General features: G+C 39.8%; 1 protein-coding gene across 4 annotated transcripts; it reads left to right on the top strand.

The window, feature by feature from the left end:
• The first annotated feature begins 51,110 nt into the window (after nt 1-51,110).
• Nucleotides 51,111-227,080, top strand: tafa1b (TAFA chemokine like family member 1b). Of its 4 annotated transcripts, none has more exons than XM_032548816.1 (7): nt 51,111-51,389; nt 55,384-55,458; nt 68,948-69,084; nt 202,298-202,438; nt 216,174-216,298; nt 217,395-217,486; nt 225,827-227,080. In XM_032548816.1, the coding sequence occupies exons 3-6, from the start codon at nt 68,961-68,963 to the stop codon at nt 217,419-217,421; spliced, it is 417 nt and encodes a 138-aa protein (XP_032404707.1). In that variant the 5' UTR covers nt 51,111-51,389; nt 55,384-55,458; nt 68,948-68,960; the 3' UTR covers nt 217,422-217,486; nt 225,827-227,080. The 4 variants fall into 4 exon arrangements, with proteins under 4 accessions (XP_032404707.1, XP_032404708.1, XP_032404706.1 ...); XM_032548815.1 differs by lacking the exons at nt 51,111-51,389; nt 55,384-55,458 and adding exons at nt 66,028-66,370; nt 66,525-66,612; XM_032548814.1 differs by lacking the exons at nt 51,111-51,389; nt 55,384-55,458 and adding an exon at nt 66,028-66,612.
• The last annotated feature ends 24,952 nt before the right edge of the window (nt 227,081-252,032 follow it).

Genomic DNA, 252,032 nt, shown 5'->3' with positions numbered 1-252,032 from the left:
CCGGACGAGCCCCCAAAGGCTGTGTTCCACAAATTAAGAGGCTCAAAGAGCCCACATCATAATTAGTCCAAAGACAAGCTTACTCAAACTGCATATTCACAAAACCAAAACAGGGGTGGAGATCGCAACACAGATTAGGGGGATTACACCTTCGCCTGGTGGAAACAGTTGGCAATTTAGGTAAATGCCTCTTTCCTAGATCATTAATCAAAATTTACCTCACAACTAAATCTGAAAATTTTATTTCCAGTGACCTTTGACCTGACCATTAAAGCAGATAGCATAACAGTTTCAAAAAGAGTTGCATGGCTTTGCGGTTGTGGTAACCAGGAGGCAGTGCTTAGGTTTTTCCTTCCAACTTTAAAGCCTACCAATCGTATTGGAATCAGCTCGTCGATTGAAACAATTAAACTTAAGGCAAGCAACCGTCTAGATAAAATAAAAACTGAAAAACAATTAACACCATTAGCTTGTTTCTATCAACCTATTAACGGTTTCTGGTGAGTAACCTTTTCATACCATTAAAGGTTTTTCTTGAGGACAAACAAGAAAGAACTTTCCATTTTTGAAGGGTAGGATTTTAAGAGGAGAAAATGAAAATTAAAGAGATTAAATTTCTCTTAGTTCAAGATGGAGAAGCAAGAATTTCCTATCTGAAGTGCTTCAGGTGATTTATGTTTAAACCTATGATTTTCTTTTTAAGTTGCATCAAACTGAATGCTCTTAAGCACAATGACCGTTTTTAAAGCATGTCCTCTAAATTAAAGCATGGCGAAAAGGAGGTTGGAACAGTTCCATATCTAATAAAAAAAATGCATGCACGGGGTGTGCTAACCCCCTGCGCCACCACAGCACGCCCCACGTTTGGAGGCCTTAGTCCTCGACGCAGACGTCGCTGGTTTGACTCCCGGTCCCGACGACCTTTGCTGCATGTCTTCCCCCCTCTCCTCACCCTCCTTCCTGTCTGCCTACTGTCAAAAAAATACGAGCCACTAGCGCCGCAAAAACTCTTCGGAGAAAAAAAACAAACAAAAAAAATAAGAAAAAATAAATAAAAATGCATGCACCATAGATAACATATCGCTGTTTGTCATGACAGGATTATTGGGTCAGTACTGCTGCTGTGGCCTGAACAGAATATTTACAGAAATGATACTAGCGGGCACAGCTGATAGCTCCACCTCTGTTAAAGAAGGAAAACAGTAACCAGGCCTGGAATCATCATTTAGGTCGGCTGAATGGCCGCCGGCTCATGCTGCTTGTGTGCTTGGGCTTTATGTGCTGAGCTATAGCAAGATCAATCAGCTTCTTTGTGGAGCTGAACTGCGGATATCAATGCAGGAGCTGCTACAGCATACAAAAAAGCCGATGTGTAGAACTGTCGAAGATTGTTCCCTGCATTCCAAAGACTCGTCAAAAATTTTTAAAATAGATGTCGTTGCATCATCACATGCATGATTGGCCCCAAATAATGCAAGACAAAAGAATCCTTGAGGCCCCCCCTACCCCCACTCCCCCACCCCCACCCCCTAAAGGTCTATCATCTGATAGGATTCATGCATGTTATTTACAGGAAAACACGCTTGGCGGCCATCGATCCGGAGGTAGTGTACCCGGAGGCAGAAATGTCTTTATTGTATTTCACCTAAACAACCCTTTCATCTTACTTACAGTATTGACAGCTGAGAGGAGGAGAGAATGAGACGTAAAGAGAGCGAGTCAGTGAGCAACTAACCCTGATCACTTTATTTAGTTCCTTCTAATGGCCATCAGGAGGCTACTTTATAGCCCAAACAGTACATATAAGAGTCAAAATAACCAATTTCCAATAATGATAGCTGTATGTATCTAGAGCGCCTAGACAGAAATATTCATATACCTTTACACTTTTACAATGTTAAAGTTTATGAATACACAATTTTATACGACAAAAAAGCATGAAATTGTGACATACGTTTGTTTTCAGTTCCTCTTACTTTGATAAATTCAGAAGTTGCCTGATTAGCATGGAGGTTTTTTTTATTTTTTTTATTGTTGTCGTTTTTGTTATTGAATGTTAGAGAACAAATGGTGTCAAGGAGACAAAGAAACACACCAGTGGGGTCAGGACCAGAGGTTTCAAGCCCCGACCAGGTTATAAAACGATTTCCAGATCATTCCACATCTAACAGAACATCGTTCAACCAGGAAAGAGCGTGGCACAGCCGCAAAGCTCAGAAGAAATTGTTGCTGTTTTTCTAAACTGAGAGACCTGACAAAACAGAAAGTATCAAACAGATCACTGGAGGAAGAACGTTTTTGTTGAGAAAGGTATTAGTAGTTACTGGGGAGGCAGGGGGAGGGAATCCTTAAAAAGTTCTGTTTGCAGTTTTCCACGATCAATACAGGGCAGATACGTAAAGTGTGGCAAACATGATGGGTGTTGTAGTAAAACTATATTAATATTTTACTTTTAAATCAAACATTGTACGAGGGGGACACCTAATACTTCCCATTACCACGTGATGACAGTGGAGGTAGTATCATGCTGTGGTGCTTTTCTTCAAAAGACTTGAGGACTGCGGTTGGAAGTTGACCCCCCAGAAGACAAATTACTCCCAACATGCAGCCAGAGCTAGAAACACTTTAGATAAAAGCATAAAGTATCTGAATGGTCTAGTCAAAGCAAAGGTCTAAATCCAATTGAAAATCTGCTCAGAAGCTCTTCAATCATTCTAAAAAAAAATAAAAGGGCAAAATAAACATGAATGAATGTCTCAATGTTGAGATTTTTATGTGGAGCAAAAGTAAAACCATCTGTCTCCTCCTTATACTTTACAATTATACAATTGTCTGTAACATAAAAAATATCGTTAATATACAGAATTTTCTGGTGTAACGTGACGCTAAGTGAGAAAGCATGACTTGCAAGGCAGTGCAAGTGCCCCTTCCTGTCTAAACTGTACATTTTTATAGATAAATTAAATAACTTGCACAACAGGGGAAAGGCTGTGACTGACTTGCATATCTTATACCAAAGTATACATTTTTGGTCTAATATACATCAGGAATCTGTACATTACACGCATTTTTGGGACAGAAAACTAAGAAAGAAATAGGGAAGAATAGCGCTATTAGAGACTGCAACACATCCATGTATATCCAGGCAATGTGTTACCAAAATATTGCAGGACCTATTTATGTCAGTAAGCATCAGCGCATCTCACTTCCAGACACAAAGTGCTGCAGCGAGTCCTCGGCGCAGCCTGCATGCCACATACTGTACACAGAGGAGACAGCTGCATTGTGCACGAAGCGGCGTCCTCCTCTTAACCCACATTATTTAGCCACACGAAGCTCCATAAGAGACTTTCCACATCGAATGCTGTAAGACACAGCGAGCTGTGACCATTTCATGACCCGCGGCTAATTTTGGGAGCGACCTCGTCTCCAGAAGAGAATCTGCTGCGGAGTCATCTTCATGTTTGCGGTTATTTTAGTATTTTTCTTTTTTACTGTTGTGCTCCCTATGGGAGGATAAAACTAATGCTTAAGGTGGAATTACTAACTTGTGTTTGTTTTGCAAGTGTAAGGTTTGCTGCTATCACTTTGACTTAGAGATAGTGAAGGAGGCCGATGGTGAGGTTGGGAGCAGATTGAGGGAATGGAGGGGGAGAAGTGGGCTGAAGCAGATTGCGCCGCATGCAGACTCGGCCCTTTACAGGTGCGAAAAGCTTCGCAGAACGCAGAGGCGTCAGGCTGTGCTGGTCGACGCTTACAAGTGTTGGCAAAGACGGGGCGCGACTCCTCCCATTGAGGCTGTGCAGCCCGGGGCTTCCCAAGAGGCAGCGGCTGATTGAAATGGAAATTCAGGAAGTAACTCTTCAGAAGTGGGAAGTTGTCTGGCGCTGCCTGCCCATCAGCGGGTCTGTTCGTCCTGCGGTGCTTCGCCACTGTCAATTTTAGTTCGCATTAACACACAATCACTCGTGCTGGAATCACAGCCAGATCGCTCGGCTGTGACAATCACATGCAAGACAGAACAAAGAGCAGGAAGATGTGAAAAGAGGGTTTTTTACTCTGACATAAAAAGCAACATGAGGTGCAAATCACACCATAACAACTGCAGGGTCCTTTTTTCTTTCCTCTCCCAAATTTGAATGGAAACAGGTTTTCTGAAGTTTTACCTTCGTCCAGTTGCAATGTCCGCCAGCAGTTATGACACTATAAATCATAAGATCATTGAACATGAACCTCACAGTAATCACTGTAGTCAGACGCCACCTAGAAAATTTGGCCCATATAAAGTCTTTCGTTTGTTTTGCTCATCCATCAATCCATTTTGTCATTTATTTGTCTGTTATTTGTTGACTTCTGAATATTTAAACGAGGCAACAAAAAAAACAACATTTTTTACAATTTTTAATTTTCTGTCCAATAAATGTAAATATTTTATTGAGCATATTTGGAAAAACAACTGATTTAAATAGTGACTGGGTCATTTCAAATATGTTTTCCCAATGAGTTAAATCACAGACATACATTCTATTTGTTGCCAGGTTTTGGAAAGCAGGCTTCTTAGTGATTTTTGACTTATTTTCCTGATAAGCAGATGAGAGAAATGAACACGACTAACTGGCAGAATGCAAAGCAAAGACTACCGATCCTCCACATGCAATTAAGAACTGACAGTGTAATTCTGGTGGTTGTTATGGCACCTGGAGGCCATTAAATGCGAGTAAAAATGGGTCTGATCCAGGGTAAATAGACATTTAATGCTGCCTGGGCTTGAAAAACAACAACTAAAAAGTTGTTTTTGGTTTGACAGAAAACCCCTTCCACAGATACTCACCTGGCAAACGCCCCACTAGGCCTTCCTGAGTCAGGTCTTCATATTTAGCAGGCAAGGAAGCAAAACAGCCTTCCCTCCTGTTATTGCATCGGAAGCAAATAATCAGACGCAAACATTGGGGTTGTGAGGAAAATGGCAGCGCTTGCTCTTTTTAATGAGCAAATATGTAACTTAGCGCAAAAGTTACTCAGGGTCACGCTTAGACACAGTGTAATAAAAACAAACTGTGAGGACAAAGCTCAAAAGAAAAATCCTACATAAATCTGTTTATCTGCTTACGTTAGATCAAAATACGTTATGTCAATGGGGATGTTCACTTGATTCATTATTCTTTGAGACAGAGAGCGGTGACTTTAACTTTAAGAAGTGTGAAAAATTATTTGACACTTAGTGTCACATTTGATCGTTTTAGCAACACATATCTTGAAAACATCACATTAGAGAAATATTTTATATTTCCCAACCTGGTATGTGCACATCTATTGGGTGTAGGGTGGCTCCGCAGCTATCTATACTCATTAGTGTAGCATTCTAATAAATCACTTAATGAATGTGTCCTTTATAGCCATATGGCTAATGTTTGTAAAAATAAATAAAAAAAAAGTTCTTTTAGTTTTTGCTGGTTGCAACTACACATTAAATAGCCTCCCCCCAAAACCCAAATAGAAATGTTGTGCTATTAGAAAAGAAGAATTGATAAATGACAACATTGAAATCCATGAGTAAAGTTAAAAAAAACAAAAACAAAGAAGAGGTAGGACTTGAATGTGTTATTAAACTTCATCTATGTTGCAGGGGTTGGGGGCAGAAAGTTGCTCTGGAGCAGTAGGAGTGTGTGTACGTAGGAAACTGGAGCACAGAGTCCAGGGAAGAGGAGCGATGTTTGTTGCCTACGAAGTGCTCACACATTGTTAACTGAAGGAAAAGACTGCAGAGGAACTCACTACGGGGGATAGGCATGTTGTGCTTTTTTTTGGGCAAAGTTCAGCAAGAAAACTTTAGGTCCTCACGGACGCTACATTGAACATGGCTTCCAATTCCAAGTGAGCAAAGCCGCTGGGATGTTGTTGATGCACACATCGCCGTGGTTACGCCACTACTGCCTTTCTCTTTCTGTTAGATGTAGGAAGCTAATGATGTAAGAGCCATCTTAGCTATATTCCACACGCATGTTGGTTAACATTTGACATTTTCAAACATGTTTTCATCTTTTAAATTAATACAGCAAAATGTAATAATTTTTTTGAAACACTTCTGTTGCAAGCAAATGGATTATATAAAAAACATTATTTTTAACCTGTTTATTGTGGTTTTATGACCAATTCTCTGATCAAAGGGAGCGTAGCTAGTACTAGCTTGCTCAAAGGCTAATATTAGCTTGATGTTAAACAAAATGACTATGAGAGCATACAAGTGTCAAGTAAAGCTAATAACCCGGCCCACTGACATTAATATTAATAAAACAATCTGGCAATTTCTTATTTTAGCCTGTGGAACTCAGGCTAAAATGTTACTGTGTATTGGTCAGCAATAATGTCTGTCCACCTGTTTTTGGTCAGTGTCCAGTATCCAATTTCTTAATGGAAACAAGCCAATTTATAAAAAAAAATAAAAAGTCTTGGTTTAGAATAGAAAGTTTTGGTGCTTGAGGTTGTGTTTTGGCTGGTTTATTTCACAAGACTGCACAGGAAACACTTTTTTTTTGCATCACAAAATAACAACCGGATGTCGCCACCGGCGCAATACATGAAGAAGAAGACAACAGGAAGTATTAGGAGGATCATGGTGTGGCATTTTTTTCAATGACTTACCATATGAACAAACTTATTCACGTGTGATTCTAATTGCGTTCGTAATTTAACGGAAATTGTGTCGCTTCTGTTTTGACATTAGCGGAATATTGACAAAGTTTTCCGCACACTTGTAACAGAAACGCAGCTGCAAGTCAGGATGCTAAACTTGTTGTTTTGTTTCTTCTGATTGTACTTTCATATACTTTCATCTGTGGCTGATTCCTATATCCCTCAATGAGGCGACTCCATGAAGCCAATTATCTGGTGGTTTCATAAAAACTACTTAAATTCATTAAATCCCGACTGAAAAGAAGGAAAGGACAGGACCTGCTGCTGACCTCCTACCGCAGCACACCTTTGGAGGTGCTGTCAGGTCCACGCATCGACCAGCCAGAGATGTTTTCATGAGGCTTGCTTTAATGTCACGAGTGATTGTGTGATTCAGAATATGTAAATCTTTGACTTATGCAGCTCCGACTCTCTGTGGAACAAAGCAGCTTTTGGCCAGGCAGAGATTTGACAGTGCGGCCTGGATGCAACGTATTCGCTCTGTGTGTCTGAAAAGGTCATTTGTGATGGGCACAGGCCCCTTTTGGTCAAAACGCCAATATCTCTTTATAGGGCAAGCGGCTTTGAGCCGGTCCCCGCTGCGCCTCGCTGTCAAACCCCGGTTTGCTTCATTCTCCACACAATTTCAAACGATATCTCACACATCAGCCCTCGGATAGTCGGGCTGTAAAAGACCAAGAGCTGTGAAAGCGAGTGGAAAAAGGGGCATCTTCAACGTAAACGGTGATGAGATGTTCAGTCCTGCAACGCTCTCATCTCCATTGTGTTCTGCGTTATTTGCTGAAACACGTTGGATTAGATTCTTACAAATTTTTTTTTTTTTTGCGTTTTTACATCATTTTAGCTAAACTCTGATCTGAAAAGGGTTTTTTCTTACATCATCAGACATTTGTCAGTTTGAACAGAGGAGGAACATGAAACTACTTTCAGCTGTGTTACTGTTTAAAGATTTGTGTCACAATCTGTCAAAGTCAACCTGAACCAGTTTCTTATTTTTTCACTGAACGATCTTCATAACATACTTTTTTATTTATTTTTTTTAATGTTTGCATTGCTGAATTTGGGATTTGTTTAGAAAAAAACAACACCCCTCAAAGATAATCACAGAATCCAGAATTCAATTATTCATCAAACATTTACCCACTAATATATATTCTCAGCTGATTAATTAAGCAAAAAGTAATACACAAGTATTTACAAACAAACCGCACTAATTAATCTCTACAAAACTAAAAGCGGAAGTTTTATGGGTCGGGAATAAACGCCGATATATTTATTTAACGGGCTAAAATCTAAGAATTGCCAGGAGCCTAGTTTCTCTCTGAAACCTAGATTAAAATGTGATTTTGCAGCTTTTAATAACATTAATCTGAGAGGGGAAAAGGAAAAAAAAAAAGTTGAATTCAAGATTCAGAGCCAGGTTTGATCTACCAGCGTTCAGCACAAGAGCTGCCACAATAACGCAGGAAAAAAGCCACCTGTAAGGTTTGAAATTGAGCTGTTTTGCCACGGATGAAACTGACTGGAGATCTACAGGTGTGTTGTTCTTACCTTCTCTCCCTCAGCTTGGGCAAATGGGGAAATCAAGGTCTCTATGAAGCAGGCAGACTGTCAGTAACGGCACGGGAATTTAAATATTAGACGAAGTTCAGACTCTGGGATCAAATTAATGATATTAAAGCTGAAAGTTCCTGCCAATATGTTTACCGGGTGAGCCAGAAGGAGCGTTCATACCGTGAAAAAGGGAAAGAAAACATAATAAGGTCTTGCAGCCACCTAACATAAAACTGCACACACACAAACAAAACACATTAATTAGAAGGGAGTCTCAAAACATTGATCAGTCCTCTCCGACCCGGGAGGCCAAAACTCTCTCAGCAGTTTAAGAAGAGGCGACATCACAAGAAAGTGACCAGCCAATCAGAGGAAGACATCAGGGTACACTGTAAAAAGAAATTAGTTGAAACAGCTTAAGCTAGTACAGTAGAATGAATTACAGGGTAGTAGGGGAAAAGTGGTAACGTCTATAATAAATGTTTGAAACTGATGAGAACTGATTTCCGGTACATGTAACAGAGTAACTTTAACACTTCCTATCAAAAGATAACACAACCCGTCAGGATACCACCGAAATCTTAATAAGGTTGGGTCGGAGAGTGTATCGAAGTTTAGATACATGTAGCAAACTTCTATAACGGCTGTTTTACGACCGTTATAGCTACAAACCGTAATTATGAAACAAAATCACTCTTTTTCCCTCGAACGTCTAAACACGTCTAGCAAGTAATTACGAAATCAGCACCGAATGAACTTGTAAATTTACATTTTAGCGGGGACAGTTTCCACCAGCTTCACACTACTAACATGTAAACAAGAACAGCTTTAGCGAACGAAGAACGACCGCCATCTTTTTCCCCAAACTCTGTCTGAGGCGCAAGGGGGAAAGGGGCGGGGCTCCTCACTCTAGGTCTCCTGGTGAAACGCTGTCTATAATTTGGCTCTAACAAAACTGGAAACATCAGTATGAGACCTGAAAGAGCGTAGGGACACCCTAGAGCAACGCATGGAAGGAGCAGAGAGTAGAAACGGTAGAAAGGTACTCAACTTTTTCTACTACTTTTACACGACTTCACAGGCCCTCGCATACAGGTGCTGGTGCGAGGGCCTTCACAGGCCAGGGCCTTCACATGCCTTCGCATCCAGGTGGCGGTGCGAGGGCCTTCACAGGCCAGGTCATTCAAGGATCCCTGGCCTTCACAGGCCCTCGCGTCCACGTGGCGGTGCGAGGGCCTTCACAGGTCATTCAAGGATCGCTGGCCTTCACAGGCCCTCGCGTCCACGTTCGGTGCGAGGGCCTTCACAGGCCAGGTCATTCAAGGATCCCTGGTCTTCACAGGCCCTCGCGTCCACGTTCGGTGCGAGGGCCTTCACAGGCCAGGTCCTTGAAGGATCCCTGGCCTTCACAGGCCCTCGCGTCCACGTTCGGTGCGAGGGCCTTCACGGGCCAGGTCCTTGAAGGATCCCAGGCCTTCACAGGCCTTACCACATTACCACGTGGTCGTCTTATTCAAGCACTTCTGAAGGAACAGCCTGCGATGTCATCGATGACATCACGTTCGTTTTGTCGGTCTGATGTCATCAGTGACAGTCAGGGACGGACGTGATGTCATCGATGACATCGCAGACTGTTACCTCAGAAAAAATATTTTTTATACCTATGTTACATGTCTCAGCTGTATTGAAGCAGTTGTAACAATCGATGTTTGTTTTGTTTTGTCTCTTCTTCTCCTTTCTTCCGAGTGGGAAGCCTGTAAACAAGAACAGCTTTAGCGAACGAAGAACGACCGCCGTTTTCTTCCCCAAACTCTGTCTGTTTTATTACAAATTGTCAAAATCATGAAATCATGCAATCATACATTGAACATTCCTTTGTGCATTCATGTCCGTTGCTCCAAAACAACCATATTCCATCTACTTCAATAAACAACATCAGCCCCCACCAGCTGTGACAGCATCCATGGGCCAAATCAAAACAATTCAACAATCGATTTAAATCTTACAGATTTACATAAAAAGAAAACTATTCCTCAAGTTCAGTGAAATTGTAAGGCTACTAATTTCTTTGAATTGTAATAACTCTGAAAAATTTAATCATATTATTAGTTCTATAATTTAATATGGGCATATTTAGAGGACTAGATCTAGCTTAAGCTAGTACAGTAGAATCAATTACAAGGTAGTAGGGGAAAAGTGGTAACTATGGAAGTAAATTTGTGCCATCAGAATTTGAATAAAAATTGCCTCTGAAATTTGAATATTGTATATTAGTGCTTACTTTTTCAGTGTTAAAATAAATTCAAAATATATTTTTAACCTAAAAAAATTTCAGTGTCATTATTTGTACATGAAAAAAAAAATTCAGTGTCATTATTTGTACATGGTTGCAATTTTCATTTATTAAAAAAATTCACATTCCTATTTCAAAGTGATCAAATTTTCAATATACATATTTTTCACAGTTTAAATTTTCAGTGTTAAAAAATTCAGCATATAAAAAAATTCAACTTTTCAAAATTCGAATGCAATATTTTCAGTGTCCTCCAATTCAACTTGCTCAAATTCGCTGTCTCAAATTCAACGTCTAAAAATTCGCTGTAAAAATGGCGAGGTTACTTCAGGTCACAGACATTAGCAATGGATGTCAGATTCCAGGACCCAGCTAATCACGTGACGCAACCGTCATATTGAAGAAATACCAGCGTCACCGAGGCTGGCGACCATGGAGGCGACCGCAAACCCAACGGTGAGTTTAATGCTTTCATATTTCTGTATTATATTTTATTTTGCGCATGAAGTTTGATACATTATCTTAAATCTTGATTTAAAACACGGTTTGGGCCGTTGTTAATCTTACACCATGTAGTGCTGGCAGATTACTTCTAGCTACCCACTAGCCCCCCCAGCCCCTCCCCGCTACCCCTCACCCAATTTACCCCGTTTTATTTCAAAAAGAAATACCACTTGCGCCAAGTCTAGAATCTTGAAAGAGAACTGATGGGTGGCGACTTTCTGGGTTGTTTGATGTTGTCTTAGCTGAGACTGAGACAGGCAGTCTTAGTAAAGTCGTAATTTTTCAGGAGATGCTACCGCTAATGTACTAAGCTAATATGGCTGCCTTGTGTGCTTCAAGGAGGGGCTGTGAACACTACCGACATTAATTATAACCACAACCCCATTCTGTTCAGCTACTGTATTGTTCAGGTGACTTCATTTATGAATTAATTAAGAAATTTATTGTCATTACAACATCATCCAAAACACTGCTTCTCTTATCTGACAAGTGTTGATATACAATATTAATTTACATTCTTTTTACTTTGCGGTATAAAACCTCGTTCTGTTACCTAGCAACACTATAAACAACTCCCTTTGTTTTTTCAATTGATCTTAACTCATTTTCAAGAAAAATATATGCTTGTAAGTACATCTGTTAACTTATTTTAGATTAAATATCATAATTTAATTTATATTACTGTGATTTCTCAATACTGACCTACTGATTTCAAAAAACTTTTTTATTTTACTGACAATTTTTTTGACATGTTTTTTTTTTTTCTCTTTTAATAAATGAAAATTGCAACCATGTACAAATAATGACACTGAATTTTTTTTTCATGTACAAATAATGACACTGAAATTTTTTTAGGTTAAAAATATATTCTGAATTTATTTTAACACTGAAAAAGTAAGCACTAATATACAATATTCAAATTTCAGAGGCAATTTTTATTCAAATTCTGATGGCACAAATTTACTTCCATAGGTAACGTCTATAATAAATGTTTGAAACTGATGAGAACTGATTTCCGGTACATGTAACAGAGTAACTTTAACACTTCCTATCAAAAGATAACACAACCCGTCAGGATACCACCGAAATCTTAATAAGGTTGGGTCGGAGAGTGTATCGAAGTTTAGATACATGTAGCAAACTTCTATAACGGCTGTTTTACGACCGTTATAGCTACAAACCGTAATTATGAAACAAAATCACTCTTTTTCCCTCGAACGTCTAAACACGTCTAGCAAGTAATTACGAAATCAGCACCGAATGAACTTGTCAATTTACATTTTAGCGGGGACAGTTTCCACCAGCTTCACACTACTAACATGTAAACAAGAACAGCTTTAGCGAACGAAGAACGACCGCCATCTGTTTCCCCAAACTCTGTCTGAGGCGCAAGGGGGAAAGGGGCGGGGCTCCTCACTCTAGGTCTCCTGGTGAAACGCTGTCTATAATTTGGCTCTAACAAAACTGGAAACATCAGTATGAGACCTGAAAGAGCGTAGGGACACCCTAGAGCAACGCATGGAAGGAGCAGAGAGTAGAAAGGGTAGAAAGGTACTCAACTTTTTCTACTACTTTTACACGACTTCACAGGCCCTCGCATACAGGTGCTGGTGCGAGGGCCTTCACAGGCCAGGGCCTTCACATGCCTTCGCATCCAGGTGGCGGTGCGAGGGCCTTCACAGGCCAGGTCATTCAAGGATCCCTGGCCTTCACAGGCCCTCGCGTCCACGTGGCGGTGCGAGGGCCTTCACAGGTCATTCAAGGATCGCTGGCCTTCACAGGCCCTCGCGTCCACGTTCGGTGCGAGGGCCTTCACAGGCCAGGTCATTCAAGGATCCCTGGTCTTCACAGGCCCTCGCGTCCACGTTCGGTGCGAGGGCCTTCACAGGCCAGGTCCTTGAAGGATCCCTGGCCTTCACAGGCCCTCGCGTCCACGTTCGGTGCGAGGGCCTTCACGGGCCAGGTCCTTGAAGGATCCCAGGCCTTCACAGGCCTTACCACATTACCACGTGGTCGTCTTATTCAAGCACTTCTGAAGGAACAGCCTGCGATGTCATCGATGACATCACGTTCGTTTTGTCGGTCTGATGTCATCAGTGACAGTCAGGGACGGACGTGATGTCATCGATGACATCGCAGGCTGTTACCTCAGAAAAAATATTTTTTATACCTATGTTACATGTCTCAGCTGTATTGAAAGAGTTGTAACAATTGATGTTTGTTTTGTTTTGTCTCTTCTTCTCCTTTCTTCCGAGTGGGAAGCCTGTAAACAACAACAGCTTTAGCGAACGAAGAACGACCGCCGTTTTCTTCCCCAAACTCTGTCTGTTTTATTACAAATTGTCAAAATCATGAAATCATGCAATCATACATTGAACATTCCTTTGTGCATTCATGTCCATGTGTCCTTCCGTTGCTCCAAAACAACCATATTCCATCTACTTCAATAAACAACATCAGCCCCCACCAGCTGTGACAGCATCCATGGGCCAAATCAAAACAATTCAACAATCGATTTAAATCTTACAGATTTACATAAAAAGAAAACTATTCCTCAAGTTCAGTGAAATTGTAAGGCTACTAATTTCTTTGAATTGTAATAACTCTGAAAAATGTAATCATATTATTAGTTCTATAATTTAATATGGGCATATTTAGAGGACTAGATCTAGCTTAATTGAATTACTTCAATTGGTAACAAGTAAGTCAGTTAAGCTTACCCGACTTAATTTACTAAGTTCATCCAACTCAGTATATTACATTTTTTTAAAACTGAATTCATTAAGTGTGTTTAAAATGACAAATTTAAGTCAGTCGCACTCAAATCCTCCAGCTAACTTCAAGTAAAGAAGGAAACTAATAAATGATCTCTTTTTTTTACCAGGGTTTTTTGGCTCAGGGTGCAAAAAACTCAGGGTACTTGAGAGTAGTTAGACAGGAAAGTGGGTAACGAAAGAAAGGGAAGACATGCAGCAAAGTTCATCAGGCTGGAATCAAACTTACGACGGCCGCGTCGAAGACTCAGGTCTCCTTATGTTTGTGGTGCTCTTCCACTGCGCCACCACAGCACTTTAAGAAGTGTCCTCTAAAAAGTCTAGCTTATATTCTTGAGTTATATTGCACTAGGATCACATTTAAAGAAAGACACTTCAGTGAAATTATTCTCATTCCACTGGAGAAAAGACAACGAGAATGTGTCATTCCTCTCTAGTTGTGGGGGAACGATGGTGTTGTGGTTTGACGCCATCATAACTAGTTTAAACGAACTAGTTATGGGTTTTGTTCAAAAGCACCTTGTGCTTTATAGACCAGCAAAATAAGATAATCTATAAGAATGACATTTTCAGACAGACATTCAGACAACTGACCATAGCAACTGACTAAGTTTAATAATCCCCATATTATGAGATCACAGGATGCAACCTGCGTAGATAAGGAATTTACTTATCTTTTGAGGTAACCTAAGCAGTTCTAGAAAGCAAAAGGTTAAGTTTAAGGAAGGCAGGGCGTGGTACATATGGAGTAAAGGTGCCACCGATTTTGTCAACTGAACAGTTTGTCTGGAGGATTTTAACTAGAATAGATGACTGCAGAGCAAGTGCAATAATTTAAAATGTACAAATAAATATAGAAGGAGAGAAAAGATGTTACATCTGTTTTGCCGATGGTCATATTTAAAGGTTGCTTGCCTTTTGGTTTTGCTAAATGGAAGAAAACCAAGCAGTTAATGATTTTTTTCAAAAAAAAAAAAAAAAAGGCCTTGCAGTGCATCGTAAACTGAGCTGGAAAATAAACAGCGTTTCAGTTTTGCTTGTGTGCAAACAGTCAGACGTAAAAACGGAGCGTATTTATGTAAACTACCGCTGAGGCAAATCACAGTCCGGCTCACAAAGACCCGCTCTGTTCTTCACCCGCAGTTAAGAGTGAAATATTGAGACAGATGAAGAGGAGCAACCTGCTGCACCGCTGCCTTCGGAGGGAGAGAGGGCGGAGGTAGTAATCCAATGTTTTCTGTGGCGATGTGGATCATCGCTCTAATCTCCCCGAACGTTCCCAAACATCGGATGTGAAGTCTGATTGTTCTCGTTTCTGCCCGCAGAAATCAAGGCCTCGGAGTGCAGCGATCACAAAACATGCCGACGCAAAATGTGCTGCACTTCCAGAGGTTAATGAGCAGAACTCGGAGTAATTAAGTCTCTGAGTAATAATTCCTCGTCTTATTAGCCCATTGTAATGATTCATAACCGTGAGCGGCTCTAATTTGTAAGTATATAGTGACAGTTAGAAGAAACAAAAAAGTAAATATTTCCTTTTTAAGTAATTTGGTTAATAATTTGTCGCTGTTTTTCCACTCAAGAGCTTTATTTGAGTCATGATGTGTTGGTTGAAGACGACCCAAACGTAGACAGGCTGAGGCGACGAGGAGATTTGAAGATTTGCAGAAAAAATACAAAGACTTACAAAAAAAAAAAAACCTTGGGCGAACAGGGAGCCAGAAGAGAACAAAAAGAAAAAACATCAGAAATAAACAAAAACACAAGGAGCATGACCAGGGAACATGATGTAACTTCTTCTTCTTCCTCTATTATGGTAGATGGCAAGCAAATTTGGGGTGCGTACTCGAGGGAGAGCACACTGGGGGCCAGGAAATGAACCAAACAAGGTTCATTTTATTGAATGATAACTAGATGTCTACCTAGTTATGCCTACGTAGATAGACATAACTAGATATGCATCTAGTTATGCCTAACGAGGCATAAATAGACACACAAAATAATTAAGCATAATAAAGTAGAATCAGTAAGAAAGGACTGACTGAACAGAAACGAAGCTGATCTAAAGACAGAAAGAGACTAATTAACGTAAAATAATAATGAAACTAGAATCAACAAATCAAACTCCAAACAACCTGAGCATTTGTTCTTTCACCTACACAATGCAAACACTAACATTTACTTATAAATAATTAAATATCAGGCAAACATTATATGCATGCAAATGCACAATTTATATAACTCTTTATTTTTTTAAGTACTTTAAGCTTCAGCCAATCAAACTGCGGCACTTATCACCGTTCTTCCTATAAAAAAAGCTCGGTTTTGAGGCAGCCGTCTCTTCAGGGTCCCAAGATGGCTGCCACAAAAGACACACCCACCAGGTCACAGACATTTCAACCACACATACAAAAAGGTTCATTTACACTCTGTAGAACTAAGATTAGAGGAAAAACCTCTTTGCTTCTTAACAATATCTAGCATTTACTGTTTTACAAAAGCCGTTGCAAAGATTTTTTGTTGTTGTTTTTTTCCTGCCAGGTGTGTTGTAAGTCTGAGATTTCATTTTTCAAAATGAATCTTTTCTTTATTTCTAAAGATCTGGAGCTCATTTATTTTCATTTTTATTTTCCCTTTTTGCCTTTGCCATTATTTTTAATTGTATTTTTTTTTGCCTTTTGTGTCTGAAGTGTGAGTGTTCGGGTTGTGCTGGTGACGTTAACATCTAAACATCTCTCTTTTCACACGAGTGAGAATATTTCTGATTAAGTCTCTCGCTACCAGTCAAGTCAAGTTTATTTGCGTATCACATTTGAAGGCTGTTCAAAGCTCTTTACACCATAAACAAACAAGTGCAATAAACATCAATATACATTAAATATATTAATCAATGTTCATGAACCAAAGTCAACCTTAAAAAAGTGGGGTTTGATTTAAAGGAACTCTATGTTTCGGCTGTTTTGCAGTTTTCTGGAAGTTTGTTCCAGATTAAAAACTGAATGCTGCAACCTGCAGGCTGGATATTTGACTGGTTAAGTGAGTTTAAATTGGGTCGATCCCTAGCATGGACCATGTTTTTGAGCGCAGTCCAATGGGGTTCAGCTCACACCCGTTCCAGAACCTTAATACGGGAAGAACTCCCAGCAAACAGCAAGGCTGACTAAATTTATAGGTGTGGTGGTAACATTTCTTAAATGCTTTCATTTCAACATTTCAATCTAAATGCGCTTTTTGAAATCGCTATTGCTACTTCAGAGGACTGCCTGTGTTAAAACGCGACATTCCACAAGTATCAGCAAGAATTAAATCTTTCACTAAACCACCAAAAGCAAAGATTGTGTTGTTGGGTCGCCTCGCAGCAGCCCTCCTTTGTTCTTTCCTCGGCGGCCCCATGACTTTAATTCAATGTGTCGGCGAGCCCTTCTGCTGGCTGAAACACATATTGCGCCGCTGCTAGTGTAACCGCAAGTCAATCGAATCTTCTTGCCTTTCAAACGTTGCATCATATGCAAATCTGGAAGCCCGCCCCCCCTGCACCTCCACACACACCTCCTGGGTGAGAAAATGGGCAGTGGATGTCAAGACGGGGGAAAAAAAAAAATCATTTGAAGATAAAGAAAACAAAGAGAAGAACTGGAAAAGCGAAGCAGCACAGATGGAATAGAACTGAAGTAAAAGTGCGAACCGGCTGAGAATGGTTGCTAATATGAAAGGAGAATATTTGCGGTGACCTTGAGAAAGCGTGCGCTGATGGGTTCTGACTGTAAAGTCTTGGCGATGCCATCCAGGATGTCTTTTCAGGTCTCTGTTTTGAAGAATCATCAGGGTTGGTTTTTGCCTTTTGAATGTTAAAATTATGTTTAATTACAAAAACACCTGCTGTTAACTTGGAGTCTGAAACTTTGGCAATTTTAATTGAATAGGCAACACAATATGCATACCGCCTGAAGTGTTGGACGCTCTGCAGCATTAAAACCACAATGAAATATTATTGAATGATATTTTCTACAACACAAAGCAGGAAAGTATTTGGTAGCACTTTATTTGAAGGGTGTGCATAAGACTGACATGACACTGCCATAAACACAGAGTCTTTGTGAATGTTTGTAAATGTTGTCATGAAGTGTCATTTGGTAAATAATGACAATTTTAATGCAAAGTTGACACTTTTAATGGACTTTTAATGCAAATTTTAATAGAACTTTGCATTAAAAGGTTCATTATTTACCACATGAAAACTCATAAAAACTCCTTCATGTTCATGACGGGTGTTATGTCACAACTAAAGTGTCACCAAATGCTTTAATCTAAATTATTCCATTGTATTTATGGTTTTATCTTTAGGGGTATTGTCCTGCTGAAAGGTGAACCTACAACATGACTTTTAGTTGCAATGCCGACAGATTCTCCCACATCTCTGCAGCTCCTCCAGAGTCACCACGGGTCTCCAGGTTGTTTCCAATGTGGATTCTCTCCAGGAAATCCTTAAAGCTTTAAATATGGTGTCATGACATTGAATTGCTTCAAAATTCTCCACAACTCGACCCATGACACGACACCTCTCCTGTGTTTTTTACTCAGTTCCCCTTTGTTTACTAATGTTCCCTTAAAAGTTCACAAAAGTCAGGCAAACATTAATAATTTTACTGTCTAATAATAAATATCATTACTTTCCCCAGTTTCACGACAAAGGAAAAAGAACCAGTTCTGCCAAAAGTGAGAATTATTCTTGTTTTTATGCTTTTAAATGACTGTTTTTTTTGTTTCAAGTCTCTGCTTTGATCAAAAGGGTTGTTTTTATGTGTTACCATTAAAAAAAAATTGCAGCAGATCCAAAGTAAACAGGATCTAAAACAGGAGCGATTTTTATTTGTTCCTTTTTCTTTTTTTTTTTTTTACTTAAAATTTTTTTTGTTTTTTACAAAAGCTGACAAAGCTGATCAAGTGTGGAATGAGTAAATTAATTAGCAAAACTCTCTGAAAGTGGGAACTGGGTGAGATAAGCCTGGAGACGTTGGAGGAGGGAAGGGGCCGGTCGCCGCTGGGTACCGGCTTCTTCGTGAGACTCGGGGCGCGGCGAAGACGGAAGAGGTGAGGGATAAGAAAATCAGAATTTCAATTACAAGAGGGCAATTGTTTTTTATCTCGAGTGCAAGTTAATGAAGCTAATTAGTCTTTGCAGCATGAGCCCTCTGGCAAGTCAGATAATCGCCCGGAGGCTCAGATAGTGCCAGTCAATTTTTGGCTTAATGCAGTACAGGGGCAAAACAAACAGGTTCTTATCGGCCCTGCAGACATTACACTCGGGATTTACATTAACTTTGAGACCTCTTTCACCTTCCCGGGTAATTTATTGGTCAATTACATGAGGCATCTACTGCATAACATTGATTACTGAAAAGGTATGTTAAGTCCTGTATGGCCAAGATTTCTTTTGTTTAACAGCGAAGTGGATGGAAGAAATAAGACGATCAAAATGATGCTGCAGTAAGATAAATGTGTTGAATTTTAGGCAATAGATAAATAAATAAACTAAATGAAGAAACAAAACATGTTAAGTTATACCCATACATTTAAAACTCTAAGACAACTAAATCTGAATTTTGACGACTCAATACGACAGTTTTATATTCGGTTTATATGAGATTTAAACCTAAATCCATTGTTAAACCACTTAGTCTATCAAGTAGCATTTACACTGAAACTTATAATAAAACCTTACCTTTTGTGGCCAAATTATTTTGGTTCGTTTCTAAGTATGATCAAGAAATTATAGGTGTGCTAAACTTGGAAATTTGAATTACCAAAGTGGAAAATGTGAAGCTACAGATGTGTCATCATGGGGGTGGATAGCACATCTTGGGAACAGCTGATACACTATGAACTATGAATAAACAGAAAATTATAGCTGTTGTGAACTGGGGTGGTTTGAGTTTGGTTGTGAATTTTTGTCATTTTTGGTGTTCCTTAGGTTTTTCCATTTAGTTGCCCTGTTATCCTTAGTGATTCTAGACATGGTTTTTCTTGTTTCTCGTTGTTTTGTGTTCCAGTTTATCATGTTTCTTTAGTGAATGTTATTCTTCAGTACTAATATTATTCCCTGTTTCTCTCTGCCTCCTCCTTGGCCTTGTTCCTGCTCTAACTACTCACACCTGTAATCAATTGACTCATCAGCTCATCAAACTCACTATTTAAGCTCCTCAGTCTCATCCAGAATTTGCCAGATCCTCACGTCTACTCCCGTCACTTCCCTGTGTTCTCCCTGTTGGACGTCTTTGGATTTATTATTTGAGTTTTGCCCTGGCGCCACTGTTTTTTTTTCCTATTCTTCTTGTTTTGTTTTGTTTTTTCAATTTTTTCATTAAATACTTTAAGATGATCCAGGCTCCCAGCACTAATCTGCTTTTTGATCCAACCACAAACCCAGACCACATGACAGCAGCGCTTGTGGACGGACGCGCAAAGTCAACTGATGCAGTTAAAAAAAATAAGTTACTTGGATGGATGACTGGTAGAGATCCACAAAACTCATCTGTCCAAGCAAACTCCTCCAGTGGATCCTCAAAGTGGACTGGATCAGCAGCTCTGGGGAAAAAAAATTAAGAGACCACTTAAGATGATCAGTTTCTCTGACTTTACTGTTTACAGGTAAATGTTTGAGTAAGATGAACATTGTTCTTTTATTCTATGAACTACTGACAACAGCAAACATTTAGTATTTATATTCAGAAAATGAGAAATGGTGAAAATAACAAAAAAGATGCAGCACTTTCACACCTCAAATGATCCAAAGAAAACAAGGTCATATTCATTTAGACACAACACTAGTGTTTTAACTCGGGAAGAGTTCAGGAATCGATATTTGGTGTAAAAACCAGGAGGTTTTCAGTCTGGTTCGGTGCAGTGGGCTCTTCATTTTTCCGGAGCTGTAATGTCCGCCACCTGGTCAGCACTCCTTAAGGACTTTTTCTACTTTTTTCTTTTTTTTTGTTGAATTATATTGCCATGTAAATACATGCAGACCTGTGCGCAATAGGAAGCTTGTCAGTAGTGTCAGCCGTCAGACAGAATGACTCCTTAAGTGAGTTTGTTGTCTCTGAACGTTTGTATAAAAACAGTGAATCTAATTCAGACCGGGCTGCCTCGCTCTGACAGACTGCATTCAGAGCACAGACAAGGACGTGGATGGAAGGACGGAAGACAAAGAACGGTATTACAATTTGACACAAAGCGCAAAAAGAGAGAAAAAAACAAGTTTAACCACAAGGCCTCTGATAATGGAATCCCGTCCTGCATGAGAATATGAGGGCGAGCCAGAAAACATAGAGCCAGAAAAGAGAGCCGTTCAGCCTCCATGCTAGACGTAATGAGCGTCATGGAGGCTCTCCATGGTGCTGAACTGAAACAAGCTCATAGGGTGGTTAATATTGCAGCTACAATCTAATTGCTGCTTTCTCTAATAAACTCACAAATTGTACAGAGTTCTACCCAGCAGGTGGAACTGTGAAAGGCGTGCTCTACTGCTGCACAATTCTGCTAGCTATTATCATTATTGTTGCCTATTAATACTGTTGTGGCATTATAAATAATATTGTCAATCACTTGCTTAGCCTTATGTTCGGGAGAGAGGTTGGGCTGTTTTTTTTTTTTTCTTTCCATCTTTTTCATGTTTGTCAAAATTAGAACTGCATAACTTCTACGCTACTATAAATAAACACGGACGTCTTTAATCGTGGATTGTTGACGGAACCCTGAGATACTGTTCAAGCTTTCCAGCTGAAACCTGAAAACTTTATAATCGTGTCTACAACAATTAAAGAGTGAGGCTAATTAACTAGCCTCACTCTGGACTCAGTCTCACGATTAGATCCCTTCTGAAGGCGACTGATTGCAGAGGACTTTAATTTGGGGGTAACAAAGTAGACTGCGCTGAAAAACATTCACACCTCCACCCTGCCGAGATTTTTATTTGAAGGGACAAAACGTCACAAACACGACTTTGTAAGATTGTTCCGCGTCACAGTCCTGAACTGCCTTGTGTTGGTCTCATACATAAGAATCCAATAAAGTGAATACATGTGTGGTAAATGTAGCGTCACAAAATGTAAGAGAAAAAAGAAACTAGGTATAATTGACCAAACTATAACTACTAGAGTGATTTTGGTTAAATAAACATAAAGTGAGGGTGAAGCAAATCACTTTCTGTAAGAGTTTGGATTGAAAACAGCATGTCTTCTAAAAGCCATAGTGTCTGGTGCAGAGGGCAGCATATAGTCTGAGGTCTGGCCTGGTTTGTGATCTGTCACATGAATGAAACTGATTTTTGGAGCAGCTTACTTTTTAAGCTGTTTTAGCATTATGTAATTTAATTTATGTACTGTGGCATAACCAGCGTTTAGTTTCTTTGTGAAGAGCTAATCCTGTGGTATGTGTACGACTTTAAGTGCATACACATAAAGACGGTTTGCTGCAAACCCTTGTGTCTTAAGCCAAGTTAACGCACCACCAAAAAAAAAAAAAGACCAGAAAACGCGATCAAAACAAAACAACCAGTTGAAAACAGAGAAATGAGTTGGAAGAGAGATTACAACTCGGCAGTTGTAGGCTTTGTGGTGCAATGTAACAGTTTTGTTTTTTTTTTTTTTTGCCTCACTGTGTTTATGAACAAACTGGCACTTCTGGTAAAAAAAAAAAAAAAAGTGAAATGTCTCAAATTATTTGCTTTATTTTGGGGTTTTAAAAAGAACAGCTTCTAATTGGAGCAACTTGTGGGTCATTGCCAAAAATAAAAGAGAAAAAATGTTTCTCCAGAAAAAGAAAAAAAAAAAAGTGTTTACCCTAAGAATCATTTCAAAATAAATGAACTAAGGCATATCTTTTTATTTATTAATCCTGAACTAACCAAGCATTCTTCTGCGAGCTCAGAGGAACAAACCTTCAGCAGGACGCCTCAGTCTGTCTGATGTGTGTTAAATATTTCAGCCAGTGTTGGTGATTAAAGATTCAACAGTTTGCAGTGATTTATTGTTGTTTTTTTATTATTTTTTTTAGCTATGTATATTCTCCGAGAAGTTATGATTCAGGATTTGGAGGTAAACTAAAGCTGAGTTTTTCTATGTGCAGGTTTTCATCAGCTTAAATACCTTGAAACAAGACGTGTGTGTCTGCATGCGTTCTCAGAAGCTCCCGATAGATTTTCTTACAGAAACACATTTTAATGTGTTCTGATAGAAACAGAAGCTCTGTGTTTTATTCTGATAGATGTGTATAAAAGCTGCTTAAAGTGCTTAGAGTGATAAGAGGTCTTTCTGTTGAACTTTTTCTTATTCTCTCTAAATTTCTTCCTGCACAGACATTGGCAGGCAGTACGTATGAGTTATGATAAACTGCATTAAGGTTTTGTTCTGTTTTGTTTTTCTTTTTTTGTCATTAAAGCATTTCAATTCAAGGTTCAGTGTCAAGTTAATTTAATATACAATATATACATTTGTATACATTCAGTTCCGATTTTCTTTATTAGTGTCTGTTAATTCATTTAAAACTGGATCTATTTCACCTTCACTTGTGCATTGTGCCACGTCAAATCAGATGTCAGGCCAGTCTGCTTGCAGGTCATCCAGGCCCAGTTTATATCCAACTCAGTAGAAACCAATTTTTCTAAATCTGGTTCAGTCCAAGACTAATACAGTTTAAAATCAGATCCAACTACGCTGATGACAATTTAACCCTTCTTACAATACAGTACAGACAAATTCAGTTTATGAATTTGATGGTTAAAAAAAAAAAAAGCCATAGATTTTTCAGCAACCTCAGATTCTGTCAGAGGTTGCCTCGTCATGACGTTGGTGTTGGTTGGTTGGTTTGGTGGTCTGAATCACTAAATGGTGTCAATAGTGTTTCAGAGAATTGCCATTACAAAAGAAAAGAAATAAATGAACATTTTAACACCACTGAGCAGAAACGCCCTCAAGCTTCTCTGGTTGTAACTATTTTTATCAACTGCGTTGGTCAAACCTCAGTCCAGATGCGGCCGTTTCCACCGTGTGTCCTGTCATGACATTTACGTACCACTGACTCTCACACACACACACACACACGCACACCCCCACACGCACACACACACACAGCTGTGGTCCATCCAGGGGCGCCACCAGGAAACTTGGGCCCCATGACAAAAAATTGAATTGGGTCCCCTCTGCTGTTACAATTTCTTGAGTCTATTTAACCCATAAAAAGCAACACAATGTTAAAGGCATATAACTGCCTTGCTTTCTTGTCATGACAGTTTGTTATGAGACAGACAATCTGTGAAAAGATGAATCTCCTCCAGCTCCTCCCTGACCGACTACTGATGGCTAAAGATTGTGATTGACAGCGCTAAAACCCACCTCCTGCCTCTGATTGGTTGTTTCTAGAGAGCACTGGGAGAAAGCAGAGGAATTAAATTATTCTCAGATATTCTCTCAACATATTGACAGTCTTAACACATGTGTTCTTCTTGTTAATAAAAGTTACATACTGCAGCTTTAATTTCACTGAGGAGAGGACGGGTCAGGAGGGACGTGGCAGCAGATACCTGTGATCTAAATACAAGCTAAGGCAGGACTATCTGGACTGACAAGAGGTTGTTTATTATTATAATTTTATAAAGATTGTTTGAATTTCTGTCACTAATAAATATATTGTTTTATTGTGTAATTGTAAAAAGGGCAGTGAGACAGGAAAAATCTACATAGACTCACCATGTAAAGGTAAATAAAAACTTGCACAAAAATGTATTGATAATAATATTAATGATAATAATAATAATAATTATATATATATATATATATTTTTTTTTTTTAAATCCAGTGTACAAAAAGTGTTACAATTTTCTGTCTTCCTAATTAAGCGAGAATAAAACACTTGTAGTTACACACTCATGTTAAATATGAAGTGTTACCTTTACTTTGAGACATGATTGAAGATCTGCATCTAATTTTATTACTTTTGAGCCATTTTCATGTGCTGACCAATATTTAGTATCTTCTGATTGTTTAGCTTAATTAGCCCTAACTACATTCACCTCTTCACCAGGTACTTCAAGGTAGGATCATCCTCTTTTTTTTTTTTTTTTACAGAAAGGCCTTTATTCCTTGTGCCACAAATTCAACAAGGTGCTGAAAGGATTTCAGGAAGAAAGCATCGCACGGTGGCTGCAGATTTGTCGTCTGCCCACTCACGATGTGAATCTCCTGTTTCACCACATCTCAAAGGAGCGCCGGTGGATTGAGGTCGGGTGACGGTGGGATTTGATTTGAGTACAGTAAACTCATTGTCATGTTCAAAGACACAATTTGGGATGATTGGAGCTTTTGTGACAAAAATGCATCATCCTGCTGGAAGCTGCCACCAGACGACGGGTACATTCTGATGGAAAAGGCATGCACATCTGGGGCCCAAGTGTGCCAAGAAAGAAAAAAGCAACAGCAGCAGCAGCAGCAATGGCTGCACCAAAATCTGACTCTGCTGAAAAATTCTACTGGAAAATGATGAATGAAGATGGCAAAATTTGTCCAATTTCGGCGAATCTCCGTAAAATGTAGCGCAGCTATTTGGTTCTTAGCTCACAGGAGGAGCAGCTGGTCTAGTCAAAGATCCGTGTATTTGATTGATAACTGGACTTTTCCAATCGACATCATTTAGTTGTAAAAAGTGATCTCTTGTTGCCTTTCTGTTACCTCTAACCAGTCTGCCCATTTCACTCTGGACTCTGATACCATCAACACACAGCTCTGGAAAAAAAAAAAAAAAAAAATTAAGAGACCACTTAAAATGATCAGTTTCTCTAATTTTACTCTTTGTAGGTGTATGTTTGAGTAAAATGAACATCGTTCTTTTATTCTATGAACTACTGACAAAATGTCTCCAAAATTCCAAGAAAATATTTTTTTTGTATTTATTTGCAGAAAATGAGAAATGGTCAAAATACCAAAAAAGATGCAGCGGTTTCAGACCCCAAATAATGCAAAGAAAACAAGTTCATATGGATTTAGAAACAACAAAACTAATGTTTTAACTCAGGAGGAGTTCAGAAATCAATATTTGGTGGAATAACGAAGAGGTTTTCAATGGGGTTCAGTGCAGCGGGCTCTGAGCTTTATGTTGATGGATATTTTCTATTTTTCAAATCATTCCCTGTAACCCAATAGGTGTGTGAAAACCACAACAGATCTACCCACTATCAGCTCTATGGGTTTAACCTTTAATACATTTCCTTCCTTTTCTAAACACAACAGAATATTTGCTCCTTTTTTTTTTCTTTTTCTTTAATCCCGCTTAGACAACCCCCCCCCCCCCCCCCCCCCCCCCCCCCCCTCCACTTTTACCAAAGTACAGAAGCTGCTCTGGCATTTCTGGCTCATGTTTCTGAAGACGGCACCAGTCCCAACTCTAACATAGGTACTTTGCGCTGACCTTTTCCAGTTGTACACTTCCCTTTTTAACAGATTTATGAGGCCTGTTTTATGCTTATTCCACAATTACCTTCCGGACAAGAACTCAGATCTTGCTCTTGTTAGAGCTCAGAAGCCCCTTCGCCCCCTCCTTCAACATGCCCTCTGCTATAAAAAGAGAATGTAAACCTTCCTGGTGGGAGATTTAACCTGCGCTTCAGTTTATAGCATATTCATAGCACCAACCTAATGGAAGATTCATGACTGAGACGTCTCCATTATTCCTTTGAAGTGCTGGATGTTGTTTGTAACGTGCATATCTGAGCGTGTTAAATAAACACCTAGCCAGCAGTTTATGCCTTCAATCTGGAAACCGAAGAGAACTTCTTAGAAACCAAAAATAGGCACAAAAAAAAGGAACGAAACAAAACAATAACAACAAAAAAGAGTTTATCCATGGAGATTCAGATTTTCAGCTGCAAAGGTCATAACTTCATGGAGCTCCGGCGATGGATTGCTCGCACATTGATTTGTCAAAGCATCACCTTGTGTTTCTTGTTTTAATACCACCCATCGATCGACTGACCTTCATCTATATAAATGGACACCGGCGTTAATGTGGCCGGCGATGGATTATTCCCACTTGATTCTGTTCGTCAGAGCTCTCAGAGCTCCTGGTTTGTTAATCAATTGTCAAAGCTGCATGGGGATGTTTCGACCTGAGCCAGAAAGTAACGAACAAAACAATATTTGCTGCATTTTTTGCTTCAGACATGTTGTGGAGTGGATTGGTGAGACAGTGATTGTTCTAAAAAGGTTAAAAAAATTAAAAAAATAGAAAAGAAAGTATTACTTATCTCAAGCTTCACTTATTCTGAGGAAAGCCATTTTATTTTGTAATGCTATATGTTAGCATGTTTGTTTTTTCTTTAAATATTGTAACTGCTGTGATTTTCTGCATTGCTGCTTTCTTGTTTTTGGTTCCTTTCGATGGTTACTGAACCCTTTTCATTAAGAAATAGTCCCTCACAAAAGTATTCACGCCCTTTGAACCTTTTTCACATCTTATTGAATTAAAACTGTCATATTTTACATATTTTATTGGGATTTATATGTGATAGAACATCAGTTCTCAGAGGACAAAGGAGAGCTTCAGGGACAAGGAAAAATCTGTTGAGAAAATGACTGGAAGATAACAGAGTGAGACAAGAGTGAAGGTTCACAAATGGGCCTGTCACAATAAACAATAAATCAATTAATCTCATGATAAATGAAAAGAAACTCAATCATTTTCATTTGCTTCATTTATCGTTTTTCTATTTTCTCTCTCGTTTTTACCAAAAACTGAACGATAAAAGTCTTCAGTCTGATGCTTTGGTCTCAACTATCCCTTTTCTTGTAAGATAACTTTGTTTACAGTAACTTCATAATTCATTTTATTTGTTGTTTTTTGAAATTTATTTTTTAGATTTCAAATATCTTCCAGTTCAAGTGTTTAAATGTTCATTAGAATTTAAAGTTTATTTGTCCTTGAGAACGTGTTTTTGCACTACTATGCCATCATTGCTATCATATTACTTAAGAATGGTCTCAACCCAACAATATTATCGTTTATCGCAATAAGTTCTGGGACAATTTATCGTCCAGAAATATTTGTTATCGTGACAGGCCTATTCACAAAGTCAAATCTACAGCAGAATAGTTCAGATCAAAACATATTCCTACTCACAAAGTAAAATTTATGAAGATGAAAATGTAAAGCTGAGATGAGTCAGTGATGTAGAAAAGTTCCACCTAGATCAGAGCTACTTCTGGCTTCCTGTGCACCAGTACAGCAGCTTTTTCAGGGAAGTAACCTTGCAACTTTGTTGCACTTATATAGTAAGAACATCCAAAAGCCAAAAAATATTTCTATTTTTTTGTTTTTCAGTGTCCGACAAAGTTGAAAAAATAAGTGAAGAGCCGATTTCTGGGAGCACACACCTCGGTCCAAAGCAAAAACTGAACTCAGAATGCGATTAATTTGTAAACTGTGAAGCCCTACAAATACAGCACGATTATCAGATCATTTCATAGCGGCAGTAGTTCAAAACCCCAAGAGATGCGATTCTAGACTTTGTCAAAATATGCAACTAGAATCAACTTTCACTGAGTTTAAAAGCGAAGCCTAGGCGCAAATTCAAACTGGAAGGCTCTTTAGCCCCACCTGCATCATCCAATCGGCGCGTCCCGCTCATCGCCGCCGACCTATCAACGCTGGACCAAGCCACGTCACGTCCAATCACCGACCAAGGCCCAGTTTCTAAGGACCTCCATCCATGGCACCTTCCGCTTTCCAGCTGCGCTCAACCCTCCTCCACCCCTTCTCCACCTCCACTCTTCAGGCTCTTCAGGCTCGCATCCTTCACCGACCCCCACCACCAGTGTCGGGTCCCGGGGGATGACATTCCTAACCTACATCGGGAATGCTCATCCGAGCTTATTGCAATTCACAGCTCGATGTCCTCAGCCGGGGCCCTAGCGCCAAAGAACTTTAAATTCATGCATGTCAATAAACCTTTTTAATCGCTGCTTTTTCCGTCTGAGTCTCTCCAGATTGAATTAGCAGATGATCCCCAGTCGTGGAGGGTTGTAATTGTTTTAAATTGTATTTTAGCCAAATACTTTTTTATCTTGCTGATTAAATCCATATTAAAAATGGCTACACCCTGAGCCTACAGGTCCTGGCTTAACTTAATTTGTGTATTTAATATTTCCATTAAGTTTAGCGTATTTCATAGCATTTCACGGCGAGACTTTAAAACTGCAACGTAAACCGCAGCATCTGGAAACACCTCTGCAGCCTTGGGGCCACGCTGAGAACAGGAGGAAGCAAGGCAGGCTATATGTGGAATATGTCATGTAATGTAATTCATATTTCCCCACTTGAAGCCGGAAGGAATCACAACAACTCCAGGCCTCGTGTCCCTGAGACATCATTAGCAATAATTAACTCTAAGCTTGTTTTTCATCCACCGTACGCCTTGCGTCCGCGCGCGTCAAAGAGACGGAAAAGACAGCCCGTCATTACAGAAGTAAAGCGTCTACATCAAAATATTTCCTTTCCCTCTTCGTGTCCTTCATATCTGTCTGGGATCTTTAATTAAGTCTGCGGTGTCAGGAGGGGGAACCCTTATTACTCCACTGACATTTTACTTCCTTCCCCTCCCGTTATGCGAGCGCCACAGCTTCTGTTGGGTTTGGGCGACACGTGAACGACGGGCGCCGGCGCCTGTCAAGTGCCATTTTCCCCATCCTGTCATTTCTTATCTGTAAAGAATGAGTTTGGTTTGTTCAAATCCAGCCAGGTTCTGTCTCAGATGTAGAAATATATATATATATATATGTATATATGTGTATGAAAAAAAGACATTTTTGTGGAAAGCGTTCTGAGAGACAGCAAGACGAGCAAAATACAGTTGAATTTAAAAGATCGTTGTTTCCGAACCAGTTAGGGATCCAATTATAAGAAATAGGATCAGATGAAGGAGTTTCTACAGTGTCCGTCTGCGATGTTTCTGTCTGTTGATTTATTTATTTATTTATTTTGATGCCTTGTTTCTGCAAAACCCAATATTCAAAGTATTACTTCTAATCAGGCCCGTACAGCAATCGGCACCTGACTGGGAGCTCAGTTCTCCCACTTTCTTCCCCCTCACTTCGTTGCAGAAGTGCTCTCCTTGCAGTTTCCATTAAAGGATAACACATTCTTATTTCAGCTTCATTTGGAAAGTATCAGCCCATCTCAGCAGGGATCTGTGTGTTTCCACGGCAGAATTTTTCAGGAGTACAGTTCTGAAAACGCTTCAATTATTCCCAGTCGGAGGGGAACAAATGTGAAATAGAGTACTGGGAGGTGGGGGGGACGACAACAACAACAAAAAAACGACTAAATATGAAAAAGGTCAATTCTCACAGCTCCTATGAGGTTCTCTTCTGCCTTCATGCCAAGATCTGGATTGGAGTATGAAGATACAGAACCGGACAAGCAGGCAAAACAAATCACATCTTTACTAAATGGGAGCCGTACGCCTCACAGAGGAGACTCCATGGCGATATCACAACTCTATTTATTTATTTTTTTCAAAAACTCTTGGTGTGTCTAAAGACTCGTAAATTACAGAACAGAATTGCAGAATGTTTCCAGACGCCAGACTGAGTTTCTCTCAAGGGGCTAATTTAAGAAACGCTAGCCTATATTGTCAAACTCAATGATTGTTTAATTAAATATGAATGTTGCAGACCATGTGCTCAGAATGTCCTCAACAAACCGCAAAGGACGCATTATTTAGAGTAGCCGGGATCCTATGAGCACATATGCTAACTAGTATATCAAGAAAGCTAGCAAACATTTAGCATCTTTTCCCTGAGTGGCCAGCATAAAACAAGCTATAAATAGCTAAAAAAAAAACAAAACAAACTTTTTCCCAACTTTTTTTTGGACTACCTCTTTAAAATGTTGCCCCTCAGCATACAGAGACTATTTTCCCCAGCGTACTGCAGGTATTGGGACGCTTTCTGGTGTTAAATTAATCTGCATTTTGCCGCCGATATGTGCCTCCCTGCCCACAGCTTTGCATCACACAGAGAGCAAAACATGCTTCTGAGCCTGCAAAAAGAAAAAAGAAAACTTGTGTATCTTCATCGCAAACTTTGAACCAAAAGTTTATGTTAGAAGCAGAACTTTAACTCTAATGGTTCAGACCAGTGAACATACCCTATAGGCAGCATCCTTGGACAAGGGAGCCGAGTTGGTCGGAGAACAGCTGAAATCCTTCGGAGCCAAAGCTCTCGAAGACAATTGCTCGCTTTCTGTGTCGCCTCCCAGGGACGGACCTTGAAGCGGGATTATCTGGCTATCTGCGCATGCCCTTGATATCTGCTCCGTCTGCCTCTGCCGCCAGGAGAGAGTAGAAAAATGAGCTGGTTGTTTTCACAAAAAACAACAAGAGAGATTTTCATTCTGCCACTGCACCCCAGGTTAACGGGAGTGTGCTTTGTAAAGTTTATACATAAATTGTGTTCAAGTGTCTCTGCCTGGAAATAAAATGACAAGCGCTAACTGGTCACATGCAGCTCCTGTTACTTCATATCAGCTGTTTGGTACCACCTGTTAGCAGGGCGTCTGCCACCGCAATGAAAGAATCAAAGGTGTGTTTATGATGAGGGAGTAACATTATAAGATGATGTAAAACTCAAAAGTTGATTTTACATCATACCTCCGCTGTAAAAGTAACGCACACTACTGTTTGCGCAACAATGAAATATCAATAAACATACAGCTAGCAACTGTTCCACCCGTGTTATTTGCGTGTAAACAACACCTCTCTCCGCAGCAATTTATCTCATCATCTTACAGCCTCAAACTCCAGATTGATAGATTATTTCCCATCTATCAATCTGGACCGTTTTTACACGAGAATGCTTCATCCTGGGGAAAAAGAAAAAAAAAAGAGGTTGCCAACACTGTGTCCTAAATTTCACCGGGCCTTGACAGGTTGATGTCGTATTTACTGTGTGAAATATAATGCAATGAGATGTGGCTATTAGAATGGCTGTAGCTCTTTTTTTGATCGGAGCCCACCGCAGCGCAGAGCTGTCAGCAGAGTTTCATGAGTTTTTTATTGGGTCGGAGAACCACAGCTCATCGGGGAGCTGGGCGGCTAACGGAGAGATGGATGCTGCGGGGTTCTGGTGCAGCGGCCTGACGCAGACAGGCTCGATAGCACCGCTCCTCTCTGCTGTGTTGCTTTAGTTGTTTGCCAGACATCCCTGGTCTGCATGTACTGTAAAAAGGTGATGAATGCACACAACACCTGCTCCGAAGGCGTTCTGGGATGTGCAGATGATACGGCAAATGATAAACCAGGCGGCGTTTTATCTGCATTTTGAGAAGATGTGAATGGTTCCTAAAGCCTCTTCTCCTCATTTCACATTGCTCTTCTAGTTGCTGTATATTTCTTCCCCGATTCTTGTTTTTCTTTCTTTACAGCATCTTTTTTTTCTCTCTCTCTCTCTCAAATGTGCCACAGCTTGTCCACTGGTCCAAGAATGTACAAAACAGACAGAGCAGTGGGAACATTTCCATCGTACAGTCCTTCCAGCACAGCCAATTAGCATTTAGGACTTTCTGAATTGAAAACTCAGTGTGCCCTGTAAGCACAGCCTGAGAGTCACAGTTTAGAAAGTGGAAAGGAATCATGAACATGTGGTACCTGCCACTGAAAAGTGCTGCAGCTTTTCTTTTTTTTTTTTTTTTACACAAAGCTTATTAAATCACTTTTCAAATTCTAGTGAGGCAAAGCAAAATCATCACAGCTGTAATATATCTAAAAGTATGATATTTTCTTTCATTTAAAAAGAATCTCAAATTTTGTGGTGACACTTAGGCGAATATAAATAATTTTGACAGTCTGATTTATTATCAGACAAAGAGAGAAAAACATATGTAAATATACAGTATGTTCTCAACTGAATATAAAGTATAAATATAAATACTCTTTACACAGTATTAATTGTTTTAGGTGGATTGCTGAATGATTGTACCTAGAGAGCACATAGACTTGTGCCAATAACACAAACAGATGTGACATCCTGAATCGACATATAAACTACACGTATGAGTGAAAAGTAAGAAATGCACCACAGAATCAAGCTTTCAGGTCTCAAAACCTGGTGTTGGCGGCAGTAAGTTCGGGCGCACCTTCGCTCCGTGACTTTAGAGGAAATTAGTTCCTGTTTTACTGAGAGCTAGCTTATCAGAGCTACAACCTCCAGGGTGATAAGCTCACCTGTTTTCATTCTGGAGCGAAAGACTATATTCTCCTGGAGGAAGATCATAAACGGCCTCAGCACCTCAAACAGTGATATTCTCTGACTGACTGGTTTCAGGTTATATTCTCGCAGTGTGTGCATGACTGAGAATTCAGCTGCTTGTCACAATAAAAACAAACACGCAATAGCACATTCTGACATCTTGTCCCCGGATAGAGGAATGAAACATCAAGGTGGCTGTTACTTTTAAGGAAGGAAAAAAAAAACATCTGGAGTATATTAAAGAAAAAGAAATAAGAAAGTAACAGTATTGTCTCCCCCTCTTTCTCTCCTTCCATGCCAATATATGCACCTGTTCAAACGTGTTATGCGGCAAGCATGAACACAAACTGCTCATGCAAAATACACAGAGCTGAAGGTGAAGGGGAGGACATGGCGGTTTTTTTTTTTGTAAGTGCAAGAAGGGCAACCACTGATCTACAGCTGAGAGCTCTTTAGAAATGTATCAGAATGGCCGACTGTATTTACCTTTGTACTTCTCACATGCAAAAAAACTCCCCAAAAAACGCTTGGAGATATGGTTGAACCCTGGACTGAAATGAATGGAAAGCGACCAAAAAAGTCTTACAAGAACCTCCAGGGAACCTTAAAGACTATAGATCACAACCACCTTTAAACGGTTTAAAGAAAATCACACTTGTTGTAAACAATGTTGACGAAAAGATGGCGATACAGCTGTGTGAGTTGCCTTAGTCACAATAATGACATTATTTGGTGTCATTTTTGATCCCGGATCTAAAACATGCTTGCAAAAGTTAATAAACAAGGACTTCTAAAACATCGAGTCTTGCTTTTCCTTCAAAGTACTGCTATCATTTATGACGCACTCCATTACATAAGTGTTTTTGTTTTGCAATATAGGTTGCAAAATATATAATGGGCTACTGCAAAATGTTAAAGTAAGTTACATTTGGTCTCTCTTTCCATTTTACGATGCACAAATAATGCCTGTCTCAGGTCCACTTTGCTAAAATGAGTCTATGAGTGGTAAATAATTTTTAGCTAAAATACTCAGATAAATCACGTCAGCCATTTTCAGCGTGTCAAGTTGTGAGAAATTTCATGGGTGCGGACAGAACATCTGCTCGACATAGCATGAGACTGAGTAACGTTATTACTCAATAATGAGTTAAATTACTAAAGTCTGGAGCATTTTCTCATTTAATACGTCATCAACTGATGCCTGTCTTTGTAAACCTCCATCAACATCAATCCCAAAAAAATGTTTTTGATGTTTGTTAGGATCATGGGAAGACACTTTACATTATAGAGGTATTTTATCGCACATTCAGTGTTTTGTTGAAAACTCAATAATCACTGCACACACAAGTAAGTCAAGGTATATACCTGCTGCGATGTCTCCACATAGCCAGCCAGAGTTTTACACCCCTGCACAACCAGAAGCCCCATTATTTTACAGGAGAAAAAGCTCCTCAGATTATTAAGGAGCCTCCTTCGCTGTGCTGTGCACAAAACATCTCCACTGGGAGCTCCTTGTCATTCCAGGAATGTTGGAAGCCATTAGAGTTGTTTCTCTCTGTCTTTCACAATCCCATGTTTGTTGCTCCTTTGCCGTCTCATCGGGCTGCAGTCAGCATCCATGAGGGCTTTGACATGGGTAGGGGATCTTCCTGTTAAGTCGTAGACAGCTCGATGGGAACCTCAGGTTCTGTGCAGTTGAAGGTTTTTTTTTTTTGTTGGTTTTTTTTCTACGATTTCCTACTTTGTCCAAACCTCAGTAGTGAATTCGCACTGCGAGGCATCCTGAGTGTGCAGCTCAACAATTCAAAGACATAAATCCTTTGCGGTTTTTTCTTTTGCCATAGGGGTCATGACAAAGTGACCGGACAGAAAATCACGTAAAATACAGATTTATGCACAGACTTTGACGTTTAAAGGCTGTGGTCTTAACCTCTAATCACCTCGCGACCAGCCTGCTTGAGTTTATGTGTAGTTCTAAACGCTTCGCCTCCTCGCTTTTGTCCTTTTGGGTTTTGACACTTTTATTAGAAATGTGGCTGTTATCCTCCAGCACAAAATGGGAATATTTGTCACTTCTTCTCTCCTTTTGATTTTGATGAGTGCATGAGACAATATCAGCTGCCTAGCCGATGGAATTTTATTGACATAAAACCCCAAATCTTTCTTTGCCACTTAAACAAAAAGATGATGTGTGACGGCATAATGGGAGTGTTGCTACGTTTTTAGCTTTTTATGATTTGAGTTGCTTTATTTCCTTCAGTCAGTGTTAGAAACCGTGAGAAATGCAGCAGTCGTTGTTCATTTTGATCAACAGTTGGTATGTGTAAGAGTGAAGGTTTGATATGACTGTAAAATCACATCTTTGCTCAGATATTCATTATGCTCAATTCAATATAAGCAAAGAATATTAAGACATTTCCTCATCATCACTACCTGTTTTTTTCATTTTTTATTTAAATGACTGGGCTTTCTGATTACATACAAAGTAAATGTGCACGATATTTTTTTCAAAGCAATAATTGGTGATCATTTAAATATAATTCCTGAACGTGCCAACATTTTCTGGATTAAATCTCATCCATCAAAATGACACTGTACTCGGTTGTAAACACCTGGAAGCTGGCTCTGTGTGTACACACAGTGGCTCTCTGAGTTTGCCACCACAAGACAGACAGCGACAACAAAGCTGCGCCTTCCATTTCCTTTGGGATATTGGCCAGAGAAAAATGAGAACATAGGCTGAACCAAATAACAATGAAATAACTGACGATTTCTCAGGCCCGGATCCAGCCCCATTGTGCCAGCTGACATTGACGAAAGCCCCAAGCCTTCCCATATAAGAGGAGCTTCTAATACCTTGCAGCTTGCTGATGACTGTGGCCTTTCTTCCCCTTTTCCCCATTGTGTCCAATCACACAGATTCGATTTGCGGGGCCTTTTAAAATGATCCAAACTTTTATTGCACTGCTCACTGAACAGAAGAGCGCTGAAATGAAATATTGGCTGGCAGAGGCAGATGTATTTTATTTGAAAGTTTTATTCACTTCTTACGTCAAAACCGGTGCACCCTCTGTGGTCTTTATTTCCCTTATTTTTTTTTTTATTTTCACACCAGTTTAGTGAATATTTTTGAAATGCACACTTATCAAATGCTCAGACACACTTGTGGACGACATTGAGAAATGAAGTGTTCTAGATACGTTTGGAGGAAAAAAAATGCACTCGGATCATTTCACCGAGTTCTTTCTATTCTCTCATCCATCTCCCAAAAAACAAGGTCATTTACTAAGTCTTGACAGGAAATAAAAGGAGCCCTAGGGCAGATTTTCTTGAGATGATTCACTTCGGTCCAGCTTCATTTACAGCACACACGGCCAGTTCAAAACGCGAGTCCTGTTTTAGCACTTTACGTAGAAAACGTGTCAATTTCAGAGCCGATTACCATCCAATTCAGCCCCGCATAATTCAATAAAGTTCGAAACAGTACAATTCGATATGATAGTGTTTTTTGTGAAAATACCAATTTGTGTGGAGCTGTCTAGTGAAGGAAGCCAAAATAATTGGATCAAATCTTCCGCTTTTAAACAATCCTGTCTCCAGAGCATCCGTGCATGGCGAAGCGGGCAACAAAGAAGGGAGAAAAACACTTTCCTTCAATACGAGACAAGATGTCAGTAAAGAACATGCGATGTGCTGCAGGAAAGGACACATGGAAAACAACAAACATATTCCCTCCATGTTATGTTACTGTTATTTACAGTGCTTGCAAAAGTATGAAAGATTATATAGCAATGTTGTTATTAAAGTCTTTGAAGGTCTCTTGGTGTTTTTAGAGACCATGAATGAACAAACCACCTCACAAAGATAAAATTGATACAGTAAGGGAAAGCTGTGTAAAATGTGAAGCAGGGTTAGGTTAAATAACAGCATCACCAGTTTTGAGACATTCCTGTTCCATCCATCATCTGAAAATGTAATGAGTACTAGATCAGACCCAGGGCGGGCCCATGTCAAAGGGCCTAGGCCCTAGGCCATTAGCAGTGGGGCAGGCTATAGGTACATGCTAATAGCGCCGCAGTACAGGTGGCACCATAAACAGGGGCAAAGGGGGAAAAAGTAACTTTCATTGATCTTTTAGAAACTTATGGGTAGTAATATAACTTCCAAATATGAAAGAATCTGTACTAATTTAGCTGAATATTAAAAATACTACGGTACTTTGATAAATAATAGTATTTTACAAAGCTAGCGCACCCCCTCCTTCTCTACTAGTTGGTTTGTTCCAGCACCTTGCTCGCTGCTCCCAGAGTCGCTCGCTGTCAAGTAACTTCAGAAAGCTCCAAGTCAAAACGTCCCAAATTGTCTGGGCCCAAAGGATGAGAAAAGAGGAGGAAAACGTACATAAACAGAGGTACTGTAAAGCTAATGGGATAAAATTACCAGTTGCCTTAGTTATTTAGCAGAGTGTAGTGTAGCAGCTATGCTAGCTAGCTAGCTAGCCAAACACGGAAGTAATCAATATACAGGCCTCAACAGTGGCACTCATGGTCAAAGTGACACATTTTGTTTTCAAAAGTCCCTGAACTTTTGAAGTTCAGGGACTTTTGAAAACAAGTCCCTGAACATTGATTCAATATGAATCAATGTTTCATATTGATTCCAAATATGAAACAAAGTATTTGCTTTGGTTTCATCACAATATTGCCTTTAAACAACACACCTCGCAACCAAATGTGTCGGCAATCAATTATGACACAACGGACAACTAAATACAGCCCTCGGTGCACCAATGGTTGTCATGGTAGCCCATTACATCACCTTCTCGCTGGTGCCATTTGTTATTTTTCAACACAGGTTGTGTCACATTTTGCTTATAAAAAAAACAAACGGACCCAGAATCAGAGATGGTTTTATGACTGCATGATGTTTTTTCAAGTACTGTAAATATAAACTAAGTGTGTCAGAGAATAAGAAATACAGAAATAGTGAAGAAAATACCCAATATTGACTGGTATTTGTCTGCCTTCATCCAAATAGAGAATCATTATTGTATTCCCATATTCTATATGAGTTTATTGCTTCCTTGAATTTTGCATTTCACTGTGATAGTTTCTGATTTAAATTGCATCTCAGAAAATTTGTTGAGCATTTTGCATGTACAGTATAGTGAACATAACACACTTCTTATGCTTTTTTGCTTTTGTTTCTATAATCTTACTCCTGTGTTTATCTGCAGATGTGTTATTGAGATATTTAAATCTCAGCCCTGGGCCTTGAGCAACCCCACCAAGCACTCCTCCTGTCGCCCTCACCTCACAGAAGCTTCATGCATCAGAAATAAAGGCTGCACCAACAGAGTCATATCCTCAAACGGATCAGGTCAGAATATTTTTTTATATTTTCAGTGTTTTGGTTGATGTTTTGTTTCTTAAACAATTAAGGTGTTGAGCGTATGCAATTGTAAATTGGTGGAATGATTTGGGAACGCCACACAAAATATCGCCTTTGGTGTCAAAGAGGCAGGGGTCGACCCTGATCAAACCTGACTAATTATAGCCATTCGTTCAACGCAGAACAGGCTAAAGACCCAAGGTAACTCTGCAGACGAGCAACGGCTCTGATGGGAGAATCTGTCATCATGACAACTATTATTCCTGTTCTCGACAAACATGTCCTCTATGCAAGAGCAGCACAAAGAAAAGCCCTTGTTGACAGAAAAGAGAGAGACAAAACTTTCCATTGAAAGCTTACCACAAGTCAAGTAGGAAACACACCAAACATTTGCAAAAAATGCTCTTGTCAGGTGACAATAATTACTGTATTTTCCGGACTACAAGTCACAGTTTTTTTTCTTAGTTTGGCTGGTCCCATGTCTTACAGTCCAGAACAACTTATATGTGATTTTTCTTTTTCCCTATTTGAGAAACATTTTCTGACTTGCGCATTAAATGTTAATTCATACTAATGGACACAAATCAAGGATTAAACTTTACCATTTGCCGCTGCAAGGAAAGCTAAACCGGGGCTAAAAAGAAAGATGGCCAGAGCTGAAGGAACAAGTCCACAGTTGGGTGCTTAAATAAAGCTCTGTGAGGCTTGTGAATGGCGCAGTTACTCCTCTACTTGCTGGGGTTTGTCCAGAAGGTGAATATATGACTTTGCACGCGGACCTTCTTGGTGGAACTGCTTCAAATAAACGCAACCGCTTCTCTGTCACCCTGAATTTACTGCAACTTTGCCGGGAAAATCTGACAAAGTAGCACAGATTGTCAGAACTTATCCAATTGATAACATCCTTCACCTAAACTGATTGAGCTTGGGCTACTTTGGAGAAGAATCGGAGAAAAAACTTGAATCTTTTGATATGCAAAGCTGGCAGAGACTTCATTTGCAGTTGTAATTGCTGTGAAAGGTGGCTATGCAAAATATTGACTGAAAAAAATACATAAATTGTAAGGAGAAAAATGTGTGGGTTTGGATGTTAAGTTGTTGGCTACCAGTGAAAATATTTAATTAATCTCACACACAGAAGAAGACTTTGGTAAATATATATCTAAGTTTTGCCAGTAGATTTCCCTATAATAGAAGGCTGGTATCATGTGCTTCCTGGATTAGTGTCCTGGTGTAATGGAGCACAGTGACAGGAGTACTGCTTGCGAGCTTCGGGAAGGTAATTAATTAAAAAGGCTTGTAATCCACCCTATGAGTGCAACAATCAACACACTGATGCATTGAAGGAAGGAGGAGGTTTTCTTAGCCGAGCATATCGATAAGTTCATTTTATTAATCTGACATAGGCAGGGACGGTTAATCATTTAACATCCCTCTTATTAAAAAAACAACAACAAAAAAAAAGAGAATATATGCGCCATGTTTCCTAATGACCCCAAACCTTCATCGCTTAATGTTCATCCCATTAAACTCCGGAGTGCTCAATTTACCAGCATGCTTTAATAGATGAGGCAGGAGGCAGGACTTGGCGGGAGATTGGAGCTGATTATGCCCTTGTTCTATTCATTTGCACAGACCCTAGTTAATTGACTTCTGAGCAGCGATGCATTGGACACCCACTATCTGCTGCCAGGATCATCCTGACCCCACTCAATGCCGGGGACGACGAGAGGAGCAACTGTTGAAATAAACTGCTTGTTCTGCTCTATCAGTGTGTAAAACAGAAGCACGGGGGAACAAGAGGAGACGGGGAGATACGTTTTCTCTGCTGCAGGGGTGATGTGTAGGACGAGCAACCGGAAGATTTAACAACAGCGGAACACGAAGTAGGAGACTGATGCTGTTTAGTGAACGGGCTTAATATAATTTAGCAATTGATTCTTGGTTTCATCATAGGAGGATTTATGAAGTGCACACGCCTCGGCAAGAGACGAAGTGAACATCCAGCGATAGATTTTCCCATTTAAATAAAAAGCTGTTGCCACCAGTGAAACAATAAATTCAACTGGAATTAAAATGTTATTTCTACAGGCTGTTTGAAGATAAGGAAAACACTCTGAACTTGGTAGAGGCAGAATGTGTTGGAAGTGGACCAAATGTTCAACGTCGATATTTACTAACAGGAACGGAAAGGCAGTATGTGTTTTCTGCCTCATTTGTTCCCATCATCAAGGGCGTGAAGTTGCCAGAAAGATGGTTTATGATTATCCACCTCCTCTGAGTTGAGTTGATGAAGAATTATCCAGAATGCGACCGGTCTCTTAGTTGATGACAGATGAACCAGAAGTGTGATCTATCTAGCTACAAATGAAATTGAGAGAAAAGCTAAATGATTCCTTTCTAACAAGTATGAGTGTCGGATAAAGATATTTGGCGTGTCGTACACTCAAAGAAGTACAGGAGAAGAATTAGAGAATAAATGTGTAAGGATGAAAAATAATTAGAAAATCTTCTAAAATGGATGGATAGATGGAAGTGCCAGATCTTTTTACTGAAAATAAGGAAGAGGGAGAACTTTTGAAAGCTAGGAATTTATTTGAAAACATTTTTCATTAATTTTGCTCTATGGAACTTGGAGACACCTGATTAATCAGGCTCTGATTTCGCATAAGTTGGGTCAGATTGTTGTACAGCTGCCATGATGTGCCACTGGTGGAGAAAAATGATAACGTTTGGGATCTTAATGATAAGTAGTGTATTGAAGCATGTCTTTGACTTATAAGGAAAAACTCCCCTGCTGACCTTTAAAAAGTATCTATGATAACAACAAAACATTTAGATTTCACTATATGACAAGGACAGAATTTAAAAAATCAAGTTTACTATAAATATAAACAAGGTCTGAGATCAGTTCAGACAAAATAAAACTGAATGTTCCTGGTAAAACTGACTACTAAATTCACGGCCAGTGTTAAATCAAAACAGCTGCAAAAATTTTGGGGGCTGGTGGAAAAAATCATACATAAACATGATTTTCCTTCTAATATTTGTACTCTGGTCTTGGCTGCCTAATATATATTTTTGTGCTCACATACATACATGTTTTAAAAAAGTAAATTTGTAGTAATGTTGCTCTCCTCCACATATATTTATGCTTTTGCTGAAGGCAACAAAAGTCTTAAAATTGCAAAAAACACCAAAATTGAGAGTATTGATCACGTTCACAAAGGTATGTGCAGTTGCTAAATTAATGGAAATGTGAGTATGCAAGTCATTTTAATTCTGAAGTATGATGCAAAGGGAGGGAAGCAAATGGCATCCTGCTCTGGCACAACTGGCCTGCATTTAAAGGAGGTAGTATATTTTAGAAAAAGCACCCCAGTATTAATTTAGATTGATGTAAATTAAGCCAATGTAAACAACTTCCCATTCTTAAAGACCAGAACTGCTCTACTGTATGCATTTTATGCAGGAAAATACCATCTGCTGAAAGCTGGTGGTAATTACGATGAAGTAGAAACAAAGACTGTGATTAAATTCAGGTTTAACGGACTCCTATTCTATGCTGAAATCTAGATTTTTATTTTAGCACAGCGGGATGTCAGCACTGTTGTTTCTGAAACACACATGCACTAAGTAAAACAAAGAACTGGGACAGCAGTGTATAGCTGTGTGGAACAGCTTAATCATGCGGTGCACACACATCAGACAAAGATCTTCTCTTCCTTCATCTCATGTTGAAGTTTGTGCTAAAAAATCAACAGCAGCTGTTAGCTCCTGTATGTCACAGTGTTCGATGTCGCCAATCAACACTTACAGCTGCACATGTTCAAACACAGCACTGTCACTACTCGTTCAGCTGATAATGGTGGTATTATTATGATAACGGTGGGAAGGTAGGCTCTGTCTGTTGCTGCAACAAACACTGAGACTAAGATATAAATCAATCCTGCATCTGCACACAGAGCGAGGTTAATAGCTATGCCGCCTGTAGCAGAGCTATATGCTGAGCATTTTTATGGCTTTCATTGTCTTTTAATAAGGTTTTAACTTGAAAGTAATGCACTGTGCACTCAAAAAATCATCAGAGTGAGATCTACTGCCTCACTGACTTACTGATTGCTTTAGCAACGGCAGGCGTTCAATATAGCTTGTTTTAAAAAAAATGAAAATCCTTCACGGAGAGAGAGAGATAAAGCCAAACACGGTTAGGTGAGACAGCAACCCCAGACTTCATCAGGGAAGTTTCTTTCAGTCCCTCCTATAGTGACTTTTACTAAACCCTCGTTTGTGGGAAGCTCCTGCTGACCGTACCTTGGCCATGTTGGCCGTTGTGATTTATCCCTCTCTGGTTCTTTCTCTTTCTCTGAGAAATTGTATGTTACAACACTGACAGAGTTGTGTAAGTTTCTGAGGTTTAAAGAAATATTCTTCAGCCCTTCTGTATAAATTTTTGCCAGGGGTCAAAGGTGACACATGAGCTTGCGGCATACAATGCAAACACCTGTCAACTGCTGTGACACAGCAGCAGAAGTGACTAATGCAGTCGGGCATGAACACGTCAGCCCCTGAATCCTGGTGACACATTGTTGCTCCTCTTTCATTACTCTGTGCATTCCACACGGAGTCGACCAAAATCAACAACCTATCTCACATGGTGGGAGTGGAATCAATATAGCAGTGCTGAGTCTAAATATCTGGAATTTGCTTTTTATCGCCAGGCCTATATCTGCATCTCCTGCTGCTGCTCGGTGACTCACAATTTGGGAAGCATTGCATTGACTTTTACTCATAAATGTTTTAAAATCCAGCAATATTTATGATTGTCCCCCTTTATGGCTAATCTATAGCAGAACCATTAAGCATGCATTAGCGAGTGAAGTATGTTTGACCTAATCTTGGCCCTCACTGAGAAGTCAATAGCTTGCATTAAGACTTCCTAAATATATATATATAAAAGCATGGCTTGGCAACGTTTTTGCACTAGTCACTTGAGTACCGCTTTGAAAAACCTCTCAGTCCTCCTCCTTATAATTGGGACATTCATAACTTGAACATGATCCCTTTGTGTCTATTTTAAACCTCAGGGACAAAGAGGAAGAGTACAGGGACAGAAGACAGACGAAAAAATACAAGAAAGTCAAAGAAGTAAAAACAAAGTCACGGGAAGAACAGATGTACCACTTCCTGTAATATACACAATGATACATTACTGCTTTTATAGCCAGTCCACTCAACAACAACCCAAAGATTATATCTGCATTCGCTATGTTTGCTTACGCAATATACCTTGTTTGGGTTGAAATGTGTTCATATTACGTAATCTGAATGCATTGTTTAAATGAGCGCAACATGAATTAATCCAATCATAATGTGTTTACATGCGCTAGGCTTTATTCAAAAGAGAAGCACTGCCATACGCAGAGTTGTAACATTTCCCTGCAAAAATCACAGAAGTTACGCGTCCGTCTGTGCAGAAAATAAAAACAAACAAACACAGCGGCGTGTTCATATACTGTGTCTTCTGAGCCAGAATGGACCCGCGCCAGGTTCTGATTACGGTTGAGACGTTACTGCGCTGCCTTATTAAGCTGCAGGCTGAGCAACACATGCTGTTGGTCTTCCTGTGTTACAGGACGGGCGAGCAGGAGGAAACAAAACATCCTTCAAAGTTCTGTGCTGCCTCCAGCTCCTGCCCTGCTCTCTGCACATATGCAGGTCACTCTGCTGCAATCACAATAACGTGATGACGAGAAGAAGGGTCTACATGCACGCAGTTCTATTATGAATCGTCATAAACTACCTCATTCGGATTATAATTTCTTTCAAATCAAGCCGAGTCTGATCAGAATATTCCGATTGGTGGTGTTGGCATGATTACCCATGTCCATGTAAACGCGCCTAGTGTCTTGCAAAAGTATTCAAAACTGTTGATTTTTTTTTTTCATGTTGCAACTCACATGATAGACCAGTACAAAATACACTGCTCAAAAAAATAAAGGGAACACTCAAATAACACATCCTAGATCTGAATGAAAGAAATATTCTCATTGAATACTTTGTTCTGTACAAAGTTGAATGTGCTGACAACAAAATCACACAAAAATCATCAATGGAAATCAAATTTATTAACCAATGGAGACCTGGATTTGGAGCCACACACAAAATTAAAGTGAAATAACACTACACGCTGATCCAACTTTAATGTAATGTCCTTAAAACAAGTCAAAATGAGGCTCAGTATTGTGTGTGGCCTCCACGTGCCTGTATGACCTCCCTACAACGCCTGGGCATGCTCCTGATGAGGTGGCGGATGGTCTCCTGAGGGATCTCCTCCCTGACCTGGACTAAAGCATCCGCCGACTCCTGGACAGTCTGTGGTGCAACGTGATGTTGGTGGATGGAGCGAGACATGATGTCCCAGATGTGCTCAATCGGATTCAGGTCTGGGGAACTGGCTGGCCAGTCCATAGCTTCAATGCCTTCATCTTGCAGGAACTGCTGACACACTCCAGCCACATGAGGTCTAGCATTGTCCTTCATTAGGAGGAACCCAGGGCCAACCGCACCAGCATATGGTCTCACAAGGGGTCTGAGGATCTCATCTCGGTACCTAATGGCAGTCAGGCTACCTCTGGTGAGCACATGGAGGGCTGTGCGGCCCTCCAAAGAAATGCCACCCCACACCATTACTGACCCACTGCCAAACCGGTCATGCTGAAGGATGTTGCAGGCAGCAGACCGCTCTCCACGGCGTCTCCAGACTCTGTCACGTCTGTCACATGTGCTCAGTGTGAACCTGCTTTCATCTGTGAAGAGCACAAGGCGCCAGTGGCGAATTTGCCAATCCTGGTGTTCTCTGGCAAATGCCAAGCGTCCTGCACGGTGTTGGGCTGTGAGCACAACCCCCATCTGTGGACGTCGGGCCCTCATACCATCCTCATGGAGTCGGTTTCTAACCGTTTGTGCAGACACATGCACATTTGGGGCCTGCTGGAGGTCATTTTGCAGGGCTCTGGCAGTGCTCCTCCTGTCCCTTCTTGCACAAAGGCGGAGGTAGCTGTCCTGCTGCTGGTTGTTGCCCTCCTACGGCCTCCTCCACGTCTCCTGGTGTACTGGCCTGTCTCCTGGTAGCGCCTCCAGCCTCTGGACACTACGCTGACAGACACAGCAAACCTTCTTGCCACAGCTCGCATTGATGTGCCATCCTGGATGAGCTGCACTACCTGAGCCACTTGTGTGGGTTGTGGAGTCCGTCTCATGCTACCACGAGTGTGAAAGCACCACCAACATTCAAAACTGACCAAAACATCAGCCAGACAGCATAGGTACTGAGAAGTGGTCTGTGGTCCCAACTGCAGAACCACTCCTTTACTGAGTGTGTCTTGCTAATTGCCAATAATTTCCACCTGTTGTCTATTCCATTTGCACAACAGCAGGTGAAAATGATTGTCAATCAGTGTTGCTTCCTAAGTGGACAGTTTGATTTCACAGAAGTTTGATTTACTTGGAGTTATATTGTGTTGTTTAAGTGTTCCCTTTATTTTTTTGAGCAGTGTAGCACATACCTATTATGTGAAAGCAAAAGAATACATTTTTTAATATTTTTTTTTCAACTAAACACTTATAAATTGAGGCATGTGTTTGTACTGAGTCACCTTTATTCTAGTGACCTTTAAAATCTAATAACATAAATCTAACCTTTCTAGGGTCTGTATCATTAATTGAAGACCTCTAGTTTGCAGGAAAAGCAACAATGTGTATCACCCCGAACACACCACGCATAATGGTGGCTATATCTGAAGAGTCTTTTCTACATAAGCGACAGTGAGGTTGGTTAGACTTGATGCGAAGACGGATGGGGAATATCCATGTATCAGAATGGCACTGTTAAAGGAAAAAATAAAAAAAATGTGTTAAGACTGAGGTAGGACTTTTAGTTTTGTCTGACTGGCTGATTCCCTGAAACACAAAAGAAGTTGTGCGTCCGTTTGTGCTTAACATAAAAATAAACAAACGCAGTAGTGTGTTCATATACTGTGTCTTATACATCTGGGTTGATGTATAAGGCATTTCCAGGTCAGAGATGCAGTAAGGGAGTTGACCTTGCAGAGTCCTAAAGTTTAAAAGTATGACTTCAAAGTGAAGTCTGAAAGTAAGTGTTAATCAGCATAGAGATGTTTAAACAAAGGACACAAATGTCTCTCTGTTGATTCTGGCAAAGATTCTCACTCCAGACGTTTGTACCATTGAGAGACGATCAAGGTCCTTTTTGTTAAGGCTATAAAAAATGTCCATGGCAGCAGTCTAATCAAGAAACAAATGCCCACATTATCTTCTGCCGTTCTCATTTAGACATCAGCATTTTTAATTTTGAAATATTTCTAAAATATTTCTAAATTGAAACAAAAGTTTGATATCTGTCGACATTGATCAAACACAACATCTAAGTTCCTCCTTCTAGGTTGGACAGTCGGATGCAAGTAGCCTGTTAGTTTGAATTTAGAAGTAATGCTATGAAAATTAATGATTATGTTTTTCTTAGAGTTCAAGATAAATTTATTTTATTCAGAAGGTGTGCAAAAGTTCCAGAGGTATTACTCTTGTAGCTGTAATTGCAACAATATGTGTTTCTATGAAGTTTCAGCTTAGAGGGACTGACTACAAATGCATACCAAAAAAAACAAACATTGCTTTTCTTCCACTTCACATAGGTTTGTATGGAGACCTCATCAGTTGGACTGTTATTTCAGATTTAGTGTCCTTGGACTCCCTAAAATATTCTGGATAGGCTTATCAAATTTGTGTTTTCATAATCACATCAAAGCAAGGAGCTAATGTATAAAAACTGGATTAGTAATGCTATGCTAGCTTCTAAGAAAACAGCCAAATAGGCAATTTGGCATCCTGACTGCACCTCTAAGATGCAAACTAAAATATGATCATAGCCATTTTTAAATGTCTCGGTGTCCCTTTATCACATGTGTTTCTGAGTCACCGTTAATATCCCAACAAGTCCAGCTTGAGAAGTCGCAAGCAAAGAACTAAAAATAATGCATCGCCTCCTGATTCTCGGTCTGGAGACAAATGTATCAGCCTGGCGCCAACGTTCCTGCTTTCACAGCTGGCTGTATCAAACGCGAGGCTGCTGTAATACCGTTGCCTAGGGCGTGTGCTGCGTGTGTGAGATAAATGGCGACATGCGGAAGACCCTCCACAGCACTCCACCTCTTTTGTCACCTAGTCAAACTTCGGGGCTGCTGCGAATCAGCTGCCTGGCGGAGGTGAACGGAGATGGGAAATGTTCCCGGCGGCCCTTGGATTTGGTGGCTTATCGCACCCTCAAGAGTGTTATATCTCTGCTGCTCTCATCACGCCCTGAGATCTGCTAAGGAGTACAAAGAGGAGCATTCGGCAAGGTGATTGCATCAGCTCATCCGTGATGTGTCACAAAGCTGTAAGCGCCAAAAATGCCCCGGATAGGTTTTAGTTATGGTAACATTTTTAAGCAAAGCCTAATGAGAAGAGACAGATTGAGCTGCTTGAAATGCAAATGTCTTTTACCTTAACCCCAGAGGTTTTAAATGCTTTTCCTGCTGCATTTACGGAGCTTAAGATGTTACATGTCCACAGTTTGGATCCAATTTGTGGACATGTTGACCCATGGAATTGACATGCAAATCAGTTGTGCAAAGGTTAGGCGGGCAAACTTGGGAGAAGGTGGGAACTTTATAACTTACAGACGGCAAACGACTAAGACCTTCTCCGGCCCTTCTTTTTTCCTCCCCCTTTCCCTCTTTCTCTCGTCTCCCTCAGTAACTCAAACCTTGCATGAATATAAATGGAGAGCGGTGAGGAGCGTGGACCTGGTGGCAGTGAATGGGCTTTTTCCGCTCGGCCTCCGACAGCAGTGCTCCCCTAATGGGTTCAGCCTGACTGGATTCAATCATGTCCTCTGATACCCTCTGAAGAGGATGCAAATTGTCAATCAGCTCGCTTTCCTCCCCATCCTTCGCCCGCCGCCTTCATCTCGGTCTCGGTGATCATCTAGCCACCATTCACCTTGCACGACGTTTCCTCATCTTTTAGCTTTTCGTGCGTTTAACCTCGCATCACGTTTTCTCTGTTAGCTTTGTCTCAATCTGCCCAGACAAATTGGTGTGAACTTTTGCTTTAGTGGCGCTAATGATAATGGCAGCAGAGAAAGTCACGAGGGTCGACCGTTCATTCAAATACAAGTCAAACAATGAAAAATTGCCCGAATCTAATGTGTTTTGGACTGTTTACGGTGAAGGTGAGTATCTGTGGCATTATGATAACAAAATCACCCTCTCCCCAATAATAGGAAGATAAACACTAACATTTCTATTCAAGGGAAAGCTCTAACAAATCCATTGTCTCTGAACACACAGATGCACGGCTAAGTCAACATAGAAGAAGCATAATGACTTTTTTGTTTAAATTGACCATTTTAGGCAAATGGAAAAAGTTAAAAGCTGACATCTTTTGATTTGTAAAGGTTAATGTGTTTATTGGATTGGCCCAAAATGCTGTCTTATTTCATTAGCTTCATGTAAAAGCAATCAGATTGCAAATGCTCTGAGGGGGGAGGCAGGCGAGCTGAGGAGAAATTAAACATATTTCCACGTTCAATGACATCCTAATCTGCCCGATGGGCCACAGGTGTACCAAGCATCGCTTTAAAATGGAAAAACCTTCTTTATTGGTCTCATCAGTGTGTATAAGGAGATAATTAGGACACATAATAGGGTTAGCATGCTGGGTAGAGCTCAATAGTCGAAGATGATTACCATGTGACATAACATGATTGGATTCAAGCTTTGCTTGGACAAAGGAAATGTAATTTCTTCCTCATAAGTGCATTTTTTGTAAGGTTGCAATAAGCTTAGGCTACTAATACTTGATTGTCATATTCCCAATATAATTCTTACTGCAGGTATCAGAAAGTAATGCAGCCCGAAGGGTGTGTACATAATGTATTTGAATTACCATCATTATATTTCAACTAAATCAGTTCAATGAATTTAATGTACACAAAAGAAATAGTTCAGGAGTTTTCAAGTATGGTTCTGGTAAACCATAATAAGCAGTTAAAATCTTACTTATAAAAGATAACTGTTAATTTCTTCATTTATGTCAGTTTCACATCCGATGGTCTGCTTTAAACCGACCGATGATTCCTTTGTGTAGCCAGGCGTAAAACTCATCCAAACTCTGGTGCAGACAAACTAAACGAACTTATTCGGCCGATAACAGACCACCGAGCAAACCAAAGAGTGGCAGTGAACCAGCTACATGTACGAAGCAACATGCTGGGTGGCTCACTGCCTCATCTGCTGCCTGTTCTGCGCAGTTTCTTGTGAAAAAGCAATTAAGCTCCAACACCAAGGTCAGAACAGAAACACCAAGGCTGCATATGTTTGGTCTCGTTCAATTGTGAACAAGCAAGCTAAGGGGAATGGATTTTCTTTCTCCTTTTTTCCCGCTTCGTCAGGGCTCTTTTCACACAATATACCCCTCTAAAAGAATATTGTAAAAGTAAATCACATCAACTGAATTTGAGAAGATTTCTGTTCCCGCCCATTGAACCAATCTGCTATCCTAGTGTGAAAACTCCTTTGGTATAAATCCAGATTAGTTAGTCCCTGGTGGCTTGCAGCAAAGTCTGAGAAGAGCCAAGACCAAAGAAGACTTTGCTCATAAAAACAACCGCGACATCAAAAATGTCTGTCCGATTTATGTGATGACTTATACTGTATTTTGTATACATAAACTTTTACAAGAGAACATCAAAAGCATCCACTTCAAACATATAACAGGACTTTATGTTCCACCAAATATTCTTTATTCCCTCAATTTTAGAACCACACAACAGTTGTTTTTATAAAAATATTAGCATACATGGCAACACAGGAAACTGTAACTAAGCTTAAAGATAAATTTTAAGTAGAAGTCTATTTTGGTCTTGACCCCTCTTGGACAAACCACTAACTTTGGGATCCATGACCAACTAATCTGCTTCCTATAAAAAAAATATCGTACAGTACGTCTGCACGGCAGGTAAGTTATGAACTTCTCTTTTTTTTCACAGAACTTCTCTCCAAAATACAAAATCTTATCTTTAAGACTTACAAAATTGAACCAAGAACTGGACAGTTGATCTTTTAAATGTTTTGAATAGCTTAAAGAAATAAAAGCTAAATTGTTTAGCTGACCTTTTGCCTACAATTTTACAGCGCTGTGCAAAAAACATGCACAACATTTCTCCCATGAAGAATTTGATATACAATCAAGGTGATGTACTGCAATTAGCCGAGATAAACTGTAGGAACTCAAGGATACTCTGTAAATAATTGATTTTAAAAAGAAACATCAGATGCGGGCATTCCAAAACTACAAGCATCAGTGTCAGCGGGTGATGTATGGAAACCCAGTTAAGAGCCCATTTCCCTCCCATTCCACTGGGAGAGGAGAGGCCGCAGTAAATAAGCACCATATTGCCAGAGGGAAACAGAATGGAGAGAAGTGAAGAGAAGAAAATCCCCCTTTCTCTCGTGGCCTTTCTCTATCTTTCCGCCTTCTGCTTTACAATACCTCATGTATTCCTCCTTGCCTGCTATCTCCTTGTGCCCCGCCATCGTTCCACCATACGTCTCAATTTCTATTGCTTCACCCTCCTCTCAATCCTGCTTCTTTCATTCCTGCATGCCTGGCGGATGATAGCTGAAAGGAAGGCAGAATTGGATGCCTCCCTCACAGAGCTTTCCTTTGAGACTTGTAGGAGATTGTGTTTTGCTGGAGTGACTTGTTACAGCTCACTGGCTCGCCGTCATCCGAAGCATCAACTGTCAGTCACGGCCAAAGATACAGGTATGGGCCTTAGGAAGGGGGATTGTTCAGGACAACAAAAATGCTTGTATCATCATTCAGTGCATGCATATGGTGCCAGACCTAAGTGTTCATGTCTGTTGAACATATCTACATTTTGTCATGTTACAACCACAAGCCTCAAGGTATGTTATTTGGACTTTTTGTTATTGACTGACAAAAAGTTGTGCGTAGCTGTTACATGGATGGACAATTCTACATTCTTCTCAAATGTTTTGCCAATAAAAATCTGAAAAGTGTGGCAAGAATTTGCATTCAGCCCCTGAGTTGATGCGTTGACACAGCTTAGTGACTGAACATTTTGCCTATTCTTCTTTGTAAGTAGCTCAGACTCAGTCTTGATGTGTGTGGGACATTCATGAACATCAATTTCTAAATCTTGCTACTGAAGAAAATCTTCCTACATCATGATGTTGCAACCATGGCGCATCTGATCAGATCACCTTAAAGCCAGATGATTACTTGTCCCCAACATGGCAAACTGTAAATAGGACTTAGATATTTTCTTCAACATGGGACATCGTCTTTTCACTACTCTGCAAAGGCCAGACTTGTGGCATGCACAGCTAATAGTTTTTCCAAGAACAGATTCTCCCACCTGAACTTTGGATCTCTGCAGCTCCTCCAGAGTTTCCATGGCCTTTTTAGCTGCTTGTGTGACTTTTGCTATTCTTGACTGCAGTTTAGCTGGACAGTTTAGGCATGTCTCAGTAGGTCACCGCACACTCTTTCCATCTTCAACTGATAGCTTAAACAGTGATAGGTCTTACAATAGCACGACCTCCATCTTCTTCACTTTGTGTATTCCTGGCGTGATCCTTGGTCTGAATGGTGCCATCAGTTCCTCAGGATTTTCTAACAAATCTTTGAGACCTTGTCAGAACATTTGTATTCACAGTGAGATTAAGATAAACCCAAGTGAACTCTATTTACTAACTGGGTGACATTTGAAGGGAATTTATTGCACTGGAATTTAATTAGAATAGAGGTGGCTGGATATATATACATTGCCAAATTATCGTCTTTTTTTACAATATTTTCCCTACCAGTTAATATGTGCAGACTATCTTGTGTTTGTCTTTTACTTAAGATAAATAGTTTAAATAGTAATGAAATAACACTGAGGCTCTGTAGACGTTTTGTAGCCTAACATGATGGATTTCATCGGTATGTTTTCCTCAGATTCAGGGGAGAGTCTTGTGTTTCACTGACCTTTCTGTGTATTTAATATGAGTTCTGCGATTACATTTTTTGTGATTTAGTGCCGTTTAAATTAAACCTGAATATAGATGTATTGAATGAAGGGACGTTAAAAGAGAATTATGTTTGCTGCACTCTCCTTGCAGCCGTACTTACTTGCGATATTAAATTGCAGTTGTGATTCTCTGGATTCAGTGAGTCATCTAACAGATGTGCTCTCCGTAATGATGCTCTCGGATATGACTCTGCCATCCCTTGTCCCTTTCAATAAAGACCTGGAAGGTCCTTTTCATCTAATTTTCAGCTCCAAATATAGTCTTTTGTGGGTGGAACGCTGGGTATTTGGCATTCGCTGACTTTTCATGGGGCTTCACTGCCACTTTTGGCAGATTATAATTGTCAGCAGAGAAAATGTTGAACACCTGTGCCTTGTGGTTGAGAAACAAGGTCATTTCAGTCCCTTTCATATTACTCCGATCTACTGAGTCACCAGCACACATGGTAGCAGCTGCAGTTTCTGACAGCTGTGTTGTCAATCTTTCTTTTCCTCCCCATCTCACCACAGTCGGCTTAATATCCTACCACAGGTGGAAACCACCTCCTTTCTTATCCCCCCCTCTGCAACTCGTTCAGCTCCTCTGTAAGTGATGGACAGCCTACTGAAGCTGCTGCAGGTCAAAGGTGACTGAGTGGAATAATCCATTTATGAAACACTCCTCTCCTGCTGAAGTAAAGCTGGTGTAAGGAAGGTCAGCAGGTAGACTCTGTCCCTCCTCAGCGTCAGCCAAAGCTTGTACTTCTCTATTCACTCCCTTACCTTGAGAGGCACACGGCTGGCTTAACGCCCAAGAACTAGCGCTAAGGCACAAACTCAACAGAGGAGAGTAGCTGGATGAATGTTTAAATGCGGTTTGAGAGGTATTGCCTTGGATTTTTTCGCTTCATATCTGCCTCGGGTGTCTCTCGGTCCTCTCTCTCTCTTTTTTCTTCTATATCTCTATTACTTTTGTCGTATGGTTTTCCTCCTAGCAACTTCATAAGTTAAACATCACCCAGCTCTCGGTGACGCGTGGGCAAGGTCAGCACTGGATCAGAACTGTTTTTACTCAACTAATTTGTCCAATAAAAATGGATGCAATAAAAGTAAATATAATGTTTTCACAAGCTGGAACATTCAGGAAGTAATATGATCATAGCTAAAAATGTGTCAAAAATGCTAACTTTGCTAACAGCTAAAGCTCACATTTGTTTTGCAGCTTCCTGTTGGCAGTATTTCCCAGTTTTTAACAAATGTGAACGGTACTTTTGTACATCTGCTTAGATATCAAAATCTGAAACTGATAAGTCTACACTGAATGGGAAGTTTTATAAACATTCTTTGAGATTTTTGAAGTAGAGCTCAAGACTGTTTTTTTTTTTCAATCTAGCTCCCACCCGCTAGATTTCTGAAAACAATCTCCTCTTTCTGCTTTTTGTTTTTGTCACTCCCACAATATTTGGAAGCAATCCCACGCACACCCACCGCTTTATTGATGCACAGTGTGATTCAGTGAATGTTTATTCAGAGTGTTTTAATGCAGTTGGACAAGAGAAGAAAAACTGAAAGCTGAGGTCAAACCACATATCTTAGGAGTAAAAATAAATAAATCTATTAAGACATAAAATACAACAAAACAGACGAAAGACTCAAGAAACCTTTGAGAAAACAGGCTAAAATTATAGTTGCAAAATATTCATACAAAGCAATGGCTCATGCATACATACAAATAAAAAAAAAGTTTAAAGAAACCAAGACATTTGTCTGTTGATTTTTTTAGTGCAGAAAGAGTATTTTCCTGCACTATCCAGGTCCTCTAGCTTTCGTTTTTTAAAAGACACACACAGACATTGAATGTTCTCTCTGATGGCGAATTGGACTCGCACTCAAAAGGGACCTTGTGAGTGTTGACAGACAGGAAAGCTTTTTGTCAATTTTTCTCACATGGCTGTGGGAATGGATTGTCCAACACTAAAGCATTCTGTTACCTATTCATCAAAGGAACGTTGGGCCTGATGTGAAGCAAGAATCTTCTTCCCACCTTGCAAAATTGGTTGTTTTTTGAGAGCATTTTGGCAGGTGGTACATCCACGTCACATTGCACATCGCATGTATGATATATAAAGCATTCTTATAAAAAAACGAAGATAACACAATTACTTGATTGGCTATAAAATGTCACTATGCTCTTGGAAAATCCATCATACCCCCCTTTAAGCACTAAAGCTGTGAAGTTGGTTAAGCTTGTGAGGATTTAGTGATTAGTCACCTTATGAGACAGCTGGATTTGTGAGATCATACTATGGAATGAAATACACAGTTGAAACCAGAACATTTTATTGACCAAATTAATACACACATGCACATTTTTTTCTCAGTCAGAGTCTGAAGTTAAATCAAACCAAACATTTTTTGCTTTAGGTCAGGTAGAATTATCAAACTTATGTCTATTTGCTAAATGACACAATAATGGGAGAAATAATCAGTCATCTCCATTTCATTTCTGTAGACGTAGGCTCTGGTTGAATGAAACTAAAGTGGACTTGTCATAATCACAATCATTAGATTTAGAGGAATAAGCGGTGTGTTTTTAAATCTGGCAACATCATCCCAGCTTTAAGTATTGATGCGGCAGCATCATGCCGTGAGGCTGTTTTGCTGCCGGAGGAACAAATGGCATCACGAGGAAAGAACATTGTGTGGAAATATTAAACGCTAACCCTGGTATCAATCCTATAGAGAACTGTGGACCAATCTGAAGAGGCGCCTGGGAGCGAAGTGGCCGACTCAGTTGCACCAGGTCTGTCAGGAAGAGTAAGTAAGAATTTTTCTAAAAATTGTGTATCGTGAGAAACTTGTGGAAGGACCTCAAACAAGAACAGTTTTGTCCGATTAACTTCATACAGTGAGAAAAAGGGTGGATGTGTCTTTTTATTCAGTGTAAGTAAACTTCTGGTTTCAACTGTGCATCCAGTACATCAAAGTACAAGTTAAAAAAATTCTGCTTCACTACAATACTCACAATTTTTCTGTTTGTGTGAAGTGTTTTGATGCCTTCTCAAGATTCTTTGCGTAATATTTTTACCTTTCTACCTTGTTTTGGGATTTTATGCTTTTTTTAAGATTACCAATGCAAATCCATCTCTTGTAGTCCTCTGACAGAACGGTGAGGCTGCTTTTGCAGTTTTAACAACAGCCAGCTTTTAGTTTTATGAGAACACTTTTGTTCACACCCACTTCCAGTCGCTGCTTTCAGCCTTCCGTTCTCTTCCCTGAACTGACACCTTACAACCTGCCTAGAACAAAACATCAGAGAAACAGAGTTAGCTACAAGACAGAGAACACAGTGGAGCACTTAGCTGCCAAAAACTCTAAAAATAACCAGTGTTATAGCATATATCTTTCTGTTGTTCTATGTTGGCTCAGTGTGGTGTGACACCTGATTACTAACTTTTTTAGCTGTTGGTATGGTTTAATCAAAGCTAACATAATTGGCTATAAGTAAGAATTTATTTGTAAAATGATGCTAGTGGTTCAGCATAAAAGTATAGCTAATTGTAGATAGTTAACACAAACAATTTGCAGAATTATTGTATAATTTGAAATATGAAACCGAATTCATGCATTCATGTCAGCTGCAAGACCCATAGAGTAATGCAAGCGTTTGATGACTGAATTTGCAGTATAGCCTTGGTGGTTTAATATTCATGTAATCTAGCTAAAACGTGCTAAGTTTGGCTAAAACGATTCCTCAGATGACTTTATTACAATTCCCTTAGGCAAAATCTCCTGACTACAGTTAGTCTTTTTTATCCAGTCTTATGGGACAGCTGGTGCAGATACATTTTCTTTTTCACCTAAAATGTGATGAAGAAAGACATGAAGACCCATAACGACAGGAAAAATGGGGGAAAAGATGTGAAATGACATCGGCTGGGCCTCTAGCAGACAGAAGAGGAGGAAACACCTGAAAATATTGTGAAAGAATCAGTGGGAAACATGGGGGTCCCTAAAGACGACTATTATGGACTGTGAATGTCACAACTAACAACTGCACAGACTGAACACACTGTGTACTTTATTAATATTTAAAAAGTTATTTAAATTATTTTAAGCCTACATTTTTTTTTTTTGCTTTGCTGTGTTGACAACTATTGATTGTGCTGTTTTATACATACCATGCTAATAAATCTATCTAATCTAATTTAATCTGATCAAAGCGTATTCTACAGTAAGACAAATTGCTGATTCTTACAACTGGATTACCTGTTAAGACAGTCTATCATTACAGTTAGTGCATCTAGTAGATGCAGCATCATGAATCATTTTGAATAGAGTTTTACCAAAAAGTACAGTTTTCACATTTCAAGCAAATGCAATAAAGATCGCCTACCAAGTTCTGTTGTTGGTCCCACTGGGCAACCAATCACCATGTTCCACATAGTGATCCATTAGTGCTTTAACAAAACTACAATCATGTTTTCAAGAAAGTCTTTCTAACTTAAATCTGAAGTGCTAAATTGGTGATAAATGCAAATAAACAGGAAATGCATTAAGCTACAAAAATTTTTTGTTGTCAAAGTTACATGATTGTTGAAACGGTGGAATAATTAAACTATAAACACAAGGAAGGTGTGAAAACTGGTTGTCTCCACTGAAATATTCTACACACATTATTTAATTAAAGGAGAATAATAAATTCCATGATTTTTATATTAATTTATTAATAGAACTACCCACTTATGTAATATTGCCATCTAGTTTCTTCTTACTATTTGAAAAGGCAATTTTCCAGTTTTATTATTGAAAAAACAAACAAAAAAACAATTATGTTCCAAAGTTAGGAAGCCCCTTCTGTTTCAATGAAAAACTGTCAAAGAATAAAAGTATAAATCAAAACTAACATTTATATATTAGTTATTTAAGTGGAAATAACTAATATAATTGTTATATTATTTATATGCGTAGCATGTTTCATCTGTTTATTCCACCACATACTCACTGATTAACAAGCTTCTCCCTGAATCACCGTTTCCTATTCACTCTTTTCCAGTTTATTTATTCAGTTCCTGCATTTGAGAGAAGCCTTGACAGAATGTTCCACGTAGCTTTTTTATGCTTTGTCCTCCACAGCACCTAGAACAGAAACAGGAAAACAGAAAAAGAAATTTCAAAAATGATTACTGTGCTCACAGAAGTGGCAAAAAAAGAGACCAAACCATCAAATGGCAGGGATACAAGCTCCTTTTTAAGCCAATTTTGCTACAATTAACTTAAAAAGGAAACAAAGCTGCAGCTCATATTAAATACCATACCGTGTTTTGTTTAGCATGAGAGCTACAGTATGCATGTTTTACAACCAGTTCTCATCCGTGTCATTTCTGTCACAGAGGATTTGAGCCACAGGCATTTTGTCCCTGGTCATGCCACAAACTTATTAGCAGCAACAGTAAACTGTATTCGCTGTTTCTTCCGAATGTGTAGCTCAACAGCTACAAAGAGAGTTGAGAAATCATTCTACTAAAATTCCTGCTGAAACCATTCCATGTTAGCTGACTGTAACATCTGGTTGATTAGTTTATTATTGTTGTCTTTAGAGAGTTTTGACGTCATACAACAGGGTGTGACCTTATTGGGAGTATAGATTCGGACCTGCATGGTTTCAGGAGAAGGGTCAGAATAACAGCTGTGCTTTTTAGCATGAAATATGAATGAAAAAAATGGTAGAAAAACACCTGGAATAACAGAAACTGCCTCGATTGAACAAAGGAGAAGCAAATGCATGGTACAGTAGTTCGCTTATATCAAAACCACAATGTCAAGAAGAACTGTGAAGAATAATTATTGAAATAATTAATCATGCGGACATGATTGATCTTTTTTTAATTGGTGCAACAAGAGGATGCAGCATCCTGAATCATCATGACCAACATACGTGAATATAGTTACCACATTTCAAGCCAAACTACTAAAAAAGCCTGCCAGGGTTTGACCTGTTGTGGCTTGTATTGGTCTCATGCGTCAAAAAAAGGAAGAATGGGCGTGCCGTGGTGGCGTAGGGCGTAGCGCGACCCGTATTTGGAGGCCTTGAGTCCTCGACGCGGCCGTCGCGGGTTCGACTCCCGGACCCCTACGACATTTGCCGCATGTCTTCCCCCCTCTCCTTCCCTGTTTCCTGTCAGCCTACTATCATATAAGGGACACTAGAGCCCACAAAAGACCCCCTGGAGGGGTAAAAAAAAAAAAAAAAGGAAGAATTTTATGTCACACTTAACTTTTGAAATTGTAGTTTGCAAACAAGAAAACAGACAAAAACCATCTGTAGATGATGTGGTCAGATGGTCAACACATGGCATTGTGGTGTTTATTTCAATAAATTAATGACAGATTTTAAGTTGTTTAACATTTTTACGTAATAATCTTTTTTTTTTTAGCAGATAAAAATTCATAGTGGGAATTTGTCTATTCATGTCTTTTTGGTACGAACATCATGTGATGCACTAGGAAAAACCGCAAATCTGCATATGCTGTAATTTTCTTCTCATTAGATTGTAGGTAACACTGGCTTGTCTATTAAAAATCCTCTGTTATTTTTCTGAATGCACTCTGACCTTTGTGAGCAGTAGACACACAGTCAGTTTCTGGAAGAGTTCTGTGATTACATGTTGCTACCTTTCCAGTCTGGCAACAGTTTTTTTTTTTTCCCAGGCTTTTCTTCTCATCAGCATTACTCTTGTTCTTTTGAGACATGTCTTTCTTCCACTGAGTCCCATGTCTCATCAGTCTAATAGGAGTGTATTGAACAAAGCATTTCTAAAGGTGGTCTCCTCAGGCTACAGACCAACCCCCACTGTCCCCGGTCCAATTACAGCAAGAAGTAGAGGACATTTTTATTGGTCTGTGCGGGAACATTTTCATGGCTACCATCGTCTCCAGCAGTCGAGCCATCTATTGCTCAATTACTCCTCCATCTCGAACTCACCCGAGACACAAAATGTCACCTGCTGAGACCCGTCAGGTCCCAGTGCATCACCGGCACCGAATTTCTGACCCACTCCAAACACTAAAATCTTGTAACTTATTTCCTTTGCTGTCCAGAGTTCATGACTGAATATGGGGCTGTTAACACTCCCAGGACATTTGGACGAAGAGGACTACGATAGAGTTCAATACCACATTTCTCTATATATATGATCAAAACAGAATTGACCAGTTGTAAAAATATATATCAAATAATATGAAAAGTATATCAGGTTAAAAGGTAATACTGCATCTATAACTTTTAAAGAATTTTAGAAACAAAGTATATTTAAGTGAAGAAACAAACAGAATTGGTGCAACAGTCTTTGGAATGGGAAGTAATACAAAACACTCAAGATTTACCTTTGATTTTAAAAAATACAAATAGTTTAGATTTTCTTTAAGTATTTCATTCATTAATGTTTTTTTTTGGTTTGTTCTCGGTCTTCTAAACTCTTTATAAAGAAGAAGTTACCAAAGAAAAGCTCTAGTAAGGGGGACACCAACAACAAAACTGAAACAAGGTAAAGGTTAGAGTATGTTCACTCAAAGGATCTCAGAGAATCAGAAATTATCTGATTAAAAGGTGTGTTTTTGCTATTATTCTGATTAAATAATGGAGGCAATGGCAGATCATATTAGTTGACATGAAAAGTCTCAGTACCTTTTTGTAAGAGTTTAAATGCATGTACTCAGTGACAGCGAACAACATCTAATTGTGCAAACTGGACCGGAACAAAGCACAAACACAGCTAAGACACATTGGGTTGCTTAGGTGACTTACATTTTAGCTGGATAAGTAGGCTTGAAAAGTTCAGAGTTTAGGACTTATGGGGATGATATGTTAGGGACTCAAACGCCCAGGATGCAGACAAGCAGGAAGCAAGAGGAATGTGCTTAATAAATAAAACAGAACTTAAACCAAATATCTGAAGCAAAATAAAGTTCAAACAAGGGTAGCACAGGAACAGGAAAACAGGCAAGCATAACAACGCTGGAAGAATCAATAGGAAGCAAAGCAAGGCACGTAACTGGATGAGCATCTGTCTGATTTAAAAATATATACGGTATATCTCTATCCCGGAGAACAGGTGAGGGATTACTGAGGACAACAATAACAGAAAAACTAGGGCCAAAATGACTGAATGCTTAGATATTAGAAAAAGAACACAGAGGTCATAGGAAAAAATCTGAACAACCACTTTAGTGTCAAATGCCTGAAGAAAAGTCATTGGTCCAACTTTTGATGATACAGATTTAGCGCAACAAAGTTGTGGGAATAAAACATTTACACACTTCTGATGGTTTGTGTCTCATAGATATGACACAGTACTGAACCACACCTGTCTGAACATTTTCCTTTACTGTTGAATCTGCAGAATATAAAGAAATATGTAGTTTTTAGTTTGTAATAATAATAGTAGTTACCATCACAACAAGGACTAAATTCCTCTGATTCTATGACTTGCAACTGAGCTGCACTCAAATAGGACATCATTCCCAGATGTAAATTCTAATTTCTAAAACAAACCAAATTCAGCAGAAATTTTAATATAACTTCAAATAACTTGACTTTCTGCGAAAGCTGAACACTTTTTAAGGACTATTTCGAGTCAGAGCCTGTCCCTGCAGCCAACGGGAAAGAGGCCTGGCACACTCCGGACAGATCGCCCAATCAATCACTTGGCCAGCACATAGACACCAAGGAAAAAAGATCCAACACTGTTCTTGGATCTGTTTTGAATGAACTCAGAAATCGAAAGTATGGCAATCCCCACGATATAACATTAAATCATGTGTATGTCAGTTGGGAATAGCAAAAACATGTCTAATAAATGGCAGAATATTGAAAAGGTGGATGTTTGCAAATTGCTTTTCTTCAAAGTTAGACGTTTGAATAAAATTGTTGTGGCTTCGTAAACTAATTCACAACTTTCAGTTCAGTAAATGAACAGGTATAGATGTATTTAAGGGCAACAACTCTTAACACAATTTCTGTCTGAAGTTGCCACATTCATCAGTTCAAACAAATATTCTTAAGTCCTAATACTTAATATGGCTGAAAAGCCATTCAGAGAGGAAGTATCCAATGTTCCACAATCAACATAAAAAAAGCTAAATTACAGTTTGCAAATGCAATTGGTGACAAAGACCTTTTTTATCCAATGAAACTAAAATGTAGGTATGTAGTCACAAAGAACCCTTGATACATTTGGAGAAAAATGGAGGAATCTGCAAACATCTCAAGACATTAACCAAAAAGTTTAAGCTTGGGAAAAACATTAAATGGAGAATGATTGAGCATCAAGTCAAATTATTTACAGAGAAGGTTGAAGACAACAGTCAGTGCTTTGCAGTGGTCATCAGCTCAGCTCACCATGGAAAAACGAACCTGGTTATCCAATTGTTAAAAAAAGCTCAGTGTGATTTAATGTCAGAAAGTGAGGGGGAAAAAACGTTTTTTTTGGCTTGTTAAATAAACTGCAGCTACTTTGGTTCAATGGTATTTGTGGGTTCTAAGAGGGGATATCCATCCATTCATCCATCCATCCATCCATCCATCTTCTGTACACCATTGTCCCTAGCGAGGTTGGGAGGTGCTAGTGCCTATCACAAATTGTCTTCATCGGGTATAGTGATGTACCTTTCTTTGCTGCAGAGCATAAACAGAACATGGCTGAACAAACAGTTGGTTCATTGCAAGTATAAATGGTTTCAGTGACAATCTCCCTTCAGTAACCATCCCAATGAAAGCAACACAGCAACTTCTACTCCTCTGTTTCTCATTTTTATTCGTCATTTCAGAGTTTTTAGAAGTGTTTCTTAAGATATTCACTTGTAACCTTTTGACTCAATCATTAAGGGGTTAGTGAATGGCATGAGCTGAAGACGACAAGCTGAAAAGTTCAACAAATGTTGATCACATCTCAAATTATTTCATTTAGTTAAAAGGCTTAATGTATTCACCATCCACCGGTGAGCAAGATCCTTGCTACCTACTTCATCCAAATGACTCCTCTCTGCTCACCCATCCTCCTCTCCTTTTCTTTTTTGCCTTTTCCTCTTGTTCTGCATCTGTGCTACATTTCAGAATAACTCTGGAGAATAGGCTTTGTCAAATGAAGAAACCCTTTGTTTGTTCTAGTTAAAAATGTTAAGTAAAGCCGACAAGCCCAGGGGGTGAGGAGGGGAGGAGGATTAAGTTGGTATTTTGGGACACAGTTGGGACAGGCTGCACTGGAAGGGAGAATTTTATTAGCCAGCAGGAAAAATAGATGACAAAAATACCCCCCCCTGCCAAAAAAAAAAAAGACAGAATGAGACAAAAAAAGATGGGAAGAGAAAAAGCAGCACTGGCAAACAGTGCTGTTTAACAGGGCTGCTCAGATCCAAACAGAGAACTGGCCGGTGATTGGTCGGCTGTAGTTAGGTCTTGGCACGGGCCGCGGCGACAGCTGCTTGGAAATGATGAAAACCCCTGAGAAGGGAGAGCGCGACAACAATCCAGAATTACTGTGAAATTCTGTTGTCCCTGTCCATTTTCCCAACGCAGCGTAGAATAATGCAAAATGAAAATCAGGAGACTGGAACGAATCGCCAGCAGGAAGATGAAATGGCTTTAAACGTCTAAATGATCGCGGCGCAACACAAACGTAATAATCTGGCGCCTGCGATTCTAAGTTTGCCCCTGGGGCTTGTTTTGGGGCTTGTTTCATTTCACGCTTTCATCTTATTCCAGTGGGACACATCACAAAGACATGCAAAATGAAGCGTTCAGGTTATTAATGCCTCCAATTAACAAAAGAAAAAAAAAAACAATTTGGAAAAAATTTTAATGATCGTATTTATTGGTAATCAGCTCCTGCTGCGCAAGTCGGTCTTGACAGTGTGGAAACACCAATCAGAGTGATAATTATCCTGCAGTTTGTGCTTAACATAAATCTCTTTCTTAACATGCTGAGCTTTATACCCAATGGGGATCCAGATGGCGGTTTTACTATTCATTCAATTCACTTTGCCACTAGATTACTACAAATCTATGTAAATACAAGAAGCATGGTCCAAAACCAAAACAAACAAACAAAAAAAAAAGACATCACTTACCACAAAATACACCAGCAAACAAACACAACGCAATCTTTTCCCCCTCCAAGATTTCTAATGATAAGGAGTCTGCAACAGTATTCATGTTCCCTGTTTTTTGCATAAAAAACATTTGAGTTATTAGAGTCGTTACGTGAGACCAACACAAAAGAGTGCATAACTGGGGGTGTGGAAAGAAAATCCATGAAGGGTTTTAAACATTTCTTGTGAGTAAAGATCTGAGATGTATGGCATGTACCTATCAAGTTAAAACCTAAGCACTTTGAAATGCTTTTGCTGAAACTGTGCAATTTAAATAAAATGGCCTTACCCTAACCTTACCTAAAACAATGTGTGTTCTACAGCAATCAGATCTGCAGGTTTTTGGCGAAATGTTTTCACAAGCTTTGTGCATCGAGCTGAAAACGTTCCCCTCTCTTTTTTGCAAAGTGTCTTCAGCACAGTCAGACTGGTTAAAGAAGGTCGGTAGGAAGACATTTTCCAATGTGTTGCCATTTTTCTGTTTTGATTAGGTCTGAATTTGGAGTACAGCAAATGATTATGATTTGATTTTAGTCATTCGGTTGTTTTTTTCTGACTGTATGTGTAGCATTGAACCTCTGTCTTGGTCCCAAGTCTCTTGCAATCATGCCCTGCACTAAGCTACATCCATCTTCCTAGGAGCTTCTGTATCCCCACACTATGATGCTGCCTCCACTTTGCTTAGATTTGACGAGAGTCATGACATGTATGACTATTAAATGACAGAATCAACAGATTTTCCAACCTGAGCTGTGAATATCTGCAGCTCCCCCAGAGTTACAGTGAACTTCTTGGCTTCCTCTCTGATTGATGCTCTCTAGAGCTGCATGATATGAATCGCAGTCCTCGTCGTAATGTCAGTGTGTACGATATCGACAAATGATTCAGAGGCAATATTGGGAAGGACACTATATTTTAGGTATCATGCATTCATGTTTGTACATTCTATATTAACAAGCTGTTAATCTTTATGCTGTCACACCACTTTTTTACATTCTTGTATTTGCAAAAAAATGTTAAAAAATTCTAGTATCATTTTAGTCACTGTTATTTGGCAGAAGGTCCTGGGTTCAAATCCTGGTTTGAACTCCGTTCTTTCTTGTTTGAAGTTTGCGTGTTCTCCCTGTACACGCGTGGGTTCTCACCGAGTCCTCTGGCTTCCTCCCACAGTCCAAAATCTTAACTGTTAGGTTTCTTTTTTTTTTCTACACTTTCTCTTCTTGTCCGCCCTGCACGCTGGAACTCGTGCAGGGATGTGTGCATCTGGCTGTCAAATTACTCAGTGGTGAGTGAAGAACAAGCCTAAGAAACGGCAGCAGCAACAGAGATGGCCCAGGATGCCTTATGTTATGGCACAGTGACCAACAGATGAAGGGCTTGTTAACCATGTCACAACTGCCTCCTAGTAGATAACTGGAGGAAGACAACCAATGGGGAGAGGCTGGCAGTTTTATAGCACAGCTCTCACATGATGCTGTGTGCAATACCTCATCGAATCAGCTCTGCGATCAGATCTCGTTATGGAGTTGAACTCCATCCCGAACGTCTGCGGGTTTTACCTCATCTCTTGTTTCTGTGACACTTTAAGTGGCATATGGCTCATTTTATCCTAAATGTCAGACTGTGATTGAGTCCAAGTATGGCAGATGTTTGAGATTGATATGGCTAGAGTAAGTACCATTACACAGAAGGTGATGCTTTAGGAGAAAAAACAAGGGAGAAGCCTGGTTTACTCGTCCTGCTTGTGCCAACGCAAACTCACCCACACGCCACCAGAAGAAGTCTTGCCCTTCGTGCTTTGAGCCAGCAGATTGGGTGACACGAGAGTTCTTGGAAGCTCTTTAGGGGCTTTGTTGTGTGAGGTTGTCCTGAGGGTGAAAAAAGCAACAAAAAACATCATCTCGGGCTGGGTGGCAACAAAGAGGCAAAGAAAAACACATGCTCATGAGACTGCTCAAGCTTGTGAGGTGAAACTGAAAGACAGGCATCTCCATCCTCTACATACACAACTGCATTGGACAGCTTGAAGCATTTCTCGCTTTAGATGTTATGGTTGACAGGTTGACATGTAAAGAGGCTTCAGTTAATAAAACATGCTTCATTTGCTGATGGAGTATGATGCGGGAGCGGGTAGTCTTGCTTTAAGACGTGTGATCCGACTCCCCCTTTCTCTCTCTCTCTCTCTCTCTCTCTCTCTTTCTCTCTTTCCAGCTGGGCTACAGTGTAACACACACGCATGCACGCTCACTCACACTCGCCCTGCTCTGCCTGCCCACCCGACACAGACGCTCTACTTACAGCGTCGGAGGCAGGACTGAGGCTCACACTATCAGCTCAGCTTCTCAATGGGGGGACGTGGCCAAAAGCAGACAGAGCGGTCATTCCACCGGAGCCTTCCGCCGAGTTCGTGAGAGAGAGAGAAAGAAAGACAGAGGAGGGGCAATGACAAGCGAGGGCAGGCGGCGGATGGGGGCAAATTAGGACCCCCTTTCATCTCAGCAGAGGAGTTTTGAAAGACTCTGAAAGAGAGAAGAGCAGCATCTTTGTGGCCGATAGAGCCGTGACTCTTTCACACACCTTGGTCAGTTTGTGACACCTATTGTCCTCCCACCTGGGTGGCGTTTTTGAGGGACTCATGTTGCTTTTTTGTTTTTGTTTTTTTTAAAGAAAAATCACAGCAGCAGAAGTCCAGGGTGATTTTTTTTTTTGTTTCTTTTTTTGGGGCTTACCTGCAGGTGGAATTCATGAAGAGACGATGGAATTAAGACGGACGGGCTGTGATTCTGACTAAGCTCCTTTTCTCTATCTGAACGCACTGCTCAGGTAAGGAAGGGCGTGGGACATTCCTCTGGTGTCAGAGGACGGGAGTTTGATGTAGAAGAATGTCTGATGGGGGCGAAAATAAAAACTATCTAGGTTGAATGAAGATATGAAATGGTTTTGCGATGTCTTCTGTATTCAGACACTTTCCGGTGGCAGACGATGCCTGCTGGATGAGAAGTACCATTGATTAGAAACCATCTACATTCTGACTGATTTTCTCTGGCTTGGAACAATCGGCGTTGGTTGATAGCTGAAGTTGTTTCTGCAGTCTGTTGGAGCTAGAACCTTTCCTATTTCTTTAGAGATGTCAGAGCAGGTGCATCAGTGCCTGCAGGTGTGCCTCATGTTTCCACCCTCACCCTCCGTCCGCTTTTACTTTCTCCTCCCCCCCCTACCCCTTCAGAGCTGGACTCCTGCATTTCTGAGTGTCTCATTTGAGGTTGCACCACAAAAGTGAGAGCGAGCTCCTTTTAGCGGTCTGCAGCTACAGAAAGCGTGGGCTGCGTGCTTCTGAAAACTGCCTCTTTTGTTTGCATCGAAAGACCTTGTAAATAATCCCCCGTTCTTTTTTGTGTGTTTGTTTTACTTTGACTGTGCTGCGCTTTCAGCTCAGGAGATAAGCTGCAGTCATCAACTACATGTTTTTCCCCCTCTCTTCTTACAAAAGCCTCCCCAGATTACTGTAGATCTGCGGCTCTACGTAATATGTAGCCGATACAATTAACTGTGCAAGCGCAGCGATTCTTTTTTTTTTTTTTTCAACAATACGTCTTGTAAACCTTTTGACTCAGTGAGAACAACATGTGTGGTTGGAGAAAAGTAAAAGAGGACTTATGCTCGTTCTAAAACCCCTCCTGCTGGTGGTTCATAATGATATTAAGGATTTATACGCTCATTTTTCTTTGTTTATTAAGCAGCCTTAATCTCACAAAGGGTAATTCTTGATTAGGCTAATGCATTTGACCTCAGCTGCATATCATAGCATGAAAAACACAAGATATCTATCTTTAAATAATGCATCGGATCAAATATCTGCTCTCATTTTACTTACTTTCAAAGTTAAATGGCTAATGGCTACATGCTTTATTTTAATGCACTTGCATTTAGTATTAATTATGAATTCGGAATCACACTAAAGTGCTTAGATCATAGAATCACTAACTTGTAGCAGGCTTGGTTAAAAGCTTTGGTGCGTCCCTATGAAACGAACATTATTTACACTTTTAAAATAATCACATGCTCCCTGATTAGTTGGGGAAAAAAAGCCTTTGCAGATTGGTGGAAAAATATTGCTTTACAGAAGGTGGAGTTATGGCAACAACAACTTCCTCACTTCATATTTCTGGATGGAAATGAGAGCTAACACCACCTGGAAAGGAGGGGAATCTGTTTATTCAGGCAGGAATAAGGCGTGTCTACATATGCCGCCCCTCAACAGCAGTAGATAAATCTCTTAATATGATCAAGAGTGCTGTCCGTGATTAGCAATGATTAATTTAAGCTTCAATTTATAAACACAGATGGCAGAACCATGACTAAGATTACATTTTATATAGTTTTATATGTATATATATATATGTATATAGATTTTTTTCTTTTTTTATTGAATGATCCTTTTTAAACTTTTTTTTTTTATAGAAGTGAATAAAATGATACAAATACACAATCGGTGTTGGTTGATAGCTGTAGTTGGGCCTGCTATTTTAAATCTATGTTCAGTACAGTCTAACAAAGTGTTTTATAGATATTATAATGGTCCCCAATTAGCCATTTTATATAGAGAAGCACTGATCCATCAGATCAGCCAGTTTCCCTTTGATTAATCAGTGATCGATAGATCAGATTTTTTTTCTTTTTATTAATTTTTTTCCTTTTGCGTTTAATACAAATCCAGTAAAGGTCAAGAACGTGGCTTGATCCATAACTTCTGTCTCAGTATTGCCTTGTTTATGTCGGATTCAACACGACTACCTCCATCAGAGAATATGGCAAAAATGCTTCCACTTTTATTGTTCTTATAAAAAAATAAAAAATCTGACCTGGTCAACATCATAATTGGTATCATAAACCTCAGAGAACATCAGAAATTGGCATTGGCCAGGAAAATCCTGATCCGTTCATGTTATAATATAATTTATGTATGCAAAATTATGTTTTTTGTTGTTCTTTACATATCATTGCACATATAATTGAGTAAATCACTTTCTTAAATATATGGGTATGTTTACATATGTTTCTCTCCTTTGTTTTTCCGTCCTGAGTAAAGATGATATCTGTAGTAAATATACAGACATGCTTGTCTAACAGAGCTCTGTTTCTTCATGCTGCTCTCCAGACTCGGCCTTACCATGTCCTGGTTGTTGGCCATGTGGATTAGCCTCGGCTTCCTGCTGCTGTGCCAGGCCACACTCTACCAGACCATCCAGCAGCACCATGTGGCCCGACCCGGTCGCACCGACATCCTCACTCTGGGTTCGTAAACGAGCTCTTATTTTTCCTTTTTCTTTGTCTGACTAACTTCACAGCCCGGCGTTAACAACATGCAAGATGGTGCCTTCGCTAGGTTAGCTCTTCTCAGCTCTGGCTGTTTGAAAGACGAGAACAAGGCCTGCCGCAGTGTGTCAGAGAGACTCGCCGTGTCAGCGCGACGAGATGATTCATGGCGCTTGAAGGTTTAGCGAATAAGCAGAGGTTGGGGACTGCTAATTGTGCCTTCGGTTCCAATGTGACGTGACTTTTGCAGTTGGGAGGAAACGGTTAACAAGATTGGGTTCGTTCGCAGAGCTGTCTGCCGCTGTTTGGATCTTAACATGCGAGTGCTGCTAGAACATCTTCTCAGATTGGGAATCGGGAGATGACTCACTTATGTGGCGAGGAATTCTCGACTAGTGCACCCTGAATCTCGCTGGCAAACTAATAGGAGCAGCTAAAGCTATGGGCAACAATCCATATTACTATGCTGGTAGCTGTGGGAGCTTTGATCACTATGGCTTAGACTGAAATGACAATTATGTTTTCCTCCTTTTGCACTGGAAATGCTCGGCAATTAAGCCTGATGCCTTCTGCACTGCGAGGGCTAAAGGGGAGGGTAGAATTGGAGGCGGATCTAATGCTCTGATTATGGAAAAGCTTACTAGAATTACATATGGTATATGTGGGAGTGCTACAAGGAAGGCGAAGGGTTTTCTGTTTTTTTTTTTTTTTTTTAGAGCAAAGCAAATGCTTTCCTTAAGCTCCTAACAATGAATGTTACTTCCACGCTTGAACCCTCATGCAGAGTGGGGCTTCCTTTCCATGCCAAGCTGCTGTTAAACATTGATGCCGTCTCCTGCTTAGTTCCCTCTTTCTGTGTCTTGCACTGCCAAGTAATTGAAGCAGAGCAATAGGAAGAAAAAAAAAAACGACACTGCTCTGAATTCTCTATGCTTGTGAACATTGGTGACTTTAAGCAGCCTGTCAGAGAATTGGCTTACTTTTGCTGTGGAACAGCTGACACATGAAAATCCTTGCTCTGATAGATAAAAAAAAAAAAGTTCTCAAAGTATTCCTGCCCCCATTAATTGAAGCAAAAAAAAAAAAAGAAGGAGGATAGGGATGAACAGCACGGAGTTTTGAATACATTTTTAAAGGGTGACTTCATTTTATTTCATTTTTTTTCTTCTTTTTTGTCCGGCTGGCAAGTCAAGCTTGGTGCCAAAGATGTACAAGGAAGTGCCAGGCTCAGTAAGTGTTGTTTTTGAATAATGCAGTTGACCCAAAGGGGAGGACAAGGAAAAAAAAAAGAAAAACATACTTGCTGCCCCCTCCATCTCGCTTCCACCTCTTGTGGTTATACGTCTAGAAAAGTCACGCAAGTAAAAGACAGCTGGGGCCAACAGTTCAGGAAGGTTTACTGTCAGACAGATCAACTCACACACTTGACGTCCATTACACTCCTGGGCAAAGACGTATACACGCTCGCACACTTACATGCTCTCTTCTCGCGGAGGCCATTACTGGGTGGCATTTTCACGGGTCCTCTGAGGATTCGCGAGCTGTTATTGATGACCTAATGGGTTCACGTGATGAGCTCTCCTTGTACGGTTGGGCATCAAGTAGAGATGCGCTGAGCAGAATTTTGGGGATGATTTCTATTTCAGATGAGAGGATGCAACAAGAACTTTCAGCAGTGACTTCCTGCTCTTCCTGCCATTAGCGGTCATTTAATATTTATATTATTATTTGACAAGGGGCCATCTGTCTTGTCATGTGCGTAAGAGACAAATCACTTACAAAATAAACACAGAGTTGGAATCAACTCTGTGTTTTGCATCTTGTACAGTCTTTTGCATCTTGTATTGCGATTAGCACGATTAGCGCAGGTAGCTGTTAGCATCAGTCTCTGTGTATCTCAACCTGGGAAGCCAGCACCCCCTACTGGGGCTCCTGGAAAGCTCAGGGGGGACCCCAGGCTTTATTACCAAAGTTACTGACTTCATGTTTCATATTTACATAAAACAATAACCCACTGAGATGATGAAAAGATAAAATGTCACTTTAACTGCGTCGTACTCTGCTTTCACACATACATCTTGCTGTTATGTGTCTAGGAAATGAGGATAGAATGGAAGCTAGGTGCATTGTGTAAACTGGTGGCCTGATTTTCTTTTTTCCATGTTAGACAGATTTTTTATTTTACATTATCTGCAGCCGCTCTTCACAATATGTTCAAAAGCTAGTTGCAGCATTTACTGTCAAGCATTGGGGACAGACTGGGGTAAAAACAAACCAAAAAAAAAACAAAAACATTTTTGTCTCTCACCACAGGTTATCAATGTGATTTGGGAAAAAAATAAATTGTTTTTTATGGCATGTCATGAATTTAACATCTTGTTCTCTAAAAGAACAGGGTGTTATATGAACAGCAAATAATGATCAGTGTTTCATTATTGCTGTTTGCACTTATGCACAAATATGAGAGCTCACATAAACATGTACTGTGGATGTCCATGCCGGTGTGTGTGTGTGTTCTTGATACCCTTTACAGTCTCTTGATGATTTTGGCCATCAGTGATTTAGAAATAGGATAGTTTTATGGTTCTTCTTGTTTTTTGTAATGTACAGTACAGACCAAAAGTTTGGACACACCTTCTAATTAAAATGGGTTTTCTTTATTTTCATGACTATTTATAAGGCAAGAAATCCCTCTTATTAACCTGACAGGACACACCTATGAAGTGAAAACCATTTCAGGTGACTACCTCTTGAAGCTCATCAAGAAAATGCAGAGTGTGTGCAAAGTAGTAATCACAGCAAAAGGTTGCTACTTTGAAGAAACTAGAATATAAGGGGTATTTTCAGTTGTTTTACACTTTGTTGTTTAGTGCATATTTCCACATGTGTTATTCATAGTTTTGATGCCTTCAGTGTGAAGCTACAATGTCAATAGTCATGAAAATAAAGGAAACTCATTGAATTAAAAGGTGTGTCCAAACTTTTGGTCTGTACTGTATATGTACAGAATTTCCACAATAGATTCATGAAAATGTCATAAGGAGTATTTTGTCATCCTGGTTAGTGCTGCCACTTTTGTGTTTCTTTTTCCCAAATATTGCAATTTTTTGTTAAGACTTCAATGTAACACTTTGGTAAAAGCTTTTTTAAAATCTAAAATAATCATAAAAAAGAAATAAAATAAACAGTTTTTATGAGCTTACTCCTCATGATACAAAAAATTAAGTTATTCAAAGAGTCATTTATGTCTTGCGGCTGTGGACAAATTTTTCTCAGTCCATGTGACGATACCAATGCCTCCTTGAATTGAAAGGGTTGCTGATTCCAGAATATCTAAATGTAGAATAACTCTTGAGATCTGTCCGAAAGGTATCAATGTTTCCAAATCCAATACAGGAAATTCAGTGTAAATTTGTTGAATTTGCCTTCAAGTCAACATGACTTAGCAAATTGGTAAAATGTTGCAATCCAGATACGAATCATTGTCCTGTGAAAGACAACTTCTGATTTTAGGCTCAAAACATTTCAACAAAAATACATACTGATTAGATAGCTGATCTTTTAAACTATCTTTAGCATCTTATGTTAGAGATTAGTGTGTGGCTAACCTTATAAAAACAGCTATCTGTGTTTATACCAGATGTAGATCCTTACATTCAATCTGAGATATCCAAAAAGCTGCCAGCAATTTGCTGTTTTTTGCTTTTTATTTTTTATTCGCTTGCTTTCAACTCTGTGTTTCTTCCGACGTAGGTTTTAGACACTGAAACCACTGAAACTGGATAAAGCTAGCTTTGACTCACCTTCACTCAATACTAACGTCTACACTGCAGAGTGTTGCAATCACTGTGAGATGGTAGAGCTTACACAAGCCATCTTCATTCATCAGATACTGATCAGAAGTGGATATTCCAATTAGCCAGTAAGTGGAGAAAGCAATATAATGAAAAATTATCAAGTTCCACTCAGTTCCTCCAAATATTTCTATAACCACAACCGTTGCTGATCAAGTCCTGTAAAAACATGAAGAACTGTTATTTTAATGGACATCTTATGGATATGCTACTAAACTTTGAATCCCATCAAAGCTGGAGACACTTAAACCACCATCGTTCTCCTCTGTGAACGGTTCAGTTTACTGACGTTTTTCCATGAGAGTGAAGCTGACATCAGTCCTGCTCAGTCCTAAAGTGCTGCTACCTGATCTAACCAGAACCTCTCTCTTCGAATTGAAATGCTATGATAAATATTTGAATTAGAATTGATTTTATAATTTGAGAAGCTCTCTGGTTTCACCGAGCCCAAAGAGCCAGGCTATAAATAGGGAGGAGTATATCGGACATAAAAAACGGGATGCCTTGAAAAATCCATCAACTCTCGAGCTTTTTTTGCTTTGAGTACGTTTCAATAATACTTCATAGCATAGTGTGCATTTTAAGTTTAATCATAGTTATACGCAGCATCCATTAGCTGATATCATACATTTATTGTCTTAAAAACTGATCGATGATGAAATATTAAATGAAGCCATGCCGTGCCTCTTCCTGTGCCACTGTGTTGGTTTCTCTTCAGTTATCTTGCTGTTGGGCAGACATTAAAGGTTTAGGCATCTTCCAGGAAATCATTATTTCTAAAACTCTAAATGTTCCTCAGCAGGCCGTTTGAAAGCTAAAGTTACACAAAGCAAACATCCAGTGGATATCGACTAACAGAAGCAGCTGTGACACTTTCAAAGTGGAGGTAGCATCGGTTGTTTTGTTGTTTCTGTTGGATCATCTAACAGCAGTTGAGAAATAAACCGATCTGCCTCCGGAAACTTTGGGACGCGAACGCTCGGAAAGAAGAAAAAACACGAGCTGCAAAGTTTCAACATGTCTTATGACAAATTCACACAGTTAAGTCAGGAGACTGAGTAACAAGCAGGATGTCTGCTTCGTCACCTGCTTAGGACGTGCCGCTGTTCTCTCTTGCCCATGAGCCTCTGCATCACAAAAAGCCTTCCTCCCGCCCCTCGTGTTCTGCTTGTGCGGCTGAAGATTGATGGCGTCCTGATTCCGGGCAGCCAATTCTGGTCTCTCAAGAAATAATCCACTACATTGACAGATGAGCTGAATGTGACATGACATAAACAAGCCAGGCACTGCACTCTCCCCACCTGCCAGCGCTGAGCTGGAGGGCTCACTACCAGCCCTGCTGATGCACAAAGACCCTTATTGACTGCTCATACTGCACTTTGTTAAAAGTCGGGGGCCAAGGGGAGTACGATTAATATATACAGTTTGTAGCGTGGTGGAAGAAATTAATGCAGTTTTGACATCTTCAACAGATGAAATTAAATCCCTCCCTAATGTGTTTTTATGAAGTTATACTTAATAACTTAGTAAGTAAGTACTATGTATACTAGGGATGCATCAATATGAAAGTTTGGGCTGATATCAATATTCTATGTTAATGTTGCTGTTCTGGTCGATAACCAATATTTACCAATATTGTATATTATATATTACTGACTTCAGCACTGCTTCTCTGCTTTGCTTAAACTCCCACAATCCTACGCTGCATCACCATCAGTCATGTGACCAAATACTGATATATTAATAAATGATTAATGTCGGTTGATACCAAGATGTTAGTGCCAATATATTGGCCATCCCTAACATATACAATTGAAACCAGAGGTTTGCATGCACCAAATAAACAGATAAATATCTTTGTTCTGTCTGAACAATGTTGTTTTTTTTTATATTTAATTCAGTATAAATGCACTTTTTCTCTTTTTAATCAGCTTTGGTATTTCTCTAATGTGTGAAATGCACTTCTTCACTGAGAACAGAAAGTTGAAAAATGTTGCGAGTGGTGGTAAATATAACAACATGTTTCTCGATATGTGCAGAGTTGGTAGATGGAAACAGCAGCCTTTTCATTCTAGTGTCGTTAAACTTCCAGCTGTGCAGCCTGACAACAACAACAACCAAAGACTAAGTTCAGATTTTGCAGTAAAATCTCAGCTGGTTTTGAATTTTAATATCCAATCACTTCCAGCGGCAGCGCCTCAGTGGCATTGACGATAACTCAGAGTTTCTCTTGAAACAAATTACACAGATCTGACTGAATGCCACTGAGGCTGAAATTTAATTAGTTTCATAAAATAAAAACAATGCATGAAAACAGCTGATCTTACATATTTATGTGCAGATGAGTCGCTTTTCTAGAAAAGGTGTGCTGTCCGCAATTCATATATTCTACGTTCAAACCCACCTAAAACATATTAATGGTTATTCTCCCTAAAAACATGTAAAGAAAAACTTTGACTTTTACATCAAACATATACAAATTTTAGCTTTGACCTCTTTGAAGCACTTAGACATTATTTAGATGTAATTTTACCGAAATGTTGCTGTTGAGGGAGCAACACACGACGTGGGTAGATGAGGAAGGAGAGTTTTTCAAGTTCCTCTCGAATTAATTGTCAGATGGTTGAAATTTCACTTTGAGTGTTGGAGCAGGGCAGCCATTCAAAACACAAATTAAAACCAGTTTTGAACGGATAAAGAAGGCCAACATGAAGCTTCTGATACGACCATGGTAAATGTTTGAACAATAGTTAAAAACCAATCATTAATTTTGAACCGTGCATATTCAAAAGAGATTTACGATTTCTAATAAGTAGAGCAATTAAATCTTTAAGCAGGATGATGTCAAATGGCTAGACAAATGTCAGGGGGGGATTTTAATGTGTAAGCTGGTATGTACAGTAATATTACAAATTTGTACACATAGTCCCTGCTTTTAAAAACCACTGAGAGATTGTTGTTTTTATTAAAGTGAAGTTGAAATCCATCATTAAGAGACCAAATATAGGTGGATCACCCTGGTTATGATGACTGTATGCAAACTTCTGACCCCAACAGTGTCGCTTGTGCATGAAGACAAAGTAGAGATGGGCTGAAAATGCGGTAAACCCCGCGTGTGTGCTGATCTAAAATGTCTTGTAAAATCTAATCCCAGATGATTGGAATGCATCTTAATGAGCTCATTGTTCAACGTGCCATAATGCTCCCCGAGTGTTAGAAAGCCTTGGAGGTGAAAAAACAAAACATGTAATTACTTTGATTAGCCAAGATTCATCATACGTTAAAATGCTGAGCAACAGTGTGATCACAAGCATGGATGCATCTGGTGAATTAAGACGTACTCTTGCTTTTTAAATATAAAAACACTGTCACGCTGATTCTAAGACCATCATCAATCTTTTACGGTCACAGAAAGAGCAAACAGAAGTTTCCTAGAGATGATAAATCCAAAGGAGATGAAGGGGGTTGTGCCTAAATTGCCAGCTTGATTAAGAAAAGATGTAATTCATGGTAAATTTGGATTGATATATATTTTTTTTCTACTGCCAAGCCAGATGGCTGGTTCAGAAAATGGACGATTTTCTGCCAGCAAAGCTAAGAAATTACCTTCAACCACTTAGAAACTAAACGCACCCACTCTCTTCTACTCATTTCCATAGTTGTCAAAACGACTGCAAGCACCAGAAACAAGGTGAGGAACATGCTTTTCTACTTTACAGCCAACATCAAAGAAATAATCCTTCCTCTTTGAGGTGAAGGATGTTTTTTTTTCTTTCTTTTTTTGCCTGTTTGTTTTTAGGGAGACATGAGCGACGCATCCCTCCGTCTCTGCCCACGTGAACGTCTTATCCACGCAGCCTCTCCCTTCTGTTTTTGTTTTGCAATTAAATCAGCTTTATTTGCGTTCTCATTAAACCGCGGCGACTAATTAGCGTGAGAATTGATGGTGAAAGAAAATTCAATTAAACAGCAGTTACTTGAATAAGTGACGCCTTCGTGGTGCTTTTGTCGAGTGGGTTGGAAGGGAAGCGTGGAACGCGGGCTCATGTGGAAATAGTTCTTTATCTACATGTGTACGAAAATTTACATTTATGCACAAGGAAATTGTTTCTGTCCAAGACTGGAATGACAGAAATCTCCCTTTTGTTGTCACAATATTTATTGAAAAAAATTCAGCTCTTAAAACCATTTATAGTGAATTGTGAGACGATGAATATCATAAAGAACGTATTCAGTTAGAAGCCTTCATTTGCTGTACGTGGAAATGAAGGCCAACAACTTCAAATCCAGCTGTTTGCCTACAAAGAAACTGAAGTTCTCTAATCTACCTCTGCATGGGATTATAATTGCCCCGAAAATTAGATGGACACCCTGTCAATGCTTGGTGACTTGACTTTACCACACAGCATGCCCTTTAGTGTAATGAGAGCAGCTCCTTTAAAGACTCGTCAATAACTACCTGGTGATTCAGGTGCTGAGCAGTACGCTCTCCGACCCAGACCTTCTTCCACCCAACTCTCTGGGCACTGGCACCAGGCGTTCCCTCCCCTCACCTCCTCGTCTCTGTCGGCCCCTCGGACGATTTGTCATGGATCAGATGAGACAATTTGTCTTGGATTAGTGCACTTAAATGTCTGTGTGATAGTGGAAGCAGTCACTGGAAAAGCTTTGGAATCCTATTACGCTGCCTTTTATGGCCGCCGAGACGACAGAAAGAAGTGGAGGTTGGATGGGTTTTCTCTGTGGCCTGTGTGGCGTTACCTCGTCTCCCGTAATCAGATGTTCACTTACTACTGAGCCCCACCGCTCCGTCTACAGTGAGACACGAGGCACCATTGATTTGTTCTTAATTTATACTGTCTGTGTGAGAGAGAGTGTGTGTTTTATAAAGTAATTACATCTATTTTTACCATACACGTCAATAAAGTGCAGGTAATTTGCACCAAGCAGGTTAAAGGTGGCTCCTCAGTTATTGTACAGGAATTGTTAGTGTTTCATACACGTTGATTTAGATGACCAGCAGTTCTATGGAAGTATTATTTTTTTATTAGATTTCCCAGACAGTTATGTTCAGAGCTTGTCTTCTCTTTATGCCTTTTCGGATAGAGAAAGATGACTCTTGGTCTTTTCTAGTGTTTGAGGTTTCCAAGAGAAGTCAGAAATTGAACAGATATTGTACTGCCAGAAGTACTGGGTCACCACCTTCCCAATCATAAAATGTCGGTGTTCCAGTCACTCCAACCATGGCAACAGGAAAATAACGTCCAGCACTTAAACACGCAAACTGTTGTGACAAACACTTTTGATTCCACCGGTGCAATAAGTCAATTTGTGTAATATCATCCCTACTAAATATTAAGCAGTATTCCATTATCCCTGACCTCTACCTGATAGAGAACCTTGGATTTACTCTGAAAATGTAAGAAACCCTACTCGTCCAACATCAGTTTCTGACCTTAACGCTGTACTTCTGGGATAGTGGTCAACGCACCACACTCATAAACCTTGTGGAAAGCCTTTGTAGAGGAGCTGAAGTTGTGATGGGGTCGGTATAATAAATTAAGAATTGGATGTAACTGAGCAACAGTTAAAGCATGACCCATTTTCAGGTTTCTGTTGAGGCCACCAGTTTTTCCTCCCAAGGTGTTTGGAGCAGAAGCAGGCCGACAGCATCACATCCTCCAACAACGGTACTCTTGCTTTTGGTTTTTTATTTTAAAGCCACTTGGGGTGTTTGTTGTGGAGAAGCTCAGTTTCGGTCTCACTTGATCAAAGTACAACATTGCACTTAAATTCCCAGCGGAGTTTAGCAAACTCTCTTTGCGTCTACATATGTGTTGGTTGGACATTAATAGCTTTTGACAACCGCAACAACTATGAAGCACATGTACATACCATCTAATGGTTATCTTGGAGTCTTGGTGACCCTGAGATGCCACTCTTTGCTGACGAGGAGCTTTGGATATTTTTTCTATCTCTGTTTCCTTTCTGCTCACTAAGACAACTATCGAGACATCCAGTGTCAAGGAGATGTAGCCCTCTGTTTTCTGCCATTTTCATACCAGGGAAACGGATCAACATGGTTTACTAATTACCGTTCCCTAGAAGCTATATTGAACTTAAAACAGTAAAGTATAAATCACCTGGAGAGAGTCTACTTATGTAAAGAGGAAAAAAAGACATGCTCCATGCAGAGCGGCCGCGCCCGGAAACAGTGCAAACAACTGCTCCACTGTGCAGCTCCAGCCACATGCAGCACATTCATTATAAAGGTTAACTCACTGTATAACACTGCCATCTTTTTTCATGTGGTATCTTATTCAGTTTTTTTTAAATTTTATATCACCCGTGGGCTTCTTAGGCCCTATAGTAGCATCTCGCTGAGGTTGAATAGCTTGTTAATGTTAATGGAGCAAAGAGACATGTAGCGGGCTGCTTGTGATGCAAAGGAGCTACTCTGCAGCGCCGTGTGAAAACCTCTGCATTTAAAAAATGCTACTCAGTGTCTTGTTGCCGAGGGCTTACCTTTGACAACAAGTTTATTTATCCAAACAGTAGCAATATGAAAGGATGTTCTCCATTTTTCATGAAAAAATTAAACAAAGATGCTATGCCGAGATGAGATTCACAACTTGGGAACAGTAAACATCAAACAGGGAAAGCTGACTTTCATGGTTTTATTATTGTTTCTGCCACAAACTCAAATCACAGAGCATGCTGAGAAAAAATTGAATTTTTGACTCTTGTTTGCCTTTTTGCTCGTTTTGCTTCCCATCTATTTTCTTCAACAATAAAGAAAATTACAGAGGCCTTGCAAACGGCGGCTCTTGCGTCTGCTCTCAATTGATCCGTTCTTTCACTGACAGTTTATGGCCGTAAATATTTAGAGTTAAAAATCGGTATTTCTGCTTTGAAGCAAGCCGTTAAAGGGGAGTTATTAACTGACTCGGCTGTATGCCTCTGCTCAACAGAGCCTTATGATGTCTCCCGGCTTATTTCTCCGGTTTTCCAAATTGCAGTTTTGCTATTTTGATTCAGGCTTTCCAGAGTGTTTGTTCAGCAGCAGTAGGCAGCACTTTTCCACCGTATGCTGCCCTGCAAGGAGCACACAAGCAGTATTTGTCAGGATCCGGTAAATATAAAGTAGTTTTTGGCAGCTGAGGAGTAAGATATTTGAATTCCTACAAAATGATGCGAGACATTTCATCTAAAGATTCATTTCTTTTTCTTTTTTTTGGGGGGAAATCCTAATAGTGTGAGCTTGCCGCCAAGAAGATGGCGCTTTCTCGGTTGGGTCCAGGGAATCACTCAGCCAAGCCCTGACAGGGGACACAAATAGATTACGGGGTTTGGAATTATGGAAACAGAAATCTTCTCGCTTGAATATGTCCAACTTGTCAAGTAAATGATTGAATGTCTGTCTAAATTTTCCACCCGGGAGGGCTCTGTCAGCATTAGGCGAGGTCTATTTGTCTTGTCTGATGTGTCTGGCTGAATCCGCGCGGCTGCTGTGTCCAGACAGAGGCGTATTGTCTTATCGCCGCTCCGACTGACAGCAGACGCTCTAATAATGGAAGTTCGGTCGAGATGTCACGGCTAAACGTTCGTCACGGCGCGACTGGACGGGAAGCGACACATGATACGGACTCGGCCAGATGACTCGGTAAACGGACGGGAATTCTTATTTTAATCCACTTCGACCGGCGCACACAGAGTGCCGAGTTGTGTGTCCTGGATTAAATATGCCACTCACTCACACTGTACCGTGTCAGACTGCTGAAAATGGAAGAGGACAATTAGCATCCACGGGCTGAGCCGTGTATCTTCATTTGCCAAAGTATCTCCAGCACACGTCAGGCTCAGCCAACATGGCTCGGCGCCCCGGTGGCTGTTGGGCAGGAGAGCGAGAGAATGACAGATGAGGTGGCACCTGCGTCTGTCAGTCTGTAGCCTAATGACCCACAGGAGCTTTTGTCTTTCTCACAGCCTCGTCTATTACTGTACTTTCACTCTTTGTTCTCTTCGGGCTCCAGACTTCTCTTTAGCCTATTAGCTGATCTGCCCCAGCCTCTCACTCTTATCTCGCGGTATACTTGCGCTCTCTAGAATCCGCCTTGCATTTCAGTGTTCAATGTGACACTTCCATTAAGTTTGAAGCCCTATATTTCCAGGGAAAGATCATTTTGTTCTGAGGCAGCTACTCTGGCAGCGGATTCCTCTCTCCTTCATCGCCACATCCCACAGGTTTAGGTGCTGTGAGACACTAAGCTCTTCCACTGAAAAGACCTTTTGACCTGCTTTCTTGAAAATTTAGCTGGTTCGGTGTGAATGTGGATTAAATGCCTGACTGAGGCTTTATTTCTTTTTTCTGTTTTACCGGAAGGCATCAACAGTGTTTGGAGAATCCATCCTTGACTGCAGTATGAGAAATTTGGATTCTGTCTTTGATCATGAGACATTTTTCCCCCTCTGTGTGGATTTTTAGATCTCCTCAAATGAGCAAGGCATGTCTGCTTGATTAGAGTGCTTGAACTGTACAAATGCATAACCATATTCATTAGATCTCTTTTTTTCCCTTACCATCATATCTTTTCTCTTTATGTCCTTGTGGATGTAACATTAATGTCTTTGAGCTTAATCTCCTCTCTGAAGGACAAATAGAGCTTTTTATGTTGCAGCACTTTGACATTTATAACCTATACTTGCTGAACTGAGCTGCACACTCGTGCGTTTTAAGATTCATACCCACAGAAATTCTTTGTTTGATCACGATCGACCAGAAGCTTGAATGTTATGTGACAGACCAACACACTTTCCTTCCACTAACTTTGAAGTGTAAGGAAAATGAAAACTCTAAAAACAGTAGCAAGCATTTTTCAGCCACCCTTGCCTTCTCTGTTGCCATTTCATCAAGTGCAGCCAGTGAAAATGTTAATTTCTGTGTGAATTTGAGGTTTTACAAAAACCTCAAATGCTTGTAAACATTAATGCTCCTTGAACACCTCACAAAGCATTGCTTAGTCTGAAGATAGGCCTGGGACAGCAACAGGTCTGCCAAGAAAGAGGGGGTAAAGAGTATTAACAAAAAGACGTCCAAAAGGTCCATGGTTTCCTTAAACAAGTTGCGTGGAGAAAGAAAACTGTTTGAGGTTATAAAAGATTTGAGGCTTGGGTGGAGGTTCACCTTCCCGCAGAACCAACAGACTGCTAACATGCAGTCAGAGCTTCAATGGAATAGTGTAGACCAATGCATATGACGGTATTGTGATGACCCAGTCAAAGTCCAGAGCTAAATCTGATTGCGAATCCTTGAAAATATTCGTATATCTTAGTGCTGTCAATCAAGCTTGTTTACTCACTGCTCACACATCCTTCCACCTTGCTCTCTGCTACACTATAGCTCCTTCCCCACAACAGAGCCTGCCATGACTGCTAAGACATATTTTTTGTAAACGTTTCCAACTGCAGCCTTAATGGTTGTTTTTGTATATTTTCTTTGATAAACCAGCCTCATCAGAACTCCTCTTCTAATTTGTTGAATTTGTCTATAGATAAGAGTTTGTGGTTGTGACTGATCAAATACGAAAACATTTTAAAAGTAATTGATTTGCGTCAGTTCTAGTTCAAGGCAGATGGAAGTTTTATTTCATTTCATCGTATTTGTTTAAGTCAACTAAGTATTTCATAATGTCTCCATTTTGATTTTTTCCCCCACTCATGCTCAGTAACCTTGGCTAATTAGGCAAAAATCTGCCATGGAAAATGTTGCGAGAGCTGAACTCAAGTGCTCACCTCGTGTAGAGAGCATGGGAATTAGCTTAAATCTCAGTGTGTTTTTAAAGTTCACAGTATTGCATAGGGCTTTTTCTGAAGAGAGAGCTAAAACCTCTGGCTCACTTCATGTATATTAACTTTCAGTGATATATTTTCCCTCTTCCCTTATTTTGCTGCACTTACATCTAAGAAGATTGCCCACTCTCCTCCCAGGCACAATCACAGCGTCAGTCCTAAATAAAACACAGGCTTGTTTTTGTGACATAGTCAATGAAGGGAGCAGCATATCTGTCTGACACTTCAGTTTCCTCCTTTGTGCACAATGCATATCGGCAAAGAGCAGCTAGCTGAGATTTGCTAGTATCAGTCAACCCTGTCTTCGTCACTTATGTCACAGCGTGTTACGCGTATCTTCTGTCTCTTAGGATGACAGTGTTTCTTCTGAAGAGACAAAGATTCACCTCAACATAAAGCAAGGCTTCAGCAGTGGCTGCTGCTTCTCACACCTTGCGTGGATGTAGAGGAGTTGGCGTACTGTCAGGGGGAGTCACTCTAGACTCCAGGTCTGGTGTTGTATCTCAGTGGGGTGATGTTAGTGCAATTTGGAGAATTCACATGAGTGAGATTCCCTGTATCAACCTGTTTGCTATTAATCACTTGTCATTCTTAGCTGGAGGAGCTGAAAGACCCAAAACCTGAGTTTTAGTCGAACTTTTAAAAGTTTGTGTTGAGCGCACACTGGTGCAGTTCTCTGAATGTAATGTGTAAATGTAGGTACAGGTGAAGAAGCACCTTCTATATTGTCTATTTTGAGTGAGAGATGATGTACAGTTACAAAAAGTTTGGGATGAACGACCAGGTGCCGTGGCTGCGCACTAGGCCAACAAAGAGCAGACAAAACTGTGGTAAATAAATACTATGGATAAAAAGAGATAAATATGTTCAATGCCCCAACAGTGGAGTTGCATAAATAAAGCCTAAACATCAAAATGTATTAATTTGCCCTAATATTCATTGTGATAGGGTCATGTCATTGTAAGTTAGATAACGTAGGTTCAACCTACTTCTCATGGATGAGAAAACATCATTACATACCATTATTTCCAATATGCTTATAATACCCAGGTACTTCAGTACCATTAGCAAACTCTGATATAAACCTCTTTCATCACTATCCCAACACGTTGCTGCTTCTTTGCAGAACAAACTCTGCACAGCACAGTCAAATAAATCCTGAAGATAAGTGCTGCTCTGGTTTACAGAGAATCTGTAAAGTAAGATAAAAGAGGGGTTGGATAAGAAAGTACAAGTGTGGGAGTTGCTGTTTGGAGGCACGCCATCCCGGGATGTTCGTGTCAGAAGAAGGTTTTTCTTGTTGGTTTTGTTGTAGCTACATGATACAGTAATTGATAAATCCACTCTTGTACAAACAAAAGGTGAATATTTACAGTAGTTTGTGTTGATAGGGAGTTTTAGTTTCGTTTAGTTTCCAGAATTGGGATACATTTAATATTTTTTAAGTAACCTGCATTTAATGTAGCAGATCAAATGGTAATTAAAGAGCTAAGAGAGAACTGGGTTTGACACCCCTGGTGTTGAATATTCCAGTAGCATTACTGATAAACTGCCAGAGTAAAATGACAAATACTATTGACTTAGATTACCAGGTGGTCTCTGTAATGCTTGGTAATTCTCTGTACTTACACCAAAATGGGAAATATCAGAAAAGCTTGTACGAAAGCTGCAAAGCTATTGACCTGTGAAATTGCTCATTGCTGGTTCATGTTTCAACCCATCATAATGACCATGTTTTCTTATATTAAATTAAGATCCAACCTAAGCTGTGAACCTGAAGTGGACCCATCAGTCTGAACCAGTGAAGTGATGATTCATCTTTCTTGAGCTGAGGACACACTGAAGTCTTCACCAATTTTAAAAAGACTTGGAGTTAACATTAACAGACTAGTTTCCTGTCTGGTAGGTTCCTAACTGCACCTACTACACAAATGTTTTACGCAGTCAGATTGAAATCATAAAGTTTGCCATGATGCTACATTTTTGCACATTTAATTGTGTGACCAAAAATAAACCAGCTGGAATGTATTTGAATCTAGTTCTTTAAGTTGAAAAAAATACATTTCTGTGCTTGTAGTCCATGTCATGGTTACAATTGTATGTGGTAGCCGTTGAAGTTCTGACTCCAGCTGAAGTTCACACCCACAAACACTTGAATGGGCTTTGCTTTACAGTCCTCTCAAAATTCCCTGTGACTTTTGTACCTTTTTTTCTATTACACTTATTCTACTTGCCTGGACATAGCACCTTATGAACCTCCAGCTTCTTTAAAAATGACCTTTTGTGGGTCAAGGTGACTCTCTTTCAGTAGATGACAACATAATCTATTGGGAATGCGACTGTGTGCTCTACCGGTGGTTTAAAACTGAAATTTCAACTCCATTTCATTTAGTAAATTCTCAGTTTTCTTGGAATTTTTCACTCTGCTAAAGAAGTTTGGCTTGTGAACTTTTCACCTTATCTTCGCACTGCCTCAGCATTTGAGTGGAAAACTTGGAGCTGGAGGAGATAAAAGTCCAACAGTTGATACTCCACCATTGTCTACCCAGAGGTGTGATGATATTAGTCGTACTTCTGATACTTCTAGCCAGGGCTTAAAAATCGTTGTGATCTCTTGCCGTGGTAAAGGGAGTTCAGCTCCCGTAACAAAATGTGAAATATTAATGAAACAGACACTGATCTGCTAATCATGCTAATCTCTCATTGTTTGCAGGGCAGGATGCGTGTGTGTGTGTGTGTTTATGCCATCAGTCTGAGCAGAGGGAGAAGCTCTTTCCCTGGATGTTTGGCTCTTCCTGCAGCCTTTTTGTCTTTGTCAATTGTAAGAGATAGTTTAGCCAATCAGTCTTACACTTCTGTCTAGTTCTAGACTACCATTGATCATCATTTACTGGTTGCATCTCACGCAGAGCAATCCCACACTCAAGCCTTTTTTTCACCTAAACATGTTCATGTTTCTCTGCTTGCAGCTGTTTCTATAACCGTGCCTGTCTGGGAGGGAGGAAAGAGCGAAGTACAAGAAAATGAGCTTATGTGTATGCGAACGAACACAGTGGGACGAAGCTGGCTGAGGAATCCAGCAGGTTTACAGTGGGGACTGCTGCTGGACCTGGGCCAGACAGATGGCATTCATTTGATCTGAGTGATGCTGTGAAAGTGGGCGAAGAGAAACGGCCATTAGATCCTCATGAGCCGGGCTTATTACCAGTCTTGACAGGCAGGGAACTCTTTAACATTCATGCAAACTTTCCCTACAGCTACTCTGATGAGCTGGCTGAGGTACTGCATCCGTCCCAGAGCCCCAAGTGTGTGCTTAGCCTCCTTCACATCAACATGCCTGTGTGTCTTCTCATAGTAGTTCATGTTAGTGTTTGTTTTGCAAACTGTAAGCTCGGCTGAGGATCACAATCACCTTACATAAACAAGTTCAATGCGAATTTATTATGTGTCTGGGTCAGATTCTCTCTTTTATGTCCTTTGGAAACCAGAAAATACATGTTTTTATTTTATCTTTTAGGAGAAAGGTAATCCGTGTGATCAATATACAACATGGAATATAAATTACTTTCTATTTTTGCACTATTGAAGTGCTGACAATACAGTGCCATACAACAGTACTTATGCCCTTTGAGATTTTTACAGCTTAAATTACATTTTATTTTGATTTCATGTGATAGACCCACAGCAAAGTAGCATATGTTTGTGAATTGCATGGTTTTTAAATGGTTTTCAAAATGTTTCACAAATACAAGTCTACAATTTTGGCTTTAGCAAATGTATTCAGTTCCATTTCACTCTTAATAACCCGTGGGTAAGGAAGCTGGGCAGAGCTGATGGGAAGATGGATAGAGATAAATAACAACAACCTTAAAAATACAGCAGCCTATTGTCTGGGAATCAAAACATACTCGTATGTTAGTATGGCTCAGTCAAAGTCCTGACTAAAATCCAACAGATAATGTGTGGTAAAGGTTGACATTTGGTGTTCACAGATGCTTTCCATCCGATCTGACTGAGCTTGACCTTTTGTACAAGGAAGAATAGTTTTGAATTTGTGACTAGATTAAAGCTGATAGAAACACTCCCCCAAACGCCTCGTAGCTCTGAACTGTAGAGTAACATTTTCTTTGCTGTACACTGTTCTGATTTCTCATAAAAGATCCTAATATTATACATAAACGTTTGAGGTTGCTTGGAAGCACATTTTTTGCAAGGCAGTAGAAAGTAGAGACACTCATGCTTACTCCAAGCATGAGTACTTTCTCCAAGTAAATTGCTTCTGAGAAAATAAGTTTACACATAGGCCTGTTTCTAAAAAAATCTTTCAATTTCAATGAGAAATTAAGTTTTGTCATGAAAATGAAAAATAGAGAAGAGGAAAAAGGTATTGTCATGATTTTGCATAACAAGTTTGGATTGACGATAGACTGCAGTGTATTTTGTTGCTGCCGGGCTCTATTCCCACTACTGGATGAATTCGTACAACAATAATCACCAGAATGTATACTGCAGTATCGCTAACCTTTCTGCTAGGTGACATTATTTAATTTTGCCGACAAATGTGTTTTGAAAATTAAGCTCATATTCCAGAAAAACTCTGCTTCACCACTACCCATCCTACCTCTTTCACCAGCAGCAGCAGTAAGAAGCATATACACTGAACTCCACCCAACCGTCCACAAATATCCTAAAAGGATTCAAAAAAATCAATATGCAAGTGTGTCATCCTTGCAGCGTCTGTAGTTGTTCCTTTGCACCCAATTATTTTGTAATATGGGATGAAAGAGGACATCTCACTGTTTAATTTTCCAGTGATTGTCTTCTCGTCCTCTTCTGCCTGGAACTTGTCACAGGGCGGAAATAATTTTCGGATCATTTTCAGCCCTTATCTCGTCACACTTGCAAATCCATTTTTTAAAAGGTTAGACACTAATAGCGCAAATTCCCTCCTTTTTCCGCCTCCTCTCGCTCCTTTTCCCTCTGATATGAGATTAGACTTCTCCCCAGAGCAAGAGACGGAGACTAATCCACGGCCGATGTGAGATATTAGTCCTAAAACCCCATGGTCTGGCTGACAGCTCTGTGGGATGTCAGACATCGGGCATTTGAAAATGCTCCTGTAAAAATCAGACCTTCCACTTATTTTGACACTGTGTGATTAAATGAAGATGGCAATTCAGCCCTGAAATGCAAACATGTGTTTGAAACACAAGACAGGTATAAAGCAGATTTTTATTTTTATTTTTTTTGTTAAGATCAAATAGCTGGAAATGTTTAATTAAATTAAATACCAAGATAATGATTGGACTAACTAGTGTACAAGTGATACGTTTCCTCTCAGCTTTTCTTAGACTTCAATCTTTTTGAATCAGAAACTGAAGAAATTCCAATTTAACACTTGGACAATATTACTGTGAACTTTTATTAAAAAATGGTTGTAGCAACAGCGTCCAACATCACAAAGTAAAGTAGTTTTGCAGGACAGGCTGTAGTTGTGGGATGTTTTCATTTTATATGTACTAATGATTCTCCTTAACACTAACAGTGACAGAAGTTGGATGAAAATAAAAACTAGTTTTTCCATTCATTTATAAACCCACTACAACCTATCTGAGATTTGGTCACCGGGGCAACGTGTCCAGGAGGAAAGCCCAGGCAACCGTCTCCGACTCAAATCAGGGGGACCTGGAGGTGCCCCCAGACCACAAGAGATATGTAATTATGGGTCTCCCTCATGGTCTCCTTCCAGTGGGACGGAGACCATGCCTAAAAAAAACCACCAAAAAGAGGCACCCAGGAGGCATTCTCTTGACACGTCTGAACCCCTGGTGGTGACTACTTTGAGGACCAGCAGCTTATCTCCAAGACTCCCCCTGTGACAGAGCTCCCCACCATATCTTCAAGGCTAAATCTTGACCTAACAAACAACATTCTAATCCTTCTAGTCATCCTTTAAACTGATCCACTTGAGATAAAGACCGAGTCTTGATCTGGATGGAGACATTTACCATTTTACAGCCGAGTATGTCAGCTCCCCAAAGGTCCTCACCTTTGCCTCATACTAAGGGGAGCTGACATACTCAGTGCTGCCTCTCACTTGGTAGCAAAATGTTTCAGCAAATGCTGATGATTGTAGTTTTAAGACATCAATAAAACCACATAATCTTTAAAAAGTAAAGGTGAGACCCAGAGGTTTCCAAGCCGTACAAGCTCCTCACATTGAGTTGCTGTCTATGGTTACTACAAGCAGAACCTGTGAGACGGTGCAGTACGATCTGCACTAGGAGCTTACTTTACCTGAAAACATCGACAAAGCTTTTTTGTCATTATGCAAAAACCAGATAACCAGATAGAAGCAACTGTATAATCTTGAACCCTCAATAAATTACCTCAAGGGAAATGGTCAAGCCCTCCAGATCCACAAACACATGTGAATTGGACAACCAAAGTCCAGTTAGGCTTTCTGCATCTCTGCAGGGGGATTTGGCCTGCTGTTCAACAATGAAGACAAAAACCACAATGTTCCTTCTGTTTTCAAGGTTTGACTGTCAAGGTTTTTTCAATGCCTATTCTTTCCCTGATGTGTTGGAGTACACTGTCTAATTTCTTTTGTTGAAAATTGACTTACACCACCTTGGTCTGACATTCCACAGGTGGTGTCCCACTCCTCCATGTGGCATTGACAGTCCACCAGTGTCTAACTCCAGCCACTTGGGACTTTGCAACTGATTGTGTCAATTTGAAAAGTTCATCTGTATTTGAAAATCCCAAAAGTCTTTCCCCTTCTCCCCATCTGGTGGATATCTAGTGGTTTCTTTATTCATATTTCATATTTGCCAGCTAAAATTTATTCAAGAGGCTTGCGTGACGTGGAAGAGTTACGTCTGGTTGCAAAATTAGTCCTGAAGCAAACACTCCTGTGCCTGCTTTTTTATGACTTTACCATCAGCAATATTCAGGAACGAATAAGAAATGATTTGGTGTTGGTTTATTGCTGATGGGAAACATTGTAGATGAACCAGTGAGGCAAATATTTATTTAACAAAAAACCTCCTCTCTCTCTTGCTCACGCTTCATTCTTGTTGTTTGTAATTAAAACCCATTTATCAGACTCTGTGGATAACTGCATGGACGATATTGGATGTTTTCCAATGGCAGTTCTGCTTTACAGCTCTAATAATGGCAGATATATCAAACACACCATCAGCCTTTAGCAGTTTGCTCTGTTCAAGCGAACTACAGAAAGGGCTGCAGTTTTAAGAGCCAGAAGGAAATTAAGTAGCCATTAATCACATGTTGCACACTCATTAACACTTTACAAGGGGATTATAATTTAAGTTTAATTTAATAATTTAATTTAAAATCTAAATTTCAGCACAAAATCTTGCTCCAATTATTGTTTTGCCACAATGGGGTCTTCAGTAAAATGTACTAACATAAATCATTTTTTCCAAATTAGCACATGAAAACTTGCATTACAGATTATGTAGACATGCAGTTATTGTGCTAAAACATGCCCCAATTTTGAATAATTTAGTCATTTTTGATGCAACATACATACCCGCGCTATCGTCCACTCCCTATGTTCAAACTCAAAGCAGCATGTAGCGCTGACAGATCAAAAGCATGTAAGTGTCAAGCGCTGCCTCGTCCCTGATGTTACATTAAAGCTGCTTGCTTTATGTACAAGATCGCATTAGCGACGCAATCCCGGGTTTGCAACCTGCGTTTCTTTGAGACCTCGTCATTCAGCAACACGCTGGTGAGATTAAAGCACCTTTAGTCTCTTAAACAAAACAAAACACACACACACACACACACAAAAAGTGTGTGCTCTCAGCCCTTTCTACGACACGTTGTAGATGTCAGTCAGACTGCCAACTCTCTATTGTGTTTATTTTGTGCATACAGGCATGAGCTCCACTGGCTGCACGCTTCAATAACCCGAGCCAACATTGAGACAATTTCATTCACAGAGCTGCACAAATGAGGGGGCGGGTGGGTGTGGGTCCGCCGGCTCGCGCGATCAGACCCACCGTTCGCACCAGTTTGCTGATCTAAATCCAATTCATCAGCCCTTAATGGACTGCACAAATTGTCACTCCAGGATCCTAACTCAAAGAGTGGATGGACTCAGCAGAAACAGAGTGGCAACATATGGTGCACAGAGTAAACAAACCAGGGCTGCAGGGCTGGTTGTTAGCATGGGACAAAATTAAGGGTCTTATTCTCTTGTCATTTTAAAGTTTCTGATTTATTTATGTATTTTCTTTCTACAACAGATCTTCTAAACTAACTGGAGAAAAATCTAATTTCAAGTCACTGTGGGGAAGGCTAAACCCATCAAGTGGCATCCATTTTCGTTCTGCATCGTGACATGTTAACTCCTGGCTGAAACACTTAAGAAGGTGGATGGTACTTTTGCTCCAGCTGTGCGATTGTCACCCTTTGCTTTCTAAAGCAGAGGAGTTTTGAAATGTTTTTATAGTTCCTCGCAAAGCGACTTACACTCCTTCAATTTTTGTCATGTTTTCAATCAAAATCTTTAATATAGTTTACTGAGCTTTACAGACCAGTCATATTAGTCCTAAATGTCAAAAAGAGGGAAAAGGATACATATTTTAAAATCTTTTTTTTTTTTTTTTTAAGTACTGAAAAGTAATATGCTTGTATTTTTATCACCCAGGTAAACACTTTCTGAAAGCAACTTTTTACTGCAGTTACAGCTCCAAGTCTTTTATGGTATTTCATTTATTTTATTTTTTTTAACATGTCGTGTCTGGCAGTGTGGTGTTAGGAGTAGTTATCAAGGTATAGTTACTAAGAATACAATGTCAAGGTGAGGCTAAACAGATTTGCTTAATTATGGTATCAGATTAAAAGGGGACAAATAAAAATGTGCTTTTCATCGTCGTCCTTGAACTTCACAAATTTATAATCTACTGTGTTGGTCAATAACATAAAATCCCAATAAAATACATCAGTGTTTCTGGTTGTGACATGAGAAAATGTGAAAGCGTTCAAGGGGTAGGAAAACTTTAGCAGGGAATCACATGTACTCCCTACAGTGGGTGTTTTTATGGTACACCCAGCTGAAACTAAATTGAAGATCAAATGTTTACAGAGTCATGTTCACCGGCATGTATCTTCAGCTGTTAGACGAGTTCTCAGAGCTATCCTCTCTCTTAAAATCCATTTGCTCCCTCCGATTTTCTACATCTCATCATGATCACAAAGCTCGCAGGGCTCAAGAGCGGGAACAACAGCAACTTTGGCAAATTGCTAGTCATTTTCTAAGGAGCAGCAACACTTACTGGGAACCCTGTCAACTCCATTAGGACTATGATCCCATTTGTGAAAGGAGTGTGTTTACGTGGGATGATACACACCATCAAATAGTTTTTTTTTCTTTCTTTTTCTTTCCCCAGACGAGTCCAGGATTCTCCTGTAAAGTGCAAAACATTGTAACCTGTAAACCAGAACATGCACTGCAGCATTTTAACTTCAAACACAGGGTTTACCTTTTTTCTTCAACACACAGGCTCAGTTTTAGAGTCGCAGCTTGATTTGTGTGCAACTCCTTGCAGTCATCTCTCTTTCTTCGCAACTGATCACTCAGTATAATCTGAGTAAAAGTATGACACAGGTGGTAGACTGAGTTCATTGCTGTCACAGGGTCATTTTAAATGAGAAACAAATGGGAGCAGAAGAAATCCAGTATCCCTGAAGCAACTTACTAGTTTTATCCCATGAATTTGAGAAGTCAGTCACCTTCTCCTAAAAGCAATTTAAAATGGGACTCTTTTGTTTTCTGAAAAGACTAATGTGGGACCCACAGCGTTAGTAGCAGACCAACGTGCTTCGGCATGTGGCTTTAATCAGGGTTATTGACCTTAAGCTAAAATGCGTTAGTCTGCTAATTGAGTTATTTCCTAGCACTTGAAATATTCCTGTAGTATTTACTTTACTTTGATCCTTTAAATGCACTTAGAGAGTTGATGACGTTGTATCAAAAACCTCTGGATTTGGACTTCCAATGATGGTCTCCTTCTGTAAGGGTTAGCTGGCGTGTTAGCATGTTAAGTTAGTCACTTTGACTGCTATACAAATGACGTGCCATAGTTTTGGTTGATTCCTGATGAAGTGCCCTGAGACCGAACAGATCACTGGACATCAGCTTAAGCTTAACTCATGAGGTTCTGGTTTTACATTTTAAAATTGGGAACATCCAGCACAGATTTAGTCTCTGTTGTGCTTTCCCTTCAGTTCCAGGATAATAACTTCATTTTTTAGTGCTCACATGTGTCCCTCACATTCATTCCTGGATTGAGAACCTATGAACAAGAGGGACTCTTATTTGTGCAACTTTATGACAAAACTACTATGTCATAGAAATAATCTGAAGGTGTCGTCCTGGAGAGGGCAGTGTCTGGTTTAGGAACCTCATCAGGGTCTCATCTTTGCTTTTTGCAAAGGATGTGATTCCATTCTAATCTTCAAGCCATGATCGTCTTTGTGTACCAGCCATGTGAGAAGTGTTTCTCTCTAGCCTGGGATTGCTTTGGGATCTCCCAGAATAAACTTGGACAGTCTCGCTTGGGAGAGGGATGTCTAAGTTTCTCTTCTTGATTTTTTTTACCCTCTCAAACTGATCTTGAATAAGCAGAAGAGTATGAATGGATGGATGGTGATAGAGCCAACAGCCATGTGAGATTATTATTAAGCCTAATCATCATTTTGAATTACCCTAGATTTGTTCTGATGACTTACAAGAATCAGTCTTGGTTCAGTGAGTTCTGCTAAAGTGATGGATTGAGGGACTTCTTTTCTCACCTCGGTATTTCTCAGCGCTTTCATGCAGCTCTGCTGACCTTACTTTCCGCTCCGCTTGGCAGGAACACTTAGTCTTCCTCCCATCCACCAGCATTGGCTTACTCTCCCTCTCTCACACCTCTTTGCTTTCTTCAGCCCTGACCTAACAGTGAGGAACAAGTCTTCATGATTTTTTTAATATCTACCACATCCTGGGACTCCTTAGCTGAGGCTAAGAGTTTTTTTTTTGTGTGTGATCAATGTTTTCCAGCCTCGACATCCCGCTTTAATCAGGATATCATCTCCCCTCCAGGAGAGACGAGGGCAGGTGTACCTTCTTCTTTTCACTTCCCTGCTTTCACCTTTTGTCTTACACTTTTCCCTTCAACTCACCCTTTCCCTGAAGTGTTAGGGTGTTATTGAAGTCTTCCCTGTGAGAGATCTCTCCCGGCCAGAGGGTGGAGAGAGACTGTGTGGTGTTTTCAGAAAAAAAAAAAGATGTTTGACTGAAGCACTATGATGCAAAATGAAGGGCAAAGCCAGAGAAAAGCAAATGGTAGAGATGAGTGCAACCTCTTCAGAAATATACACAGCTGTCAAATCAAAATATGGACTTCGTATGGCTGTGAATGTACTTTTCAGTGTGCTGTCTGATGAAGAAGAGATTTTGACACCTGAGAACAAAGGCATATGGCGTTGGATTCAGAAGGCAAAAGTGTGAAATTTTAGTTTATGTTCACACTACGCTGCCATCACACCTCACTTAGAGGTGCAAGGCTGCCCTATTAGCAATCCACCAAAAAATTCAGAGGCATATCAAACAAATAATTTTTTTCTTACAAAGTTGCATGGTGAAGAATTGGTGTTGAAGTTCTTTGAGGCCGCATTTTCCCTTTCCCTGTGTTTTGGAAAAACATTTTTGGATCAGAGTGGGAGGTTGTTTATCAGAAGCTCTCTCGGTGCTCCAGCGAGGGCTGGATCAGAAGCAATCATAAGATCAGAAGGCTTGAAACGGCAGGTGTGAACCGGCTTTGCAAAGGTCACGGCCCACTCCGTCATTCAAGGAGCTCCCATGCTAAAACCAGGAGTCCTGGAATAGAAAAGAGATGGAGAAAAAGAGATTGAGGGATTGCTTTGGACAGGGCTCTCTTTTGGCTGTACATATGCAACCCAGCAGAGATTCAAAAAGTCTTCCTTGTCTACTCCAAAAGCTCTCCTGTGGCTAACAAACAAAGGTTTGACGGGGGAAAGAAGATGGACGAACAGCTGAATAAGAAACAGAAGATTCCTGTGTGGTCTGACCCACTACCTCACAGACCCACATGAACAGAGTTAAGCATCTCTTCATCTCCTTTATCTTCTACACCAAGCCCTTTGAGGCAGTGGACCTGAAAAAAGTATTTTTTCTGTGCTCAAAATGCCACTTTGATGTCCAAAGAGTTCATCTCAGTGGACTGTAGACTCCTTAGACGAGATAAGAGTTGCCAAGAACAGAGTACGTTTATTTAATACAACTAGCCTTGAAGTACCTGCACCTTTCCCCATCACCTTCTGCAGAAGTACCCCTCAGCCGGATGATCCTTTCCTTTTCAAACCTGAACCATAACAGACCTCTTGAATTGAGCTTTTAAGAATTTTAAGTTTTTAAGTTATTATACATATTGTTTTTTTTGGTGTGTGATAAAAAGACTTGATACCCCGGTGAGTTAATAAAATAAAGTCCTAAGAGTGGACGTTTTGAGGCCAGTAGGCCTTAAAAAGTGAGAATAGGACCTGTGTTTTGGGGTGTTTCCTCAGCTGAACAACATCTGTTCTACTTTTACTTCTTTAAAATAACCCCCACCACATTAGTTTATGCAAATACTTTTATATTTTGCACGTTGAAGACAGAAGCTGGCTTTCATCAATGAACGTGCTGTAAAAAATGTACTGAAGACGGAACGTGAAGTGTTTCCAGTCAGACCACCTGATCAGACTGTGCTCACTTTAAGCACCATAATAGTTGCATTTCACTTTCATACCAGACGTCTGCTCTGACTGGAAGCACGACATGTTCCGTTAACGGCACGCGTTTCATACAGGAAGATCACTGGCCCATTATGTCCCTTCTCTATGTCCGGTGAACATAGTCCTGAGCTAACACAAAGCTAATCAATAATTATCAATATGGACTGAAATGCTTATGTTGCGAAATGTTTTGCAGCCGTATCAACCAGCCCTACTGCAATGTTGTTTTTGAGACTTAAGCAATTTCAGGATGGTGGAAGTTGAATGTCTCCCTCTCAAACTATTGCTTTGCCTTAACTTCCTGAACCATCTAATCTAGATTTAAGTTTTTTATTACCTATGACTTTTCAATAGGTAAATCTAAGCTCAGATTTTTTTGATCATACATGAATTTAAGATTAGGCAAAAATCAATTCCCTCTTACCTCAGTTCAAAATAAATCTTGAGCTGTATCGTGAGTTGACTGATTGGTACTATAAGCCTGGGGTTGAACATAGCTCTCAGGGTTTTCCACTATCCAGTCTTTTTGAAAAACCATGCTACTCATAGGAATGTTTCAGGGAAGATGTGTGACAGGTAGGATCGATAACTGAGAACATATCATATTCTCATCCCAAGCCAGAGAACATATACACTCCAAAAACATTCATCAACCCCATACATCTGCACACAACCTCTACAGAACAATGAAAGAATTGTGAAATCCCCAAAGTACAAAAAAAAGCTCACTCTCCACTCATTTTTTTTTTAAATAGCAGCATACAGTATAAGCAGAATTACTGCGGCTTGAAGTCAACACTGCAGCAGCCTTGCTAGAGTGTGTCAAGCCCAGAGGGGTTTAAAGCTTTGATCTAAAGCACAATACCCGCTGTGTGGGGGTGCGGGGGGGCGCACACATGCACATACACAAATGAGCGCTCAAGCCACAGAACACACCAAAACTCTCTCCCTTGCACGTAAAATCCCCTTTGATATAGTTCCAAGCTTTTAGCGGATGATTAGGAGAGGCGACCGAGCTAAGGTCTAGAGTGATAGGAGGAAGCAGGAGCCTGCTGCTCTTTAGTTAGAGGAAACCAATACTCTGTTTGTAGATAGAGCGGTAATTATGCTCAAGGGTTGAGGTTAGGGAGGAGTGGAAGCCGACGAGAGGGAGAGGAAGACTTGGCTAGGGGGGTTGATGTCTGATTCCTCGCTGCGTCACCTCCAGCAGACTGCAATTAAAATATCTCCAGAGGGTCTGTGTTGATTGTGTGCGTGTGTGTGTGTGTGTGTCGGTGAGGTGAGCACATGTATATTTACACTGTGGTGCTGGGTGTGGATTTCATCGTTTGCTGCATAAATGCAGCTGAGGATACTCCTGTGCAGTCGGAATAGTTTGTGTGTGTCTGGGTGTGTGTGTGTTGTGAGAGAGGGAGAAAGAAGGCCTTCGCCTGTTAGCTGAATCCACTCCAACACTTGTTGGTGGTCTAAGAGCTATAAAATATTAATGTCCTCCTTCTCTTAATGATTCATAAATAGTATGGTGATACTTGCTCTTTGCTTCTTTCCTTGGCTTGGTTAAGGAGAAAAGAGTGAGCCGTCGAGCATTTTAGCTCGCCGCAAGCAAAGAGCCGAGGGATCACAGTGTCAGTAAACAGTATTCATAAACACATGCTCTCCTAGGGAAAGTGTTTCTAGCGTTCACATCTAGAATCGTGCCGCATATTGGCAAGAGCGAGCGTCTGCCGACTCCGTATAGAAGCACGTCGCGAGATATCCGCTTAAGTAAACAAGGGTCTACTTTATTTGCTGTGATAAACTCTGCATTATCGGGAAGCGGCGACATTTCTTTTTTCTTTCTTACTCCCCCCACCGCAAGATAAGGAAGGGAAAAGCCTGCTTCTAATACGTGCTCATCTCAAAGAAACCGATTCGCATTATGTTTGTTTTATTTATTTATCACCCGGCATCGATCGGCGCCGCCAAATCACCACCGGGGACTAAATGAAAAAGAAAATGAGCTCCTCGCTCTAACTCTTTATCTGCCTCTTTTCTCAACCCCTCAAATCACTCACCTGGCCTTATTTCCATTCAGTAGCACTTTAAGAGACGGCGACATTAATATTAACGTACAGGAATAAGTCACAGTGGGGGGAAAACCGGCTTATTGTACCTCTCACACACAGGCAGGGCTAAAATTGGCTCATCTGCGGGACCAGCTGGATGTCTATTTACAATAATAGGTGAGGTAATAAACCACGGAGCTCTACTTATTTGCCTGTCTTAGAGTAATTCAGAGGGCTGATTGGCTTTAACATGATGACATGTCTTCTAGCTGTGAGAGAATACACTCGTGCCTAAGACGAGCGTCAACATAATCCCCTTTATTCTAGACATGGACGTAATGAGGCCAAGGCTTCTGCTGCAGGTGAGTTGTGAAGGAACTGAGCAAACACAAATGGAGTAGAGTAAATCTGTTTGAATTGACCTGCACAACTATTCTTATATTGTAGAAAGTCAGAATGTGGAATACAGTACCACATTCCTATTACCTTATACCTACTGGTATACGTTGTTTGCGTTTTGGGATGTTGGAGACCAAAACACTTGTGTATTTTGTGGGGACACTTTGTGTTAGCAACTACCACAAAATGGCATAAAATTGCAAAGCACAAGAACAAAAATACATTGAGTTTTATTTGGAGAAAAATATTTTAAAAATTAAAAAAAACATGCATGCAGATACCTCGACTCTGATACCTCGAAATAAAATCCAGTGCAACCAATTATCTTTGAAAGTGACTTAATTAGTTGATAGAGTCTGACAGTTTGTAAATGATCTCAATGTTGGTCCACTTGTTTTGTAAAAGCCTCAGAGGTTTATGTGAGAGGATTCATGAACACAGAACATCACAAAGACCAAGGAACACAGTAAATATCTCGGGGAAAAAGTTGTGGAGATGCTAAAATCACCGTTAGGCTTCATGCTACTGGAATGCTTTTGTTCAGCAGGGTTAGTGATCCTGGCAAGAGGTGAACATATGTAGACAATCCTCCAAGAGATTTCAGAAAACATCACATTCTTCTCAAATTTAGTCAAAGTTCAAACCTAATTTTGTGGCAATACTTTAAAAATTTGCTTAAAGAAGTTCCTATTCAACTACCTGAGTTATCTTTTGAAGAGGAATGGGCAAAACTTTCATACTCCAGATGTACATTCCTCAAACAACTGGCAGCCGTAGCACATGGTGCTTTTTCCAAAGGCACTCTATTATTGTACAAAGTCCTGCTTGAATATGTTCAATCACACCCACCTTCTCATAAGGATTTGTCAGCAATGACAAACCCAGCTGGAATTTCCCTTCATGTTTCACGAGTGAATTGAGAAAATGTTGACTTACAGATCGTCAATCATTTACGCTTTGCGCTGTGGAGTAACAAGAACATCTGTAACTTGCACCTCAGATTTGTTGGGGATTTATAGAAATATAGGAACTGCAAGAAGATTTAGTGAGAGTTTCTCTGTGTGACAGATTGAAGCGGTACCTTTATCATCCCTCCAAACCTTACTGACTCCGGCAAAGGTCATTTCCTCTGAGCTCGTATTGAAATGACCGGCTGTAGATAACTTGTGACAGGGAGCCTCTTCTCCCTTACTGCCCAAAGCGGTGCCGAACAATGATTAATGATGATTGATCTAATTTATTGCAGGAGTAACAACTTCCAGGAGTTAATAAATCCTGACAAGGGTGTTGTGAATATAAACAGATATGACCGAAAGCTGGTAGTAAATTGCAGAGGAAAATAGAAAAAGCTGCCCTGCACTTATCACCTCAGGACACCAGAGTTATCTTGGACCATCATGACTAGCGGAGCACCTGATGTGATATCCAAACTCTAGTTAGTGGAGGGTTAGACATGGGGAAAGGAAATATTGACATGGTCTGGATTCTTGCCTGTGGATGTAACTTTGACACATGGTTGTTATAATGAGCACAGCAGCAGTTTTTTTTGTTGCACTACGCCTGTAGGTGCAGACTTGGAGTAGCCTCCCAACAGTATTTTCACCTTTTCAGTCAGGCTCAAGTGAAACAGGTGAACAGGAATTACGCTGGAGGGAAACATGATGGGATCCCTCCAGTGTCCACAATTACTTTCCTTGAACAATAAACATAACAGGGGAGTGGACGGCTTTGGACTTGATTTAAATTGCACTTGGTACTTATTTTTTAAATTGACTGTTTTTATGTATTTGTTTTGCTACATATACACAGCTCATCAAACTTATTAGCATCCCAGGCAAAAGAACTCCTGAATGCAATATCTGGTAGACATTTGTGATACTGTCTTCTAAGCGTCATTCATGGTAATTTTGCAATATTTTCAGCCTCTTGGATGTTATTTTACTGTCTTTGATGCACATACTTTACCTGTACTTTTGCCGGCCGAAGTGGTAAGTCTTACAAAGAGCTGAGAAGAGATTGTGATTTAGGAAAAGAATGTGAAGTAATTGTAATTAATGACACGATCGCTCTGCTCAGCAACGTTGCCACAATTGCGTATTTTCTTGAGGTTGCACAGCTGTATTTTGGATGTATGTAAAACATCTGTATTCAGTGTCTGATCCTCATTTACCCCACTTATTGTAACTGTAGATTTCAAATGGCTGTGCAAATAGTGTCTAGTGCTGTCTTAAGCATTTTTTCAGTCAACAAGATCTGTCATTTTTACATTGGAAAACAGAGTGAACTGTTATAATGAAACAATAAAACCATTTTACTGTTCATAAACAGTGGGGTCAAGACTTTTGATTTTGATGACACTGACACTTCCATTGACACAAATACTTGCTTTTGAGGGAATTATCTATTGATTTTGAGCAAGCGACACACTTTTGCAGGATATGAACTAGGTTTTGCAGTTTGTACAAATTGTTTTAAGAAAGGCACCAGCTGTTATGGAAATGTAAATAATTTCTCAGGCATGTGAGAAATGCCCTGAAGCAACTGAGAAAAACTATAAACTTTATTTTTATAAAGTACTTAATGCGTAGTTAGACAAAAAAACAAAAGCACATCCTTCACATCTTTACAAGGGGCGCCAATTCGTGAACAACACTGCATTTGTAATCAGAGAAGAATAAAAGTTAAAGAAACAAATATGTCTTACTATACTCCACCTTTAATATCAATTTTCTCTATTTATATAAATGCGACTGAAGCTGAGCGACATTCTTCCCACATCATCAGGGTGTTAGTTTGTTTTAGGTGGAACCATGTGCACTGTGCGCCTCGGGCCTTCCACATCTGGACTCTGCCACCGTCACTCTGCACACAGCAGGGACGCCTCCTGCCATGTTGCTCTCTCCGTCATCTCCCCTGGGTCAGTGTGTGCACAGAGTACTTACATGAGTCAGGTATATGTTTATTTATGTGCTAAGTTTCAGACAGGTCACATCTTTTATTTTGTCAGGGTAGATGGGGGAGGGGAGGAAATGCTGGTAGATCAGTCTGTCTGCTCTCTCGCTTGCTCCTGTGTGCCGTCAACAAAAGGCAACAGAGCAGTGTCTGTTTGTTCACACACCTCAGGGTGTTCAGGCGCAAACTGCTGCATCTGGCAGATCGCGGCGTTGCCTGCCACCCTCAGCCATGCGAGCGTGTCATATTTAGAATAAGCACATCTGTGCATAACAAGTAGTACAGTGCCTTAAAGACGTATCCATATACAATATATTTTCCAAATTGCCCTGCTACTGCTACAAGCTACAAATTCGAATGTGTTAAACCAACACAACGTAGAGCATAGAGGGGAAGTGAAATTAAATTGATTTAGTATTTTCAAGTTTTGGTAAAACTTGAACAACAAAAAAAAATCTGTTGAGTCAGTTCTCACAGCAGCTGTCCCTGGCCATTTTCTAAATATCTTCCCCTGCTCTCTTTGCCCTTCTTCTTGTCCAGCTACTTGTGGATACAGACTAGTTACAAATAAAGTGTCTACTCAAATGCAAGCCACCCGTTCCAGATATTTGTCATAAATGTAAAAAAAACAAAAACCCATCATGCATCATTTTCCTTCTCGTTTACAATTATCCCCTACTTTTGTCTTTGCTTTCACATAAAATCCCAATAAGATTCTGTAAGTTAAATCTAAAGCAATGGGTGCTTTAGATTTAGCTGATATACCAGATGGATAAACTTTAAGGCTGTTCAGACCTTTAGTCTGGGCTAAACGTTTAGTAGAGTATTGATGGCAGAAGAGGTGCCGGTAGAGAAGGATTCGAAAGAAAGAAAAAGAGCAGAGAAGTGTGGCAACCTAATAGTGGGGGATAGTTTCCCGCCGGAGGGAGATGGCCCTCCATCTCACTTACGTCCCTCTTTGCTCAATTTCCTCCATGTGTGGCAGAGCACCTGAGGTCTGGCTGTGGTCTCCTAAAACTCCTCTTAGATAATAGCCAATCGTGGTCTGTCCTCTCCCAAATCAGACGGAGCAAAGAGGCCTTGTGGTTTGTTTAAGATTTCCAATGAAGAGGCCCCTGCTGCCCCAGACACAGGCCATTAAAAAAGCAGACAGGCTCAACTACTAATAGCACAAAGCAAAAAAAAAAACGTCTTTGGTTTCAGAGGTCGTGTCAACCAAACGCACGGCTGTTATGTAGCACAGCTTCACTCACTTCACATCTCATTTTTTTGTTGAGAAGTATCGTCTTTTACGATAACTTTGATGTCAAAAATCCTCATCATTGGCGCATTATCCTAAGTGGGCGCAGTTTGTGGGAGCAAAAACAGCGCTGTGATACAACAACGGCAAAGCAGTGAGTTGCAGACTGACGCTTTGATGTCTTCTGCTATTATCCTCCTACTCAACACCTTTGTCTTCTTTGTGTTTGTTGAAGAAGTCATATGCAATTATCAGACACCTCTTGTGGTGGCGTCAACCAGTCTCTCATCTGCCAGATACTTAATTCTCCTTTCAACTTGGAGTCCTAATGCGCTCAAACCAAATTAAAGCAGCACTGCTGAAGACCTCTAATCTTGTTAAAGGGTTAGAAAACTAAAAGGAAAGTTTGATATATATTTTTTAACTTTGTTATATTTAAAACTTTTTGTATAAAAGAACCATTCTCTTTTAATTTAGCTTTCATTTTTCTTCCCTGTTCTCATTCTCTCCATTGGGTTATTAAAAGAAAATACTAGCTTGTAATATTAGCTTGTTAAAAAAATGCATGTTGCAACTACTGTAGAGATCCATCGATCCAATATTGGTCCCGATATTGGAAAAAATTCTACACTGCATATCAGAGACATTGTGCCCGATCCATAAGGGCACAATGCCTGCAGATACTAAACCTCAGATATCTGTATTGGTATCGGAAGTGAAAATATGGATCGATGCATCCCTAGTAGCAACATTTTAGCAAAGAATGACCCAGAGAACCTTTTGTCTGATTTCTCTAAATAAAATGTAGTACAACCAAATGCTTTCAGAACTTACATAATTAGTAAAATGAGTTCACACTCATTCACACTCATTCCTTTATGGAAGAAAGCCATTGATGAAAGACAGTCGTTCTGTTGGAGTTTACCAAAAGCCACGCAGCATGCAAAACGCTAAGTGTGGCTAAAAACTTCCATAATAAAGCTCAACTTTATTGGGAGTGCTACACTGCACCCCCATTAAATTCATATATTATATTTAGTGGTTTTAAAATTGACAGCCTGAGAAATGTTCTGTGGATATCCATACTTTTTGCGAGGCGTTCCTACGGTAGACTGATTCTTTTTTTTGGATTATTGAATGAAAACTCTGCAATCACTACCCTGCAAGACAACATGCGAGTTCATTTTAAATCGAGATTACATTTTTTTTCTCTTTTTTTTTGTCCAGCATCTGTTTTGAGACTAGCCAAACACAAAGACCAACCTTGTACACAGCTCCATCCCAAGGGTCTAATCGTTCTGGTCCAACAGGAATAGAGCCGCAGGTGAATCGTTAGGAAACCCAAACCCTTAAAAATCACGGCACAAATCGATGAGCAGAACTGCCTGTAAGGAACACCGGATAAAACAACCTTCTACTTCCCGATCGCCGCACTATCAACATTTCACGTTGATATGACGGTATCAGCAGCATACTGGGAAAACCACTCGGGCCCCGTCCATCACGCTGGAGACACATGAGCTGCCTGGGCCCCTTCGGAGATGAAGCAGCGATACCACCCACACGCAGCGCATGCATACCGCATAAAGGCACACATTCACATGGATGCTCATGTTTGCAAGCTCCGATTGTGAGCTATCGGAGCTTATAAGCTGCAAATCTATTTGATATAAGACATCCGGGGGAGATTAGCAGAAAAATCAGCACCAACCAAGATACACAGCTGCTTTTTCTCAGCTCCGTGGCATCTTCTTTCCCTGCTCCTCAATGCTCCTCTCTGCACAGGAATCCAATCGTGATATGTACTGTAGCGTATTAGCGAGTGCTTTTAATGTCTCCTGTTTCTCCACTTTAAAACTCTAAATCATTGCTAACCTCCTTAGCCTAACACCTACGGAAAAGGCAGAGAGGTTACAGCAGACTTTTATCCCGCAAAGAAAAAAAAAACACACGCTTGAAAGAGGAAAGATCAGACAGCCTTTTGTTTCCTCTCTCCTAATAGGCTCCTCTTATACTAATGCCTTTAAATGATGGATTAAACAAGGAGGTTCTTGTTGTTACAGGGGTTTGTGAGGGGCCGGACCCAAAAGATCCGCAGGCGCAACGAGAATCAGATTGAGATTGCTTCTGAGGGTGAGAAAGATGCAAGAGGGAATACGATATGCAGTTGAGTCTCAACACAAGAAGCCTTTTAGCACGCACTGTAAATAATGCAGGCTCAGACACAAATCTCTCACAGCAGCATCGAACGCCGTGTACGTCGTCTCCTTTCCAGCTAATTGCAGCAGGAGGATGAATCAACACGACAAGTTTAAGCAGACTAAGCTTTTATCATACTTTATATGCGATGCTCTAAAAGTTAGGCCCCCGGATTCGGCCCCGTCTCCCGGGAGCCACCGTTACAAACCGAGCAGACAGAGACACTGTAAGCTAGGCGGCTCCACATCGGCTGATCATAGGGAAAGCAGATGGTGGTAGGCTGTGTGTTTACACTGCCAGTCTCAACTGGTGAGACCTAAAACACACGCAGACTGGTGGACTCCCAAATCACTCCCATTAGGATGAGTCAGACAGGAGAGCTGGCCAGTGTCGAGAGGAAATCAAGAACGCTTGTTTTGGCGTTAATGGAATATCTAACACCCGTGGAAGAGACGGCGAGGTGCTTCTTTTTACTACCGCCGCACAGATTCAGTGAAGAGAGGATGTTTTCAGTGCTGAAGTCCAAGTTGCACTTTAAAAAGTGTATTTGGGCATATTATGGACTTATTTACATTAGTCTCATGCAATTCTTTTGGTTTAGTGATGACAACTTAATTTTTGTGTTACAAAAGTTACAATTTTTAACTTAAAGGAACTTTATACTAGACTTTAACAATTAAGTTCAATGCCGTGTTCGTATCCTATGTCTCATGTCATGACGCAAGCAAATTTGCCGCATGTCTTCCCCCTCTTTCATCAACCACTTTCCTGTCTAACGACTCTGAAATAAAGGCTGTCTGAACCAAACAAAACCCTTAAAAAAGATCCTTTATTAGTTTACTTTTTTACTTGCAGTAAATTAAATTATTTGAGTAAGACTGACTTAAATTTGTCAAGTTCAACTAACTTAATAAATTAAGTTGGATAAACATAATTGAATTACTTGTTACCAATTGAAGCAATTCAATTAAGTTGGTTCAACTACTTTCTTTTTTCACTGTAACGGTCAAACTTCAAGCAAAACCTTATGGGCTTGAAACTGAGGTTCAGTTTGTATTTAATGCCATGAATTTAATGTAAAAAAACCCTGTAAATGCTGTCGTTCCAGTTCATCTCTTACAATGGCGATGTGATGTTGCAGAGCTTTCAAGTATCTTAACTTTCCAGGTCAGAAGGGAAAGATGTATTCTGTTGAGAATAAATACATTCTGTGTTTCTCTTTTAGCTGGTTGCTAAGCTAAACCTAAAGGAAATTACATGTTAGCAAATGAGAGCTGCAGCTTAGAGGAAATGACACACTAGGGAACGCCCTCTTTAGGGCGTAGCTTAGGTAGAGGCTAACAAAGCAGATCACAAACTGTTCTTGGTTGCCATTTTGTCTGTTAGCTCCTAAAGGTGGCATGTCAGAATGGACCAGCTGTATTTTGGTATCAATAAATGGAATTCATTCACTGACTCTTTTTCAACCTCATACATCTAGAACTCAACATGGCGAACGGATGACTCTGCACAATTCCCAAAATGGGGAATGTGCTTAGCAAATATTATTTAAATAAAAGCACACTGATTTTTCTTCCACATCACAAATATCCTTTACTAAGTGGTGGTCTACCATATAAAACCCAAATAAAAATACATTAAGGTTTGGAAAATTCCTTAAAAAAAGTTAAGCTGGTATCAGTGCTCTAGCAAGGCACTGTAATAAAAAAAATGTTTTTGCATGATTGTACACGCACGCTTCCAACATGCAGCTTTTATCTGCAGCAAGTCCCTCTCATTCAGAAGGTGACGCTGTCTCTGTCTCCCAGCTCATTAAATGTGCCAGTTGCTTGACGAGTATCTAAGAGATAAGCAAACGCAAATAATGATTCATCCACATGCAATTATAGCGGATTATCGTCACGTTACAGTCGCCACATTTAAATCTCATCCTCCATGTTTTCTTACGTAATCTGCACAAACTTTACATGGCTGTCTCTCCGTTCTCTACCTTCGTCCGAGTGTGCGCCTTAACAAAACGTTACATGCAGTTAGTCGGAGGAGCTGATGTTTCACAAAGACTTGGGTTTTTTTTTTCTCACTCTGAAGAACAGGCGATGATGCCATATGGAGATTTGAATCTGTGAAGACACAAGGCCGCTGCATCTGAATGCTACAGTTAAGTTAGGATGGTGTTCCTAGTGAAATCCTCCCACTCTGAAATGCAGAAATATCTCCTGAATATGCAGAAAGGAGAATCGGATTTCATTATGCTAAGACGTTTTTGACTGGAGGCAAGGAAATGCAAATATAATATGGTTCTTTTTTTTTATAGCAGCTAAAACAAATTTTAATGATTAAATATTATTGGATTGCGGAGCAATAGAAATTTTAAAGGAAGTGACAAGGAAACAAAAAGGCAGGACGCGTGAGCTTTACTTTAAGAATTGAAAAGACTGAATCGAATGTCTTTTTTCTTATGTTTTACATGAATTAGCATCGATTCTGACTTCTAACATTAATTACTTCTGCATGGCCTCCACTCATTCTGACTGAACATGATAAAAAAGTTATTTTTTTATTTTTCCTAAAAAAAAGAAAAGCTGCCCAAATTGGAGCCTGTGTGGCTTTAATTCCCAATCATAGTGGCATTTAAAAATAATACTTTAGCTTTGAAAAATACGATTAATCCCTTTGTGTTTAAAAAAAGGGACACAGGCTCAGGAAGCACAGTGCGTCTTTCAGGTTTGTTAAAAAAAGTAAAATCTATAATACACTCAGGCCTTGGAGGTGTAATTAGGCAGCTACCTGGCAAATTCCCTCTGATGCCAAAGTTTTGAAAGCTCACCAGGCTTCAAAGCAAAGGACCCCAGAAGTAAGAAATCATTAATTTTTTTATTTAATCTACTGACTGTACACCGGTATAAACAAAATCTGTTTTTTTGTTGTTGTTTTTTTTATGCAGCAAATTCCACCTCTCAGCTAGGCTCCTCAGAGAGTAAACAATGGCTGATTTTAGCCCTTCGTTTTTCCCTTCCAGCCTCCATGCTTCCTTCACATTGTGTTGACTGTTTGTGGCACAGAAATAATAATAATAAAATTTTTAAAAAAATCAGTGCAACAAAGCGCAGAACATCGCCCGCTGCTATAAAGTATGACTTGTTTATGTAACAATGACAGAGTCAGAAGTTCTGGGAACAAGTAAATGAAAAGCGTCTGAAAGTGATAAGAAAAAAAATGGAAAGACGGAGTCTGGGCAGCATAGGAACAAATGACAGCTTTGGCTCAGTCACTGTTGAGCGAAGACGATGCTGCTGGCTGTGTGGAGAATAGCGTGCGTTCCCTTTGAATTCCCCTTCACACCTCTGGTGGCCAGAGTGGCTCTGAATTGTAATTTATTTTTAAATCATTGAACATGATGCATTGCGTGTGACTAAACACTGCAAAGTGATCCAGTAAAGCAAGGCCTGGTGCTGCTGTGGGTAAAATAGAGACGTATGACAAAAACAAGAATGGCTTTTCTTTTTTTCTTTTTTTTTTAGCTAAAGTGCTAACTATCAAAGCTGGGGATGAACAGAAAAAAAGGGACTTTTATGTCCCTGTAGCAATGTGAGCGATGTAAATTTGGTTGTGCACTGATGCCAACTGTTCTGTTGATACTCATGTAGCGCACAGTTTAGTACTGCACATTAATAAAAGTAGCCAAACCCCTTGAACTATCATGTTTTGTCTCTTTACATCTACAACCGTCACCATCGCCACACTGTGATTCTGCCAGGGCTACTTTTAGCTTTGGTTTCATGTTGGCTAAAAAGATTAAAAGGGGGTATAACAAAAAAAAAAATGCAGTTTTAAGCTTTATATGACAGTATAGTGACATTCCCTCATCAAAAACATACCTGGAGTGTTTCTTCAATTCTTTCAGGCATGTTTAAGGAGTTCTTGAATCTCCCATCGCAACCATTCGGGGTGCATAAACGCTTGTTCTCTCACCGCCTATTTCCCCAAAGCTCCTCCTTGTAGCTCCAGTCTCCACCTCACAGATCATCCCTTCCCCACTCAGATCCTCTAGACTACCGGCAGCAGCAATTAGCAAACACCTGGTGAAACTACGAATCTGCTGAGCTCATCATACTAAGTACTTCTCAGTCCAACCCTTCTAAGGACGGTTGTAAATGACATAATGAGAAGCATTCTTGTGATGATATGATGAAGGTGGAGAGTTAGAAAGAGTAGGATGGCGGCCCAAATTCAAGGCATCAGTTTACAAAGTCAAATTTCGTTTAAATCATGTTTTACGTATGCAGCATTTTATAACTGAAGTGACTTGATTTCCTGGAAAATGGCTCTATGTGTCTGGAAAATCCATAATGCCACTCTGTTAAATGTCTTGTTTCACGTGACCAAAACACCTTCTGACACGTTTGCTGCGTTTTAAAACAATGACTTTTTTCTGTAAGGACAGATTTGTGACGTGTTGAACTAAGAGATTTATCAAGAACCGATTCTTTGACCGGAGCTGTTTGCCAATGTTTTTTTTTATCAAACCTCTAACACCTCTGTTTGTTCAGAGATTAAAATACACACTGGGAGTACTCTATTTGAAAATGAGAGGCCTTCCTTCTCAAGGCAATTAGCTGCACTGGGTTTTAAGGGGATGTTATTTGTAAAAGTCTTTTAAAACTATTATGTCATTCACCTTTCAGGCCACCATTATGTCTTACTTTGTGTTAATCTATCACATAAAACCATGTTTTGTTGTATTTATAATGTGACAAGGTGTGACAAAAGTCAAGAGGTGTAATTACGTTTAAGCAGCAACTACACATTGAAGTCAGAATAATCCGTTTCATGTATGTTTGTCCCTGCAGTAGTTCTGGCCGAGCAGAAAAGAAGCCAGGCGATTTATGCTGCTGATTAAGCTGTTTGTTGTCAACCTAGTTTTTTTAAAAAGCCATGTAATTAATTGGTTTTGCTTCTTTTCTTTCGTGTCCCATCATCAGAATTAAACATGCACTGATTTATTAAAGCAAAAACCTCTTTCCAAAAAGATTGTAAGAATGCAACACTGTGCAACGAATTTGATTGAATTATTAACAGTCAAAGCAACATTTACAATGTTTAGTGTAAAACAATAAAAATAAAGCTGCATTATTTTGTGAATAATCCTTACTCTGCTTATTACACTAATTTTACATGACATTTAACCCTTTCATGCATAGTGGTCACTACAGTGGACAGCTATCTAAAAGCCATTTTCTTGTGCTTCCTGTGGATTTTTATGTTATAAATGCACACAGACCACTGAAGTGGACACTAATGCATCATAAAATATACCATCAACTACTGGCCATCAGCTGCAAATGCAAGAAATTATTTTTGTTAAATACAATATGGCCGACAGACAAAAAAGCATGAGAACCGACCCGGTCCCTCCTTCTATTGTAGACGACTCTTGCAAGTAAAAAAAATATTGTGACATCAGATAACCCCTAAGGAACAATACTACTGATGTATTTTTCAAATAACAACTTTGTATTTGGACAAAATTACAATTGATCACATAAAAATTAAAAAAATTAAAAAAAATTATTTTTACAAAAGAAATTTTCCTACTTTTTTTTTTATGCCTTAAGGAAAAAATTTTCAAAAATGGAAAAAAAATTCTGACACAAAGGATCATAATTCATGCATGAAAGGGTTAATGCAGATTTTTGCTTTAAAATGGCATTGGACCTAGTATTTGGTCTCATTTCCGAAGAAACATGCAAGTCCCTCTCCCACTGATTTGGTATTGATTTGGTTGTTTTACTGATGCAGCAAAGATGCATGTCGTGTATCTTGTACGCTATGCTAGTCGATTAATAGAAAAAATTAGTTTTATAGAGCTCATCTGATCTATGTTCTCACTGGGTGTTGGTGTGGCAGTTGTCTTTAAACATTATTTAACCCAGGACAAAATAAAACTCAATAATCAATCATTACTACTTCAGGTTTCTCAACCTTGATATCTCAAAATAGCTGCTATTCCAGAGAGCATTTACCCACACTCCTGAACTGTTTTTGTGTATTTGGTGCAACACTATGATTTGATTACTGCCTTCCACAATGAAAAGTGTTTTGCATGTCATTACAACAGGATTAGCTCCAAAGATCACTGTTTCCTCTCCTCTCAGGCACATTTCCAGCACCGTGAATTTTAGTGAACGAAAATTCACTAAACTGACTTTTCACCCCTACATAGTTCTGCTACAATGACTGGAATTAAATAATCGCTGTATGATAATCTTAAATAAAAACTCCCTAGTTTCATGGTATTAATACAAAAATGTAAATGAAAGACTGCAACATGATCTAATGTCTTCATAAACTAAGAAAATAGAGATGTGCTAGCTTTAGCTTTCTCCTTTTGTTCAGAGAAATTGGAGGTGGTCACAAACCCAAACAATAAAAATGGTGCTGCATGTTGTCATCTATAAACACTCCTTTGGAAAAAGATCACAAAACAAGTTTAACTGTACAGTCTGCTGCATGTCACGTTGATCAGTAGTAAGTCTTGTACATAACCTTGTAGCGTGTGAACCTTGCTTTAACCTTATGAGTAACTTATTCTTTTTTTGTATCTTTAAAATAAATACAGTTGTATTTAGTTTGATAACTTTCTATTGGTTTTACCATACAGCAGATTTTTCACATAGAGTGGCTACATTCCCTATTATTGTTGCCTGTGAAAACATTTTACAGGTCTACTGAGCATATCAATATTCGATAAAGGTGAAAATTGAATTCCTTGACTGAAATGTTTCAGGTGCTTGCTGTTTTTCTCTTACTGTGCTGGCTGAGAAATAATTCAGCGCACATGCACTTTCCAGTTCTGGGCTTTCTTGTGTCTGTCACAGTTCAAAAGCAGATGCAGATGCGTCCCAATTTAATTTAGCTATTGACTTTTACACTTTGCCAACGCTCCACGTAGTCTTGTTAGACTGCTTGCTACTTTTGATTTTTTTTTTCACTGAACATGAACAGATTTGAAAGAAAAAACAAAGGTATTTGGCAAATATCCATTATTTTCTTATATTAAACTTGTATGCATTTGTATTTCCAGTTTAGCTCAGATAGCAATTTTTTTTTTTTTTTTTTTTTACATGTTTTAGTTTATTTTTGCTGGTTGTATTTGACCTTTTTTATTTGCAAAATGTACTGTCAGGGCATATAACATACTTGCACATAATAAGCCTGTTGTTGTTGGTTTCCTGGTATGGTATGAACCCTGGTATCTTCAATAGCACTGAGGTCAGGGTAACCCAATAGAGTTTGATCCACTAGTTTTAATGTGTGCTTGTACTAACTTCATTAGGGTAAACACCCAACTAAGTGAAGGTTTTAACCTATAGAGTCAAGATCTGTGTCACTTTCAGATGAAAGGAAATAAATGGGGATGTTCAACTTAAAACAAACAAACAAGAAACAAGCCTGGTGGAAGGGCAAAAGCAGATTTACATTCCCATGAACACAGACAGTGCAGACCGAGAAAGAATGCTCCCCAATCACCAACATCAACCTTGACTGAAACTTGAAGAGAATGGAACTATCCAAATGCTTATTTTAAGTGAGATATTTGGTCAGGATGAAGAAATATCTTTGGAGAAGTCAAGATGAAACTTTCAACCTAAAGATAGCATATCAACTGTCAGACATGGTGGTGGTAGTGTGATGGTATGGAGGTTTTGCTGTTGCCTCTGGTACAGGTGCATCACACAAATACTTGCAAATTCCTCAACTTCTCCTGAAATGAAGGGCTAGCTGGCTGCAACTTTGACAAAATTGGATGTTCCAAATTTGTCTCTGATCCCAAATACATATTTAAGTTGATTCTAGGTGAAAATATCACACTTACATTATGTTCCTGGAATGTGCTAAAGAAATCTCTTATCTCACTCTTGTTAGAAAATAAGTTAACTTTCCTCAGGTATATGATAGGAAACTGATTCATCTGAAAAACTCTAGAAACTTACCAATTCTTCCACAAAGAGCTGTTAAAGGCTCAGCCAGAATTACAATGGAAGCTTATTGATGACAACAAAGAGAGTTGAGTCAAAAATAAATTGGCTACAATGTTTTTTCTTGCATTTGAGTTCAGCAGTTACAGAGCATTTTCTTTCTGGCAGAAGCAATTGCTGCTTAATTACCATATCATATTTTTTTTTGTCTCACCGTTTATCAAATGTGACACAGACCAAGTTCCTGTGACTCACAGGGAGAACGTGAAAGTGTGAAAAATGACTCCTTATTGAATAAGGAATTGTGTCACAAGACATAAGAAATATACAATACCATCCGACGCAGTGCAACAGATTCTGTGCACAAGGGTTGCCATGGAGACAGGTACCTGGACTACACGAGTCATGATTTATCAAACACCCTCAGGTATCTAGCCTAGATGCTTCAGACTTTCTCTGAAACTTCTGCACAAATAGCTGTTAGTCATGATTGCTCTGGGAGTTTGTTACAAATTTACAGCAGTTTAAAAGTTTGGAAAGAGGTTTCCACACTTCAGTGTCTAGTGTTCTGCATCTGGCTATGTAAAGACTTTAAACTTGGAGCAGCAGATATTTTTAAGAGCAAAATAAAAAAAGAGGACTCCTGGAGTTTGAGTGGGTTCAGAGGCTACGACCCAAGTGAACAGGAATCATTACAACCTCCTGGACCTGGACCGGCAGAACAAAAATCTGTCTGCTTGGCGCTGAGGAAAGAAAGGTCAGGGGGCCAAACGGTGACTGGGGAATGGGTCAGTGATTACTGTAAGAGCGCTCCGTCTCTCATTGATTCCTGAGCTCAAGGCAGGGCTGCGGAGTGACTGGAGCTTTTGCAGACATTGTGAGACAGAAAATAAAAAACGGGAGCTGATGCGAGGTAACAGGAAGAGACAGGGGGTCAAGGAGAGGCCGGGGACGCCCGAGCGGCCGAGTCAGGGGCGATGAAGTTTTTCGAAATGAGAGTTGGAAGGGCCATGTCAACGAGGGCTGTGCAGGGACATCGCACAATGTGTGAAGTGAACCTGAACTAAGCACCCCCAGAGAAACACTTTGCTCTTACTATACTAGTAAATTAAAAGATATAGCTCTGTTTGCAATTGGAGTTTTTTGTTTTTTTTTGCATTTTTGTGCTATTTTAGTGTGTTTGCTTTGTATCTGAATAACGCAATACTGCAAGAGAAAAAAATAACCAATATGCACTGATTATCTACATGGCAGTACACAATATTAAGTAAAAATGGCATTTATTGAATGTTGCAATAACTACATCAATTGAGATTAGCCCACATTTTCTTCACTCTTTCTTTTCTGTCATCTTGTGTCTGCATTAACTTTTTAGAGCTTAATTGTGATGACTCAGAGTTAGATGGGTGGAGGGTATAAAGAAAAGTGAAATTCAGTCTTACCTATTGAACACACTTTGAATGCACAGTACACTGTATTCTACCAAATATTGCATCTAAGCAGTCCTATGCTCTGCTGCAAATGTACTCCGATAAGCTGTGCAGCTTTGGGTTCAAATCAAAATGGTTTGCTTAGCAGTAAAGAATGGAAGCATGAAGGGATGAAATCACAATCTTTTTGGACATGAAAGAGGGGAGATACAATTTCGAAGTTTCTCCAAAGTTATAAGTTGTTTTTTGTCAACTTTTGTTGAGCAAACAGTTGTAATGGTTATGATTTCTGTCATACAAACATGCTGTTGAATAATCCAGATAAGAACTGATTAATAAAAGAAGAACAAGCTAAATGTCTTTACTGTATGTTGTTCCCCTTGTTGCCTTGGATTTTCCTAGAACCGCTGTGAAGCTGGGGATCAGAGGGCTTAAGGAATATGTTGCAATGTTTTCATACTTCAGAGAGAAGCTGTCACGCTCTAATGGAAAAAAAAAAGAGCCAAGTTTTCCAATGATACTTTTACACAGCAAGAGAAACAGAAAATATTTATAGTCTCGGTAACCCCATCATCCTCTGCCTCTGCCTCTGCGAGAGCGCTGTAGTAGAACAAAAGCATGACCGAAGAGCTAACCTCACCACTGTATGCAATTCTTACTTAGAATATTTAGAAAATTACCATTTTTTTTTCTTTTGCTTTATTCATTCTGCCAGGTTAAGAAAAATGAGCTGCACCCAGGAAATGTTTTGCCTTCACCTTTATGTCCTTTTTTAGATCCGTTCTGTACGTCTTTGGTTCGCAGCATACAATTTGCTATTGATTGAAACACAGGAAATGATTTTTCTCAGATACAGCTTTGCACACACAATTTGCACCGACTCATTAAAGTTTCCGCCCTCGCTCCAATTCAGCCCTTATGTGTCTGTACTGTTGTTTTCCTTTCCAAGGCCTCTTCAGCCCCATCCCCATGCAGCCCTCACCCCCACTGGGTTAATCAGAGGTGGAGACTCTCACAGACTTTTCACTGTAATCTGTCTAAAAACACCCATGCAGCAAACATCCACACCTGCAGAGTAGTATTATTTTTTACTGGTTGCGATAGTAATACTTAGTCTTGATGCTGTATTGGATAAAACGCATCATAACTTAAACTGAAGGATAAATACAACAAACAATGACTAACTATAAATCTAAATTCACTCCACCAAGTCGATATTAAATCATCCTCCATTATGTATTCAGGATTTTTTTTTAATTTACATGAGCAAGCATCAATGTAATATCAGAATAATATTCCAAAAGGAAATTGCACTAGTTTTAAATGATTCTGAGTTGATTCTATGGGACTTACGGTGATAAACTACATCATCATTACACCACAATACAAGACAGGATGGATCCATGCTGTTATGTTCTTAGCATGAAAATTTGACCCTACCGTCTCGAAAGTCATTACATCAGCGTGTCTATGCAGAGTCCAGCCTTAAATCCCAGCTCTTTTAAAATTTTTCTCTCTATGAAAAATTTGTTGGTTGTGTGTGAAAATCCCAGCACAACTGCAGTCTCTAAAATACTCAAACTAGCACATTTGGCACTAGCAGCCATGTCAAGCACATTGGCGGCGTAAAAAATACACCTCTATTTTCTAGTAAACAATTCATACCAATTTTTTTGGAAACTGTTCTGATGCTTGTGATTAGTTAATCTTATCAGCTTTGCTAAGATCAGTTACATAAGTGGGTCTAAATACAGCACTGCATTCGTTGACTAACTTTGAAGTTCCACATGGAAATCAATCAATCAATCAAATTTTATTTGTATAGCACATTTCAGAAACAAGGCATTTCAAAGTGTTTTTCATCATAAAAACACAAAAACACAATGTCATAGAATCAACAATTGAAACATTACATTTAGTCAAGTGCCATCGTTAAATTCTTAATAGATTGTGCTTCAAAGGCGACTCCAAACAGGTGGGTTTTTAGTCTAGACTTAAAGGCACTCACTGTTTCAGCAGTTTTGCAGTCTTGTGGAAGTTTGTTTTTTCCACAATACAACAACACACTTTTGGTCATCCATTTCAGCAATTTTATTCAAGTGTCACATGAGGACAACAAACCTAGAAGATATGGATTACTGTTCCTGTCAGGCTGCGGTGCTTAAAAATGAGCTCACACGGCGTTTCATCCCGGTGCGCTCAGAAAGCAGCATAGATTTGAGCCAGAGACACCCCCCCCATACGAAGGCTCATAAGGGCTCTAAATATAGAAGCCTTTTTCCATATTTCTTTTCATCAACACCAAGGCCGCTGCCAGCATATCATTTTCTCATCACGCGAGTTGGCAGAAACTTGTACCATTTGCGTTGTTCATCTGTTTGCCACACTTGAAGGGACAACTTCACAAAGCAAAGTGGAGGGTTCTGCATCTTTGTTTGACTCCATGCATTGTAGTGGAAACTGGAATGCAGCGAGAGTGGAAAAGACGGCGCTAAAAGAAGTTGGGAAGTTGTTTTTTAATTTGAGAATGAATATTTATAAACTGAACCGTGCAGTGGTATGTGAAAAGTCAAAGTAAAAACAGCTTGAATCTGAATTAAAATGGTAATAATGCATCTGGCTGAAAAACTCTGAGTGGAAACTGAAGAAAATATGAAATGATCCAACTGATACAGTTATTATATAGCCTACTGCTCTTAAGTCTTCATAGGTAGAAGATCTTCAAATGCATAGATGTGCAAATAATGTGCTTTAGCAATAAATATGAATATTCATTCTTCATCATAAATTCACATCAGACTGAAAAATACAATTCTGCAAGCTGCCCCAGGTTGTGTTTACATGCTAAGTTTGTTAGTAATCATCAGCATAGGAAGAATGTTATGAAAACAGCTTCTGACTGAAGCGACTACGAAAAATGTGTTGTTTTCTTTGCTGTTTGTACAATGTGGAATAGTAAGAGAAAACCACAAAATGAAGATGTTACATTTTTAAATTACCCAATAGTTTTGCTATCTTAGTTCTGTGCTTATACTGTGCTGTTAAAAGTTGAGATCTTAGGCAAGGCCTCAGTTTTTTGTACGTAACATACAGTATATGCTTTTCTGCATGGAACTTTAGTTCCATATGAAATATTTTTAGTTCCCAAAAATATTTTAAAACGGCAACTTTATCCCACAAAGGACCATATTGGACACACTCTATTCAGCACGTTGGAGTTTATTTGAGTTTTATGACTTAGTTTCTTTCATTAAAGTTTTAAATAAGATGGCAGACATTTTTGTAGTGTATTTGAAATAAGCAAAGCCAGCACAATACAGAAGTAAACTTATCTGCTGCTTTCGGCTCCTACGTCAACAGAGAGACTCTAGCTCTTCAGTACATATCTCAGAGCATATTCCATTGTTGTTTGTATTTATATTTTTCAAGAATGAAGTAGAAAAGCTCTGAAAAGCTTCATATATATATATATATATATATATATATATATATATATATATATACAGTACAGACCAAAAGTTTGGACACACCTTTTAATTCAATGAGTTTCCTTTATTTTCATGACTATTGACATTGTAGATTCACACTGAAGGCATCAAAACTATGAATAACACATGTGGAAATATGCACTAAACAACAAAGTGTAAAACAACTGAAAATAGCCCTTATATTCTAGTTTCTTCAAAGTAGCAACCTTTTGCTGTGATTACTGCTTTGCACACACTCTGCATTTTCTTGATGAGCTTCAAGAGGTAGTCACCTGAAATGGTTTTCACTTCATAGGTGTCCTGTCAGGTTAATAAGTGGGATTTCTTGCCTTATAAATAGTCATGAAAATAAAGAAAACCCATTGAATTAAAAGGTGTGTCCAAACTTTTGGTCTGTACTGTATATATATATAATTTAAGCTGTTTATTAATTAATTAATTATTTTAAATCTCCTGAGTCTTAAAACATTATATGCCAAACACCACTAAGATTGTCAGATCAAATGTGTAAAAAGAAACAAAAAAATACTTTGTCCCCACAATTTATATACAACCTCATAGGTCTAAAACACTTTCTACTATTTGCAGTTTAATAGATAAAAAAATTAAATTGACTGATATAATATTTAAGTAGTCTATGTAGGGACTGTACTTGTTGATCCAGTAGTTCAATCTAAAACATGTTTTATAGAAACGATGTACAAACAAACAATATTTGTGGTAATATTTGTGAGATCCATCCAAATCAAATTCTGTTTAGGTCTCAAGTTAGGTTTAGGCCGGCCCTGTGTGTCAGGCCGGGATGTGAAGTTCAACCTTGTAAAGCAGGTCACCAAAATTAGTGCAAATACAGCTCAGAAAGTAACAAGGTATCAGAAAGGCAAAGGATTTTATATTTTTTCCCCCTCTTTCAGAGACATTTTCTGAAAATTTTGACTCTATAACATATTTAAAGGTATCAGTAAATTCTTTACCAAAAGCAAACGTTTAATCAGACTCACATCTTTGACTCCTATGCCATTTTCTACTGCAGAGAGCTCTCTTTTTTTCCCCCTCTTCTACACAAATACCACAGTCTCAGAAGAAAAATGTTGGATCAGAACCTTTAGTGAAATCCCCCCTCCACCCTCCAGTACATTTTTTGACATTGGTAAGCTGCTACAAACATCCAGACTCTCTGTGCAGCAAATTTCTGCACAAGAAACTATTGTGTGCTCAAGTAGGAAGGAAAAAAAAAAAGGAAAAGCATGTCTCCCGGCATATTTTGTGAGGTGAATGACAAAATGATGCCCAGAGGAGATGCTGCAGTGGTGAGCAAAAATTACCCTTAAACTCAATCTGTGTTGTATTTTTCTTGCCTCCGCGGCTTCGGGTTTCCTTGTCTGACGTGTAATTCGCAGTGAAAGATGCGCGCGTGAACATGTGTTCGCCCTGTCATGGGTTTCCTGGCATCCCACTACATTAATAATTGTATGTATATCAGGAGGGAGATCAGCTCTTTCCTCTCCTTAACTCTCACTCTTAATTATCTCTGAGCCTTTATCCAACTTCTCAGAGCATCTATCCGCCGTGCGGCTGCCTGACAAAGGCAACAACAGCAATGATGCTCTTATTGTAGATGTGGAAGACAGTGGGAGGAGTAGGAGTGCATGTGCACACTGGGAATGTCAAGTCAGATTGTTTCTGCATTTCATCTCTCTGGCTCCTTATCTATTCAACTGTTTATCTGTACCTCAGCCGGAGTGTGTGCGGGCTCCTGCGGAGTGCTTCTCTGTGTGTTTGTGTGCTCCGGTTGCCAAAGCGGGGAGGCAGGCAGCTCGCTGTGTCAGAGGCTGTAGGGGGAGTTTTCAAACCCCGAGTCAGCGGGGGGATTGTGTGTGAAATACAGATGTTAGAAATGGCTCCACTGTTTGCCTATTGTTATCATTGCTCTTTTGGCGCAGAGGAGAACAGGCTCGGGTTTTGACTTGACAAGGGAGAAACAGAATGATAAATTGCCCCGCCAGCTTTCTTCCCAACACCACCCCTCCCTCTCTGCACCCACTACCACCACCAGCACCAGCTGCCACACCCCGCTGTAGATAGCATTATAAAACCCAACAGATTAGAAAGTTCTACAAGGACAGCGACACGGTGAGTCGAGGAGATAGCAGTCGGTATCCTCTTGTCTCCCTGGATGCCACTCAAGAAAACAGGCCAGGAATTAATGAGACAAAAACAAACAGGGTCACTATCACATTTAATACATTATTTCAAAAGGCAGAAGGAATAGAATAGAATAGAATAGAATTCAACTTTATTGTCATTGCACTGTCACAAGTACAAGTGTCGAGTTAGACAAACGATTCCAGTCAGAGGTTTGCATGCGCTCATCCTGGGCTTGAACCTTCTGTTACTGCTGGGTATTTGAGGATTCATATGAATCATTCCTTTGCCAAAGTTGAATGCTTCAACAACATACAGCTGTACTGCATAGTACATACAGTACAGTAGGTACTGTACTGTATGTACAGTACAGTAGGTACTGTATGTACATAACCTAAGTGGTTATGTGCAACCACTTAGTAAGTTGCACATAACCACACACTTTTTAAAGCTCCTGGCTTAGTTCTGTCTGAATATCTTACCACTCTTTTTGCCAGAGTTAATCTAAATTGGTTGGCTTTTAGGGATAGTCTGAATATTTTTATTAGATTGAAGTCAGGATTTGGATTTGGAAAAGTAATATTAGTAATTTTTTTTAGATATTCCCAAAACAGTCTTGAAATGTGCCTTTTATGTGTTGACGAATTAAAGGTAGTTCTTCTTATCTCTATAACAATCAACTGTCAAAAAAAAAAATCTAGCTGTGAACCTTGATTTATGTAACTAGACTTGTAGATTCAAATTCAAAAATTGTTTATTGATCCCAAAAGGAAATTAAATTCTGCATCTGTTCTTGCCTGTCCTATTGCTGCCCTGGACAAATCTCCTGACTTCTGAATATTGAGAATAGACATCAAAACTCCTGGCTTTCCCATGGTATGTTCTGATATTTGGATTAGTGAATGTAATCCAATTTACCCTATTACCTGAATATTTGAATTTCTGGATGTCATCAGCACTGGTTGCCAGCGTACAGCGCACATGATCCCGCAGGTGAAACAATCCCCAGTAACGGTCACTATCCAATTCTGTATTGTTACATCACTGAGGATTAAAGTTTATTGAAATCCAAATCTCCAAGGAGGATTGCCTTGGAAAACACCTCTGTTGTGTACTTCAACATTTCCTGATACTTCTGTTTTACTCGGCCAGCCACTCATCAACCTGTCTTCTTCTCAGAGACCGACCTAAGAGCCTGCAGATTATCTCTCACATTCTTATTGTCAACAAAATCTCTTTAGCCTTTCCTGTGGTAAGGACTAGGTTTTGGGTCTGAATCATTACACGGCCATTTTAAAGTCTCCCAAGAAAAGGTTTTTTTTTTGTTTGTTTGTTTCATATCGGTCGATATTGCTAATTATTGATTAGTTTTTTGTTTGAAATATCTTAAAAAATGTCAAACCAGTGACATAACTCCTCCTGGTTTACTCTATGCCATTGTTGTTTATTTTGCTATTATATGGGGCCTGGAGGCAAAACCTGAAACTGCCGCTGGGCAAATACTCAACAGGTTGTTGCTAGGTAACCAAAGAGCAAGCGAGTTAGTAAATGCCACCAACCTTGCTGATGATGCATTGCGTGTGACAAAAACATGTCAGACGCTTCAAGTTCGACGTGTGTGCACTTTGAATGCAAACGATGGTGTGTTCACACCAAAAGCGTTTTGTGCGTCTGGTTAACATTCAAAGTCTATGTGGCGGGGCATCGAGGGTGTGTCAGACACGTCAAAATTGGCCTATTTGTCGGATGCGTTGGACGCGTCTGATTCGTCAGATGCTCAAAACTCTCCAAATGCATCGCAATGTGTCCGTGATGCGCCTCCAACATAGAGTTTGAATGTAAACCATATGCGGGAAAAGCGTTTGGTGTGAACGCCCCTTTAGCTTTTCCTCTGCCTACTTCCCCCAGAATGCTGTGCAGTCATGGATCAGAGTTCAGTGAAATTATTATAAAGTCTATCAGATGTATTATCTATTGATATCGATCACATATCTGCTGAGATACATATCAATCAAGTTTATTTGTATGGAACATTTGAGCAGTTCAAAATGCTTTACATTTTGAAAACATAAAAAAAAAACATCATAAACACATATTGTTATTGATTTATTGTGCAACTGAAGTGGGCTATGAGGTAAATCCAAAATGAATTATAACTTTCCCTGTATGTTAAAGCCATTGCAGCTGCAGGTTGCATAATTATTCCAAAAAAGAAAAGAAAAACCCAGTTCAAATCCATTATTCCAATGAAATTCATGCACATGAATTGTGCATGTTAACATCTCTCTGAAGCTGGGTGCATGTACATATTGATCCTGTACCTGTCAGAGAAAATAAGACGTCAGGGTTGTGCAGAGTGGAGCGCTGTGTAAAATAATCATCTATTGTGAGACTTCTGCTCCTAATGATAATGATTTTCACAAAACTTGTGTCCCAGTCTGGGCTCTGTATACACACTAATTAGCGAGCAGAACAAAGAAGTCAAGCCTCAGATCTCCTCTGCTGAATGCTGACGGTGGGCAGTTCAGCTGCAGCACCAATTAAGTCCGGCGCTGTAGCTACTCAACAGGAAAAACTTGCAGTATTCCTCTGTGAAATGAGGTCCGGCCTGACGAATTAGGGCTTCGGGCTCATGTTTAGCAGGTAGTTTTAACTGTTTGTGTTCTGGGCTGGCTGACTCTGCGTGGAGTGAAGAGAGAAACAAAAAAACGTTTGACAGTATAAATAAAACAGAGCAGAAAGCATCTTGGCTAATTAAAGATCTGGCATATAACGAGAACAAAGTAAGTAGGTGGAGATGTCTCTGCACTAATTAATCTACAGAGATTATAGGCGTAGATTTGGCCAGGATTCCTCTACTAATGAATCCATACATTTTCAGAACAAACACACACATAGCCATCGTGTGGCATCGTCACATCGCAGCACGTTGTGTTTTGAGAACAAAGTCGAACTTTTTAGACATTCCTGAGACGCTCACCTTCGCACACACCGATTCGCATTACAGCCCTCCCACGCACACGCAAACACACAGCCGTCATCCAAGCATCCAGATCCCCAAAGGAAAAGTTAAAGATCTAAATTCCTCCCCGCCACGCCACAGTAGCACTCTGTACGTGTAACATTAATTTCTCATGATGTCAGTCCACTTTCATCAGCGTTAAACTTTAGCGTGCCCACGAGACGACAGTTCGGGACAGACGTGGGAAGACTCCGGAGGGCTGAGTGGGAAGAAGAAGTAGTGTCCCCCTTTGCTCCTATTTGTGGTGTAGTCCCGCTACCAAAAAGATGGAAGGGGAAGGAAAAAAAAAACAACTCATTTCCTGATGCCTTCTTGTGACCTGCACGGTCATGCTTCCCAGTATGCGTTTGCCGGTTTTCCAATTACAGTATAGAACAAAATAGGATGTGGTGGTGGAAACCTACACAGCCAGGGTGTCTGTGGGGGATGAGATGCTGTAGGTGTGTGTCTAAGGTCGCAGCTACATCTATTTCTTTCTTTATTATCTTGGCTCGATGTTGATATACTGTTATATAAAGCGGCTTTGAAAAATCATGCTAGAGTGCGTCGCAGTACTGTTATTAACCCTGAATCCCTTCACATTCTGTCCTGCTGCAATCTCACACTGAAATGTGTTTTATTTGCTTACATAATAAACCAACACACACTATGCAAAATTGTCAATTGAAATGAAAATGCTACACGGCTTTCAATATTTGAATTCAGTCCCTCCGAGTCAATACTTTGTAAACCCACCATTTGCTGCAGTGAGGTAGCAGGTTTTTTGGGTTATGCTTCTGCCAGCTTTGCTTATTTAGAGATATTTTTGTCCCTATTCTTCTTTTCAACGTAACTCAAGCTCACTCAGAGTGGATGAAAAGCATCAGTTAACAGCAATTTTCTTGTTTTGCCACATTTTCTGCTGGGTTTAGATCTGCTCTGTGGCTGGGTCCTTCTATCACACGAACATGCTTTGATCTAAACCGTCCCATTGCGGTTCTGGCTGTACGGATACGATTGTTGTCCTTCTGAAAGCTGGAACTCCACCCTAGAATCAAACCTTTTGCAGTCTCCAACAGATTTTTTGTCAGGAAATGCCGTTTCTCTCCGTTCGTACCAGTCTGCCAGTATGAATGGCAGGTAAAGTTCAACTTTGGTCTCATAGAACTAGAGCAACTTCTTCATGCAAACAGCTCTACTAATGACTTTCTTTCATAAATGTTTTATTCTTCTTGGCGATTCTCCGTAAAAGGTAGAATTGTGTAATGTCGTAAGTACAGTAATAGTCATTCTGTCAGCAGATTCTCCCACCTGAACAGTGAGTCTCTGCCAGTCCTTCAAAGTTGTCATAGACCCACGGCTGCTTCTCTGATTAATGGTCTCCTTGCCCGGTTTGTCAACTTAGGTCGACATCTATGTCTTGGTAGGTTTTGAATTGTGCTGCGCTCTTTACATTTGCAGATGATGGATTGAACTCGGAAGATCTTAAAAGTTTGGAATATTGTTTTACAACCTAACCCTAACTTAAAGTTTCTCTATAACTTTACAATTGACCTGTCTTGTGTTATTCAGTTTTTCATGATGTTGTTTGTTCACTAATTCTCCCTAACAAATGTTTTTATATTTTAATGACTCACTAATTTGAGACCTTCTCCAGTCAGTTACAGTCAGTGCCTTGAGTTTTATTTAGAAAAATAAATAAAACTTTCTATATAAAAGTTTTATTTTATTTAGAATAAATAAAATTCTTAATTTGATACCCTCTCAAATTAAGAGGGTATCAAATTCTGATTTTGTGCCGTACAAAAGCATGTCACACGTATTAGACTTTTTTGGTTACTAAAAATTAATAGGGCTGAAACAATTAATTGGATTCGTTGTGATGAATTAGACTAATCGAATTTAGTATTTGACTAATCAAATACAAAATTTTGACTAAGCGAATTTAGTATTTTATTAATTAACTGGAGCATACAGACTAAAAAAAAAGCCAGTTTGCTGAAAACACAACAACGACAACAACATATTTAGGGCAGTAATGAAACAAATTATATTGATACAAATTTTGCTTTTAAGATGAAAACATCTTTGTGTGGAAATATGTTTTAGCCAAAACCCCTCAAGTGCCATAGTTTTAGCTCCTCCTGGCTCAAATTCACAATGTAATAAAATTTCTTTCCTTAATGTTCATTTACTCATTTTAGACCCTTTAATTCACCAACATTGAAATGTTTTGAGTGGGCTCACAGTTAAGGGGCTAAAAAAGGAATTTAATTAATTGTTTATTTTAATCTTTTAATGTATTCTAATATTGCATAAGTTTAAGTTGTTAAATGAAAAATCTATACAATGTGCCAATTTTTTAATCTGATTACTCTGATTAATCAAATAATCGTCAGGATAATCAATACATTAATTGATAGTAGTTGCAGCCCTAAAAATGAGTAAACCTTGCTAATCTTTTCCTTCTAACTCACAATTATCTGCTGCTTTTTTGTTGGCCTGTCACACGACATCTTAATAAGGTGCACCGACGTTTGCGGTTGAGTCATTAACACATTTTAGAAAAAGTTCATTGCGTGACTGCTGGCGTTTTTCAGCTGCTGGTAATCGCTTGCATTGATGTACCTCTTTCTCCGCTGCTTTGGGGTTCTGGTTTGATAGTTCATCAGAGCTCATTCAGCTTCTTTCAGCTCAGACATTCAGCGTGTTTGATGAAGCATTCGGCACTGTCTGCAATTGTGCCATTAGATTTGTTCTCTTCTCACTCAGTCGTAATAGGTTTGTATTCATGTGCGCCTCTTCGAGTTGAGAAAACACTTATAGAGAATTTGACACTGTCCTGCTGATGGTTCCCGCAGGAAAGGAAGGAAGGAAAAATCTTTAACGGTGCAGCGATGAGGAAGTTAAAATGCTGTCTGCAGGGCTTAGCGACTTCCTCTCCTCCCCTTCCTGCAGCCTTTTGAGAGCACGGCAGCATTTCCATTTATCATGCATCACCTTTCCATGATAGCATAGCCAGCTAGTTTTACATTATGCATTGTGAGCCAAGTGGCGGTATGAAGGCTTATTGCCACAAAAGGAACAGTCAGCGCTTAAAAGGATTTTCCTCTTCCCCGTTTAGCTTCTTTTTTGTTTTTGTTTTTTTGGCCTTGTTGCGATTCTGCGAGGTGAACGAGGCTTTTAATCTGCCTAACACATGTTGGTGCTACACAGAGACTTTCACGTTTCTAGTTTATCATTGCTTCACATAATCCAATTGGCCATGGCTAGACAGGAGCTGAGACATGTCTCTGTGTTATCTTCCAGAGCGTAGAGCTCTTAACTTCAGTGATTTTAACTTTCAGCTTGTGAGCACACTTTTATCCACCCCTGTGATATTCTAACTTTATTGAGACGTTACATAATCCCCGAAATCAAATGAGCCTCACGCGAAACTGTAAAAAAGAAACAAAGGGAGAAAGAGGTTCAGACTGCTGCTAAGGAGGAGAAACTGTGAGGACAAAAAACGAGACCCAAGCAGCAGCTCAGATTCAAAGATTCAGGAACTGTTTGAGAGTAAATACTAGTCAATCAAAAAAATAAAATAGAATATTACATAAAAGTGCAAGATTTTTTGCCAGTCATCTCAAAAAGTGAAACTCATATATCTGGAATCGTCAGAATGTTACGTTCTTAACCGTTGTTCCTTGTAACTTTGATGATAACGGCTTGCAAATAATGCAAACCCAAAATTCAGTGTCTCATAAAATTGGAATACTGTGGAAAAGGTTTACTGGAAACCCATGTTGTCACATCCTAATCAGCTAATTAAGTCAAAACACCTGCAAAGGTTTTCGGAGCTCTTAAAACGGACTCTCACTCTGCGTCAGTAGGCTACACAATCATGGGGACAGAGGTCCAGAAGACAGTCATTGACGACCTTCACAAGAAGGGTAAGCCTGAAAAGGTAATTTAATGGTTTTTCACAAAGTCCTTTATCCAAGCATATTGAGAAACTTTGACTGGAAGGAAGAAGTGTGGTAGGAAAAGGTGAACCAGCAACATGGAGTACCGCAGCCTTGAGAGGATTGTCGAGCAAAATCCATTCCAGAAAAGCCACAGACCAAAACTAGACATGGGCTACAAATGTCACATTCCCAGTGACAAGCCACTCAACCAACAATCATCTACTAAGAAACCCTAGAGCACTTCCATTTGCTGACAAGCTGTATGAAGATGCTGGTTTATTTTCCATCAGGAAATGGTACTGACAAATTTACCAAAAGCTGGTTCAATGGCCATGGTGATCTTGTTCTTGATTGGCCAGGGAACTCTCCTGACCTGAGCCCCATAGAGAATTTATGATCTGTTGCCTAGAGGAAGATGAGAGTCACCAGACCCAACAGGGGTGATGACCTGAAGGTCACGATCAAAGCAACCTGAGCTTCCATAAGACCTACGCAGTGCCGCTGGTTCATCGTCTCCACTCTATGGTACATTGGTGCAGTAAGTTATGCAGAAGGAGACCCAACTAAGTAAAGAGTGGATCGATATGTACATACTTTTCAGAAGCCTGACGTTTTTGCTTAAAACATCCGTTTTTGATGCTGAATCTTGGGTTTTCTTTACCCGTAACCCAAAATCTATAAGCATCCAAAAAATTTAAAAAGCCTCAAATGTTTTACTCTGTGCTTACTTTACAAAATGAGTATTTCACTTTCTGACTGGCAAGAAATATTGCACTTTTCCGCAATATTCAAATTTTTTGAGCCCTGCTAGTATTCCTCCAACGTGTGCTCTCCCATCGGAATCTTTGCGGGGCATCAATATGATGGATTAATCTAGTCCTGCTGGAGAAAAAAAGATAATTACTCAACACAATAATTACAGCTGCCCCATGCTGAATCACACCCAGTTGGCTGATAAGATTTCGCTATCACAAGCTGAATGAATAACACAACTTGAAGGACAAGTGGAGAACTTCAGAGGTTAACATTGTTTTCTTCCTTCATCTCTCCTTTAATACTCTTTAATGGAATCTCAGCTTAACCCTCAGTTCTTATCTTAAGCAGCACAAAAAACTAGTTTTCTTCATGCTCACAAAGGAAATTATAGACAAAACACCAGGCTATAGAGGCATCCTTCAGTTTCCCAATTTCCATGTCGGGGGTAAGCACTTCCCCTCGTTTCCCAGGGCCAAATGTTACAAGAACGAATCATCCAAACAGTAATTAGAGCTGATTCTTGCGCGGCAGCCCCTAATTTGGTCGTAGTTGTCAGCAGGCAATTATGGCTGTTGGATAACAGTGTGAAAATAGAAGTTGTATCTGAATGCCTCTGCTCATCGCAGTCGCTTTAAAGGGCATGAGGTGAGCCGTTTTGTCTTGCAAATTAACGGTCATCTTTCTTGTGAATGCGAACGCAATACCTAAATGCACACTCGCATCTCTGCGCATGCCCGTGTCTCTGTTAAACTGCAGAAATCATCAACACCTACAAACTCCACAGCTTCAGAAGACGTTTTCAGTGCCAGATGGGGTATATTATTAGCACTTTTCACCAGTGAAGTACCGCTGTGGACCAGTGTGTCCTGCACTTCATAAATGCTGGCTTAATGAAAGGGCAGTAAACAGAAAGATACTGTTGAACAAAAGACATAAAAAGTCCAGTTGGGGAAAAAAAGGGAAAACACCTGTTTATGACTTTTTCATCACAGTTCTAGAGCTGTGAGGATTTCGTCACATAAACAAAATTCTAAAAAAAGAAAAAAAAAGAAAACAAAAATACATTAGAGACCCATGTGTTGTTTTCCTTCACCCTGATAGTTGAAAATCTGAAAAGCATGGAGTACTTTTGTGGTTCGCCTCTTTGAGTCGAAGCTTCTTGAATATCTCTGTATTAAATATTTCTGTATATAAATTGAATCCTGTTTATTGTTGAGACTTGGCAGTGTGTAAGCAAACTGAATTGAACTGAACTGAACAGATCAGACCTTTTTCTGCAATTAGAGTTAAAAGTTTTTTGAATATGTCACAGCAGATTTGAACACTTAGAGACTGAGATCTCTGCCATTTCTTGGCAAAATAGCGTAAGCTCAGACCTACTGGATTAAAAATGATAAGTGATCATCAAATCTCAGTCTTGCTACAGTGTCTTCACTGGATTTAGGCCAATGCCCAGAAAGCCATACAGATCCTGAGGTGTAGTTTTGTACCCTAACCCTGCTTTAAACCTCTTCACACTTTTACCCCCTTCCTGTCTGATATTAACGTTGTTTGTTTGCCACCAAAAACCTGTGGGGCGGTTTTACACAACAGATGAGATTCAATTATTAAGTGATTTTGGGTGACTTCTGGAGACAGTTAGCTCTCCAGATTAGTAGTTAAGAGCATCAGAGAAAAGTTTTTCAGTTTTACTCACAGCTATACCCTACTTTGGTCGGTTTGTCACATAAAATCCTAACTTTTAAGGTTGTAAAGTGACAAAATGGGGGGAAAAAATATCAAGCAGTTAGACTATTTTTGCCAGTCACTGTGTGGAAGCAAGTTCATTGCATGGCGCAGATAGCCCTGTAGCTATAGTGGGGAGACTAGCGGTGCTCAAGTAATTAATTCATCAGTGAGTGACAGTTAAGCCGTGAGGCAGAGGCTCGCTCGTCCTTAATAAACAGATAGAAGTAGATTTATGTGGAAAGTCCACTGCGATTTCCTTTTTCTTTTTTTTTTGTGCTCCTCTTCCCTGCGTTTGCTTCATTTTGGCTGACACACGTGCACGCATGCGCGTTTATACATAATGCAGTCGGTGCAGTCGCCGCCTGCAGCCACGCTTTTATTTAGATTCCTAAGGTCTTTGGAGTCCTCCTATGTTGTCTCGCACTTGAAGGAGGATCCATCAAGACGGTAGAGGAGAAAACAACAGAGGAGCAGAGGTCAATTGAGAGCGTGGTGCACATCAGAGGAAACAATGGCTGCTGAATTATTGAGTCCTTCCTGTCCCATCAGCTATTTGTCCCACGCCTAATGGGTTTCCTTCTCTAAAAGGCAGCGTGTGGGAGAGGAGAACAGAAGGAATTTACTTTCCTGTTTTCAGAGGTGGAAAGAAAAATACAAGAAAACAGTTGTTTTGTTTTTTTTTTGCCTTAAGACAGGAGGGTTCTGTCTCGGCTTGTTTAAGAGATCTCTTCAGACTTTTACTTTTACTTTGGGTTATCACACAGCTTTAATGGATTCGTGTTGACGGGTTTAAATTATTTATTAACGGTATGGAGCAGTGAAATTCCAGGGATGCCGGCAAAAATTATGTTATATTCTAAACACTGGCATATTCTCAGGCACATTTATTGAAGAGGCTGAGCTCAAAGGCTGTCTGTTACTGTCTGCGACTACAGAGGGATCAGTCTGCTAGCTCTCTTCGATTAATTCGCTCTTACTCCCCCTGCAGCTTTTTAGATTTAGCCCCCATCACACCACATCGGTCAATGTGAGTTCAGCACAAGCACACACACACGCATATTCATGCACACCCACACACACAAAAATGTTCCCAGTCAGGAAGGCAGCCGCTGGACTCCATGTCCACACACATACGTTTTTAACACTTTTCCAGAGCGGGTGTGTGCTCCTGCGGGGGTTTATTGGGTGGGACGACGTCCTGCTGCGAGTTCAGGAATCTCAGTCTGTCAAGCTGGCAGTCAGGACTCTGCAGGAGTCTCTTGAGCACAAAAGTGAAGTCAAGGGCCAATAAATAGCAGCGGGAAAACCCGGGAGTCAAATCGATACCGAGACCACGCGATCTCCCTGCACTCGGTACAGGATCTTCTTTATCGCTTCAAAGTTTGGCCGCTTCTCGCCCACAGAGGCGCATTCACACACAGACTTGCGCACGCGCCTTTGCTCCTCAGCTACATGAAAGTGGCATGTTGTGGGCTGCAAGCATCTTCTCCTGAAATCGTTACATCAGTCTCTATGCTTGCCCAAAGCTTACAGCGCTTGTTTCGAAGGGTCTGCTTGGGCGCGATTGCTGTCAGATTGTTTAAATCAACGCAGAGGGAAAAAAAAAAACTAAACTTCAATTTTCCTGCTTCTCTCCTTTTCAAGGTGTCAGCTGTTCATGTAATTTGCTGAGGGAGTACTATTTCCTCTCACTGTGTGTTATTTTCTCTGCGTCAATTTTGAAATAAGTACTCATATGGAGGTTTATAGTGATGTTGGACGTTTTAAGTTCAAGTTATTGTTCAACAATCCCAGAAAACAACACAGGTACATCTAAAAAAAAAAAAAAAAAGGCTTGAATATTGTGAAGAAATAGATATTTTCTCCGTTGATTCTTAAAGTAAAACTTCAAATTTATTTATATGTCACTTTTAAAAACAGGTTTAAAACTGCACCAAAGTGAATAATGAACAACAGAATAATGAAGAGGGAGGGAAAAAAATACAAAATAATAATAATAACCACTCAGATTGTTTACACAAGAGTGAAATATTTAATGTCTTCATTTTGTAATTTTAATAATTTTACTCACAGGTGATAAAAACCCAAATTTAAGTGTGTCAGAAAATGGTCCTCCATTATAGAAATACTTGTCTCTCTATGTGCTAACTTCATACTCAGTCAAGGAGTGAACCTATTTCTTGTAAATCTGCCATTTTCATTATTCACCTGTAATCAATAAAATTGCAAGAAATAGACGCTTGAAGTATTTCACTCTATTTTTATTGATTTACGTAACATTAGTTTCTCTTTTTTTAAATGAGTTGGTATAAATATTGAACTTTTTCACAACATCCTAATTTTTTGGATGTTGTTGCATGCTAGAGTTTGTGGTTTTAATGTGGAAAAGGTAATTATCATCCAGCTGAGATATTATTACTAAAGGAATCATTGCTGTCAGTAGGTTCCACCATCAGGGTTTAGCTGCGTTTTCAAGTGGGACACTACAGGCTGAGGTCTAGCAAAGTCAGTCTTCATGCAGGATGCACAACCCTTACGTTCAAGATTGAATTTAGCTTTAGGTTGTTAACTAACAACATTTTGTAGTCTTCTAGCATTAGTTGTTTTTTTCTGTTCTCTATAGGCATGTTTTGTTAATTGTAATAAATGCAGGCATACATAGGTTGTAAAATATCCAAGATGTAAAAAATATCCCCAGTCCTTCCCAAATTATATTTTTTTCAAAGTAGAGATGGCAGAGGTCTGTAGCTGGACTGGTACTTCTTTAACCCAGCAGTTTGAGCAGTCAGAAGTCAGCTTTAGCCTGGAGCAGTCGCACCAAAACAGTCAGAGGAGCGCCGTCTGAATGTAAATACAGAATTGATGAATAATACATCAGCATATGCAGTTATATTATAAACATATTCATTATACATTGCTGTAGTGGTGCTGTCCCGCCTCGTCTCGTGACGCCGTTGACTGATTCCTGCTGACAGAACAGAAAATGTCTCAACTCGGTTTTACAGGCTCACAGTAGCGACCAGAAGCAACTAAGAGCACAAAAAAAGAGAAGGAGGTGCTGGATTACATCTGGTATTTAACAGTAATAAGTGAATTGTGAAAAGTCCGAAAATCAACAATGGTTGATCTGAATAATGGCCACTGTGCCAGTGACAGAGCAGGGGTCATCCTGTCTGAATAACACCGAATGATTTGAATAACACATTGTTTATCCCTCGCCCCTCACTGTGTTGGTTGAAACAGTTTGTGCTTTTCCGTCCAGTAGTTTTGTAATGTTTGGCTTAAAATCAGCTATTTGAATTTATTCAATTACAATAGCTACTTGATTTATCTTTGCAGTGCTGCATAGGCATGTACTGTAGTTCACATTAAAAATGCTAACATTAGATAAACAAAGCTCAAACTTTATTATGCCTAAATAAACAAAATTTGAATAGCACAATTCATAGTAAATAAGTAATTTATGAATTATTAAATGTCTTCAATAACTTTATGGCCAATCCTTAAGTTAAACCAGATGTTAGCTAGCGTGAGCTTGTGCTAAGTAAGTTAATACAGGTCTGATAAAGTAAAGAGGGTGTTGTGGATAGCTAATACTACTACAGGTGGACTTTGTCATAAGAAATGATCTCAACAAATACAATAAATGCTCAAGACACTTGAAAAGAAACGGAAACCAAATGGCAGCTTTTTCAAAGATTTGACAATTTTCTGATTTGTAATATGATTATTTTCTGACTACATCAACTTTTTCCATCACAAACTATCAGTTTCAGACAATGTGATTGAATGCACTGCTAAATGGTGAAATCTGCTCACAACATTTCTGTTTGACGGTGGTATGACAGTGTAGTTCTTCTTCAGTAATTACAGAAATGAATCACCTGATCAATTCTTAACTGGATCATTGCTGAGCATCAATTAATGGGCTTCCACGTAATATGTAAAAACATTTTACTTAATGTAAAATTAAAATGAAATGTTGTTTTACTCCCACAATCACGGAAACCGTCAATAACAAGACAGCTGGTTTAATTACTACACCTTCTGTGTCAGACTTGCTTGTGATCACATTTCTTTTATTTATCAGGGTTTGTTAGAAGCTGCTCACGACATCACAGAAAGCCTTTGCAGCTAATAATACACATGATATATTTTTCTATACTTTTATACAGTATTTATGGGTGTAAAAGTGCTCAGGGAATACGAGCCAACTTCTAAGATGGCCTTTCTCAGAGCAAGGAGGGGAAAAAAAAGAGAGAGAGACACTGCGACATCCCCTGAGCGGGATCTGTTTTACACATCATTTAACTGAGAAATTGTGTTTCTCTTTTAACACATCTCAGCAGCCATTAGAGAGAATTTGTACAGACTCGCTAAGTTTTGTGGCGCCACCGCTACACGCAAGTGGCTAACCACCGTTATCACGTCTCGGGTCTGAACAATTACGAGCGACCATGTTCTTGTGAATATGTGTCACATTAAATTTGTCCTGACAGCAACGGAGGAGGGAGAGGCGAGGACAGGAAGGCTGCAGGGATTATTTGTTGAGCTCGAGAGCCCATTTCTTCAAGGCATTAGCTGCCTGGTGGAGCGCTGGGCAGCTGACAGGGAGCCATGACACAGCGTGTTGAGCCATTTGGGAGTGCTACAAGAGAACACGCGCGCTATTTGGTGCGCGAGAAATGCAACTTAAGCGTTTCATAGGAACGAGATGCAGATATGAAGCAAGCTGTTAAAAAAAAAAAAAAAAGAGACCAAAAAAAAAGCCCAGTAGCTCTATTGAAATGGGTTTTATGTTAATTATAGGCCTGTTTGTTACGAAACGCCTAAAACCATAAAGTCTGAAGAGGTACTGATTGGTTTAAAGTGAAGAAAAACAATGTAAACCGTCTGTTGTAGCCTTGTGATCAGATGCAAGCCTAAAGGAACATGTACAAAAGATTTGATGCAAACCTGTTCATCACCGCCATAGAAACACCATGATGGGTCAAGTATGAATGAATAGAATTAAATTCAAGTTAAACTCTGATGTACGTAAAAGAATAAAAAAAATCATCAACCCACTGTTAAACAGGGTTTCAGTATTATTTGTATACATATCCCATTTAGAACTTAAATCTTCACCTTTGCTCTGAGATTTCCAAATATTTCCATATCCGCCATGTTTTGTAACGGAGACTGAAAATTAAAAATAGCAAAAACAGAGAGACTTTATCAAACCTTCATGTTATCTTCTGATAGTCTTGCACTCGCCTATTCTTTTTCCTCCTGGATGGACCACAGCAATATCTCGAAATGTAATACTTACACATAAAAAAAATCTCTTAACATCTCTGTGGTTTTGACCTTAAACGCCTCACTAATATTGAAAATCACATACTTTAAATCTATTTCTAAAGGATTTTACTGACTAAAGAAGACATGAAGTTAGCTAGTATTCATTTTCAGCAACCTGTTAAAAAATGTAACTACACTGTTGAGTGTCATTGTCAACAAAAGCTAGTAGCTCTTCCATATAGTTCACTAAGCGATCAGAGATCGCTGATCTCTGAGGCAACAAAAATAAAAATGTACAGCAAACTGAAGGAACATTTTTAATTATAATTATGAAGTCATAAACTTTATTTTAGAAAGACTGGGATAAATTTTAGTGTCATCGAGGATGAAAAAAAAGGAAAAGAAAAAAAAGTTTCACTCGAGCGATCAGAGAAAGATCACAAGTTGGGGCCTTGCACGCTAAAATCTTAAAAATTCTTATAGTCACTTTTTCACCAGCATTTTTCTTGCTATAAACAGAATAAATCATCATATGAAAAAGTAGTTTTTAAAGTGTTACTTGTGTAACAGCGTTTGAACACCAAGTGGGGTGTGTTAAAGACAAACTGCTGAAACGAGCCTGTCCTGTAGAGTAAACATACAAACAGGCAGCTCAAATGCTCCAGTATAACACCACTGAAACACTTTCCCACTCATACTTCACTGCACAGATATTACTGGAAACGTGAACTCTGTACATGAATGATTAAAAATAAGCAGGTGCGTTCCCAGCCTCCGGTATGTCATTAGCGCCGGCATTAGTTTGGTGTGAACTGCTTGAAATAGCAGTGGTGCACATCAGTGTGCATTTTAAACTCTACAGATTCTGAGATTGTTCTGGTTTTGTTTTTCTAGATTATACTGAAATCAGATCAAATCATTTCTGCACTGGGTTTTGATGACTGGAAAAAAGTCAAGAGAATCTTCACGGCCGCAGGCCTCTAAGCAAAAGCAAATAGATAAACAATGCAGAAATGCATATGTCTGCCCACACCCTTCTGCGTTGCATGTAAATAAGTTTGCCCTTAAGGTTTGCTTTATTTAAAAGGAAGGCGCTACAAAAAACAACAGTGCCATAGAATTTCAGATTGGTATTTTAACAGTGTGACCTTTGAGTGAGTTGTATACATGAAGACAGCGGTTTTGGAGCCTGATGAATAGCTCGGGTCTTTTCCCAGCTGGGAGAGCAGATGCTGAGAGACAGAATATGTTTTTCTATCCTCCTGCGCTCCCTCTCCCTCCCCGCTTCTAATCTTATATTAGAGACAGGGGCTTGGGGTGGGAGAGAAGGGCGTGGGGAGTGTGGGGGCAGTTGTTTGGAAATGACACACTATTAACTGTCCTGGCGTTAATCTTAATGCTTCATGCTAGAGGATACACACAATCCATTTTAATGCAATTAGCTCTTGCCAGGAAGGATGAGTTATTCAATGGAAGCATAATTGCATCCTCAAGTTTTTACACTGGTTCATTCCAGGGATGTAATTACTTTCATCCATGGTTTAGCACATGGTGCCATTCAAACGTGCGGCACGCGGCACAGACCAGTGCTCTCGCTGGGACACGTGCGCAATCGTATGGAATTAAGTTGACAAGCAATGCATCACACAATCACGCAACTTTACCTCATTATACAAAGTGGAAAAGTAAAATTGCCTGGCATCAAGTTTCATCAGAGCTTGCGTTCACGGCGAATCCCCAAATGGCGACCCGCAGACACACCGGGCCCGGAGATTGATGGCCCAACTTTAGATTCGTCGCCCCGAGGTGGTGGTGGGGGGAAACTGCCGCGTCTTTCTTCCGTCTTCCAAAGTCATCGGGCTGCTTTTTTGTAGCATCAGTGTGACAAAAGCTCTAAATATTACAGTGGGTTACTTCAGAGGAAGATACAAAAAATAATAATTAAAAGTGGGAATGCACAGCACACTCCAGCAGTTTCTTCTCTGTTTATCTCCTCTTACTTTTCTTTTTTTGGTGATTTTGTATTCTACTAAGCCTGTAAGTCCTCCCGACTTTTGATTAAATTAGTAAACGGTACTTTGTTGTGTAGTCTCACATTTTAAGTTTTAAAGTTTGTTGGTCGAAAATATAAACAGCCACAGTCTCTGGCAGATGTATTCATAATCTCTGGTACTCAAAATTCACCTAAATTAGTGAATACAATTCTCCAGTGTCACCAGACATGCGATTAAGAAGATTTTGGCAAAGTCTTGAAGCGATATTGTAAGCTTTGAACATCTCAAGCGTCACTGTTGAATCCATCATCTGAAAATGGAAAAGTTATGGTTTAGCTTAACCCTGAATACAACAAAACGTGCAAAACCAGCGTCATGGTGTGGAGATGCTTGCTTCAGGAGAAACGGTTAAGATTGACCAAGTGGATGAAGAGATTGAGTCAAACCTCGATAAAAAAGATTTGAGACTTAACTTGGATCGAAACATATCTGTGTGCTACACAGGCCCTGTGAAAGCTTAGACCTGCATCTAATTGAGAGCAAATGGTAAGACCTGAAAACTGTTTGAATATTCTCTCCATCCACTCTGACTGAGCTTGAACTATTTAGCAAATGGGGGAAATGTTTAATCTTTAGATGAGCAAGGCTATTAGAGATGTACCCCAAAAGATTTGCAGCTTTAATTACGGGGAAATAACTACTACCAATGAGTCAGGGGAGCTGAATTTACATCCATACCTCAGTTTTTAGATTTGTTTTTGGAAAACCATTTATTATCCTTATTTGGATTGGTCTGTTGCATAAAACCCGATTAAAAGACATTGACGTTTTTGGCTCTACTATGGCAACATAGGAAGAAGTTAAAATAATTTTCCACTGCAGTTGTCAACTGCTATACAATCGTGATACATAAAACTTACAAGAGGAGACACGATATTGAGTCCACAAGAACAAAACAAGACGAGATTTTAAAACTACTTTCAAGGAGCCTTCAAAAATCAATTTTATGCTGCACAAAGGTTTTAATTCTCAAACTTTAATCTCAAACACAACAGACTCTTGCTTTTTCGGATTTCTTCCATCTCTTCAGAACTTAGGACAGTTCTTCAACTATGCAAGTACAACATTTCCCATTTCCCAGTTGCTGTTGATGGTGTGTGTAACTGTGATGTAGCTCAGCACACCCCTAGTTGTCCAGTCATTGGTTGTTCTAGTGATGCCTTCTGCCTCCTTCAACATCTGAACAACCTACAGTGCTGACATGTTGTTAGTGTCTTGTCTGCCGATGGATTTAAGAATAGTTGGAGAATCTTGTATTACAACTTCATCAGGCGAAGCCATGATGGCCTTCACTGGCTAGTGCTCACAAGATAACTGTCACCGCAATGAGAAATGTTATGATGTCATCACAATATCCAGTACGACAAAATCTTGTTACACCCCTATTGACAACTGCTGCTATATGCAACAAACTAATGCTATGTTCAGACGGTTGGTCTTGACTCTCATTTCCAGTGTTGTGTTGAAATCCACATTTTTTTGTTTGGTCGTTCATATCAATAATTAAATGCGACAGCAACCAGATTTCTGTGTGATCAACTAAGGGCTCCAGCGTGACCCGCATGCACAGAAGAAGACTGTTGAAGTCACGCAGCATTGCTTTGTTTATGGCAGTAATCATAGACGGAATCGTTTATGGATCGTTTTTAAAGTTTATTCAACATTTTAAGCCGACAATATCAGCAGCAAGATCATAACATGAAGGAAGCTAACAAAAAAAAAGCACAAGGCCTTCTTTTCGAGCATCGACTGCGGCGTCTGTAGTATGCTTGTGATCAGAGCAAGGAGCGGTGGGGTCGTGATATGCTGCGCGTCAGTGACTTTTTTCATGTATTACAACGCGGTTTGCAATCATAATTTTTAGCCATTGTTTTCATCCGGATTTATCTCCTCTGGCTTCTGCTGGTGCAGAATTGGGATGCATGTCTTTCATCGATGACATGAAAGTCAGATGAAATGCGTCATGACTGTTTGAAAACAGATACATAAACGACTTAGTGCCACATATGAGGGTGACGGATTTTTGGGGGGTTGAAAAGATCACACTCGGGTCAATGAGATTGTCGTAAAAAAGTTAGATATCTAGGCCAAAAAAAAAATGGATTTGCCTTCTGTGTGAACGTCAAGAAGAGTTGTCTTCTTAACTTTGCTAAAATATTCATCCTGCTTGCCTTGTGCTGAATAACTCAGACGCTAAGCCCCCCCATCTCCATTTCAAGTCTATTACTGTTGTAAATCACATAGAGGGCAAATAAGGAAGGCTTAAAGCAGTGTCCCTGTGAGGCCAGTTCTTAACCAGTGATGTCTGGGCAAATAAAGGATTCTGTGCAGCAGGACGGGGAGAGAGTAATCCCAATGAGTTGCCGCGAGGGAGATTGTTCCTCAGTCCAAATCTGTAAATAATGGAGATGAAAGAGAACCAGGCCTACGAATGATCTCGAGTGGCCCTGAGCAGCCCACGGGCCCCAAGTCACAACCAGGGGGAAGGCAGAGGCTCTACATCCACCCACAACTCCAGCCCAGGCCCACAGTTATATTTAGCAAGGCAGCTAAGCTCTGCCATTTAGAATGAGGGGGTTGCTTAATTGTTATGCAACTGTTTCACTTTCTTTCTTTTTTTTCAGCTCATCATATTTCCTGGTAAACTATAACACTCAGCTTTAGAAAGGCGAGCAAAGTCACATTTCTTTTGCCGTAAAACTTTCTTTCTTTTGTCTATGAGTTACCAGGTCAAACCTAAATGTCAGTAAACTTCCTGTTGTTATGGCCAATCACAACCAATCAAAGAAGCATGTGATCTCAACTCATTCGATCTGGGTCACTTTCACTGGAGAATAAAAAATATGTCTGCACTAAATATGACTATATTACTTAGGTATTCTGTGGTCTATCGAATGTTGCTGCTGCGACCTTCATTTTTAACCCTCCATGTCATTATGCACTGACCCTCTACTCTGTGAAGGGGGTCACTGCGTAAGTCAGAAAATGCTGACAAGCTTTATTTTTTTCTTTCTTTAAGCAAACTCATCATATTTCTTGATAATTCTCCAAGGCCTTCCTGAAAAATCCCTGCCAAACAGCAGATATCGACTGCAAAACCTGGACAACGCTCATACGGTATTTAGTATTGTCATGGATCAATGTGTGATCACTTGTACACAGTACTGAGGATGGTACATCTTGAGAAACTGTTTGCTTCCCTTAAGCTGTTTCTGATGTACTGTTAGAGCCATTATTCATTGACCATTGATGTGGGTCTGGACATCGACTTGGCCACTCAAACATCTTTTGAGATATTTCTCCACTACCTTTGTTCATTTAGAGCAGGGTTGTCCAAAGTGTGGTGCGTGGGCCATTTGCAACCTTTGAAAACATTTTGTGTGACTCACAAATACAATTCAAGAACACTTCAAATGGACAATGTTAAGTGGAATGCAATGAATTAATCATTTCTTTTAATTTAACAGTGAATAATTGCATGGAAAGACTGCGGCCCACCCGTTGATCAAACCTTTGCAGAAAAAAATAGACGACAACCATTTTTTTTCTCAAATTAATTAAATTAAAAACAGTGGACTGGCTATATTGACTGATTTGCAAATCAATTTTCTAAGAAAAAAAAAGCTTGTTTCATGAAAATATTGTTTTTATTAAACTAATTCTTTGTCGTAAAAACAAAAGATCTATTGTAATTTTTGTTGTCCGCCAGCATTTTCACTACAATAATTTTAGCAATTGATGCACAAGCCTGGGTACTTCTAATTTAGAGAAACACTTTTTGCAGGATGTCTCAGGCAGAAATGAGAACAATTTACTTGCTCTAACTGTATTAGCTGTATTAGTCCAGACTTCCTCTGATTGCTTAGATAAACATCTAGTTTATCTAACTGATGCTATTCTCCAATGTTCTAGAGCAGACTTGTAAGTAAAATGTGTTTGTTTTTTTTAATTACAAGAATCAAACTGATCACGACTCAACAAATTTACCCATTTTATCAATTTAAATAATTGGACAAGATGTGTGAGCATACAAACGCGTAACATGTGAGTGTGTGCCGTTGCACTTCACCCTATCAATTGATGCAGAGCCCCTACATAGAGGTAAATTTCCACGATCGGTGGAGCGATTCCACTTAATAACACTCAACATAACACATGCCTGAGCCTGTGCGTCTGCTGACACGCTCTCACAAAGTTCAGGCACATCTTGTGATGCAGACATCCCGCCAGCTCATTCATAAATGATCTGAGAGTATGATACAGCCCAAGGGGAAAGAAAGGGAAAATGTGAAGATGTCCAGGCGAATTCCACTGACATGGTGCTTTATGGGGTGCACGCCGGACCTCAGAGTGTTGGAGAGCGAGAAAGAGGATTCGATTTGGTGTTGCACCTTCAGGCCACAGCCGTGGAGACACAAGTGCAACTATGACATCCCTTTCATTGACTTGATGCTGAAATATTTACCATTTTACGCCAACATTCTGTGCTAAGAACACTTTTAGTATTTCTCTTCACTTAGAGTTCTCTGACATTCACATTGTCTGAAAACAAAGATGAAGACAAAACTTTGGTTTTTGCTAATCATCTTTTCTGTTTTCAGTTTTTTCTGTTCTGAATATGTTATTGTCAAGCAACTGGGCTAGTTACTGGTAGTGCCTGTGCCTGGCAATGCATCCAGCGCACTGGGTAAGACAAGACACACTGGGTTTGTAATATTTGTACTTTTTTTTGCAAAACAAAAATTCAGTTTTAAAAAATTCCAAACTTTTTCATTCTGACTAATAAAGAACATGGTTGACTGTACTGAAAATAAATCTCCTTCCAGATTTATTTATTTATTTTTTATCATTTATGAACATTTCAGATCATATGAGCATTCTACAATTCCTAATGTTTATTTCTCTGCTTTTCTGATGAAATGTTCCTACTTGTCATTAACAAGAAGCAAACACAATGTTACCAAACATGTACAGCTGATACAACTACTTGTCAGTTTTCTCGGGGCTAACAGTGACAGTTATTGCACCTACAGTTATTATCCAGCTGCCAGGTCATGGTTACCGCCTGCTGCAATAATGACACCACCCTGAGGCCGATTGTTTAGGCTTTGACCTCATTGAATGTCGCTTCTTCAGTCCACATGCATTCTTGCGATGCATTTTGACGTACATTATAGCCAATTTTCGTCTGGTCTAATGGAGACAGGAAGTCCATTCTGTCATATCAAAAAAGTGTGGTTTATCTTGCCCCTGTATGATAAAGCACATGTTTATTGGGATGAAAATTGCTGTGTGCCCCGCCCAATAACCGCTGGAAATAAGTACCAGCCCCTTTCTAACATCAACATGAGAACAGCTCAGCCCTTTCTGCTTTATTTAACATCAATACAGTGTAGGGTTAATCTGTTGACTATTTATTTGGATTAACCAATTAATAATTGGATAGCATAACATGCTTAATTGTAGATTTATTTATTTACTAAATTTGAACCAGGTGAAGCTAAAACTGCCGATTGATGAGCTCTGGGTAGAACATAATTACAGACAAAAAAGGTTTTTATTATAATTGTAAAATGTATAAATTTCTTGTACAGTTTTGGTTTAATTTCTGTTCTGAATATGTTGGGTTTTTTAAGCAAATGGCCTTTTTGAGTATGTGTACTCTCGTAAACGATTAATTGAACTGCATTGTTGCTGAAAAAAATGCTACATAAGTAAAACTTATTTTTCTCCTTAAATTAGTTAACGATTATTTAAATTAAATGATTGGTTATTTCAGTCCTAATCTGCATTCATGTAAATGTGAGATATAAATTATGTTAGGGTTGCGACGCTCAGGTCTTACTACACTATTAAAACACATGCCATGTATAAAATCATATGATGGAGGGTATACAGTTAAAAAATCAATCATTTATTTTTTCATTTCAATCCATATTCCTTTCCAAATTTTAACTTGATACTCGCCGCTTCGCTTGATCAAAACTTAGTCTTGGAATTCTAAATTACCCAGTTTATGTCACAAAGTTGTTTTTTATATTTGTATACGATAGAGACGACATCTTTTTTTCAGTCTACAAGTAAATTTCTATTCTGCTTCCTCTGGATTTCAATCGCGTCGCGGTGTTTGACGAGGCAGCGTGCTTCAGGGTGAGGTCAGCCCCATTAACCTTGCTTATCATCCTGTAGCATCTGTTGCCGGGCGCCCTCCATCACTGCTGGCCTTCCAGCAGAGTTATGACAAGTCCTCCTGGCCTTACAGCTCCCTGTTAAAGATGAATGGGTGTGGGCCCCTGCGCCCAGGTGAACGAGAGCAGACGCTTTCTGCCACGGGGGCTGCTAGCTGCCAGACCAACGGCTAGCTACTCTAAAACTGACAGCTGCCTAGCCGAGACATCAAACCAGGTTAGGAAAAGCTGAGCCTCCGGGAGTCTTTTTGGTACCTGGAAGACAACATTTCCAGAAATAACTAAGCTAGCCTATCGAAAAAAATAAATAAATCTTTTAGTCTAATATTTAGCATGTTGGGATGGAGCATTTTATGTCGACGGTGTTTAATGTTACTTCAAGGTAGCTTTGCTTTGTATACCATTCACAGGGAGCTTGAGTGGTGATGGGTGGTTGATCAGGAACTGTCAAGGGACAGCAGCGAAAGCCTGTCTTACAAGTCAGCATGGCAGCACCATCAGAGGGCAGTGGGGCTTAGACAGGAGCTGCAGGGATATCCTGTACCATGCTGCTGAAATCTGTAGAAATCCAGAGCTTGGAGGCTGAGAAAAAATCCCGCTTCTTCTGTTGCTTGTTTCTGTTTCGTCACATTTTATCAATTGCCTTTTCCTTCTCTGCTAAATTGTCACAAAGATAAGAGGACCTGCTCCATGTCGGGGGGTGGGGGTGCTCGTCTGTGGTTTGAGTCACAGTTTTTAACAATTGTGGATGTTGTTAGAAGAACTAACACAGGTTCATTTACTTTCTTTGTCAGCTCTCTGCTTGCTCCTTTCTGCAGCATTTTGTTTTTCTCTCTTGCTTTCTCACGTTTGTATTTTTCTGTCGGAAGCTTTTTGTTCACGGACACAATCGGACTCCAGCCTTTCTTGGCAGAACGTAGAGTACCCATTATTCAGGCCTCGCCCCTTGCCCAGCCTGCTTGGTCACCCATCCTCAGCCGAGTGACAATGAGGCCGGGCAGCAGACGAGAGCCATGAAAGGTGAATATGACAGCGAGCAGGCTGCCTTGAATACGGATCGAGGTTTGGTTGGAAGGAAACAGGGAGAACGAAGCTGTTGGATGGCCCAAGTTCGGGGCTCATTGCTTAACTGTCAGCGAGGAGGTCGAGCAAGGAGGCTGCCTCTACGCTGAGCTTGTCCTGCTCAAGAGGCCAGAAATGGCTACAGACCATCGAACATTCAAGTGTTTTCACTCAGCGCCTACTGAAGGTGGCACCAGACGTCTGAGGAGTGACTCACTGCCATATGAGACTCAACTAACTACTTAAGTCATTTAAGATTTTATACAATTCGGAATTTTATTGTGTTACTGCAAATCGCCGAACGATTTTGTCTCCGCAGTGAACGTTAAAATTCAATAAGATTCCCTGCAGCATGTAAAACAGTTCAACAAGGGGGTTGGCAGGAGAGATCTTACAATGTTTTGCTCAAAATTGCTCTTGTCAAAGTAAATCTGGTTAAATAAGTGCAAGCTGTTATCATCAACACCATATGTGAAGCAGGCTGCTTTAAGGTTGGGCACTTGTGTCTATAGCTAAGTCTAGATGTAATCATTTCCCTTTCAAAGTTAGATTTTCAATTATTTTCATTCAACCAAGAAGTTTGTTCCTGAAAGGAAATGAGACAGGTGTCTCTCTACAGAATGTTGGACAATGTTTTGAGCATGTTTATATTATTTTAATTTTATTGCAATGTGGGTATGGACCCCAGGCTGGGATTTGAACACCAGACCTCCAGCAGAGGCACCGACTGCACCACCATGCAGCGCTTTTGTTTGAAAGTAACAAGTCAAAATTTAGCCCATCCTTCCCAGAAACCAATTTTTAAATAGTTATCACCAAAGCAGGACTATATCCATCTTATAATTGTTGACAAGCATATTTTCACTGGTATTTTCATTATTTAGTCTTTAGTCCTTTAAGTCCTTGAGGTTGGAAGACCTCCTTGCCATCACCCTAATGTTTGGCTTCCTCCAGAGATTGAAGTCAGCCCTCTGATTGGGTTTCTCCAAAATGATAAAATTATTTACAACCAGAAGAAGTAGAAAAAAAAAAGATTTCTTTAAATGTGAATCTAGCAGGGTTTGAATTATTTTAGACTTGTCTGTTTGAGAATCTTAATGTGGAATCAGAAAAAAAAAAGCTTAGACATCCTCATTGTGTAGTTGGTCTAAAAACACCAAATTTTCACATTCCTTCAGTTTTAAAGTGCTTGTAATAAAAATGGCAGAGAATATATGAGAGTTCCCAGACTTGTTTCTGTGCACTGCCGTTTACCTGGCTGAAAGGAGGCTTCTACACTTTTACCAATTTTGCTTTTTTGGAAATAACTGAGGTCGCAAAAACCAAAATGAGTGTCAGCCATCACTCTTATATAGGAAATATAATAATAAATATGACAGACTTCTAATATGCAGACTGCTGCTATTACTTAATAGTAACTACTTAATCTGACTGGATAATCTTAAAGAGAGATTCTTTTTAAAGTACAGTTTTAGATTTAGAAAAGGTTTATTTATCAAAGTACAAAAAAGTAAAAATATTGTATATTTTTTAGCTCAGAATAAGACAAAAAATGTATAAATCCTGATTTTTGGAAGCTGGACTTAATTACTTGATTGCTGATTACTCTCTTTAAATAGCAGGTTGAAATTCAGGGTGTTATCTGTGAAACCTTTAGTCTTTAACTTAAATCAAATATTATATGTAGTATGTTCATACATTACTTTAAATGTGGCTTTTCTTTAAAATATGGTGCAGAGCCAGTTTTGAACAGTAAACATGACAGATGAGGGATTCTCAGTTTTCAGTCTCATTTCATTTTGTGAGCTGGATGAATCGTTAGGTAAAAACCAAACTTGTTTAAATTCTCATTCTCATAAAATGACAGCAAAGATATTTTTAAAAATCAGTTGGGGTTTTTCCTTCTTTACTGACTATTTTTGAAGATTTGTTTGGAAACTGTGTGTGATTTCAGAACAAAGCAGTTGCCACCAAATAAATTACTGCTTCAAAAGGCGGCTTCCTAGATGGAAACAGAAGGCATGGGCTCACTTCAGGGAGCGAATACAGTGTCCCTTTGGGCGCTAAGTGCATTCACAGGTCTGCAGAAGGTTCCTTTGTGTTAATTTTTTTTTTTCGGATGCTTTTCTTCTTTAAGGTTAATTGAATCTTTTGACCCTGCCCCCGAATACTTTGTTGGCTTTCCTTCAAAGTAGGAAAAGCTTTAGATCCTTTCCCACATGAATGACTTTTATTGTTACCTTGAATCTTCCTGCACATATAATCTGAGGATCCATGTTTTTATTTTTAATTTTTTTCCAGGACAACACATCCGCTGCCTTTTGGTGTACATACAAGAGTTAGACGCGTTCGTACGGGTTCATTGGATTTCCCTGAATTATGCTCCCCTCTTCGCCGTCATCGATCAGCACCTCTGGGTGACAGCAGGAAATCACATCATATTACTGGCCCTTTGTTAATATCGTTAGCGGATATTGTTCTGAGGCGAGGTGTGGACTTGCCCAATGTGATTAACTCCTATGATGAATTTGCTCTGTTGTTTGGAGACCGCTAACCGACTTCAATGATTGACCTGAACCAGAAGCCTTCTAGGCATTTATTGATGTTTGCCAACCGTTATTCCTTTAATGACTGCACTCTGATCAGTGCCAGCTTTATGGCCTGAGGGAAGCCAAGTTGAGTTTGCAAACTTTGACTAAATGGAGTTTTAGAGGCTGATGGCCACATAACAGGGTTACTGTGTACACATGTGGCTTGGCGGTGTTCTAGTGCTGCGGGAGTTTATTGCCTACTAGAGCTCCTGTTTTGGAGACGAATGCCCTCCCCCCAAAAGTTGGCAAAGCAGTTTCAGACAAAACTAAGTGTACAGTATAAGTCTAGACCAGGGGTCGGCAACCTGCGGCTCTTTAGCGCTGCCCTAGTGGCTCTGTGGAGCTTTTTCAAAAATGTTTGAAAATGGAAAAAGATTGGGGTGGGAAATACATTTTTTGTTTTAATATGGTTTCTGTAGGAGGACAAACGTGACACAATCGTTCTTAACATTCTAAATGCTATAAAAATGTGTAGAATAAATATTAAATTTCAACATTTCCGTCAACAAAGATTTGCGTCATAGCCTGCGACACGTTTCTTTCAGCTGGGCGGGATGCCAGGCAGGTGGCTGCTGTAAACAAACAGACGGGTGTGTGGTGGGCCAGGAGAGCAAAGGGGAAAAGAGGAAAATAGCCGAGGAGAGATTCTACAATTCTTGAACCAAATCATTTGGGGTTAGGGTTATTTGCCAATGCAGAAGGATTACCTGAATGTTTGCTCTGTAGGGAGAAGTTGTCAAATAAAAAGAGTACCGTACTTTCCGGACTATAGAGCGCACCTTACTCACCTACAATCTGTTTTTTGAAAATAACTGGAATCGTACATACATAAGTCACACCGGGCTATAAGCCGCATGGTTCAAACCGTGAGGACAAAGTAGCGGCTTATAGTCTGAAAAATACGGTAATGTGGAAAGACATTTCCAGGGAAGGCGCTGCATTAGCTGCCGCATCAAGATTAAAGTTACATCTTACAAACCCGATGTTGAGAAGCTGTCCAGTGATGTCCGTAAACAGAAGTCACATTAAACACGTAAGAAGACAATCCTGCCATGGGCACATACTGTATATTTAGTAACAAAGTTGTTGTTTTTATAAAGTGATTAGTGATTTTTGTCAGTATATATTTAGAATGACACTTTTGTTGCCCAGATAAGGGGCACGTTATGCACGTTCCGTTTTGTTGTTTTTTTGATCACACACTTAACGGTGATTATTTACAAAGAGCGATCGTCGTTATGCAAACAGCATTTGGGAGCAGATTTTACGAGTTCCTAAAGGAAAAATATCTTTCCCTGTCAATCTTTATAATAGAAATTATATCAAAAATTTGATTTCTTTATTGCATTTATTTTATTTAATCAATGCAATGAAACATAAAACAATAATATTGTAGCAGAAGGTAAACTTAAAGCACCATCGTACAACAGAGTCACGTGGTTCCAGGACGCACAGCACGGAAAATAAACATTTAGTCATGAATGCTCATGAATGTATGAACTTAGTCGTTTTGAAAATAGGCTAAAATAGCTTATATAAGCACTTAAAGCCTATTTTCCCTTTATTATAAGCCTTATGTAAGGCTTTAAATTTTTTGCGTCTCCAGACATATTTGTTTTTTGTTTTTTTTGGTCCAAAATGGCTCTTTCACCATGTTGGGTTGCCGACCCCTGGTCTCTACTTATAAAAAACGGTCAGGTTGTTGATCATTTTTTGTAATGTAGAGGGAAAAAGGTCATAGAGTGCTTTCAAATATTGTTTGCACATGTTGACTGTGTACAAATTATAGTCTGTGCTGCTTTTTTGTAATTCTTAAAGCAAGCACAAATACATATATGCTCCTAAAAAGCTCTATAAATAGTGTTCTTTTGTGCTAACACAGTTTGCTCACATTTAGATGATGTATTATGTATGAGGTAAAGCAAAGGTTCCCAATATTGGTGTATATTTATGTAAATTACAAACAGAGAGTTAGATTTTGCAATAGCAGAGTTTGGTTGTTGGTGGGGGGGAATGCTGTTTTCTGAAAGCTTGTGGTAATTTTTTTCTTTTTTTTTTTTTCTTTTATAAAAGAGCATGGGACTGATCCTCTTTCCTACTGCTCCGTGCCTCATATGAGGGTTTATCCAATCGGTTACGTCGTCATAGCTTCTACATTTTCAAATCCTGCTGCTACTTGCCTTTTTTATAAAAAAAATCTGAATACAATTTGTCTAATTTTAGAATGTCGAAACAGATAAAAGCTCACACAGAGAGTTTAATAGAGAGAACTCAAACAAGTCAACTCTTCAAAGAAGGTGTGTTATCGTCGAGTAGTGTTGGCTAAGTGAGGAATCTCTGCTCCGAGAAAAAGCGTACGAGACGTTGTCACACAATTTTTTTCACTTCTTGATTAAAAATCATAGAATGTAATCAAGGTTAAAAAATCAAAAGTGTTTCTTGTTCTTTTTTATTCTGATGACAGATCATTCATACATCACTTACTCTGTCTACTTTACCTTCAACCAGTGCTTTTTATCCTCAAATAACTCAGTTAAGACAGTCAGATGTGGCAGAGAAAACCTCTTTTATCTCTCGAATCTTTTTCTCTTTGATCACTTCTGCACCTGTTGTGCTTGTGGCTGAACCGAATACAGCTGCGACCTGGCGCAAGGAGAGAAAAGTTTTTAAAAAGCAGATGTAAACCGCCCGCATCTTCTTGACTTGTTGGGCGTGTCTGCATCTCTAAGGTGTCAGAACATTCTGTGTTGTGAATTCGGTGCAGAAATGCAAAACATTTGCCTGACATTTAGTAGATTGTGCCGCCGAATTTATACTATCCCAAGTGTTTGAATTTTCCCATCGTTTCAGCATCCAGTCAAGAGCTCAGTTTGTTTTATCATCTGTCTTCTTATATTGTAATCAGCTTGCCATCTGTAGCCGTCGGTGTGCAGTGTAAAAATTAGATTTTTATAAAACTAACAACATATGTTTTTAGGATTAAATTAAAATGTTTGGATGAGTCACAGCTGTACTTATCATTCATAATGAGTTTTTCTGCTGCTGAATGGTTCCTGGATTTTTTTTCTGCTTTGCAATAAAAATAATTACGAAGTACCACATGAAGTGCAAAACTTGAAATTTTTTAAAAGAAGAAACTTTTTGCCAGCTGTCAAAAGTGCTTCCCTGAGTCTTTAACACCTCCAGTCATGCCTCTCATTTAATGCTTTACATATGGTGGCGTCTGTGGCTTGCGTGTGACAGATGTTTTCCCTTTTTTTGGCACATCATACAGTACATCCTCGCACCGCTAACGGCTGAATCTGTGAACTGAATCTTCTATTTCATGTGTTTCAACTATGACAAGAAGCTACGCTGCACTGAGACATTTCCATTAGGAAAATAGAGTGGGGTGTGTGTGTGTGTGTGTGTGTGTGTGCGGGGGGGCACTTACATTCATTTCCTGCGAGATTACACTCTTTCTTCCCAGTTCCAGTCTTCACTGTGTCATGTATAATTGTAGATTAAATAAATTCCATTATCCAGTTTGTGAGGTGGATCCAAGCTCTCATAAATCAAACTGCTGAAAATTTGACCCGCTCATTGCTGGCTCCTTCGTGTGTGAACAAACTCCTGTCTGCTTCATTAGCTGCATGCGAGCCTGACTAACACGTCCGTGCGATGACCTCCAGTGGTCCCCTCGCACCGACCACGATCATGACCGTCTCACAACACGCCGCATTCAGCGGAGAGGCTGAACGTGCGACATGTTGATTTTTATCTCTTCTCGCCATGCGCCGACTATCCACGGGGATTGCATTGGAGGCATTTAAAAAAAAATACAGCTGGTAATCTGTGATGTTTTACATTTTTACCTATTGTAATGAAAAAGACATTCAAACCACCACGGACCACTCAATCATCTGATTCCATTTCCCATGAGCCTCCTTGTGCCTCAATTCATAAATACAGCTGAGCGTTACATTACCTAATCAGACCTACAGTGCTGTGAAGAAAGTGTTCACCCCATTACCGATTGCTGCTGTTTTTTATCATTTGTCACCTAAGATGGGTTTCCGTCAACGTTTTTGGAAGTATCGCAAAATTTGGGCAAAATTTTAAATAATTTGAAATAATATCCTCACTTTCACAAAAACTTTTTGACGCTTTTTTGTGGTGTTTTTTTTTTTTTTTTTTTTACTTTTCTGAAATACTAGCAATCCTCTAAAGGGGAGATGGAAACACATTTGCCAAATAAGTGCTGACTTAGTGAACTTTTCCATCCGCTGGTGGGTCTGTGTCATAATAGAGGCGCAAAACTCCGAAAAATGTAAAAGTTCAACCCTCCAGCACGGAGTGGAGGACTGTCAGTCTGGAGAGATGCACTAGAGGAGTGGAGGAACAGTCCCATTCACTGGTGCAAGGCTCGCACAGTTTCTGAGTCCAAACCTCCAGCATGGAGGGGAGAATGCTAACTGTGATGTTTGCTATGCTAGTTTTCAACCTCTACATCTTGTTTATTACATCAATAAGTAAAATCTGACGAAGTCATGCTTAGCATAGCCTGGTTGTTTCCCTCCAAACCAGTAGATGGAAACATGCTTGAATTGTATTTTAAAAGTCTGCTAAAAATTCACATTGTAATTGGAAGGAAACATATCTATAGCCTTGAATAAAATACAGCATGTAGTTTTCAGATTATGATTTAATTCCTTAGGAAAAAAATGCTACCAAAACCTACCTCAGGTGCAGAAGTAATTGCCCCCTAAACCTAATAACTGGTTTTACAACCTTTTATAACAACATCTGCTGCAAAACATTAGAGTTCAAGAATCTTTAATGTCGTTGTTGACGACTCCTGGCCTCTTTTCTTTGGGGAATCATTTTTGTTTCAGCCACATTAGAGGAGTTTTTGAGCATGTGAATGAGTCCTAATTGAATACAGGTCTGGACTTTGACTAGGACTTTGACCTTCTCTTGTTCCATCCATTTAAATGTGAACTTGTGCTCAATCTATAATCCATGTTCTCTTGGGTTTAAGGTCCCAAACTGATGGCCACAGGTTATTCTTGGTTTACTAGTGATGACGAAAATTTCATAGTTCCAGCAGTTAAGGGAAGCCGTCTGGGTCTGGAAACAGACCATCACACCAACTCCACCACAGCTGAATGTGAGTGTAGCATACATGTCATTTTTGTTCAATTTCTTATAGTTAAATCATGAAAACTGTGCAAACATGCCTGCTGTTCTTTAGGTCCTCTGGTTTTCCGTTTGAACCCCTGGATGAGTCGTCTCTGTGTTGCTGCATTAACTTTGATAGGCTAGTCACTCCTGTGAAGGTTCACGATGTGCATAAAAGTGGATAAATGCTCTCACTGTAGTTCACTGGAGTCTCAAAGCCTTTGAAATAGATTTATAATCCCGTCCAGACTAAAGCCAGCGGCTTTGTTTTGGTCTGTTTTTGCAATTCTTTAGCTCAGAGTGTGATGGATTGCTCTTGTTAGATCTTCCCGCCTATTTCTGGTTGCAACACTATTTATGTGTAGGTAATTTGGCCACTGGCTAATGCAATTAAACACTTTACAAACAATTGCAATTTATCCCAGTTCATTAATTATTTAAACAGAGATAGGATTACTTTTTCGCAAAGGGCCAAGTCACTGTTGATATTTTTATCATTATTTTGTGTAAGATCATGAAACCCTGTTGTAAATGCTTAAACACTGACAGTATAGATTACGATATATGGCATGAAGCGTCTGCTATAAGCCTCAACATCAACAAGATGGAAACAAGACCCCCATGGTTTTTGTTTTGTTTTTAGCAAAGTACTATCTGCTATTTTAACTTTGAGTCTTTTAATCTATACATTTATGTAGAAAATTTTGAGTGTGCCACATATTAATATTTATTAAGCTTTCACAGAACCAGGAAACACTTGTTTGCCAGTCAGATTATTATGAGTCATAGATATTGTCTGCTTTTGTTGTTGTCTCATACTTGCTAAGATATTCATGTCAGAATGACACTTTAATATTTTTGTATCATTTTCAGATGTTGCACAGATCACGCTTAATAATAATATTATTGTTATTATTATTACTACGTTAACATTGTCAGCTAATCCATCAATACTTAAACAGCTGTGTGGTGAAGACATGATGTAATGGGGATGAAAGCTACCGAAAGCCATTATTCTGAATCTTCATCCTCATCCATCTTTATAACAGATCTTTTCTTGGTGTGCACAAAGTTTTATTTGTTCTGCAGTGGTGTGTAAATACAAATGTTGCATTTTTGTGTGTTTTGTTGAAACCCGGAACCCTTGTGATTTTCCCACTCTGTTGGATTTGATGATCTTCGACAAGGTCTGTAGGTATTCCCTTTGAACATCCTGCAGCACGTATGGCAGCCTTTTCATTGCCTGAATAAAATGCTGTGGATCGTTTCGCGCAGACGGCTCCACCATACGTTTGCATACAAACATCTGAGTTTTAGTGGAGCTGACAACACCACCTCCTGACTCAGTCTGCGCATTATGGCAATCCTTTGATCCTATTCACTTTGAGTGCTGGATGTGAGGCATACTCACACACTCACTCGTAAGGAATTGGAGGCATTTGGACCCGACCACAGGGGACGCTCATGCACTCAATAGAGCCAATTAGAGCAGGAAGCATTTAGTGATTCATGCAACATTTGACACATCCCAGTGGATCCCATCCTTTCTGTCTTTAGTCTCCTTTTCTTCTCCACGTCTCGTCTTTCAATCAGTCTTTCCCTGAATGCGTGTGTCTCTGTCTGCCAGCCGATAATGAGATCCGTCTCCCGCTCTGTGTTACGTCGCTGGAGTGAATCGGTTCCCCCGAAAAACAGTTCAATGCGATTGGAAGTGGAGGTCAAAGAGTCTGCGGGTTTTAAAGGGAGCACATGTTTTCTGAAGCCAAAAAGTGCTTTCTTATAACAGCATCACCTCATAGCTTTGCTCACAGGGTCGCAGGGGTGAAAAAAGACTAAAAAAGAAAACTGGTGATCTCCATTTTTTAATAACTCGATGAGTTCGAATTCTTTTGTTTTTTGGTGCTGAAAGGAAGACTTTGATTCCAGTTCATGGTTTTACAGAGGTGTCCTGAATTCAATTCATTTTCTGTTTGCACCTCAGAATTGTCCCAATACGGTTCTTCAACACAAACAAATCCAAGATGGCCACCATGAACAGCCTACCTAACCATTTTCTGGTTTCTAGACGGCCTGTGGGCTAACCTGGAATGGACTTTCCTTTCACTCAGCTGTCCACTAAAGTTCTTGGATAGAACCGGTAAACAACCAGCTTCTTAAGGAACTAACTTTAGTGGCATTTCCTTCTTGTGGACAATGTCATAATCTATCAGCTGGACAACAACCTTAACCATTATTCTGTAGGCAACTTACAATTTCCAAATAAAATATGCATTTTTATTTGATCAAATTTAATCTTTTATTTTTTTATGGCTTTCATTTGCCGTAAGCAATAATTATCGGTTAACAGAACTTAAATTTGAAACTTTTTGGTGATATTCAAATGCATTCAGATGTGCCTGTATTATTTGACTAAACATGAAGGAAACCTGAGAGATCTATTTCCTCCAAAGGTTTTCACTAAAGAGGAATTAAGAGCAGTACTCAAATTTAAGACACAGTGTGAAGAACATTTTTCAAACTCGCAAATTTGGTGAAAGTGTTAGTCTTTTACTGATAGTGCACATTTGACCATATTTTAAAACCAGACAACCAAAATGTTTGGAAAGAAGAAAACAAAGATCAAACCTGTGGATTTTAATTGTTTTCTAAGACTATATGTGATTGTTAAATGCAGTTTCCTGATACAAACAGAGTGTCTGAACCTGCCCAGGGCAGCTGTGGCTACTTTGTAGTCGCTCACCACCTTCAATCTGTGGGTGTGTGCGTGAATGTAGATGTAGTGTGGATGTAGTGTGAAGAGCTTTTTGGGTCCCCAGGACTTGATAAAGCACGATGCTATTTTACCACTTGGAGCACACACACTGGACCCGGGTTGTAAATAGAAACAGACTATTTTCTTGACAGAACAGATTTTCCTGTTTTGAACAAATATGCATCTGCTTATTCGCAACAGGAAGTGAGTGCTCCTACTTTAACCAAAGATCTTGCAAAACAGAAAATGTGAGTGAGAGATTTGAAAGTGTCAGAACAAGCTTCTCCTCATCCACTAATTTTGGACATAAAGCACATTTGAGATAAATTCTCCTCAAAAGATAATTAGTGACATAAACAAAACAACTTGCTTTTTAGGGTTCCGTTTTTTCCAATTCCTTCCTTATAAAAGAGTTAAATATGCTTGGAATTGGAGATTGTTTGCACGTATTCAGTGATTTCCATATACCTAAGCCAACTCCATGCAGACCTGTGGGGGTAGTAGGGAGCTGTCAGCCAGTCCTGCAGTAACACATGCTATATTGATAAATTTCACCTGCATACAGATACGACAGGTCAGCATGTCACTGCTGCACAAACTACTCTCCACCCTTCCGAGTAAATCTGATGGATCTGTTGCTGTGCTGGCTAAGTCTAGGACTTTTTGGGCAATATTGTTTGTCTCTGGAAGCTTTTCGCTGAATCTCGATACCTGCAAAATCAGGAACTGAGAGCGACAGGCCGCGGAGCTCAACACAAGAAGAGGACTGAAGGGTTACACGTCCTGAGGCAGCGGATGATTCGATGTGTTTTCTGTCTGCTTTCTGTTGCTTGTTATTGCCATCTCTCCTTCTCCCACAAACTCTAAAATCTCCGTTATTAGCATGCATGAGTCTTCCACTCTGCAGCGCTCTTGGGGGAGGCTTTGAAGAAGCCAGTTCATATTTAGTCTCTTGAATGAAACATTCATAACTCAGGTATGTGGTCTTAAAACAATGAGTGCCGCTGTTTGGCGAAGACCCGCATCAATCACGAGCTCGGAGGAGCCAGCGTGAGATAAAAACAAGTGCCCTTGTCAGAGCAATTTGGGATCACCTCTGGGGAAAACGTGGGAGTCGTGGACACACAGCTGCTCAGAGGGATCCATGGGAAAATAAAACAACAAAAAACTCTCTATTCAGAGATGGCATGTGTTTCAGTGAGACTATTATTTTGAGTCTCTCGAGGTTTTTTTTAATTATTATTATCATTTAAAATGCCCAGCACCATGTTGTAATAATGCGTTATGCTAGCTCTGGTGTATTTTAAGACTTTATGCTCTGTCTGTTGTGTAACCTAACTCAACCCACGCTATTTTTCTAAACACATTAGTGCTGAATTATGGGTATGCATCGTGTAATTATTGAAGGAATGCCCACAGAAAAGGCTCTCCCAAGAGGCTAAGCTGTTGTTATTGTTGTTATTATTAACATCATTAGTGCTATCAGCGCGTCTGCAGAATAAATATTCTGGCTCTCGATTGTAGGACAATTGCTTATTAATCCACTACAAACAAGGCTCTGCGATTTATGCCTCAACAGCAAACACAAAGAGCCCCTCTGCTCAGTAACCACCCCCCCGCCTCTCACCGCATCTCATATGAAATCTGCCCTTTACTTCCACTCTCTTACTCTTACCCAAAGTCTCTAATTAAATCTCTAACAGGAGAAGAGGGGAGCACTGTGGGATGCTCCGAACGCATGGAGACGAACCTCAGTGGGACACCAACAAGAACCCCCTGCTGTGCACAACTTTAATGCATCTCTGTACTCTTTTTTTTTTTTACTTTGATTTTGTTGGGGGAAAAAAAATGGGCATTTTAGAAATTCACTCAAATGGAACGGCTACCATGTCCTCCGAATAAATGTTGAATTTAGTCATTTCCGCGTGCGTGCATCCATGAGCGGCGACCAGATGCACAAATTCAAATGCGACTCAGAGCGCTTTAAAACCACGGGGGATGTGCGTGTGGATATACCGATGGTTCTAGTAAGTCATCACTTAGCTAGTGACTTTCCTCCCTTCCTTGTGCCTCTCCTCCGCCGTTTCTGAAATGTCACAGACAGCTGCCGCGTGGTTTAGCATGCGGTCCAGGTGCGTCTTTGGCTGTCTTAAGGCTCCCCGGCGCCGCACGGGGAGAAGGCGCAGCCTCAAGGTCTCCTCTGCGATAAAGAAGTGGGGAGCGGATGAAGGGAGAAAATAAAATTAGCGACAGCCCTGCAAGAATCGCACGCATGCAATGACAATTGCGATGCCCCAGAAGGCTACACGCATCCTTCAGATTCCACTGCTTGAAAACACAATTTTCAACAAAGTGGAGCAAAACAGCCTGTATATATTACCAGTTTGTTACAGTTTGAAGAAGCGCCAGCAGCTCTTGTGTTGCTGATGAGCTTTTCCCTCCTGGTGAAAATATGTTGCATGGTAGAGCTTGTGAACAATTTCACTCAGAGGGAGGAAACGGTAGAGACCTTTGCAGGAGAGGAGTGCATTGCTGTTGTTTTTGTGGTTGTTTAGTCTGTAGAATGGCTGCATAACCTAGTATGCAGCCATGTAGTTTGTGCACAAAATTTTGTTAGTCTCCACAGTAGAGATGTAATGACAAAGTATCGTAAACAAAACCGATTTTGACGAAATACCAATCTTGTTAAATTATGACATTAATAAATTGTAACTATTTGCAATAAAGGCATACATTTCAAATTATGAAAAAATATATTCAAGTCTAAAAGATACTTTAAATGTACTGCAGTAGACAGATCCATAGGGCATAAGGTAAATATAAGATTTAAAAAGTAGGATTTAGAAAACAATACTAACTCTTTCAGAGCGGTGAAAAGGTCCGGGAAAATGCTTGTGCATGAAAAATGATCGAAGTACTATGAATTCAAAAAATGATCTCACAGAATGCTACTTAGAAACGTTTGAATACAAAATGTTGCTGTAATCATCAGACTTAGATGTGTCATTTTCTCGCCTTTTATTTTGAAGTAAAGCAGGAAGTAGTTCTTGAGCTTCTGTCCAGTCGTATGACCGAGTAAGCTAATGTGACTACATGGTGGAAAGGCTGACACCAAAAAGCATAAAATAAGCTCTCTCACTTTTAAATTGTTTGTGTTGCAGCACTCTGGGTATTTGGTAAGAAATAAAAGAAAACTGTAACTAGGTGATAAAATAAGAGCAATTTGTTAGCACTGTGAAAGAACCACGTCCGGCTTACTATTAGCCGCTAACATCGCTCTAGCTAGCAGCTGCTATTGCAGCTTTTGTAGTTGCTAAAGTAAAGGGCAAAGTCACTGTGTAACCAACCCAGAGTGTATTTCTGCAGATCTAAAATTATTATTCGCACATTTTATAAACTAAGAAATCATTATTAATCTTTATAGCAAATAAGCAAAAGTAGATTGTTAGTTTCCCAAAAAAATATTTCTGCAATCTCATCTGTTCTTATCCCTTTAAAACAACATATTGAAAAAAAATAATTTCCCTATATATCATATTACCTATATCATATGTTTTTATGGCAGATTTGACTCCATACGAAATTAATGAATTATTGACTTCACTGGCTTCCGTCTGTAGTAGGTCTGATTTAAGCCATTTAAACTCATAAGTTGGAATCAGAAAAATTTATATATGAGGTGATTATTGTGTTCTGCTTGATACATAATGTAGCCAGTGGCTGATGAGTCAGACTCAGACCAAACTTGTTATCGCTGTAGTCAGAGCTCAGTATCAATGACCATGGCCACTTTGCTTTTTGTGCGGAGGTTGCATTTGCGATGCAGACAGATGTCACCTTAGGACGAGTGTGGGTGTTGGTGTGTAGGTGTTAGGCAGGAGAACAGGAGAGTAAGAGGAGGACAGGGCTACAAAAAGTGAAGGTTGTGACAAAAGTGAGTCAGCCTGTGAAATGGACCTGGTTGCTGTCTTTCCTCTTTTTTTCCTTCCTTATCGCCCTGTGCCAGCTCCATGAGTATTTATTAGCACAATTTTTCTTGGTAGTTTTGCCTGATATCTAAACAAGCTGCACAAAGGGAGTGTAATTTTGAAATTGCGTCATAGTGCCTAGCAAAAGCTTTCATAAACCTTAAACGTTTTTCAGTCACAAACTTTAATGTATTTTATTTCGATTTCACAAGCAAAGTAGTGAAGGAAAATAATGCCAGGTTTTGACATTTTGTTTCATTAAAAGTAACCTTTTAATCTACCACCCCCAAACAAATGTTTTGCAACCGGTTGCTTGCAAAAATAATTAAATAGATTCTTCTAATGTGCAGTGTAATCTCTGCACAGTTCCTGTGGGAGAATCTGTCCATACAACTCAGTTTTGCATACAGAAAAAAATATGGTCTCCATGGAGAAATATCAAAGAAGAAAGGCGTAGAAAAGCCCCGGTGGTGGTGACAGAATCTCTCTGTTGTTCTTCAGGGACTGGAAAGCCGGTTGGAGTTGATGGGAAGATTAATGGAGGTAAACACTGGGCAATCCCAGAAGAAAAGTTGGCATATATTTACCTGCCAGCAGGACAAATACCCCAAAGAGGTACCAGCAACACAATGTACCTGCTTAGGTCAAAACAAATTGCTATATTAGAATGACCTAGTCAAAGTTTAGACGAATCCAATCGAGATGCTATTGCAAGATTGGAAATGTGCCGTCACAAACACTCTCCGTTCACAGTGACCAATGTTGGATTTTATTCTAAAAGAATGAGCGAAAATGGAAAACCATGCAGAAATAAATAGACGCAAAGTGATTACAGTTTTTATTACAGCAAAACATGGTTTCATAAACATTGTGTTCGTCTTTCTAACCAAGTCCAAATAAAATATGTTGAACTTTATGGTTGATATGTGACAAAACGCAATTTCCAAGGCACTGTCTGGACAAAATAGCTTATATTTTGCTGCTTTTCTGGCTTCACTCCGTCTACGCTTTTCTCTTTTGGGGGTAAACGTCAGGTGGGAAAGGCAGCCGTAATCGTGGTGCTGAAAGAGACTGTTGATTGGAGGGCATTTTTGTGTCTGGCTAAATGGGATTGCTGAGGGCTGGCATTCACATACTGTACCTGATTTCAGCAGAGGAAATCTGTAAAAGACATATCCCCACTGATGCCAGAAACAGGCTCATTTTCTCACAGAGATGAAGAAGAGAAAAGAAAAAAAAAACGGAATTCCTTTCAACCTGCATCCGCTCCTCCATGCTGAGAACAAGGGAGCCTTTCACTTTGAGTGGAGCTTTCAAGCGCAAGCAAGAGTGAAAGAGAAGCAGGCGAGCAAGAAGAGGAGAAGTGAACAACCCAGCGAGCTTGGTTTGGGAAGTGTTTCATCACTCAGTGTTTTGTGAAACTGTCCCACCGCTCGGGCGCTGCGATGCCAACCTGCTCCAAGGAAAGCTTCCAGCAGAGCGCTGTCTCCTGCGTGACATTCCCGAAAGATGCGAGGAAGCGCAATTGGGCGGTTTTTGCATAATGTCGCGTTCATGTCGGACAACTCTTAAAAGGTTCAGGCTTCACGTCCAGGTTGAATTGGTTCGGATTGCCGTCGTCCTCAAACTTTAGCTTTCATGCTGAAGCAACACTATCAAACCTGCTTTTGGATGCTGTTATATGTCCGAACTCTGTTTCTCTTTTGAACCCTAATGGGAAGCCTTCCTCCCTGCAGGAGACTTTCTTTTGCAAAAGCTGCTTTGAGTAATGATTCAACTATTAGCTGCCCAACTGACCCAGAGAGGTCTTCTTTATGTTTTCTTCTTTTCACCTCACTTCTCAGGTGGTGGGGATTGAATGTGCCTGTGTCTGTTCAAATAAAATCTTAGATGTGTGTTTTGTACCGGTTTTTACTATGCATGAGTTGCAGTTTAAGAAAAAATACTTTAGACTTGACAAGTCTCTAAGCTGTGAGACTTGACTCAAAACCGAGCCCTGGGACTCTAGTCTTGGGAATAATTTTAACTCATATTCAGGGGGTAAAATGAGTCGATGAGAGTAGATAATATAAGCAAATTATTGCTGACTGGTTGTCATGGCAACATGATGTACAGTGCATCCAGAAAGTATTTGCGGCGCTCCTTTTTTTCCACATTTGGCTACGTTACAGTCTCAACATTAGTTGATAACAAAATTTTAAGAGTGAGTCACTGTGAATGCTTTCTGGATGCACTGTATCAATTCTTTGTATTTTTTATTTGTATTTTTTTTGGGGGGGATACTTCCTCATGAAAGGAATCAGCATCGCAGGTTTGACTGGATTTATCTAACGCTACAATTACCGCCGGGTGTGGTAACCACATTGGGCTGAAAATAGTGCAGAAACAGCCTGGTTTAATGGATGAATAAATTATTGACCAAACTGATAACACCATATTCTCTTGCTGATAAACGAGTATTTTCAGAAAGCTCCATATAGTTGTTTTTTGTTTTTTTTAAATAGAAGCACTTCTTAATTTATTGGGTGCTTTGGAGCATGTTTGCTGTTTAGACTCGGCTTTTAAAGGCAGATTTAGAACTTTTGTTTTCAGAAGTCATGCAAGGGTTTCCTAATATTATTGCAAATCCTCCTACTGAAATAAAGGAGCTTCTAACCCTTTTATAGTGTGATATACATTAAAATAGTGAGCTCTGTGAGCTGGGGATTTAAAATTGTAACAATTACAATTTCTTTTGTGTAGCCTTTTCTACCAGTAATATTTCTAATGGTTTACAAATGTATCCATGGTACCGAGAGTACACCCTAGACATGTTGGGGCCTATGTTTATCAATGTTTTAATAAAAATCCATAATATGCTTATTTAAAAATGTGCATGCCTAATGCAATAATAAAAAAGTTAATTGTTGATCTGTTAATTTAAGTTTTTAAGGACGGTGATTTTATCTTGGTTGGTAATCTGCAGAGGTTCTGCTCATGTTTTCAGTTCATTTTCTGTCATTTAGACTGAAAACATCTTAGTTGAGAATGTTATGTTCAGTCATTTGAGACTTGACTTTTTACCTCCAGCTTCCATCGCAGACCTAAATGGATCCACCTTTATGCAAGGCATTACCCTTTGCACACACCCAGCTTTAGGTCCAACTCAGACCGAAGTCATTAAACAATCACCACTGTTTCAAAAATAAGTAAATATTGTTCCTTAAAGGTTAGATCGGCCCCGTCTGGCTGTCTCTTACTCGTCCTTTTTCAAGGTGAGCTCCCTCCTGTGATTATAATTGAAAATTAAGTCTTTGCCGCAGTATAATTAAACTGTGACCTTTGAACCCAAATGAGCCCTCGGACGCATATTAAGAGATCTGGGGATCTGGACGCATTAACATACTCGCTCACACAAGAAGACGCGAGCACGCACTCGCGTCTCGCCCACATCCAGTCACGAGGCAACAAACAGCGACTGCTCCTTAATTATCACCTTGCCTGAGTCGTTAAAGAAGACCGTCTTCTGCCTCCACCTTTTGATTCACACAGTTTGCAAGTTTGGGGTAGCATCTCGTTTATTTTTAATCAGTCATCAGGTTGCGCCATAAAAGGTGCAGGAGTTGAGGAGAAAGAAAAGGGACTTCAAGGCTTTTGCTGGGGCTAATTTGGGATGCTTGGTTAAGTCTGAGTTTAAGGAAATTCAGCAGGCCACGACTGCGTAATATTCCGACACCGCCTTCTTTTTATCTAACAGGCGCATGCATTACCTTTTCAGCAGCTTAACTGAAGCTGATTAGAAAATGTAAAACCAGCTAACCTTGTAATATCCCTTTCATGAACTGAATACTTACCACTAAATCTGACTCCTAACTGCCTTGCTCTGCAGAAAAAACTGAAACGCTCCTCTTTCTACTTACACTTTTATGATTCTTAATGACTCATGGATTAAAGCGGACAATATTTTGATATGTGGAACAGGCAAAAAAAAAAAAAAAAAAAGTGCCAGGAGGCTTTTAACAAATGCAATCACCAATGGATTTAGGTGAGAAATAAATCTTTTAGTACTGGTAATATAAATCTGATAAATGATTATGAATCTTGGGATTTTTTTATTCATAAGGAATTATCCATTAGTATAATAAAGCACTCTTTAATTCAGCGTAATACGTGTCATTTCCCTTCTGCGGCTCTCTAATTTAGAGCAATATTTTTCAAAGCCGCAGCCAGGTATTGAACTCTGAGAGATGTGAGACGGGAACAGGCTGAAAAGTGATGCCTGCTCCCTGCCCTGCACGTCATTTGTTTCAAATATGCCTGAGTCAGTGTGAGATTATCAACATTTAGTGAGATTTACACCAAACTAAATGACAACAATGTCCAGCATGTGTTTAAATGAAGAAATGTAGAATTTATCTGAGCAAAACTTGCACTGAATTTACACTGCCGGGAAAATAGCTTCACTCTTAGATTATTTCATTAATGTTTATGCATAATTATCTACCTTGAATGACTAAGCGGTATTGAAGTGCTTCCTTTACACAATATTATATTTTTTTTTATATTTTCCAATAAATGCAGTTTGCTACAAAACCAGCTCTATTTTGGATCTCATTAAATTAAAAAACAAGCCTTAATAAGATTTATGCATGGCAGTCTATTAGTTTTTAGAAAACTTATAGAAAACATGGGTAACTTTCTCGAGAGGCTCATAAAAAGGACTTTAAGAACAGATTTGTTTTTGGTGAATCACTAGAGGTGTAACAATCTCAGGATATTAAATTTCCTCTTCACCTCCAAATAAAATTTGTGAAATCTAATAATAAAGAGCAAAGACTTGTTTTAAAGTAAGAAAGGAGATAATTATTGATTTGTTTTGTTGGAGGAGTTGATTAATAAAACCTGTTAATTCAGTGAGCTGTTGACGCCTAGTTACAACCATCTAATAAATTATTTGATATCATTTTTGCAACATATTAATCCATGCAAAAAAGAAACCATGAGAATGGGAGACAAGACACGAATAAGGTGTGGACTCAGAGGACTGTCTAGCTGTTAGCATTTCCTTCAGAGCTGTTGCTCAACGCTAAATTAAAAGGGTTATTTGATTTTATTTTTTGCTTTCACTAAAGAACACAAGATGTGTCTTGTCTTCCTCATGTATCGTTCCACCACTACTTGAAAGGTAACCGTTGACGTTGTCTAGTTTAGATTAGAAACGTACCTTCATAACCAGGCTTTGCTTCTCCTTGGTTGATTATATTGCATTTCATTTATCATAATGTTTTGGGAATGTTTTCATAAATTATGGATTTAATAGGAATTTATGAATTTAGGTAGGTAGCTAGCTTTTTGGCCTCCATCATTGGCACAAAGCCAGGTTCACAGTTTTAGCTATGCTCCATAGTTTCTCAGCAAGTTGCCCCAGCAATCCCACATATTTATGGTTGTTTCAGTCTTAAATTTGATTCAAAGTGGCTTTTTAAAAAAGGTATTAAAAGGTCTTAAATTTGAGTTCCTGAAACCTGCAGATTCCCCATACATTTCATTCCAGGACAGATGTTAGCTTTGCCCATTCTTTTTAATCAAACTGGACAAGAACGATCCTAAACATGTAACGTCTTAAGCTTTGAGGTCAGCATTACCTTAAGCTGAATAGCACAAAATCCCCCACTTAGGCAGAGAGGAGGTCTGTGTTTAAAAGAACATCACAACAACTCTTAATCTCCGCTGTGCACAAAGGCAGAGCCTAAAGAAATCGATAGCATTAGAATGTACAGTAGCAGTTTACTCCCACTTATCTTTGTCTCATTGTGAAATATAAGGCAAAGAAGAGAACGGGAGTTTTTAAAAGATGAATGCAGATTGAAAGTCAAATGGGAGCAAGCTGTATTTTGCTGTATGTGTGTGTTGGGGTGTGTGTGGGTGTGTGTGTGTGGGGGGGGGGCTGTAGGCGTGTGTTTGTGTGCGTGTGGGGGGGTGTGTGTGTGTGGGGGTGTGTGTGTGTGGGGGTGTGTGTGGAAGGAGCTCTGTCTTTGGTCCACAGCAGCTCAGGGAGCCTTTAGTGCAGCTCAAGCCCAGCCGTGCAACCTAATGTCCCAATTGGCCGCCTCAACCAGTCAACCATTCCACCACTGAGCGAAATCTTCTATCGATTGGATTTCGCGCCGAAGTGATTTTCCTGCAACTCAACCTTATTCACCGACTGCATGCGAAATATTTCAATGACATATTATACTTCATTTTGTATCCCTCGCCTCTGTCCACTGCTGCACACAGCCGCCTGCGCAACAGGAATAAATCACTTCCCGGCTAGCTTATTACATGAAATGAAGGAATTCATCATGGTGACAGTTGGCCGTTGCGAGGCATTCGCTGTGATTTATCTGGTCGAACTTGATTGATTCATTAACACAGTGAACATTGCTATACTGTGGGGACAGTGAGGTGCGCCTTGCTGTGTGCCGCTGCACATCCTGGAAGAGTCCTGCGTCCAATGTGAAGGTCTAGGCTGCTCCTCCTCTTTATTAATAACCCATCACATCACCTTTCCTTGGATACGAAGCGCTAAGACCGTATTCTGAGGTTCCCTAATTATTATATCTATGTATGCCGGTGAATTTAATAGAGTTTTTGCTGAAGGATTCTGCAGAGTAAAGTGCTACACACAGGACCAAATTATCTTCTATTCTTTCATAAAGTTGTACCAGGCTGCCTGGAGTTTAAAGACTCTTCCTTGACAGTTCTGGGTTTTACAGTACAGTACATTTTTCTGTGTTGGTCAATGGTTTTTGCTTTTGCCTGACCTAGTTCCTGTATGACCAGTTACGCCCGTCAAGATTTAAGTATATGAAATGGTTGGTTTTAAATCCCAAGTCTTCCAGTGAACTGTGCTGCAGACTAAAAGTGTTTTATTTTCAATCCATGACATTTTTTGGAAAGGAGTTTTCAAACCGTGGGATACTTAGACGTGGTTTTTCACTCAATGGCTCATCCACCCAACAGATGTGTCATTTGCAGACACAACGAGTGTCACTTGACCTTGAGATGTAAAAGGACATGGAACAATTGTACCAAACTTTGGTGAGAACCTTGTGGAAGGAAAGTCAAAACACACAAGTCATCCAGTTTATACAAGCTTCATATCAAACTGTAAGGAACTATATACTCGGCCTAATTTCTGAATTTGAAAAAAAATATTACATTTATTGTATTCCTGTCCAAAAAATAAATCCCATTCTCTTTTTCTTTTTGTCATTTTCATAAAAAAGGCACTCTGAATTGGAGCCTGAAGTTCTTTTAGTCATCAATATTTGTTCCTTTCTTCACGATTAACATTTATTCTTCAAATTTCCAAACACAAAGGTAATTTTTTTTTCTGCTTTTATTCAAATTATTGTATTTTTATTTTCTTACCTCTTTCAATTGTCATAATTGTTCCTGCAGGACGTTCAGTGCACCATCACTCAGGAGTAAAACCATTACTGCATAAGATAACAGGAGTTTCTCTCCTACAGCTCTTGTGAACATGGTTGTTAGAGAGCAAGAAGTAAAAAATTATTCACACAGCTTTCGTTGCTTAGATTTGCACTCACAGTTCACAGCTGGCTGCGCTGCCACTAACAACGCAAACTTAAGAGCTGATATGACTACAGGGGGTGTTCATGAGATTTGCACAACTCTTTTGGTGAGCTGACAATGTTAAGTAGGAGATCCTTCATTAATGCTGATTTACTATGAATGCCACAAGAGCTCGTCAGAAACACTGTCAACCCCCAAACGAAATATGACAACCTGAAATCTCTTGCTCAGGGCAAGAACACACATGTTAAATCAAAACATAAAAACAAGCATGTTCAACTTTTAAGATTTTTTTTGTTTTTGTCTTTAATGTGTCCTTTTTTGTTGTAGCTTTGCTAAGCATATAATTACCAGAATAAAATGTTCTTAGGAAGTTATTATTACATTTTTATCTGTGTTTTTCTATCTAGAGTTATGTCACCCACTGGCACTCATGCATAAAGCTGAGCCTGTAAAAAAAATGTTGTGAGGTCATTCCTGTACTGGCTAGATATTTTGGACCCAGAGTTAGCTTAGCTGTGTTTACTATGTCAATATTTTCATTTAGTAGTTAATATTGTACAATATTTTTACTCAGAAGCATGTTAATAATGCAACGAGAGAGGTTCAGAATTAGTGCGATAGTTTAAAGAATAATTTGCTAATAATTAATCTCTCTCTGTAGAACATTTTTTAAAACTTTTCTGGGTTTCTCCTAGCAAAAACTGGCTATTTTCGCCATGTTGTGCATCAACAGAAGCCATATTTGTTGTACATTTTTTGTTATGGACATTCATGGACATCTTATTGTGGTTTTTTTAAGTTCCAACAGTCCCCGCTTTTATTTATCCAAGGAAAGATATGTTAAAACTCACACTTTTTAAAACCAAGTGTCCTGTTTAAATTCAAAAGACTTTGAAAATGAGAGTTAAATAGTTCTTTTGAATGACTTTTCAACCACATTTACACACCATTACAAGGGTTTATTTGACCATGTTTTCACATTTTGCCTTTTCAGACATGTTTTCCCATTGTTTAGACTGAATGCCTTTTCCACAAAAATACTGCCTGGTGGTGGACCCTTTTTCCTTCAACTTTCCAACATTGCGTCTAACATGTAATCAAGATCACTGCACAGGCTCTGTGTAAGAGAAATGTCCTTTCAGATGTTTTATTGCACTATGAAATTCTGCATACACCAATGTCAGAGTTGGAAAACCAGATGTAAAATATGCCCCACTGTGTTGCCCTTTGATATTTCTTCTTATCAGAGCCCTCCAGCAGTCGCCTGTTATGGTGTATGGGCAAGAGGAGGCATGTCAAGCTCTGCTTGTGGCATCAGAAAGAAAGCTACACCATCCTCTGGGGGCCGGATGCCAAATATGGGGCTGATTAATTAAATTCCAAAGGAGAAAAAAAAAGAAAAAAAGGTGGGACTGAAGACATTTATAGCCTGAAAAAAGTTGGCATCTATGTCCTCTGCAGCCAATCTGTAAACGAACGATATGAGACATTTTAAATATATTCAAACCAGCTGCTGCTGCTGCATCCAGCTGAGCATCTCAGTATGTCTGGCTGTTTGTAAAATGTACAGCGGCGGGCTGAATCAAAATGTCATCGACTGAAAAAAAATTGGTTAATAATTGAGACATCCCATCGGGTCTGTAGAGATAAGCAGAGGAGTGTCACGCCACAGTAACTAGTGGGGATTTACTCTCCTCCTGTTGTGATCAACCATCTGTTGCTGAGCTCTGAGACTAGCAGCTTAATTTGATTTTTGTGCAGGAAACAGCTGGTAAATATTGTTATTGCGTTTTCTTCGGTTTAGAGTGCATAGGTGTTGACGGATCGGAGCAATAACACAAAAGTTAATGCACAAACTACCGCAGGACATAATTAATCTTTTGCAACATTGTCGACCTGAAGACAAGCAGCACAAATTTATTAGTTTCCATTTCCAATCATTTGCTGGCGCTGATCTGAACGCTTATGTTTGAAGCTTGATTTTAAAAATTAAAACTAATGAAAGGGGTTCGCTGTAAAACAATCTTCCTCTTTTGGCTGCAAAGAATGGAAAAGTCTGGGTGGAAAAAGACGGGAAAGAAGTTTGTTAACCCTTTATTTGAAGGGATGTTCATAAGACTGACGTGACACTGTCATGAACATGAAGGAGTCTTTGTGAATGTTTATGACTGTTGTCATGACGCGTCATTCAGTAAATATCGACACTTTCAATGCAAAGTTGCACTAAACGTTGCATCAAAAGTCAATTAAAAGTTTCAACTTTGCATTAAAGAGTCATTATTTACTAAATAATGCAAAGTTGGCACTTTTAATTGACTTTTGATGCAACCTTTAAAGGAATCAGCCGTCAGTTTTACATAATACTGCTCATTTAAATCTGTTAATCTGTCAACATGTCCATCCGACCATCCAGTAGTCCATCCGTCTGCCCGTCCATCTGAATATTCTCTGTTTATCCTTCCATGCAAAGGCATCTTTTCCTTTTCCTTTTCTTTTTGTTTTTTTACGGCTTCCTAATTTAAAATGCAACCATTGTAGAAATATAATTGTCATAAAAATCCACAGTGAATTTCCAGGCATTTTAAGTTGCCTAACAAAGTAATTAGAGCTCTAGACATTTAAGTTCGGAAAAGACTGAAATTCTGACACGACAAATAGATGTGAACCCAGGTTCTATGTCTATCATCTTTTAAAAAAAAAAATCTCCGGTTTTGCCGGCACGAGGCGGTGCACTAAACCTTGACGAATTGTTGCTTCCGATGAGGAGCAAGAGGATACCGGCATTCGGCAACGCCTTAACTCGTAAACCTCACGGCTGGAGGTGTCCTTAATGAGAGACCTGAGAGGTGAGGAAGGAAGGCGGGCGTAAAGCAAAGTGAAAAAGAGTCGCTCCGAGAAAAGTATTAAAATGAAGGATAGCTCGGCACGACGCGGCTCCGCGTGCGCACGTGTGCGTTCGCGAGACGCTGTGAAGAGTTGATGAGTCTGTAACAAGCGGCTTCATCAGAGTGAGGAATGAGCTGCCAAGTGGGATCTTTCTTTTGACCTACCTTGGAGAGCACTGGCTGGATGGATGGACAGATGGGTGGATGGATAAATGGAGGGAGACAGAGAAGAGAGAAATAGGGGAGAGGTGCAACGCAGGGGCTGCTTTCTTCATTGCCTGTCAAGGCGGCTTCTGTCTGGCAGAAAACCATCACTTATCTTCTCGCTCTGATCCCACAGTCACGATTTGGAGCATCACCAGTACACAGGCAATGACCAGGGAAATGAAGCAGCAGACATGATGGATAAAACACATGCCCACTGCCTCTCCTGGCGCCGAATCAGCTTTATCTTTTTCAATAAATTATTCAGCCTAGGAATGAAAAGTAGATGCCAGTGTGGAAAAGTAGTTGAGGTGGACCATTATGTGCCCTGAAAGTGTGTTTACTCTTTTCTTCAACTCTACAGATTAAATATTCGCTAAATGTCAACACAATTCAGTTTTTCAACAAATGTACTTTTCTTTGAAGGAATTTGTATTTTTTTTCCCCGTCGGTTGCTATCTGGCTCTCTCCCGCTTCCTGCGTTTTTTCTTTTTCTCCATTTTTTCCGCTCGGTCACAAGCCTCGGCGAAGGCGTTGCGCCGGCATTTGCATGCACACCGAGTTCAGTCACAATTTGCTGTGGACCCTCACGATTTCACAGTCCACACTGGTGGCACAGATCAAATTTATAGGTATCCAGAGGCGAGACTGTTGGTGAGATTCAGGGATTTTTTTTATTTTTTATTATTATTTCATCTGCATTCAAAGCTGTGACAGCTGCAATACAATAAGATGCCCGGCAGCATCCCGTGCACTGCACCAGCACAGTGAGCCTTGATATTGATAGCAGATTTCATGAGATTGGATTATTTGATTACATTGTTGCAAAGAAAAAAATATGGAGTGAAAAGTAAATATTTGTTTCATTGGGAGTGTTTTTTTTTTGTGTGGCTTCCTTGGTGTTTACTGTAGATGTTTCACAACTAGAAGTCTGCTCAAATCTCTGCCTTTCTCTATGAAATTTGCATGATCCTTTTGTGGGAGTATTTACATTTTTCCTCCTCCAAAATACTAAAATTTCATGTTAGACTTAATTGGAAACTTTAAAATGCCCGTAGGTGTGTGTGATACGACCATGTGACCAGAGTGCTTCCTTGATTTTCTTATGTATGTGTGAGTTTTCTTCGGGTATTGTGAAGACAAAGATTCCCAAAGCCTGATGCTGCCACCACCATACTCCTTGTTAACAATGTGGGGGTGCACACGTGTGTGTGTGCATGTCAGGATGTTGACACATTTTTCATGTTGACCCACAGGTCCCTCTTTGGTCCCCTTGTTCATGTGTGACTTTCAGCTTGGTACTCCTGTTCCTTCCCACACCCCCGAAATATGCATTCAAGTTTGTAGATGTGCATTTCTGCAATGCAGAAAATTACCGAGTGTTTTCTTGCATGTAGGAGTTCTCAGGGGGAGAACAAGCTCAACACAAATTTATGCCTGTAATCTTTACAATTAATAGGTAATAGGATGTCCAGTGTCATTTATTACAGCTGGTCCTTTAATCTCGAGACTGAATCAAATTGCGTTTCAATTGATGACTGATTTCTCTCTGGGGATGATTGCTCTGGAAGATGAAGTGATCACTCTTCCTTCAAAGGAGAAGAGTTTACTTTTTTTTGCCTTTGATGGAGTTTAATCATACATGAAGTCTATTTCTTCTTTATTAAAATTAAATACAGCTGCACACACTGTATCTTTCACATTTGTCTGGATAGAAATGGGCATGGCTGGATGTTGGATTATCCTGCTTTGCTTTTTCCTTGTTTATTTTATATGGTTCATTTTTATGTGTGTTGTAACACCTCCCTTCCCACAACAGTAGAAAGGTAATAGTGGCTCTTCTCGCTTTTGTGTATCATCAAGATGCTATCTCTGCTTGATAAAAGCTTATCAAGTAGAGCATAATGATATTAAGTGACTGGATGGTGTGTTTTGATGGATATTGCTGTGAGTAATCTGATCCTAAATTGTGTTCCAGGTCTCATATTGTTCTGATTTCAGAGTCTGCAAATAACAACACTCCCCCTCTCTGATTCCCAGCCTCCACCAATCTCTTGGCCCGCTCGCAGTCATTTGTCATAGCTATGATGCTTTCCCACAGGTAGCTTAGAATCCCATTTGAGTGTTTCGTGACACAAAAACAGATTATCGTTGTCCGACGTCTGCTTGGCTCACAGTTAATCTGTCGTACATTGTGCTCTTTATTGTATTTTCATTAGGTCTAAATCTGCTCCCTGTTATGGCTAAACAAACTTAACTTGATGTCTCTGCAAAGGTCTTTGAGAGTAATTAGCCGATACGGTTAGAGAGAAAACAACAGACAGCGGTGAGCGTGGCGAGAGCTTTCTCATCCAATCATTGGAAGACAATCTAGGACTGCATCAGTGAAGAAGAGTCAAATCTTCAATTTTTATTTTATAGGGAACTTGTCAAAGGCAAAGCGGGCAACACAAGGTGCTTTATGCCTGATAAAAACAAAGGAAAAACAGGACAAAAATGCAAACTAAACGAAAATCTATATTTTGTTCAAACAACTAGCATACAAGCTTCACTAAGTATCCCAACAAAAGTGTATCAATATATTTAAAAAATGATCTAAAATGCAATAAAATGGCAGATGCAATACATAAGGTTAAAATACAAAAAAAACTTATTAAAGCTATTTATTAAGATGCAGCTAAAAAACCAAACCCCCACCCCCAAAAAAATTCTTACGGTAGCTCTGAGGAGCATCAGTTTTTAAGACGACTGCTCCACAGGCAAGGGATATGTAAATATGTTAATAGTTTAAAGCTTTACCGTAAGCTTTCATTTGTGCTTTTGGTATCATCGGAAACAGTATTCAGAAGCTCTGGGGGATCAAAACCACTAAAATCTGGTAACTATGTACGTGGTCAGGCACTTCCCAACATATAAGCGTATTTAAAGGAATCAAGAATCTTAAAGGAAATCCAAAAACTAACAAAACTGTTTACATGCTCAGTTTCCCATCCTTACAAGAAAATCTCTGTCATGTACAACTTGAACCAGTTTTAGAGTGTACTGCAGCTGATGGGCAATGATGAACAATCTTAGGTAATGGTGTCTATGTGCTTTGAATAAATCTAAATGGATTTTATTTTAAATGTTACCAATATAAAGTAGGCTAAAATAAAAATATCTATTATTGTTAAACATGGATGCATTAAGGTCGGTTCTCTTTTGATAGTTTTTACCAAACGGCAATGTCAGAATTAGTCAAAAAAAAACAAAAAAAAAACACCTTTCTGAAGATAATTCGCAAAATCCAGGAAAGCATTTTCAACAAAAAAAAAAAAACAGGGAAACATTTAAAGTAAATTATGCAGGTATTGATCAAAAAGGCGGGTTGTCTTGTGAATCAGGAAATAACTTCAGCAAGCATTTCAGCATCAGTTACATTCCTTGTGTGGGACGGCATTGATAAACGGTTACAGAAAAACCCAAAGGTGGAGAAAGTTACACTCTTCGCATCTATTTTAAAGCATAAATTTTGTTTGTTTGGATTTTTGTTCAAAAACTACCTTGAGAATTCCTTTGATATTTTGTCAAAATTATTCTGTCCTTTTATTGTTTGATGAAGTAAAGTGATTAAGTAATCTATTAATCTAACAAGACAGGAATAGTGTTCAAGAGATAAAAAATGGAGATTAAAGCCCTTTGTAAACACATCACTCTTCTTTGTCTTTCCTTGTCCAAGGCAACCTCCTGTCCTTAGTGCCACATCAAGCGAGGTCAGCTGCTAAATGTCAAATCTGACATCATTACTCTACTTTGTCAAACAGGAGATAAGTGGTTAGCGCATTGATTTCCCTCACTTTTCTCCTTATTTACATTGAGCAACAGATGGAAGTCAGTCTTTGAGGAGGAGATCGATGCTCTGCCAAACAATTATCATCTCATGAATGCATGATTGAAAAGCCAATATCCGGTTTGATAAGGCGTATACGGCAAAACACTTTGTCATGCACACGTCAGGACCTAAAATGGAAGATGCAAGCACTGACATATAAAATGTTTGCCATTGTGAACAACCACAATGAATATTTGATCAATAGGAAAACAACAAAGTAGACTTATTGAAAGAAACACAGAAAATCCTTTTTTTATTATTATTATTATTATTATTATTAGCATTTACTTCTCTTCTCACATTTGGACAGCAGCCTGGAGCTGGGGCAGCAGTGGAGTCAATTCATTCCGAAAGGTTTTTATTATAACAAATAATTTGAAAAATTCATACATGCAAACATATAAACGAGACGAATATGAGCTTATTAGCATTTGTTGCAAATGGAATACACTTATGCAAAGTAATGTGAGGGCCTCGCTGCTCTGCTCTACGGAAAGTGGGTAGATTATTTGCACCGTAGAGTGCTCTTTTTTTCCCCCTGTATGTGTTGTGCTGGAAGTTTCTATGTGTTCATCCGTGATTTGACATTAAGTGCCTGCGGATGCATTATGCAAATTAGATAATACATTGTGACTAATTCAAGTGGATCTCAACTGCCATGCAATGCTGTTCAAGACTCGGCTTGCAGAGTTTCTGGTATTCAGACATTTTTGATTGAGATGGTCACTCTGCCTGTCCGTCTGTCTGTCCGTCTCTTCCTCTACCTCTGCTGCTCTGTAGCTCTCTGTCTCTCTCCGATGAAGTAGTTTTGGGGTCTTGAATGAACAATTTAGCTGCTCTTTTAACTATCCCACCTCTGTTTAAAAGGAGCAGTGAACTGTATCTCATGGCCACAGAATGGAGGTCACCTGCCACTTGTGCTGCAGAACGCGGGGAAAACATACGCTTTCATTTGAGGACGTGTTGGTTTGCAGGAACAAAAGTATAGATACTTGAAGACATCAAAGTCTTTTCTAGTAGACATAATTCTATATACCTCGTCAAACCAGATGTTTGTAGCAATCCAAGCGTACGAAGAATAAAAGACAAATTGTTCAATGAATCATGTGCAACGACAGATTTAAGACATCTCTTGTATTCCGAAACCAGTTCCTTGCATTGCTTAGATGTGATTTTTGACCCATTCGTCCTCGTGAACAAGTCCCCGTTTTGGTCTCCTCTGACCCGACTGTATTTCACTAACTCTTTATGGAGTCAGTGTTATGCTATGCAGCAAACTTTGGACAAACTTCGGTATGGTTATTTGTTAGCTGTTGAGTCTTGCACAGTGAATATGCATGGAGACAATTAAGGCTGAATGCTTTACCTATGTTTTTTTGTTTTGCATTGAAACATCTTTATCTGCCAATTCCAAGCTCTCTGGTGGTTAGCGGTACTTGACTTTTGAACAATTTGTTTATTGTTTACGTCTTTGTCAGAAATTGGAGCCGCTGGTTTGTGGTGAAGCTATATACTTTCTTTTGTTTGTTTCTTTCTTTCTTTCTTTCGTTCTTTTGAAAAGAGTAGGAGGTTTAGGTTTAGATGTTTCTTTGTTTTTGTTCAATTGTAAACTGTTATGTTTGTATGAAATGCCAATGTTTTATAAAAGTTTGTTTTGAGCAAGGACAATTTTTGAGTGGAAAAGAACCAACTTTGTCATTGTTTTGGCTCCTAGAAGAACCTTTAATTTTCGAGGCGCGTTTGGCTGTTCAGGATGGAGTTGGATTGTCAAGATGACTGCTTCAGAATAAGGTTCTGAAATTAAGACACATTGTGGAGACGGCTGGACCAGGACTTCAAAACACAGAGGCGACAGCTTATTTGCTTGGCTTAAAATTGATTCGAGTCATGAGGACTATTTTAGACTTGTGGCTTGGAAAATTGACTTTGGATGAAAAGCAGATGATGCTTTTGGATTTTTTTTAATGGAGAAGAACTCTATGATTCTACGGATCCGTTTCCAGAAATGGGACTGAATATTGATTTCAGAATTGACGGGTCATCTTTTGATCACTCAAAAAAAATTTTTTACTTTTGAATGTTGAATGGAAAATGTTTGTATAAATTGGTTGTTCAAGAAATAAGAAACAATTAAGTGGAAGAACTGATGCTGTTTGGAGAGACAGGTTTAAAGTCGGAGATAATCAGAAGCCAATATGGAGAGTTTTTTATAAACCCCGTTTGAGTAAGAGAGCAGGCGACCTTCAGTGGAGGATTTTGCACGGTGCTGTGAGTGTTAATAGTTTTGTGTCTAAATTTAGAAAAGATATAAATGAATTATGTCCTTTTTGTGAAGAAATGGAAACTACTTTTCACATGTTTCTTGATTGTAAACAACTTTCACCATTGTTGTTTTTTTTTTTTGTTGGAAGATGTTTTTAAAAAATGTGCTGTTTATTGGTCTGAAGTAGCTTTTATATTTGGTGCAAGTTATATAAAAAAGGAATCTAGTAAGTGAATTTTGTTCAATTTTCTTATTGGACAGGCAAAATTTTCCATTTATATTAATAGAAGAAATAAATTAAATGGTGTTTGGGGGGGAAAGTCGACAGGATGTTTATTCTAATGGTAAAAAACAGAGTAAAAGCAGAATTTATGGGTTTTTTTCAATGATGAATTTTTATCTTTGTGGTGCTTTAGTAATCTCGTCTGCCTTGTGGTTGATAGAAAGCTAGTTTTCAATTCAATGTTTGCGTGAATGTTGAAGAAAACTATGTTAAAATTTATTTTTATTGAGAAATAAATGTATTGTTAAAATTAGGCCTGTCGCGATAAACGATAAATCGATTAATCGTACGATAAATTAAAGCTATCGACGTCATTTTAATTATCGGCACTATCGTCTCTTCCGACCTTTTTCTCTTTCAGCTAATGAGACTGAATGAAAAAAAGCTCAACTCCGGTGCTCTCCACTGACTCCTCCCTTCCTCATTTCCTTAGTGTAAAGCCCAGCACGCACTATACGATCTTAGAGCTGTCGGCCGATTGTCGGCCCATTTTCAAAACCTGACAGACCACACATTAGCCGACAGAAATCCTTGGTATAACGGTTCGATCGGGTTCGTTCCTGCCGTGTGGTGTCCAACAATGGGCACAAAATAATGGTTACAAGTCCAGTGAACTAATTTTAAAACCAGGCATTAATTAATGCTTTACTACAATCTACCTGCAATGCATGTGGCTAGTGTCAGCGTAAAGTCCTGACTGAATGAAAATCATTATAACCTATTTACGCCACGTTAACGAAGAACAGCTGAAAAGTTACCGGGTTTATCAACTGTGGTAGCAATTTCGCTCCAACTCCTCCTCTTGTCATTTCTATATTCTTTGCATGTTGAATAAACATTAATGTTGTTTCCACATATCATCTCCAATGTCCGCTGGACTTCGGGTTGCGCCGTGCCAGCTGTTTGGGACGTAATTTCCCCTCAGAAAACACGGAGGAGAATCCGCGCTTTCTGATTGGCTGCCTGTCACATTCAACAGGCTGCGTTAAGATCCCAGTCGGGGAAAAAACCCTGATTTAGATCGGAGCGGCAACGACGATCTACCGTAACACACAACACAATCTTAGAAAGACCAACGTTTTAAGATTGTCATAAGGGGAAAAATAGGATAAAAAAACCGTGTAGTGTGAAATATTGCATCAGGTAGTCGATGTGCCCATCTTCTCTATTTAAATCTAATTATTACTGAAGGGCAACATAATATACAGACTTCATAATCTGCACTCTTTTGGTTGAATGCAGTATTTATTTCCACTTTTACTTTATGTTGTTTAGTTTTTTTTTTCCAAGTGAGTTTTTTGTTAATGGAGACTGAGAATCCATTTTATTTTTGTTTTTGGTTGTTTTGTTTATTTTGTTTATCAGTTCAAGTGTTTAGTGTTCTTTTGAAAATAAACTGTATCTATCTTTGGCAGGAAATAGCATGCATTATTACATCATTTTCAGTGTAAAAAGGTCTTCAAACAATATTATCGTTTATCGCAATAATTTTTGAGACAATTAATCGCTCAGCAAAATTTGCTATCGTGACAGGCCTAGTTAAAATCTAAATCTTCCTTTATCTCTTTCTTTCTTTCCCTTTTTCTTTCTTTCTTTCTTTCTTTCTTTCTTTCTTTCTTTCTTTCTTTCCTCTTCCTCCAACAGTGCTCAAAGGAGCATTTGTGAGTTATCCAATGGCATCAGTTTGTTTTGCAACAATCAGGTTGTGAACTTTTTGAGTCAGATCTTTGCCTTTAGCCATCATTGTGTTGTGCTATACCTCAGTTATGAAGCTTTTCTTTATATCATTTAGGACTAAAGTAGATGACATCAAATTGCCCTAATCCTGGCAGATTTCAGTGTTTGTCTTTTTCACCTTTTTGTTCTTGTTCTCAATACCTACTGTTCTCCATCCCACGAGTTTACTCGTAGAATGATTTCTGTTAATATCAGTGGGTTACTGGGTTGTAAGGGAAGTAGTGAATTTTATGTCAGTAGACTCACTGGAGATGTGTTTATTAGTTAGTTTAAATCGAAAGTCTTGTGATTCAATGTAATGTGTCTCTTTATATAGTTTGATGGCCGACAGTAAATTTCCTCACAGTCTCTGGTTCTCCCTATTTCTGGCTTAACCTACCTGCCATAAAAATAAGATAAGCAGGATATAAGAGAGGAAGCACAATCCATCTCTGCCTTTACTGTAGCCTTTTTATACTATATAAAAAAAATTGCAGCACACACACACACACACTCATATAATATTGCATTGTCTCCAGCAAAGCTTTACTTATACCTGAAAACTACAAAAGTAGGTTAGACATTGCATGTATTTACCATAATAATCATTCAAACTTCTTCCATCCGTGTGTAAGGTAACTTTTTAAGATGTTTCCTCTAAAGCTGTTTCTTTTTGACTTTTTTCACTCCTCGTCGGTCACCTCTTTTTTTCCCCCTAACGACCGTGTGGATAATAAAATCTTGATTTGACATTTAAGCTCTAATGGTTGTCAGCTGTCCCTTTAGTCCTCCTCTTCCTCTTCCTCTTCCTCCTCCTCCCGTCTTCGGGCCGGAGCTCGGCAGTGGGTCTCGTCGCCTCGGACCATGACTCAGAGAGTTATATATGCCAGGGTATTACAGGGCCCTTCTTAATCCGGTTTGTCACACTGCTCCCTCTGGAGTGGGGTAATTTCATGGTGCTGAACTGGTATTGATAGAGCCTCAGCAAATGAGGCTCGCAGCAATCGTTAACTTTAATAACCATAAAGATGTGAGCATTGGAGTCGCGTAGAGCCGGGGAGAGGAAACCCGCACAGGTGATTAAGAATCGACCAGGGCCTCGGCCAACATGCACCCCGCATCTCTTATTCACACTAATGGATTTACCTGTTAAAGATGTCAGAACTATTACCACCAACGGTGCAATTGCTGCTCCAGATCTTTCCCTTTACAGTAAATTGGAGCTTCTTTTCTACAATTCCACACATAGAAAATGCCCATTAAAAAGATAAAGCATAAGAATTTTCTTTTTTTGTTTTTAAATATCTCTTGAGTTTTGATTTACCGCCCACGGTGGGTTTCTCTAAATCTGTTATGGAGTAGCATTCAGCATTCTGCGAGAGTACAGCTGGATTCTGCAGAACCAGAGGAGGGAAAAAAACATTTATTTGCGTGACTCCAGTCTAGCTGGGTCAGTGGTTTCTGTCAATCAACTTGAGCTCTGGAGTGGTGGGGGTTTTTTCTGCTTTTCCAGCTCAGCCCCTCCCGTCCATGAGTTTGTGGTAGCTCCGGGCGCTACTGTAGCTGCTATGTCTACTTGTTTGTCTGCTCCCATTACTGCGGGTGATGCTGCCTCAGGAGGAAAAGTGAAATCCAGGCTGGAGATGCGTAAGTGAGAAACCAGCCTGAAGCCCACACTCTGGCTGAGGTCAGAAAAAATACACACACACACACCCACGCACACACACACACACTGCAGCAGTGCGCTGATGGGCACTTGGTAAATGGTGAATCCACTCTCACTCAAAGTGCATCAGTAACAGGTCAAAGTGTTTCAGACTGGATAAAATGGTTAACAATGCCAGAGATCAATTTCTTTGATATTGTTGACAGGTAAAATCCAGTTTTCTATCAAAAGGAACAAATGCTGTGATAAAAGTGCAAATGCCAAAAATAACAATTTGTTCCGTTTTATGACATAAACAAGGTGATAAATGTACTAAATGCAATACAATATTTATTTGATTAAATGTGTTTTGAGGTGAGATCTATTGGACTTCTTTCTTGAGGGTATGTTTTATTATTCATTGGCCAGAGTCTCACACTGCAGAAGCTCCTCTTATAAATCCACCTTAGTTCACTTTTTGTCAAAAAGCACTCGCTTTTTATCACATCATTATATATTAAAGAGAACTAAAGTGTAAAAAACATCCATCTGAGTTGCCTAACAAGTCATCTACTTGCATATCCATTACAAATGTCAATTTTTCATTAACGTCTAGGCCTGTCACGATAGCAAATTTTGCTGAGCGATTAATTGTCTCAAAAATTATTGCGATAAACGATAATATTGTTTGAAGACCTTTTTACACTGAAAATGATTTAATAATGCATGCTATTTCCTGCCAAAGATAGATACAGTTTATTTTCAAAAGAACACTAAACACTTGAACTGATAAACAAAATAAACAAAACAACCAAAAACAAAAATAAAATGGATTCTCAGACTCCATTAACAAAAAACTCACTTGGAAAAAAAAAACTAAACAACATAAAGTAAAAGTGGAAATAAATACTGCATTCAACCAAAAGAGTGCAGATTATGAAGTCTGTATATTATGTTGCCCTTCAGTAATAATTAGATTTAAATAGAGAAAATGGGCACATCGACTACCTGATGCAATAATTCACACTACACGGTTTTTTTATCCTATTTTTCCCCTTACGACAATCTTAAAACGTTGGTCTTTCTAAGATTGTGTTGTGTGTTACCGTAGATCCTCGTTGCCGCTCCGATCTAAATCAGGGTTTTTTCCCCGACTGGGAACTTAACGCAGCCTGTTGAATGTGACAGGCAGCCAATCAGAAAGCGCGGATTCTCCTCCGTGTTTTCTGAGGGGAAATTACGTCCCAAACAGCTGACACGGCGCAACCCGAAGTCCAGCGGACATTGGAGATGATATGTGGAAACAACATTAATGTTTATTCAACATGCAAAGAATATAGAAATGACAAGAGGAGGAGTTGGAGCGAAATTGCTACCGCAGTTGATAAACCCGGTAACTTTTCAGCTGTTCTTCGTTAACGTGGCGTAAATAGGTTCTAATGATTTTCATTCAGTCAGGACTTTACGCTGACACTAGCCACATGCATTGCAGGTAGATTGTAGTAAAGCATTAATTAATGCCTGGTTTTAAAATTAGTTCACTGAACTTGTAGCCATTATTTTGTGCCCATTGTTGGACACCACACGGCAGGAACGAACCCGATCGAACCGTTATACCAAGGATTTCTGTCGGCTAATGTGTGGTCTGTCACGTTTTGAAAATGGGCCGACAATCGGCCGACAGTTCTAAGATCGTATAGTGCGTGCTGGGCTTTACACTAAGGAAATGAGGAAGGGAGGAGTCAGTGGAGAGCACCGGAGTTGAGCTTTTTTTCATTCAGTCTCATTAGCTGAAAGAGAAAAAGGTCGGAAGAGACGATAGTGCCGATAATTAAAATGACGTCGATAGCTTTAATTTATCGTACGATTAATCGATTTATCGTTTATCGCGACAGGCCTACGTCTATAATAAATGTTTGAAACTGATGAGAACTGATTTCCGGTACATGTAACAGAGTAACTTTAACACTTCCTATCAAAAGATAACACAACCCGTCAGGATACCACCGAAATCTTAATAAGGTTGGGTCGGAGAGTGTATCGAAGTTTAGATACATGTAGCAAACTTCTATAACGGCTGTTTTACGACCGTTATAGCTACAAACCGTAATTATGAAACAAAATCACTCTTTTTCCCTCGAACGTCTAAACACGTCTAGCAAGTAATTACGAAATCAGCACCGAATGAACTTGTAAATTTACATTTTAGCGGGGACAGTTTCCACCAGCTTCACACTACTAACCTGCAAACAAGAACAGCTTTAGCGAACGAAGAACGACCGCCATCTTTTTCCCCAAACTCTGTCTGAGGCGCAAGGGGGAAAGGGGCGGGGCTCCTCACTCTAGGTCTCCTGGTGAAACGCTGTCTATAATTTGGCTCTAACAAAACTGGAAACATCAGTATGAGACCTGAAAGAGCGTAGGGACACCCTAGAGCAACGCATGGAAGGAGCAGAGAGTAGAAACGGTAGAAAGGTACTCAACTTTTTCTACTACTTTTACACGACTTCACAGGCCCTCGCATACAGGTGCTGGTGCGAGGGCCTTCACAGGCCAGGGCCTTCACATGCCTTCGCATCCAGGTGGCGGTGCGAGGGCCTTCACAGGCCAGGTCATTCAAGGATCGCTGGCCTTCACAGGCCCTCGCGTCCACGTGGCGGTGCGAGGGCCTTCACAGGTCATTCAAGGATCGCTGGCCTTCACAGACCCTCGCGTCCACGTTCGGTGCGAGGGCCTTCACAGGCCAGGTCATTCAAGGATCGCTGGCCTTCACAGGCCCTCGCGTCCACGTCCGGTGCAAGGGCCTTCACAGGCCAGGTCCTTGAAGGATCCCTGGCCTTCACAGGCCCTCGCGTCCACGTCCGGTGCAAGGGCCTTCACGGGCCAGGTCCTTGAAGGATCCCAGGCCTTCACAGGCCTTACCACATTACCACGTGGTCGTCTTATTCAAGCACTTCTGAAGGAACAGCCTGCGATGTCATCGATGACATCACGTTCGTTTTGTCGGTCTGATGTCATCAGTGACAGTCAGGGACGGACGTGATGTCATCGATGACATCGCAGGCTGTTACCTCAGAAAAAATATTTTTTATACCTATGTTACATGTCTCAGCTGTATTGAAACAGTTGTAACAATCGATGTTTGTTTTGTTTTGTCTCTTCTTCTCCTTTCTTCCGAGTGGGAAGCCTGTAAACAACAACAGCTTTAGCGAACGAAGAACGACCGCCGTTTTCTTCCCCAAACTCTGTCTGTTTTATTACAAATTGTCAAAATCATGAAATCATGCAATCATACATTGAACATTCCTTTGTGCATTCATGTCCATGTGTCCTTCCGTTGCTCCAAAACAACCATATTCCATCTACTTCAATAAACAACATCAGCCCCCACCAGCTGTGACAGCATCCATGGGCCAAATCAAAACAATTCAACAATCGATTTAAATCTTACAGATTTACATAAAAAGAAAACTATTCCTCAAGTTCAGTGAAATTGTAAGGCTACTAATTTCTTTGAATTGTAATAACTTTGAAAAATTGAATCATATTATTAGTTCTATAATTTAATATGGGCATATTTAGAGGACTAGATCTAGCTTAAGCTAGTACAGTAGAATCAATTACAGGGTAGTAGGGGAAAAGTGGTAACGTCTATATAGGCCTGTCACGATAGCAAATTTTGCTGAGCGATTAATTGTCTCAAAAATTATTGCGATAAACGATAATATTGTTTGAAGACCTTTTTACACTGAAAATGATGTAATAATGCATGCTATTTCCTGCCAAAGATAGATACAGTTTATTTTCAAAAGAACACTAAACACTTGAACTGATAAACAAAATAAACAAAACAACCAAAAACAAAAATAAAATGGATTCTCAGTCTCCATTAACAAAAAACTCACTTGGAAAAAAAAAACTAAACAACATAAAGTAAAAGTGGAAATAAATACTGCATTCAACCAAAAGAGTGCAGATTATGAAGTCTGTATATTATGTTGCCCTTCAGTAATAATTAGATTTAAATAGAGAAAATGGGCACATCGACTACCTGATGCAATAGTTCACACTACACGGTTTTTTTATCCTATTTTTCCCCTTACGACAATCTTAAAACGTTGGTCTTTCTAAGATTGTGTTGTGTGTTACGGTAGATCCTCGTTGCCGCTCCGATCTAAATCAGGGTTTTTTCCCCGACTGGGAACTTAACGCAGCCTGTTGAATGTGACAGGCAGCCAATCAGAAAGCGCGGATTCTCCTCCGTGTTTTCTGAGGGGAAATTACGTCCCAAACAGCTGACACGGCGCAACCCGAAGTCCAGCGGACATTGGAGATGATATGTGGAAACAACATTAATGTTTATTCAACATGCAAAGAATATAGAAATGACAAGAGGAGGAGTTGGAGCGAAATTGCTACCGCAGTTGATAAACCCGGTAACTTTTCAGCTGTTTGTTAACGTGACGTAAATAGGTTCTAATGATTTTCATTCAGTCAGGACTTTACGCTGACACTAGCCACATGCATTGCAGGTAGATTGTAGTAAAGCATTAATTAATGCCTGGTTTTAAAATTAGTTCACTGAACTTGTAGCCATTGTTTTGTGCCCATTGTTGGACACCACACGGCAGGAACGAACCCGATCGAACCGTTATACCAAGGATTTCTGTCGGCTAATGTGTGGTCTGTCACGTTTTGAAAATGGGCCGACAATCGGCCGACAGTTCTAAGATCGTATAGTGCGTGCTGGGCTTTACACTAAGGAAATGAGGAAGGGAGGAGTCAGTGGAGAGCACCGGAGTTGAGCTTTTTTTCATTCAGTCTCATTAGCTGAAAGAGAAAAAGGTCGGAAGAGACGATAGTGCCGATAATTAAAATGACGTCGATAGCTTTAATTTATCGTACGATTAATCGATTTATCGTTTATCGCGACAGGCCTACGTCTATAATAAATGTTTGAAACTGATGAGAACTGATTTCCGGTACATGTAACAGAGTAACTTTAACACTTCCTATCAAAAGATAACACAACCCGTCAGGATACCACCGAAATCTTAATAAGGTTGGGTCGGAGAGTGTATCGAAGTTTAGATACATGTAGCAAACTTCTATAACGGCTGTTTTACGACCGTTATAGCTACAAACCGTAATTATGAAACAAAATCACTCTTTTTCCCTCGAACGTCTAAACACGTCTAGCAAGTAATTACGAAATCAGCACCGAATGAACTTGTAAATTTACATTTTAGCGGGGACAGTTTCCACCAGCTTCACACTACTAACCTGCAAACAAGAACAGCTTTAGCGAACGAAGAACGACCGCCATCTTTTTCCCCAAACTCTGTCTGAGGCGCAAGGGGGAAAGGGGCGGGGCTCCTCACTCTAGGTCTCCTGGTGAAACGCTGTCTATAATTTGGCTCTAACAAAACTGGAAACATCAGTATGAGACCTGAAAGAGCGTAGGGACACCCTAGAGCAACGCATGGAAGGAGCAGAGAGTAGAAACGGTAGAAAGGTACTCAACTTTTTCTACTACTTTTACACGACTTCACAGGCCCTCGCATACAGGTGCTGGTGCGAGGGCCTTCACAGGCCAGGGCCTTCACATGCCTTCGCATCCAGGTGGCGGTGCGAGGGCCTTCACAGGCCAGGTCATTCAAGGATCGCTGGCCTTCACAGGCCCTCGCGTCCACGTGGCGGTGCGAGGGCCTTCACAGGTCATTCAAGGATCGCTGGCCTTCACAGACCCTCGCGTCCACGTTCGGTGCGAGGGCCTTCACAGGCCAGGTCATTCAAGGATCGCTGGCCTTCACAGGCCCTCGCGTCCACGTCCGGTGCAAGGGCCTTCACAGGCCAGGTCCTTGAAGGATCCCTGGCCTTCACAGGCCCTCGCGTCCACGTCCGGTGCAAGGGCCTTCACGGGCCAGGTCCTTGAAGGATCCCAGGCCTTCACAGGCCTTACCACATTACCACGTGGTCGTCTTATTCAAGCACTTCTGAAGGAACAGCCTGCGATGTCATCGATGACATCACGTTCGTTTTGTCGGTCTGATGTCATCAGTGACAGTCAGGGACGGACGTGATGTCATCGATGACATCGCAGGCTGTTACCTCAGAAAAAATATTTTTTATACCTATGTTACATGTCTCAGCTGTATTGAAACAGTTGTAACAATCGATGTTTGTTTTGTTTTGTCTCTTCTTCTCCTTTCTTCCGAGTGGGAAGCCTGTAAACAACAACAGCTTTAGCGAACGAAGAACGACCGCCGTTTTCTTCCCCAAACTCTGTCTGTTTTATTACAAATTGTCAAAATCATGAAATCATGCAATCATACATTGAACATTCCTTTGTGCATTCATGTCCATGTGTCCTTCCGTTGCTCCAAAACAACCATATTCCATCTACTTCAATAAACAACATCAGCCCCCACCAGCTGTGACAGCATCCATGGGCCAAATCAAAACAATTCAACAATCGATTTAAATCTTACAGATTTACATAAAAAGAAAACTATTCCTCAAGTTCAGTGAAATTGTAAGGCTACTAATTTCTTTGAATTGTAATAACTTTGAAAAATTTAATCATATTATTAGTTCTATAATTTAATATGGGCATATTTAGAGGACTAGATCTAGCTTAAGCTAGTACAGTAGAATCAATTACAGGGTAGTAGGGGAAAAGTGGTAACGTCTATATAGGCCTGTCACGATAGCAAATTTTGCTGAGCGATTAATTGTCTCAAAAATTATTGCGATAAACGATAATATTGTTTGAAGACCTTTTTACACTGAAAATGATGTAATAATGCATGCTATTTCCTGCCAAAGATAGATACAGTTTATTTTCAAAAGAACACTAAACACTTGAACTGATAAACAAAATAAACAAAACAACCAAAAACAAAAATAAAATGGATTCTCAGTCTCCATTAACAAAAAACTCACTTGGAAAAAAAAAACTAAACAACATAAAGTAAAAGTGGAAATAAATACTGCATTCAACCAAAAGAGTGCAGATTATGAAGTCTGTATATTATGTTGCCCTTCAGTAATAATTAGATTTAAATAGAGAAAATGGGCACATCGACTACCTGATGCAATATTTCACACTACACGGTTTTTTTATCCTATTTTTCCCCTTACGACAATCTTAAAACGTTGGTCTTTCTAAGATTGTGTTGTGTGTTACGGTAGATCCTCGTTGCCGCTCCGATCTAAATCAGGGTTTTTTCCCCGACTGGGATCTTAACGCAGCCTGTTGAATGTGACAGGCAGCCAATCAGAAAGCGCGGATTCTCCTCCGTGTTTTCTGAGGGGAAATTACGTCCCAAACAGCTGACACGGCGCAACCCGAAGTCCAGCGGACATTGGAGATGATATGTGGAAACAACATTAATGTTTATTCAACATGCAAAGAATATAGAAATGACAAGAGGAGGAGTTGGAGCGAAATTGCTACCGCAGTTGATAAACCCGGTAACTTTTCAGCTGTTTGTTAACGTGACGTAAATAGGTTCTAATGATTTTCATTCAGTCAGGACTTTACGCTGACACTAGCCACATGCATTGCAGGTAGATTGTAGTAAAGCATTAATTAATGCCTGGTTTTAAAATTAGTTCACTGAACTTGTAGCCATTGTTTTGTGCCCATTGTTGGACACCACACGGCAGGAACGAACCCGATCGAACCGTTATACCAAGGATTTCTGTCGGCTAATGTGTGGTCTGTCACGTTTTGAAAATGGGCCGACAATCGGCCGACAGTTCTAAGATCGTATAGTGCGTGCTGGGCTTTACACTAAGGAAATGAGGAAGGGAGGAGTCAGTGGAGAGCACCGGAGTTGAGCTTTTTTTCATTCAGTCTCATTAGCTGAAAGAGAAAAAGGTCGGAAGAGACGATAGTGCCGATAATTAAAATGACGTCGATAGCTTTAATTTATCGTACGATTAATCGATTTATCGTTTATCGCGACAGGCCTACGTCTATAATAAATGTTTGAAACTGATGAGAACTGATTTCCGGTACATGTAACAGAGTAACTTTAACACTTCCTATCAAAAGATAACACAACCCGTCAGGATACCACCGAAATCTTAATAAGGTTGGGTCGGAGAGTGTATCGAAGTTTAGATACATGTAGCAAACTTCTATAACGGCTGTTTTACGACCGTTATAGCTACAAACCGTAATTATGAAACAAAATCACTCTTTTTCCCTCGAACGTCTAAACACGTCTAGCAAGTAATTACGAAATCAGCACCGAATGAACTTGTAAATTTACATTTTAGCGGGGACAGTTTCCACCAGCTTCACACTACTAACCTGCAAACAAGAACAGCTTTAGCGAACGAAGAACGACCGCCATCTTTTTCCCCAAACTCTGTCTGAGGCGCAAGGGGGAAAGGGGCGGGGCTCCTCACTCTAGGTCTCCTGGTGAAACGCTGTCTATAATTTGGCTCTAACAAAACTGGAAACATCAGTATGAGACCTGAAAGAGCGTAGGGACACCCTAGAGCAACGCATGGAAGGAGCAGAGAGTAGAAACGGTAGAAAGGTACTCAACTTTTTCTACTACTTTTACACGACTTCACAGGCCCTCGCATACAGGTGCTGGTGCGAGGGCCTTCACAGGCCAGGGCCTTCACATGCCTTCGCATCCAGGTGGCGGTGCGAGGGCCTTCACAGGCCAGGTCATTCAAGGATCGCTGGCCTTCACAGGCCCTCGCGTCCACGTGGCGGTGCGAGGGCCTTCACAGGTCATTCAAGGATCGCTGGCCTTCACAGACCCTCGCGTCCACGTTCGGTGCGAGGGCCTTCACAGGCCAGGTCATTCAAGGATCGCTGGCCTTCACAGGCCCTCGCGTCCACGTCCGGTGCAAGGGCCTTCACAGGCCAGGTCCTTGAAGGATCCCTGGCCTTCACAGGCCCTCGCGTCCACGTCCGGTGCAAGGGCCTTCACGGGCCAGGTCCTTGAAGGATCCCAGGCCTTCACAGGCCTTACCACATTACCACGTGGTCGTCTTATTCAAGCACTTCTGAAGGAACAGCCTGCGATGTCATCGATGACATCACGTTCGTTTTGTCGGTCTGATGTCATCAGTGACAGTCAGGGACGGACGTGATGTCATCGATGACATCGCAGGCTGTTACCTCAGAAAAAATATTTTTTATACCTATGTTACATGTCTCAGCTGTATTGAAACAGTTGTAACAATCGATGTTTGTTTTGTTTTGTCTCTTCTTCTCCTTTCTTCCGAGTGGGAAGCCTGTAAACAACAACAGCTTTAGCGAACGAAGAACGACCGCCGTTTTCTTCCCCAAACTCTGTCTGTTTTATTACAAATTGTCAAAATCATGAAATCATGCAATCATACATTGAACATTCCTTTGTGCATTCATGTCCATGTGTCCTTCCGTTGCTCCAAAACAACCATATTCCATCTACTTCAATAAACAACATCAGCCCCCACCAGCTGTGACAGCATCCATGGGCCAAATCAAAACAATTCAACAATCGATTTAAATCTTACAGATTTACATAAAAAGAAAACTATTCCTCAAGTTCAGTGAAATTGTAAGGCTACTAATTTCTTTGAATTGTAATAACTTTGAAAAATTTAATCATATTATTAGTTCTATAATTTAATATGGGCATATTTAGAGGACTAGATCTAGCTTAAGCTAGTACAGTAGAATCAATTACAGGGTAGTAGGGGAAAAGTGGTAACGTCTATATAGGCCTGTCACGATAGCAAATTTTGCTGAGCGATTAATTGTCTCAAACATTATTGCGATAAACGATAATATTGTTTGAAGACCTTTTTACACTGAAAATGATGTAATAATGCATGCTATTTCCTGCCAAAGATAGATACAGTTTATTTTCAAAAGAACACTAAACACTTGAACTGATAAACAAAATAAACAAAACAACCAAAAACAAAAATAAAATGGATTCTCAGTCTCCATTAACAAAAAACTCACTTGGAAAAAAAAAACTAAACAACATAAAGTAAAAGTGGAAATAAATACTGCATTCAACCAAAAGAGTGCAGATTATGAAGTCTGTATATTATGTTGCCCTTCAGTAATAATTAGATTTAAATAGAGAAAATGGGCACATCGACTACCTGATGCAATAGTTCACACTACACGGTTTTTTTATCCTATTTTTCCCCTTACGACAATCTTAAAACGTTGGTCTTTCTAAGATTGTGTTGTGTGTTACCGTAGATCCTCGTTGCCGCTCCGATCTAAATCAGGGTTTTTTCCCCGACTGGGAACTTAACGCAGCCTGTTGAATGTGACAGGCAGCCAATCAGAAAGCGCGGATTCTCCTCCGTGTTTTCTGAGGGGAAATTACGTCCCAAACAGCTGACACGGCGCAACCCGAAGTCCAGCGGACATTGGAGATGATATGTGGAAACAACATTAATGTTTATTCAACATGCAAAGAATATAGAAATGACAAGAGGAGGAGTTGGAGCGAAATTGCTACCGCAGTTGATAAACCCGGTAACTTTTCAGCTGTTTGTTAACGTGACGTAAATAGGTTCTAATGATTTTCATTCAGTCAGGACTGACATTAGCCACATGCATTGCAGGTAGATTGTAGTAAAGCATTAATTAATGCCTGGTTTTAAAATTAGTTCACTGAACTTGTAGCCATTGTTTTGTGCCCATTGTTGGACACCACACGGCAGGAACGAACCCGATCGAACCGTTATACCAAGGATTTCTGTCGGCTAATGTGTGGTCTGTCACGTTTTGAAAATGGGCCGACAATCGGCCGACAGTTCTAAGATCGTATAGTGCGTGCTGGGCTTTACACTAAGGAAATGAGGAAGGGAGGAGTCAGTGGAGAGCACCGGAGTTGAGCTTTTTTTCATTCAGTCTCATTAGCTGAAAGAGAAAAAGGTCGGAAGAGACGATAGTGCCGATAATTAAAATGACGTCGATAGCTTTAATTTATCGTACGATTAATCGATTTATCGTTTATCGCGACAGGCCTACGTCTATAATAAATGTTTGAAACTGATGAGAACTGATTTCCGGTACATGTAACAGAGTAACTTTAACACTTCCTATCAAAAGATAACACAACCCGTCAGGATACCACCGAAATCTTAATAAGGTTGGGTCGGAGAGTGTATCGAAGTTTAGATACATGTAGCAAACTTCTATAACGGCTGTTTTACGACCGTTATAGCTACAAACCGTAATTATGAAACAAAATCACTCTTTTTCCCTCGAACGTCTAAACACGTCTAGCAAGTAATTACGAAATCAGCACCGAATGAACTTGTAAATTTACATTTTAGCGGGGACAGTTTCCACCAGCTTCACACTACTAACCTGCAAACAAGAACAGCTTTAGCGAACGAAGAACGACCGCCATCTTTTTCCCCAAACTCTGTCTGAGGCGCAAGGGGGAAAGGGGCGGGGCTCCTCACTCTAGGTCTCCTGGTGAAACGCTGTCTATAATTTGGCTCTAACAAAACTGGAAACATCAGTATGAGACCTGAAAGAGCGTAGGGACACCCTAGAGCAACGCATGGAAGGAGCAGAGAGTAGAAACGGTAGAAAGGTACTCAACTTTTTCTACTACTTTTACACGACTTCACAGGCCCTCGCATACAGGTGCTGGTGCGAGGGCCTTCACAGGCCAGGGCCTTCACATGCCTTCGCATCCAGGTGGCGGTGCGAGGGCCTTCACAGGCCAGGTCATTCAAGGATCGCTGGCCTTCACAGGCCCTCGCGTCCACGTGGCGGTGCGAGGGCCTTCACAGGTCATTCAAGGATCGCTGGCCTTCACAGACCCTCGCGTCCACGTTCGGTGCGAGGGCCTTCACAGGCCAGGTCATTCAAGGATCGCTGGCCTTCACAGGCCCTCGCGTCCACGTCCGGTGCAAGGGCCTTCACAGGCCAGGTCCTTGAAGGATCCCTGGCCTTCACAGGCCCTCGCGTCCACGTCCGGTGCAAGGGCCTTCACGGGCCAGGTCCTTGAAGGATCCCAGGCCTTCACAGGCCTTACCACATTACCACGTGGTCGTCTTATTCAAGCACTTCTGAAGGAACAGCCTGCGATGTCATCGATGACATCACGTTCGTTTTGTCGGTCTGATGTCATCAGTGACAGTCAGGGACGGACGTGATGTCATCGATGACATCGCAGGCTGTTACCTCAGAAAAAATATTTTTTATACCTATGTTACATGTCTCAGCTGTATTGAAACAGTTGTAACAATCGATGTTTGTTTTGTTTTGTCTCTTCTTCTCCTTTCTTCCGAGTGGGAAGCCTGTAAACAACAACAGCTTTAGCGAACGAAGAACGACCGCCGTTTTCTTCCCCAAACTCTGTCTGTTTTATTACAAATTGTCAAAATCATGAAATCATGCAATCATACATTGAACATTCCTTTGTGCATTCATGTCCATGTGTCCTTCCGTTGCTCCAAAACAACCATATTCCATCTACTTCAATAAACAACATCAGCCCCCACCAGCTGTGACAGCATCCATGGGCCAAATCAAAACAATTCAACAATCGATTTAAATCTTACAGATTTACATAAAAAGAAAACTATTCCTCAAGTTCAGTGAAATTGTAAGGCTACTAATTTCTTTGAATTGTAATAACTTTGAAAAATTTAATCATATTATTAGTTCTATAATTTAATATGGGCATATTTAGAGGACTAGATCTAGCTTAAGCTAGTACAGTAGAATCAATTACAGGGTAGTAGGGGAAAAGTGGTAACGTCTATATAGGCCTGTCACGATAGCAAATTTTGCTGAGCGATTAATTGTCTCAAACATTATTGCGATAAACGATAATATTGTTTGAAGACCTTTTTACACTGAAAATGATGTAATAATGCATGCTATTTCCTGCCAAAGATAGATACAGTTTATTTTCAAAAGAACACTAAACACTTGAACTGATAAACAAAATAAACAAAACAACCAAAAACAAAAATAAAATGGATTCTCAGTCTCCATTAACAAAAAACTCACTTGGAAAAAAAAAACTAAACAACATAAAGTAAAAGTGGAAATAAATACTGCATTCAACCAAAAGAGTGCAGATTATGAAGTCTGTATATTATGTTGCCCTTCAGTAATAATTAGATTTATTAACGCCTATTAACGTCTAAAAAACACAATTGCAAAATTCCATTAAATAGGAAACGAAATTAAAATGGCACTTGAATATGCTTGTTGTTCACACGGTAAGTCATTAGAAACCACGCCGCATCATCGTCCTCCTACCACTTCCTCGTCTTCCTCGTCATTTTCACCAGCAGCAACATCCGACAGTATAAAAAAAGATAGATAGATAGATAGATTGATCTTTATGTATGTAAGATGAACACACTGGGACAGCGGACATCATATGCTTAAAAGAAAAAAATGTCTAACATTTATATTTAGTTAAATATTAAATCTGCTTACCTTAACGACTTGCTGCTTTCTCTGGGCAGCTTGTCATGATGTTGCTGCAAATGATCATCTTTTGTAAGAGCATGACATTGGCAATGCTGCTCAGTCTGCCTTGCTCCAACAAGCGACTAAGTTTTTTTCTGTTGCATTCAAATAAAATCTTGTGTTCCCCCCTTCCTCCTCCCCCCCAAAAAAAATTGTTTCAGAGTGAGATTTGACTGCTTCTGTAAAATGCTAAATGTAGAAATCAGCAAAACAAAATCTGGTTTTCCAGATTCTGACTGACATATTCAGATGACTGGAAGTTGGTCAGTGACTCATAAAAGAGAAAAGTTTTCCCAGCCTTGCATGGAGTTTTATGCAGTTTGACAGATCTTTTGGAGCCGTCTTTAGGAGGTCCTCTGAGCAGCAGCTCTTGAGAATTCCACTTCAACTTCATTTCCGAGTCCCAAGGCTGACTGCTTAATGTAGCATAGTAAAAATCTGGATCATACACAAAAAAGTATGCAGACTATTCTTTTGTTTTATTCTTTCTCATCTACATAAATGTCTTTTATGTTCTCTCTGGGTTGTAATTCAGACACTATTATCATCATGGAAGCGACATTTCATTATGAATGCATAAAAAAACAAGCTGCAATTTTTATGCGTTTTTTTTATTTTTATTTTTTTTAATCTGGTACTGCCAGGAAAGAGGGGGAATTCGAGGCGTACAGTAAATGTGGGTTGTGTAGTTTTTGATGAAATATGTACACCTCATCTGCTGCCCAAAGACTTGAAAAGTTGTTCCCTGGCACAGGCGGCGAGGCTCTCGTTTGGAATCCACTTGACAGAGCTTTGAAGGCTGTTTAAACATTATCTTAAGTAATCGAGGGAGTGTTCACGAAGTTCAGACTTGATGTTTAAATAATGGAAAGCTAAATCCCGACGAACGTCATTAAACTTATATGCACAGGGAAAGCTGGCTCGCAGCCACTTTGAAGCCTCTTGAAGCGGATCGTTAATTCCCTCCCTTTTCTGTTTCTTTAAATGTTAAAAACAGAAAACTAATCAGGACAAACAGGACTTTTGTTTTATTTTCAACTATGGACTGAAACTTGCACATTAGAAAAAAAAAGGATGACGTGTTTTTTTGTTTGTTTGTTTGTTTGTTTTTTTGTTCACTATACATGATTTCACAGCAAGAAAAGTTGACCAAAAAAATGCAAAAGCTTTTCATAAAAACTTTGTGCCGCTTCGAAGAGATTTTGATGCCTGTGAGTCTCAATTTGTCTTTAAAATCTGAATATTTTCAGCATTAATTTTGAACTTCAGCTGTTGCTCTGCTTCGTGAGAAATAAAGATCTCTGTGTCAAATTTTACATTTCCGTAACTCTACATATGTCTGCACCTATTTGCCTGACGATGGGAATCGCAGCTCCTGCTGCTGCCTGAGATGAACATCGGAAATGAGCCGTTCTTAGGCAGCAGATAGCAGTCGGTCACACAGAGGGACTGGGGAACGACAGCAAGCCCACGGACAGGGAGAAACTGTGAGCAAGGCTGGACGAGATGGAGATGTAGTACCTGGCGGCTTGGCGAAGGAAAACAGGCACAGCAGCAGGCAGACGAGAACAGCGAGTGTGCGCTGATTAAGTTGTTGTGGCGAGTCCTTGAGAAGCTTTACATTCTCCTGACTGCTGTGTCCATTTCCTCACCAATGAGTCATTAGTTAACTGTTGCGGCGAAGAAAGGCGGAGAGATAAAGTGAGCGAGTGTTAAGAGATTTGCGGTCGATTTCCAATAAACGATTTTAAAAAGGAATAGTTCTTTCTAGACTTCCTGTTGTCAGTGGTCATTTTTTATCTTAGAAGCAGAGGTGACGTTCCACTGTGTGCGAGAGCAGTTGCTATAAAATAAGTTTGTTTACAAAATTGACGTTTTAACCTTGTCTCTATCACCCTATTTTACTAATTTGCCTGATTGACAAGGTTATTATTATTAACTGTAAGTATCAGCCTTTGTCTGTATTCCCTGGAAAATGCAGACCTTCACCTCAACTCTAAGATTTCCTAAAGGTTGCCGCCAACACTTTTAAATATTATGTTGCATAATAAATATAGATTTAAACTGGAGATCTATCAATATGATATTAATATCTCTGTTTGTCCCGATATTGACAGATAATCCTGGGTCAGATGTCATGACAATGTGCCTGGTCCATAAAGGAAAATATCTTCTAACTCTATGTTTTGTGTTGTCGTGTATTATTATTTATTTTACATCATATTTAGAATTCCTAATTGTAATTTCTGGAAGAGGTTTTGTTACAGTTTATTTTCTACATGTTTGACCAAAGCCAGTCAACCTATTGTTTTCTGTGAATTTGCTTCTATATTATTTATTTTACATGGGCTGTTACACTCCTAAGTGCACTGGAGTATGAACAATTTAAAGCTGTGTTGTTTTTACATGTTGGACCAGGTTTGTGAAGCTATCAGGGTATTTAATTGTGCCGTACTGATGCAGCGTCATCAAATAAAACTGTAATTCAGTACATTTATGTCTGTGTTTTAAAAAAAATTAAAACATTTTAAGTCGATTCAGCTCTTTTTCTCTGTACTGGATCGGTATCGGCTGATACTAAACGTCATATGTCTGTATCGGAAGTGAAAAAAGGGGTTCATTCGTAGTTTAAATTTAAAGTAAAAGAAGAAAGCAATTTGGTTGCGGTATGTTCAGCATTGATGGTACTTTTAAACTCCGTCTGAACATTGCAGAAGGAATCAAGTCTCACCTGCGTTTCTTCAAACTGCTGTTGACCAGTTTTGCTTATCCGGTTGGAAGTTGCATCCTCTGTTTCTCAGCCAGTAGGAAAGTGGTCTTCTGCTGCTGTAGCCCATCTGTTTCAAGGTTTGACACGTTTTGCCTTTAGCAGAGGTAATTTACAAGCTCACACTGTCATCTTTGCAATATCTAGACCCCCAAATGCACTGAGGTGCTGCTCTATGCTTAGCTCACATTGTGCTGACAAGCAATTAAAATCGTGTCTCTTACAAAATGGCCACTGAGTGAATATTGACCTTCGGTTTTTTCTGTGACTTCTTTTCTACAAGAAAAACCATCTAACCATGCATCCTGTTTCCTTAACAACAATATTCACGCCATAGAGCGTTGCTGTCTGCAAAACCTTAAAGTGCTCGGATATGGCGTGTCGGTGAACTTTCTGTATAAAACTCAAATTCATTTGACTCCAGTCAGCAGCTGCTTTCTTCTTTGCCGCTCTGGTAGAATTGATTGCAGATGGTGAGCCTGTGATTGCTGCTTTTTGCCACTCTGCACATGTTACGGTGCTTGTTTCTCAAGTTAAACCAAGATATAAAGTTTTTAAATTATTTGTATTTTCCCAGTTGTGGGGATGTCGTTTCCGGTATGCAGTTTGTTTTGTCTAAAATAAAATTGCCACTTTGATTTCTGCGCTTATGAAGCCTTTAGCCACCACAGAGTAATTTGTTATGCTGCTGTGACCTTGAGAACAGGTGCAGAAATAACACAGTCAGCAGCTGTGTGTTAGACTTACATCACGTGTCAAACTCAAGGCCCGGGGGCCAAATCCGGACCGCCACGGCTTTTTATGTGGCCCTCTGGAGTCTGGAGGGACACATCAATAGAACTGTCACAATAACAGTGTGCTTAAATATTATTTTATCAATCAATTTGAAGCAGTTTGTATCTGTTTTCTGCCAAACTGCACCAATTGGTCACCCCAGTATTTTTGTGAATTATCACGTAAATTCACACAAAATCAACAAATCCCGACACTTTTTCACGCTAATGCATAATTGTGAGTTTATTGCAGATTTTTCACAAAAAATCTGCCAAACATTTTTGGGGTCAAAGTGACTATTTATTCCCACCTGCAGGTGGCAACATTTCTTCCTTCTATTTCTACTAAACAGCTGCCTCAGCTTTATGTCAATGTGGCGAGTAATAAAAAGTTGCATTTACCTTCATACATAAGTGCAAATATTTCTAAATTACTACCACAGACACTTTTTTATTGCGGATATAAAAATCAATTGTGAAATCTTGGAGTGACTGAAAATATGTTCAGTATAATTTAATTTTAAGAATTGATTTATATTTTAACAGTTTAACGTTTTTTATCAATACATTATTAAATGTATTGATAGCCGGCCCTTTAAGATCATTCGTGATCTTGATTTGGCTCAGAAGGAAAATGAGTTTGACTGACCTGACTTACATTATCTGCAGTTTTAAAACAAGCAAACCGGCCTCCACTGACTATGATTATGACAGCGACAACGCTTCGCATCTCACCCAGGCGTTTCAGATGTCGGGTTTTATGATTTGCAGAAACACTTTTGGTGCGTACAACCTACTTCTCACTTTCCTAAAACCTCTCAGGTGTGTAATTTGTCCATCAGTCACAAAATCACCAGCACTCATGTCAAATTCTCGGGAGAAATAAAAAAAAAAAAGATGTTCTCCGGCAGTTAGCATTTCTCTATCACTTTGAGAGCCTCATCATCAAGGACAGCGGTAATTCCAGGCTGCGTGACAGATGTTGGAGCCTAGTTGTGCAGAAAGTGTGCTGAGAGACTGTTTACGCTTCTTTTTTTTCCCTTCCTCTTCTTCGAAGTGGATTTATTCTTCTCGGAAGTGGGGGGGGGGGGACATGGTGCGTTTAACTTTTGAATCCCCTGCAGGTCAAAATGTGGTAATTGAAAACCAGCATTAAAAAGCCCACAGAAAATGTTATCACAGACAGAATCCTCCTGCATAAACACTGCACATGTGATGTCTTTTCAGACAATAGATATACGTATATCATCAGTGGCTTCATCAGTCTTTCCAGTAAATATTAATCACTATGCAGCATTCTGTCATTCAAAGATGGATCATTTTATACTGTGTTAGAGTTGCACTGAGGGATTTAGTGACTATTTTCCTCAAGGAGGAATTGGCCAGTATAGGATTTTTATGCAATGCCCCTGTAAAAAAAACCCCATGATTTTAACTTTAAATCTCAGACTTAAAACAAAAAGAGAATTTAAAATAAACAAAATATCTTACTTTACTGCTGCTAAGACAGCACAGCTCATTGCAGGTATATTACTGTATCTGGTGGCATGGTTTCTGTTGTTGAGACTTGAGTGTTGACAGTCAGTCGTTCATAAACTACTGAGTGGGGGTGGGGGGTTCAACAAAAGATTTTTGAGAATATCCAGAATATTATGCTACTTCAGTCACAAATAATCAAAATGTATCTATCGCTGCAACAAAAAACAAAAGTCATTTTAAAAGTTTTCCAACAAGTGAACACAAAAATATGCTGTGGACACTCGTTGAAATTAGCAGACAAAATCCTGCACATGGCATTTCGCGTGGAGATAGAGAAATGGAAATTAACCCTAGTGAGCAGCACAATTTAGATTTACATTTGTTTTAAAAAAAAAGTGAAAACTGCAGAGACTTGTCCTTCGGTTTTCCTAACTTTGTGCTAAAATCCTAATCAAACACATTCAAATCTGTGGCCATAATGTGGAAAAAGTTCAAGGAAAATGAATATATTGTATATGCAAATTTGGATTTTTAAAATACTCCTCATTCCAAAACCTCACAGTCTCCAAATATCATCTAATGATGAAGCGCAGCTTGTTTTTTCCCTTCCATTCCTACTTCCTATATTTATCTCCACATTTTACAACCTTCCTCATTACCGCCTCGTAATTGGCCATTGGGCTAAGCTGAAAACAATGAAGCATTGATTTCCTTAAACGTAATCACCGCATCCAGTCGTTTAATGACTGCTGTCACTGCAGGACGTGGGGAGAAAAATGACCAGCCGATGGTCCCATCGATGCCCTTCACCTTCCCTCACCAAAGGCTAGAGTGCACAGCCACCCACTCCATCTTAGCAAGTTAGTTTAACCCTCTTAGCCGCCTGACAAGTTCCAGGCACTGCATCCATTAGGAATGCGGTCATGTCTCCAGTTGTTTTTGCCCAGTACTGCACTGGAACGTGCCACACGATTGCTAATGCACTTTTAGGGGGAGACCAAACACATCTGTTGTGAAGTATCGCGTGGCGTCGCACGCTTAAGTACACGTAACATACACATTGAGATGCACAAATCAGAAGGTAGTTTACCTCGCTCTGGGCTCCCGGGATCCTGAGTGGGATTAAGTGTAGTTCAAGTGGCCATTTGTTGTTTAAGTGCCTCTTGTGACAGACTCACTAAAGTAATCATGGAACAATTTACCCTGCACTCTGCTTCACATACCAGATGGTTCACACCTAATGTCCACCTGGCTGGATCTTACACCGCTGATATACACACACTGACATGTTTGGGTGTGTGTGTGGGCGGGTGTGTGTGTGTGTGTGTTAGGACTGTTCATTAAGTCTGTAATTTAGGGGGTTTGTTACATCCACATTAATCACATTCTCAGGTCTTCAACACACCAAATCCATGTTTATTTGGTTAACTATATCAAATCAGTTTGCTGTAAACCCACGCCCATGATGTTAAGTTGTGTTTAGCATTACTGCATAACATGAGCAGGCAGACAAAAGATGTTTATGACGTGGGTTATTAATATTGTTTAGTATTGATCCACTCCCGCCCCCATCAATAAAACGTAGCAAAACATTACCCACAACACGGGAGCTCAACATGCACGTCGCAGTCTACAAAGCAGAAAACTGTGTTCATGCAATAGAGTCAATATATAAAATGCAGAAATTGTTGTTGCCATCATATGAGTTCACATTCTGAATGGCCATTGCAATATTCAGCCGTCGGGTCGGAGTCACGCTGCAGCAGATGTCCGCACCTGCCAGGGTTTATAACCCCCAAAATGTTAAAGGTTGCTAAGGGTGTTGGAAGCACAGCTGGGCCTGAGAGAAATTAGCACAATGTGGATTTACTGCAGCTGATTCTGGCAGGGAGGTATTTACCAATAACATTACAATTATACAATATTATTAAATGATTCAATCCTGATTAAAAAAAAGCCAACTTTACCCACAAGAATCAATCAGTTAGAAGAAGCATGCAGTCATATTCAAGAAGTTACAGCATGTTTTCTGATGAGTCGCTTATCAGATTAGAAGTATGTAGATTTAGAAAATAACCTTTAAGACTGTAAACATTCTTTTCATTAAGCCCTCGTGTTTGACTTGTTCTGATTTAATATCTTAAATGTCGCTTTCATTTGCTTCAAGTGGAAAATCCTCATAATTAACAGAAATAAAGGCTTTCAAACATCTGTCCTTGTCCATTCGGTTAATCATATAAATGAACTTTTTAATAACATAATTTATTAAACGAGTCTTTGCATTGGAAGTGAGTTGTCTGTATAGTTAAAAAAAGATTCTTAAAAACTTCCTTCAAGAAGTAGCAAAATACTACAAGTGCTGCCCTTGCTGACCATTTCCTTCACTTTGTAACCACGGCATATCCATCGTCTTACTGCTACTTCCGAAAGGAAAAAATACATAACTTCATGAAGCTCTGATCATCTCGAACTTGGTTTCTTCAGAATGATGAAATTTTTGTATGATAAAACGCCCCGTCACCAGATCTCATCCAACAGAGCGCATTTGTGATGTGGTGGACCAAGAGGTAGGCATAATGGTCGGGCCACTGAGAAACCTACGGGAGTTTTAACTTGCAACCATCTGTACTATATTGTCACCTTTGCTCATAACTGCTTATAGATAGAAAATTAATGTTGTGGAGTGAAAACTGTGGGTAAACATGTCAGCAGTCACAAAAAACTAATCAATAATAATCGATATCGACTGAAACGCTTATATTGTGATCATGTCGTCAATCCCTACATCACACTTAGCAAAATCAGAGACCTATATCAATCTTTGGAAGCAAGTCGTGTGATTAATACGTAACATACATTCATACAGTCAACATACAATGTTCTGTTCAGTGGGAGATGTTCTTTCGGCACAAATTGTCCAGATTTCACACCAGCTTCCTTTGCGGAGCAGCATCTCTCTCAGCGTATTTGATTATAGCAGTTGTTTGAGGTTTGCCGAAGAGCATCTGCTTCTAGTTTAATTGAAATTCTAAAAAGTCTAAGAGAAATGTGTGGGTTCTGCAGGCCAGAAAGCACATTCCTGTGTGTGTTTTCCATGTCCTGCTTCTTCCTGCCCAGAAACGTCTAACGAGAAGGCAGAGAGAGTGATCCTAATACGGGGCGGCAGCTGGGTCCGGCAGGACTGCAAATGTTTGTCTTGTAATCCGGAACTACTTGGACTTTGGTCTTGCCAAGACAGACATTGATGAAAATGGAAGAAGAAAACTGTTGCCAAACTCGTCCAGACTGCCTGGTGCTCAGTTCCGTAATTTGTGATCCAAGTCATTTTAAATATTTGCACAACCCGCCTGGGCAGAGAGAAACAAACTGTTTCTTTTTCTTATTTTCATGCTAGCAGAAGTAAATGCCTCTTCCTTTTTGCAGCAGAAAACCCTCTTTAAAATGCTGCATTGTCAACTGATATAATGCACTACACAAATTATTTTCTCTCGGTTTTCTACTCGGTATATTGAGTGGAATATATTAGACTCTCCTTTTCCTGTCTGATGCCTCGTCGTGGGATGAGCTCCAGTTTTAATTGCTGGATGCTGCCGTCTGTTGCTGTGGCTGTCACAAGAAGATAAAGAGTTTTTCCTGGGGCCGGTAGGAGAGGGGAGAGCAGTGATGAAGGGCCTTTCTCCTGCAGCTCTGCTGGCTGCATTAGCCCCATGTGTTATAATTGTGTGAAGAGGGCACTTCCAGTGGCTACCTCATTACTCACCGGCATGGCCAGTCCCTGGCAGGAAGACACACCTTGTCCTTTAGCTCTTTCTCTCAGCCTGTCTCACTCATTTCAGGGTGTCCCTCAGCTCCATCACCCAGGCGCCCTCCCTGGGGTAATCCTCCCTACCGTTATTTTGACCCACTAGTGCCATTTTCTCATATCACCTTCTGCGTTGGCTGAATTTTTTTGACATCCTCCTTTGTCAAACTGGGGCAGATTGTGCAACATTTGCTCTCACTGTCAACTAGGTTTTGGAGTTGATGCTTTAGTGCTTTGATGCTGAGATTGCTCGGGCACGGGTCGGCTTTCGAAGTTTTAATGACTAAGTGGTGCTCAATGCGGAGACAAATTGGTGCCTGGAGGTGGTAATCACACATTTCAGAGAATTTTACGGGAACTTTATAATACGGACCCACACAAAGGAGCATGTAATTTAGTACGCAAGAGGACTGGGGCCACTGAAGTGAAAAAGAAATAAAACTCTGACTTCTCTTCATAATTCTGACTTTAAACTCAGAATTGTAATTTTATGTCAATCTCTGTCAAAATCCAAGTAAATGACCAAACATTCTCAGGAGTATGTCAGCCGTGTTGTTGGATAAGGTCAAGTAATTTTGTTTTTGTAGCACATTTTCAGTAACAAATCAATTCTAAACATTCATGAGTTAGAGAAAATACAAACAAAGTAACTAAAGAAAAGCAAGAGAAAAATAAAAATATATAACTACATGTTGGTTCCCCATGTTTAATAAGAATAAGAGTTTATAAACTAGTAGGGGTTTCTCTGGATTTTTGATCTGATAAAACTAGATGTTGGTTCTCCATGTTTGATTCTTTAAAGTAGATGGGCTTAAATGTTGACCTAAGGTAATAAGTAGTTTCTCTAGATAAAGTTTCTCTGGATTCTAAGTTTGTTAGCATATAGAAATAAATCACATAACGGCTTCCTCCTTGTTATTGGATTTGTAAACCTGCACTTTATCCACACTGAAAACCTGTCCCAAATGTATTTGGTAGATTTGAGTTTTAAAACCAGATATTCCTGATGGTGCATAAACAACGTAGACAACTCTGATGCTTAAAGAAGAAAAAAAAAAAAAGTCAAAATCTTGAGGAAAAGGGTCCAAACCGCGAAGCTGCCGAAGTTTCACTGAAGCAAAACGTCAAAGTTCTTGGGGTGTGAATACATTTTGTTAGACTTTAAATGTTTGATCATATTGATAACATATGTGAGGCAGATTAAAAATAGAGAAATGGACACGTCAGTAAATGTGCGATGTTCTTCACGAGAGTCATCATGAGCTGATTGGTATGAAGTGAGGACAGCCAGCCCTGAATGAGAGGCAATTTGATGACATAATTGAGATTCCTTGAGGGCCAATTTGTTACACATGCTTACAGTGCAAGTGCCTGATGATTGTACTGCTGTTAAGCTGACATAATATAATGAGTAGTAGCTGAGTTTTACCAAGCTCCTCTCTCATTCCCGCTATGGCTGCTTTCTAGGGGAGTTGCTTTTGAAATGTGTTGGTAAATTGTAAATGAGAATCGCTCTTTTTCTCTCATATTTACTTGCTTATGTTTCTGCTTGTGTCTCTGCAGAGGGAGGAACTTGTGAGGTGATTGCCGCTCACAGGTGCTGCAACAAGAACCGCATTGAGGAGCGTTCGCAGACGGTCAAATGCTCCTGTTTGCCCGGGAAAGTGGCCGGAACGACGCGCAACAAACCCTCCTGCGTGGACGGTGAGAACATCTAATGTCTTCTAGTGTAACGTTGTGGCCACTGACAATTTATGTCTGCAGTTCTGTATCGTATGCTTGATAACTGTTCATAGTAAATGTCCTAATACATGTAAAAGATGTAGATTTATCCAAGATAAAAAAACAACAAAAAGTTGTAAGGTCCACAAAGATCCTTATAAGTAGAAAACACAGACTGAAACTCAAAGATTTTGTTCATTATGACAAAATAATGACTAATTTCATCCTTTTTACAGTTGTGACATAACAGAGAGTTGATGTTTGGTTTGTTTGAGAGCTGAAAGTTTAGATAACAATGGTAAATGTGATGACTTATTCATATATTTACACTGCACTGGTGGGTGAAAACAACAGATAACTTTTTCAGAAGTGTCTTTAAGCACTCGGGGAGAAACAGAGGAAAAGTTGAATTTGTTTAAATCAAAGACAAATGTTATCTCTTTAGCCAGTCATCATTTCCATCTCCTACAGCAGCAGCATCTCTGTGACCGAGTTGCTGAGTCTTGACAAAATATCTCTAAGTCAGGTGTGCAGCGGACTGAATTATTTTATTTCATTCTTTCTCCAGTGAGTTTTATAGAAATAGTAATAAAAACATAACTGTTGCCCTAACAGATCCGGACTTATATTTGTAATTAGTTGACAATGTGGTGAGCTGTTGTGTAACCCATCTACTGAAAACATCCTAGTAATTCAAAGGTCCCGACCTTCTTCCACATTTTGTTATTTTCGTCACTTAACTGCAGGGTTAGAGCCGAGACGGTTTTCACTGTGCGTATTAATGCACTTTAATGTATATGTGATGTTTGAACTATTATGTAGATATAAGCGTTTTAGCTTATTTGAAGGCGGCTATGGTCCCTAAACCGCTGTCCACTGTTTCAGCCCATGAAACAGATTTAAAATAGAAGATAATTCTAATTTTGGACTACTACGGCCTTTTCCTGCAGTGGTTAACGCCCTCTCAACAAAACCTGTTTAGCTTCTTCACAAAATACACAAGATTTCTTTGTTTTCTCCCATTTTTAGTCAGACTTTTGTTGGCAGCCGCCTACTCTTTCCCTGTTTGCCTTGCAGTGTGGGCAGCTGTTGTCAGTGCTGCAATAGCTTCTTTTGCTTCATGATCTTCTGCCACAGCCTCCACAACCTGTTGTGGATGTGCACACGCATCAATATTTATAGAAAACCCAACTTTCTCTCCCCCAAAAAACAAACACAAGAACACAAAGAAAGAGTTTAGGTTCAATTTGTTTGGTAAGGGCCAAAGGAGTTAAGAGAAGTCTATGTTTTCCAAGACAGCTTTAATTTGAAGTTGCTCAAAAAAAATCTTTCCAAAAATCATGTCAAAAGTGCAATTACACATGACTAAAGTTGGAATTAGCCTTTTTTGGATTTAAGCTCGTTTTCTTTCAATGATCATTAATTAAACCACAAATTATTCAAATGTGATTTTATTTAATAATTCTTTTCCTGCCTGCTGATATTTATAATGGGGGAAATTCAGTGGAGTGTGAGGGGAAAGCGGTGCCGTGCTTCTGGGCACGATGAGAGGAAGAAGATGATCCGGTTCAGCAGCTGAACACCGAGCACGTTGCAGATCACATCGCTTTAGGCTACTCACACTGATGGAAATGAATAACTAATAAACAGGCAGAAAAGCTTCGGGCTAATGCACCTGGATTACCTCGGCTGAAAAATAAAACACAAACACACACAATCAGAAAAAGGGCAGCTTTTCATGGTGGGGGGTGTTGGGAGGAATTTTAAAGGAAAAGAAACAGGAAGTCTCACAAGTCTGCCGTGACAAAAATCTGATGCCCTTTTACTCCACAGAGCTCGTTTATCGCTCCTCGGTCTTTTCACCTTCACCTCGAGAAAAAGATCAAAGTTATCTCTCTAAGTGCCCTCTTGAAAAGAAGAGACATCGAAATGTCTTCATTACACAGTACGTGGCAGGCAGAGTGTGCGGTGCCACAGCTGACACTCCGAAGGATCCTGGAAGTTGAAGTAGAACAACTCGTCAGCACTGGGTGTACAAGGAGCCTCTGATCTGCTCTCACAGCAGAGGTGAGAAACCTGCGGCTCCAGAGCCACATGTTGCTCCTCATCCGCCCCACAGCGCCTCCTGTCAGCCGAAACCAAGAGGCACACACAAAGAGCGAACGTTTAGACATAAAGAAAGTAGGATAGACTGGTCAGACTACCTGTTTTATGCAACAGCTCTTCAAATTTGCACAGAATTAGATTATTTGTAGGAGGACTACTTTTATGTATTTTGGTGCTTAGATGGTTGAAAAGCAAAGCCATTATTTCAGTAGGTAGGCCATTTTTATTCATCTTTAGTTGATATGGTAAACATTGGGCATTTACTGTACTGTTTCATTTATCATGATAAATTTCTTATCAGGATAAGAATTTTAATTTATTGTCGTCACAATAAATCAGATGAATTCCGATGAATATTTGAAACCTCCCAAAACTGTCTGTGTCGTTGAGGTTGGGGGTTTTACTATTTTATCAATAAATATCAATACATTTTAAAAATACCTGTGAAGTTTAGTGATACTAATCACACTTATTTATGCGACTGGTGTCCTAAATATGCACATTTCAAACTGGTATGTTTTCCAAGAGCAGCGTTTGTGTTTGTGTTGGCCGTGTCATGCAGTCACATCTGTACAGTTACCTAAAAAATAAGCAACAAATAGTTCTTATCGTCACATTCATCATTATCATAATAGTACCACAAAATATTCTGATAAAATTTTAAGTCCATATTGCCCACCCCTGTTGTAAAGATAAGAGAATCAGAATATACATTATTGATCCCTAAGGGGAAATTGCTTATTTGTTGATAAGCCAGTCCATCCAAATATTAGAAAATAAAAATATAACCACAAGCAATATAAATATATTTTTAAAAACTATGTACACAAGTGTGATATTATAAGTAATTCAGATATGACTTAAATATAAAATGAAGTAATAAAATAAAACAAGTATGTACATTGAAATATGTTAATCTATAAAGAAATCTAAAAATGGCTCCAGAGTAAACTTAGACTTATAGGCTATAATGTGTACAATGTGACATTTCAATAAAAATTTAACAATAAAGCTAATTCAATACAATATTTCTTTACAAAAACTAAGACGTTTTTTTTGTTGTTGTTTTTTTTTTTCAATTAGAGTCGAGCAAGTTTTGTTGCTCTTGACGAATTCTTGTAGCAACCAAAATGTCTCGTGGGATCAGGAAGGCTGCTGGCCCTGCCCAATATTATTAGTCCCTTGTGTTTCAGTGATGACTAAATATTAGCATTTTATTTCTATTCCTATCGTCTCTATCATACATCATTTCACCACCGGCTGAGCTAAGGCTGACACGGGTATTTTGGATCCACTCGGTTCTGTTTGATGTTCATGCGTCCCGGTAAGTGCTATCATGGAAGGTCACTTCTGATTTAGACGATGAATCTGCATTCGTCTTGTTGGCAGACAGTGGAGACAATACTGTCACCGCAACTTCTTGTCAAGCATTTCTGGGCTGCTATACGGTGGTTTGAAAAAGATTTGTGTGAATTCTTAAAGTTGGTGTTGAGCCGTACCTCTATAGTCTCTTGTTTCTGGGCCCTGTGGATTTTTCTCACTTCCAGTCCAGCTGCCGTTCACAGAATATTTAACTCACCTGTTTGTTTATTAATTACACCACCTGAACCCTTGCATTACAGCACCAGGCCCAATGAATATCTCAGAGAACTTACAGCACTCAGAAGCATTCAGTCTCGGTTGTAAATTCGCTGCTCCTGGTCTGGACAGATGCAGCATTAAAGCTGAAACCTTTTTAACCGCAAATAACTTACAGGTGAAAAAAAGCAGTTTTATTGGTCTCGGAATAAGGACGCCCAACGAGACTCGACAGAGGTATGCAAATCAGACAATTTGACATGGAGGGTTAGGCGCTGCGGTGAACGTTTCATGCCTCTCTGCTTCAAGCTCACCCAGGGAGCGAAGTCTTGCTGTGTGTATTGATCAACAAGCACTTTCAGAAGGCAAGGTGATAAAAATAAAGATGACAAGTCACTGAGCTGTGCTGCTACATTATTGAGCACAACTACCCCCTCTGAGTTATGCTAAGTTGAGCTGTTAATCGTTTTTTACTTCTCTGAGTTGGACCCTGTTTGGGTAATGTTCTTGATTCCTTGGTTTTCAATCACAATTGAGACTCTTTGATATTTCTTCAGCATATAACTGCAGTTTAAAGGTGTACAAAGTAATTGCATGGCTAAAACACACACATACAGTACCTTGCACTTTTTAAACATTTTGTCATGTTGAAAGTGCAAATTTTAATTCATTATTTTTATTTTATCCACCCATTTTGTTTTAGGGTTAAAGGATGGCTGGAGTAAATCTCCAGAAATTAGTGGACAAGAGCTGTGAGAGACAGAGACAAACAATCATTCAAATTCATTTCAGCTCAATCCAAAAAATGCTTTATTGACCCCAAAGGGAAATTAAATGTTGTTGAAACTCATATTAATTGAAAATTCGTCAAAGAGTTGTTGTAGTGGTCTGTATTACAGCAAATTTGTAGAAGCTTCTGACTGAAGCTATTCTGTATCTTCTGACTGAAGAGAGTGTCTTAGCAACGATGCAAAGAAGAACTGTACCTCTGTTCAGAGTTTTAAGTGGTAAACTACTAAAAAGTAGCTCAAATGTTAAGTCAAATTAAAAAACTACTTTTTTTTTCCTCCTGAAAAAATCTGAAATCTGACATGCTTTTGACTCAATATTTCGCAGAGCTACATTTCTCTTTAATTACAACTGCATGTCTTTTTGCAGTCCAACTTCACACTGTTTTCCATTGTTGTCACAAAGGAACTCGAGTTTAGTCAGACTGGATGGAGAACACTGATGTTTTAGGTCTGCACTTTGACTGGGCCACTCTAGCACATTGATTTTGCTTTGATCGGATCCGTTATATTCTAGCTTGCTGCGTGATTTGAGTTGCTCTCCTGGAAGGTGAACCTTTCCTCTTAAGTTATTTGTGTTCAGGGTTCATGCAGGCCAAAAAGTTCTCCTTTTTTGGTCTTAATCCAACCGAATATTCTCCTCTAGATTCTGTGCATTTGTGAGATGTTCAAATACGGGTTTCATGACCTGACCTAACCCTGCTTTAAACTTCTGAACAGCTTGATTCCTGACGTTTCTGCTGTGTTCCTTGCTTCCATTATTCTTCTTCTATCTTTTATCTTTTGTCTCCCAGCCTTCAAAGGACTGCTGTCTTTTGCACTGAGATAAAAACTACATCTGTGTAATTTTATCTCCTTTTGCTCTTTTTACTAATTAGGCGACCACTGAGGGTCGTTGTTGCGGTGATTCAGATTGAGATCTTTATCCATGTCCGAAAGGGCAATTAATTTTATAGAAAGTCGCAATAAAAACAATGCACCAACTATTAATATATAACTTGCGGTCATTTCTCTAAATTCCTCTGCTTCAACCAACAGAGGTTAAAAACACAAAACCTGTCAATCAGAAACATAGAAGAGCCAGTAGGACTAAAAAGGTGAACATTAAATAAATTAATAATGGCGTAATATTTAAAATTTGAAATTCTTCACTGGATGAGACAACACATCATTTAAACTCAGTGGTTGAAGATACAAACCGTTTCCATCAACTATAGGACTAACAAACGAGGAGGGAAATTAGCACTAGGAATAAATTCATATTTATACCTATTGCTCCAAACAAAAGGGAATGAAATGAAACAAATGTGTGCAAAACTTTGTCGACGTTCCACTAATGTTGAAAACTCATCCGAGCGCAAAAGTTGTCATTGAAAATCTTGAGTATTTTCAAAAGTGCCATTTAAGTCAGTAAGCAAATTAATTTTTGTAATTCCAATTTGAGCAATAATATGGTGAACAAAAACGCAGCTAAATGAAAGCCCCAATTGTCAGGTTTTTTTTTGGCTAACAGTTTTGAAAACCATGCTTGTTTGTTTTTTTCTATTACGTAGAAAAGCTCCAGCTGAAAGTTATTGTCTTTTTCTGTGTCAGTGGAGCCCCATGGGCTGAAGCTGCAGTCTGTGAGGGATTACAGATTACAGGAGCCAGTGGTCTGTCCCCACAGCGGTGCACCAGCCCGGCCCAGATGGAGCTCTCTCCCCAGGTCCTTGTATTATTAATGTTCCATCGAGATGAGGAACGACGCCGTAGCCCAGCTCATCTCGCCCGCTCCCCGGAGGACACCTGCTGCCTCTGTATCATACACAGGTTACATATCTATTAGACGAAACATTCTATATAAATAGCCGGCGCGCTGACGTAACAAATCACACGCCGATCTCCAGAGGTCGCTTGGACAATGTTTGAAGCATGGAGCAATGAACGCTCCTTCATCTTTAAGAAACATTTCAGAAAGAGACTTTTTCCCCCCAATGATCTCTATTACCGGTCATTAGCATCAAACTCCAACATCAAAGCACCTAGGAGATCAGACTCATTGTCGAGTGTTTACTGACGTGCGGCGATGGCCCACATGGGATTCTTACCGCCCGCTGTTTGTAACTGTTTGGCCCGATATTAATATACGGGGATGTGACGACAGCTTACACAGAGGCATCAACCTCGGCGGGGGGTCTGCTGTCAGAGCGCCCTTATAAGGTGAATTGATTATCAGCTTTGACAAGGAAAATGATGTCCCAGTTCTGTCAGGGCCAGCAGAACTCCAAGTGAAGCAGATCCCTTTCAAGAAGTGAAACGCTTACATCTCTCCTGCCTCGCCGGACCAATAACAGCCGCTTGGATTAGGCGCTCATCACTGCACCATTGCCTTTATCCCTCTGTAGCAGACATCCAAACCACAAGCCAAAGCATGGGCATAACACACACACACACACACACACATGCATATCCAGTTATTGTCTCAACACAGACAGGCCGATGCTTTAACACGCACCGACGCTTTGTGCTGTCGTGAAGCTGCTGCATTAGCAAAGGCTTTCAGTAGGAGACACACGCAGATGCCCGCTCACTGTTGATCACTGAAGGGTAATGAACCCTTCTGTTCCACTACAGACATACATAGCAGCGCGTGACAGGTTTTGATGCTACATTTGAGATATATCCAGAGGGCTTAAGGGGGAGTGATCTCATTAGCTCACCTTTATACTGCAGCAACTCTCGCCCAGTGTCAAAAATCTTTCTGGGACTGGCGGGAAGGATACGCTCAAAATGCAAGAGCCGCTGTCTTTGTGATATAAAAGGTAGCACTTTTTATACGGGAGTGTAACTAGTTTCTATCTTTGGGGTCTGTTCAAGAGTTAAAACAGAGCTGTGATTGGTTTGTTAAAATTTAAGAATGGTATAAGTTAGGGGTCTCAAACTCCAGGACTCAAAGGTCGGTCTCCTGTAACTTTTAGACGCGTCTCTTCTTCAGCACACCTGACTCCAATATTAGCTCATTAGCATAGTTCTGCAGAACCTGGCTGTATGCTAAATGAGAGAGGCAGTTTAGCCATTTAATTAGGACAAAGGACACATATAAAAGTTACAATACTGTGGCCCTCAAGGACTGGAGCTTGAAAGTACTGGTATATAAGGCAAGGGTGTCATTTCAGAATCTGACTCCTTGTCTCTATAGTAGAGTGACTATAGTGGATGGGAATAGGAAGCTAATTCTGTATTTATCCACATGTTGGTTGATGGTGGCGACGGTGGTAGGATTTCGTCCCGTAATCGGTGGGTTACCGGTTTGAGCAACATCCACCTCTGTTGTTGTGTCCTTGGACGAGAAACCTAACCTGTCGGCGTGCCGTGGTGGCGTAGTGGTTAGCGCGACCCATATTTGGAGGCCTTCAGTCCTTGACGCGGCCGTCGCGGGTTCGACTCCCAGACCCGACAATATTTGCCGCATGTCTTCCCTCCTCTCCTTCCCCGTTTCCTGTCAGCCTACTGTCATATAAGGGACACTAGAGCCCACAAAAGACCCCCTGGAGGGGTAAAAAAACCCCAAAAAACTAACCTGTCTTGTCTGCTGGTGGTGGTCAGAAGGGACAATAGCACGATATCTGTCTTGGTTAAGTCACACTGCGCCAGGGCAGCTGTGTTTACAATCAACTTGCCATCATCAGCGTGTGTGTTTAGTTGCACTAAAATGGCAACGACTGATTTCACTGTAAAGCGCCTTTGAGTGTCCAAATAAGTCAGATGTCACAGGTAGCGAGTCCATCATCTGATAAAGAAAACGAGTGGAAAAATGAAAAGTTAAGACATGGGTGGGTTACAAAGAGTATTGATCAGAGGTTCATTTAACACAAGTAAAATGGTGAAAAACTGTCTCACAATGTAAAACGTGGGAGTGGCAACAGTCTGCTGCGAGGGTAACAGGAGGATGGGCGGAGGTAAACACAGGTCGAAAACAAAACGTTAAAGCTAAATTCACTGCATTCCTTTGCTGAACCAGTGAATCATGCAGGACTCACACACAGCCCTTGAGACATGTCTTTGGACACCGCTTGTGTACATCAAAGCGTACTCAGTTGTACACGCAAACTCTCTCCGGAACTGAGAATCTTTGGCAAGACTTGAAAATTGATATTCACACGTTCTCTCTAGCCAGTCTAAATGATCTATTATGCAAGAAGTGTTTGAAAACACGTCAGCTTCAATGTCTGCAAAGATGGTAAAGATATACCCCAAAACACTTCCAACTGCAATGCAATGCATTGAGTCAGACAGGCTAAATGCAAATGGATGCCACACTTTTCAGATTTTCGTTGGTTTAGAAAAGTAAATTGAAATCCGCGTATCGTTTTCCCTCCACTTCTTTGTTCTCCACTGCTTGCAGATCACACAAGAGTCCACTAAATGCACTGACTTATGGTTGTGATGTCATGAAATGAGGAAAGGGTGACATAATACGACTACTCTTTGTAAATCTAGGATTTAATTTGAATTTCAGAATCAGAATGGGGGAGAAAGAAAGCACAGAAGTGGCTGTTTTTCAAGTCTGAAGGTGCTGCGGTGCGGTCATTATGAATTCAGTAATTCAGAAAGGCTGGGGTGATTATGAAGCCAAACATTATTTTCTGAATAGCTAATCAAAACTTGGCACTCTCCTTTTCCGGACTTGCTAAGATTAATGTCGAATAATGACTCTCTAATTCTGACCTCGGGTTCAGGGGGACAAGTCTCAATTCTCCAGTAATTATACGCCGGCTCCATTTTCTCCATACTCCTCTGACCTCTCCCACTGCTTCACTGCTTTTCTTTTCTTTTTTTCTTTTAGTTGAATTCTGGCTCACCTACTTTTGTCTCATTTTAATGGAAATATTTTCCCTACTTAAGTCAGTCATCGTGGGTTGACGAAATACGCCCGGGATCAGTTGGTCGACTTCTCAAACTTTCTATACGTGAGTTTCCCTTTGGGATGGCATCGATGGGGAACAAAAAAAAAAAAAAAAAATAGCAACAGCTGGGGGGAAAGCTCTCATTTTCATTCCTATTTGAATCTATAGTCAGCTGAGCGCCCATCCTGGCCTCTCCCAGTTAAAAAACATTAAGCGTTCATTAAGGCTGCAGACACGTTTTCACATTTTGACACAGACACAGATCAATTCTCCATCTCATTCGTCAAGGCGCTCAGACGCTCTGCTACCTGGCAGGTATGTGTCAGCGAGTTCAATCCATCACTGAACCTCCCCGCCGGAGAACTGACAGATGCACTTGTAAAAAGGTCCATCTATTCATGTTTTCCAATCAATTCAAGTCCCCACCCCTCGCCTGTTTGTCTATCAGAGCTTAAAAAGTCCAACCTGCTTCATGGCCGACATAACAAGTAGCCATCCTTCCACTGTCTGTTTTTTTTTTTTTTTTTTTTTTGCTGATTAATTCACCCGCATCTGTCATCTGTGACAGTTTGCCGAAGCTGCTGTAAAGGAACTTAAGGATTTTTTGTTAAACAGCATCGACGCGCTAATTCAAACTAAAGTAAACAGATCTTTGTCAGTCAAAAAATCAGGAGAAGAACTTCGAGATCCGTCCGGTCTCCTCGCAGAGGAAGAGTGAAGCTTGCCGATGTAATCGCAAAGGTCGCGCCCTGCGAGCTGACGGGCGGCGAGTAGTAAAATAAAACGACTGTCGGGGGTGAGCGGTCACTTCCCCAGCGGTCAAGGTGAAAGTCGGGTGTCCTGGCCCTGGCGCAGCGAAAAACAAAAAGTCACATTGTTCCCTCTTGGAACCAGGGTGTCGTTAAAAATTGTTGCAAAGTTTTCCTGGATGGATCTTTTGTGTAGGTGTGTGTGCGTGGGCGTGCGCGGGGTGTGTGTGTGTGTGTGTTTTTCCTGTCCTGGTGGGTCAGGTTGCCTTGCAGTGTCAGGTCACCAGCTGTGTTTGCACTACAATTGTGAGCAAACTTCGTCTATATTCTACTAATGGCGAAAAAACAGAATTTCGCAATTCTGGTTTTTCCACTAAATAAATGAAATTAAAATCACGTGTGAATAAGCTTCGTTGTGATTCGTTATGATGAATTTTTGTAAATCATATGCTCTATAAATTTCATTTTCTTAGGGCAGTTCAAATATACTTAGTTTAGAACCAAAATTTGTAATCAATTTTTAGAATGGGAATTGTTTAGATTACTATAGTAGCTTAATTTAAGATATTAAGAACACACTGGCAGGCGTGGTTTACGTCTTTTGTTCGTCAAACGCCCGGTGTGTACATGGGAAGTTTTGTAAATTGATTTTTTGACTACTTTTTGAACTGGTAACATCAGAATTTGTGCAATTTTAGGGTTAACGAGTGATGGCTTCACTAATGACAGTGACTGGATGAGTTCCTCTCATTGCTTCTTTCCACTTTTGTTTGGTTTTCATGTTTATCAGCTTGCTGGCTGCCTTTGTTGCTAATTTGCTTCATGTTGTGAGTTGTGAACTTTGGATATGTTCTTTTGTAAACAAGAACATTAAAAAAAAACCATCATCATATTGAGTTGCTTTAGATTTTGTGGTTGTAGTGTGTAAATTGCAGCATGCTAGTATCCGGAAGTGAGTTATTTTTTGTGCACACCTTTTTCCTTCGTGTTGCTTCTGCTCATGATCCACTAATGGTTGGTCGGTAACCTTGGCAACACATGCTGGAGGGCAATTGAATATTTTAGTAAAAAGATTCAAATGACGACTACAGTTGTCTAACTTCTCTCAGGCACACTGCAGTTTGACCTTCGCCTTGTGGTTTATTTATTTTTATTTTTTTGTCAGAATGATAAAAGAAGAGCTCTTCATTCTGAATGTTGGCAGCAAGCATGAGAAGTAAACAAACAGCTTCTCAGTAAGGATTCGGCTGTGGAGGAAGAGTGGAATTACAAACCACTATAGACTTTGAACTTCTTACGTCTGCCGTCAGACAACTGAAGTGGAGGAGAGCGGAAAAACAAACTATTTCAAACGTGGATAATAAAATAATAAGAAGCTGGCTTTTGAATTTTCACTGTGATTTATTCCTGAAAGAAATTCTCACTGTAGGACATTTTGATTTGAAAAAAAAAAATCCCAAAAGTTCAAATGAGTCAAATGACTATCTGAAAGTCCCCCAAAAAATGAGGATGAAAACAAAATCAACTTCTCTGCAGTTTCTTGCAATAGTATTTTTGTCCCTTGAACATTTTTCACATCTTGCTACTTTACAAGTACAATGTTTTTTATTGGGACTTCAAAACGTTACAAATAAAAAAACTCTCAAAAAGCTGTAGCAATATACCCCAAAATGCTTCCAGCTGTCATTTCAGAAGAATAGCTGCTCTGCTCCAAAGAATCCCAAATTGAATTCATTGTATTTTTCTGGTCGTAACATGACGAGTGGTATTAATTAGACCTAAGTTTCAAATCTCTGCCTGGATATTTTTGTTTATTTTCATTTTACGCAGTTCTTTATGTGTCCTGTGAGTAAGTATATTTGCCCATATCTCCATAACTGGAAAGGTCCAGTTTCATAACAACTGGACCTTTTAATATCTAGCAAGTTATTTTCACAATTTACCGTCTTGGACGAGTCCTTAAAAGAGCGCCCCCTCAGATTAATTTCACTCCCCGTCTTCCCTTTCAGAAACTGTTGGAATTTGTCACATAGCGCAAAGTGCACCGCAAAAACTGAAATCTTAGTAAGATTAAATATCTTAAATTAAGGAGATTTATGCTTGTTTTCTTTCTGACAAGATCATTTTTCTCACCAAGAGGGTTTTATGTTAGAATATTTTTCTTATTTTAAGTGTTTTTGTACTTAGTTATCTCAGTAAGATATAAAAGCTTGAAACTTAAGAAAATATTACTTATTATGAGTAAATATATACTAGAAACTAGAATATCAATAGATACAAAGCAAACTTCAAGTCTAGAACTTATTTTGTCTAAGTGAAATTTTCTTATTTCAAGCACAAGAAAGAAATCACTTAACAAAATCTCTTCAGATAATTAAAACAGACTATGAGGCGGAATTACGGTACTGCATATTTTGTTGGATCGTCGGTGCTCCTTTCAGTCTGGAAGGGTTAATGTGTGTGGGGGTGAGTGTATATGCTGTTTTACTTTGTTCGACCTTTTAGTGCTGTGTTCAAAGTCTGTTTTATACTGTAAATGCTAAAATGCTGTGAGGAACGAGGGATTTATTAAATCCAGAGAACTCCACAGTCAATAACTGAATACTGTAGACAAATCCCGGCTTATGCCCACAAGGTTTTTACATATATTTCTTTCTCATGCAGTGAAAGATACCCACCTTTTGAGCATATATGTTCAACAAGGAGAACACACATGAACATGAGAGCACACATCCAGAGACTCGAAAGAAAAACAGGAAAGGAGGGGGAGGTTTGATGAGAAACGGAAAAAGATATTTGTTTTTGTCAGACAGCTTCGGGACGAATCTAGTAGATGTTAATGAGAGGCAATTAGTTTTGATTAAAAATGAGATTGCTCCCTTACTTCCAATGGAGCTATATCAAAACAAAAACAATGATTAATTTTTGCTGGTTTAAGACATTATTGTGGAGAGCAGAACTACCCAGGCAGCGAGGTTACAACAGCTCCGAGGCCAAAGTGGAGAGGAAAATAATCATTTAGAGACGGAGCAAAGCTCTCGTGTGGCGATGCTCATAACGTAGCGAGTTAAAAGTTGTGGATGAAAAAGACGTACATGAAATGTTTTAGAGTTTGGATAGGTACAGCTACTTGTTGAAGTGTTCATATCTCCTACCCTTTTTGGTAATACTTTATTTGAAGGCGTGTGGATAAGACTGGCATGAGACTGTCATAAACATGACGTAGCACCTGTCATGAAGATGAAGGAGTCTTTATGAATGATTATGACTGTTGTCCTGAAGTTTCATTCTGTAAATAATGAGACTCTAAAAGTCTAAAAGGTGCTCTAAAAGTTCATTAAAAGTGTAAATTTTGCATTATTCAGTAAATAATGACACATTTAATGCAAAGTTTCATTAAAACTTTCATTAAAAGTGTCATTATTTACCAAATGACACTTCATGACAACAATCATGAAGATCAAATCTTACAGTTAGCTATAAAAGAAGCAATAAATAGTTCTTATCTTTAACTCCATATCGCCCATCTCTAGTACATATGTGTCTGTCTTTGTTCCAGACTTACTTCTTTTTTTTTTTTTGTCTATGGGTCTGTGCTCTCCCTCTGCAGCGTCCATTGTAATTGGGAAGTGGTGGTGTGAGATGGAACCGTGTCTGGAGGGAGAAGAGTGCAAGACTCTGCCTGACAACTCTGGATGGATGTGCTCATCTGGGAACAAGATCAAGACCACAAGGGTGAGAGCTCACACACGCTGCGCTGAAAACGTGTCGACATGCAACACACCTATGCTCCCATAACACACACTCACGTATGCAGGAGACGTCCAAACGCTCGCTGTGAGTGTGTGTGTACTTGTTTCAGGTCTTTTAGCCCCGACACACAAGCGTGAACGTATTACCGTTATCCCAAAGAGACATACAAGTCAGTTTAAATCAGCCACATTTATCTCTCAAAGTGTATCTCAACACTTTATTGAACAGCATTTCCGTCACTTCCTGCTTCTGTAAGAAGTTCTGCGATTTTTGCAGATTATTCTGACGTAGGTCTGGGCCTTCGGTACGACAAGGTGTGGTTCTGTTCTGGTAGGGCATCCAGGAGGAGGAACCGTAGCGTTAAACAGTAAACATGTAACCAAACAGGTGAACTCTACCTGAGGCCACATTCCTCTCAGAGATCAAATTAAGGACTAGTCTGCGTCTCTACTGCCTCTTAGCTGCATAAACTGACTCCAAACGCAGCATATGAATAGAAAAAGGAGGTAAAACCTAAAAGCAAGTTGTAATAAGTTGATCAGCTGAATTGCATGCTGATCAACTGTGTCTACCTTTCAGTGCTTAGACACAGTGACTTCAGATAAAAGCAGAGACTAATGAGATCGGAGGGGCAGCATTGGGCTTCCCGAGGCTGTTCTGTAGATTTGTTTGTTGTCATTTAGGGGTCAAAGTTGAGCTGGGCTCTCTCGAAGCCACCGCTGTCATAAATTTTCAGAGAGGACTTGGGGTCTTTTCAGCCCTTCAAGGTAAGGTTGAGCACTTAGATCTCTCTAAAGAATGCATCTCTAATTTTCAGTTCAGTCCTTTGCACAATTTGAAGTGAATCTTAAATGTAGCAAAACGTATTTTGATGAGTTTTGTTTTTTTTCCTTGTTTTTTTCCAGTTAGATCATGTAGGAATGTAACGTTCTGCACATAAAGGGAAAACAAAGCGACTCATTAAAACGGCTTTGGCCTAAAATCTCTAAAGAGGGCCAGTAAAAAGTCAGGCCTGAGGCTCCTTTTCAACCCAATACACACATGTCCTTCTTTTTCTTTCTTGACCCTCTCTTTGCAGAACACCCAGCCATACTCCCCTTTTTAGCTTCTGGAAGCAAAATGCAGAGGATGCGTCAACAGAAATTGAGCTGCATTCTTGCTTCTGTAAAGGTTAGTCTTTTTCTTAAGCTCTTCTGTCTTTTTTTTTTTTTTAATTATTATTGTTCTGTTGTCCTTCACATACATCGGTCCACATATATATGCGCTTTAAGTGTCAGGTGGTAGGAGTGTGACCGACTCATGTTCAGTGACTTCCCATTAACCTAAATACTCAGTGCGAAATAATCAAGTGTGTTTACATGCTGTGCATGATTAGGCAGGAGTGACACAAATACAGATCACACCGCCACCCACTGTAAATATTTATCATCCAGCGCAAGCAGCGCATGCATAAATGATGAGTAAGTTCTCATATTTTCTCACGGGAAAGATCACACATATATCACGAAACGGGTGGCGTCCCGGTGGGTTAGTGTTCAAATGGCGGCGCGGTGCCATGGAAACGCACTCACAGTCAGAGCCCCTCCTTCCTTTCATGGCCTCTTTTGTTCTGGACCCTGTTTTTCCTACCAGCCTCTGCGTATGTTTGATTATGGTGCCTCGCACTGGTCTGCCAGTCCCATTAGGGACTAATCTGCGTCCTGCTAGGTGCTCCTGTCGTTTCGTCTGTTCGTTCCTCCGAGTGTACGCAGGCCGTGTGTTTTTGCTTGATTTGCGCCACTGTTTTTGTGGGCACACAAAGTGAGATTGTGAGGCATGCCCCTTTCCGTTGTGTGGCGTGTTATCAGAGGCCACTCGATAGCCTTATTCCCCTTTAAGGGTCTTGTTGAAGCAGCTATCAGCGCGCAGCATAGCCCACAGGTTGCTTTTTTCTCCCTGCACTCTGGTCTCTTTTTCTTTTTCAATTAGCATTCATCGTCCATCTGCCTCTCTGGTCAAAATGTCACATCTGTTGCGATGTTGCAAAAGTATTGATACCTATTTGAATCTTTTCACATTTTTCACCTTTGCGGCGACAACCTTTGACGTGTTTTATTGGGATTTGATGTGATAGACCATGAGGAAGTGTAATCATCTTACACTGCATTCACAGCTGAAATGATGTGAGAGTTTGGCTCTATCTGCTCTGCTAAGCTAGGGAGGGAATTTTGTTGCTCATTCTGAAATAACTAAGGAAAGAAGGGACGGAATCTGTGAACGCTCGTTTTGAAATATCTGGCATATAATCCAGATTTGTTTTTATCTAAGTGGAGAAGAGAACAGATAGATCTTTTCAAAGTTTTGAATTTTGTTTTATCCAATGATTTCAACTCATTTACTGGATGGAATTTAATTTGTTGTAGTTGCAGTTTAGTCATTTTTATTGTAGTTTTACTCTAGTTTTGTTTTGATTCAGCTAAAATATTAATTTCCTTCATTGATCATTGTAATAAATCTTAAGGCCTTGTTTCATTTCTATTGCGGGAAATATGTATTCTGGGATCGATTGGATTCCAGTCTAGATTTTGCAGTACTCTGGCTCAAATTTGTTTCAACTATTAGTTGTTGAAGCAACTTTAAATCAACCATTAATGGCTGTGTTTCCATCTTGTCCCACCTTTCCATGTGACAAAAATGAGATGTTTGATTTAATATCTCTCAAATATTCCACCTGTTCATTCATAATTCTTCATTCTTGTAAATGTATTCTGTGTGAGTTTTATTTTTATTCAGTTTGTAGTCTGGTTTTTGTGCGAGGAAAAAGGGTTGCTGATGAAAAATTTGACCAACATTGAATGTTTTGGTCAACATGCAAAACACTGTTTGTGGCGGCAGGCAAACGTTGCACTTTAGCACCTGTAAGCTGAAACATAGTGTTGACGTAAGGGACAGAGTTAAAGAAACCTGGAAGAGAACCTGAAAAAGCTTTAATACGACCCGGGAGTCGAAACAGCAACCCTAAACTCACAGCTGGAGCTGTAATGGAATAGTTTTGATCAAATCAGTCTCTGGAGTTTTTCAACTGTTTTAGGGTCATTTTGATGAGCTGAATCCAAAAATCTCATTGGTTTTGCTCAATCAGGTCAACTTTATGAACTATGGATGCAACATGAGCATCAAAATGCACAACTTGTTCTCACATCTGGATCAGTTTCCTGAGAATCAGTGAGTGAAGAGCAGGAGGAGAGACTCCACCAGGACAGAAGAGAGACAGGGAATTTAGCACAATGAATAATAATGTTCAATTTATATGTACTTCTCCTTATCAGTGTTTATTATTCAATTTACAGAAATCCAACTTTGTAACATTTAATTAATATAATTAATTAGAGAAAAAAAAAAGATACTCCTAAAACATTTTTTGGATGAGAAATATTAACAGAATTGAAATGTCACAAAAATATCATCAGTTTAGTCAAAAGATGTGATTTCTCTAAATCAAATTAGATTAGAAACCTGACCTGATTGAGAAAAATGGATGTAATTTTTGCATTCAGTGGCGCAAAATAGTCCTAATTCAGTTGGAAAAACATAGACAGCTTCCAAAAAATATATATATATTTTTTTTACCCAGTGTAATCTGTGAGCTTTTAAAGATATGTTGTAAAAAGAAATTGGCAGATTTTTCCCCCCAGTTTTTTAGATTACACATTGTGTTGGTCTGTTACATAAAATCTGTTTGTTGCACAACAAAATGTAAAAAAAAAGGGAAAAAGTGAAACGGTGCCATACTTTTCTAAGACGCGGTGCGCGCTCCATCCACATCCAAACAACTTGCTCTGTTAGTTGCTATTATTTCCCCTTGCAGGGTTTTAGTTTGCTCTAAAACGGTCAGTAAATCACGATGCAACAGGTGTTTTAAGTTGAATTTCCATTTATCAATAAAATTGGCATGAAAAAGCAGGAAGCCAGTCAAAGTCAGTGGCTCAGACCCATGTTTCTCCCTTTTTATGTCTTTCAGAGAGGGAGTCCTTCACTGCCTGTTCTGTGTCAACAGACAGGACAGACGCTTTTGTTTGTGAGAGCAATGCTGAGGAGCAACCTCCAAAAAAAGTCCCGCCCGCCATTTATATGCATTACGGGTTTCGCTGGTCAAATAGTCTGATCTGTTTTTGCTTCAAAATAAAACTATAGGAACAACAAACAGCTGGAATTTAGAAAGAGAAAATGTTACTCTCCCTTATTTGAGGCTGTAAGAAACGATGGTTGTTTGATCACCTCCCTGTCTGTACAAGAGTAGAGATAAATATTTTGTCTGAATAAAGAGAAGAATGTAATGTAACCCTCACCAGACATCCTGTCAATTTTAATATTGTTTTTGAAATATTCTCCCTGCCCACGTAAACTCTGCAGTGGTTTCAGCTGTAAAAGGAAACAGAAATGCCAACCTTGATAAATGGCTCCGCTAGTTGGTATAAAGTCGGCCGATATGAAATTCACATGTAAAAAAACGCCACAGTTTTTACAAACACTTCATTAAAAATAACCAATAAAAGGAAACAGGAAAGCATGTATGATTCCTGCAGCTGCAGGAAAATATATTAAATACTATTAAATTGTACCTGTTTTATAATTACACTGATTTACACCTACTGAATTTAGCAGTTTTAAAGTGCTTCTTGTGAGGAATATTACCCACTTTAGATGTTTTGTTCTTTGTAGAATACGAGTTTTCCTTTTCAGCTCTGTTCAGGCCTGTCTCTTGCAATAGTTCCGGTTAGACGTCTTGATTTGTGCTCAGGTTCTGACCAGCATTTTTAACTCTCAGTACTCTCAGTTCTCCAAGCAAGTCACAGGACCGCTTGACATTCAGGGATTCTGCTAATGTTTTACTCGTGAGGGTGTAGCTGCAATACAGTGATAATGTTTCTGTCAGACGTTGTTCCAAGCCCATCAACTGTCTCACAACTCGACCCTCTTTAAATCAGTCCGCAGTGTGGTTTCAAACAAGATGCTTGATGTTTGGCCCTGAAAAACCACTTCAAGCTAATGCTACACGACTAGTATTTGGACAGGGATTTAAAATGCTCAAATCTTTTCTCCTTTATTTCATCGTCAACCATCTTTATTCTCACATGTTGCCGTAGCACTTTGTACGACCGTGACATAATTAGTTGAGGTGATGCAGGAATGATGTGCTTTATTTGGGTTAGACATGGAGGAAACACGATGTAGTAAAAGAGGTGATTTTCTTCTTTGACAAACTTTATGCTCACAAACAACAACTGCCATTGCTTCTGTTTTCTGGCTGACTTGGTTTGAGCTTTGGGTTGTTCTTCCTCGTATTTTTTTATTGCCAATTGTTTTAATATTCTACAACAAAATGATATCATGAAAACTTATACTATATTTAGGTAACTTTAACACATGATTATGTATGCGCTCTAATAAAAGTGATGGGTAGTGCCGCTTTAGCATCAACATCATGATTATCACTGGTTTTTTGTTTTTTTTACAAGCAGAAATATTTCTCTGGGAGGAGGAGAGCAGAGTTATTCTGTTTTCTGTAGTCCAGTAACTCTGGTACTTCCTCCAGCTTCTCAATCAAATCACAATAAACCACAGAAATGTTTATATCCTACCAGAAAATTTCTAAACTTTTGAAAGAGTCACTTGCTTCGCCTTGATTCTGGCAACTGGTCCGTTCCCATTACGAAGCATCGAACCTAAATAGACTGGCCTTATTTCATCATCATTTTTTTTTTTACTCCACAGCTGTTATGTGAGCCACATTCTTTTGTTAAAAGGAGCAGACAGCTCTTATTCAAATAAATAACCCATCTATGAGGTCAGTCTGAGAGCAACGAACTTGCAGATTCATCGTCAACCATCTTTATTCTCACATGTTGCCGTAGCACTTTGTACGACCGTGACATAATTAGTTGAGGTGATGCAGGAATGATGTGCTTGATCCCGCTGCTTCTGCTTATACAGCATCAACACTAAAGACAGGAAATTATACAGTATAACATCATAAATTATATATTAAGCATAAAAGACATGAGTTTTCTCAACAGCATGAGTCTGTAAAAAGACAGATGCAGAGCAGGCGGCCCTGATCCGTACTCCTCTGGCATATTTATAGAGGTTTTGAGTGAAGTAGTTCACTCTAAGTGGCCCCTAATTAATTTATATATATTTCTTTTCCCATTGTCACTGTTGCATTAAATAAATCTTGACTCATTTTGGTGTCTGGTGTCTTCTGTTTTTACGAGGGAGTGGTGTTTAGTGGAGCTGCGGGAAGCCGGTTCTCCACAGGCGCGACTGATTTGTTGAGCACTAAATAAGGAAGGAGAAGAGAGTCGACTATGTTTGCACTGAGGTCTTCCACCGAGGCAATTGTCCTTGGAGCCTACCAACTGTAGTCGGAGTAAATTACAATTTAATGCAGTAAACAAATTAGAATGCAGACATCTAATTTGCCGGCAACGACGAGCAGACAAGCAGGAAATCCTTGAGCAATCTACGGCTACCTGCCGGACTGTTCATTTCAAGGGGACTAAAACGAGCCGAGGACACGGTTAGTCTCTCTTACACGTCCGTGTGGGTTGATATTTCCATACCGCGTCTCTTTTTTCTGCTAACAAACCGCGAGGGGATTGGGGTTTTGAGACGGACCGTGATCCTTGATATGCGACCTGCTTCTGCTGCTGGTCTTGCAGAGGTAATTTTGATATGGCTGCCAGACAGCCGAGATGATACAGATGCAAATATGGGACAGACGAGCCGAAAGGATTACTGTGCCGGAGAAACATGGGAGAAAACAGGATTTTATTTTATTTTTTTTCAAGGATACACTTTGATGAGATCTGGAGGAAAATGTTTTAATCTAAAACAACTTTTAAAGCATCTATAGCACAATATCATTAGCAGATGATAAATAGATCAGCACTCTAATTGACTTAACTCTGGTTTGCAGGCGATTCAAATTCCTGCACTAACATGTATTTCTGCCTTTTAGACACTTTATGATAGATTCCCACCCAAAGAAATCACGTTTCTTTCTTTCTGGGAGAAAATACTTCAAAAAAACAAATCATCATACATATTAGGCATATCTAATGAAGTTAAATAGATATTTTGTTCCCCAAACCCTTTGATTGAAGTGATATCTTCTTCTACTGTCAGCAGATCAAACAGGCAGCATCTATATCATCTCTGAATGTCCAGGTTGCCTGAGTCTTGGCTGGACAGCAATATCTGTCCACCAGCCAGCCTATCTCCACACCAACCATTGCTATACTGGCCAATGGTTGGCATTAGTCCCACTACTTCTATTATCACTTTGGGTTTCAGCCCAGTGATGCCCCTCAAATCCAGGACATACAAATATAGACAATGCAGTGAGCAAACTGTTTAATTGCAAGCATAGAAGATGCCAGTGTGTCAGCTTGCTATGGAGCCAGTCAAAAACAAAACAACAGCAGTGTCTTAGTTGCAGTTTTACATGCTTGCAGCTGTAAATATCCTGTCCGGTGTATCACAAATCATTCCATAAATCATGTCTGGCTCGCTTTACAGTATGCATTTAACTTATAATTTTTTTTCACTGCATTATCTTGAAGAAGCAGAAAAACCGTAAAATCTGCCTTTAATTGTGTTCAATTGCTCATTTGATTTAGAGATCATTTGATCTCTAAATCATTAAATAGGACGAAAGGGAGGCAACAAACTGCAGAACTCCAGTAGATGCAGACATACTGCACATTGTTTTTATTGAGCTTCGTGTCGAGCGGGACGCTGAAAAGCTGAACGTTCAATAGCAGTCTCAAGGCTGCACAAAGCGCCACTGAAACGAGTTCATGTCTGCAGCTGATGATGAATTAAACGTCCCTGAACCGAAGTCACGGAGAGACGGCTCAGACTCGGCAGCGTGGGCTTCGATTTAGCAAGGCCAGAGTCATTTTTATCAGATTAGAGGAAAATCCGTAGCTGCGTTTGCCTGTCTGCTAATAGAGACGGTTGCAGGGACGTACAGGGTGTCTACATATGAAGAGACACCGTCGGTCATTTAACAAGGGTAATGACATAAACCAGACATACACAGCATGGAAACACACCGCGGTGTGTTCACTAGAGTCATTTCTCTTAGTGTTAAACAGCTCACACGAGCTTTTTAGCAGAAGGGCAAACCTGGAGATGAGACACAGGTTTACGGAGCTCTGGAGTTTGAAAAATCTCCTGGTCAATTCGCCCCTTTGCCAAAACACACCCATCTCTTACCCATCCGCTGCCAATTCATCCTAACTTACTTCCATTTTGCATCCAGGCGTTTAATCATTAAGTATATATTTTTTCTTTGTATTTTTATTGATTGTAGAGATGAAAAGTCATCAAATGCTGACTTGTAATCTAATTTAGTTGTATGGTTTTAGCTGGAAACTTTACATTAAATCAGGTTGCCATTGGTTACTGTTCTGATCCCTGTTTAAGCCATTTGACTCTGATGATATTTGAGTTTGGTTTAATCTTATACAACTCTAAATGACCTCCTACTTGTGGATATTAACTATTTGTCGTCCACCAGGCTCCAGGCATAACATTATGACCACCTGCTTAGTATCGAACCGTTATTTCCTTGTGGCATTGCAGATTATCTTCTGAAAGAGACCACAGACATCAGGAATGACATGCGAGTCGTATGCAACAAACTATGGTACAAAATGTATCCTGAAATATTTCATTGAGAACCTGCATGAACTTTGGCTGCATGGCCCTCAATGGCCATGACGCTGGTTTGGCCTCTCTTTCTTTATGGGACCAGTAAACTGGAAGCCAACCACATGAGATTCTTTGACAAAGTTGCTAGCCACTTTAATCAAGCTCGTCATGCCCTCAATGCCATTTTTTGCGTTTCCTTAGATAGAAAATAATTGTAATATTGGACTGAACCTAGTGAACTGTTTGATCAGTTGGAATGCATTGAAATGACTTTTTTGTAAGGTGCCTTTACATGAAGTGTTGTGAATTGGCACTATGTAAATAAACTGAATTGAACTGATCCCGGCTCTTGTCAAACTCACTGAAATCCTTAAACTCGCCGACCTTTTCTGTTTTTAACACATTAACTTGCTGTCAAACATCTCCAACATGATGCATGATGAAGGTGCGATCAGTATTATTCATGTCACAGTGGTCATAAAGTTAGGCCTTGGTGGAGTTGGATATAGCAAATTTCTGAGGATTGTTGGTTGTCGCAGCAGATACCAAACATCCTCTTGATGACTATGAATCGACCAATGATTGGTAGGAGATATTCTGCAGCACTATTTCATTCCCAGAAAATTATGGGACTAAAAGAATGAAATGGCTAAGGGACGAAGTGACCAACACCAGTTCAAAAGAGTCCTCTTGTTTTAGAAATAGCAGTTTTTTGCGGGGGGGTCTATCTCTTGCTCACTTTTACCTCTCTGCTCTCTCTAAGCATCTGTTTGTTCTCTCTCCTCTTCCTCTTCCACCCCTGTGTTTCAGATTCATCCCAGGACCTAACAGCGAGCTCCCGGTTGCAGGACTGCGCGCCAGGCTTTACACCCTTTCTGAACTTTTTGTCTCCTCCCGTTGAACTGACTAAAACTATCACATCCACGGCTACCGACTGGCTTACCCCGGGACCGCGGAAAGGATATCCATCCAGATAAAACAGCTTTGCTCACTTGGTGCCAAGGATTTGAAACAGCACTAATCCCCTGTTTGATCAATGAGCCCTGCGTCGGTGACTCTCTCCTCTTCCTGTGGCCAGTTTCCAACCTGCTCTCTTTCTGTTTCCTCACCCTGTCTTTACCTGAAAGCCTGATACAACTTAGCAGGGGCTCATTTAGAGGGTGGTCAAATATTTTGAAGATAATCTCCCGGCCCGCCCGGAAGGTGAACCGGTCGAGGGGTGCACACAAAACTAAACGTGAGATTCACACAAGTGGTTGCGCAGGGGAGTCAAATTGACCCTCATTTTCTGTTATTTCTGTGCAGAAATCATTCGTGTTTGACTCGCTGATGGAGACAGATGCCATTTCTGTGAGTGCAGGAGAGGCAGGACTTTCAGTAACTTGGACCTACTGGTTGCCTATGATGAGATACGAGAACTCTCCTTCTCCTGGTCTGACTTTACGGCCCCGAGCTTCATCCTCTATAAGGGACACGTTGACTTTTACTGCTGGGCATGCCCAATGTAGATTTCATGAGCACCACATTTATTTTATGTAAGATCATTTGTGTAAATAAACACATAAATACACAAAGTACGCTGTAAGATGACAGGTCCAAGAGGCTGATAAATGTGCCATCCTAATAACACATCGACCAGTTCCAAAAGGAGCCGCTTCACAATGTAAGCTTGTGTTGGGGGGGGGGGGGGGAAACGGCTGTGAATGAATTGTAATGATGAGTTCTGGGATGCTTTTTGTTTTTGTCATTCAGCGATGCTTTCGGCTGGGCACCGGCAACGCTTGATGAGGAAAAACAATGTATAGAATCGCCTCACGTGTGGAAGCAGAGCTGACAACACTTCTTGACCTTTGGGCCCAGATGCAGCAGGGACTCAGAGCAGCTGTGGATAAAATATGAGCATGATCATAAGAAACGGGCGTCGTGTCTCTCTCACGCACGGGAGACGGAAGATTTGCTTACAATGCCAGAGAGAAAGTATTAGTCCCAATGGAGAAAAATAGCTATCCCCCAGTAGATATAAGACAGCCTTATGAGAAATAAAATTTGTTTTCTATACTGAAATGTTGTCTGCCGTTTCTCCCGAACGTCGTCGTGAAAGATGTTCCTCTTATCACGGTTTGATATGTCGTAATATGTGGGTGGAAGATCTTGTCAGAGAATCATTTACATCATGTGATAACGTTGTGTGAGCAGAGTTGTTTTTTGGGGTTTTTTTGCTCGAGTAAACAGGCAATCAACATCGGCGCAAGGAGAGTTTGAAAATGACTTCCGGGCACAAGACACGGCGGTGTCTGCCGCAGTCACAAACGAATCTGCGATGCTTCATTTACACAATCCCCTCGGCGGCAGAGTGGATTTATCAAAACAGAACATTCAATTCATTCATGCAATTAGAATAAAGATTTTCAATATCGGGGGCGGGCAAAATTCCAGATGATTTTCAATATCAGCCTCCTCTCTCTCTCTCAGCTGATATTAGATTCGTCTCTGGTCCCCGTGGACGAGCTGGCACACATTCATCATTTAGGAATGTGGCTAGTTTGGTGGCGCACGGCGCCTCGCTGAGCAGTCACAGAAGGTATGAAAGAGACAGACGCATCAATCTCCCAGCGGCCTTGCCAGAATCGTGAAGGAATATGCAAACTACGGGAAAAAAAACATTAAAAACATGCGAGAGCTGTTTTCCGCCTTGGTTCCTCAGCGGGTCGACTTCTTTGTTTTTCTGATTTTTCGTGGAATTTAACTTTGACTTAAAGAAAGTTAATTGGAAGAGTTTGTGATTGGGATGCACCAAGGAATTGCCTGGCAAGCAGTCTCGTGCTTTTGACTTCAGCTTTACCGCAAGAAGTCAAAAGCGCGATATGTTTACTAATAACTTGATATCTGGTGCTAGCAGGTCATGCTAACACCTTTTAGCAAGTTACTCAAGGGACCCATTAGCTATTTTCATTATGTCTAGATGAAGTCAGAGGAGGCAAAAAAGCTGTGAGAAGCTTCTCAATGGAGAATATTTTCTATAGAGGCACTTCAGTTATTTATTCAAGATGCTACTATTCATTTAGCTCTTTCAATGTTTCGTAGATCAGGATGTTAATTCATTCCTGCCTGGGGAACATTTAAGTTGTTCCCCAGGCAGGAATGAATGAAGTTGTTAGATATTTAAGTTGTTGAATGGACATCAGCAGAGACTGCGCTTCAACTTTCAACCTTTTTCACTGGATTGAGAAATTATAGAAGTTTGTTAGAAACTCTTAGATTTAATTTGAGTGAAAGTAAAGAGACCTTGTGATGTTTATCTAGACGAGTCTCTCGCCGCGTACTGAAGCACGTATTCACATTTTAAGCTCAGAGATTTGCGGTTTTCACCACAGTCGATTAGGGAGTGATAATGTGCCAGTTTATACATGATCTGCTCAGAAGCAAACAGGAAGAATTGAAAAGTAAATTCTCAACAGAATATCAATGTAGTTTTGTGTCCTTGTTGTCCCAGGGAGATAAATTACCCGCATGGGGGAGAAAAAAAAAGATTCCACCTCAGCTTACTTAAGCTTTCTTGTTCTTATTTTTCTTTAACTCATGATCTGACCCGTTGTTTTTTTCGTCCACTGTCTGACTTTTTAGGCATTATCGGTCAAATGGTGAAAATCTGTGGAGCTTCCAGAGAATCCTAGTGAACCCGCATATAGATGGGGGGGATTTAGAGACTTTTTGTCAGTGCATTTAGAAATGTTAATGTCGTTTATGCTAATTGCTAATCTGAGATGCAAAAGACAGTTTAAAATTTCACCTCCTTGCAGAATATGTCGTTATAAGGCTAATATTGTGTCGTCCACCTGAGTGAAGTTGGCACCAACACCTTCTTCAAATCAGACAAAATCTGTGTCAATCAACTCGACTACGTTTGTGCTGGTTTGTGCAGCACAATTTTTTGTTTGTGCAGCTTTGGCTTTGAAGGTATTAATGAAGGTTTAAAGGTCATTTTGATTTAGTAAAAGTGGCTGGGGCTGGTTGACCTCCTGACCTTCAAACTTTCATTAATATCTTCAAAGCCAAAGCAGCACAAACAAAACATTTTGCTGCACAACTGTAGCACAAACATTTGATACCAATTTTGTCTGATTTGGAAAAAGGGCAGGGGGTCCAACTTCACTCAGGTGTGTGGCCCTACTTCAAGTTATACAGTTTTCATTTTGAATGAGTAGCAGAACCCGGTTTTGTTGTGATTTCTCTTCTGGACTCAGTTCACCCTCTGATCTCTGGGTTTCAGTGAGAAACCCTTAGCGTCTAAAATTAGAGTTTTTATTAACCAGACGTCACAAATTGGCCACAGATCTCTGATCGCTTCGTCTCTAGTTTCTCAGCATGTATGACACATGGTGGGGGGTTTTTCTTGTAAAAATGAACATTTCTGTTTTTTCCTGTGTGCAATATTGTGTTAATCTGTGTAGATTTCAACCAATCCACTCAAAATCCGTAAAACAAGTCGTACTATGAACATTACCCTCATGTTCAGAGCTCATGATGGAAATAATGAGTTTCTTCATTCTATTCAACACTCTTCTATTTAGGTTCTAAGTTGATTTTTTGCTTACAGTTACACAGGGTTTAGAAATTGAAGAGTTTTGTTTTTTTTTTCTGTTACCTTTTATGCTCTTGTTTGCCGTTTCACGGTACAGTAGGACTTCATTCTGTGGAGGGAGGTCCTGCTCCATGTTTGACCGAGCAAAACAGAACTCCGAGTTTAAAAAAGCGGGGCTTGGGCCTCCCTTCCTCTTTGCTGTCTTTGCAATCCTAAAAAAAATCAAGACATCCATCAAACACAGCCGACCTCCCACAGAAACAGCTAGACAGCCGCATCCGTATGTCGCCGGAGAGCTGATCGACTGTAGACAGCAAGGACAAGTCTTTTCACAACCAACCTGTGCTAAAAATGTAGACGCTGCTGTTTGTGAAACTCACAGGTTTGCTTTGCACTTTAACACTCGGATCATGTGAAACACAAAAGAAAAGAAAAGAGAGTCATCCACGGTTCCCTTACTGAACATTCATATTCCTTAATCATTTTTAAATAACTACTTATAATTTGAGAAAAGGGCACACTTCTCACCTGTGGGGGCTTTGAAGTCTGTTATTACAGTCATTATGACTCACTGTGAATGTGCGCTTTACAAAGAACGTCCACTGAGGCCGGACAACCGGGAGCCTCCAAAAGCATTAAGAGCACAAAGACCTTAAGAGCTTCAGTGATGGCTGCTCTGGCTGCTGCTGCTTCAGGGATTATCATCAGTCTCTCTGAGGTGCAGCTGTGCTTCTTCAGGCGTCTTTATGTTGGATTTTAAATAATCGTCTTAAAGATCGCACGTTAAAAAGACCCAGTAATAAGGAAGATTAGACTATTCACAGGAGTTTTTAGCGACAAAACTCCAGCTTGTCACAGAGTAGATCACTTGTGTAACACATTAGGTTTGTGACCTAAAACCTGCTGCAAGGCTTCACTCTAAAAACTGATCAACAACTTAATCTTACTTATTTTGCTCAGAAACGCAATGTTGTGTGGGAGCGAAATTTGTAGGACTGGACCGATTGATCAGATGAAATCGTGATGAATCAATTGTTGAACTGATTGTCGACTAATTTAGTAATCAATTAATTGTTACCTAGAGTATACAGGCTCCAAAAAAGGCAATTTGCTGAAAAAACAATATAGTCAGAGCAATAATTAAGCCAAAGCTGCACGAAAATATATACATTTTGCATGTAGGATAAAAAAACACACAAAAAAACAACTTCTTTGTCTAACCACCATATATGCATGTTAGGCAATGGAAGCTTTATTTTGTCATGTCATTATGGGTTAAATTTTATGTCTATTATTGTCTGTTAGACAATATTTCTGTTGTCAAATAGAAATATTAGAAAATATTATCTGAGGTGGTTAACTGAAAAATGTACAGAATGTACCGATTTTTTTAGCATCCAAACGACCAATAGAATAATTGACTACAAAAAAAAAAATCCCTAGATATTTGCTTTACTTCATATATCACAAACTTCTGTTCTTGTTTCTACCAGTGCAGGACGCTTCGCCCAGATATCCAGAAAATGAACAAAATCAGCAAAGAATCTGTTGCAAATACTTGTAAATTCAGTGAGTATAATTACATAAAATGTCTGTCTATGCTGACTTTATGACCAATCCTTTAATGAAAGAATAAATACTGAACATTACTCGCTCTAGCTTATGTGGATATGGTTTAAATTAAAATATGCTTAGGTTTATATATAATTCATAATGGTGGTCTCACAATTTCACAATTTCTGAGTGATTGGCTGAAACAACCCAAGTCCTCTTCTGACTGCAACATTTGGGTCAAAGAAACAATCCAGCAATTAAATTTTTTTCTATGTGTATTGTCTGAAACAAATGAATCCTCATTCTGACTGGCATCACAAACCCAGTCAGCTGTGCAGACCTCGGCCAAATTATTCACCACTCAGAAATAAATAACGATTATTTATTTCTCTGCTGCTCAAAAATAAATTTGCCTGTTTTCTCCACAAAGCAGCACACAGCAATCTGAAATCCGTCATTTCTACATGAATGCCCGAGTGTCGAGCACCGCATGCGGCTTCCCACCAGGGGGTCCGGTGTTGTCGCAGAACAGGCTCCCATTGAGACTTTGTAGTTCGCTCGCTCTCATTAAAACAAGGGCGTTTTTCACAGCAGCTACTTGACACAGAAACTTAACTTGTCAAGTCGAGATTTACAAATTTGTTTGTAAATCTCACGAGCGGCAACCGAATATGAAAAATCAGTCCGAATCACAATTGAATCGAGATATTCTGTTGTTGTCAAAGCAAGATCAAACATGCAGCCTGATGTTTTATTTCTCCTCCCATATGTGAAAACCTAAATGTCCCTTTAATGCATCGTCTTCACTCAAATGTCACAAACATTGGAGCTACTCAATGTTCTCTGCTAGTGCTAATTAGTTTTTGAGTGATTTTGTGGACTGGCGTCTCTCTCACTGAAAAAACAAACTTTACCACCATTGGACGCAATCGCCATGAAGAAAGAAACCAAGATCCTGCAATTGGTGGGAATTCCATCTGCTCTGTTAGAGACTTTATCCTTTTCACAGCACATGGTTTCCTCCTTACTCGTGTCTTTAGTTTGGGAATCCTGTTCATGCCAAAGTGACCAACTCAACCACACTGGCTTATTTGTCGCAGATGCAGGACGAAGGACGGGACGCCATCCCACCAAGATGGCAACCAGGATGATGAGGAGGTTCTCAGGCTGTTGTGTTGTGTACAGTTCCCCCACCTGCTGCTGAGGCCCCATTTGTTTGTTTTTTTTGTTTTTTTATCAATAAGTTGTTAAACTACAAAGGTCAAACTTCAATCATTTGATCCAATAAATGACACAAAACACTTTTCATTTGTAGAAGAAGCCATTTGGGGGTTTCCACTGGTATAAAGTCATTGCTAAGAAGCATCGGTAAAACAAAGCAATAACTGAACACAAATGTTCTTACTTTATATGTAAAGTATATAAATCCATTTAGGGGACATGGGAAATTTTTGTTTCATTTGCGTTACTTCGCACTGGGTTTTGCGTTCTCCAGGAATAACGTACTGATCAGTTCATGCGGTATTACTGAATACCGTAAGCCTTTCTTACGGTGGCCACCGTACTTTCTGCTACAAGGTTTTCGTTTCCATGTATGTTAATATCTTGTTTGTGAGATATTTGAAGTTTTATATCTTTTTTCTCGTGGATAGAAATGCACCACTATGAGTTTGTGCAAAATGAGAAAGCGAAACAGGCCAAACCTGGGCTTTCCTTCTCTGTTCTCAGATGTAAACAAACTTTCTGTAAAAAGGAACAAAAGAAAGAAAAACTCCAAACTATTTGGACTATTTCTGAGTTATTTTCACGACTTATCTGACAGTTTTGATTTTTTTTTGTGTGTTGGTTGTCTGACTGGTTTAAAGGGACGTTTTCATGTCCAGTTCCGTCTCAAAACGTACATGAACCGAGTAAATCGGTTTTCAATCAGTTTTTGCACAAAAGAGTTAAGAATATATAAACATATTTTCACTGAGACTCTTTAAATGTGTAAATATTTGAAATTGAAATTGATATCTGTGACTGTATATAAAATAGACCAGCAAATTTTGCACTTAGCAATATTTGCTTACTGCGAAGTAACGCAAAGGTTTTGCGAGGGAATGCGAAAGAAGGCATTTTCTCCACATATCCCATGGGGCTCCGTAATATATCGAGAGTTTTTGAGCCTTTTGTCATATTTATTTGTTGCAATATTTTGAAAAGTCAGATATTACTGTTAAAGAATCACAAAACAACCCTTTTTCCTACACTGGTATGCCGGCAGATTTTTCATCTGGACAGCTGGCGTTTAATAGAAAAAGGGAATAAGCAGTGTACAGTTCTTACAATACAGCAGCTGATTGGACCTTGCTTTTGCTTTCTTTTTCTTTTTTTTTTTTTGAGCAGAGGTCAGACACAATTTCATGTTGTTTGTCCAACTTTGTGTAGAGTTCAGGGAAGCAGCCTGGCCTTCAGGCCAGAGACAAAGCCCGCCGCCGCTAGTCCAGATCCTGCCCACACATGCGGTTTATTGCAAAGAAATTACCTTGGGTATGGATAACGGAGGGGAAAGCTACATCATTTTTCTTGTCTGCACTCTGCCTGGAAACTTTTATTACGTTATTTGATTTATGCAATTTGATTTAAGCGGCGTGTAGGCGTGTGTGGGTGGGTGTGTGTGTGTGTGTGTGTGTCAAAATTCCCGAGTTTGTCTATAGACTGCTGTTAGTCTTGCATGGTCATATATCTCTAATAAGGAGTTCATGCAGCGCTAACATTTGGGAAGAATAGTCTCATGTAAGTTATTAGTGTCTCAATCCATGAAACAAAACACAGTTTTCTTCAACAGAGCGGTCTTCACACTGAGAGTGGATCATACCTGGATCGTTGTTACATAATATTTTCTCTGTGACCATAAAGTTCTATTTTTAACCACTGAATGGCATTAAAGTAAAAAAAAACAAAAGATGTGTTAAGGGTAAAAGATTTACTCCATGAGTCTCGTACCTACTAAAGTGCCTTGCAGAGGTATTCATGACCCCCAAATAAAGTTTTGTCACATTATAACCACAAATTTCAGTGTATTTGTGTATTTTGTAAGACGCTACAGCAATGAAAATCTAAAAAGCGTGATGTGAATTTGTGTCTTGGCCCTGTGAGTCCATTTGTTTTAGGACCACCTTTAAAGCTGGGATATGCAACTTTTACCCCAAAAAAATAAATTCTTGTTTTATTTTTTATTTTTTACATTTTTATTAAAACTGTCATTCTGTACAACATGAGACGGATAATCTGTGAATAAAATCGAGCTCCTCTGCCTTCTCCAAGAGCTACCATCGCTAGCTAAAGAAATAAACCGCTCAGTCAGAAACAACCAATCAGAGCCAGGAGGAGGTGCTCTGGTGCTGTCAAACAGGCTTGTGTACATGCTGCTCACATCTTCCCCACTGCTCTCTGCTATGCTACATCTTCTCCACATCACCCCCACCAGTCGTGGATGACTAGACTGGTTACCGTGGTTACCTATGACGGCAGATAAACAGTTTTTCTGTAACGCTAAGTTGTTTCTCTGCCATTAGCACATGGAGAAGCTCATACACAAGCGTGATTGACAGCTCTAGGACCCTCTTATCTGGTTGTTTTTGACTGGGAGCGGTGCATTTCTTCCTTCTGAAAAAAGGAACTTGATTTTTTCACAGATTATCTCTCATACTATGCTGTCACTACAGGATGACGGTGTTAACAAATATGTAAAAAACTTTCTTTTTTCAATAAAGGTTTATTAAGCTTTTCTCTAACAGACCTCAGGAGCCTTTATAAAACAGCTTTATTAATAATCAGATTATATCTCATCCATGTTAATCCAAGCAATTGTTTGCACTGGTATTTATTTAGGGATCCCGCAGTAAACAGGGCTGCATGTCAATATATTTTAAACTTTTTGAATATTTATTTGTCCTTTTGCTAGGCAACTTCTTGTGTTGCTTTATCACATAAAATAAAATACTTTCAAATTTGTGTTGGTAAATTGATCAAATGTAAAAGAAAAACAAAACTTTTAAGGGGTTTGTGCTTTTGCGAGTCAATGTCTACGCTTAGAAGGAATTTGTATTTTAAACACCTTGCAAATTTTCTGCACTGGACAGAAAACGAGACAAAAACACCAAAAGATTAGCGTCCTATAAACCTTTTGGTTTCGCTCCTGTTAGGTAACAAGTTAAATTGCGCTACGATTATTGGTAGTCCACCTCTAGACGGTGGTCATCGAGCTCCGCAGCACATGGCCTCCCTGTGCTAACAGGGACTGTTTAGGCAAGAGGGAACGAAAAACATGGTTCTCAAACTAACAGTACAGCTGTCACCAAAGGCAGCACGCTGTGCACAAGCATCCACTGATATCACACTGGCTGCCTCTGTTCGCTCCTCCTTTGTGTTTTCTGTATTAGCACTCTGCTGCTCGCACAAAAACCGAAGCAGCGAGGGCTTAATGAGGACATCTTGTGTCTGTGAACACGGCGCCGTATCGGTTCATGTTCAGATCTTGTTCAGTGCTTACCCTTGAAAAACGAAATGCTGAGTTTTATTATTTCTGTTCTTCAGCTCAATGTTACAGGAAGTAAAAGGAAGAAAAAAAATACAGTAAACTCATTTTAACCCTCTCAAGATGAACTCTGCTGGAAGATTTGCTCATCATGAAATATGTTTATTTAGGTCTTTTAAAGATCATCATTATTTTTACCTTGGTGGAACGATGACACGAAACACTCCCAGATCATATTTGCTTAAATGTTTCAAACACTTTTTGTAACCTGCATATTTCCAACACCCATCCAGTTGGTAGAGCAACTTTAAATTGGTTGGTTTCATGTTACAGGCAGCTTTTAGACAGGAATTATAATTGCTTTTTTTTTAAGTTTCGTTGTGATTTTATTTCTGGTTTTTGCACCATTGTCCAACATAACAGAGCTCAAACAGTTTTGACTGAAGGTGCATCTACTAAATAATGACTTGAAAGGGATGAATATTTATAAGATAAGATCATTTATTAGTTTCCCGTACAAGAAATTTGTCTAGGAAGCTATTTATGCAGTTTTATGTTAAATGTTTTATTTAATTGTCACTATTTTTCATTTTGATATAAAATGGGTCTGGTTTTTTTCTTTTTTACATTTTTTGCCAAATAATCCTAACTTTGTGGATTATGATTGACATTGTAAAAGCAAAGTTAAAATATAAATACATTTAAAAAGTAGGTGAATACTTTTTATTGCCACAGTATTGAATCCCTAGATTTAACAGAGACTACAACGAAAGCGCTACCTTATCAGAAGATCTTTCCACTTTTTCAAATAATTAGAGTACGTGAATTTAGATGAATCTACATTACTTTCCATTGTCAAATTTAACTTTACTGCTAAGGTGACTGAATGGGTGCAGGACGAATCTGCGTTTCCCACCTTCAGCCAATGAGCAGACTCCTATCCCTGTATGCAAGCGACAGATGCAAGGGCAAGCAGAAGGGCGCAGTTCTTCGGACCAGGAGGAGACGAAACTGCCCCGGAGGGCCGAAGCGTGCCTCATTTAGATTCAACACAACCATTCCTCGCGGGCACATGAAACCCAGGTTCCACGCTTTGCGGTCTGTATACTGTCAAGAACCCAAACAGGCAAACCTTGAAGAGACAATTTCATGTTGCCTGCGCTCACGTTGCAAAGTTTATTAGTTCCCCGAAAGCCGGATCTTCAATAAATTACCATAAAGTGCTGTCTATGCCCCAAAAGCATATACTTCACAGCTGCTTAACCTGTTTAGCAAATTACCTGCCCCCCATACCCCCCTCTACCCCCACCCTCCCCTCCGCCCCTTCGACAACCATAAAACTCACCAGCGTACCTCTATCAAAGTGGCCGCTACAGCAAACCTTGTAGCTGCACCAGAATATTAACACGACCGTGGCGCAGGAATCAATTTGGGTGTTATTCCCATGACGGTCTCTGGGTATGACTGTCCGGGGTATTTTCTATTTCGTTTTACCTCCGCCACCTTGTTTTTCCCACAAGCTATCAGCCTAAACAGAATGGCGTCTGCGTCTCAAGACGATGACCATTGATCCACGCCGCAGCCTGAGCCTTCAGCACAATGTATTTTCTTTTGTCAGCTGCCGAAGAGCGTGCCGGCACAAAGCATAGTACAAGTCATCATGCTGTAATATATAGTTCAATAACTCATTTCTACTGTGCTGTGTTAGTATGCTGCTTTGTAAAGTACAAAATAATTGCTAGCATGAGTGATATTAAGTTGCCGTCGTTCATCTCCACAGCTTACTAATGAAGATGCTGCATGAAGAAATAATACAGTCACACATCAGGATGCTTGGTAACTATAGAAACGATGCTATTAGTGTTAGCTCAGAGGCGAGGCGAAGCCAGACAGGTCGGTTCGGAAAAAAGACTTATTCAGAGATCAGGAGCGGGATTGTAACCGGATCCTTTAAGCCAGAGCGGTCGTGTCCAAAAAAATTGAGGGCCATGTTCTGACTGGTATTTGTTTCCCCAACTGCAGAAGTGCAGGGCAGCCATTTTGTGGTCTTAATGAATATTAAAAAATGCCCAGCAGACCCCAAAGATGAAATATTGCAAAGATTCGAAAAGGAAACGGATTTTGTTGTGTTGAGAGGTTTCGTCGGAGAGCATTTTTTAACTTTTGAGTGTGATTGTTGATGATGAAGGTTTGGCACCAGAAACCACTCCTGAGATCAACATCAGGTGCAAAAAAGAAACCTGAGCAAAAACTATTAAAAACACAAGTTGTAACTGGTTGAGATCCTAGAGTATTTAGGGCATTTAACTAAGTCGATTAATGGACTCTGGACCAGGTTTTTCTGCTGCACATCAGAAAAAGATGACTGGCTAGTCCTTTCAAAAGAACAGAACTGCATGTCTGAGCAAACACTAAATGAGAAAAGTAGACAAGTTTTGTTGCAGCAGATGTTTTACAGCAATGTTGTCACATTGAATTTTGACTTGTTATACTTTGCATTACAGTGAGATTTGTCTTCTTAATGGATGGAGGTTCATAGTAGTTAGCAGATATGTTGTGGGACGAACCTGGATTAGCAACGGCGCAAACGTGTTGGGAACACTTTGCCACTGTACTAATTATGTGAAAAGAGTTGACAGACCTGTATGATTAAACCAGTAATGATCTTTTTTTATTATTATTATTATCGCGCCACATGATTCATGTCCCTGCTATTAAATGTTGGTTAATTACAATTCCTGTTTGGCCCCAAACAGTACACTAATCAAACAAGCAGCTTCAGTATTCAGCTTCTCCTGCGTTATTTTTGTTTTGTTGTTTCAACTAAACACACAATAACACACTCTCCTCACGTATGAACGACCGCCATTACAACAGTCTGTGAAAAGTTATGGGCCACAAGTATTCTTCTGAGCTGATACCAAATGTAACTCCCCGCTGTATCCGACGTCTGCTGCAGTCACGCTGAGCGGCGCCAGCCAGAAATACCTGCGAGTGACGCGCAATCGTCGTGATGCGAGGTGACAAATTCGGGAGAGGCACTGAAAATGTGGAGACCAATTACGTTTTCACCCGCAGCATAAGTTCATCAAGAAGCAATTAGCTGACTCCGTCTCAGCTCTTACTCAGGTTTGTTCACTTGATTACTGTTGCAAAATAATTAAAGCTCTGGTGAGAGTATGTGACATTAAAAAAGCCGTACAACAAGGAATCATGAAACGCAATTTGAAGCAGTTCCTCCATTTTCGTGACTGAATAACAAAATTAGTCTCGTCAATTGTAGCAAAAGGAGAAACTATTGTATACGAGTCAGGGATGCTAAAGATGTTAGCCAAATGTTTGAATAAAATCAATAAACTGATACATAGATAGTGCAGTTTATTTTTTTATTGGTGTTATTTTGTTCTAAATTGCTGAAATTTATATTTCCAAAAACAAGCTTCCTCTGGTGACATCACAAGAGTCACAGGGCAATTGAGTTCATTAAATATGTTTATTTGCATTTTTTCTTAATTTTTTCCTTTTTATTATTACACTTAAAAAGAAAATAGTTGAACCAACTTAATTGAATTGATTCAATTGGTAACAAGTAATTCAATTAAGTTTATCCAACGTAATTTATTAAGTTGGTTTAACTTGACAAATTTAAGTCAGTCTTACTCAAATCATTTAGTTTACGTCAAATAAAGAAGTGAATTAACGAAGGATAATTTTTAAACATTTTTTCAGCTCAGACAGCTTTTATTTGAGAATCATAAAACAGGAGCGTGAGTAATGAAAGAGGGGGAAGACACGTAGTAAAGGTCAGTAGGCCGGGAATCGAACCTGCGACGTCCGCGTCAAAGACTAAGGCTTCCTTGTGTGTGTGTTGTTTTAACCCCTGCGCCACCACAGCGCCCCGGTCAGCGCAGGATCTGTCCCTGGTGAAGTTTGTGTCATGACGACACATGTAGAAAACAAACACGCAATGAACTTAATTGTTTCAAGAAAAGTCAAAGTAAAAAATTGCTTTAAGTTAAAGATTTGTAACCTTTTAGTTAATTCAACACAAAACAGCATCACTAAACCAAAAGAAGTAAGTGAGATTAATGTAAATAAATTCATGAGATGAACTCCAGTCCAAATTCACTTGTCAGAGTGTAACTTGTTCAATGAAGTCAATCAAGTTCAAATTCAAGCGGTTCAAAGTGCATCACGTGACGAGAACATGAACACATCATAAACACGAGTCAACCACCGTGAAACCAGAAACATTTTGACAAGTGCTGTCGTTAAAATCATCAATACACATCAAATATGTTGATCAATGTTCCTTTTATTTTGGCTCCAGAGCGACGCTGAACATGTTGGGTTTTAATCCCAACCTGGGCTCTCCTGCTTGGATTTCAGGAAGATTTGGTCAACAATTTTTAAAAAAAAAACTAGGCGATTTATGAAAGACAGTTTTGCCAGATTTTCTTATCGACAGTCTTCTGAAATTATTTCAAGACCAAATTGGTTCCATACCGTTTGCCAGAGTTTGTTTTTATAAAAATTTGCACTCTAATGATATTCTAAAGTGGAAATGAATCCTCATTTCCCAGCATGTTTATTGGAAAAACATAAAAGCCACAAGTAACAAATGTAAAGATATATATATAACATATGTTTCCATACGTAACTTCACTGCTGCTGCGTGGTAAAGGAACGACTGCAGTCACTTCACTTCATGAAACACCGGCAGTCCGTTTCCCTCACGTGGTCGGAGAGAAACTGTTTAAACTTGCTCCATGTATGAAAAACTTGGTAAATGAGCGTCTGGACTGTTTCATTGATTAAATTCTCCCAGGACTCAGGGGCTAAGTGTGTGCACTCAGCCAAATAATCTCTTTTTAATTTCAGCACCTCCAGAATTGCCTTCTAAACACAAATAATGACAGTAGCAGGAAAGCTCTGTAAACCTGTCCGTGGGCTGATATGAAACGCCTTGATTGTTTCATAATTTTCAAAGCCTCAAATAGTTTGTTTTGGGTTTTTTTCCTCCTGCCGCAGAGGTTTCTTTTAATAAAAAACCTCAACGTCCTGCTTTTTTTCCTATGCTCGATTTTATAGACTGTTACATATTTTCACAGTGTGGAGCGATGAACACCTAATCTATTGTATTTAACATATTAACCATGTTCTTTACTTAACTTTGTGTCAGATCAAGGTATTCTGCTGCACTAAAAAAATGTCTAAAGCATGAACTACTACAACTTTTTGCCTCAAGAATTAGAACCCCTCTCAGAGACCGTAACACACACATACCTGCCTAAATTAAATAAAAATCCATTAAAACACTCCTGATTGCACAAATTATTTGTGTAACCAGGTTGAAAGAGTTACGAGTCAAACGCGGCATAATTAAACGGGACGATTTTGAAACCTAATACAAGATGTAATTAAGGAAATTAATAAGGTGTCAGCCCCTTTTCACTGGGTGATCTGCCTGATGATTAATCACAGCCTGGGCTAATTTGATTTGTGACAAGGAAAGGGACGACTTGGCTAAGTCGGTTAGGAGGGCCCAAGTCGACAGCATATGACATTAATAAAACATGAACGGTGGGGGAACAAAAATCCACGTGTGATCTTCGCGAAGGAATCAAATTAAAGGAGACTTTGGATAGATGTTCTCGTGACGAAGCCCGCAGCACGACACCGAGCGAAATGCGATTAAGGGCCCAGACGTCACGTTATTGTAACCTCTAAGTACTTCAAACATGTTCATAAAGCGGACATGTTTGGGCCAGAGAGTGTCCTTATGGGTAGGCTACAATCCCAACAATACTGATGGGATAAAGTATTAATCACAAACCAAAAGGATAAACTCTCGCGATTTTCGTGGAAGAAATTGAAATAAGGTAATTTTTGTGTCTGATGAAATACCCAACGGTTATTCAATTTCAGCTTTTTATTTAAATCAGAGGATATGTAGGAGCTCACGATGCTCTGACCTCTGACAGGCTTCGTTGGGCAACCGAAAAACCAAGAAAAGGCCCACAGCATGACAGATCCTCCACCTTGCATGCCAGCTGGAATGAGATGTTTTCACACATAGAAACATCAGCTTGGACTCTCATCTAAATTTGTAATAATTTTATGTTTTTTATAAATGTTTTAATTCTTTCGTTGTAAACGTTGACAAATTTAGAGCGGCAGCTTGTTTCCCGCGGGCGTGTCCCGACTTTAGAAGATAAAAAGACGGATACCTGATGTTCCTAAAAATCTGGTCTCTGAGTCACGTTGTATTTTTCCCCAGTGGAAACAGAAACCTATCGGACATTAATTAAAAGTTCTCAGACAAACTTCTTACTAAAATGCTCCAGTGGTTACATTAGCTTTGTAACACAGTACAAATGAATCTCTATTTCTTAACAACGGCATCTGCTTCCAACGTTTCAGTCTTTGATTTGATGTGCTCAAAAAAAAGTTGGAGTTTCTAAAATTCTCTTTTTTTTCTGCTTCTGTGTCAGAAGGTTAATTTGGTTTATGACCTATTAAACACATTTATCACACATTTGTGTGTGTTGGGCATGGCTCTTTATACTTTGTTTTCATAAAAAGGAAAATGTGAAAGCCTCTTCTGCATAATACACTCTGTAGGTTGGCAACATAACATCACCGAAGAAAACATTTGCGTGTTGGAACTAAATGAAAACATGTTTAATCCTTGTGCGGCTCCGCAAAACATGACTTTTTCTTTATTGACTCTTCAGTAAATATCTACAGGTGTCCGCGTATTTTAGCACCGAAGCCGGAAAGGTAAACATTTATTGCACACGTAAACGCCATGGGGTCTGAATGCAGAATATCTTCTTCAGTTTCGTTTCTCCAACAACTTTGAGCTGTTGGCAGTCAGGAAACGAGTGCGCACGCTGCCGGCTTTCCCGGCCAACTCATCAACCGTGATTTCTAAACACATTAAGAGCAAACTGGCAGCGAAAGCAGAGCAAACATAAAGACTACATCCAGTTTAAACATTGGACTCAAAAATTCATTAAAACTCGGTTTGCTACGCGGCCGTGTTTTAAGATTCGATTTTTGTAAAGCTTCTTCTCAACGCTGCCCAACTCAGGGAGCCTCTGACAGGCTGGAAATAAAATCTGAATCTATTCAAGTAAAAAAAAAAAGTGACGACTGAAGTTATTAAAAAGTGACAGACACAAACGACCACACGTGTAAGAAATGAGCAGAGTGGTTGGGTGGAGGAGGTCAAGCTGAAGCTCAGCTGCACAGACTGTGTGGAGGTGTGAACAGCAGTCAGGCTATCTGGCTGCGTTGTGTCGCGCCCCACCAGCTGTAATAGAGGTGTGAATTTTCCACTCACAACCCACAGATGTGTTGCATGGTGGGGGGGGAGCTCTCTCTCTCATGAAAAGACTATTTGCTTCAGTTTCGCCGGCGATCCCCTGCATCAGTCGAGCAAAGTCCCGGCTCCAACATTTACCCTGAGCAAACTGCGAGGTGTGTCTTCTGAATGAAAGTCAATACGACCGTCTCCTGAACTGACGGACTGGCAGACGCTCAGTCATGACTCAGTGCGCCGCCTCCCTCCCGCCAACAACTTCCTGCGGCGATGCAAAAAGATGAGCTGGCAGACACGAAAAGGTCACAATATGTAATTTTAGAGCAGTGAAGAACTCGGGTGCGTCAAATGAGCCTGCACGTTTTGAATTATGGTCTCTCAAGATTTTAGCTGCACATCAAGATGAAAGGTCAAATGAGAAAGATCTCGTAAAATAACCAATCCCGCGGCGGCATCCGGAATACGCATTAGACGAGGTCTGCATGGCTGTTGATAATAAGCCTTTTTCAACAACGATGCTGTTGCTCTTTGATGAGAATTCAAGCACTATTAAAAATTCATTAAAGTGTTTTTAATTGCAATGCATAAAATTATGTGAAGCAACTTGTAATGATTATTGCTGATTAGCGGAGCTCTGCTTTATTAAAGCTGAAACCCACAAAATGTCTCAGATGTAAAAAGCAATGAAATATTTGCGTCTTAGCTCAATGCTTGGTCTGATTTTGGATATTTGTGTCACTGTACACAAATATAATCAGCCTTTTTTACTCATGTTTTGACATTAGAGTAAATATATACTGTTAGGTTGGTAAGGATTCCCAAAATCTGTTTCCTAAATGTCATAATAAGGAGCGAAATAATGCGTTAGAGAATGTGTGCACCGTTTTTTTCTAATTCTAATGTTTATATACACTAATTTTGACAGACCTTCAAACAATTTGGGAAACCCCAGATGATGATATGTCATGGCTCAATGGAGGCAGTGTGGGTGGGTTTTTACACCCAGACAAATAAAAGAAAATATCAGGTAAGGTGTCATGAAGAAAAACTTGCACCTCAACATCATCGGTTCACCGTTGGATGCAAACTCTTGGTGTTTATTTGTTCAAACAAAGACATGAAAGTTCAGCATGGAAAAACCCGGCCGTCACACTGTTATACCCGTTTTGTTTTCCGGAGATCTGTTTGGATGGAAAATGGGGGAAAAAAAAAAAGCCTTTGTGAAGATGGCTTTTACCAACATGGGAAGCCGTTATTCCAAAAGCAATACAAAAAGATAGACTTCAGTATCTTTCAAATGCACTCAGGGACAAAGACTGTCGTTTTTGGAGGCAAGCCCTGTGGTCTGATAAACTAACATTGAAGTATGTGAACAACTTAACCATTGTTGTATGTGGAAGCTTGCAACAAAGAGGACACCATGCTAGCTGTGAAGTACAGCGATGGCAGGATCAAGCTGCATGGGTGTTTTGCTGCTTGGTACAGACCTCAGCACCAAAGAGAGTTTGAACAGGTGTGTGCAGGCAAGGTGGCCTACTAACCTGACTCAGTCTGAAAGGCAATTCTACCAAATGCTAACATGCTGTATGTCAATTTCTGAATTTAAACAAAGTTTAAAAATAATTCTCTAAAATATTTCTTTATTCTCATCTGCAGTCAAAATCCTCTTGGTTCTAAATTTTTCCTATCCTAACTATTAGGAAACAGTAAAGTTTAGTTTGGGCTAATGTCAAAAACTGAAACAAGTGTGGCTTTACAGCTTGTGTGTAGAGTCACATTTAGGTTTACATTAAACAACTTTGAGCACCAGAGTGAATAACAATTTGGAAATTAGCTTCATAGCAAGTAGCCTCACAAAACACAATTAAATGCACACAAACTTGAGTGCTATTGTTTTTTTGTTGTTGTTGTTTTTTTGCATAATTGCAATGCAAATTAATAAACATAGGCTGTAAATTAGAATTGCATTAGAGAACAGATTGCTGGGATTTAGCATATTTGCATAAATTAATCCGCCAGAAGCTCTTCGGTACAACAAAACGACAGCAGCAAAGTTACAAACAGGTGCTGCTGTAACTTATCTGTGCTGTTATGGAACATGAATAAGATTTATAGAAACACTAAATGCTGAAATGTAAAATTAAGTGAGCGTATCAAACAGATGTCAATCTGCTATGCTAGGAAGTATGCTAGCCTATGAAATCATTGCACTCAGACTGTGACAATGCAATCATCTCAGATGTTGCGTCAAGTGTGGATAAAGGAAGAAAGATATCGCAAGAGGCAAAAGAAAAATATAAATGGAGAAAACACATAAATGATAGTGAAAGGCAAGATACAAGTGATTCGTATGTACTATCAAAACACTGCAAATTGCTAAATGTTAGCTCCTTCGTATACCAAAGGGGTTTTCCACAGTTTTTAAAGAGTCTAGAGTTTGTTTGATCCTAAATAAGATGAAATATTTGATATTTGGGTTGAACATACTTGAACTGGATAGAACAATACTAAAGGAATTTATTTCTGTAGATGGCAAATTGGAACAATATGTGGTGGAGATATGATCCTATCCCATCATGACATATTGACAATTTTACCAAATATGAAAAAAAAACAACTTATACTCATGTTATCAATCCATAACAGGCCAACACAGAGATACAGAGGACAGAAACTGTAATAACACACTCAAAGATCACTGTCAGGTGGCCGATTATTCCAACAATGAAACAACCGCGAATTTACAATTTCAATAAATACTGAATATCTAAACAGGCCTGATTGATGGTCTTACATGAAAAAACATGCTCTTTTCTTTTGTCTTTCTCTTGCTGCATCTTCCTCGTTATCCAATATTTTGATCACAGTCACACAAGCTGTTTGGCATGATGCCTCGAGGACGCTAAAGAAATATTTTACACAGCTTGCACCATGCGGAGACACAAATCAGTCAAACCCGCTGGAGATTTACTCAAGGACAATTGTTTGCATGTTTGACATTTGTCAAGGCAGCTGAAAAGCATAGCAGACAGTCTGATCTCCTGGGCCTTTTCTCTGCATTTATTGTCCTGTGGACCGCGTTGTTTCACACAGGCAGAGGTGTGCAAGACCAATAATGAGCAGAGAGTGTGTGACTTTCCCTCTGGACATTATATTTTATAACTCTGCCTAATGAGCAGTTAAACTTCCCATGGTTCTGACCTCCGGTTTGCCTGTTCACAACCTGCCAAGCACCCAACAACCAATTAAAAGCAACCCTTCTCTAATGGCTTTAAATTACGTGGATTCATTTCATTACATTGTGTCATCTCATTCGTGCAAAACTGTGGTCCCTTACAAATTGTTGCACATGTTACACAATGGTAAGTTTAGTGTGCAACTGCTCGGCACAGACTAACCACGAATAACACTGAGCAGTACACTTCGTTCACCGTTTTCCCATTTCTGTCTCATTACAACCACAAACGCATCACTGTGTTTTTCTGGAATTTTGTGTGATGGTGTTGTGGGAAGGAAAAGATGTTTTCTTTTTAAATGAATAATGTGAAAAGCATGACTTATGTTTAAATTCTTCCTCCCCAAATTGATAAATTGTAGGACCACATTTCGACCTCGAGCTTCAACTGCAGCAAAAAATTTTGTTTTGCAAATCTTGAGGGAGTTGTTTTGCACTCTCTCCTTTTTGCAAAACAGCTCAAGCAAAGTCAAATAAAATGGGGGCAGAGGGCATCTGTTAATGGGAAGTTTGGAGACTTGTGTCTGGTTCTGAGTTGGATTTATGTCTGGACTTTGACTGGGCCATTTTACTTTGATTGTAGGCCTAGCTGTATGTTTTGGAACCTCTACTCCAGGAGAACACAAGTTTTTGCAACATCCGTCTTTTCATCAACTCTTATCAGCTTGGATGTGTGCAGCTCCTCCAAAGTAACACTAAGCCCGTTGGCTGAAACTCAGGCTAAACATCAACTTTAAGAGAATGATCATTTACAACTGAGCCACCTAATAACTCAGCCAACCGTAGCACCTGAAAACCATTTGCACATTAAAGGATTTCGTATCAAAATTGGACACAGAACAACTGGTGCATGCATTTTTCCAGTAGGTAAAATGTTTGCGCACTATTTGTACATTATTGCATATTTTCAATTCTTGATGTAATTGGATGTTTATTTTTTTTATGTTTGCATTTTTTCCTCGTAAAGAAGCTCTTTACATTTGGTGAATGATTGTGATTGTCTTTGCCTTACCCCCTTCAGTTTAAGGTGAGCAGTGCTTTTTAAGATGTTGAACATTAGGATGTTTTTTTCAGAACCAAGTTCTACTCTAATTTTCTTCAAACTTCATCATGACTTCATCACAAACTTCTTCATGACCTATCTGGTGTATTTATTGGTCTTCATGAAGGACCAATGTTCTCTAACAAATCTCCAAAACCTTCATAAAACAGCTGCATTTATATTAGCATTAAGTTTCACATACATGGACGCTATGTACTAATGGTGACTTCTGCAGACTGGTTGAACTGGATTTTATTTGATGGCATCAGAATAAAGGGGCCTAAATACAGATTTATTCCAACATATAATTACTTTTAAGATTTAGATTTGTGCAGAGAAAGGAAAACACACATCATTGTTCCTTCCGCTTAGTTTTTGCTACTTATTACACAAAATCTTTTGCAAAATACGTTAATGTTTGTGGTTACACTGGGATAAAATGTTGTACATTTCAAGGGAGGCAAATACTTTCTGCAAGTCTGTCACTCCAGTCTTGATATTACAAGTTATAACAATGTTATTAATAATACATAGGTTGTTTCGGTCTTCACAACCACAACAAATCAACTAGTATAAGCTCTATGAAACATTCATGCTTTTCAGCTGAAAGACCAAGGGGCTGAGATGACTTACCTGCAGACAGTGATGACTTTGTCTCCCACCGTCCTGAGAAACGTGCTTCGACTCTAATGGACACTGACGTCCCTCCCCCCTCGGCGTTTCGCTGATGAACGCTTGCCTCGCTTTGGCAGGAACCTCATCGACAATCTTTTTTTTCAGAAGGCGGATGCGCGGCCTCGTTGGCGTGCGGTGCCCTCGTCCCCCCTCTACGGGTGCGTCTATCATTCTTACCCCGGACCACATATGCGAGCAGATTGGACGGCCTTGTTTTCCTCGACAAAACTCTAACATCACCCGTATGTCTCTGGGCTTATTTATTACAGCGAGGCAAAAATCACAAGGCGGTATTCTCAGTTCATTTTTCTTTCCCGGTAAATATTTATCCCAATCGTTTATTTTTGACAGATTGTAAGCATGCCAGCAGTCAGTAGTACAGCTTCGGTCACCGTGTTTGCTGATATCAGGGTATGAAGTTTGTGCTCTGATGTTGCAACAATAGGCCCCGTCATTCAAGCTTTTTTTTTTTTTTCCCCGCCTCTGTCGACTCTCATCACCGAATGGCTGATTGTATCAACTCAGTAATGCGCTATTAGCCGATGATTGCGCTCTCAGTGCTCCTTTTGTTACAGTAAGTGTATTAATTGTTGCACACGTAATTATCAGCCCATTGTTGCTCTGTAATTAGGCTGTCACTAATGAATTTGAAGAACTTTGCCCCATCTATAGTAATTGATTCCTCTGACTCTCACCAACCTCTTTAGCTGAAAACTTTCGCAGCTCGGATGGCACACGTGTCCTGCTTCCTCTTTCACCACGACGAGCTCGGCGCTCACTTCCAGTGACCTGGACGTCTTGCCAGGTTGCAACAGCCTGATTGGGAACTTTGTTTAAGCCGGGGCTGCAGTTTGTCACGATCCCCCAGGGCACTAATGAGTGATAGTCATATTCAATGGAGACACATGAGAGAATCAGAGTCGGGGGGCTTCAGTTCAGCTGATATTATGAACAATTGTCTGCATGTAATGCCCATTGGTTGTCTCTAATGTACTGTGTGATTTCCCCAAGAAATTCTCATTAGGATTCTGTGACAAATGAAAGTGAGCTGTGATCCAGACTTTATAGACTTTATAGTGAGCTCCTCGCTCCGCTTCTTGAACCTGCTGCCTGCATGTTTCCGTGAGAGCCCCGGTTTGAAGAAGTCTCCCTAGAAGAGCATATAGTTCTTCATAATGAGCATGGCTACCGCCAGTTAGGGAAATGAAGCAGATGTTTAATTTCCTCTTTCTCCTCTCCTCGGTAGATTGGCTGACTTTGGGATATTACACCCAAATTAAAGCTTTGCAGGAGACACGCTTGTTCTGTCTTTCCCACAATGTCAAGTCCAAATCAAAATGTCCTACAAATCCTCACATTTCCAGAGAGGACACCTCTGCACATACAGTGCATGAACTGACCAGGCACAGCATCATAACTGCCTGCTTAACGGTGCGTTAGTCCTTTTGAGGGACTAATACTTTTTTTTTTCTTTAGGCATTTCCACTGTGAAGTCCAAAGCATGTTTGAATGGGTAACTTTTAGTGGATTCTCACTTCAGCCGCATAGACTGAGGTCTCATTCAGCGGCCGTATGTGAGCGAGAGAATCCTTTGCAAAACTGAGAGCCAAAATATTAAAAACAATCATTTTTCCTTATATGGATTTCACAAAACGGTTTAGCCGCAGCCAACTTTAAAGGTATGTCCCCCCGACTAGACTGATGTGATCTGCTATTTTTGGACTGACAGAAGAAGGGAGCGACAGCTCTAGCCATGACAACGTTTACGCTGTGAAGCTAACGTCAGGCTACATTTTTGTTGTTCACAGAGAAAGCCTGTGAGACGGGTCGGATACCAACAGTAGAGCGTTGTTTCGCTAAAATATATATTTATCCTTTTTAGATCATTTCTCTGTGTTTTATTATAGTTTATTTGCCTTCTTTGTGTGTTTTTTGTCATTCTCCCTTACATGATTGTAGCACATTCAGTTAATTGTTCCAGTAATCACCTTCCTTAGCATTTATACTCCTGCTATTTTTTTTACTCTCTGTTGGTTCTTAACTTGTCGTTCTGGTTTGCCTCCTGTTTGTTCTTCTTTTCCATGTAAGTGACTTACAGTTTAAGTTTATTAAACTCACTTTAGTCCTTCATAACCCCAGCTCATGACAAAGGGATTATCCTTCTGAATATTCCTAAGGTCACCAGGAGGTGCTATTTTCATGAAGGGGTGTATATGATCCACAGCAGTGCTTTGGTAGGTGATTTTGGAAAGCAGGACCGAGGATTCCCAGCCAAGTATTCCCTAAAATATCTTGTCAGTGAAGTGTATGGCTTCACTTCATGGATGTTCGCCTATGGCTCATCCTGGTGGCGTCCATATTCCACTGATTTGGGGTCTGGACACCCTGATTGTCCATGCTAGACATAATAAACTAAAAACGTCTGACCTAAGCTACTTCTCACGTCTTTTTACCAACTCCTTTTCAATTGCCCTTTGGTTACAAATAAAGGAGTTTATTCTGAACTTAGTGAATATATCCCACCCAGTCACACGTGCCACGATGAAGAGATAATTATTGTTTTTACTTCACTCTGTCATAAGGTTACGCCTTATGTCGTTGCATAGAAACTCAATAACATTCATTTGACCTTTGCTTAGCTTGCATTTAAAGCCCATTTCCACTAAAGGAATCAGCTATGTGTGTGTGCGTGTGCGTGTGTGGGTGTGGGTGTGGGGGTGTGTGTGGGTGTGTGTGCGTGTGTGTGGGGGTGTGTGTGTGTGGGGGTGTGTGTGTGTGTGTGTGGGTGGGGGGTGTGTGTAGTATGCAGCATCAGCGCCAGAAAAGGGCCGTGGCTGAGATGCCCATGTCATGTAACACCTAAAGACAGTCAAAGGTCAGGTTGAGAAGGAACAGAAGGGCCACAGATGGAGCTGCAGAGGATGGCCCTGTTCTGGCCCCGTGCTGTCATATCACCCCACACCAAGCCCCAACTATATCCCACCATCCCACCCCCCTGGGGGGTCCAGGCCAATGAGTGCTCAGATGCAATGACACACTGCGGTGTGCACGCCCTCATGACTTCACACATGCATACTGCACTCAGTGCCTTCCACACACATGCTGAGATGATTAATAATTGGGGAGCAGCTTGTATTTAAATCAGGATTTTAAATGGGGGTGTGCTGTGAGTGTCCACGGTGACCCCCTCCCACCCCTAGGCATCATGATGGCGGGATAAAAAAGAGAGCAGGTGGTGGGATTCTAGATAGCGCGATATCTCTCTCTTTCATAATGTCAAGCCTCTGGCTCTCTGCCATTCTTAAATGCTTTGTGCTTTTTCATTTTTTCCTTATGTTTTTGCACGTCTTGGAAAGTTGCCTTTATTATAATTCAACTAACAACTTTAAGACTGTCTCAATAATAAAATAACTTTTTTACCTGCCACAATGAAGATTTGTTTTGCTTTAAAGTGACCTAGTATTCTTCTGTTAACAAGTGAGGATAAGTCTATGGGCAATACAAAACATATTTATTACAGCTTTTGCATAGAATCATAATATTTTAGTCTGGCCAGTCATCGGAGTGAGGTCCAGCAAAGAAAATAATAACCTGGTGTAATAATAATAATAATAATAATAATAATAATACTGGTGGCTGACTAACCCGAGCGAAGCCTATCCCGTAATATCTTTTTGGAGCGTATCGGACTACATATGTCAGGAGGATTTATTATTAGCAGAGCGCTTTACCTGTAAATATGCCACATCATTACCAAGTCTAATTACACTGGAGACCAAAGTCTCTTTGCAGACTAACATTGCCTCTCACATACAAGGACACAGTAGCAAACATGCACAGAAAGACCTATTGGAATAAACTGGGGCACAAGATGCAGTTTACTCTAATTAACTGTTAATGAAGTAAAAACATTCAACCAGCCAGCACACAGTGCCGTTATGAAGATAAAGTTTGTATACCCCTTGAGCATTTTGACAGTTTGTCATGCTGAAACAAACGTTATGGTACTTATATTTGTGAACTCTCATCCTCAAATTTTCTAGCCTCTAGCAGGTTTTCATCCAGGACTGGCTGGCCAT

Source organism: Xiphophorus hellerii, chromosome 20 (assembly GCF_003331165.1).
Source record: "Xiphophorus hellerii strain 12219 chromosome 20, Xiphophorus_hellerii-4.1, whole genome shotgun sequence".
Classification (NCBI taxonomy): domain Eukaryota; kingdom Metazoa; phylum Chordata; class Actinopteri; order Cyprinodontiformes; family Poeciliidae; genus Xiphophorus; species Xiphophorus hellerii.
This window is presented reverse-complemented; position numbering and strand designations above follow the sequence as displayed.

Excerpts from the sequence above, each read along its gene's own strand:
- tafa1b (XM_032548816.1), top strand. The coding sequence starts at position 68,961 with ATGTCCTGGTTGTTGGCCATGTGGATTAGCCTCGGCTTCCTGCTGCTG. Across the intron at positions 69,085-202,297 it reads CACCGACATCCTCACTCTGG|AGGGAGGAACTTGTGAGGTG; the intron begins GTTCGTAAACGA and ends GTGTCTCTGCAG. Across the intron at positions 216,299-217,394 it reads ACAAGATCAAGACCACAAGG|AACACCCAGCCATACTCCCC; the intron begins GTGAGAGCTCAC and ends CTCTCTTTGCAG.